At 43.3% G+C, this 207,846-nt stretch overlaps 1 long non-coding RNA gene across 1 annotated transcript; it reads left to right on the forward strand.

Moving 5' to 3' along the window:
- Nucleotides 1-8,492: 8,492 nt before the first annotated feature.
- LOC309675550 lies at nt 8,493-167,779 on the forward strand. Its single transcript, XR_014269509.1, has 4 exons — nt 8,493-8,627; nt 73,962-74,186; nt 81,074-81,194; nt 167,656-167,779. It is a non-coding gene; the product is annotated as an uncharacterized lncRNA (long non-coding RNA).
- Nucleotides 167,780-207,846: the final 40,067 nt, after the last annotated feature.

The following is a 207,846-nucleotide window of genomic DNA, read 5'->3' on the forward strand; positions in this document are numbered from 1 at the left end:
CCTTGGTGGAGATGCGCTGGCAGTTGACGGGGCAGCTGCCCTGCTGCACCACCCAGGGCAGCACGCAGCCGGCGCAGAAGACGTGGCCGCAAGGGGTGGTCAGCGGGTCCTCCAAAACTTTGTTGCACAGGTTGCATTTGAAGTCGGGATCCACGTCCCCGTTGAAGCGATCCAGCTCGAACCCCATCCTTCCGCTGTGCCAAAAAAAAAAATAGAGAAAAAAAAAAAGGGGGGGGGGGGAAGCCCAGCCAAAGTAACCAAAGTGCGGAGACGGGACGGGGAGAACGGGGAGAACAAAATAATAAGAATAATAATAATAAAAAATAAATATCAACCAGCTACTCCTGCCGCCCGAGGAGGAGCTGCGGCGCCCAGCCCGGCCCGCAGCGGTGCCGGGGAGCCACGGCGGCCCCGCTGTCCCCGCCGCTGCCGCCCCGCCGCCGCCTGCGCACAGCGCCGCCGCGCGCTGCCCGCCCCGCCCCGCCCCGGGCCCGCCCACCCGGGGGTCCCCCCCCACCACCACCCGCGGCCGGAGGGGGGGACACACACAAGGGTGGCTTTGTTTCGGGGGGTGGCAGGTACGCGGGATCCCGGGGATGGGCGGGGGGCTGGCACGGAGGGGAGGGGTCCCCCGGGGGGGGGGGGCGGGGAAGGGTGCGGGGGGAAAGGGGACGGTGGCGGGGAAGCGGTGGGAAGGGGGGGGTGAGAGGCGGGAGGGGAGGAGGGCAGGGAGGCGGGGGGATGCGGCAGGGTGGGAGGAGGCGCGCAGAACGGTGGTCCCGTTTCACGTGCGGTGAAAGGGTGAGGAAGGGGCAGGGCTGGCCCCGAGGAGGGCGCTGGGACACGGCGGCAGGGGACAGGCAGAAGTCGGGGACTTTGGAAAGGGGCAGGGGCCAGGCGAGCTGCTTAGAGGCTGGACTGGCTCTTGGGTGGGGGCAACATCTCCCTTCGGTGGGGCATTCTTACGGTACCGCCGGGGGAAAGCGCAAAGAGAACCCTCTGACGAAAAAGGGGTACGTTTTTTCTGTGTTTGCATAGCCTGTTAATGTCCCCTTCATGCCGCTTGGGTGTAAGTGGGGGAGATCGGAAAAAGTTACCGCTTTTGATATCTGTTTCTGCCTGGAGATGATTTAAAAGCCCTCCAGAACACGCTACAAAAAGCGAGCCAGACCACACCTGAAGTACCAGACATAGCATTAGGCAAAACCAATTTCTCTTACAAGGCAGATATTCAAGTACTGAATAAAGCAGTAAAAGAGAACAGCTTTGTTCTTTGTGGATGGTGGAGCAGAACTCTCACATGCACTGAAGCCACATACCAGCTCAATTGTTTTTTTAATGTGTTTTACTGTATGGCAAAGTAGAAGCCCGACTAGAAACTTCAGTTTCAAATGACCTTTAGTGTATGCCTATTATATCATGGGAAAATGATTTTCTGAACATCTGGGATGATTATTTCTCTGTTAGTGACCTTTAGAAGGTAACAGACTGGTGGTTTCACAACTATGTTCCCAATTCAGTCTCAGACAAGTAGTTTTTAGTATTAAGGGTTTTCACTTTCCAAATATGAATTCCATCTGTAGTGCTCATTTCATTCTAATAATTAACGTTCCGTAAAGCTTAAGGTTGCTTTTAGCTGGATACATCACCCTACTGAAGAAAGTGTGTATCACATATTTAGAGTTACATACCCAGCTAAGGAATTTTTTACACATTTGTTCTTTTTTAAAAAATAAATAAATGATGGACTATAGGGCTGGGCATGCAGGTTTGCTGCTAAATCCATCTGAAGGTCATACGCAGTCCAGGGCCATGGTGATAAAGTTTAATTAATACATGTATATCAATGACTTTCTGACTATTCTATTTGATCTACAGTGGTGATTCCTATACATTCTTCTTGTGCATCACTGCCTTTTTTCCTCTTCCTTCTCTTTCTCATCTCTGCCTCCTCAGGATTCCTCTTCTCGGCAGCCTCTGTTACCGTTTCTCTTGCTGCAATGCTGCATCTCTCTTCCTCCCTCCAACCACCTGGACCACCAGCACTCTGCTGATTCTCCACGCCTCAGCTCTAATGTCGGTACACTTCACCATAGGACACCGGTGTTTTGCTGTTTGCCACTACAGCTCAAATAGCTGTTACTAGTCCCAGCATCTATTCTTCACCATGGGCATTTAATCTGAAATAAAACTTCAGATTATGCGGTTTGGGGATGCACACAATACAAACGAGCGACTCAAGTGTTGGTGTTCATGTCCATAGCTGCTGTATCAGGCCTTATCTGATGGAGAAATCCATCAATGCAACTGTTTCCAAATAGGCTGGTTTAGGATAACTGCTTTAAATTAATTCCCTGTGTGACCACTGTCTTGTGACCTTCTTTACATGAGTTTATAAAGTGCCCCGTGCATTCAGGACAGTTGTAAATAGAAATAGAAATACATTACTTCCTTCAGCGATAGCTGTAGCAGTTTTGGTATAATATTTCAAAGATGTCGCTACAGGATGCTTAAGGCTGTTCCCATTGAAGCCAGAGGCAGAGCTTTTATTGATTTCAATGAGAATGACGTCAGTACCAGGTTCCTTAGGCTATTTGAAACTATACAAATATTTGGATGGAAAATATGGGCAAGAACTTGAATAACATTTTCATTCGGAGTCACGGCTAGGCAGATGGCGTGCTGAATTCTGTGATATGCTTCAATGTGACATTTATGTAGGAATAGATACTTTCTTTATAAATGAAAACTTGTGAAGGCCACTGCAGTCTTGCATTTAGATGATGGTTTGGAGTGGTGACATGGAACTGAAGTTCCCCTCTCCCTGCTGCCATTATCCACGAGAGAAGGCACAAATGGAGCTTTACCCTACTGGAGAAACTTACTTTCCAGTCCTCCCTTGAAAAAAAAGTTTAAAAAGCAGTGTCTCAACGTGTGCCTTTAATGCTGTTTTCAAAGGCTGAGGTTTGAAACTGAAAAGAGGTTTGGTTTCCAGTGTGTCACCACCAGGGCTGAAATTATAGTGCACAGCTATGGAAGGTCATTTTTATTTAGTCAGGTCTCTCATCATCGGAGGTAGTGGACCGGGGTGGGACCATTACTGAACCGTTAGGGTTTTGTCATTTAATTTTGCTATCCTGTCATAAGAAGGGTGAGGGCATGTCAGTTGGTACTGTGGGATGTAGCACACACATGATGCCAGCTCTCAACGGTTTGCAACACTAAGGCTTTTGCGGCAGGTTTCATTCAGTCTGGGTTTTTCTCTGCTCTTGTGAAGTTTCCAGTCTGACAGAAAATCAAATGCAGTTTGATTGGAGGTACTAATTCACCTTCATTTGCCTTTTGTTCATAAGGTTAGCATCATTTTACATTGCTGAATTCTTTGCAAACCCCCCCCTTTTTTTTTTTACATCAATTTGCCTTTTATAAAGTAGAAACCATTAGGTAACACAGAGAAAGAATCAAATCTTACTCCACGGCAGCCATCGGTGTCATTCTTCTGCTTTATTTGAGTCTGACAAAACCCCTAAGGTTAAGAGGATGTGTCCAATGTAACATGGTCTTCTTCACGCACTTAGCTCATGAGTTGGAGCCTTTTGGAAACTGAAACTCACAGTGGTCCTGGGCTTATTTAAAATATGTTTAGTGTATTTAGACATGCAGTGCAGTCTATTTAAAATGTATTGAAAATGTCAAGATCTTCTCAACATTCTGTTCATTGCCAAGCACTGAAGCACTCTGCAGAGTTATAACTTTGAAAGATTCTGTGTTCTACGACATTTTATGGCCTTTCTTCTACTATGTGTGTTTTACATGTTTTTCTTTATCTATCTGCGTAGCTCCTATCATTAAAATTCAAGTAAAACTGCCTCAATCCTTTTCTTTTACTTCTGGCAAAATATAGGTTTTCGTTAATAGAAGATACACAGAAGAGCTGGTGAATGTGCACCAAATAAAACGTCAATCTTGTAACAGTAGGACATCATCTGTATCAACCAGAGTAGAGTAGAGACAGTTCATAATGATAATGGTTTATAAGATATATATATTAAGTATTTTGCAAGAGGTTAGACTCTGGCTTGGGAGTTGAGCTAGGATTTCAGGGTTTTACATGTACGAATAGAAGGTCAATACAATATTAAAATGGATGCTTAGAAGCAAGTTGTATATCAGCAATGGAACAAGCTGCATCAAAAATCCAAATCAAATCCCTCTTTTTCAGAAGAAACATTTAAGCAAGAAGTAAAAGATAGCACATGAGCATCCTTTTTTGACATTCCCTACGTATATTTGTGTAGTTGCTTAAGAGCTACTTCACTGCCTCAGAAATCTAGCTGTTTTCAGACACGTACTTGAAGGACTGGCATCAGTTGAACCTATTTCATAACAGACTTCCTTCTCCTCACCTCTTCACATAACTAAAGTCATAGTAAAGTTTCATGACTAATTGAGAGGCAAGGTCCACAAGAATTTTGGCTATAAGTACACATTCCTCTCTTTATATGGATAGAGATAAACATAACCTAATGCTCTTATTTCTGAGGCTTTTTAGGAAATTTGATCAGTCAGCTGTATTGGGTGCTCTTTGTCTGAGTAGTTACGTTAATTCACTACTACAATATCTGAGAGTCTTGACATTACTTATACATTTTATTATGAACAATCCTCAATAAGTCTTTAGCTGAGTGCTAGAAATCGAATTCTGCTTTTCCTGGGATATTATTCACTTGATATTGGAGGCAGTTTTGGTGAGCAGTTGCTTTTTATGAGTAAGTCTGTGATTTGAATGCAAGACTGAAGCCCAGACCTGACCACTGCTTGGCAAAACTACACAAGGATGCCAAATTTTGGCGGAGGCTACATCCCAGAAACCATCCAGTATCCAGTACTATGGCCACAAACGCTGCATCTTTGAATTTCCCCAGCAATACAAAACCGTGTAGTAGGTATCAAATTATGATGTAGACACCACATTCTGTACTATATAATTTCTTTGTCTTTTCCTCCCTTATTTAAAAAAATTAGACAGAGAGAACTGACATTATATATGCCTAACTCCCTTTCACACATCTTACATGTTGTAACTAATGATAACGTTTAAATCCAGACTGTAATTAACTCAATGGTAAGGGGTGGGACATAAAATGCAAGCCATAATTTAGAGGCATATTCTGGAGGAGTTTGTACGATGAATTCAGTAATAGTGGAGGTCACTCCGCATCTCAGAGAGTAGAGAGTGCTCAGTGAACACCAATTGCTGACCGTCTTTTCTCCATTTTCCGTGCACATGGATGTTGCAGAGCTGTCAGATAGTACTCACGCACACGACATTTTGCATGGGTAGGTGGGTTTGGGATTGCGTTTAGCTGACAAATCTGGGAGCCTTTGGATTTCCCTTCATTGACAGTCTGGCCTCATGAAAAAGAGGTGAAGCTGTATTTCTCTGTAACTGTGTGTTCATATATAAGCATTTCTGGCAGTCTTTAAGTCCAACCCTTTTCTCTTATAATATGAAAAAATATTCCTGTTTTCAAGAACAGGAATGGAAATTAATTCACTTTTCATACTGGCAGAATGACTGTGAATAATGTGGAATGTTCCATTTTTTCCACATCAGCAACACTGCTTTATCTCAGGATGCTTTTGTACCATTTCCAAAATAAACAGCTCTTAATACTTGCACAAGGTGTATTTGATAAGCAGGCTTTTGTGATCATCCGCTGTTTCTTAGGTAAGCAGTTAACCTGCCTATGCATTTACAGCACTGTTTACGTTTTTATAAACTAAGGGAAAATTCCCTTTTAAAACATATGTCTTAGTTCAAAAACGGAAGCCTTACGGAAAGCCCCAGTCTGTTAAATAATTTTTTTAAAATTCTGGGTCAGGTAAGCCCCAAGACAGAAAAGCAACAAAGGTTAGGAGAATGCTGCTTTGCCCGATGTGTGCTACAGCAGGATGGTGTAGAGACCACAGCTATATATGGGTTCAGGGAGGGCACAGAGCATCTTTGGATGGTCGGTCCAGCTGGCGCTGCTGACCTCTGTCTCTAGAAGTTTCTAAATTACTGATTGCCAGAAGCTAGGAGAGGGTCACTGCAAACAGACCATGCCCTTATCTCTGCAAGATGAGTATCTCCAACTGATTGCTTTTAGAGACAGGATTCTGGGCCTGATGACCTTTAATTTGATCCTAATTGAGCTTTTGGCTTGCTTTTTTTTTTTTGATAGCCAAGGTATTTTGGAAAACAGCGGTGGCTTAAGGCAAGCCTTTTCATTTCAGTGCTCTTGGATTTTCTGTGGAATTTATATTGCTTTAAACCACAAGTTTTTAAAAAGAAGGTTCCAATACTTAGAACTAGTAAGCACAGATTTCAGAGTTATTTCCTTATTTCTTGTTGGAAAGGGGGTTGGGATAAAATGAAGCCATGGGTAGAGAGGCGTAACGGGGCCTTTGGGAAGTTAAACCAGGTATGTGACCAAATTTGCCTGGTGAAAAGAAGCAAATACGGTGAGTGTGTGGAATGTGCCACTTGAAAAAAGTTGTGTGCAGTTTTAGAAATTAATAATAATTAATGTGTGTGATTTTAAATACTGTAATAAAAATAAGTCTAATCCTTTTTAAGATAAACTCGGTATGATCAGGCTAGGATAAGCATCAAACGGAACATCAAACAGGTCGAAAATGTTTTGCTGTGGTCTGGACTTCGATGGGAAAGGTTGAGAACTGCTCTTTAGTGTGGGTGCTCTTCGTTCAACTCTGGGAGCTGAATGAGAGCTCAAAAAAGATATATACTGTAAGTGTTAAAAGATTTAATATGGGAGGATTTTACACTTGGTGTATTGGGACTGTTTATCCCAGTCTGAGATGTGCAATAAGATCACAGCAACATTTGGGGGAAATAGTGAGCTGGAAAGATCACAGATTCTATGTGTGATAGAAACGAAAGATGTCCGTGGGAAACTTCCCACATCAGAAAACCTGAAGTGTGGGTACAGCTAGAGATCTCATCCCCGAACCCTAATTTTTATATTTCAGGAGTCTTAAATCAGTGAAATTCTTGCTGGGGAAGTGCTGGAATCGGGGAACCAGTGTGGAAACCTCTCGATGCAAGTTAAAGTTTTGATTAATATTAATGATCAAAGATCTTAAGAATTTAGTCCCCATTGAATTAGACAGTCAGTGGATTAATAAGTCATATGCTGAGAAGCTTACACTAGGTCATCATTTTTCTCATTAATATGCATCAATATTTACTCTTAATTCAAAATGGTGCAAGTGATGGGAGTTATACGTGTTCTGGAGATCAGTCACTCAGTTTAGAAAAAGAAACAAGGTACATCCTAACTATTAAACAGAGCCAGTTTTGCTGTTAAGAGACAAAAGGTACCTTTTTTTTTTAAACATGAGGAGGTTTTTGTTTTTTTTTTTTCTCTTTATAAAAAAAGCACACACTTGAAGGTACGAAGACTCTTCCTCTTTGCGTGAGCAGGGTCCTTGGGGATCTCTAAAGTTCTTTAGGAGTCACGGCTGAGTAGGTACAGAGACCCCCAAGGCCTCTCCACTATGGCTGTTCTATATGACTTGCTAATTGTGCACGGATGTGGAGTGTCGGGAGCTTTTAAAATCTCTATTTGTGCTCTGAACACCACAGAACTTGAGTGTAGTCCTACCGCACAAGATGCTGCGCCAGATCTCTTCAAATTACATTGTTAAATATTAATATTCATAGCTATCTTGCTCTAATGAGAAACATTTTGTGTAGCTCTCATAACTGTTTCGGTTTTAGCCTTATTTTTGTTTGTCAGATGTCTTGATCTAGGCAGCTTCCAGCTCCTTTCTTTTTTTTTTTTCTTCTTTTTTTTTTCCCTTTGTGGTTTTGCAATATTAAGTATACCCTGAAATTTCATTAATATTTATACATTTAGTTAAAAAGTATAGTTGGTGTTTCTAAGATCTCTTCTGAACTTTTTGACAAGGATTCCAAAATGAAGAAAAGTAATATCTTATTATTTTGGCAGTCTCTGCTACATTTCTCAGTGACAGAACGTAAGTCTCTTGACAAAAGTTTTTAATATAAGTACTAGATCTGACTGAAAAAATGAAAGGAGAATTCTCTGAAAACTCCTTGAAAAGTCAAATTTGTTGCCACTGTAAAAAGTTGGATCATTATGGGGAAATACTGTCCGCAGGTTTTTTTTACAATTTCTAAATGCAAAATGTAGATTTTCTGTACATTTTTTTTCTTAAAATTGTATTGAAAGAGATAGTTACATTTTTTATTTCTGACATAACTAGTTTTGAAAAAGAAAACATTTTGTTAAGCAGGATGCCACTTAAGAATGCACAGAAAATGTGTTACCTGAAAAATTAGCAAAGTAACGACAATAACACAGCTAATGCTCTATTTTAATTAAAATCAAAACAGAGAAAATTTTCAAAGACATTGATATAAAAATGGTCTTAACTTTTCCAATCAGGTCTAATAACATAAAGGAGAAATCACCAAGAGCATGAAGGAGACTTTCTTATTTGTTTGGGTTTTTAGGAGGACTTACGCATGAGGCTGAAACTTCAGATTTCAGAGGAGAGAGGATGGTTTGGAGCAGAGGACCGGTGTGGATATCCAAGTAAGTCAAGTTTGAAACGAGGACTGTGCTCCGCATTGAGTGTACAGCTAACTTTCCTTCTCCAGGGCGTACGTCTGTGAGTAGGATCGGCAGCTTTGATAATCAGGGGGATGGAGATGGGGTTGGAGATTTCTGTCAGAGGAAATGCTCTGGGTGTCATATAGAAAAGAGAAGGAAACTAATGGAGGCTCCAGGGGGAGAGGCTGACATGCTCTAGGAGGTGAGGGGACTCCTATGGAGAGCAAAGCTGGTCCTTTGTGGGAGCTGTGATGTGTTTTGTGTCCTCAGAGATCTGTATTTGTGGCTGGGTTAAAGAGTTTCAGGGACAACCACAAGATCATAAACTCCACTATTTAAGGTCACTCTTTCTCACTTGTTTTTCATAATTTTGGTAGTTAATGTCCTACACCATTTGTTCCCAAACCCAGTGTACACAAAAAGGATTAGAGATGCTAGCAGGGTCTGAAGTAGGGTAAGATAATGAACAAGCCATCAACAGCCTGGCCAGCCATGTATTAGGTCCATGACCTAATCATGCCAGTGTCCCAGGTCCACTGCGTGGCTCCTTTGGACCTAGCCTTCCTCCAGGGAAAGATTTTGGAAGGAAGGAGGAATTCTTTTAATTTCGTATCCCTAGTTTGTCCAAAAAATGTGTTGACGTGGTTATCTCCACAATTAATCTGAATTGCTCTGGTTTTTTTATGTCTCTGGGAAAATGTCCGTTGACTTTCCAATGGGAGTAAAATTTTGAAAACAGTCTAAAGAGCAGTTCCACAGATATTGCTTCTTTTCTCCCTTCTCCTTTCACTGTAGCTCATGTTTTTCACTGTGTAGCTAAACTAGGAGGCTGAAAGCTTAGCAGTTTATTTAGGATCAAGGCTTTCTCCCAAACTGCAAAGCAGAGGACCCTGCTAAACATCAGGAGAAGATCTAACTAGTACAGAGTGTTATATGATTGGTAACAAATCCCTTTCTGTAGCTGTTTGCTGCTGCAGGCTATTTTGGGAAGATGATTGTTTTCAATATAATGGCTTGCACTGTATGTTTGTACATTGCTTTATAACAATGAGGACATTATGAGATTGCTCCCATACCTACTCTTCATGTTCTGCTAATTCATTTTCCATTAGACAGCATTTATAAAGACTATAGCAAGATTTTTCCATAGTCCAGTTAAAATAACTGCTCTTTGTAAAAGGACCTTATGCCACAAAGTCCTTCCAGTCCCTAAAGGGGGCCTACAGGGGAGCTGGGGAAGGACTTTTTACAAGGGCATGTAGTGATAGGATGAGGGGGAATAACTTCAAACTGGAAGAGGGGACATTTAAATTTAGATATCAGGAAGAAATTCTTCACTGTGAGGGCAGTGAGCCCCTGGCGCAGGTTGCCCAGAGAAGCTGTGGCTGCCCCATCCCTGGAGGTGTTCAAGGCCAGGCTGGATGGGGCTTCGAGCAACCTGGTCCATTGGGAGGTGTCCCTGCCTATGGCAGGGGGTTGGAACTCAATGATCTTCAAGGTCCTTTCCGACCTAAACCATTCTATGATTCTATGAAAGCCAGGGGGACTTCACCGATGGTATTTAAGGCCAATGCAAAACCTTCTTACCACCTACAAGCTGTGGCTGTGACTGCACCCAGCATCCTGCATAGTCAAATATCTGCTGCCGGGACCTTCTTGACATTTGCTCCTTAAACAGCTGTATATTGGGGATGGGAGGTACTTTTCCTACCCAATCGGTTGTTTGCTCATCAGAGCTGTAGCTAAGAGATGTTGTGGGAGGAGCAGACTGGTTGCATCTCCCTGAGATGGGTTTATAAAAGGTACTGGTTGCTCTGCACTATTTCTGGCTATATGCAGTCGGAGTGGACCCATACTGCTACAGCCCCAAGTAGCTCAAGCTCCAAAGCCTGTCCCTTTAGCCCAGGCTCTGAAGAGTGATTTATTTGGTTCTGAAGGCAGGTATTACCTAAAGACATGGGTTTTATAGCTTTATGCCTTCCAATACTTGTTTCATTAGCCATTGTGGAAATTAACTCCCCCCCTCAATATAAAGAGGAATTCTGTAAAATTTGTGAAGAAAACTAGGCTGTCTGGTGAAAAATCATGAGAAAATCATGGTATAAATAGTTGTCTATGTTATTGAAGCTTGATGAAGTAGGCTGTAGTGACTGATTTAAGTCATTGAATAACAAAATAGAAAGTAATGGAAAAAGCCAAAGGTAACAGCCTTGATGCTGGAGTTAAATGATTCATCTGACTATAGCTGTTCTAAAGTCAAAGGTTAGTGTGCTGAACTGGTGTAAGGAATTATTTCAGGAGGCATGCGAAGCTCTTTCGAGTTGCTGAAGTTTAAGTTGTACATTTGCCATTCCCTTATTATTGGCATAAGTTATTGTATAAAAGCATTGACCTCTACTGTGTGAAGTTAGCACATACACAATTATTAGGAATTTATTGAAGACAGATTGAAATCGGATGGCACCATTCAGGCCAACGGCAAAAGTAAGGCTAAAACTGTAGGTAATAATGGTAAGGTCATAGGTTGTTTGTTTGGTTTTTTTTTTTAATATAGTCAAATGCTATGATTCATACTTTCATATTTTTCCAAATATTTGGCGATCATTCATTCTTGTCTAACAGATCCCAACTGCTAAATTACCTGTGATACGTAGGCAACAGTATTACAGCTAGCAGTAATTTGGGCATCTATGTCTAAAACCCATTTTTCTCCCTTTTGCACTGACACCTGTCTTCCTTTCCTTTCCTTTCCTACATAGCCTGCGTGTCATATGCTTTTTCATACTGCCCATGTCAGTTCTCTCCCCGTTGCTCTTCTTTTGTGTCTTCTTTCATTTCTCCACTCATTTCCTTGTCCTCTCCTTATTTTCTCATCTCACACTGCCTACCAGTGTGATTACCATTCTGTATCTTTCCAACCCACGGCATCTGGTTTCACTTGGCTGTCCTTGGCAGGCCTTTTATATTGCTCAAGGGGTTGGCTTCTTACTGGAATATACGCCCTTCTGGGGCCTTGGCTGGTAAATGTTAATGCTTAAACTGTGTGTGCACGCTGTTGGTGGCATTTTGCGGAAGTTCTTGGTCTTGGGAGTCGAGTCTGCCACAAGGGCAAAGACTATGTCTGTTTTCAAACACTGAGGCTTCTGCAATGGAAGGCAACCTCAAAGTAACCTGGAAAAAAGTAGAGCAGAGCAGGCTGCAAGATATGGTCTACATCCCTTTGAAAGCGGTGCACCTATGGAGAAAACCTTAAAATAGTAAAGTGGAGAGGAGCGGAGGCAGGCGCTATGTTGGGGAAGCTGCTTCTCCTCTTTGGTTGGCAAGACTGTCCCACACGGGGCAGGACAAGGGGAGAGGGGTGTATAACACTACTTAAAATAACCATGAAGAAGAAATATATATCACACGTGATAAGACCCGACGAGAGAGCTCCACCTCTAGTGCATATAAATTGCTTAAGTGCCGCTTAGCTCTGCCCAACAGAATGAAAGCGGTTTTTGTTAAAACAGTGCATGCATTCTTGAAAATTTGCAAAAGCTGAATGAAGTTAATGATAGGCCAGGAGAGAGGAAGGTGGGAGACCGGCAGATTTCTCGAAACGTGCGGGCACGTTCTCATCTGCTGCTGGAAGCTAGCAACTTGGGGGGAGTAGTAATGATTATAGAAATAACACACAACTTAGCCTTGAGCTTTCCTAGCAAGAAATACTGTTACGCACCAGTGTAATTCTGCTTTAGCATTGATTTATCTGGGGGATAAATTAGCTTCTTTCATTATTATTTGTTGTTGATTTTTTTCATATGGCTTTGCTACTCGACTGTTACTTTCCCATAACATTTTCCCAGCATGCCTTCAGAAATATCAGAAAATGCTCAGAAACTCTCCAGAAAAGTGCCAACTAAATATTCCACAAAGTGCTTGCAGATCTTGTGCAATGTTTCCCCTGGTCTTCCCCAGCTGTTTTTTAGCATTGATCTAATATTTCCCCCATGACCAGTTAGCATTTTTGTGACATTAAAAATAGTGGGGAGGTTGTGTTTCTACATGTGAATAAAGTGATTGCTCCGATTTTCGGAAGAAAATCTGTGTTCAGTGTTCTTCTTCACCGAAAATTGCTGCTCCAGAGTGCTTCTTAATCATCTGGTTTCTTATGGTCTTTCGGGGTTGTCTGTGGCTTCTCCAAAGGAAATGAGGTACTCTTATTACTCTTAGTATTACAATTCAGACTACTCAAAGTACATCGCATATGATACCTTCGTTTTCCACTGGTATCAATAGGCTTTGCACCAGGCTCATAATATTCTACATAACATTTAAACAGATTACCCACAGTATTTTTCAATATACCTGTGTGCTAAAGGAGAGGTATCTATGCCAGCTGTCTACAGCATGAGGGATTTAGGTTACATGGATGTACAGCCATGCGCATCTTACCTGCCTTACGAAATAGTTTGCATTCACTTCGCCAACGGTTCTTTTTTCTTCCCTCTAAGTTGTTTCTAAACAACATGACCCAAACAAAGACTGGTGAGATCCAATAAGCACAAGTTTTGTGCTGTTTGATGCTAATTGTTTCACTATGGGTCCAATCCTGAACGGTAGTATTGCAGTTGCGAAGCTCATCACCTGTTTATCAGAAAACTGTGATTTTGGGAAGCACAAGAATCGTTATGCAGAACCAGGCCTCTAATTAGACTGATAAAATCTTGGTAATGCATAGTTGCTTTAGCAGGGCAGGCAAAACCCATGGTGCAATTTGCAAGGCTTCTTGTCTTTTGAGGACAAACATTTCTGGGAAGTTTTGCAGGCTTTTCAGATCCATTTCTCTGTGAATATAGTTGGTGGAAATCAACTTGTACCATTTTTATAGAGCTAGTAGATGTCATAAAAAATTGTTCCAGGTAGATGTCAGTATGATCTTAAAGCAACATTGAAAGGGACCGTCTCTTATCAGATATAATGAGCACTTCCTGCTAGAATACTTCTACACTCAAAAATGTCACTTAGATTTGGACTACACAGATGTGAAACTAGGTAAAGCCCCTATGGACCGAGCATTCAGCACTCTGGTATCTGCTGAATGGCCACTTTTCATAAAACATTTGAACTATGAGAGTGAAAGTCATCACAATATTTTGTGTATTCAGTATGTTTTCTATTAGGAATATTTTATGCCACCAGTAAATTCTATATTAGACTTACATCATTAACCCCTGTGTTGGCTTTCTAGGCAAATACATATTAGTACGACATCGAACTGTGCAGCAGAAGTTGCTCTGTGCATACGCTTATGTCTGCTAGCTGTTTCTGAGGAGAAACCCCTTCTACCTCTTTATCAGTCAAAACATCCAGAATATGGGATATTTTGTAAATCCAAATAATGTTTTAGTAAGAGTCTTGTTGTACTCTAAGACACGTATTGTAGAAGTGCTGTCATTACCATTTAGAGGGTTTCTTTTACCTGGGAACCAACTGATAAAATCGAGCTCCTTGGCAGACCCTTGATTGTTGCCTCTGGGTTTGTCGTGTCACTGGTTCAGGTAGAGCGCTCGATTTGCTGTGTTGTTTAACTTTGCTTCCAGCCACCAGTACGCTCACTTTATCTGTCCTGAAAATAAACCCCTCTTCACTAGCAGAGTTACAGAATTTATGAAAACCTTTCCCTCGCAAAAGGCAAACAATCAGGTGCTTGATTCAATCAATACCATAGAAACCGGAAGAGGGCAGATTTAGATTAGATATTAGGAAGAAATTTTTCACTCTGAGGGTGGTGAGCCCCTGGCGCAGGGTGCCCCGAGAAGCTGTGGCTGCCCCATCCCTGGAGGTGTTCAAGGCCAGGTTGGACGGGGCTGGGAGCAACCTGGGCTGGGGGGAGGTGGCCCTGCCCAGGGCAGGGGGGTGGAACTGGGTGATCTTTAAGGTGACTTCCAACCTAAACCATTCTATGTCTGCTTAGAACATGAATCGGCATCAGCCAATGCAGTGAATATGGTATTGCATTTATGCTTGGATAAAAAACAAGGCAAATAAGTTCGTGTTTTTTTTCTATAACCTTGAATTGTAAGATTTTTCTTAAGTCATTTTTAGGATGAAAAATATATTGTATTGGAAAAGACGCTTATGGCCCAGAACACATCAAAAGACAAGACACCACAGGCATTTCTTTTCAGCTACAATGGGACCTTCTACAACTGACAGGCCTATTCAAAATTATAACAGAGCGATATCCAAAGTTTTAAGATGTAACTATTAGTTTCATATTTCATATGAAAATATTTCATATTTTCTTTTAAGAAATTCAAAATAAAGAAAAATATAAAAAAATGTAATTATTACTATCTATTTGTAAAATAAGGAGCAGATAGTGGCTGTCAGCACTCACAGATTTCAACTTCAATGACCAGGTTTTTACTAGAAAGCAGATTTTTGTGCAAGGTGATTGAAATTACTTCTAGAATTGTATGGCAGTTGAGCCCAAAATTGCTTATGTTTAGTCTTGTACTTTAGCCATTTATCAACCTTATCCCTAACCTTATTGAGAACATGTAGACCTAGTAGACAAAAACCATTAAAGGCAGAAATGGTAGTGTGGACAGCGCTTTTCTTGGTATCTTCTGCAACCTGCACTCAGAAACACGCCGTTTCAGGATCTAGCACTAAAAACTACCATTACTATTTTCAACAGTCTGGAGGTTGATGTAATCTCTTGTATCTTAGGTCCATCCTGTACCTCTGGAACAGGACTGGGGTGGTCATTCTGGATAACAGTAATACATAGAAATGTTTCTGTATTGGTAAGGATGTATGTATAGACGTTATAAGAAAAGTTCATACTATAAAAAGTATACATTTGTAAAACAAGAACATGTAAGAGAAAGGCAGAAGAAAACAGAGTTAATAAATAGAGACTGAAAAATTACAAACTGTTGTAACTGTAATGCAGTGCTTAAACAAAATGAGAGGTCAGTGTGGAGTCTCTGGCTGTAAGTAGTATCTGCAGACTCATACAAAATCTTTGTGAAGAAGAATTACTGTTGACTTTAAAAATGACTAGTACCAATTCATGCTCTGTTTTTGCAGTCTTTTTTTTCTGTGTGTGCGATTTGCTTATTTGTTTTCAGTACTGATTAATTAGAGAGGAACCATAATCAGACAGGCTTCAAGGCTCAAAGTTTGAGTTCCTTAAATCAATCTAGAGAGACCATTGCTCCAAATAAAACTAGCTGTATAAATATACTATTGTATAAATTTTTGAGAGATACTATTGGACTGGAACAATATCCCAGACATTACTTCTAAGATTTATTGTCTGGGAGTCTGAATAATATTCTGTAGAATCTCTATTATCAGAATCAGGCCATGATCCGCTTTGCTTTAATTGGCTGGCAACGTACACTGCAGCATGTTATTCTTGCTATCTACTTAATCCCAGCAAGAATAAACTAGTCTCTGCAAACAGCAGTCTTATGAAAGAAAACATCAGACTTTATATAAACCAGACTTAGGGTTCATAGAGAGGAGCGCCCTTGTCCTCGCTTGACTAAGTAGTTGTTGTACGAATAACCTGTGCCGGCATACGGAGCACCTTTGTTGCCTTTGTTCCGTGATGAGCTGAAATGAGACGTCAAAGTTCATTTGTCCCCTGCTGCGCACAAGCCAAGGAGAGAAGCACCTTTTTGAGCTACTGACGATATCCGAATGTCCCTGGGCTTTAAGAAGCACAATGTATTCTGCAGCAGTCACTGTGCGTTTCTTGTTCAGGGTTGATTTAGTCCAGTTTAGTTTGCATGTTTTGACTTCTTAATTTATTCATTGTGAACATACAGCTGAGAAAAAGATCCAGGTTGCAGATGACATTGGGATGCCTAAATAAGAAGACAAACTGTTCTGTAGTGCCACAGGGTGATGGCAACTATGTGAGTTCACAGTTAGTTTTCACATTTCACGTAAATGAGTTTACATTTAGATCCTTCTTTAGGGAGCTGTTTGGCATCCTCGTGTAAACAACAAGGCCTTCCTTGCCCAGAATAGGCTTCTATCCCAACCTCAGCAGGCATCTTACAAAACCTGCAGAAGTTCGAGCCATCCGTGTGAAGGACCTCCATCCCCATATAGCTCTGCTGTCCCTGCCTGCAGCAGTACAGCTTTACTATCATTTACGCTGCTGCCGCAACACCTGAAAGGTTTCAGTGCCAGAATTTCTCCAGAAGCGGTAGAGGACTCCCCGCTACTCCCAGGCAGACTCCCGTAGAATCATTGAATTATTGTGGTTGGAAGAGACCTTTATGATCACCAAGTCCAACCATTAACCCAGCACTGCCAAGTTACGGCTAAACCATGTCCCTCAGCACCACATCTACATATCTTTTTAAATACCACCAGAGACGACGACTTAACCACTTCCCTGGGCAGCCTGTTCCAGTGCTTGACAACCCTTTCAGTGAAGAACTTTTTCCTAATATCCAATCTAAACCTCCCCTGGTGCAACTTGAGGCCGTTTCCTCTTGTCCTATCGCCTGTTACTTGGGAGAAGAGACCGACCCCCACCTCGCTACAACCATCTGGAAATACCTTCAAGGTGGTGGAGAGCAGGCTGCAGAACACTGCAGATCCTGCTGTCCTGTTAGCAGTGGGCGGTAGGACCGGGGCTGGGAGTACTGCAGCACAGCCCCATGCTCTGCCGGCGCTTTGGAAATGGGCTGTGCGGGGCTACTTGCCCTCACGGGTAGCAGGTGGCTGTATCTGCTCACTGCTTGTTAACCACGAGTACATTGGAAACAAAATGATGACTGGTGATGGGTCAGAGTTCCTCTAACTAGTTAAGCAATTTCGTTACTTAATAATTAACTGGCTAGAGTTGCCCTAAGGAAAAAACCTGTATGACTAATTTTTTTAATGGAAAAAAATACAGTTGCCAGGAAACAATAGCATTAATTTGATGAGGGTTGCCCTTAGCTGATGTATTTTAGGTGGATTGAAAAGTGGGAGGCAGGTAGGAGGATAAATAAAAGTAAGTTAGAACAGGTCTCAGTGCACCAATGATGTTATTTTGGAATCATAGCAGGAGTCTGCAAGTGGTTGGTCTTGTGTAGTGCTTCCCACCGAGGACTGAAGGAACCGTTCTACTCATGTGAAATCTTAGGGCTTTTAGGAAAAGGCCCAAGCAGGGCAGGACCTCACACAATATGTATTGTTCTTAATACTAGTCAAATAAGAATTTTATGTGACAACTGAAGAGTATTTTGATTCAGACTCAGAAACCATTTTGTTCATAGAACTGAATAGCAAGCGTGATAGACATCTCTTAAGGAGTTCACTAGAAACTTCTCATTACTTTCTATACTTTCTAACTGGACCTGCTTGTGGTTGCTAATGAATGCACCAACTGTGCTTAGGTGTTTGTAATGCAGTTGAGGTCCTTCTGTCGCCAAAGGAAAGAAATGCCATGTCATTTATCAAAGGTAACGGTCCACCAAATTGCTGCTTCTGAGTGTACTCCTGGAGACATCCTGTGATTTGCGAAACACTTAGAAACCACATGTATTCCGGTTATCTTGTCCAGTGGTCATGTACAAGCTTTGTGTAAATACACGTATTCCTTCCTTGAACTCTTTGCGGTGTGGTAGGGAGTTATTTATAATTGGGTTGAATGTTGTATCATTGTCCAAATAACCAATTTGTTTGGAGTGGCAGAATCTTTTAAGACAAGGTAGTTTTCCATCTATTATTAGACCAACTGATTTAGTTAGAAAGAACACAAAGTTTTCTGGCGCACAAGGCACTTTTAAAAAAGATTTTTGTGAGATTTTTCAGGGGTTCTTCAATAACACGAAGAATAAATTGTATGTCCCAAATTTGTTTATTTTTTCACTGTATGATTTAGTCTACCATTATTACATCCTCCAGCCCTTGCCTCCTTCTATTCTTGGAAAGATTGCAACTTGAACTCATAAATCTTCACTTGGGAATTACAAAACCTCGCATTATGTATCTTATTCATTGTAGAATTTTAGAGGAATCCCTGGAGTCCTACTTGCCACGTTTTCATAATGTTTAAATCGGATTTGTTGTAAAATTCTCCAGAGCTTAATTGAAGGAGTTAAATTGGGCAGAGAGAAGATCCAGGGATTTATTTTTAAATGTATCGTGGAAGTTGCTTTATTTCCTCATAACAAAGAGAAAATTGCAGTTGGACATGAGCCTGATCTTTCAAATGAAAGTGCCTTCAGCTGAGTATGGTAACAAGTTTCTGAGCTGGTGTTTAGTGACCACAACGATTAGAGATAGCATAAAAGATCAATTTGATTTGCCAGTCATTTTTTGTCTAATGCTTAAAAATCTGTCTTGGAATAACTTTTTTTTTTAATAATTTCAGATCTTTTTCAGTAATTTGAAACTTTTTTGGACTCAGAATTATTTTGAAGGTGTCTGGGATAACACAGGTTCATGCTTATGGGTTAAACCCTAATGTGAACCTGACTTACTTGAAAAATTGATTTGTTTCCAGAAGACATATCTCTCCTCCATTTGAAAATGGTATTTCAACCAAAATCAAGTTGATACACTTTCATTTAGGGGAGAAAAAAAGAGACTGTTTCAGTAACGTAATTTTCTGTATGAAGTATTTAGATATTTTAAAATTAAATTTGAAGACAATATTTCTTGTCCTTATGCGAAAATCTTTTGAAAGTTTAGGAAATTCAGGATTTTTAAAAAATGAAACCTGAAACATAGCATTTGAACCCCAAACATATTTTCTTTTTCTCTGAAAACACTGGTGTTTTATTATATAACTCCATCTGTAAGTAGAAAAAACCCCAGAAACTGTCAAACAGCCCAGTGTCCTGCCCATCTCAGGGTTCTCTGGAGGAATTCTGTTCCTCGTCTGCTGGTGGAAGTCTCTGGCCACTTCACTGAAATCGTGACGCTAGACAGCAGTGGCACAGAAGAGAATGGTCACAGTCTGGTTTCCCTTCAGGGCAGCCAAGAAAACAATTTATACCCACTGCTGTGTCAGAAGGGGAACAGCCACACGGGTCCAATTCGCTTGCAAAGCATCAGTAATGACGAGGTCTGCGTGTGGTTATATTCTGGATATTTAGAAACTATTTTTCCTTATTTTCCTCAGTCTCACAATCTACTTTTAGATAAAGTTGTAGCAAGGCTATATCCACTGAGGGAACATACACAAGCACCGTGCTTTTAAAGCATATTGCTTGCTAGAAAAACTAATTCCAGGATCAAGACTGCCTGTGATAGCGCACAGACCCACTTCACTGTGCAGCTTATCTTGGAAGGGGTCAGTTAAATGGTTGAGTAAAAATCAATTTTCTGTTAAGTGGAACCTGGTTATATTAAAGTGGACCAAGTCATTATGCTCAGAAATTTTCCCTTTCAAAAACCCGTGCAATAAGAAATTCAGAGATAGATCATAAGGTTGCAAATGATGTGTGGGAGTTTATTACATTTTATGTTGGCTATGTGACACTTTATTGCATTGAAATATTCTTTTTTTTTTCTTTTTTAATCTGAGACAACTATGTATGCCACGCTCCTGTGACCACTCAAGTCACAGAAAGCTGTCACCCATTTCCCAAGCTACTAATGCTAGAGGAAAGCTAGAATTAGAGGGATATTTAAGGACATTCCTTTTAAAAATAGTAAGACAGTACATGGAATTGATCTGCAGAAGTAGCTTACTAAAGTCTTAGAGAACTTTCCCCACATCAGAAGAGCAAATGTATGTGGACACAGATGTGTTCTAAACTGTAGAGGCAGGATAGTTTGCATCCTGGTATTTAACATACCAATGACCCGATGATTATGTATGTTCTGCTAATTTCCTCTTGAGCTACAACTAATACCATAAGCCTCACTGAGATGTGGAAAATGTAGCAGTAATTTCAGAAAAGCTTCCAATTTTATCCTTCTTTGTTGCTTGGTAACAATAGTTTTAGCCCAAATAAAACCTGAAAATTAAAAGTTTTGGTTTTTTTTTTTTTATATATTAGAAAATAAAGAAGAAGTTGTTCAGATTAGAAATAATCCAAACCTCCTTGCATAACCTCATTGGTTTCCCCCAAATGCTGCAGGGGAAAATCTCTGTCCCTGGCTTATTCCAGTGGAAAATGTTTGAGCAGTTTGCATGGGACGTAAATTAAAGCGGGAGAAAGTCGTAGGAAAGCTGACAGCAACTCGGTCTGTTTTAAAGAAAACAAAGTGAAAGTCAGTGGGAGCCTGGCTGCCCTGGAATGCCTGCCCCAGTTGTGAACTGTGAAATCCAGATGGTTTTCCTCCCTGAACAGGGAGCGCTGCCGCATCCCGGCCAGGCCAGGGCTCGCCAGCACTGATACCTGTGCCCCAACGCCGGACCCGTGTGGGACCGCTGCCGCCGAAGCCCCTCTTGCGCGTGGAACCCCCGAGGTTTCGGCCGCTGGCAGGAGAAGCGGTGATGTCCCCGCTTCCGCGGTGGGGAGGAGGAGGAGAAGCGTGGGGATGCATTGCAGTGTGTGCCGCACACACGGTGTTTTAAATGCAAAAGCAGCAGCACTGAAATATTCCAGTTGTTTAATAGAGGCAAACGTCCCATGCTCTGCAAAAGGCTGTTTCTATTCAGTAGCGAGACGAACTTTCCTATGTTGCCAGTATGATTAAGATGACTTGGACATAACTTCTAAAAGGAGATGATTCAGACTTCTCTGGTATCGGTAACTGGATTATAATCACATTGTTTACTTTGGGCCACGCTACGCCAGCGTCGCTCCAAGCGCAGAATCTCCTTGTTAGAGTCACTGATTTCAAAGGATGGATGGGCAGGTTCTGCCCAGAGCGTGGGCAGAGTGACCAGAGCGTGCTGCACGCATGGGTCTCTTGATCCATAGTGGCAAATTGCACTTGTAATCGGGACATAAATATATCATCGTTTTCAGACACATGTTAAATCCAAGTATATGTCCTCTTTACTGACGGGGAGTGAGAGAGAAGGAAGTAGCTTCCTAATTTTGGAGCCCTCTAAAATGTTAATGGCGCTCATATCATAACAGAAGATTAAAGAACATGCTTAGAGGACTCGCTGCCTTCTGCAGTTGCCATGGACCGCAGTACTGCAAGGTCACAACTGATGCTGGAGATTTTCCAGTATTTTTTCTGAGGTGTTGATGTTAATCAGCTTTCAAGGGCAGGGTGGCATGTTTAATGATAATGGAAATGTCTAATACTAGTGCTTTTGCTAGCTATCTCTTGCATGCCTTTGTTCCAACCCATCCATCAAGATTAACTAGAATTTATTATGTTCAGCTTCCTTTCAAGCAGTGTCATTAGAAGCATATAACCATTTGTAAGATTTATTCATTCACTTCAAGGATCCTGGAAAGATGTGCAAGCTCAAAGAATGCACACATAACTTGATTTAGGATGGGATGAAGGCTTCATCTTATCAGAAACGTTGCTTAATGAAGAATAAGTATCAGCCCAGGGTACCATTCTACCCGACATCAGTCTCCCTCTAAGGCAGATGCTATCTGGTCCTGATGTAGCTGTGTTTACACAACTGCTTTTAAAGCAAATTTGGTTGCCACCAGGATACTCAGAATACTTTCAGTGCTGCCAGCAGCACGTCTTTAACTCCTCTGTGATGAATCTCTTCTCAAAAGTTGATCCACCGTCTCCCTGACCTGAGTAGCTGGCACCCGGGAGCGGATGCAAAATCCCAGAAACATCTCTGGTTCATTTCGGTAGTGAACATATACCAGAACTGATGCTTCTGTAAATGTTAGACTTATGATATACAGTGTGCTACAGAGACGATTTGCACACGCTCGATAAATCCATCAGTCTCCGTTGACCTACGCATACATCACAGCCTGGCAGTCCCAGAGGCACCGCGCTCATTACAGGTGCATGGTAGAGTTGATCCATATGTGGTCAGACGGGGCTGCTTGACATCTGGAAGTGCCAGACAAATTTACCGAATCCTCTGTTGTTTTTTTTTTCCCCAGCGACATTTGTGGGTGGGAAGGTGGGACGTTGCCTCATTCATTCATTCATACGTACACTTGTAAGTAAGCCTAAGGAGGCAAATGCGTGAGGATAAAACAGATTTTAGCTAGAATTTCTGAAGTGTTTCAGAAGGGGAAATTCCTTTGAAGGGGATTAAGGAAATGGAGTATTAGTAGCTGCTTCCTTTGTTTCCAAAACTTTGTAGAGGACTGGATTTAATACAAGATGCTGCTGGAGTAATGTAATGACTTCTTAGCTCTGTTAAGGAATTCCACAAATAAAACGTGGAGCAGTCATGGAGTGCTTAATGTCTGCATGACTGAGTGGAACATTCTCCCGTAACATTCAGGTTCTTCAAACCAGATCACGGCATTGGGAAAATTAAGTCAGGCCGTTAGTGATGCTATTGATATTTGCGAGTTTGGAAATACATATACCTGAGTAAAATTTTGGAAAACTTAAACAGTGTCTGCATCAAGACCTCGAGGCAGTCGCCTGGAGCCCATATGTAAATTATTAAATACTACATGTAATGGAACCCAATCTTCTTGGAACATGAAGCAGCAGCTAAATGGAAACTTTGGCTATTACCATATTCATATTTCACGCTAAAATATTTTCAAGATCAAAGTTCTGTTATTAAAACAATGGGCATAAAAATAACAAAATTACTTTTTGTAAAACAAACAGATTCTTTGTATCTGAGAGGCTTTTCACAGAAATCTTTATTTTGAAATGATAATACGTTACAGATTTCTTTGCTCTACTACTTTGATTCATTCATTAAAATATTTTTAATTTTGGCATGTTGCAAAGGTCTAAATAAAAGCATTTTAGTTACATAAATACAGACTCTGTGGACTCAACAGTAATATAGTACGTTTGGAAAACTGTCATTTATTCTGAAAATATACAAAGACCAAACCACAGACAGAATTTTCTGTACATTGTAAACATTCTCACAGTATGGGTATAAATATCCCTTCTTTGATTCATTGCATGCCAGGTCTTCAAGTAAAGAGATAGAAAAAGAAGCTAAAGAAAAGGGATTATAAATTTACCAAGACGCTTAGAGGCAGTGAAAGCCAAACAAGAAAAGAGCTTACAAAGCTTTAAGGCACTGTATACAGACAGGACCATAAAATTATAATAACAATACTAGATAATATAATCTCATATTTACATCATTTTCATCTGCCAAGATCCCCTCAAGCTGTGGACTATTTAAGAAGTTGTGGTGGTGGTTGTGTGCAGAGATCACTGTTTCTGGTGGGTCCTGGGCAGAGCTGGGCAAATCTTCGATCTCAGAGGGAAGTTTGAGAACAGTTTAACAGGGTCAGTGAAGGACAATTTGGTGTGCGGAGTGTGTGCATTTGCAGTGTGAAACGTTTCAAGACCAGGTTAACATTTCCTCTCATTGTTTCCATAGCAAAGGTTTCCCCCTCCTTCCTTTCGAGCTTTTTGCTGTCTGATTTCTGTTAGGCTTTAGGGACCACCTTGTCCGATATCCTTCCTCCGACAGTGTGAGGCGTGATTTGCTTTGCAGGAAAGGAAACCCAGCCGTTGGCGATGGTATGGTGGAAGATTTTCCTAACTTTGGTTGTGGAGTGCATACCAGAAAGCAGGAGCTTTTATAAGATGATTACCTTAAGCTTACCTGATGTAACGGCAGATGGTCTCATGTTTAGACCCATATCCAGTTGCTGATTTGCAATACCGTTAATATCTCTAATTCTGCTCTATCTTGCAGCAAAGAGCTCGGTGGTTGGTGTCCAGAAGTACTGCATTTTGTTGATCAAGGGTGAACGCGCATATGTAGATTCCTCCTCCTATGAACCAAAACTTTTTTTAAGGAGAAGGTAGAGATCCGGGCAGTTGTCCTCTCCCCCCAGGCCAAAGCACCTACAAGATGCAGGGTCGGTCGGGGCCAGCCTGTTGGCTCCCCCACCTGGGAGAAGGTCCCTGGGCCGTGGGGAGGGGGCGGCTGAGGGTCCTGTGGAGCTGCCAGGCAGGGGAGCTGAATATTGCTTCATTTTTAAATGCAAATGTATGGAAATTTTGGTGGGTCTAAAGTAAAACTAATAATTTTTGGTGCCTTTTCTTTTTTTCTTTCCTTTTAAAAATGTTTTTCATTGTCGTTTAAACACGCGTTTAAAAATGCACCATTCTATGCCCAGTAGAGTAAATCCTGAAGCCTTTCTCCAGCTGAACTCCTCTTAGGAGACTTCTTTCCTCTTTTCCTGGCAGAGCTCCCAGTGCCTTGATAGCAGTTTTATCTGAGTAAAGCCCTGCGTATTTGCATGACACTGAAGAGCTAAAATTATCTCTAAATAGAGCAAAAAAAATGCCAATATGTATTGTTCTAAGAAAAATTGCTCTTTGGTTGGCCCGGAGGGGACATACTGTAAATATGATTTAAACATGTCTCTGCTACTACTGTCTGATCTTATCATCAGATGTTGCTGTGGAATTTGTCTATGCAGACCCTAGAAAAGAAAAACAGATTGAGAACATTAGCTTATGCTGTGAGAAAATATCTTCAACTCGCTTTGTCTGGCACAAAAAAAAAGAACAACAATCCAACCAACCCCGCATTAGAAATATGCTATAAAAAGGGAAACAAACATTAAAATGCTGTCTATCTACTTTTACTGCTCTGAACTTAAAATGTAAGTGCAGCTTATTGATTCTTTGATGTCAGGAAAGCGACATATTTCTCCCGTCCTGTCTGACTGTTGTGATGAACTTCAGGTTTTCATCCGTCTTCCTGACACTAACGGTACGACATGCCTCTGAGCAGAATCACTGCCTGGAATCTGATTACAATAGAGAAGAAGCAAGCACTTTTCAGGGTTCTTTATGTTAGAAATCTTGTATTTGTCCAATAAATCATGTCACCTCACAGACTGGTCTAGAAAGAGGCTGACGTTTGTCAGTAGAAATTTTTTTTTCAGCGTAAGCCAGCAGCGTATCACACCATATATGTTACAATTGTTTGGGGTTTTTTGAGGAGGAGCTCAGTAATACCGCACTGGGAAATGAAGATGACAAGGCCTATAAATGTCTGAAATTCAATACAGTTTAAGAACTGGAGTATGTTATCAGGCACAGGTCGCAATCGGTTTTGCAGGGCCAAAGCTTTTTACATTTTGTCATTTTCTAACCACTGAAACATGAAGAAGTCCTGCAAAGTGCTGTGTATTGAGAGTAATATTTGCATTTTAAAGTTGTTGTAAATGAATCTAGGAAAGATAGGAAGATGATTCGGTGTGAAGGAATATTTACAATAATCCGACGAGATTACTAGCCTGTCTTCTATTTAATTCATACCTTAGGGTATCTCTTTATAGATACCAAAGATACGATTTCATAGGTAAAGCACCCAGGACAGTTGATAGAATTTGTATGGGTTGCAGCAGCGGCAAAGGCAGGATGGTGAGAGTTTCAGTACAGACAGGTTGTCGATCTGTGGGTAGGCTCAGAGAGCTGATACGCATCAAAGTCCACTCTGTCGTATTACATGGCCCAGCTGTGTATCAGCGCTGATGTAAGTTTGCCTGTACTTGTCTGCAGTCAAATCTTCTGCTGGAGCAGGGCCATCCTACCGGGGAAGCAAACTGAGATCCCCCCCGAAGGCCACTTATAATTAGACATCTAATGAAGATAAATGGAGGAAAAATGTGACCACTTTTCTGGTTCTTTTTGCATTGAAAGATACTTAGCCATGTCCATCCACAGCCTGTATGTTCTGCAGCAATCCATGGGGAACAGATTCCCTTGCTGCTCAAAAAGTGCTGACCAGGCAAATACTGTGCTTGGAGTAGGGACTAGTGACCCTAAAAAAATAAGTCTGGGACGCAGGACCTGGATATATTCCCAGCTTTGCCACTTACCTGCTATGTGACCACTGGGATTAACCAGGTTGGGGCTATATATTCTTAAAGCTCATTTCCTGATTCTAGCAGAGACACAACTGAGACAGAAGGTATAGAAATAAATAATCTGGCCGTGTCTTCAAGGTCCTTTCCTACCTAAACCATTCTATGATTCTGTGATCAGTTACTTGTTTCAAAGATACCAACTTAGTGAAAAGTGTTACCTCTCCACACCATCCTTATTATTTATGTGGACAGCCCTTATGGTCGCATAATGACTCAAACAAACCTAATCAGTCACGTCATCAACCAACAATAGTACCAGAGCATACTGCATACGGAGAAGGGATGGGACTGGAGACCGCGTGAGGTCTGCGGGTACGTGGTTAGTGCTTTGCAAGGCAGTGGAGTGGCGAGGTGGTGGGTGCAACGCGTAGGCTGGAGACGGATGTGGAAATGAACAAAAACACAGGCTGGAACATGTTTTAGACTTTAGACTTCAAACTGTGCGACATGACAGGAGAGGTTACGAGGAGCTTCTACGATTAGAATCGCGGAATTTAGGAAAATGCTTAGTAGAAGTTGGCATGGTTAGAAAAAAAATAAATTTTACCTACAGGAGCTCTGAGTAAGAGTATAATCAAAAATAGATCTGAAGGTACATGACTATGTGAAGAACAATACATGAATGAATGAATAAGTCCTTACAGATTCTATGTAGTCCTTATACTTTTACAGAAAAATATTTATGGTCGAAGGAGTCTTGCACTTGTGTAAATAGAAGGTTCCCTATGGTAAGAATACTTAAAAAGGAGAGGATTTTGTCTATATTGTATTATCTCAGCTGCTTTTTTGGCTTCTGTAGCTGCTGCTGCTGCATTCTCTAACTCATCGTTTTTTCTGAATTTATTCAGAGAGAAAGGTGGGATGCAGCAAGTACACTATAAGGAGGAAACTGGTTTTGGAGTGCTTCCCAAAAGTGATATTTCAAGCAAACCTTGTGTGATCAAATATTTGGAAAAAATCTATCATCCTAAACCATTTCATGTTTTGCTAATGTATATAATCTGCTGCTTTTCTCATTTTCACTCTTTTATTTCAAGAAAATGGCAGAAATCAGTGAAGTTCTTATTATTTCCTCCCAGAGAATAATCAAACAGTCTAAATGGCAATGGCAAGAAAATTTCATATACAGCAACAGTTAGTATAAAGGCAGTTAGAAATCTACCTTCCCTAAATTCTGATTTGAAATTATTTTGTTCCTGTAAAGGTAGTTTAAAGAAGAATGAGAATGAACTTAAATAAGTTTAACCCCACTGAGAGTAGTTTTGAAGTCAGTCATAGTCAGTAGCTGTATATACCTGCACTCTTTTAGTCCAATTGTTTTGTGCATTTTGCAATGCAGAGCTTATATGTAGTATATCTCAATAAATACAATTAGAAATGCCCCTTCTTTTACCCTTGCGCCTGTTTTGGAGCAGACTGGAGAATACCAGTGATGGGGATGTGTCATTTTGCCTTTTGTTTTTCTGACTATTTGAATTCCAAATAGAACATGACAAGGGCAAACTACACTTTTGAACTCTGACCTCTACTTTAGATTGAATGTGAAGTCTAAATATCTTCCTCTTTGACTGTATCCAAAGAGAGGTTTGTCAGAGACATCTTATAACCCTGTGGCTGCAAGGGTATCCTCTATTAATTAAAAAAAGTTTTCTGAAGAAGTTCTGACTCAGTAGAATAGACAGGGGGCAAATGTGGAGAAGAAAGGCACATTGTTCCAGTAGACAAAGACAGGGTATCAATTTTCATAAATCTGCATTCCCAAGACAACTGTTCAAATCTGGTAAAAGGTCCATTTCTTTGAACTTACATACCAGAAAGCTTTTATTCCTCCGCTCCGCAGCAGACAAGAGTACAGGTTAACTGTGTCTCATCAACGTTATGCTTTAGAAGATTCGGAGAGAAATTCTTTAGTTTAATGATGGAAGGTACTACCTAGTTCAAGAAAAAATAAAAAAGAGAAAGAATGAAAGGGTTACCTGTGGTGCCAGACAATGTTTTAGAAGATTCAGTTTCTCTAAGTTTTCAAAGCCCAGCTTTTGAGCTTCATGGTTTTATATTCCTAGATGTTATAATTAAGGATTTAACATTACTAAAAAAGATGCGTAATTATTCCTGGAATAGCACATACCAAAATTTTAACTGTCAGTGTCCTGCCTAGCCTAAAATCTTTTGGTTTGGAGTTCTTATTGCTATTTCTTCTCTCTTTGAGACTAAATGACAGTATAAAATGGACATTATTTAACCACAGTAGAAAACAGATACAGAGCTTCAGCTTCTGTTATTCCATATTGTGGTATGAAGCTGTCTTTCACTGCTAGCACAAAATCCACACCAATTTACAAGTTCTCAGCAGCATTGCATCAGAATTATGTGCTTGGCCACTCATGCAGAATAAGCATATTTCACCAGTTATTCCCAGTGCTGGTGAAGTATAAACATTTGCCTCAGTATTTTCCCCAATAATTTTAATATTTATTGCATATTTTTTCTAGAAGAGCTTCTAAATATCTTGCGTGAAAAGAGGCCTTTGGTACCTACATTCATATAAGAAAAGCAGTGCGTAATCTAAAAAAATCCCAATCTAAAAAAAGTGAACAACAGGTAGAAGGAAAGAGTTAATTCCTAGACTGAAATTCTTTTTGTCTCACATAATGCTTGTTTTGTGTTTGTGTAGCAGCACCTTCTTTCTTCTTCTGGGTCCTTGGGTCCAGAGATGATAGGATAAGCTTTTAGGTAGTAGTGTAACTACAGTGTGTAGAGGACTATGAAGACAGAGGAAGATATTACTACTGCTGCAATAATAGACAGCGAATAGACAATGAAGTCCTAAAGCCCTTATGATTCTGTTTACCTTCTAGTTTTCAGTCTTTTTTTTTTTTTTTTTTTTTTTTAATGTTTTCAAGCCTTTTCCCACCATCAGGAGGGCTAGGAGGATACTTTCCTAAAAATGATAGAGTCCTGGCACAATCAGAGCACTTCCATGACTGGGGCTAGAAGACAGAAAATTCATCAAGATTAGAGCTATAACTGAGATCTCTAGATACAAACAAGTTTGTCAGTGTCAGGACAGAAAAATGCCAGGAGCTGTGATTGGGTTCATAGGATGAAGAGGCAGGCAGAGCCTAACTAGAAGTTAGAACACCAAGAACTCAATTTATAAATTTCCTGCCCTGAATTTACAGACTACAGAAATACTTGCGTAAAGGGAATGCAGCAAAGCTGTGCAGGGAATGCAACCTGTAAAAAAACCAAACCAAACCAAACCCAAACCAAACAAAAAAACCCCAAACCCAAACCTGCTGAGATTTAAAAATACAAATCCCTTCCCTCCTTCCTGTCTTCTCCTCATCTCTTCCCTGACTACTTTATCCCCTATGAGCTTTCTCCTCAGCTATTCAGGTGACGGTTCTGCCAGATGGTAATGATGTCTGTCTTGGGAACCTGAAAGAAGCTGAAATCACATCACCTTTGGATCTGGTAATAGGCGCGTGCATCTAAAAGTGTCCTTTTCTTCTATAGCTACAGGCAGTTACACCAGGTGAATTGTTTCGTGTTTTTTAGACGTGTTTAAAATTAAGACAAAATCATATCCAGCTTCTTTTGAAATGGATGTGAAGGCCTGCAGAGGAAAAAATGGCATGCCGACTCATTTTTAATTAGTGTCTGTTTGTAGGAATATATATATATATGCGCACTCATGATTTGAAGACAATTTGATAAATTGTCAAATAAAAGCTGATCAGAGCCTTTGCTGTTTCAAACAGGAGAAGCTTCCTTCAATTAATGAAATTTTGACCAATTACACTATCAGCTAATTAAACTCAGTGTCCATAAAATGATTTGCTATCAGCAATAGTTATGCTGTGGATGTGTATTCCTGTATACCTGTCCCACAGTGTTGATAAATGCAGATGGTCTTTTTTCAAGGATAAAAGGGCACATTAGTGTAGTGTAGCTAAAATTACACTTCTCACCACTTTAGCCATTTGTCCTTTGATCCTTGTATCATCACAGACCTTTACACAGTGCTGCAGGGAATCATCTTAATTCTTAGAAATTATTCTTGGGCACTTATTCTTCTGCTTTTTCATATACATACTAAAGTTTCTATAATCACACCCTATCACTCTCTTACAGCCTCTGCTTATCTGAAAAATCTAAAGAAACTTTGAGGGATAAATCACGGGTGCCCTAATTCGTGTTGTTGCTCCCCTTGACTTTCATGAGAACTAAGCTATTTGAACTCTTGCACAGGATACTCAGCAGTGATCAAAACTTAAATAGATTGCCAGTTCAAAAGATCATCATTTCCTTGGAAAGAATTTAAATTAAAAAAATCAAGAAGACTATAACCCAGGTAATGTCTGGATGATAGAAGAGATTTGGAATATTCCACAGGAAAGAAGAAACTCCAAAGCAGAGGATTTATATTGTCTGACTCAACTTTTTGTATGTGGAATTATTATAATTTTTTTTCATCAATAGGAAGAGTTGAAATATGGAATTAACTCTTAATGAATTGGAGAAGGGTACGTGCTCCCAACTGGAGAATGTAACCTGAGCTACAGTGGCCCTCTAATCTTCAGGTTCATAAAATAAGTAACGTGTTCCTGACTTCACATACTAGGGCATCTGAAAGGCAATGATTATTATGTTTTTCATTAGGAAAGACTGAAGGAGATAAAGACTAAGGGAGATAAAGGAGATTCATAGGCCTTCTAGGCTTTAAACAAACACGTAACTGATTTGTTGAGGGAATATCTATTTCTTTCTGGACAAAGCAATAAAACTCCCCTTAAGGGAAGGGAAGCATTGGTCTCAGGAAGTTTAAGATGTGTGAAATGGGAAGGTTTCCAGTATAAGAAGGTGAAAGATAAGGGTGTGCATGGTTGCCAATTATTTTAATGTGCTATTGGATTTCATTATGTGTTACACTATATATAATAGGTACTGATGGGTTATTAAAGTAGCAGGAGGCTTGCTGGCAGATCTGGGCTATATTTATGGTGTGGTTTTCATAGAGAAGGCGCTAGATAAGGTGCAGTAAATAACAGATAAATTAGACTGGAAGAAAGAAAGGTCATTCATGTCATTTGTTGCCCAAGGACTTAGTATAAATGGATGGCCAAGGCTGGCACTGCTCAGAAAGCAAAGGGGAGAGCTGGGGAGAAGTTAGAGGCAGGCTCCAGGCTGCTGGAGGGGTGCGGGAAACCCAGCGGTCTGCAACAAAGGATCTTACTGGTATCACAGCCACTGTTTTTGTAGTTTATGCTCACTCTGTTTGCTGAGGATGGTCAGTTCAGGGCTGACGGAACTGGTCAGAGATTTTCTCTTCATCCATACCGAAGGTCTGCTGGGCAGAAGTCCCGGGCTCTTGGCAAAACCTGGTATTTTTAGTTTTTCTCCATTTCTCAGTTAAGTGTGAGCAGGAGGGCTGAAGGCTGTCCAGGGCTCACAGGGCAACGTGCTGGTAACTCTGCGGGTCCTCGTGGACCGGCGTGAGGTTAGCGGGGTTGGGTTTAGTGCACATCTTCCCTTCCCTGTTGCCGCTCCTTGCTGCTCCATCTGCCGTTGTGGTTTGGTTCTGAATATGGGAACCACCTGGCAAACAAAGCCTCCAACACCCACCATTGTCTTCCTGAGGACAATACATCACAAATATGTTGAGCGGGTCGGGGAGGGAGCTTCGCTTCCAGACAAACACAGACACAATTGAAATGTTGAAGACTTGTCAGAAAAACTCTTGGGTCTCCGGTACAGCCTTCTCTTCTCGGCCAGCAGTGATTCTAAACGCCTGTGTCTGACGTCCAAGCCCTGTTAGACGGGCAGCTGTAAACAGGGACATAAAATTGGATTGCAAGGAGAGCTCTGTTCTGGGGGGTCTGCTGGAATCCCGCTGAACCCATGCTCAGCATATGCCCCAAGCCCTAAGAAAGGGCTATTTCAAGTCTGGGAAAAGAACTCGAGGGAATCTGTTTGTCTTTGAAAATGAAAGGCACGATTTTTGGTGTCAAATATTTGCTTCCAGCTGTTGTTAAGGAAAATGAGGCACAGCGTGAGTTGCAGGCCCGGCAGATGCGGGTGTCTGGTCTCTCTCAAGCTGAGCGTCCACATTAGAAGTCCATGGTGAAGGCATGGCTCTGATCCCCGAGTGCTCAACTGCATGATTGATTGAGAAAGCAATGAAATAACTATAGTAGTAAAGAGATTTGACAGAGAAGGGTTAGCGTGGGAGTAAAAGAAGAGAGAAACTGTGGGGTGATGCAGAAGTGTCTACTGAAATATTGATATGAGGGCCACTTGGCAGTTTGGTCATGCATGTGAGTTCAAAACTAACTGTCAGCTCAATGCGAGTATGTGCCACAGCGCAGCCCTCTCTGTCCCAGCGGACTGAACTACAGGTAAGACAGCAATAAGCAACCTGCGCTGGCTGCGGGAAAGCAGCCGTTCAAATTCCGTGATATCAACCTGTTTCTTGATCTTTTACATTTATGGAATTGGATTATGAGAAATATTTATCACAGAAGATTCAGGTTGTCGCAGTGCCATTAAAAAAAGGCTTGACTGACTTGCCACAGTTATTAGTATTTACAGAATGAAAGAGTTATGAAAATCCCTGTGTTTTCAAGCAAGGTTTCCTTTGCATGATTTGGAGATACGCCTTCCGTGTTTACAGAAAACTTGAGTTTTAGAAAGTGATTTCATAATTCCCAAGGAGAACAACAACATCACGCTTGTGTCCAAGGGGAAACGGATCAAAGGGGTTTTGTTTAGAGAGACGTTACATTTCTTCACATCAGTTCCAGTTGTTGCCGGGCTGTTGTTGCCACATCATCACTCCGAGATGTGCATCAGGCTTGGAATGTCATTAAACTTTGTGTTGTGGCTTGCAAAAATGTATTCTGCTTTCTGCTCTGTGTGTAGGGGAGGGGGAATTTTTCTGAATCCATTAAAAGTGTGCTCGAAATGATATGCAGAGATTTTCAACATGAAGTGGAAAGTGTAATCAGAGTGGCTTCTTTCCGTCTGCCTTAGGTGTTGGGAGCTTTACATTTCCCTGAAATAGGGCAAATCTTACTGCTGTGTGAAATTTATCCTACCGAACTGAGGTGCAAAGGCTTTCTTTTGCAGAGGTGTTAGAGAAATCCTGAAGGAAATGCTAACCGTGCAGCCCTGCTCCTGCCCCAGCCCCAGACCATTAGTCACAGGAGCGGTATGCAGCTTGCCCAGGGAGCTGGACTGGCTGGATCTGCATAACCACAGAGTCTTTGGCCTGCCTGAGGCTCTTCTGTCTCAAGAACACCCTGGCAGTACGTGCCAGCCTATTCTAGAGCCAGCTTGGAGTCCCAGCTGTATGATGTGGGAGTCCCCTTCAATTGGAGTGAAGCATTGCTGCACTCGAGCGGTAGGATGGCTTTGGAGCAGGTTTTGCCTTGCGCAATTCGTTCCAAAGACCGGGTCGGTCAAACAAAAATGCTGCCAAAGCTGCAGGACTGCCTGATGTGTTGCTCTGTGTGAATTTCACAGCAGCAGCATTGCTGGTTTTTGCTTCTTTCTTACAAAAAAAAAAAAAAAAAAAAAAATCTTTAAAAGCTTTACAAGGCTGTATCACCAGTTATGGAGGGATTCTGGCTTGTAGGTGAGCCAGAGAGTCACCAGTCCGTAGCGGGGCTGGAGGCTGCCCATGCCCCACTGGATGCAGCTAAACAGCCAAAGCAAAAATAACATTTATCCTGTAAAGGCTGTGAATAGGTTTAATGAAAGTTGCAAGCAGCATTCAGGTTATGTGAAACAGGATAAAGCTTGAGGTTGTGCATTGTCCTGAGTTTTGCTATGAGTGCAGTAAAAGCACATTTTTTAAAATGAAGTAGTGATGCTTTCTACTTTTATCATCAATGGAAAAATCTTTTTAAAACTGGACAACAGTATGTTTTGTTTGCTGCTTCTTTCACAAAACCTTAGACTATTTTGGGAGGCCAATAAAGATTCACTGACGTCAAAATGGAATATTAAAGGCAGATGTTTCTGGTTAGCTTATTTATCCCTAACCACTTTTCCTATTTTTTTTTTTTTTGAGAGATAAGTCTAGACTAGACAGAACATATTTCTGAAGTGTGCTTTTTAACTGGTTAGTTGTTTATTCAACAGTTTCCAGAATAAGATGATCAATTTCTTTTCCTCTACTTAATACCATTATTAATTAAATTAGTACGTGGCATTTTGACAAGCCAACAATATTACTGTGCTTGATCCAGAAAAAAAAAAAGGCTCATTCATAACAACAGTTATCAGTAACTATATTAGATACAGATGCACTGTGCCACCGGTATGAAAAATCAAACATCTGGAGAAGATGGATGTTCAGGTAAATGATACAAAAGAGCTTTAAGATTTAGATAAAGCAACAAGATTAATATATATGAAGAATTTTGTCTCTGTGAACTATTTTTGGTTCGTTCCCTGCCATAACCCCAAATATATTGTACACAGAGCAGTTTCTCAGAGGAGGCAAACTCAGGGTTGGATGTAACAGCAATGTTCCTTCAGATGCGGGTGAGGAAAGCTGTGTAGCAGCATGACACTGCTCTGCCACAGGATCCAGACTCCGCAGCTGCCAGTGCTGATAGGAGAAGAAATATTGCTCCATTAGCTCTCATGGTAAATATGCTCTGGATCGGGAGAGCAATAAATATAAATATAGACCCTGGTTGCTGGAACCAGTCTGGTCCACTTGCCGAAGTGAAAACGCTCAAGACTGCTTCCAGTTATGCCACCTTTTTTTAGGCAACTGGTATGGTCCTGTCTACATTTCTTTTCCACCAGAAAATGTATATCGCCTCCAACAGAGGTTACAAGAGATTAAGGCAGCAGACGGAGGGATGACAGGCTGCATACTTTGCCTTTGCTTGAGGAGATGAGGATCAGCTGTTGCAGACTTAAATCTGTGTGACTGCCTCTGCTGTCCTGCAGAGCCCTTCCCTCTGCCGGGAGACTGCCGCAGGGCCCCGGGGGCTGTGGCTCCTGGGCAGTGGGAAGAGCTGTTGCTACATCAGGGGGATGAGGAGGAAGGAAGGGCTGGAGGATGGAAAGAAAGAGCAAACGGGATAGGCGCGTCCTCCCCCAGCTCACCCTCCAGCCTTCCTGAAACGCCTCTGACTCTTCATGGTCGTCTTCCCACCCTTTAGCACCCATCCATTCCTCCGCAGTGCCTGTCTGTATCTACATCCCCAGCCCCTCCATCTACTTCAAACCTCACTGGCCTCTCCCAGTCTTTCTTACGCCTTTCGCCTTTCCCAAGAAAACCACACTGTCAGCCAGATTTTGTGATCCCTTCCCTCAAGCCCTCCATACCCACCTCCCACCCTGGAATTTGGTCTGAATTTTGCCTGTGCTGCTGAGCAGCCTCAGCACCGCTTCGCTCCTCAAAGCCCGTTGTCCGTCTTTGCTCACAACCTCCTGACACTTCCCACTTCTCAGCTGCTCCTGCCCATCTTCACCTCCTTCGATTCCTGCCGGCTCTTCACTCTCTCTTTTTCTTGCTCCCACTGTCCCCAGACCTGATCTGTGACCAGCACAAAATTAAACTTAGCCGATATTTCTGGGAAGCCTTTAATTAGCTCTGGGAATAGAAAGAACCGTGTCAACCTCAGACTAGCCAAGGATCCTTCTGCAGTTGGCTCTAGCAGTGCTCGTGCTACGACAGCACCCCGGATTTGGCTGAGGATATGGCTTGGTCATGAGGTTTTTGACCTTTTTTCCTGTCTAACTTAATGCTATTTTTAAAACTCAGCCAGGATTTTTTTTTCCCTTGACAGCTGGATTTGGCTTAGTATTTCCGTATGATTCCATAACATCTTTTTACAGTATTATCGTATTACTTATTTTCATTTTTAGCCTAGGGCTTCATTTGAAGGCGCTGAAGGAGTTATTGTAATAACGAACATTCCTCCAGATGTGTAGCACAATAGCCAATAGCTTCAGACAAATCTTTTTATGGTTTTTCTATAATAATAAAACAATAAACTTTTGGTTTATGTGAAGACACATTAATGTAACTTTCCACATGTAATTCAGCTTACAGAAATCTTAAACCTTCCAGAAAATAATGCTTAAGTAGATTACCATGAGCCTTACTGGACATTTAAGGGAATATATTTATTAAAATGTACTTTGGTCATGAGAATATGCTTGACTTTAAACAAGTAATTCAAACCATATCGGACCGGACCCTGCCAGCCTTGTGCTGTTGGACTGAGCCTTAGTCTAACTGTAGTCGAGGTGACTTCTTGAGTCAGTGATTATTTTATCTGAATTTGGGTGCCAGATCTGGGTCCGTTATTTAGACAACTTCTTATTAAGAATTATTTGATTATGTGGAATGTAAGCGGTTGTGTCTAGACATGACCTACATAATTCAGGTGATGTTATGTTCTCACAGGACTTACTCATTGCTTTGCTACGAGCTCATTGTATGGGGTCTCTGCTACTCCATGAGCAAACTGGGAATCAGGCTGGGGCTCTCAGTCACAAGCTTTGTCTAATTTTCGCTAGTTCAAAGGTGCATCTGCTGTTTTAGGAGTGAGTAATATGCATGGTCTAATTTAGGTACCCCAAAAAACAGCTAGAAGGGAGGTTTCTCTAGACAGCGATTCAGATCTCCTGCCCTGATCTGCTTTCTGAAGATGCTCAACTTTCCCCTGACTATACAGGTGTGGAGACTAGTCTCTCTCAGGTGCCTAGATGAAATGGTGCCATACTCCTCCTTCCATTTACCCTCTTCACCTTCCCATCCCTGGGTGCGTTTTACTCCTTAAATACTAGGAAATTGTTCCTCAAAACCTGCTGCTTTACAGCCCCTGGACATCCTCTACTCCGTAGTTCTGACTACTGCTCACTCCAGGCAGTGTTCAGGTTGGGCAGTGCCTATTTGTCATGCCCTTCATGCTGCTCTTGTTGAAATATTCCCTTTTTGGTCTAAAAGCATTGGGTGTGAGGGGGGGAGAAATACAAGGACCTCGGAGAGGCTACCCTCCCCTGTCTATAGTATATGACAGTAAGAAAGCACTGCATTGCTGTGGCACAATCCTGCGGTCCTGCATCACTTGAGTGAAAACAATCAGGATTTTTGATCTCTAGAACTGCGAGTTGTTGAAAAAGGTAGTGTTATATTAGGAGTTACAGAAGCCTGATGGGAATGACTTCATAGGTAGACTTGACTTAAAGATCAACTGGAATGCTAATATTAAATAGTAAATATCTTTTTTCTAGGCTGCTTGACTGCTCACCATCCAAATGGCCCCACTAAGAGTGTATTCCAACTTCACAGCTAAATGCTTAAAAATCTAGAAAGAAAGAGCGATGTTTTCCTGTGATCAGTGCTTCTCTGTTGCGCGTGTGTGCATATAGAGTTTGGGTTCATGCTAGAAAATGGCAGGTGGAGTTAGGGCTACAGTTCCTGCTAAAATACTCTGCAAATACTAAGACAGAAACTGAAGGAAGAAATCCTATTTATCACCCTCAGTATCTTGGTAGTCTAAATCTTCCTGAATTAAAGAGTTCTTCCTAACCCACTAGAGCGCGTTTGCATGGAGTCAGGATAAGAGGTATCAACTTATATTTAACTAGCAACTAGTCAGAATACTGCATAGCGCGTTCTCTTTTATTCATGATGCCGTTAGCTAACTTGAGTTTTAGGTTAATGATGTTGCAAACACAGACAGTACATACAGAGTCATATTAATTTGAGGTTTATCTTTAACTAGTATATTATCTGTAGATGAGAAAACATTGTTGATGTTATGCTCTGTATAAATGCTTTGGTACTTTCTTGGAGTCTTTAATTTAAGCTTTTCCATTTCTCAGAACAAAGGGACTAATTTTAATTATACAGCAGGCAGGATTATGGTTCTGTATGCAGAAGCGGAGAGACTAGACGTTCCCTGAGTAACTGAAAAGGCCGTGCAGGCTCTCCCACGTTTCCAAGAAGAAACCCTTTCTATTTAGCAGTGATCCCAAAGCCCCTTGTGAAATAAGTGCATTGATGGGCTGCTTTTGGTGCCCAGCCTGCATCTCTTGTCTGCTGGAAGATTTTTTAGCTCCACGTGAAGCCAAATCAGTGTGAGACACTGAAGTGTTTGTGAGAGATCCTCACCTTGCCACTCTCCTGCGATCTGAGCTAAATGCTGTGTGTCTGTGTCCACCTTTCCCCACCTGCCCTTTTGCATATTTCACCATTTTATTGGGTGGGTCACCAAATGGAAAGTGTTTTCTGTGAATTATTATTTTGTATATTTTAAAATATTTGATGCCGCTTTTTAGCTCTTTCAGCTTTTATCATAATCCAGGGTGTCAGCTCATACATGTCTGCATCAGCAGAGTGAGCTCATGGCGATTCCTTTCTGTTGGGATCTTTTTGAGCAAACTGTCCATACTGCCATATGGGTACTGTGCACCTCAGTTGTTGTATGGCTGTAAATGTTCCACTCTTGCACCTATATCCATTTTCCTTCTCTTCGTCCTCCACTCCAAGAGACTGCCTCCCTTTCCAGTATTACTTCAATTTTGGAGCTCTTTACCTTCGTATTAGGAATGCCAGAATCTGGAAACAGTCTTCTGTTAACTGGAGCAACAAAGAAGCTTTGATTGCAGTAAAGCTCGGGCAAAATGTATAGCATGAAATTATGGGATGATCCAAATAAGTGGGAATTTTGCCATTGGCTCCAACAGAGCAATGATTTCATGCTTATTTAAGTTTGAAATCTGAAAAGCTGAAGCGAGTGAAAATGCTGTGAAAGCTACTGGGAAAAAAAAAAAAAAACACTTAAAAAGGGCTAATTTTCTTTGAAGCTCATTTTTTCGTAGCTAAAGAGGGTCTTGGATGAACATCAGGATCTCCAAATAAGTAGAAGTTGGGCTTGATAGGGGAAGTTTCTTCCAACAAACATAACAGAGCTTGGATAGCAGAGTGTGGACCTTTTCCACTCCTTCATTTGTTGATCATTTAAGATTTCAGTTGATTTCCCCACCATATTTTCTTACCTTGAGCTCTTCTAAAAGGACCAAATGTCAAAGGTTAGTGCTTGTGAAAAAATAATGTAAATGCACAGTTGCTCCATTGAAATCCAATATGATTTCCTTGGGAGCAGAATTTGGTTTTACTTTCTAATCCGACATGTCAAATTCTTTGGCACTCTCACATAAATAATCACTCCCAGGCAGTTGTTAAAAGTGGGCACTGCACGAAATATTTGCTTATCCAATACTTCCACAGAGCCTTCTATTCAGCTGCAAATTATTAGGGAAGAAGAACGGATGTGATTAGCTATGATACCCCTTTCAGCTCAGTTGCTGCTGTTATTTCAGAGTCTTGCTCACCCTCCAAATCTAAAGGCCCTTCGGCTTCAAAGATTTTCCCTCATGATTTTTCAGGAAGATCCCTCTCTCTTACTACTAGGAGTTCAGATTAGGAAACCATAGGTTGTTTTTCTGTTATCTGTGGAATGCTTCATCAGCCCTGGAACACCTTCGAAAAGGTCTTCCAGTTTGCATTCACCCATCTAACCCATAGTCTCCCAGGTTCTTGTTTAGTGGGGGAGCCGAGGCTGGATCCAGGAAAGACTGTTTGTCTTGCTATTAGGAACCGGTTCATTAAAGCAATTCCGTTTGGATCACCTTCCCAGCCTGGGGCTTTGCTCAGGCTCAGCTTTTCAGGCAGAGCTGCTCGACAGGATCTGCAGACCGGGGGATGTTTCTGCACGAGGAGGCATCTCTCTTGTCTGTTTGACCGTCTCATTTCACGAAGGGGCTGTGTGCGGATAACCCAGCTTACGTCCAGCAGCCACTCTGGTGTCTCTGATTCCTCCTGTGCAAACTGATTGCGATGTAGGCTGTTTGGTAAACCTGGGTCAGAATACAGTAGTTTTTACCTAACTGGATTGAAAATGGGAGAGATTTTACACTTCCCTCTTCCACTCTCGATTATGCAAATTTAAAGAGAAAGTTTTATGGTCTGTTTTCTGGATGTCTTCAAATAAATCTTTTCTGTGTTCCTTCCCTTTTCAGTGTGATTATGAGTCAGTGCTCTCTATTCTCTTGGATTTATCAAGAAAAATTATTTGGTCTGTTGAGATGGGAACTTTTTATCCCCAAATTGGCCTGTTTGATGATGACTCCTTAAAATCAGTTGTGTTCTCTCTGCTTTCTCCATTCCCATCAGTTCTGCGTATTCCTCTTTCCATTATAGACTTCCATCACCATCCACCCTGTCCCTGTGGCATCAGTTCTGCTCATTCTGGGATGGTCTTGGGCTACAGGAGCAGGAAGAATTCTCTCTCTCTCCCCCCGGGTCAGCAGAGGGATGTCGAGCTGCAGCCCAGTTCCCTTCTTGCTCTTTCAAACCAGCCGGGATGGAGAGGAGAAGGAAACAGGGACTTGGGGGTGGAGGGGGAGCCCAGAGGAGCTGCTCCCTGTGCTTGAAATCTGATCCTATTTATCTGCTGATCTTTCTACATCTCCATTCCCCCCTCCTTCCTTGTCAGACTGGTATTGGGTTACTGGTGGGAGTGAAGAGAGCATTCCCTGCTAGGGAATAAACAGCTAGGATAAACAGCTTGTCAGAAAGGTTGGCTGAAGTTTCCCTTAGCTTGGCTAAAATTTCTGAGAAAGTTGGAGATTCTCATGTGATTGGGAGAGCAGCTCTCACCCTGGCCAAAATCTACCCCTTGCCAAAAATGCACGAGACTTGGCAAGCTGGGTAATGGGACACAAGTGTTAAAAGAATGAAGGCTGGTACTGTGTTATACGCACGTGTGGAGTCTATATGATCTCTCCTGGCTTTGAAATCTGGGAGTCAGCGGGTAATTGCGAGGACGCAACCGTTTGTCTGCAAGCGCGGCTGGTGCTCACCAGCTCTCTCGGGTCAGAGTCAAGAGAGCACGAGGAGCAGAACTGGGGCAGAAGTGTCTCAAGACCCTTTCAGACTTCTAAGGTCTTAACACTGCTGTTAGCCGTAGTTTTCAAATATCTTCTATAATTAACCCTCTAGCATTCTCATATAGATATCTTATCCACAAATCTACAGTTTTATAAGTATTTCAGACTAGCTGGCCTATTCTCCGCTGTACGTTTTGCTCCAGTTGTGAATTTAACTGAAAGCCGCAAAGCCGTGCTGGAACAGAGGGTTCTATTTCACAGGAGTTTACTGTGATTTCCAATCACTTTTTCTTCCAAGATGAGGTTATAACACAGTTTTGGGTTCTTGTGGCATGAGCTTTTGGGGGGAAGGATTATTTTAAGACAACAGAAACTTTTCGGTTTAATATGATTTTGTTCTGAAATTGATTTTTCTGTTTTATACTGTGTAACATAAGATTAAAAGGATTGAAGAAATGCATTTCAAAACAGAAAAGTTCCACTCAAAAGGAGGCTGAATGTTCAATCTCAACCTAAGCCCTGTTCCAGCTTTTTTCAAAACATGGTGTCACTGAAACTGACACATTTCTGCAAACATTTTGGATTCAAGGAAACCAAATTTCCTCCTGGAAGAATGTCCTGCTGGAAAACTTCTCACCATCTACATCTCGCATTACTTGGCAGATTTCACATTAGGCATTGCTTGTTTCCCTACCCTTATTTAATACTTCTCTTGGAAGTATTGCCAATTTTTCAACACAAATGGGGAGAACTATAACGTGATGAAATTCACATCAATACTGGTCAATAAAACCCTCCTGAACGCAGTCAGTTTGTCTGTGGCAAGTCACAGCTGAAAGATTGGAGCCCTATATTCAGGTAGTTGAAGGCAGAAGGCTCTTTGCATCATGACCCACAACACACCCAAGGTGTGTGTTTTATGTCACAACAGTATATGCCCCACTGTATTTCGAGTACCACTCATTGTGCAAGTATTTCTTTCGAACCTGTCCTTGCAAGGAGGCTTTGAGGATATTTAGAAGAGCATTAAACTCTGGAAAGCACTTAGGAGATGTTTCAGTAATGTGGGTCCTTCAACTCAGGGAGGTGGTAAACCAATGACTAAAAGCTAGATCCAGTCACCCGGTAATAGCAGAAGCCCCAGTGCTCTTGGGACATAATCTGTTGGTTGTTCTCTTCACCTGTGTTTTTTTCCCATTGTTGATCTGTCTTCTGTCTGACATAATAATTCATCTTTTGCCTTCACGGTAAGCCACCCATCATAAACTAAAGTTGATCCCCATCATTGCAGTGAAGACTACACTCTCTGCAAAGACGCCCATGCTTAAGCGAGAAAGCCTTCCTCCTCCTTCCTGGCAAGTTGGAGATGTGAAATGAGCAGAGGTGAACAGGGAAGTCTGCCTTTCCCTGGTCTAGGGTAGACCCAACTCATGCGTGTGGACTTCGGTCTGCAGAAGAGATCATCCCACTCGTGTGATGATCTCAGCACAGCGTCTCTTTCTAGATCTACATTCCCCACAGTCACCTCTGCCCCGGCTCCTGCAGCCGCCCTCTCATCGCCAGGACAGACCTTCTTTGACTTTGGTGGTCCCTGCATATCCCCTGCAAAATTCAAATCAGCTGGCACTCTTTAAGCGTGCCGTTAACACACATAAGCTATGAAAGATTAAAGGGAACTCACGTTCCTCCTCTCCACATGAAAAGGGTTTGTAAACTCTTTCAGTGCCTTTTTTTTTTTATACTCGTGGTAAGGAAATAAAGCTGAGTCAAATAGTTTTCCAAGATCTAAGAAAGAGGGCTCGGGGTTATTTTGCACCCTGCCTTGGCTAACATAGCTAATAACTCTGATTTCACAATATGCAGTGTTATGAGAGAGCCACAGAGAGCTGTTGTCAGGGAAGTGCAAAGAAATACAGGAGGCTTCAAGAGGCACCTTGGAGCAGAGCTGTGAGCTTCTCAGCTGCTTCTTAGCAGCACTGGGAGTGAAATTCTGCTGTGAGTGTTAATGTCATCACCTCCACAGACTTCGCGTATTGTAAAGTGACACTTCCTGGAGCACTGGGTGTAGTTGTCTGCCTCCATTTGGGCTTTTAGATGTTTGCTTTCTGTTTTTTCTTCAGCTTTGAAGTCATGTTTTTGATAGCTGATACATTTTGGAGGCCTTTGAATGAGCAGGACCAAGCAAGAAGAATAGACCTTGCAAGGCCCATCTAAACTGCTGGATACAGAATAAAAGCTCCAATGTGTCGATGTGAGTGCAGGCTGTATCCAAGCCCTGATGCGTTTCGGATGAGCACATCTCTGGAGCGGACATGCAGCAGCATCTTCTGTGCCGGTTGTCGAATGGCTTTTGGTTCCGAAGCCCGGTCCACACTGCAAATTAATGTGCTGTCATGTGCAGCATCAGGAGTCACGTAAACATCAACAGCAGCTTTGGTGCATGTCAGTAGCTCGTGTACATTCGTTGTGATTTTGCTCGTTGGGTACGCATGGGGACTGGTGGCTAAAGGTCCACGGGTGTAAATCCTCTTCTCCAGGCGAAGGCTAGGTGTGAATGCGCTCCTCAAAACTCTCTCTTTGGATTCAAACTGGAGCTAACATCTGAACTTCAAAGCTAAACGCAGTGTGTCTTGTTTAAAGGAAACTTTTCAAGTTGATTGTTAAGCAAAATTAATCCCCCCACTGTGTCTTTTTGTGGGTTGAAACCAAAGGCTCTTGCAGCAAAATGGCTCAAGTTTTTAATCCCTCTTCAGAAAAGTAACTTTTTTAAACCAAACAGAAAAAAAAAGGGGAAATGTAAGATGATTAAACAGGATTCTGCTCTTTTCCCCTAGTGTTCAACATTTGCTGTTTCTGTTAGGTCATCAGCCACCATGAAACCAACGTTTAACTTAGAGACTGATTGCAGCAGCTGCCTGAAGCTCTGCTCATAACCTCAAAAACCAAACTAGAAAAAATACCATTCCAGATGAACTTAGTTTAATTTGCTCAATATATTTGTAATGGAACACGGTATTGCAGATGGGCATTGAAGTTCAAGATTTCATCTGCATTAGATAAGGGAAGAAAGTGCTACTTCATACAACAGAAACTATTCTGGGTTTAATTCAATAAATTGCAATCATGTGCGGTATATTTGTGTTCACAACAAATGTCCCAGATATCCTGGAGAGAAAAACATAAAAGGCTCCATGTCTTTTAGCTTTAGAGCTGTTAATCTTTTTGAATTCATTTGTTTGATTTCACTTAGGGTAGCACTTAGTGTATTTAGAGCATGACAGTTGGTTCACTGAGCGTGACTCTGCTGGGTCATAGCAAACAATGTTTTTCCTAGTTTTAAGAAGAATCTCATCTGGCCCTGGAAGACAGGTTCTGCCCGGTGTAGAAGGAAAAAAACAACCCTCTTCTTGTAGCTTGTGTTGTAGCAAGGCTCCTAGACATCAGTATGTATGTCTGGAGTTTGGTGATTTTGTTATTGTAGTTTCTGAGCACCTCTGTGGTCATTGTAATAAAAACAAAGTAATGCACAACTGAACCACTGATTGGAGCAGATAGTGGTGAGGTGGAGAGGGATGTTGCAGGAGGTATGTATTCAACCCACCAGGGATTTAAATCCTGGCAAGAACTGCTGCTCTTAGGGCTGCTGGACCGTTTTGTCTCTTCTTGTGGCTGGGCAAAACCAGGTGGTGTTATTCATTGTGGAAGGGGAACGGAGCTGGAGGAGACAGATGGGAACTTTTCTCTGTATTATTAAAACACACAGGCTCTTTTCCTGTGTGCCGGCTGTTGGAAACGGAACCACGAAGAAGTCTTGGCGAGTCCCTAAAACGTGTCCCCCTGTCTTACTGAGGCTTTGCAGGAGTCCCATCTGGGGAAACTGCCCTTTGCCGCTCGTCCTTGCTCGTGACGCAGCGGAGTGGCCCCCGGGCAGGGCTTACCCTGACCGCTCCGCGCGCTGGCTGCCGGGCGCCAGCAGAGAAATGCTGAAGTTACAGCCACGTGCGGGCTTTGCTAGCTGCGCTGCCGTGCGCGGAGCCAGCTTGCCAAGGCCAGGGGGGTCCCGGCAGCGTGGTGGAGGGCGTCTGAGCTCCCCTCCGGGCTGGAGGGAGAGGGGACCTGCTGTGGGTGCAGTGCGGGTGGGGAGAGAGCATGGATCAGAGCGCATGGGGAGAGACCACCCGAGCTCTGCTCCCGAGCCTCAGCGTCCAGCAGCTGCCGCTGAAAGCCTGGCCACGGATGGGATACCCTCGAAGAGCTGACAAAGAGGTGTAAGAGCTGAGTTGTCTTGGAAATCTCCTCCGAAGACTCTTCCTGCCCTGGCTCTGTTAGAGGCTGAGGTCAGTGCTGGGCTGCTGGACTCCCTGGCTCTTTCCTTAAAGTGAAGATTTCTGTAATTAGGATGAGTCCAAATATTTCTACTTGCCTCATGTGCTTTTCATTATTTGTTGTTTATTTTCCCGCTTGAAACACATTGATATTGTTAAGCTGCTCATGGCAGGAAACATTTGCATGAACAAATATTTTGCTAGTTGTGCTCTGATCAGGAAATCACCCAGCAGGGATATTGTTTTTAGTTGCTCTCACTCTCTCTTTTTAAGAACTAATTCAGAGCTCCGTTACCCAGCATGGGGCACCAGCCATTGGCATTTCAGTGAGAAATTTCTAATGATAACTGAGTAGCAGTTGGCTTTCTATTGAAAGTCATTGAAATGTCCCACCTGTCACAGCGCATTTACACATTCATATGCTAAAAAGCTCTGAATCAGCTGGTGTTATGTTTCCTTTCTGAGCCAGATTGTTTGCCTCTCACTCAAACAGAGGAGCAGATCCTTCCTCCAGTATTTCCACTGGGGTAAATACGAGTTGGCGAGCGAGCGCTTACAAACTGGTCCTCAGTGATCTGGTCTGTCAGATGTGACATGAGGCAGAAGTTCACCACCTGGACGCGGTGTCCGAGGGTAGAAGTGAACACGCTAGTGTTTCTGTGCAAAACCTGAACGCAGCGTTGATTTGGGGACTGGTTGTGCCGGATGGCAAGGTCTCTGGACTCCTACTGTGGCTCAGGTTTTCAAGAATAGCTAGGCATGGCTCCATGTGCAGTTATAAGGCTTGATTGACTTAGGAACATGCATTTAATTTTCAAAAGGCGTTCCTGAGTCTGGTGGCCTAAAACACTGCACCCTTCGCCCCGTGCAAAGGCACATGGCCATCCAGGCCCCTCCACGGGCTCCCTGCACACCCTGAAGGGATGTGGTAGCTAGATGGTTGTGGCCAAAACAATGCATCTTGCCCCTACGCAGGGCTAATTCCCCGTGGTGAGGCACCTTTCAGTGTCGGCACAGGCTTCCCAGGCTGGAGCTGGCCTCTGGCCGGCTACGCTGGGCTACGGGCAGGGGACGTACATCTCTCTCTGCATCCCACAGTGTAGTCAAAACTTATTTGCGCTGGGTCTGAGCCTCCAGGTCTTTAAGCGGCTGCACTGCTTTTGCTGTGATTAAACTTCTTCATAACTTTGAGCCCGCCAGCCTTTTGCTGGGTGCTTAGCCTTTGCAGGATCGGTGGCTGTCTAACACCGCACACAACAGTACTGCCTCTCCCGTTTGCTGTGAGGTGACCGAAGGCTGACGTGGTCCCGTCGGGCACAGTCTGGGGTTGCTGTCCTTAAGTTCATCTGCTTTACTCTGAAAAACCTCAGCCCAGAGAAGCAGAGAGCCCGGTCCAGTGACTCTGCCCATGGCACGAGCCTGTGGGTCCCCATCTCCCTCCCCGGTACGGTGTTAGTGAGTCGTTTTGTTTTTGGTTTGGTTTTTTTTTTTGTTGTTTTTTTTTTTTTTTATTTTTTCTAAAACAAACTGGCTAGTTCAGTATTAAGGATTTTGACTGTAGCCACCTGACGGAGGATGGGCTCACAAACATGAATGATGACTAATTGAGCGGCGGATGTGTAATTTGTCATTATTAAGGCTGCATTTGTGCTGGCAGCTGCTGTTGGTGGAGGCTGTGCTGAGCCCGCAGGCGATGGTGGATCCAACACTGCCACCTTCCGATAACCCGCTGGAACGGGACAGCCAGGATCGAGTACCCTTGGGATGCCACGGCTTGCGGATCGCATCCTGAGGCACACGGTGGGACACGCTTCAGGGGAGCTGCTCTGCCTGCTCTCATGGGACTCTCGTGTTCCTGCGGTTCCCCAGATCAGACATCACCTTTCTTAAGCCTGGTGTCCTGCAGCGTGTCAGCACGCACAGGAATTTGGTGTTCACTTGCGAGGAAAAATAATTAGTTTTAAGCCTTTATGTGATAGGAATAGGCATACTTTTCAAATCTTTCCATTGAAGAACTGTACTGGGCGATATTGTTGGTGCACAAAATGTAGTTCCATGTTGTTGTGGTTTAACCCCAGTGGCAGCTGGAACCCCGCAGCCACTCGCTTACTCACCCCAGCTGGGATGGGAAAGAGAAGCGGAAGAGTAAAAGTGAGACAACTTGTGGGTTGAGATAAAAACAGTTAATAAGTAAAGCAAAAGCCGTGCACACAAGAAAAGCCAACCAAGGAATTCATTCACCACTTCCCATGGGCAGGCAGGTCTCCAGCCATCTCCAGGGAAGCAGGGCTCCTTCACGTGTAACAGTTACTTGGGAAGACAAATGCCATCATTCCGAATGTGTGTCTGCGTCCTCCTCCCCCCGCCCCTTTCCTTCTTCTTCCCCCAGCTTTATATGCTGAGCATGACATCACATGGCATGGAATACCCCTTTGGTCAGTTGGGGTCAGCTGTCCCTGCTGTGTCCCATCCCAACCTCTTGTCTCCCCCCATCCTGCTCGCTGACGGGATTGTGTGAGGAGCAGAAAAGGCCTTGAGCGCTTAGTAATGGCTGAAAACACCAGTGTGCTATCAACACCATTTCTCATCCCCAACCCAAAACCTACCACTATACCAGCTGCTAGTAAGAAAGTCAACTCTGTCCCAGCTGAAACCATATAACCTATATAAATCAGTTTGGCTTGCATCGAGAAGTCATTGAATAAAGCAAAACAACTATAATGAAAAGGTGAGATAGTTTAAAGTAGGACATTTTCATCAATTTGCACGCACTATTGAGATAAGCTGCTCTGTTGTTCTAGCACAGACTGGGCAGTGGCTGATATTTTCTTGGGGCTAAATTTTAGCATCACTTAAAAAGACCAACTAAGAAACGTTTGGGCTTTAATAGTTAATACAGTCTGGAAAGCTTTCTTGTCGCATCCTATGTGATGTATGTTGATAAACTGAAGAACTTTGTACTGTTAGTGCTGGTAGATCCTTGAAGGAGATGTCCTCTGAGGAACCGTGACGGTGTGGAGTAAGGAGCTTCTGATTTGATGCCGGGCTGACTAATGCTGACATGAGAAGTGTTAACCTGCATTGGCTTCCATATGTGTGAGGCCTCTAAAGAGGTGGTTGTACATATGTGCTTTTGCACATAGATACGCTAATCTAAAGATCCCTTTGCGAGCATTAGCACTTGAGAGTGCATGCAAATTTATGACATTCCCCAAAGGATTTGGGTTCTATAAATTTAAAATACTGGCAGGCCGGGACAAATATAATCCAGCTTCCATATGTTTCCTGGTATATAAAAAAGAAAATAAGCATATTTTCTTTACATCCACACAATGAAAATTCAAGCCACTGAAACATCTCTTTTCCACTTGAAGAACGGCAATTCATTTGATATCTTCTGTTACTATTAGGCTTCTGGGATGAGCAGAGCTAGTGCAGTGTTAATTAGTCCTTAAGACTACAGGCAAGATGAGACCAGTGTGTGAAATAGGGAAGAGGGTAGAGTGGTTGTCTTTGTGTTGCACTGCCAGCTTCACAGCCTTCTCCTTGCTATAACCCAAAGGTTGACGCTCCCTTTCTTCCTGAGAGAAGTCCTCTTCCATTCAGACCTCCTTCCATTCCACCTCTGACCTTCCTGCTCTGTGTCAGCTTCAGATCTGCTCTGACTGCACCATGAATTGGTTCAGTCTTTTCCACTCCTTTCAATGAGTAGCAGTGGTCTGTCCACGCTGGCTGGATGGGGGGAGGAAGAAAAAAAATACGGGTGACAGCAGGACACTAAATTTTCAGACTATTTATTAATTTATAACTCTGAAATGAAACAGCACCCTCAGCAGGTTTTGTTTTTTTTTCAGTCTCGCATTTTGTTTACATTTTCCTGACCCTCTGGTACCCACACTACTCTCTGTCTTGTCCTTCTGTTGACATCCATTCACTGAGGTCCCTTTCTCTGTCATATCACCTATAAACATCTTGGCTTTGCTTGCAAGGTGCTACTGAGGCCCACTGGAGCCTGTCCAGTTGGTCCTTTCACTGTCCCTACCGAAAGACTTGACTCCCAAACGCGGCCGGCCCACGATGCCCATCTCTGTCCCGTGCTGATTAGATTTACATTTGCGTTTTTCTTCATGCTTACGGGAGGAACTTCTCTTGCGCAGTCACAAAGTGCATATGTTCCTTCAAAACTTCCATAAAACTCCCCGTGGTCCTTTGATACGCATCGAAAATCTGAAGATTTTACTGAGGCACGGCTTGGCTGGCTGACCATGGTTACCTTGAACGCCCCGCTGGCTCGCCCATATCCCGAGTTTCTCTCTCGTCTTGTTTTGATTGCAAACCGCCTCAGGGTGGCTTGTGTCCTCATGTCTTCGCACAGTAGGTCAAGGCACTTGACCAGAGCTCACAGGTCCTGCGGTAGTAGGACTAATAAGAACATTCTGGAGGTCTGACAATATTTAAAAGGGTCTCTTTGGACACAAAACATCTCTAAGATTGTTTTCAGAACAGCGGGATTTTGCCTCTTGTGTTTGCTTTGAGATCATTAAGTTCTTTTGAAATATTTACTGTGTTTTGGAGTGATTAAATGAGAGGATTTTGTTTGAGTCTGTTTTTCCCTCCAGAGCACTGTGTTATTAAAGCTGCTGGTGTAAGGCCAGCCGTTGCCATCAAGGAGGGCAGTGCTGAGCTCAATTAGCGAAGCAGAGCCGTTACATACTGCACCTCCTCCCTGAAGTGCTCCGTAGGTGAGCAAGAAGCTGAATAGCTGCCTCTTGGGTGTGTGTTTTAAAAGACAACAGATGGTTCATCCTTGTATTTTAAAAAGGGCTCAGCTACATTTTTCACCGCTCTGGAAAGGAGAAAGGAAGGCTGCAATGCCTTCCCGTAACTACAGCCTTCAAAGTTTGCATTATATGAAGCAATATTAGCAAAGCCAATGTGATGACAACACTATAATCTTGTTGGGGTTTAAATTTTCATAGTTTCTGGTATCCTGATGCTTGAAAATAGGCACTTCATGATTTTGTGGGAGTGTTAGGAAGACTGTGGGACTGAGTGGATGAAATGTTTATCCTAAGATGACTATTTGATGGTCTCTCTGACTTGAACTGCCCAAGCACAAGGGAGTACTCTGATCTCTGCCCACTGGGCAATGATCTGAGAAAGACTGTCTGTCCACAACTGGAGAGGTCTATTGCTTTTGGCTGTCGAGATTCGGTCATATCACAAGGGAACCGGTTAGGGAGAGAGCGTCACTGGCGTAGCGTGTGTGTCTTTCTCATGGCATCAGTGCTGCGAAAACCTCCGAGGAAGTTATATGTCTCTGAGCGTGTTTATATGTTTATGAGCGTGAGCGTGTTTATGTTTACGCACAATCCTTACAAATACTACATACACACAAGTCTTATAAATACTTCTTCCATATTTACACACAATTTATTTCTAAGCAAAACATTTGTTCTTTTCTCACAGAAATTTTCAAGGACTGCAGTGAAGGTGCAGATTGCTGTAACGTTTCGCTAAATAAGACTTGTCTGCTACTGAGTAAGATGCAGTTGTTAGAAAGTGAATACACAGTAATAGTTGCCGCACAGGCAGTTATGACCAACCATCCACCAAGGGCTGCCCTCCAGCTCCTCCACGGATTTGAAATTCAGATCACTTGGATGGCCCTTACTGCTGTTATTCATCCAGAAACCTCAAAACCCCAATCCGCATCTATCCATCTTTGAAATGACGAAGGGTCTGGGAAGGGGAAAGAAATACCCTGAAATAGCACTGAGGGGAGTTGTTACGTGCAGCGGGTAGAGCCAGGGCATTTGCCGCTCGCTCTCTGTCCTCAGCTCACCTCCTGTGGAGGGCTCTGGGGCATCAGCAACAGGCAGTGGCAGCACATTTTTGTAATTTTTGGTTTTTGCTGCGTTGCCGTTCCTAGGCCTAGTTGCCATTGCTCGTCGGATGATCTGCTATGGAGACGCCTGGTTCTCCTATAAAGAATGAAGACGTTTGTGTAACTACAGCTGACTGCGCTTGCTGGCCTAAGCCAGATGCAAAAGGATATTTAAAGGCGTGAGACTTAAGCACTGACATGGCGCCTAAATGTTGCTTTGGGACTTTGAAAATTTGACTTAAATTTCTAAGGCACTTGGGCATTACTGGACACGTTCCCTTGGAGCTGTATGAATTCTCTTTCTGGCCAGCCTTGTGTTTAATTTTCAGATGGTGGTTGAAACGTGTATTACCATGACCTGGAAAAAAAAGAATCGCATTAAATAATGATGGGGGCACTGGGGCTATTTTTCTTGCTGTACGCCAGAAGGTGTTTGAATAAATTGACAGCGTATTTTCTTACTGTTCTTCATCGCGATTTATTTCCATTCTTGAACTTTCCCCCTTTAGAGAATCCAGTTAGAGTTTTCCCTCTTGAGCTGCACGCAGAGAGACAGCCTTCTATGAGTGGTCTCTAAACATATGTCAACAGATTGAATCACTGTTTTTTTCCATTTGTGTGGAACAGATAAGACCAACAGAGGTTACTCTGAAACACTAGATTTTGGAAAGAGGAGGGGAACAAATTTAGAACAAAGACCACCCAAAATATTTTCAAGTTCAAGATTCCAGTGAAAACAAACACAACAAAAATGATGTGCTTCTGATTAGTTACATAAATTAGCCTGTATCGTTCTTCTTTCCAGGCCAAATGATTTACTGGTTTATCCCACGCAATGTTAAATGTAAATTGGAAACGTGTAAAATTACATTTGACTGCGGAGCACACAACATGTACTCGGTAAGCAAAGTTAGCCCCATATGTTCTATACATTACGGGTACATAGTTACAGTGTTATGGCATGAAATGCCAGCTGTTAGGCCATGATATGAACGATCTGCAGATTGAGAGCTATCAAATGTATGAATCTGTGACAACTGAATAATGAACATATTGAAAAGATTGTGACATTAGCAGACCAGCTGTAGGGTGCCCAACTGCTCCCTTCTCCTGTTTGCTGCATAATAAAGGCAAGTTATATTCCTGACTTCAGAAAGAATAGGTCCAGATCTGCAAAGGAAAGAAAACTTCTGGGGGATTAGATACCGAAATCCAGAGTGGGACCCTCAAGTGTCCACCTGCAGCCCCTCCTGCCCGCTTCACCCCCCCAAGTTTTTGCTGCCCCGGGCTCCTGGCCGAAAGGGCAATGCCAGTTCCCGTCCCACCCTGTGTGTCTTGGGAGGAGGAGAGAGGGCAGCTCTGAGAACAGCTTGGGCAAGATAAGTGTTTTGCTGCTTGTTTTGTGACTCCAGACTGGCCTTAGGATTGAGGGGATTTTACCTCTGGGAGTTAGGATGTAGCCTAGTTCATGAAAGACTTCAGCCAGTTCCCGGTGGAGTGAAACTGGGGCTCTGGTGTGTGAAACGGACCTTCACGTGCTACTTGAAGCCGTTCAAAAAAGCAGAGAGCATATAAAAAAGTGAAATTCATTACTTGTTTTGCAGCTGTCACGTCATATGCTTTTAGTTTAAATTCGCATGTCTTTCCTATTTTAACACAAAACAGTGTCATTCTGAAGGAGGCAGCCTTGTACCGCCTGTTATTCTCTTTATTTAGCACTGAACATCGGGAGCCCATGATCTGGTGTTATGGGGTGTGCGTGTGCATGTATACACACACATACACGTGTACACGTGTGTACGTTTGTTAGTGGTAGCCGAACAAGTCCTGCTATTACAACACTACTGCACAACACCTGCGTTTATGCAGAATGTTTACTGATTGATGACAGTTTTCAAAACATTTCTCTTTCCCACCTATTCAATTTGTGCTGTATTTATTTACTGTATAATTTGTGCCTCTTCCAATTCATTCTGTCTCACGTTTTCCTTATCGGTGTCAGTTGTAGTCAATTACTTGTGTAAAAAGACTGAGGACCTAATTTATGGCATGATGACATACAGTAGATACACTGCTCCCATTAGAACCTGATGAAACTGCTCTATTAATTTTCTCAGTGTGCCAAGTCAAGTCACCGAGGGTAGACCTTTGATGAATAAAGCATATTTTCTTACTTAGCTCCATTCCTTACTAGCTCAACTTCTAGAAATAACATTGGTTGGCCAATGAAAACACTTCTTTGATAATGGTAGGAATTTAAGATAAAAAACAGCTGGGTAAGTTTTTTTAGACGAAAGGAAACAACTTTGAACTCTGCAGACAATGTAGTTTAAACCCAAACAGATGTGGTTTAATCTTGTTTTTTGATCCCCTTGTAGATTTTCTTTTAAAATGCATGCATGTGCACAGAAATGATGACTTTCAGATGTCTTGACATAATTTGTTAAAGTATCACCTTGGTGCATAAATCTTCTATGCCAAATACTTCACGTCTTTGAACAGGGACTGAAAGGTACCAGAGAGAATTTATGTTGTTCTTTTGGTGCTGTCCTGCAACTGCGTAAAAGAAACAATATCAACATACGAATGTAAAGTCTGTAAACTGAGAAACTCAGATGTGTTTTTCTGGTTACCCATAAATCTTCTTACCACGAGGGCCTAAAGTAACTCTAAGACAGAAAAGACAGTATGAGACTTATTCCAAATTAGCAGACCCCTTTGATCCGAGCCCAGCCCTATCTTACTTTGATAGCTATTAGTCACATCTGGCATTTTCATATGCTAATTTCCCTCTCCTTTCCCTGTATATTAACAGAAGTGGAAGCAAACGTATAAACAGACTTCCTTTCAATAGATAATCAACTTTTGATATAAATGTGGTAGTGACAGTGTCTTTCAGCACACGTTCCAATCACCATTAAACTTCAAAGCTCTGTGCAATCAAGACCTGCTTCTTCCCTACAGCCGAATCAGAGCATTGAATACAGGAGGGCTGGCTACAGATGTGACTCTACACAGATGCGAGCATCTCTTTTTCTCCGTCTCCTTTCCTTAGTAAAATCAGAGAGGTGGGATGGAAAAGGAGGGGAGGACCGGGAGGCAGCCAGCATAAAGAACAACCGCTTTTCTGCTTGGCAGAAGTGAAGGGTACTCACCCAAAAAACGAGGATACGGTGCTGCCTTAAACTGAGGTTTGGGAGCTGAAGCAAGTACCACCGATAGCTGGGAAGAAGAGTAACTTACAGACGATTTCGCAAACGGATACATATTTTTAGTGAGTCTCATATATGGCCCCCAGGTCTCAAAAATATTTAGGCCTTTCAGACACATTGAAACCAAGGGGAATTAGTCATTCAAATACATTCTGATTATCTGAGCCTTGCTGGGTTTTCCTAAAGTCTCTGTTTCTGGGATGAAGATATTATATGACACTCAGCAAGGGACCATTTTATTTGGCTAATCTTCAGGGTGGAAGGAAAAATATTGAAGATGTAATGCAAATGTATCATAAAAAAAACCACCCCAAACCCCAGAAAAACCCAAATTCATTATCTTCCAACAAACAAAGACATTTTCTGATTTCTGGTCATTCTTTTGGGGATATCGATTTGTGAATTTAGGGCAGAATGCTGATGCTGTGCACTTCCCCTATCTTCATCATGTTGCAGTAAGTAGGTGTATAAATGGTCTTCCCCGCTTGAGCCCACGAGAGCTCCAGGCTCTCCCCGCGGCTGGGATGCGCTGGCGCTGTCTTGTCGGCAGAGCTCTGAAATGAGCCAGGCTCTTCCTGCTTCACCTCCTCCCATGCTGTCACTCCAAGCGCAGGGATCTGGAGGTAGGTCTTTTTAAAGCTAGAGATAAAGCCATCACATGATTTGTTACAAGATTAAAAACATAGCTTGTAATAGAATAAATACAGCCAGATATCCTGGCTTTTTACCACGACCTAAGCAATTGTTGTTTTAGCAGATAGCAGGGAACGATTAGTAACCCATTCTCAGTGCCTGCTGGAAAAATGGGTGAAGCTGCTGTAGATCTAGCTCTTAAAGCTCATCTGGACTTACGCGTTATTATTTACCTTGCCGGAGAAGGCGCCTGCTACTGCTCCATTTCTTTCCAAATCTTCAGGGTGGCACTGTATTTTATCAATATTTTCTTTTTCTTCTTTTTTTTTTTTTTTTCTCTGTCAGCAATAGGAGATTTTTGTATATGAACAGATTTAGTTTAAGTGACCTTTTAAAATGAATCTATTGAGACTTTTCACTGGTCCTTTTTCATAAAGATCTTTGCCTTATTTGCTGCCCAGGGTAGGGGTTACAGAAAACACTCTCTGCAGAGAGCTGACAGCCGGGGCAGCCAAATGGCTCCGTTGCCTTCTGTGCGCAGACATGGAAATACGTGGTGTGTGGGATCTTGTGAACAAAGCGCTCCAGATTCACATAACAAGTGGATACTACTGCTGGACTTTGTAGAGCGTGGCCCTGCGTTGCATGTGTGAGGCTGCCGAAATACCCTTGAGTCAGCAAGAGTCAGGTCTCAAAAAGAAGGACACGGCTCTGTGCCTCGTGTGTGTGGAAAGCATCGTGCTTAATAATCCTGCATCTCCATAGATCGAACCATCCTTTTTGCCCTCTGCACCTGCAAATGTGAGAGCGGATGTGCAAAGAGCTTGAGGCTTGTTCTAGTTTCTGACTTCTGGCTTACGGTCTCTGTCTGTGTTGAGGAGCAGTGCGTTGTGTTACACACTTTTCATAGCATCTTCCAAAAGTGCCAAAACCCCAGTGAACATCGTGCACCTCAAATGTCAGCATCACACACCTGAGAGACTACATAGCTGTTGTGTGGGCTCTTCCGCTTGTGCTTTCATTTGAGCTCCATCACTCCACAACCAGCACAAGAGTGAAATGTTATTTTGGCATCACCGAGAAGAGCTGATTGACAGGCAGGTGGGAAAGGAGGCAGTAATGAATGGCAAGAGCAGTCATTTGCACAGATGACTACAGAAAACCTGTAATCAATTAATAATTTGCATGTTCAGAATAAAGATGAGTTGAGCAGTTAATTATTAACTGCAGTCTAATAGCTTCAGCTAGATGGTAGCAGATAATTTGCTATGCTTACATTAGTAAATAACTGAGGTAGTCAGGATATATCAAAATCCCAAACCGTGGCAGTGGAATATAAAATGTAGCTATTCAACTTGAACAAAACTTCTCTATTGGCATGCCTTTTAAAGAAAAAGATTTTTTCCCATTGAAGAAAGATTTTATCGATTATTTATCCTTTAGCAAACGTTCTTGCTTTTCAGAAAAAGGAAAAGAAGCCAGAAACCTTCAGACTTCCTCCCACATCTCTGCTCCTCCCAAAGTAAAAATAAATAAATAAATAAAAGTATTTGAATTTTGATAAAACCCCTGGAATTCTCTGAATGAATTCTTTAAATCTGCTGTCGTGTGCTTTCTCTGCCTAGACACATACAGTGAAGTGCCACTGCACTCGACAGTTGCATCTGTGAACATCCTGCCATACCCAGCTTCAAGTCTGGAATAAATCCTGTGTGGACATCAGTGAGACTATGCCTAGACCTTTCATTTTCTTAGAGGTGGCCAAATTCTGAATCTGCAACAAATGTTGTCTAGTAGCACAAATACAACCTATGCATTTTTTTTTTTTTTTTTTTTTATTAAAAGCTGCGTAGAAATTGCAGGAGGTTCGATTTTATGGCAAGTATGAAAAGTCAATAAAAAGTATTTTAGGTGAGTAAGGAACAGGATTTCAAGTCATGGGTTTTCTTTTTTTTTTTTACGTTTTCAGGGCCATTTCCCTTATTCTGCTGGGTTTTGGGTAATTCAGTTTTGTGAGGCGTACTGTAAAAGCATGAAAATTGGGATTTATGAAATAATATCTGAAGCATTTAACTATTAAGCAGCTGCTGACGATATAGCAACATTACGTACACGAAGGGAGCCACTTGGTCCGTATTATGGTTAAAAGACATGCTTATGACTTGTAGTTCATGTATCACATCTACTTGAAATCGGCGCTTTAAAGCTCGTCTCCTCACCTGCAGGCAGTGCTTAGCTTGTGCACTGCGTTCTTAAGTTTTTTAATGGTTCCACAATGTTATGACAATGATACCCAGAGATGCTGGAATGGTTTGAGCAGCCAAATGGTGAGGTTGGCGAGTAAAATCCTAGGACTGGGATGCAATCACCTACTGCTTTTCTGATAACAAGTATTTACCCTCCATTCTTTGCTTTTAATTCGGCTCTTCCCTGCCAGCTCATCAGAGCCAGCAGAACATGCTCGCTCTCATATAAAGGGCGTCAGGAATTGCATTTCACGGTGAGAGTTTCTCTAGCAGAACTTTCCAGTCCCTGCCATGCCCTCAAGGAGCTTTGCTGCTGCAGCGTATGGTCCGTACATCAATGTTACAGTCACATTGGGATAATTCTTAGCGTCAGTGAGAGCTGAGGTAGCCCTTACACTTCCCAGCTTGTTAAAAGGTGTGTGTGTGTATATATATATATATATATCTCTGCATCCTCATTTTCCGATGGGTGATTATGTCACAGAGCCGGAATTCCAGATTCATCCTTTTCCTACTTTCAGTCTTTTTGAAAGACACGAACTTTAGCCCACCTCACTATCCATCATTTAGACTTCTTTCCCTTAGGGATGCTTTCCGGACAACGTTAGCGTGGATAAACTTGCTGCAACCTGGGGGCTGCCAGCTGTATCAGGCCGGCTTATCTTTAAAGGTAGTTATTTACCCTTTGTGTGCAAATGTAGAAGGGAGAGAAGTTCTGTAATTTTACGGAATTGCTCTTGATTTGTATCATTGTTAGCTAAACGAGCCAGCTCGTTGTCTCACATCGCCTTGTCTGGCTGTTGTCATGGTTCACGTTGCCTTGTGTTAAATATCTGGCCCGGGCATCGCTCCTGCTGCTGGTCGGTAGCACACAGCATCTGGAAATCTGTCTCGCCAGGGCATTCACGAGCTCCGCCATCCCTGGGTGACACAATGCTGGCACTGCCAGCTGCGGTCTCCTGCTGGTCTGCCCCCAGCATGAGGGACACAATGAACGGACCCTGCAGGGGCCCGGCCGGGCTGGTGGTGTCCCCATTCCTGGAAATCCGGCCAGCTCTAGCTTCTGTGCGGGTGGCTGCAGTTGTGTCTGGGCTGTTTGGGTTCGTCCAGTACAGACACGGTATTCGCAAAACGGGAGACTATGAACAGCCTTAGAGAACGGGTATTTCCTGTGTTGAGGAGTCTGATTGCAGCTGCAGGGATTTTTAAACTTGGAGGCCGTTTATGATAATGGTATTGAGTTAGCAAGTGAGTCTGAGATACCCGCTTGGTAGCGGCGATGTTTCTGTGTGCTCCTCCGCAGCGCATCTTATGCTGTGTTTTAAACATCGTTTCTCCTTCATTTCCTGCTTGTTGGGAAAGATGGATTTTGACAGGAAGTTGTAAAAGAGGTTCAGGATGTACAGTTTGGTTTTAGCTCAGAACTTTCTTATGATTGAGACAGGTTTGGAATAGGGGTAAAATTTTAATAAGCTCCTAAGTGACTTGGGAGACGAAATGGTGTTACAATAGCCACTATGGCTATTTTTAGGGTGCTAGCTTGTGCCGTGTACTCACATTGCAATCAGTGCCACAGTCAGTGTGAAACAACCATCCTTCTTCATGCATGCTGTCACTGTCTGTATGTGTGAGATACGTTTCCCTGGTCTGTAATATTTAGTATTTAATGGTCTATTAGCTATCCAGACTGACAAGAAAAATGTCATACTCTGGAAATGTTTATTCCAGATGTTAGAGCAGCTAAGTTGTACTGCTTTGCTTTTACTGATAACATTTGACACGATTTTATGTTGAGCTAAGGAACACCAAGTAGTTGCTGGCTGTTGTGGTGATAATATTTGAGAAAATTGGGATAAAGAATCCAATAGACTTCGTAATGTTTCTGTTTCTCTGTGGAAACTTTGGGATTTTTTTTCGGTATTCAAATTCTTTTTTCTCTAAATATGTAGACAAAATTGTTTGTCCATATGTATCCCTTAATACAAAATACTGTTATGGGCCCTGGTTGTTGTTTTTAACAGCAGATGTTCCAGCACACCTCTGGAGATGCAGGTACGGACCCGCTTATCACCTGTGCATTGATGCAGTTGTTTCTGGAGCAACAACACAGATCAATACTGCTGTTGGAAACGTTGAACATATGAAATACTATGGATGTAAAAGTCTTTAGCGATGAAGATCTGGATTCCTGTAGTCCACTAAGAGCTCCTGTCCCCTAGGGACAACTTTTACGTTCCAGTTTGGAGGGGCAAGAGGAGCAAATGAAGAGAGGTGCTCTCTCTCTGCACTGGGAGGGCTGGAATGGCTGAGGACCCAGACTTACCTCAAACCCGGCGAAGGGTAGGGTTAAATATCCTACTTTTTCTTCAGCTGTGAGATTTGAGATGCAGCCCTACAGCACTGCTCTCAGTTTCTGGACTCCGAGTCTTGTGCCATAACCACTGGAAACGGCGCTGCCTAACTCTGCCAAAGTTAATTCAATTGGTTACAGCCAGCCTATTTTTTAAAAGTAGCAAAAGGTGAAATCAGAAAGTGTTGGGAGATCATCAAAGCTGATTCTAGGGGAAACGGAGGAGTCTAAATGCAGCGGGGGGAGTAGGTGAGGTCTGTAACCCGGAGCCAAGGCTGCTGGCAGGAGCCCTGTCACTTAGCGTGAAGGATCATCAAATCATGTTCATTAGGCTGCAGCATGAAATCGGGGAGGCACTCCTCCACCAAAAGAGCTCTTACTACTCCTGTGATTAGTGAGTGTAATTAGAAGGTCTGTGTTCACTGGAAGGAAACTGCTTTGGTCTACGCTCTGGTATGGATTAAACCGAAAACCAAAACATCATCGTGTTTTGACTAATTGCTGTTGAAACTTTTCAGCAAAATGTCAAAGCTTGAAGTGAGGCCACATCAGAAAATTAAAGTACAGTAAGTACATGGCTGATGTTTTAAAAAAATAATAATCGTATGGATAGATCTAAGGGAAAAGAAATTACCAAACACAGTTGCTTTGGTTCCATCAAATGAAACTCAAGTTCAGTGTATTAAAAAACATGTGGACTGTATTTGAAAACATTTTATACGAGGGCCCAAGAGCCAAAATGGGAAAGATGAGGCTGCAGATAAGCTCTCACGTTCAGAACAGAGCATAGGTCATGGATCAGGCATGAAAAAGGAGAACTAAAGGCAGGATCAAGCGTATGAGGGACTTCAGTAGGTTTCAGAGAACTCACAAGAGCGTTTGTTCCCAGAGTTGGTGAAGGAGGGGCTCCCATCAGCTTCGGTGGACTTTAATTCAGGACTACACCAAACAAGATTTACGGGAGAGGCGGCTATAATTCTCAGATTCTGCTCATTCAGAGGGCATTGGAAATTCCAGAGCTGTCTGTCAGGAAAAGGTACCTCAGCAACATTTTCTGGTTGCGGTAGCGAGACTGTCAGTTAAAACTCCTGAGTTTTGATTGCCAGCTTGAGTGGAGCCACGATACTTTCTCTTGCTGGTCTCTTGCATAGATGGTATAAGCCGGATCCGTGGTACATATCCTAACACAAAGCTGTGATTTTGGTTGGTCTGTCTGCAGATCAAGTTTTCAAAGCTAACCAGAAGCCTAAAAATGAAGGCAGAAACCTGGTTTTTCAGAAGTCCATATCCTACTGAGGTACCAGGTGGGTACCAAAGTTTATCCTGGGCAGTTTTCTTGTAACTCGTTAAAGGTTAATGAAACACAGCTCTAAGTATAACTAACAGTTTAATGTGAAACAATTGGAGGGAATTATCCTGTGATTGACTGTCTGCTGGAGACAGGGAAGGGCGTCTCAGACAGTCTGTTCTGCTGAAGGCTGGTCTCGAGGGATCCTTTCTGTTAGCCCTTTGGTCACGGTCCTCTTCTCCAATATCTGCCATGACGGCTGGTATTTCTTTTTATTCCTGTGCTTTACACCTGTTTTGTGTTAACAACCAGCGAAAGCTGAAGCATGACGAAGAGAATTTGTCATATTATTGTGGTTCTGGCACAGCCGAGGTAGGATGCTGATCAATCATGTACGGGTGGCTGGCTCGTCAGGTCGCACAGCCCTCGCACACATAGCTTGTTGCTGAAAGGGAGTTAAAATCATCATCGATTTGCAGGTGGATTAAGGAACGCAATAGCATTCCCTTGCTGAAAGCTAGAAAGCGGCCCATTAGCAACTGTGGTTGGATGGCTTTGGTGGGCTGCTTTCAACATCCCCGGGCCTTTGGCTTTTATAACGTGAGGAAGGGAAGAGCATTTCATGTACCACCTAGGACCTTCACCTAGATTTAGGCCAGGAAGTGGGCACCAGTGTAAAACCAGTTTGCACTGGTCGCAGTGTTTCCAAAGGAAGAGATCCCCAGACAAACAGAAACCGTTCCTGATGCTTAATTGTTTTGTCCTCGAAAAAAGCATGCCTTCTTGAAGACTTCATTCGGTACTACTTTTCAGATAAAAGCTGACCTTACTCATGCTGATATTATCCGCAAATTACAGAATTTTAATAATGCTGTATACACTATTACTGTACTTGTGTTCCTCACAAATGAACTATTGTCTATAGGTGACTGAAAGCAGATCAGGAAACATAAGGGAAGGACTCAGTGCCACTTCGATTTTATTTTTTTTAAAGTCAGCACAATTTCCATCTGATGTGAATTACATTGTACGCTTTATATATTTTTGTTCTAAACTAGCAGCACTAAAAAAGTTTGATTCTAGCAGATTCTTATCTGTTTTTTCCACGTGCGTTATAGTTTCCCATTTACTGAAGGAAACCTGGAAGGATTTAAAGGAAATTGTTTAAGAGGGAATAAATAATATTCATGAGATGCCTTCTGTCCTGTAGAAGAGATGGAGAATGCCAAGATTCCAAACTAATTCTTAGAAATAACTGATCAGCATCACAGCCTGCCGTGCCAATGGTTTCTCCTGCAGCAATGGGAACACCAGGTGGGAGCAACAAGAACGGGAAACTGCTGTAGCATGAGACAACACAGGTATTTGGTTTTTCCCTTCAGAAGTAGCGGCATGTATTGAGCTGTGCTGCGGGCTGAGTTACAGCTGAGCATTTTGTTTAAATTACATCAGTGGCACTTACCAAGTTTTAGCGTGGTTACCAGTCTAAGTGAACATTTGTACTTTGCAAACCTGTAGGCAAGTCTTTGCAAGCGACAGACTTCTTGAACTGTTTTTGTCGTTGCGTGTCCCGGTTTGAGATAAAACAGAACCAATTTTCTGTTTAATAACTTCACTTTTTAGCTTATGTTCAAGTACTGCATATGACTGGTGCAAAGAAAAAGGTTTCTAAAAGAAAAAAAGAGTGCATAAAATCCTAAAAACTTTAACACATTAAGAGGACAGTATTGCAGTAACTGATTCTGAGTTGGGAAAAAACTTGAAATGTTAGCGTTTGCCACAGAATAGAAAGTTCTGACGTGTCACGATGCCTTAGAGGAGCCGAAACCCCGGTGGTGTGTGACCACTGTATCTGTGTGCCAAGCTCCTCGGGTGCACTGGGGCTTCCAGGAGATACTCCCCAAAGGGAGAGGCGGCGGGTGGATGCATCGTTAAGTCTGGCCCGGGGACCTTCCCTGGGAGGGTGCAGGGTGTGATGAGGCTCAGCTGGTGCAGCCCAGGCGGGCAGAGATTACCCAGGGGCTGGGACCCCCCCAGCTGCAGGCGATGATGAGGAGCTGGTCCGGCTCCACCCAGGGCTGGGCAGCATCGGCGCTGAGCTGCTCTGGGGTTTCTGTGGCCTGTTGGACAGTGCTGTGAGAGGTTGGTGCTTGTTTCTGTCTCTAGTAAAGTAGGATTATTTTATTTTATTTTATTATTTTATTTTATTTTATTTTATTTTATTTTATTTTATTCCTGGATGCTGGTCTCGTTTTTGTCCTCGTGTCTGGGTGAGTACGAAGCTTCTGCGTGCTGTGGGCATCGTGTGAGCGGGCTGCCCCGGGGCGGCGTGTAGGGGCCGGTGTGAGAGTGAGCAGTGCCTTTAAGAGGAAAAAGTCCTCAAAGGACTCCAAGTTTTAATTCTTCTGTAAGCCTAGTGTTGATTCCTGGTGTGTAGAATATATTCTTGCAGATCTGGGAGTGAGAGAAGCTTAGTAATATAATGCTTAAATGCCCATCTCCACAAGTACTCTGAAATTGCTCTTTCAGCCCAGAGTAACTGAATAATTCCAGGATTTGATGTCTAAAGGTCTTTCAGCTCTAGGAGTAATGTTAATAGGAGCTCTTTCCTTTCTTTCAGAGATATTTAAAGGGGAAACTTCTGAGTTTAGAGTGGAGAATCTCTTCCTGGTACAGGTCTGAAATGTGGTTGTTAATGGTCTCAAGCCAGTGCAATTTTGGGGGGGGGAAATACCTTTTCTATTCAATGGAAACTACTGTTTTTCTCTGGTGAAAATAAGAATTATTTTCTTCTATGCTGAACTGGAATGTTTGAGCCCTAAATACAATGAAAAAACATTTAACGTCTAATTTCTGTAAAAACATAATTATCAGCTTTACAATAGTACTACTTCATGCTACCCAGGTGGATGGTGATGTAACTGGAAAGGACTGATCCAGAAGAAGGGGGGATTTATTTAAGATCGTTTTAGACTTAGCACGACTAAATGTGGCTCCTCTGTTCCACTGTAGTGCTTAGGAGTGCTCACAGCTGGCTCGTTTGGAGTCCGGGAGCAGTACGGACAGAAAGGTCTCGTGTTTGCTCTTGAAAGATCTCCTGGCTCAGATGTGGACCATAAATAACTGGAGAGCAAAGAGAAAAGCTGTAACTTGCCATGATTCTTCTGGAAAATCGAATGGTATGGCTGTAGATCATGCAGCAGGGAAGTAGAGTAGTTTGTTTCAGACCCCAGGGCTTTCTCGCCCTGCCTGAGTTCCATGACCCCTCTCCTCCCCACCGTGAGGCGTGCTGGGGTGTCCTCCCAACTCCCCCTGCCCCATGCAACACAAATACGTGACATCAAACCTGCAGGCTTCTCTTGTCTTTTGCTGTGTCCCCTTCGCTTCCTGCATACCCTTGCCAGGTGTTTTCTGCACATCTGCAGAAGACCCTGCCGAGGGAGGGAGCAGTAATGCCTCCGGGCGGTGGGTCTGGGGCCAAAGGGCCTGGGGGGGCTCTCGCTCCTCGAGGAGAGGTTTGCTCGATGTTATTGCAATCGATTAAGGAAACGGGTCAGGTCTTGTTTCACGGGACTGGAGTTGTGCTTGCGAGGCGCAGTATTTGGGTATGTTGTCTGTTACAATAAGCGGTGTCACTCGGTAAGGTGAACTCGCACGTGAGCTTGAACTGTAGCCTGTTGGGAAGGAGCAGAATTCTGCAAAAAATGATTCACTTATTGCGCGGGTTTCACTTAGTGCCTGGGTTTAGGACTAAAGGGGTCGTGGAAGTGCAAGTATTTAATGGGAGTATCTTCTGTAGAAGAGTGTGGGAGAATGACAGAAGTGTGGACCACAGCTTTAAGTTTTTTCCTAGAGGTTAAAAGCACGCAGGTTATCATTATCACTCGTCAATCCTGAGCTGTTTAAGTGAGGACAAAATGTTACTAGGCTGATGCAAGCTCTTTATCCAACACACGCTTAAATGGCTTTCTTGGAATGACATGCAGAGCTCTTAGTAACACTGTGTATGTCTTATTTCGGAGAAATCTGAATAACCACATCTGCAAAACTAGAGAGGGTGTATCCATCAGTGGAGGAAAAATTGTTCTTTGGTCTGATGGTATTTCTCGGATTTGATTGTTGCAAAGAAGAACAAGCACTGCAAAAACTGCTTCCACTTCTCTGTTCTCGGCTGAGAAGCAGGAGCTGTGGTGTGCAAAGATTAGAGCATGCAAGTGTATTGAAATTGGAAAGATACTTCTATCCAGCTCTGAAGAAGCATTTGGCTGCGTTTAGCAATTTTTACATGCCTTAGCATGACCACACAAGCTATTCTGTCACTTAAAGATTGACTGTGGAGCTGGGATCCTGCTGCTGCTGTAGCAGAGACAAAGGGCGTTATAAACAGAAAAACACTCTTCTGCGATTTCTTCTGGCCAACATCAACGTAAACATGGGAGGTGTAAACAAGAAGGAAATAAAGAAACAAAAAACCTTTTAGAATGGAAATGCTGCAAGACTTTTGCCTGTTAGCTATGCTCTGCGTACAGCTAAGGAGAAGACAGTGGTGCCTATTTTCACCCCACCGGTGAGATGAGGATTGTCAGGGCCATTGGAGCTTGGGGGTAACCACAGGCACCGGCGAGCGCAGGAGCGGGGCTGGAGGGAGGCTTCCAGAGGGCAGTGCCCGGCGTTGATGGCATCCCAGATGAGAGTGGCCGGGCATGGGTGACACATCGTGGGTTGTATAGGCTCTGGAGGGGCGTGAAGTTTGGGAGAGGATTTCTGGCTTGTGTTTACAGCTCTGTGTGACGCGCCGTTAGGGGTGCTCTGCTCTGTGAGAACACAGCAGTGACAACTGTGTTGTTCTGGCTCAAATACTGCTGATCTTAAGAGCTCCTCAGCATTGTTGCTGTTCTGTTATTTCCTCCCTGTGGCTCTGTGACAGCGAACTTTTGTCATACAGCTCTTCGCTGTGGGAACCATCTTCTTGCCTAGAGCAGTAGGGAGGGATGCGCCCAGTGCTACCACAGTGGGATTTTGCTGTTCGACTGCAGTCTCTCAACAGCACAATCTGTAATGTAGCAAGAAGTTATAGAAAGCGTGCTACAGGTGAAGAGCAGCTTTCCCCGACGTTTATTGCTGACCTTTATCAGGTAGCTCACAAGCGCTCGAGCTAGGCTGGCTCCCTGGGAGCTCCTGTGCAGGACGGGGCTTTTCCTCCAGATTTCTGCCACCCGAAACATGCTCTTTCCAAGGTCTGCCCTTTTCCTTGCACGCTTCAAGATGCTGACTCGTCCCTGTTGGTGTGCTCCTCTTCTCTTGCTTTGCTCCCTCTTTAGTGCAAGAGTCCTCCCGGTGCGGGAGGAGTTAACTGCAGTCTTGCGCAACTGCCGGGCGGTTTGGTTTCTTGTGTCCCTGTTGAAGAGGAGACCTTGGCTTGTAAATATTTGTCTCTGAGGTATGAGTATGCCTTAGACCACGGTGGATCCAGACAGTTTCCTATAATACATTGTGACAGGGCTGAGTTGATCAATGAAGCTAGAAGCATGAGAAGGAAAACTTTGACAAACTCCTTCGCTGCACTTAAAATGCCTCATCTAAATTAATATTTCTGAAACATGTTGGTCTGCTTTAAATTTAGGCCCAGGCGAAAAAAAGAAAACAACTGTGCTGATACTTATGAGTAGTCCTGTTTCCTTCCCAAGCTCAGCAAGACTCTGCCAGTGAAGGGCAGCAAGAAGCTTTGAACAGAGAAACTAGAAATTTAATGTTTCTGGCTGTTGAATGAACGAATGGGGCCATTGAGGAAATGACTGAAGGATGGAGTACGACCGCCTCAAAAGCCCTTCAGCGTATCCTAATCTGTCGCTTTAAAAAGTGCTGTGTTGTTGTAAGGAGTTCTTGAGGTAATGACTTTTTAATGTATTTAAGGAAAACAAGACCACCCTGATTAGCTGTAGTTTCATTTTCAAGAGCAGTTATGATTACTGAAACATTGTCACATGTCATGAATCATTCCGTTCTGTGGCCGAGGTATTGCAGGCTTGCCACAAAGCCATTAATTTTAGTGGTTAGGCCTCAAAATTTCCTTCCCGTTTTTAGGCAGATTGGCAGCTGAACCAAGTGTAAACATGTTGGCGCATACTTTCCTACGGGAATCCATGTCCTGGAAGCCTCAATGTAAAGACCATGAGATCCTATATCTGACAGTGGCTACAGGGCTGGGAAAGGGGATGGTGTGTGCACTGGGGAGTCCAAGGCACATCATTTCGTGGGTGCTGGGACTGCGGTCCTGTCTCTGCGCCGTCCCGTTGTCCATCCCTATTAGCTGTATTGTGAGATGTGTCCCTGCAGCTGTACAGTCTGAAGACATGATCTGAAAAAAAATGCCTTTTTTTTAAATTATTTTTTCCTGGTTGAATTGCTCTGGAGAGCCTGTTCATCATGAGCCTGTAAGAATTCATGTGGGAGAAATCTCCCCAGGCGTAATATATTTGTGGGGCTACCTATGGAGCAGCCTCTGTCTCCTGGAGAAGTGCACTGGACCGTGTTTTCTGATAATTCACTTGAGCAAAACTGTGTAACTTGCCACAAAAATCTGCCATTGGTTATGGGCGCTTCAGGAGTTGTACTGTGCCTTCAAAAAGCTTCATTGCCAGTGGAAATCCTTCATAGTTGGGCTGTCGCTTTTCAGGACTGTTAATGTGGAAAGTTCTCTTTTCCGTTTTGTTCTGTATTTATGTATGTACAACACCATCGGCCTAAAGACACAAAAATGGAGATCTGATAAATGTTGTGTCAACAAATATGACGATAAAGGCAGGTTGAATGGCCTGGTGCGAAGAAGTCCTTGATAACGTCGGTGTGCTGACGTTGGAGACCTCACTGCGCATTGGACTGAATTTTCTGTAGCGACCGGTGCCTGCAGAAAGACATGATACAAGTTCTGAGTTCTTGAAGGCGGATACATCGTTTAAAAAGGTGTTTCAAGCTGAACGCACACAATTTAAGCCACCTGAAATGCTAACTTTCAATTTCCTCCACCTGGTGGGGGCACACGAGTGACTCTACAGCTGCACTGCTTAACAACCTGACAGTGGAGGTAAAATACTTTGTTCTAAGTTAAAAGATTAGTCACTCTGCAAAATCTTTGCAGTTAAATGCTAGGTAGAAATACCAGCTGAACTTTAATTCCAAAGATGGCCTCTGCTTTGTTATTTGAAGATGTTCGCTACTCTTGCGATCGATATGAGTCATGCTTTTCATGCGTCTTCATATTCTGCAGTTCCGAGCGCAGTGCTGGGTGTGTATTTCATTGTCAATCTCCTTTAACTCATTCTGTGTTTTCCGGCATTAATCTTTTCATGTCAATGTTTTCTAAATCTAATCCAGCACAGCCTCTGGAAAATAAAGCAATTGTTTAAATTGATGGTTCTGAACAAAACAATTCATAAATCAGTACATAATCTTTGAAACTGCTTTTTATCGGGAAAGTTTGCTTGTTTGTTTGTTTGGGGTTTTTTTTCCCTGGGATGTGATTATAGTGCGGGGATTAGAAATATGCAAGAAGAGCGTGCCACCTGCAGGTGCCGGGGAGAGCCCGCGTTTCTCGGCGGCGGCCGGTGCGGGCAAACCTGCTGAGCTGCCTCTCCAATGGTCTGCGGGTGACCGAAATAAAACCTGCTCAGTTTTCTTTAGTGCTTCAGTAAGTGACAGGTCCGAAACATAATAGAGATTGTTCTTCCAGAATCCCCGTGTTAACCAGTCTTGACTAAACGTAGATGACCACGGCTCGGATGGGGCAGGATCGGTGGAGTGTAGGTTTCCTTTTTGGTGCCTTCGCAGAAAGCAGCACGTGCAGCTCTCGGTCGGAGGTCCCCCATGGGCCAACCCCCTGATGCTTTGGTGTATTGGCATGTGTATTAGCTGATGTTCCTCTTTTAATAAGAGGCTGATGTCTTACAGTCTGTGTGGGAGGGGGAGAGATGGAGCCGCGTTTCTGCTGAGGGTGAACTGGTACGTAGCTGAGTGGAAATAGTCAGATTTTTTGACTGCTCACTGTCAAATTTGGAGCTATCTGGGACTACCCTCAGCCTCAACCCCAAACTTGTCAGGTTGCAAAAACAACGTAGTCGCATCGCTGGAAGCCAAGCTGCTTTTCAAGTACGAAGCTGACTACCAGTAAGCCTTGAAAACAGTGAGAAAGCGCATGGACGGGGAATGATTTAAGGAGAACAAACCAAAGTACTGGGGGACAGCATGTGTTGTTAATTACCTGCCATTCTGATTTCTGAAGTAATTTTTCATCCATGAGCTACATGGTCAAATACAGTAGCAAACCAGGAGTGTACATTCTAGCTTGTGGGCATGTTAAATACTGGGAATTGATGTTATGTCATTGCTGCTACGGGTCCTCCATTTGGAATCATTGTGCTGTAGCTTGAGGAGTGCCTCTGGAGCCGGGTAGTTCATCATAAATCGTAATTTCATAAAGATGATCTGCAGTAGCTCCCCAGACTCAATTTCCAATTGTAATTGGCAGATGCAAGAAGACTCAGAACAATTATCTGATATTAATTACGTCAAAGACTTTCTGGATTCTCCTCATCTTTAAAGTCTCAATTCTTGACGTGACCAGAGAGCTTTGTGCAGGGAAAGGGGGAGGGAGAAGGTAACTCGCTCTTTCAGCGGTTCTAGGCAGAAGCTGGCTTGTGCACCTGGCATCGAAGGACATCCTTCAGCAGCTCTAGCTCTTGAAGTCTCATGATCTTCAAATACCGCATTGGTGTATTAGGTCAGCAGCGGCTGGGCCTGAAGCTTGATGCTGGACTTGGGGGAGAAAAAAGCACAGGGCTCAGAACTGAGCGTGCGATGTCCTGCTAGGCGTTCACGGAATCTGGTGCGGTCCTGCCTGCTTAGGCCTGTAAGAAAGTTTAATCTCTTTATTTAAATATTTATGCCTAGCGGGCTGAGAACTATTAGCTGGTACAGAATATTCAACCTCTGAAACAAAGTAGTTGTGCCATACCCACTTCAACGGAAGAGGAGCATTCCACAGCTGTGACTTTTACTGGATGATTTGTGCCGTGAGGTTAAGAAGGGAGATGTGGTTTTAGTATGTTTTGGGCACCTCTAGTGTACCAAAGCTTTGCATTCTAATTTTGCAGAAAAAGTCTCTATAAAGTATAACTACTCTTGCAGGTGGGACTGGACAATAATGCAAACCTTATTTTGGCAGTGTGCTTTCGTAAGATATGAGAATGTTAAGTAGAAGTTCTAATATGACTGTGCCCTGATAACACACCTCCTGGCAGCCACGCTATCTGCAGTTACTGAGTCGTGGGCACTGGGAGGCGGTGAAGAGTTCCACTAATTCCAGAAAAATCCTGGATCAGAGAGCTCTCAGCTGGAGGTATGTTGTGCGTAGGATGCCCAGTTTATCTTCTGGGCTCATGTGGACCACTTCCGTACTCTGATAGTCCTGCTTTTTCCTTGCCCTCTCTGACATCCAGCTCTGCAGCAGCCATGGTATGGGATGGCAAGGGAAAATAAGAATTAATACTCCCCGCAGCAAGGAACTCATCTGCAGTCTGCGAGGGCAAAATGATTCTTTCTGTCTCGTTGCAGAGGGTTTAAAGCCCACTGGAGGATATCAGCTGCTTGATGTAAAGCTGGAGCAGGCAAAAATGGACATAAGGAGTAACTCGTGCTGTGGAGGGAGGTTCCAAGGTTGAGGTTTCTTGGATTTGTCACCCTATGGTTCAGTCTGTAGTGGGTGTAAGGACTGAGTTGGTGCTTCAGCCCCGCAGCCTGTGGGGCATCAAGTTTAGTCGCTTTCGTTTCTCAATGCCTATTTTCATGGATGCTGTCAGCATGCAGTGTGTTCGCCACCTCTACTTGTCCCTCAGGTTTACTGGAGTCCAGGCAAAGGCTTCCATGCTATTGGAAGAGGACAGACAGACACACAGCGTGATCCAACATAAACCTTGTTTTCTTAGGAATCCGGGCAGGACAAGTGGAAATAGTCAAATATAAATACATACCTCCCTTGCATTGCTCCTGTTTGATCAAACGTCCCAGTGTCTGTGGGGCCTCAAAGAGAAACTGTCCTCCAAGGGTAGTGTGAATAATGGCACTCGCACTCTTTTAAAGCAGGGTAATAATATGCAGTATTTATTGTATTTGCTTGAATGCTCAAAAATTACGTGTTTTGCCTGAAAGCTAAGCTATACTCGGCCTGGCCCCTGGAGGGCACCAACAGCCAACATTACGGGGTTTTTTCGGTGGCCTTTTAGCTATTGCTCACTGACATCCAGCGCTATGAGGATGGCAAATACATCCCCATCTATAGATTAAATTGAACTTGCTTTGCCTTGCATAATTTGGAAATTCAAAAGACCAATTTCTTAGTGTAATTGAAAACCGCTACATTTCAGGCTTATTCATTGAATCAGTATTTCCAGTTAGAATTCAAATTAATCTTTCTACCTTTAAACAAGATAACGAGGGTGTAGTTATATTTACTCAGCCTTTTAACAATCAGGTTCAGTGTAGCTGCATATGATTAACTGCGCATACACAATTGCAAAGGGTTAGCACGGGCATGACTCAAGTCATAAGGGAAATTCATCCCTAAGGCTGAAAATCTGAACCGACAGTTCAACACTCAGCCTAATGCCCGAGTTCCTCTGGAAGGGAAAAGTAAAAAGGGAGGGGAGGAAGGCAAAATGACCAGCCCTACATAAGAGCCGTGTCAGCTTGCGTATACGTCCCTCTGGACTTATTTTTTTTAAATTTAGCCTGGAGTCCTTTTGCTTTAAAGTTGCACTAATGCAACTTCACTGAATAGCTTCCAACAGCTGTCAAAAAGAGACATGACATCGGAGTGCATTTGTGGAGCGCATCTGTGTGTCTGGATTCTGCGTGGGCCGGTCATTTGGAAACACAACTTTGAAGTTTGTGCATGGGAGCATTTAGCTGGAGTGTGCCCTGCTCTGCGTCACAGGCATCTGATGTGGCGGTGATTGAATTGGGTGGAAAAATCCCTAATTCTGTGGAATACCAATAGATGGGTCTTAAAGAGTTCATCTCTACAAAGAGAAGTCTAATTTAGACATCCTAAGTTTAGGCACTTAACTGAGACTTTATGTGGACTTGCGTGATCTTTGGAGGGGCTCGGACTGATTCTTACCTTCGTAGATTGTATAACAGGCAGAGCTCCTAAAGTTCAGGAAAATTAAACTGGACCCACAAAAATGATCAAGTTTTGGTAATAAACGGCTTTTCAGTCTCACTAGTACAAGGCCCAGAGGCTGAATGTCGAAAAGCATCAAACATCTGCAGAGAACGAAGCAAGGGAGCAGCTGGTCGCAGCCTTTGGTGGATTCTCCATGATTTACAACATCCAAATGGAGATCAGATACCTTTTGGAAAGCTCAGCTCTAATTCCAAGATTAATTATGGGAAGTCCGATCTGCTCTGTGTTACACGGGAGGTCAATGTGAAGAATGTGGGTGGTTTTTTTTTTTTTTTTTTTTAATACATTAATGTGACCTTGTGCAACTTCCCTTTCGTATCAGACAGGTTTGAGGGCAGATGCTGTTCTGCTGCCCTGCCTTTCTGTAACAAGGTGCCGAACAAGTCCGTGTGCCCTGTAGCTGTTTTCTCAGCACCTTATGTGGGACTTGTGGGTTTTGTGAAGCTGAAAACTTGCAGTTGTTTGCCCGGTAGCTCGGAGGCACGCTGCATAGGTGGGTGCCCCGCTTTTCCCTGCAGGCTGACCCGCAGGGGAGCAGATACCTCGTGCTGTGGTTCTGCTGGCGACGTCCTTTGCTGAATGCGAGAAGTTTCGGGGGATTTTTAATCCTTTTTGGAGATGGGAGGAAGTAAAAAGATTGTCAGTGGGAACAATTGATGCTCAGACTTAGCACAGTTTAACTGCAGTGGGCTTGTGGTCTCTGTCAGCGCGCCCGTAATCCACGTGAGCTGATGCTCTTCCATTGTTCGGTGGTTGAGTTGTGTTTCCTCGTGTTTGCAATAGTTTAAGACCGCACACATAGGCTGCTGGTGCACAGTAGCCGCTGAAGCTGTGCTTGCTTGATTTGTGTATGAGCGTGAGGTCGCATACAGAGGGCACCCTGCAAAATAAATGTTGTTAATAAATAGTTGGTACAGCATCATGAGCACCAGCCGTACAGAGGTACCCCGAGGTGGGGTTGTAGGTGCGTGTTTGGGTCGCACTGTCACACCTTCTTAGCTGAATCTGGCCTGCCAGCCAGCTCGTGCAAACAGGCAAGAGACAATTTTCTTACGGTCTTCTGCTTTGCACTCTCTCAAGCGATCTATGGCTCGTGCCTCGTTAACTGAATCTTGTGTTCTCATTTATACTTGTGCAAAAAGTAAGTGAATGTTCAATTTCACATGTTTACACGTAAACACCAATGTAATGTAACACTCTAAAGAAGGGTGAAGTACTTCTCTGTGGGCTGCTATGCTAATTGTCCTCCCTGTCGTTCATTTACAGGTCTGGACTGGGTTACCTCTGCATCTGTATCTGTTGGAACACCAGCAAGCACAGGCCACGATGGTGCGCAGGTTGTTTTAATTTGCGCTGGGGACTGTCTTTGGCTCTATGAATAAGAAAGCATCTTTAAATACTCCCCGTCTCTACTGAGCTGAGCGCTCCTGATTTCCAGCTCTGCCGCGCACGTGGGCGCTTGGCCAGCAGGATCAGAGCTGGGCCTACAAGGTAAGCGTGAGCAAATTTATAATGAAGTCATTAAATTCATGTAAGCTGTTCTTTGCCTGTCCAGCATCTCAAATTGGACCATGGATTTGATATTTCAAGTAGTAACATCACTCCGCTGTGTGTGGTGGTGATGGGTGGGATTTGCTAGTTCTTCTGGCATCTTCTCTGCAGGACGGGAGTCTGTCAAGGGAAATTTGTGTTTTGGATGTGAGAAGAGAAGGAGATAGAATTTGCTTGGGCAATCCCACAAGCAGTCTTTGTGCTACTGTTAACTGTTAGGGATTAAGTAGAGAGTCGCCTATGCCTTATCCATCTCCTGAATTACTCTGCTGTGCCCAGCATAAACTGGAAAGAGAAGAGATTGTGTCCTAATAGACTTTTCTTGTCAGGCTAGCCGCTGAGCTTGCTGTGTGAAATGCTCCCCTTGAATTACTAAGCGGTTTTATTCTGGATGGCATCCTGCATATGTTTTTCAGTCACAGACTGGAATAATTCCAGGGAAGATGCTCTGTTCTGTTGCCTAATTAATAATACATCTCTTTAAAAAATAAATAAAAAAATCAATGCATATTTAACTGATAAGCTAGAGCAGCTTCAAAAGCACCGTTTCAGTCCATGAGCTGCATAATACAGTGCCGCGTTACTCTGAAAATCCTAACTAGAGCAAAACTTTGGATGTGTGAGAGCGCGTTATGCTTCTAAAGTAGTTGAATGGTTTAATGTGTTGACTTTTCGTGACTTTCTTTTTTTCTTCTTCTTGGAGAGAAAGGATGGAAAATACAAAGCCCGGTAGCTTAGAGAGTTAAGGTAAAAACCTCCTTCGTTCCCTTTTTCGAAAGGGATTTGTGTGCACGACGAAACCTGCAGCAGCGAGGTGAAGTCGCAAAGCTGCTGCCCAGCACTTCCTCACCCGCAACCGGCTGTTAGTCAGCCAGCTGCGCTGGGAAGCAGCTTACGTGACCGTTCCCTTCTGTTGAGGAATGCAGGGTGAAATAAAGTGTAAAAGTAGGATTTGGGAGAGGACTTTTTTATCTACTGCTATCACTGTCGCTGTACAACACTGGCCAATGCTTTTCATTGTGCAGTTCCACATAACGAGGTAAGAACTGAGCTTTTAGCGTGAACTTTGGCCATTGTCACTTCAGCTGATTCTCGTAAAAGCTGCTGACACCTTGGTTTGTAATGCTTTGCTTTACTGGGGGAGAAGAAAAATTCATTATTGCAAAGCCCAAATAATCATGAAAAGCCAGGTTGTTTTTTGATTCATTCGTGGCAGTTATTCCTCACCAACGCAGATTGTGGATGTGGGGAGAGTAAATGACATAGGTGTGGAGTCCTAATGTCAGCATCCGCAATAGACAACATTTCATCTTGTTTGTTGTGGTTTTGTGTGCCTGGGGTTTTGATTTTGTTTTGGTTGGGATTTTTTTGTTTGGGTTTTTTGTGTTTTTCTTTTTTTTTTTTTTTTAAATCCGCCTTCTGTTCCTTACGGCATCAGGGAAGGGAGAAGTCCTTTAGGTTTGTTTTCCTCTGGAAATCTGCTTTCAAATTCAGAAGTTTCCTTGGTTTCCAGAGGAGTCTTTTGCAGAGGTAGTAGAAAGGCTCTGCTTGTTTGCCCATCTCCGCTGTGCTGCGGTCTCTCACTGCTGCTCTTGCTGCCCGACCTGGTGATCTGTGTGCATCTCCCAACCTCTTTTTCCAATGAGGTATGCCTAAAAAGGCCCGGGGCAGAGGGGATCTCCCACTCTCTCTGTTTTTCTCATGATTTGGCGATAGCAACCAGGACAAAAAAAGGTCGAAGAGTTGTCTTCTCTGATGCTGAAGAGTGCACTTCAGGAGTTGTAGCTGCAAACAGGCGAGCAACACCAGGTACCGCTTGTGGCAAAGTGGCATTAGGGATTTAAAGCTTGGGCTGTGATGAGATCAAAATACAAGTCTCGCAACACAAACAAGGATTGCTTTGATGAAAGCTGAGGCTTTAATTTAATTTGCGTGGGATCTAGATGAATGGCCTGTGTGATCGAAACAGATTGCATTGTAAATAGGTTGACGGAGAACGTGAGCGATGCCAAGCGAAAGGAGCTCAGCTCATGGGCTCGGAGACGGGACCTGATCCTAACCCGTAGCAGGAGTGTGCGGGGCATGGTGCAGGCTGCTTTTCATCTTCTGGTCTTCAATCATGAGCTTTGAAAGCTTGTAGACAGTTCAGCTCTTATGTTTTTGCTTGGGGGTGGAGGTAATGGAGAGGTAACCGCATGCTAACGCAAGATATAGAAATCCCCTGTGGTGCCGAATGCGCCCCTGGAGCAGGAGGACTGCTTTGATTTGGCTGTACCTGAAGTGCTCTCATGGTCTATCATAATGTAAGTTGATTTTAGCCCCGGTTCACAAACAGAACTCAATCATCTTGACGATGTTCAAAATAGAATATATTAAGAGTCTCAGAGGCCATTGATTTAGGAAACTCTAAAACCAGTCTCTTCCCAGTGTCTGAGAGATTTATTAAGAGACTTCAGATTGCAGATGTTTAGAAGCACAGGCGGTCAGTGTATGCACAGGACAAGAATCATTAGGAGGATAGATTCTTTAAAGTCATTGCCAGCATTTTCTAACATACTTTTCTTGGACAAATTACTTTATTTCGTAAAGATATTATATCTTCTTATCACTATGAACTAGATCTCAGAAAGGCTAAAGATTCCATTTTTTCAGTGATCTGGTTCATGGGAGCCTTCTGGCTGCATTAAAGGTGAGAATTAACTTAGCCAGTAAGTTAATTGATCTTTATGGGTCCCTTCCAACTTGAGATATGCTATGACTCTATATTAAGCAAAAATGATTTGGGAGGCTTGCCAGTAAATGACTTGGAGGAGAGCTTGCATTTAAATTCTCCAAAATGGTGTTTGAACTCTTTATTTGTTTCCCCGATATCTCCCGGGTTTGGTATCAAGCTACGTTAGTTAAACCTTTATCACCTCTGCGAAAATTAAGTCTTTCAAGCGGACAACTTGAGAGTTAAAGATGTCGGCATTTCGCGGGTGCTTTTAACAGGGGTATCTTTGCTGAAATGGTCTTTAGCACAACTGCGATGCAGTTAATCTGCAGCCTTCAGAGCTGGCTTCCGAACTGAATAATGGAAACTTCCCCCACTTCTGTGTGTGTTCCCAGCTGCTTAAATATGGTGATTGCGACAGCAGGGAAACCAATAGCTCTGTGGGACCTGAAAAGGATATTTATCTTGTACCATTCGTGAGCTCCCAAAGAATCTTGGAAACGGCATTTGTAGTTATGAAATCCAGTTCCCGATTTTGTGAGCGACTGCATAACAGAATCAGGGTAAAATAATCTGGAAGGATGTTGGAGAGGTCATGTAACTCATCCATCAGCCCCAAGGCAGGATCAACTATATATTAATCCTGACAGATATTTATTCAATGTGTTTGGAAAGATCTCCAATGGTAGAGCGACGCTCAGCTAATCTATTCTGTCTCCTCATCCCTGCCATTAGAAGAGTTTTCTTGACGCTTACCCTGTATCTTTCTTTTTGTAATTAGTCAAGAAAACTGAGTAACATGCCTTATCTGTCACAGGTGTGGAAAAAAGATTATATTCTACTCGATATGAAGACTTTGAGGTCCCCCCATGAGTCGTCTTCTCTTTAGGGTGCACAGCCCTTAATGTTTTTAATCTTCCTTCATGTCACGCTTTGCAAATCTCCGATTAGCCTCATTGCACTCCTGTTACTCTCTCAATTAGGCTGTATCTCTCCATCTAGAATATCTTTCTAGTGTCTAAAATAGCATCCATCACCTGCTTTTGATTCAGTAACAGTGTTTGAAATATCTTTGCTATCAAGCTTAAAGTAAACAAGTACTATTATTAAAATATTATTTCCTCCAACTGGGAGATTAGTCTTCCATAGGAACAGGAGTCCTGGATAAAATTAAACCTAATACTAAATGTTAGCTTGAAAAGGAATGTGCATTTAAAAATGAAATCGGGGTTCTAAAGCAGGCTTTAACTATATCTGATCTTAGTGTTTTTCCCCAGTGATTTGGACCTAAAGGGCTTCAGTCTTTGACCTTTTTAAACTGACATCTCGCTATGCCCTTAACCTGTTTGCTCTTGTGTGAATACCCGGTGTTTTCAGTCGTGATTGCTATTTTGTGTGTGTGTTTCAGTTCTTTATAACGAGTTCCAGATCTCACAGCCAGTGTGCAAGCACTTTCTTGTGGAAGATGCTTATTCTTGTTTGCACGCACACTATGACATGACAACTTCTTTCATCACTGTGACATTTGTTGCTGATTTTCCCACATGAAACTTCTGCAGAGATGGTGTGGTTTTGTTTGTTTTTTGTTTGGTTGTTTGTTTGGTTTTTTTTTTTTTTTCTTTCCTTCTGCAATTAAAGCTTGCATCTTAGTTACTGCCTTTTGTTTCTTTTGAACTCACCAGGGGAGGATTATAATCAGATAATATTTGAAATTACAATCTTGGCTGAGACAAAACATAAAAATGTGAGGTAGTCACCACCTCAAGATTAGCATTCCAAAGCTGGTGAGTAGACAGTCCAAATAATCAGCACTCATTTCTGAGCAACAGTTTAGGATTCTGGGGAATCAGATATCCCACTAAGCAGCTTTGAGGAAATAAGACTGGGTTAATCAAGGCGGGAGATAAAGCTGCAACAGCAGAAGCTGGAGTGGTTCGCTAGTCACTCGCAGCTGAGGAACGCACGTACTCTTCCTCCTGCTGGAAAATCAGGGCTGTGCGGGGACAGAAGTGGCAATGATAAAATGTAGGTAGAAGTTTGGGATTAAAGAAGGCCATTTGATCCCTTACAGCCAGTCCAGAAGGCTCCACAAAACCTCTGCCCCTCGCCTAGTAAGCTCCCCGCGTGCCCAGCGTGGGCACAGCGACAAACTCCGGACCGTTAGCGCGAAAGTGGAAAAAGAATCGTGATGTGCCAGAGGGAAAGCACGAAATAGGAAGCTCTTGCTGATGTCTTGAACTACTGAATTAGCGGCAAATTTGCTAGCTAAAAAAAAAAATCCAGCTGGTGCTAAGAAACTTGGTTGCTTTCCCAACTTCAAAGCCTCCATCAGGCTGTCCAGGGAGGATAATTCCTTCTGTGAACAGTCCGTTTAACTCCCGAGCGTGCGAGCGAGACGCGCTACGTGAGCTCCTGACAGAGGTATTTTTGTGCCTCGCACTGGGTTTCTGAATGTTGAACAGTTTGGCTTTAAGGTGAGAGAATACCTTTTTGAAAGGTTTTTATGGAAATTGCTTCTGTATCGGGGCCAGAGATGAACCTTTCCGCACTGCGGTTGCAGAAGGAAATGACCATCTGAGTTATAACCGAAGGAAATTCACTTTATTACCTATGCCACGGCTATTTTCTCAGAAACTTTGTTCTTCAGGATGCGTGCCGGGGGCTTCGCCTAGAAAAGGTTTCCGCTTTTGAGCGTGGCTTGATCTTTCTCGGCAAATCCCTTCTGTCGTGGGCCTGTTGTGAAGGAGGGAGAGTGGGGTTTAATTAAGCGGGCTGCAGTTAGCGCTGCTGCGAAGCAGGCAAGGGGGAGAGAATTCGTGGGGAGACACGGGGCTCAAAGCCTTATGTTTAGGAAATGTGCTACACCGTAGTACCCTTACCATGGATGTGGGCATGAAGGTGGTAACGTCGGTAGAATTTCAGCTGATTTTTGTAACAGTGAATCTTCCAAAATGGCTTCATCTTTACACAAGCTGGCTTTCTGGGGTGCTGGCATTCTGTGACGTTCTGCATAGTGTGCTAAATTCAGCAGGGTTTTTTTTCTTTTTTTTCATGTTGAAGTGGAGCTACAATAATTTCTGAGGTCTGTGCCTGGTTTCAATTATTTACTTCTGCAAAAAGATTTTTATAAATCCTCCTTTCTCTTTCATATTATTAACTTTCTTGTCAAACTTTTATTTAAACCGTAGAGACAAAGATGGATCTTTCCTTTACAGCTTTGCAAAGTTGGATTTACTACTTTGACCTGTTTCAGTGTGATTGAAAGCTAATCTGTCTCCTTTTTATTGGCTTTTGGTAAAGCATGTATTTCTTTGTTTCCCTTTTTCATTCTGCATTGTCTTGTGAAAATATGTAACTTCACTTCAAGCTGTAAAAAATTATCCTCCTACAGGAAAGAAAAAAAAATGACAACGCTTAATCCAATCCACGAGAAGGTTTATGTCTTTAATTAGCTTCTTGGATTGTATTCATGTATGATTCAAATACAATGAACTATGAGCAATAATAAAGGTACTGTGGTCACCTCTGACCTTGCAGAGAAGAATGCTGAAGCCAGAAAGCTTTTTTGGCTCAACATCAGTGACAACTACTTGAATTTCTCTGTCTTTGGAGCTAACTTCTTGCCATAAAAAGCATGTAGAGCGCTCCTACTGCAGTTAACTTGCTTGGCCGAGGGCTTTACTTGGCTTGTGGGCTGTTAACTCCGAAGACCGATTATCTTAAATAGTATTGTGCTCCACTTCATAATTACTCCTTTCAGTGCTCTAATCCCCAAGTATATGGTTCCAACCCCTCTGCAAGAATTATTTACTATTGCTTTTTAATGCACTTAAGGACATAAAATGGCTTTTGTGTTATGCTACAGTTTTAATATTACTATTTATAGAGGTCGTTAATGTTTTGCTTTGCTCAAGTGTATGATCTTGTAATCATCCATAGTATTGTATTAGGCAGAGGAAATTTTGCCCCATATATATGTCATTGTTCTTTGCTTGTAAAGAGCTGAATGAGCACGAGGGTTATATCCAGGGATATTGATCCTGGGACTGATTTTGATAGAAGGTGCTGACTCACAGCAGCAACCCCAAATTGATCAGTGTTTCCTTCTTTCCAGCAGGAAGCAGCTCGGTGGTGTCCCTGGCAATCTCCTGACACTCTACAGCAGGGCCAGCGCTTCCAAGGCATGTTGCCAGACTTCATGTATTGCTATTTGCAACGTGCTTGCAGAGTTGCAGGTAAGGAACGCCAATAAAATGTGCACGCTTACTACTTGCAGTAGCTAAATTTACCAAAGCATTTTGCTGCATTTTCTATTAAGTGTAGCCATTGTAACTTGTTTTTTGTTTTTTTTTTGTTTGTTTGTTTTGTTTGTTGTTTTTTTTTTTTTTTTTTTATGGCTTCCACTATCTCAGAGCGCAAATAACTACTGTCGTCCCTTTTCGCTAGGCTTCAGGGATATAATGCCATTTCGATGGCATGCAAGGGGCAGGTTCAGGTGCCCCCATACTGTATATGCAATATATAGAGGTTTTTCAGAGGAGTGTGTCCTCTCGCTTAGACGGAGTGTGTCGTTGGAAACAAAATAAGTGACTATTCCTTGCCGGCTTTGTGGCAACCTTGCTGTGAATCAGAATTAAGAAAGGCCCAATTAGGATAGGTTAAAATAATCCCAAACCCGTGTTACGTTCTGCAGAGAAGCCAGACTATGGACGAGTCAAATGCAGCATGGAGTCCAGCTTTGTACTGCTAAATACCCGATGGAGCAGTGCAGCGTATAGGTAATATTCACTGCTGCTCTATTGCTGTATGAGTGGAATCGCATTAAAAACAACAGAATTGTAAACAAGGTAGAACAAATGCTGCTAAAATTAGCAGCTGTTCAACCTGCCAGTTAGTGATAGAAAAATCTTCAAAAAGCTTGTGTTTCACAGCGTTTTGAATATGGTCGTCGAGTTCTGTAGTTCATATTTTTGGGTTGAAAGCATATGGATACATATTTTCATTGATGTTCCCCTTCATTCTTTAGGCATGTTTTGTTCTGGTGTTACTGAGATTTAATAATGCAGTCCTGACATTCATTAAATGTGCTCTTTTTATATGGGCTTTTAAAAATAGTTGTAAATTGCAAATTAATAATGTTTGTTTAGCACTTTCACCTTATTTATGAAATCATAATTTATTTTGGTACATTCGTTACAGTGCTGTTTACCTGTAAAACCGTATTTCAGTTACCTGCTGCCCAAAGAGCCTACCAACAAAAAGTCTCCAAAACCAACTGAAAAAACCCAAAGCCCCTGTTTAAACTGGGCACATTGATGTAGAAGGCATCTAAGTACTACAGTAACCTCCACCCCAAAATCAAATGGCTAGATAATATAACCTTGAAGAGCTGCAAAATATTTCAGAGCACAGATGCACATTTTGGAATGAAAAGTTGGGTTCAGAAAGCAGTTATGACAAAAGTTCAGCATCCAAGGTTAATGCATGAATGTTGGGGCAATCGTGGGGTAAGTGAAAATTTCAGCTTTGTGAAATGGAAGGCTAAGGAAATAAAGAAAAGAGGGGAACTGGTCAGGAATTGACGACAGAAGAACATAAATATAAAAAAAAACCAAAGAGAATGTGTATGGATTAAAGCTACAAAGGGAGTTCAATATTTTACTGGCTAAAAAAACCCCAACAAATAGAGAATTATTTTCTGCAGCCCTTGAACCGCATTGTCTAGCTGTGAAATAATGGTGATAATCCCCATACTTTATTAGACCAAGTGTTAATTTGTGCTGTGCCTTCACTCGGGCAGATCACGACCAAAAATGAAAATACCTATGGAAAAAATTCCCCGATTAAAAAATCTGTTTCTCCCTCAGAATGATGCTGTAATTCACATGGTGCTGCACTGGGAATGCAAAAAGGGCATAAATATCTTTATTTGTTGCGGTGTAAGCATACATGTTTGTGTTATAATTAACGCACTTTAGGGGTCACATCCATGGGATGACGTGGTTGGTATGGTCAGTCTGTTCAGCCCAGTGGGCTTCGGGGAAAGGTTGAAGCGATGTGGGTGGTGAGTTAAGGACATCGGTTAGTTCCCGTTTTCCTTAGGGTCACTAACTTGATATGAGCTTTGCTGCTTCAAAACTGCATGCCCACCTCTTGTCACGTACATTCACGCCTGTCTTGTTGGTACTGCTTAATGCCGCTAAGTAAAGGAGCACCGCTGGTAAAATATTTGGGGTGAGGGTAAGGAAGACGTTCCTTTGAAGTTGGTAGGGTGTAAAACTTCTCAAAGCTAGAGGAGACTTTCCTCTGTGTACCAAATCTAAAATTTTACCAGTCTCTGTTACTTGTCAGAGTTATCATTTGGGGTATCATTTTAATTGATTTATGGGCTGGGACTCAACGATGCCCAGTACTACGTAGGGATGCAACAGTGAGGCTTGTCCCCAGGCTTTGCCATCCCAAATATGAGAAAAAGCAGCAGATGGATACAGATATGGGAGAGGAAAAGAAACAACAGTGCAGTACTGGGTGTGATGATTCAGCATCCTCAATGTCACCTTCTCTGACACGGAAGAGATTCGAGGAGTGACTTGAATTTTGGGGGTGTGTAGCAGAAGCTCTGCCCAAGTATTAAAGGTAGTATGGAAGGGAGTCCAAATAAAGGTGGTACTCTGAAATCTATTAATTAGGAGACGTTGGGCAATAGGTTCATGGGACAAAGACAAACTGACTACTGGCTGAAGACTTCCAAGTTAGGGACTGACCATCAAAGGCCTTGAAAATTGTCTCTATTGGCAGACACTGTTTCAGAAGAGGGTTTGCTCCAGCTTAGACTTACCTGCTTTTAAAAGAGAGGGAACTTTTATCTCAATAACACATGTTAACTGAGCAATGCGGGCACGGGCAAACTGATAAATTCTTGGGTTTAGCAAATAAAGGCTTTACTTATGAATTAGGGGGAATAATGCCTCCTGGTTACTGAGGTTGAGTGACAGTTAGGTATATTAATGGGTGAAAATCAGTTGTTTTTTTATTGCCTAACCTCTGCCTTTCTGTATAGTGGTCCGTTACGCTGTAGTCAGATCACCAGCACGTTGACTAATACGAATTGGAATTGCCTTGACTTTCTGATTTGATGGCTCAGAAAGCACAACATTGTAGCGAAAATTAATATAAATAAAAATGGCTGACTAGGAAGAGTAAATAAAGAAAATGAATGCAGCCAGATATAGCAAGTCTTTGATCATAGATTACAAAGATATTTCGGTGCATATAAATGTAAAGAGTAATGATGTCTTTGAAGAGTTTGTAATGCAAAAGTCCATGTGCGTCACAAAGTATAAAGGATAGAGAAGGGTAAAGGATTAAGAAAGGAAAAGATAAGACTTTGTGTATCATTAATGAAAGATGAGGAATAGAAAGACAAATGAAAAATTTCACTGCATAGAATGATGACTTTGATTCTTCCTTTTACTGATCTGTTGGCACAACACAATATGAGGATTTAAAGAAGCAAAAGAGAACAAAGGCACAAAACTACTGTATGTGTATCACAAAGCGTGAGGAAATGGTCGCAACCGTTTCCAACGTGAAAAGGAGCCAAGCGGAGCCTATTCGAACGTGGTGCATATAAAGTGAACCATGAATCAGAGCTGAAATCGGACTGTGCTATGGGAAAGCAAGTAAATCAAGCAGCGATGTTGGTCTCTATTTAGGGCTGTTTTCCCAGTGGAAGGGCAGTGGGGAGACCAACTTAGTGCATTGGGTGGCGTGGGCTGTCAGCCTGAGCGTTTCTAGGTTGCGTATCTGCTAGGAAGAGGACGGTTGGCAGGAGGTGTGTTGGAGAGGGGGAGCTACCATTCCTTGATTCTAGCAAAATAGCGGGATGCAGCACCGTGCGTGGTGCGGTGTGAGCTGGGTTGGATTCCAGACCTGGGGCTCACCTGCTACTGCTCCGAGACCAGCCTTTTCCCCATCCCCACAGTACTGCGTTCCCTGCCATAAAGTTTCTAGACATACAGATATCTGTGCTTATTTTTCTGCTTCCTTAAGGACTGTCAAAAGTAACGGAAAAAACCCTGCAGAACGCCTGCCACTTGCTTTTATTAGTTCAGTGTACTCCCAGTCCACTGTTTCAGTTGTCTTACGTGTGAGTACATTGCAGAGCTCACGCCCAGATGATTATTTAACAGTGGTCGCAGACTCCTCTACCCTGTGTGATGTGCTACTTTGTAAAAAGTAAATATATTTACTTTCCAGTTGTCTCACAGCAGGTATTTTCCCCTATCTGGGGCAACTTTGTAAAACAAGATTTGATGAATTTTGCTGCCTGTTTATTGCCACCTCTAATCTCTTCTCTGAGGAGCTTTACTGCTCATGTTTGAGCCAGGCAATGGGGGATGAAGTATTTTTTTATTTATTTTTTTAATCTGTAGACTATGAATCATTGGTGGAATCAATAGAATTTAATCCGAAACTTCTGCTGAAGGGTTTAAGGAGTCTATAAAACACATACAGCATGTAAAAAAAAATAAAAAGGCACCGAGACCCCTCTGACTGCCTGAGATACGAAGCGGGCTGAGTTGCCGGCTCCGTCCGAGACAGTAGCTGCTCTAAGCCCGTGCTGAGCAGAGGCTGAGTTGAATTCTGGTCCACTTCTCCAGCTCACGCAAGACCGGTGAGAGCTCCACCAGGGTCAAGTAACATGGGGTTCGGAGTAAGTAGCTTTGCACCAATTAGTCTCTCGGTTCCTTATAGCAAAGGAGAAGGGAGGGAGGGGAGCAGTGATTCATGCACGGGGTATTCTGGTCCGGTGGATGTCTGTAGTCGGCTGAACGCGTCGTTGTTGGGATGTTTTTTACCTCGCAGCGTGGGCTGGGCTCGGGCAGCCAACTGACTGCTCCCCACTCTCCTTTAGGAGATGTTGTATCTGGCTGTAGCCGTAAGTAATCATCAGAGGGCCCGAGTTTCCAGAGTATGGAGTTCACAGCATAACAAATGAGAAGCCTTAATAACTACTTTCTGCCTTTAATATCTAGCACCTGGAAACGTTAAGTCCATAGTAATGTGAGCCGTTCCATATAGCTGTTAGGAGTTTTAGGAATACATATGGCTTAGCTGTAGGCTGTGAGTTAAAGGAGCTGTGAAATGCCATCTGCCTGCTGGTATTGTGTATTCTAAAACAGCAAACGGCTCGTGCTTGGTTTTGCTCAGGTTTATCTCATTGCTTGTGTTTTTTTTTTCTTCTTCTTCCAGTAGGGGTTTTTTTTAACTTCATCTTCAAGCTTCTGCTTTCAGCTTTGGTCTTGCTTGTATCTAAAAGCAAACATTAAAGGTACGTGGACAAGATACTAACTTCTATTGCATCCAGTGTGCTTTAAGGTACACGTTTTGAAATTATTTTTCAACACAAGATGTAACGAGTGTTTTACTGTGAAACATGAACAAAAATCACTTTCTTTTGTACAGAAACTTTTTCTTTTCCAAGTTGCATAAAAATTGTACAACTGCGCTGCATTGCATCAGCACATATGTTTTGTGAATTAGAAAGTATACTGTCTGTGATGATCTCCCATCTGCTGCTACCTCTGGTAAATTTAATGCTGGCTCCTGAACACTGAAACACTAGGATGCTTTACTCTGGCATGTGCTTGACAAGTAGATCTTGTACCTCACAGGCTGACCCTCTTGTGGATGACTGCTCATGAAATATGTAAACAATAGGAGGTTTTGTGAAGTCCAACAAGCAAAAGGAAACATGTTTTATTTGTAGTTTAGAAAAAAAACAACCAACCCACAGGAAAAAAAACCTTTTTCTGCTGGCCTGTGCAATAATGTCTCTCCTGTATTAATTTATTTTAAAGTGAATTTTTTAGCAGCTTGATAGTTAGGCAGATGTTAAAGTTTACACCTAGTGAAGAGATCTCGCTTTTCCATTTGCCACTAAATCACTGCAGAGCTGTCGCACACGACTGCAAAATCCGACTGATGGGGGTGATCTGCTCCCCACTGGTTTTATGGGTGTCTGATCCAGCTCCTGACGCCGGGCTGAGAGCAGGGAAGGGTGAGCTGGGAAATCCCTGGAGAGGAGACTGGAGCCAGTGTGGAACTGTGCTGGAACTGGTCCCACTCATGGGCAAATGCCGTGATGTCGGTGTATGACCCGGCCCGCAGGAGACACCTCGGTGCTGGCCAGCTCGGGTCAAGGGCGGCAGGACCGGGCTGAACAGCAAGGCTGTGTTAGAGCCTTTGGGCACGGGAGTGCTCCATCCTGCAAGGCTCCTGCACCCATAGCTGGAGGCAGTTTGGGATCGGTTATGCACAGGGGCGAGTCATACTTATTCGGAGACAAGTAGAACCTTATTTCTGTTTCCCATTTCTATTGTGCAAAGTAGTTTCCAGTACAGGAGAAAAGATATTTTTTTTTTTTTTAAAGTTCATTTAATATTTTGAATATACAGCTTTAAAATTTTGCTTTTTTGTCATCCTTCCTCCTTAAAATTGTTAGTTTATTTGATTCCCTTAGTCCATTTCCAATTTGCAGAAGCCCCATTGCTGCCTTCATTTTAAGGCAATTTTGTCTTATGGAATCTGGAATAATTCCACAGAATTTCTGTAGAAGTCAAATCTCGCTCCGGTTTTGGAACATTAAATAGCTGCTGCTTTGGGTTTTGGTTTGGCCAGAGTAAAAAAATCAAATATTTCAAGTATTTTGCTGATGGCAGAGGAGCAGCTCCAGCACTTCTCCCACTGAGTTACGCAGCGTTCTGGGGAGATTGGTGCTTCCATTCTGGGCAATACTTCAGCCAAGAGCAGCCACTGTCCTAAAACGTCTCTGATGATCTATGATGGCAGAGAAAATCCACTGATATTTTTCATTTCTAAAAGCTGAGCGGTTCCCTCCTGCAAATGTGGTTATGGATCGAAAATGACGGTGCTCAGGACACAGCTGGATCGAGCATACGATTTCATTGTGTCTCTATTTCCTTGCTTCTCCATTGTCATGCACTTCTGCAGTCGTTTAATACCTTGTAGGCTGATTGTCAAGTGATTGCAAAATAGAACAAGCAGGTGGTTTTGATGGTACTTTGCGCTCATTTTAAACTCTCTTCTTGTAGCTGCAAATGAACACAGAGCACAAAGCAGAGCTGAATTGGGGCCCCAAACATATATTTTATTATAAGAGTTTATTTTTAATGTGTATCAAAAGAAAAATAATATTGTAATATTACAATGTCACTGAAAATCCCTGTAATAGAACTAACAGCACAGTGACTTATTCAGGAAGGTTCAAGGTATTTAAGACATCCCCATTATTGTCCTGTAGCATCTGTTCTCTTTAAAATGCCACATGAGAGTGCATCCACAGGGCCTGTGCTAGGCTCTGACCTACAAGTCTGGGCGAATGAATGAAATGTAATGCCCGTGGAAAAAAAAACAACCATGAAGGAAGTCCTTCTTCTCTCAAATATTCCGCTTGGTGTGCGTGCAAGAGGTGAATTAGTACCACAAGCAGAAGTATGGCACATCATCATAAATGCACTGATTGTTTTCTCCCTGCCTGGAGAAGGTGTTTTGAAAACTGTAGTTGAAAATAGCTTAGGGCGATTCCATAAAAGTTATTAAAAAGTCCAGTGGTCTTTTTTTTTGGGTAAGTAATTACGGTTAATTGGCAGGATTAATCAGAGAATAAAAAGGTTCCCTTTAATCTCTCAACTCTCATTAACTGGAAATCATCAAAGTAAGGAAATCCCTATAAACAAGTGTTGTCCTGTCTACGTCAATATCTCCAAATGTGTTATTGTCCATAGTTATTTGTCTAGAAATGTATGCAGAAGCAGTGGAGAACTGGATACACATGGGTGGAAAAAATTACTTTGCCTTCAGCAGCATGAAGATCAGTAAACAGAAAATAGTCATTTGGGAAGTACACATCAGATGAAAATACTGAACATGTGTGGTAAATCAGTACCAATGGAACTGAAACACTAGAAAAACTCTAAAATACCTTCCTTTCTTGAAAATAACGATGGTAGCTTTGGGAAAGCACATAGCTTAAGGGAAATTCATCTGAAAAAGGTTTTAATCTTGGGAAGCCATCAATAAAATCAGGAATTTCATGTGCTTTAAAGGAGTAACTTTAAAAAAGAAATCCTCTTAATAGACTTATCTTACAGTGGGCAAAGGAGACAAAGGCTGTAACTCAAACAGCGTGGGAATGCACATTATTACCTTTCAAAAGATTTAGGCTATCTCTACTCTAGCGTTTCTGCTGATACAGCTCTCGTGCAGGTACGATGTATGCCACTAAACGTTACCTGTTTATCACGTCCTTCATAGCTTAGTCCATTCTGTTTGAAAAGACAACAAAAAAAGAAAATTATTTTCATACAGTTACAACTGTCAATGGTCTTGGCAGTACAGTGTGTTAGCTGGTGCTTGTGGGTATCTTTTTCTCCATGAGAAGGTAGAGGAGGCTGCAACTATCTGGTGGAGGTTGGTAGGGAGGGCTGAGCCCTAGTTACCACTGGCATATGGTGTTTGGGTCAGCTACGATGAGTATATCTGTGCTGGGTGTACCGTTCTGTACATCTCACAGAAGATACCTACATAGTATTTCTGTTATTCCAGCAAAGCTAGACAATGGAGCGGTTCCTAAATAAACCCAAAAGTTTGGGACCAGCAGCCAGTCTTTGTACGTGAAAATGCCTGAAATGGTTTTTGGATGCTCGGAAGCGCTGCTGAAGGTGAGGTGTGAGACACGTTTCACTGGGCTCGGGGAGAATTTCAAATAGGACTTTTTTATTTTATATCCTGTTAGAAAAAAAGATGATGGTGGGTAACCACATGGATAATCCACTGTGACCGCTTCAGTCTGGCGCAGACTGGTGTGAATCTCCAGAGGTGAGTACGTTGATGCACAGACTGAAAGCTGGGAAGGGGCAATTATTTTAATTGAAAGGGCTTAGCAATACCTCTTGACTCAGGGGGTACCATTAGTATTGCCTTTCACCATCCAAACGGGTCTTGTTTCACTGATTTCACCATTCCCTTTTCTTCCAACCACTAATGTAAGAAAAGTGAACTATATTTTAGAGAGGCAGCTGGGAGAAGTGGATGCTAATGCTAAAATGTTCTGTTACAAGTTGGTTTTCAAGTAATGTAGCACCTGCAACAGGCCTTTAAAAAAAAAAAAAAGGAGAAAACCCCTCTGATAATTTTACTGCAAAATGGATACTTCATCTCTATAGAGAATAAAAGTGTCATTGATCTCTATGATAAATTGTATCTTGGTGTCTGAAAATATAGACCTTGGGTTTTTTCATTATAAGGATGACCTTGCCTCTATTGTAAATCAAAAGTAACCAGGGATTTGTGGCTCTTATAAGATGTACCGAGGGGGAAAAAATTACTCTGGAGCTGCAGCCCATTTTGGGACTGAAGGTAAGGGCAGAGCTTCTGTGTTTCATCAGGCTTACATCGGGATGGATTTCGCTCTCTGGTGGATGGATGCTGTGTACTGCCCACTTTCCAAACTTTCCAAAGTATGAGATGAAAGGAGGAGCAACACGGGAGCGTTGCTGGTCTCTGGCCGGGAGGGGGTAGAGAAGTGGTGATTCTTCTTTAATCAGAAGAATTTCCAGAAACTTCCTTCAGACAGGGTTTGTGTGCCAGCTGTCTCCTGTAGAGCGGTCTTTCTGTTTATTCATCAATACTTCAGTGGTACTCAAAACTCGATAGTACAAAGCATTTCTCACTTTGCTCCTTTTAGACTTTGAAAACTGAAGAGTATTACTTAATTTCATTTTATAAATGGAGAAAGAAAAGCACGTAGTCTTAAGAATTAAATAGTTTCACGTTGTAGCGTATTTCGGAGCACAATCCCCTTTGCAGGAGCCCAAAACGAGAGAGATCACCCTTTGAACTGGAGCCCTAATTGGAAAACCAGCATGTTGTGTGCTAAATAATGCTCGCTATTTTACTTACCGCTTTCCAGTCTGTTATCTCTGATCTCAACCAAACGGTGTTTTGCCTGTCCTGTGTCTTAAATGCAAACAAAAGCAAAGGGAGCCTGTCCTAAAGGCGGATAGTGTCTAGAGCTGGGATGGAGTACAGACTGATGACTCCTCCTGGTGCCACAGGGCAGTGGTTCAGTGGATACTTTAGGCCTGGCTTGGAAGCCCTTTGTGTAAGGAACAGTAAGGAGAAAACAATCTTGGAAACAGTTTGCATCATTGGAAAGAAACCTCTGGTCTCAGAAAGTACTGGCATGACAGTAAAACCTTCAACAGTTTCAACCAGAACTTCACCAGTATTAAAATGTAATCTTTTTCCAAATGGTGGAGCTGGGTGACCGTTAGACTTGGGGCTTTGTTAGAGTCTGATGTTGGGGTTAAACTTTGCTGTAGGGAGTTTGGGAAATGCGGTTGTGTGCTTTTTGTCAGGGGTACCAGATAGACGTCTATTGAGTGTGCGCGTCACCACTAAGGAGGGAACAATGGAGCCAAAAAATGCTGGGGTGGTTCTGTTAATTCCCTTCTCGGGATGCGGGGCATCTTTGGTACAAACAGATAAACCTTTCCCTCGTCTCCATTAGCATAATGTTGCATGGTGTATGGTGTGGTCCCTCATACTGTGCACCACCCAGCCACAGTCGTCTTAGATGTTTTCAGAGTTAAGTCCCAGTAGATAATTTAAGTTTAAATAGGAAAAGAGCTTGTACTGGCCGATCTTCTATACCTAGCACTACTCCCATCTGGTCCCTTTGAGGTGGCTAAGGTTCAAGCCAGTGTCAAGCTAGGAGCTGGCAGGTCAGGTAGTTGCTTCCTATTAGGAGATTGAATGAATTCGACCTGCTTGTGGGGACACCAGTGTCTGTTCATCTTTCCCCTGCGGTTTTTTCCAAAGGCACAAAAAAATGCAACTCCCAAATTATTGGATTTGAAATGTTTTACTTTGTTTCAAGTTCAAATGACATTTTTTTTTTCTTGGAAAGCTGAATGCTACCATTCATTTCCATGAAGACAAATTTGCTTCTCTGATGCTGAACTACCTTATTCGTGAGACCAACTTTTTGCTTCCCTCACATTCCTCCTGTCATCTTTAAGGTTTTCCCATTTCTGTGGTAGAAGATAGTCCTACAGACAGTGCTCCTCATCCATCCAGTGTGCTGAATAAGGCAGGATCTTAAAATTGAAGATCCTGTTCGTGTAATTAAAGACCGTATCGTTATGCACTGGCACAAGGGGGCAAATTAAGGTTCAGCAGTCAATCTTAATTCTGGCGTTTCCAACTTTGAAGTGCTTGACTTTGCGTCTTCAACAACAAGGAGAGAATGTGATTGCTGCCACTCTCTCCACTATATACACTTTTTTAAGTTAGAGGAGAAGTTGGATTTCTTTAATACACCCTGAGATGGTTGCATCGTGTAGGGAAGTTGTGTGGTAACTTTGCAACGTAATATTCTTTTAAACAAACCTTTTCTGCTTGTTTTGAGAGTTCAGTTCCAGGTACCTGACACCCCACAGGGGGGACACGGGCAGTTTCTTTACAGATCTTGGCTTTCAAGCCGTACCAGCTAGTTGTTTGGTTCGGTGATTTAAAATCCTCATATCAGGAATGCTTTCTGCCTGTGCCGTTACTGTTTCACTGGGAAGTTATTTTTGTATTTCAGTATACTTCAGAGCTACCAAAAATACCTTTGTGTAGTTTTAGTAAGAGAGGAGTGAAGATGCGGTGAACCTTGATTTATGCAACTCCCCATCAGGAACCCACAAAATGCCTCGGTTGAAGGGGAAAAATACGTCCCAAGCTACCCCAGAAAGCACAGAGAGCTTTGCAAGCAATTTAGGTTGTTATACTGTGCCCAGCATTATATAGCTATGATATTACTAATACGGCTTCCGAATCTGCAGGAGCACCGTCCCTAGAAAAGAAATGGGGGTTTTGCCTGCTGCTGCAGTGTTGCTAGCAGAAAAGCGCTGTTGGGGTTGCAGGAGGACGTGGCTGGCTCGTCTTAGCTCATGGCCTGAGCGATGCCCTCTGCTAAGCCCAGGGAGTGGGGCACTGATGTGTCTAAATCATGGGGTATCATACCTGCCTAGAGACAGGTTATTCCTACTGCTACAAGCGAGTCCAGTATTTGTTCCTGGATGTGGACCCAAAATGCAGAATGTCTAAAGAGAAACACTATACTTTATATTCAACATGCATTTTTAGTTCTTTTTCAATATGTTTCTGAGCTGGAAGATTGGGCTGAACCAAGAATCTTGGCAGCCACCTCAGAGCAGAAATGGCTCATCGTTTTACACGGCCGGAGAGCAGCAAGGGTTTTTAAAGTGCTATTAAAGGCAAATGGCAGTGCAGGGCAAAATGCGTTCCAGTCAATAACTCTGTTTACAAAGAAGACTAAATCATTGTTCTTTGAGAATGATATCATGTATCACAATAAAAAGAATAACAGTCAAACAGGAAGCCCTTTCCTTGACAGCTGATGATGTAATGTGGGAAACAAGGCGTGTTGCTCATCCTTTGATTACATTAAGAAGGCCAGAAGATTTTTCTGGAAGAGTCTGTCTGTCGGTAAGCAGGTTGATGTTAATAAGACATATTGTTCGTACGCAGATCACGAGCTTCATACCTTGAATGAAACCAGTTCTTCTCGGGTGTTCTCATATTCACAAGATCCTCGTCCCTTGGGAATGATCAAAGTCCTTTCATCCAGCAGTTAACTCTGCTGGGTGACTTCCCTGCTCCCAGTCAAGATGCAGGGCTGGGAGTATCGAGTGAATATTTTTTTATTTAGGAGTGTTGTTGAGAGGTGAAGGAGTTGGTAGAAAAAGCAGAGCTCTTTGACGTTTCCTCCTGAACCCATTCTGACAGTGCATCCTTGGGATGGAGTGGGCTGGTACGTAACATCCTTGTGCCTGGCTGTGGAAATGAGTAATGTTTAGGGAAATGTCAGGAGGCCAACACTACTGAAGTGATTACGGCCCTTTAAGAAAATAATTCTACCACTTCAGTGGTAGTTTGCATTTATGATGACGCCAAGTCAAAATCTGCTTTGATGAAAATTTATTAACTCATTGATTGAAGGAAGGAATATTTTACAAGGTTTGTGTTTAACTCTGGTTTTTAGGAAGGATTTTTTTTGTTGTTGAATGGCAATGTTTCTTTTGGATTGTTTTTTAAATGCTGGAAGTTTAAACCATTTCTTTGAAAAATACAGCAAACTAAGTCAGAGTTTATCTTCTTACTGGGAAAAATATCCCAGTGGGTGTAGGAATATTTATCTATATAAGCAAATCAGTTAGTCATTGTAATTTTGGTCGATGGTTATGGCAGCTTCATAATAATATACTTTTATGAGGTTTTCTATCTGTGGGATCATATGCTTGAGTAGCTGTCTTTGAAACACTTGTCATATGGGGTAACCACTGCACCTGTGTCAGTTTGTTGTTCAGAGCCTTTTAAGAATATTGGCATAGATTTTTAGAAGCCAATTGAATAGCTAACCTCCAGAGTACAGTGAAATAACTTTATTAGGCATTATAAGTAGTGCCATTGAGTTTGTTTTGTGTCTATCTTATTAAATCAGTTCAGTTAGCTGTTTGTTTTGAATCCCCATAGTTATTGAGTCCTCATTCCAGAGCAGCACCAATCTTGTATTAGCAAGACTACAAATGGTGTTTCAAAAGTCTAAAGCAGAGATGCTGTTGGCTGAACTAAGGTGTAATTAGGTTGCTTGTGGGTGAAGGCTGCTTCACATCAAGCCTGGTTTGCTGTCCTGGAGTGATGCAGGGAAATCCTGTTACAGTTGTCATCCTCCTTGTGAGTGGCCCCGTCACAGTGACCAGCGCTCGCGTCCCATTGATTGCTGGCTGCAGATGTGACCACTGAAACTACTGGCAGTTTGCGTTGGTTGAAGCAGCAGCGCCAGGAAATTATCATGGTAATCACGAACAGGAACCTCCTTCAGAAGAGCGATGCATTCTTTTAAATTCAAAAGACTCTCTGCATTTTTTTCAAGCTAGCATCCAGGAGTCTCTCCAGTGGGCTGCTGTTCACCTGTGAGATACCTTCTGCCCGCTCTTTGATTCCAAATTGTATCTAAATGTGACAGCTCAAGATGTAGTATCATAATGGAGAACTTTGCTTTGGTTGCTGGACCTGCCTGTGCTTTAGCATGGTGTGAGCGGTCTTTAGAGGTTGGTCACGAGAAATGTGGGAAGGAAACGGGTCGGAGGATCCAGAGGGTGTTTGACTTCTGCAGCTTGGACGAACTAGAGGTTCGGGAATTTCAGCTATGGAGCAGCTATTGCCAACCCCTCTCCTGCATTGCAGGTTATTTCACATGCAGGACGTTTGCGCAGTGGATGTGGGAATACTGAAGGATTGCTGATGGTTATTGACTATACAGGACAACCTTTTAATGAGGCAGTAATGTTAGTTATGAAGTTTGGACTAGTAATTTCTTTCGTTTTTTCAGAGTAACTTCAGTAGTTTAAATCCCATGTTTTTTAGGAAAGTACTATAGAGCATGTTGAATTTCCTTTATTGAATGAAATCATTTTTCCCTTGGAAACTAAATGTAACAAGAATTTAATAATTCATGAATTGAGCTTCAACATCTTTTAAATAATAGATAAACTGTCATGCCAAGTTCAGCTGAAAACTTACAGAGCATACGTTTTTATGTTTTACTTTGACATTTCAAAGAATTACAGAACTACAAACATTTATTTTGTATTTTTGCTCATTGCAATATTTTATTCCTTTCAGGTTGATTTAAGAATAAAAGCAACAGTTAAAAAAAAAGTAACTAGCCTCAGTTTGTGATGGAAAAAGAGAATAGAAGGGAGAGAAGCTGTAGGTACATGTTCATAAATGATTCACTGGACTTTTGGCTGACAGATAGAACAGTTTCATAATAACTTTGTTTATTATTTTTCTTATCAGTGGAATCAAATGTTAAATAGCTCTACTGGAAAGTGCTGTAAGGTTGACTAACAATTACATCTCTGTCACCTCTGCTGTCTTTGTCCTTTTAAAAATAATCAGACTGGATTTATTTTATTGGTTGTTTCTCCTCCCTCTATAAAATAGAAATGATTTCCAGAAGACGTGGAAAGTTGTAGAAGCAGTGTGTAATTTTGTGGTATTTTTGGATATGGGGAGGATGGGTAGCCTCTTGCTTAAAGCGAAAGGAACCCAAAAATTGTCCCTGCTGCTGACTTTGAGTGAGACTTTGAGCCCTGTTGTGTTACACTTCTGGACACAAAGTGCCCCAGGAGAGGTGGGGAGAAGCCTGTCATGGCGTGTGGTGGCCCCTGTACCTCTGCTGTGTGTCACAGAGCTCTGTGTGTCTTATTTGCAGGGATATGGCCATGGCAGGCAGACCCGGTTAGCTGTTTGGGGTTTTTAGCACTGTTTCCGAAGGAGATCATAGAATCGTAGAATGGTTTAGGTTGGAAGGGACCTTAAAGATCACCCAGTTCCACCCCCCTGCCCTGGGCAGGGCCGCCTCCCCCCAGCCCAGGTTGCTCCCAGCCCCGTCCAACCTGGCCTTGAGCACCTCCAGGGATGGGGCAGCCACAGCTTCTCGGGGCAACCTGTGCCAGGGGCTCACCGCCCTCAGAGTGAAAAATTTCTTCCTAATATCTCATCTAAATCTCCCCTCTTCCAGTTTGAAGCCATTCCCCCTCATCCTATCACTACGTGCCCTTGTAAAAAGTCCCTCCCCAGCTCTCCTTTGGCCCCTTTAGGGACTGGAAGGCCGCCATAAGGTCTCCCTGGAGCCTTCTCTTCTCCAGGCTGGACACCCCCAACTCTCTCAGCCTGTCCTCATGAGAGGTGCTATGAGGAGAGGGGCTGTGTGTGTGCAGGTCTGCGTCGAGTGGTGTCCTCTGCTTCTAACCAGTACTGACTCTGTGGGTCAGTTTTGGCCAAAGAAAGCAGGAGGTAGAGCTTTCAGAGAATTTAAACTCCCGGGGTTTTTAATGAACTTAAACGTTTAGGATTTCTCTGCTTTTTCCCACGTGTACTCCTAGTCAGGCAGAAACCTAAAACAAAGGCTCAGCCTATTAGGCAACAGATAATCTACAGCTGAAGATGATGCTATAAATGTTACAGATGTTTCAATCCAGAAGAAAATCCCAAACCATAACACAAAACTTGTTAGGTCTTAGAGCATCCAACATAGCATCACAAACCCATGAGGCTTTGCTTGTTCTGTGATCATGCACCTACTTTGTAACATCAATTCAGTGGAGGAGCAAATGATTCCAAGGGGATGGATTGCCTTGTCTATCTTGGCAAGACCTTCTGAAATCCATGGAAAGACTACTACAGATTTCCTGAATAGGGAGCCTCTTCTCTATTATTTTGTAAAATTCTTCCAGTGCCAGAAATGGAACGAATGTTTTCCTTCTTTTATTCCCATGAATGTGCATCTTTCTTTCCCACTCCCCATTTTTCTATGCAAGGGAAGTTGATGCTGAAGTTGGTGAGAACAAAAATACGTTCTTTTTTAATTAGCTGCAGTTAAATGTACCTAGCATGAATACTGTTTGGTTAGAGCTTTGAAGTTTTTGAAATAAATGGCATTGATCTATTGTTTTGCACCAAATGAAGAATCAGGCAATAGGGGTTTGAACAGATGTAGTTGCCATTCTGTAGACTACTTATGAAAGACCTTGGATATCTCTAGTAATAATTCATGAGTATTATTTTAACTTTACTTTTTAAATTTTCCTGCTCTGTGTGCAGAACTGAAGAATCAGAGGAGTAAGAAGTACTTAAGAATGCAAAGCAGATTACTTGAAGAGGTAGATAGTATTTCACCATACCTATGTCTTTGTCTCATACTATTTACAAGCTACGAACTTGTGTCTTATTAGTCAAATGGGAACAATCAAAATTTTAAGGGCATCATTATCTTTCAACTTGATATTACAAATGTAGAAAGATAAAATTGGCACTTACAGGGTATTAACTGGCAAAATCAATCAAAACATCACTGTGATAAATGTTCCCACGTGTGAAATTACAGTGAATCTGCATTCAAGTCCAGCTCGTTCAACTCCGTGGAAATAGTTTGGTAGTCTGGGTGGTTATTTGCAATAACTCATCAAGCTTATAATAGTGTTTATTGTGCCATATGTTATCACTTAAATCTCAAACTGTAACTTTTACAGTTTCATTGAAGGGGAAATAGGTTAATATCAAAATCAGAAGAGGTTTGCTTTCCTTTCGTCTAGAAACATGAACCTATTTCTTGGAGTCTCCAAAAAGGTAAAAGGAATAGGAAAATTCCTATCAGCTGCCTTTTGCACCAAGTGGGAGTGATCTCATGTGGTTCTTTTTGCAGAGAAAGGACAAAAAAGTTCATTTTTGATTTGGAGCTAATAAATCGGGCTTTTCTCTCCATTGCTCATAGGTTGGAGCTCTGAGAGAAGAGCCGGCGAAGTTCAGTTCCCAGCTCCATTACAGGTTGGGCTCTTAGCCCATGAGAAGCCTCACGGTTAGAAGGAAGAAGGCACAATCTACCTTGGCTGGATATTTTTAGTATGGTTTCACCTGAACACTGAGGCTGTTATCAGTAGTCTTTGTAGCATGATTATACGCAGGAGCATAACTTCTGGCAAAGATTTCTTGTACGGAAAGCTGTAGAATTTCATATTAAAAGGTAGTCTCTGCCCCAAAACTTTTCTAGCATAAGTAGTGTGAGACTCATATTGTGTGATCTGGTATAATACCATTTTGTTCTCCTTTGTTACGCTATTTGAAAACTGGGCCTCCGTGTTCCTTTCTGATCATTTCTTTTCTAAAAATCTTTTAGAAATAAAAGTTTTCCCTCAGTCAGTCTTTTATCAAGCACCTCTTCACACAGGATGTTTCCTTTTCTCATTGGGAACGTTGCAAGCAACTTAATCCCAAGGGGAAAAGACTGCTAATAGTCAGTGGTGGAAGAAAATAATTTGAATGTGACAATGCAATGGTAGGAACATTTTGATTAAAAATGCAAGAATATTCAATCATTCTATCTAGCAGACCATACGTACATGAAAAGCCTATCTTCATTCTTATCATTCTGGGTGCTCATTTTCAACGGGATGATTGATTGGTGAGATTCCTATTTCTACACCTTTCATCTATCTTCAGTACTTTCATAAATGTTGAATTAAGCAGTTTTTATGAAACTTATCATAAACTGGAGTGTTCATTGAAAGTGACTGTGACAAAGTGGATTCCCCTACTCTTGAACTTCAACAGCAATATTGCACAATACATTTATTTCTGCCTGGTTAAAAGCACAGATTTTTTTTTTTTTTCTTCTTACACACTTTTTGCCCTAAGAAAAATTATAGAGGGGAAGACTGAAGGGATTTTGAGAAAAGGAAAGGAAAATTTCTAGCACTGAAAATCTTGCTCCTTATTCTCAGCTGTGGAAAGCAAGGCTACCGTCTTTGTAAAGTTGATTTCTTTCTTTTGTTCTTAATATCACTTTGTTTTGGCCCATTCCCTCTACGATTGCCTTTTTATCTGGAAGAAATACTTTGAAGCTTTTGTCTATCTTAGATTCTTCTCTGTCTTTGCAACTAGTGCAGTGTTATGGTTTGTGCAGGTTATTTTTGCTTAAAAGTAAATTATATTAACTCTTGTGATGTAGGTATCCCATATCAGCACAAAACCATTGCTGAAAAAAATAGAAAAAAGTTGGTAATTCTTCTTTCTTACCTGTGACTGATGTCGGACCTTAGGAAGTGAAGATGACCTCTATGCAGGTCTGTAGCTGGACAGAACCGCTGACAGCTTATTGCATCTGACAGATTTCCTCTTGGGTGACCCTCATGAATCTTCCCGTGTTAGAATCTGATCGGGCTAAATTTCCCACTTCCCCCAGGACGATGTGAATCCACAGTCGTGTTCAAAGGCTCGGCGTTATCAGGCAGTTCGTTTGCTCTGGGGGTGTCGGGGCCACATTGCGTCACACCTGCTGGCACTTCTGCTACTGTGATATTCCATTAAGTATCTTCCAAATTAGGTTTATATTTTTCCTGGGGGAAAAAAAAAGATATGTAAATACTTGATTTATGGGAACACATGGAACTTGCAGATGTATCGGTGTCATCGCTTCCCCCAGTAACTGAAGTAAATGGCTAGAAAAGGACAATCAAGGTGGCTGTGACATGCCGTTGCATGGAAGTTAGTACAACATCTGCTTTGCCTGCTGTTTCGGAAATCATTGGTGCATATTATAATTGGGAATAGAATCTCTGACTTTTTTCTTCTTATTGGTGTAGACTGTGCATGGGAAATGTTTAAATTCTGCTGAGAATAGGCTTTTGTAAATTATGGCAGCAGGTTGATATTTCTACCCTGTTCCAAATTTAAGTTATAAGAAGCTTGGAAAAAGGGCATTCCTCTTTTTCTGCAGTCACTCTGACTTTCATCTTTTCATCGTTTGCCTGAGCACCTAATGCTCTTCACTTCTTGCTCTTGGGAGTGCCACCATTCATTGCCTGATTAGTATTTTTGATACATACAGCGAGTTAATTGTAACTATAATCACTGGAAGCGGTTGGTGTTTTGCTGCTGTAATTTGGTATTTTCTCAAAGAACTATTAGAAGTAGATGCGATATAAACCGCTAGTTAAAAGCGGTATTATGCACGAGCTTTCTAGAGGCATGAGGGAAAACTAGCTATTGGTAGCAGAACTTCCAGTTAGAGGCATTTATGTTGCTTCCCTTAGGGAGTATGATGGGAGGGTAAAACTTTTATACTATCAGGCGCTTGTAAGCAATTCTCCATCTGGGACTTTAAATTGGAATAGCTCTATTATTCATTGGTACCCCAGAACTCCTTGGATAATCATCTCCATCTTCTAGCTGTGAGTGGCCATAGTCACATGTGCTGCTGGTGAAATGAAAACGCTGCTTGCTGGACGTGCGAACCACGCGCTGTATTTCTTGCCCTACCAGATGCTCTCTGTATTGTCTTGGGCAATCTCTTGCTAAAAAAAATGTTTTTAGATACCATTAACTCCCTGCACATATCAAAAAATATTTAAGTGAGTTGTTAATAGAGATGATTTCTGTATTGGAGTCTGCAGCCGTGATTTGGGACATCACTCCAGGCACGTGGCAGAGGTGGAGGGAAGGTGTCGAACCTGTGTCATCTCTGCCCTGGAAGAGCAGTTCAGAAACTGAATGATCATGTAAAAGCAGGAGCACAATCGCCTTCTCCTTTTTCCGTGTTTATGTATGCACTTGGTGTACGCATTTTCCAGCAGTCTTGCATGCCCTGTGCTTCCAGGGGGGCTTATAGCAACAGGAGAGGACGCTCACGGGTAGCGTTAGGCTGAACCATACCTGCTGTATTCAGTTGCCTGCATGAGTAGAGTTCAGGGGTAAACTCTGTTTCAAGTATGCTTTTTATCACGTTGTGTTTGATTGTTTGGATGGTAACGCAGTGAATGAATCGGTCAATACTGACCATTTTTGACTCCAAGAGCAAAACAGATCCTCCTAGTAACGACCGCATCTAATAGCGTAGCTGGGTGCCGGGGGGAAGTGTCACTGACTATTTAGATGTCTTTGACCTATTGCAGGTTGTCTTGCTGTTTTCTTGGTATCCCAAATTGGATTAGTAGATTGCTGAGCAGCAACTGGAAAAGAAGCAGAATACACCGTGCGTTGGGTTGGGCTGCCCCGATTACCGGCAGGCTGCGACGGCGTGGTGCAGGCAACTGGGGTACGTGGCAGCGTGAGCTTAACTGATGAACACGGTCCCCACGTTGTCAGTTAAAAGTTAACTGTAAGGTCAAAGAGCCCAATTCAGCCTTTGTGTGGAAGCGCTGTTGACTACAGTAAACCAGCGACTGCAAACACCAGGGTTTTGCAGCAAAAGGAGTTTTAGGAGAATTAAGTTGTACTCAGCTTATCGGTACCCCAATTCCTGGTTTTCTGCAAGTACTGCCAGTGGCTGCATAAAGCGTCTCTCACAACAAGTGCCTTTGAATTATTTATAACTGACTCGACTTGCAATCCAAGAATATAAGCGTTTTTCAGCCTAAAATTAGGCTAAGCAGTAGTCTCTCCTCAAGCCCTTGCTGGTTATTAGGAGTCGCTGCTGAACACCAGTCCCAGTGTGTTATACCCAGTCTGCTGCCTGCTTCTCATAGACTCACCCAAGCACAGGACATCTTACAGCAGCCGGGCTGGGCTGTGGCTCCCTAGTCAGGCTCTTAAAAAAAAAAACAAAAACAAAAAAACAAAAAAAAAACCCAACCCCCCCCCCAAATCTGTAAAATTAGTATTTTGGCATGTGTGGCTGTCGTATCTGTGTGTCGTCCTTCACCAGGGCTCCCTGGTTACAGGCAGGTTACAAGTATGCTCAGAAATACGTACTCGTGTGTTGTACTGCACTGGGCAGGAACTGCGGCCGGAAAAAGTTCTTGGCTGCACCCAAATACAAAGGTAATGAAATGCTGAGCGCTGCGCATCAGCCTCCTGCCTTGAAGAGACGAGCGCCCGATGCTTGTTGAACGGTTGGTTTGCTTCATGAATACTGACTCGATTGATGTTTTTACTTACCTTGTGGGTGAGGATGCGTTAGTGAGCCTGTTCGCTTACGAACTGACATTAATTTGTGGGTTTATCTTTTACTGAGTTTAGTACTGCAACATCAAATCGTTTTTCTTGCAATTTAGCTTAACATTGATTCCTCATTTAGTTAAAAATTTGAAATCTTACAGGCTACACAAGAAATTAGGTTCTTAATGACTGTTTTATTCAATTATTATAGAGATACTCATACTATCATAGTTAATGTTCCATTTTGAAATTGGCTTTAGAGGGAGTGTAAAATGTTACTTTTCTCTCCAAGTCTCCAATACCCTGATGAGTAATATCCTCACGTGACATTTTAAGGCAATTTTTAACCATGTTGGATTTCCTTTGTACAGTTCTATTTCATTTTGTTTCAGAACTTGAACCCAGAAATTATTAAAATGCAGGTGAAATTGGATTTAAAAAACGTTGATTTTTTTTTTTTTGACAAAGATTGCTTCTTACAAATTTTTTAGCACTTTTTCCCAAAATTCATTTTAACAAAACTTCAGCGCTGCTTGTCTTAGGAATAAAAGCCTCAAATTCTTCGTTATTTCTCAAGCAGCACTAGCAGAAACTTAATGGTTATTGCAGTCCTTTTTGTTGAGGGATAACATTCTTTAACAGCAATTGATTTACAGAAAACTGATAGAGAAATCTGACAGATATATAATCCAGCAAAGAGTTTTCAAGGGGGAGCGGGTGGGGATCTTAGGATAATTTTTAGCCATTATTCATCATGAGTGAAAGCTATTGGCCAGTAGTTAGATGAAGAGACAACATGTCTAGACTTTGCTTTCCAATTTTCTCACAACAGATGACTAATATGCTTTTTTCTGACGAAAGGGAAAGATTTGATCACATAATTAGCGGAGGTATTGATGAGGAGAGGGCCCTAGGAAAATGGAAACATGTGCGATGAGATAAAATGGAAACACATTTCAGAGACTGCATTGGCATCTGCTTACTTTGCAGTCTAAGAAGTTACTTCCGTCTGAATAGTCAGACTGTACAATGGGATCCAATGCAAATGAATACTGAGCATTGAGGTGACAGCTTAAGTGCATTATATTGGGCACTGCTAAGAATATAGTTTCTTTTTAACAGTAAGTAGTGAAGTGTTGTAGCAAAACTTGAAATCTTTGCAATACCATAAATAAACAAACTGCTCGGCAGTGTGATACTTCAGGGAAGATCCTTCACACCCGGGGTGTCACTCCTGTATTGCCACCTGTAGGCAGAGAAACAGGCAAATTGGTATCATAGAATCATAGAATGGTTTAGGTTGGAAGGGAACTTAAAGATCACCCAGTTCCACCCCCCTGCCCTGGGCAGGGCCACCTCCCCCCAGCCCAGGTTGCTCCAAGCCCCGTCCAACCTGGCCTTGAACACCTCCAGGGATGGGGCAGCCACAGCTTCTCGGGGCAACCTGCGCCAGGGGCTCACCACCCTCAGAGTGGAAAATTTCTTCCTGATATCTAATCTAAATCTCCCTTCTTCCAGTTTGAAACCATTCCCTCTCGTCCTACATGTCCTTGTAAAAAGTCCCTCCCCCACTCTTCTGTAGGCCCCATCCATGTAAAAATTATCCATGTAAAGGTGGTAAGAGGGGAAAGGGTGGGCCAGGAGAGTTTCATTAAGCCCATAGACCAAGGCGTGTGGTGCTGTATTTCAAATAGTTTCCGGGTAGTACTAGAAATACAGTGTTGGGTGTTACTTTGGACAAAATGAGCAAGAAATGGCCTTGGATGTGTCAGTCATGGGGATGTCAAATGGGGAGCTGGGGCAGGTGGGAGCCCGGGTGAAAGGCTGGGAAGATGATTGTAGTGGGGCAATTTCTGGCATTTCCGTTCTTCTGTCCTTCCTGTGTCACCATGCATTATTCTTAGCTGTACAGGTCAAGCTCTCTCTGGTGCGTTCCAGTCTGACGTCCAGGTCAGGCTCATCCCTTCAGTAATTGCACAGGAAATATTTGGTGCGGCTGCAGGGCGCTTTGGCTTTGGCTTTTTTTTTTTTTTTTTTTTTTTTTTTTTTTTTTTTTTTGGAGGGACGGAGAGGGTGGGTGTGGGTGGGTGTTTTTGTTATGTGTGCGGTGTTGGTTTTGTTCCCCCTTCCCGTGAAACATACTGTGCAATACGGTGCACTCTGGAGTAGTGTCTCTCCGTTCCATGTGCCGAAAGCCTCCTGGCGTGCTGAGCACCTGGAGAGCTGTGTCCTGTGGGTTTGTAACCCAGCTGACAGCTTTAGCACAGAGAGTCTGCAATTAAAAATTCCCAGGAACTGTTGATGGCAACTTAGGGTCAGCTGGATGACTCAAAATTACAGGCATCTTCCTACCTGATCAGGTGCTTTGAAACCGTCATTTGTCCACTGAATCAAAAGCCGTTTCTTCATTGTAATTCCACTCCATCAGAGTGATTTCTGCCAAGAGGTGCTGGGGATGGAGGAGGGCTCGCAGAACCGGCCACGTGGAGAGCAGAAAATTGGAGCTGCGACCAGCGTGCCTGAAAATGCAGGTCTGCGTGTGCAAAACGATCGTTGCACGTTCAGTCACGCTAATACCTATTTGTGCATCAAGGCACAAACTATAGGTGTTGGTGAAATCTTCTGGGTTTTTCTCATTTCCTTTCTTGTGCCTTTCTTTAAATTATCTTCTATGTCCTCTTTACCTATTGTCTGCAAGTGCTGTTTCTTCAGCTCTTGCCGAAAGAGTCAGCTCTGAATCTGATTGATAAAACGTCTTCACCTCAATTTTGTCCTGTAGTTCTTGTCCTAAAAAGTATAACTGTTGCTAAAGAGAATATCTGGTTATTGCCATTTAATTAGGACAAAAGCCAACCTTTTATACTCTTCTCGTGTGCAAAGGCTCTGTAGGTTGTCCATTCCATCTACTGAATTCTGGCTCCAGTACATCTATGCTATCCACTGAAATGCTTTCAAGGAAGAATTACTAAGATAATGTGGCAGTTATCACCAATTAAGATAAAAAATAAAGACAAAAAGATAAATACATGTCCTGATTCATTCTGAGTGGAATCCAAAGAACTTCTTTAAGCTCTAGACTGGTCAAATAGCTCATGGAAAAGTAATCTTTTGACACGGATGCCTTAATCTGCTGAATTCTGTTCTTCCAGAGTTATCATTTCTAAGTTCTTATTGGTTATAAACTAGAACTTGGAATTCAGTGTTTTGTTTTGTTTTTTCTCTAGTACCTTTTCCTGTCTTCTAGAATTCATCAAGAATTATCCAGATATAGGTTGCTAAAGAAATTCAAGTGGTTGATGCATTGACTTGACTGCTATCCCACAGTTTTTAAAAGCTGCTTCAATTTCAGGTAGCAATGTTAGTTCATTGTGTTCAAATCACACGCAATGAGCCAAGGCTTTTTACATAGGCGGCTTACTGCTGGCCTATTGATTTCACACATCTTCAACTGTGGAGTGTTACCTTGGCCACCAAGGTGACTTCGACTAGGCTTACCTGTGTGGGAGTTGTGAGATAGCAAACCTTTTTATAACAGCTTACGTAGCAAGTAATATTAAAGACTGCATGCAATTATCCCATCTTTATTTCAGAAGAAATTAGTACACATTGCTGAAAAGCACTTAAGAAAGGAATATGAAGGTAAAAAAATGGCTTGCTTTTATTTTATTCCTATATAATTTGCAGAACTTGCTGCACGGACAGCTTTCTTTTGCCTACCTGTTTTTATTTTAGATGGAAGTTGAATGATTCTGTTCTTCATGTATTATTTCTCTGATGTGCATCATCTGTATCCCTTTGATGGGAAAGATAATGAAGAAGTTGGCTACTGCCTGGAAATACCCAGCAGAAATGCACATACATATTTGATTATGTATTTCTTTCCATCTATACAGGGCAAAATAAAGGCAGTGAATGGCAGAGCTACAACGAAGCAGTGCTCTCTGTTTTAAGAAGAGGTGTTGGATAGCTTCTCTGAATGAAATGTGGTCACAGGGAAAGGGTGGAGAAGTGGTGGGAGAAGCTCTGGAAGTGCAAGGGATGTCCAATGCAGAGGGGAAATTGAACAACTGACAATATAGATTTGAACTTCATCAGTAGAAAGTTAGGTTTTCTTTAGTAACAATGATTCTTGTTGGTTTATCTTAATTTCCCAAGTTGCAATATAGAACCAATAATGCCTATATCTTGTATGTGTTGGAGCTATTCCTTTGGAGTTTGCTTCGAGTAAACTGCTCATTCCAGTCAAAATACTGGTGAAGTTAAGTTGTTTGTTTAGATCGGTGTAGTGTCTCTGCTTCTCTGGGTAAATCAGCTTACCGTGACGTTTCCTCTTTGTACACCCAGAGTTCTCAGTCTGGCAGAAGAATTTAAATATGAAGTCTGAAATTAATCTGAGTGCTCTGTTCTGTATCCTGTGAAGAGTAATAATGTGCTTAAATATTTACCAGCACCAACCACAGTACACAATGCAATAACCAATATGTACTGTAGGAATACCAACTCTTTAATTTACTGCATCTTACATTGAATAGGATAACAGTGTGCTTTGTCTTTTACTTTGCTTTAGTACAATAACCTTTAAACCCTGGCTTATTTGTTCAAAATAAATCCAAATCGCTTTTTTTGTCAGTAACCTGCTTTATTTAACAGACACTTCCTATTTCTAGTCTCTTTGCTGGCATTTATCTGCTTGCAAATGGATTTATTATCAAGTAATCCTAGTTTTGAACAAAATGTCTTTTGCTATCTCAAAAACCCAGGCTCTTCTGTGTTTGCTCTTCTACCAATTAAGTAGAGTGAGTCCATGAAAGCCTTTTTCAGAGCATCATCCAAGTAGGTTGTGTAGAACGAAATCCTGATGGCTAGTCTGTAGCTAAAGCAGGTGGTGTATAATGGCTCATTTGAACATAGGGATTGGGAGAAGCAGGCAGGATTGATATTTCTGGCAGTAGATTTCTTTACTCTTTTTCTGCCTCTTTTCCAGCGAGCTATTCCATCCCGTGCATGTCTGGTTAGCTGCAGCTAAAGACTTCTACAAATAAGATGCAAAATTTATAGTCAGCTGAAGCAGACCTAAGATCATCGTGATGCCAGTAAGGGTAGCCTCTGGGTCTTGCTGCATCCTCTGCGCTAGTGACTGTGGCCACACAATGAATTGTATTTACTTGTTGGGTTCACATTCAGAAAGGGCTGATGTTTTAAATACAGTGGTAAAACAACAACAACAAAAGAGGTTTTTGCAGGTTGGTTTGCTACCCGGTTAGTATTGTATGGAGTTGTGTGGTAAGAGTACTCTGACAAAGGGTCACCATCATGGGATGGTGTATCAAGCAAATACAAGATGGTAGGTACTTAATTCTCTCTGCCTTTCCCATTTAACTGTGCCCTTCTCATCACTATTCACAGAGGTGAAAGCATCTCATTTCCATAGCAGCACCCTTCTCCATCTATGACTTGTTGGTATTTACTTGTAGTTATAACAACTGAATAATTGTAAACAGGAGTAAGCAGATAAGAAAACTACCAGCCCTTTATTCATAAACTGGTCTAAGGAACTTTTATCCTGGGATAAATATAAAAGTAATCCCAGCCTGATAGCTCTGATACTGCAGACCTTTATGTCGAAAGGTCAGGAGTGAGGGACAGAAGATAAACTGAACTGTAATGTTAAAACTTAGAGATGAACAAACAACACCCCCAGGAGAATCTCTACTTAATTTTTGTTTTCAACAAACCTGGGCTGATATTTCTCTCCCTTACATACACAGGGAGTACCCCATATATCTGCTTCAGTTTGGATAGTATTTTTTGGATGCAGAAGTTACGTGTTTAGGTGTGTGAGAATGTTACTGAACTCTCCGAGGGAGGTGGATTCCTGGCAAATGCCTCAGCATGCAGCTAACTTAGCTGCACTGCCGGCCTTGATTTAGCTTTCAGAAAGGTAACAAGCATTTAAGACTGTGAAAGGCGTAATAGAAATTGCTCAGCCTTCCTTTCCTACGCTTTCCTGGCTAGGATGATGATAGAAATTTCACTAAATGAAAACTCCTGCAGATAAATTTGAAACCGATGAAAGAAAACCCATGCTAATCTAGGGCCAATAGTTGCAAAAACACAACAGGTTTAAGGGAAAGCCAAACAAATGTGAAATAAAGACATCTGAATTTGGGTCTGTTCATTGGGAATGAAGGCTGGTAAAACCAGTTTATGCCTGGCTGTACCCTAAAGTGCTGTATTTACTGGTGCCTGAGTGCACACGTTTCCCAACATACGTACTTGCTTCCCGTAGGATGGGAAGTTCTCTGTCATGTAAAGAGATGTAAGGAAGGCGTGGAAAAGGGTAGAGCAAGGCCAGGATGTGTTTGGGGTGGCGGTTTTGTGGAGTACTTTTGTTTGTGGGGTTTTTGTTGTTGGTTTTGGGTTTGGTTTTTTTTGTGTGTGTGGGTTTGTTTTTTTTTTTTTTTTTTTTTTAAATGGGATTCATAGCTCTAGAACTTGGGGACTGACGAAAACATCAGTGAAATGTGGTGCTCAACAGCAAGGAGCTTTCTGGCTCTGATCCATGAGAGTGTGCACAATGACAGCTGTTTTAGAAAGCAGTTGACAGCCTAAATGTGTTACGCTGTTGTACATCTGCATTTCCGCAGCTAATGGTCTTCTGTGTCAGTTCACGCCTGCTTCTTCTTGCCTAAGTTGTTTTGTGTGCACCTGCAATGAACAAGATCTTTCTGAGCTTTTGGATAGTCTCAGCTTCAGCAAATTAAAGGATGATAATGTCTAATCAGCACTGCACAAGTTGTTCACTTCTGCTCTTTGTATTCAAGTTAAGGACATAACGGAGAGAAATATTCCCCTTCAGCCTTTGTCAGAGCGAACAGGACACCATCTTCTAATAAACCTTTACTTACGTGGTGATGATGTATCATTACAGCATCTTACTTCTGAGAGAATAGTAAAGATATACAGGATGTGCTCATGTAACTTAACCGTGAGGACAGACGGTCAAGAATCCGAAGTGAATCCCAACCTAAATAGATGATATCATGAACTGTAAGATACGATGACTCAGATGACATTGTGCTCCCAGAGTAAGTCAGGGGAGGGATGGGAAGGAGTGGATGCTTGTGGTGTGCCCTCACCGAAGCCACCCCTGCAACTCAGCCAGACCCAATGCAGCAACATTTAAATAGCTTTGAAAAAATCTCACTTGTCTGGAGTGCAGGAGGAGAAGTCAGATGAGGGAATTGGCACACTGGAAAGATCTGCCAGTAAAGTGGCAGGTGGGCCAATAAAGAAGAGGGGATGAGGCTCACAGTGTGCTGGTCCAGAGCCTGGAGAATTACCTGATGAGGAGGAAAGAAATGAATATTTTATCGCTATTCATCACTATTATGGCAGCATGAAAAGGCAAGGAAAGAAGTGGAGAGTGGTCGGTTGGGAACACAGGATGTTCCTTTAGTGCTGCTGTGGGTTTGCTCTGATGAATCTGTCTTGCGTCTCACCCAAAGAAAAGAAGTTGGCTAATGATGTGCTTTGCAGATGGATCGGTGCTGGCACTTAAACAACTCTATATCTGGTACACAGGTGTTTGATTTTGTTTTTGTTAACGAGCCAGCAGCAGGCAGATTTAGGGAAAATGGACCACAGTTACTGTGCAGAGACAGAGTTTCTCTCACTGCTCGTAATCTAACTCCACCATATGTTCAGTGTATGAGCCCAAGCCATGACGCATCTTCCAGTCAGTGGGCCAAACTCGCATCTGGTGAAAGATAAGAGTGGAACTACACCTACCAATGTTACTCAACCCGATGCATCACTTTGCAGTCCCCTTTTGCTTTGTAGAGTTAAGCAAACACCTCTGACAATTATCCCTGATTATTCGTCCTGTCACAAACTCCTGTCCCTTTTATTGCTGCTTGTATGCTTTCCAGAAAACTCTTCACAGCAGATGTTTGCTAATGCCGAAGGTGTTAGAGAAATAGTTGTGAAAAGTAGATTTCAGTATATTGGTTCTTTTTTTTTTTTTCATACCAGGTGCAGTTATTGACTATGAGGATTAAGCAAAGAAGTCGCTAGATTTGGGTCTATTTAAAATAAAATGCTGCCTGGGTATTAACTGTAAATTTTCTGTAAGAATGAGTCGATGAAACATGTGCCAGAAAACCTACACAGGTGCCCACACGAGGAAATCTGTTGATGGATGGCAGAGGGGATAATGAATTGAAACAACATGTAGGTACTCCACTGGATTAAGAATACATATGCTAAGAATTCCTTGCTGAAACCATTCGTGAAACTATAATGAGGGGCATATTGGTGAAAATCCACATGCTTTTTTAGGCCAATTTGTAAGAAGCAAGCATAGGAAAATAAATTAAAAAGTATAAGATAATATTAAATGAGTAGGCTGTCTGTTCTTTCCCATGTCTGCTGATGCTTGCAGGTAGACTTTGTTAAAAAAATTGTAGGCAGCACAATAGCGTGGAGATTTTTCCATGTATAATCCCTCCAGGAAGTTCTCAACTGCATGTTCTCTTTACAGGAGCTGTTTTCTCATAGCAGCTTCTTTAGTGCTGGAGAGAAGACAGCCAGTCCTTCTGGTTGTTCAACCTGTTCTCTTTCTCAGGGTGTGGTTTTCTCTTTTACACCCCCACCCCACCAGTTCTTTGCCCTTTTGTGGGAAAGGTTCTTTCTTAGTCAGTTTGTCACAATTGGAAATGAAATAATGGAAATAGCATGCATCGCTGGTGTATCTTACATTGCTGGGGAACAGAAACGGTTTCAGCGTCCGTGGTAGTCACCGCTTGCTCTTCTCGTTGTCTTCTATTCGCAACTGATTTGCAATGCAGCTAATGCATCCCTCCAGCCTGCTGAGACATTGTTAAAGTCCGTGCAAAAACACACACATGCGTTTGAGTCATAAGGGATTATATTATAAAAAAAAAATAGCGTGGTGATTCTTTTCTTTGGTGGTGTAGGGGGAAAAATATAGCTGGGTGTATTGGTCACACATGGTGCTCTGGGGAGAATGGAAAGGGGATGCACTAACAAGTTTGGGCAAATCCTTTTAAGAATGACCAAAAAACCACGTTCTAAGAAATTCAGAATTCAACAGGTCTTCATCTTTAAGACTTCTAACTTGCTTTTGCAAGTGTCATTTTATCTTGGATCATCATAGCTTACTGGGAAAGTATCGTAGTGTAGGAGTTAAGGGATGTACAGTCTGTGTTAAAGTTGTATTTGTGATTATGTCTGAACTAATATCTTAAGCTTTTATGAGACAAAATGGCATTTATGAATAATTCATTCAAGACATGGTAAGCTGAACTGTAGCAATTTCTTCCCAAGAGTTATTTGGAAGAGCTATTGACAATGTGAAAATTAACGTTAACAAAAGGACATGAGTCGAGATAGGTTGAAGAGAGAGGGAAGTCTGCATATGGCCTCGTGGGAACGTCATGGGATTTATAGTTTTTTCTTACTTTCATTAATTTGAATATTGTCAAGAATATGAAATGTACTTTATATTCCTCCAAAAAACCCACCCCTTAAATACATTCAGAAATTTGAATGCAGTACTGTATCCCAGGTGTGCCAGCTTCACACCAAGTTGCCTGTAGCAGATTCACAAAAGGACTGAGTTGCTGAAACTGGGAATTGCTTGGAATATCTTTGTCTAAATTCAACATTAGCACTTGGGAGCAAGATTTGGTAATGAAACATAGTTCCCCAAACACATCAATTCAATGGCAGTAGCAGTGAAAAAAAGCAAATCAAATGCTAGAAATTATTAGGACAGAATTAACAACAAAAGAGATTTTACTCAGTGGCACAATGCTAGTTTGGGTTTTTTTTCTGTATCTTGAATGCTGTGTGAACTGCTGGTCCTTCCTTCTGAATAGGACTACAGAATTCAGAAGGTTCAGTGAAGGTCAATGAAGTTCATCCTAGGTACAAAATAGCTCCTGTATGAGGAACAAGTAGGACACGCACAAATATTAGGGGTTTTTTTTCCCTACGTGGACAGATTGGGTGGTAATCAAATATTCACTGTTTATTCTAGTGCAGGAATAGAGGCCCTGAAACGACAGTACAAAGATCCAGGATTAAAATAAACGAAAGGAGGCAGCTGCTCAGTCAATAATTAAAGCTGTTGACCTTCTCGTTGAAGACTGTTGTGGGTACTGTGCTAAGAGTTAACATGGCTTTGGTCAAGGACCGGACAAATATATGGAAGATAAATCCATCAAATGTTCCTGAATATATAGAAACACTCACTTTATATCCCATGAGCCAAGCTGTTGGCTGGCAGAGTATCAGAAGTATTATATAAACTTATCATAGCTATCCTTTTTCCTAGGAGCTTGCTCATAATCACACTAAAAATACTGTTAAGTGGGCTTTTGCTCTGACCGCTATGTTTTTATATCAATATTGTTGATGAAATCGGAGACTAGTTAGCACCGAAGCCCTGAAAGCGTTCATTTATTCCTCTCTCTGTTCTAATGAGCCCATGCCAACTTGTAGTTTTACTGTTGGCTCTTCCTGAGGATCTACTACGGGCAGTTTTTATTAATCAGTATTTTCCCTTAGTTTTTATGGTCACGTTCCCATGTCCTGTATAAAAAACTATCCATCAGAGAGGGATTGTGGTTAGATGAAGGGAGTCTCTGAGCTGTGACTTTTGGAGTCCATTCTCTGCGTGGCTGTAACTCAGTGTGGGGACGTGGCTCTGACAGGCAGTTTGCTTATCTGGAAGAGAAGCCACTGGAGTTGCCTGGGTGCGGTGGAGGGCAGAGAGTTTCTTGATTTAGGAACTTTTCTGCTACATTAGGCAATGCCGGAGATCAACAGCTTTGGTGGCTCTACGTTACACCTCGGCTGAAGCCACAAGGCTAACTTTGAGACGAATCATAGAATCACAGAATACCAGGTCGGAAGGGACCTCAAGGGTCATCCGGTTCAACCTTTCTTGGCAAAAGTATGGTCTAGAAAAGATGGCCCAGCGCCCTGTTCAGCTGAATGTTAAAGGTGTCCAGTGATGGGGAATCCCTCACTTCCCTGGCGACATCATTCCAATGGCTGACTGTTCTCACTGTGAAAAATTGTCTTCTTGAGTCCAATGGGAATCTCCCCAGGAGTAACTTGTACCTGTTACCCCTCATCTTTGCTGTGTGACTCCTTGTAAAAAGGGAGTCTTCATCATCTTTGTAGCCGCCCTTAAAATAGTGGAACGTGGTATGCTTTGACCCTGAGTGTTAGAGGACACCAAGACACTGTCTCCTTTTCTTCATAATGTGTTGCCAAACAAGCTGGAGAGTGAGTGAGAGTCAAATTCCATGCGAAAGCCTTGATTCGGTATCCATTTAAATTCACTTTGCTCAAACCTGCTTTTCTGAGTTGGAGTTTAGAGTTCTCACTGGAGTCACTCTGCTTCACGAGAGCGTTTCAAATCCAGCTCCGGTCTTCTTACATTACGAGAGGTGACCAGAGAGGGAGTCCAGGGAGATTGCGTTATGTAGACAATAAGGAAAACGGACATTTGAAAACTTTCTGAAAACTCTCTGGAAGAATTGGGATGGGTGGATGGAGGGGATGGACGCGCAGGCTGTGCCTACGCTACCCTGGCATCGGGAGAGCTGCCTCTGGCCATTTTGCTGCCCAAGGGGCAGTTCAGCAAGTCAGCAGTAGGTGTAACAGTCCGGCACTGTACTGCTGCCCGAACTGGGGAAAGGGCTTTCCCACACCCTGGCGCAGCTCAGGACTGGAGAAAAATGTTTAGTCTTTTTTTTTTTTTTTATTCCTCTTTTATTTTTATTTTTTTCTTCTCCTCTCTAAATAGAATTTTGCATTCCCGTCAGCGAGCCTGCTGCTGGCTGTCATGAGCTCGCTCTGCCTATGCTCCGCGCTGTCTGGATGCAAATCGGCTTCAAAGGTGGAGCGTGCAGCTCCGTCAGCGGCAGGATGAGCTGGCGGGGGGCAGCGCCGCTGGGGAGCCCCGCGTTCCCCCGCGCTGACTGTGCATCTCTGCCGGTCCGGCGCGGGAGCGGAGCGCGCCTCTGTCACCAGGCAGCCCCGGAACTAGACCCGGAACGGCAGGGCACGGGCTGTCACCCCCTATTTACCCAAGTCACAGGTCTGCAGGCTGCCTCCCGGCGACAGCACGTGCGCCGCAGCATCCGATCTAGACGATGCCAAACACGTTCCAAATCCTGCCATAGTATTTTCCTTATAGTTGACAGTTGTTTCCTTTATTACGTGGCCGCTCACGAGGGAGCTTTTTCATAGGGATTTCAAATGTCTGGCTTGTAAAAACTGCAAATTTTCCTATATGCGGGAGATAGTGTGTTTTATTCCTCTTGTGCTGTTTCATTTTTCCTAAACTAAGCGCTTTGCTTCAATAGGGTGTCCTTGTAAATCTTTGTCCTTTTAAATCCAAAGGTCAATGATACTTTCTATATGCAAATTCAGTTGTTAAATGTATTGCACATTACTACTCCTGGCAGATGGGCAAAACTGCAAATTTATCATGGTGATGGCTTCAGGAACAAAGTAAGTAATTATAGACACAGTATGACAACTAACGACAGTCTCTTTTATTCTCTAGTGTTTTCAGTAGCCTTTCATATGAAAGAAGGGAAATAGAAGGTTACCTTAGCTGTGTGTCTAAATCTAAGCCAATATTACCAGAAACTGTAGTATATAGCCCTTATTATTACCCATTAGAATGCACTTTAACTTCTGGCCCCTTAATAAAGCTCTTCCTGGAGATGCATTAATAAATACAAGTTTATTTTATGTTAAACTTTGCTTTTGTTTCTTGCACACCATAAGGAATTACAGGCAGTTGGAAGGAGAATATTCTGCTGAGGGAATATTTTTGTTGTCCTGTTTTTTTTTTTTTTTATAGTGGGATGATCCATGGTAATACTCAGAAAAAGGTATTTTATAAAGTAACTAGTTTGTTTTTATGAATATGATAGCCCCTATGAGTTCTACGTGGTCGCAGCTCCGCTGCTGCATTAAGTGCAGCAGATCACAACCCAAATATGTTGGTTATTAAAGAGGAAGGGAGGTGGAGGCTTGCAATCCTCTCGGTACCGGTAGAGACTTTGGTAGAGCTGCTCACCGTTTTCGGAGGGAGCAGAAAGCGACAGCAGAGCCCAATTGCTCCATGAGAAACGTGGAGCTGGCCAGCATCAGCCAGCCCTCCTGCTGCTGGGCTGAACTGGTTGCATCGCTCGGAGCCCTCAGTAGCAGATGCCTGGGGGCAGATCGTGTTCCCATGTCTTCCTGTCTGCACCCTCTGGGCTTAGAGTTGAGCTTCAGCTATCCTTATAAACTCAAACATATTTTCTTACCAGCTTGCAGTCAGTTACTATATATCGATCCTTAGTGAATGTAGCGATCTGCACTCCAAATGACTAATTAAATATGCCATAAATCTGCAAGGGAATGAGTACTTCAAGTGAAAGAATTCCTTTTTATGTAATAAAAAAAATCTCTTTAAAAAATCATGTTCTAACCACAAGTGATTGAAACCTAGTTTGAAGTTATTTTACCACTGGAAGAACTGTATAAACTCCTGTGCAGAGATGTATACAGAGCTACGGGGACTGCACAAAGTTTCAAAGGTCGAAAGTCCAGTGGATAATATTCATAAGCAGCCGAAGAAAAATACATAATTAGGCTAATACCTCAGATGTCACTTTTCTAATCTTTTGGGAAAATCAAACTAATTCCATTGCCACTAACGTCATTGGAGATGATACCAGGTCCTGCTTTCTGGACGTAGCTAGACAACCCATTTTTGGAGACGGGTTAAATACAAAATAGATGTGCATTGGGACGCTGTAAACTGGCTGGCTCAGTTTCTAACCGTAATTCACTGGAGGTGGCAAAATAGCAGAACGTGGCCTGAGACGCTTGCCGCGGCCGAGCAGAGGAGCAGGTACCTCCTCGGTGTTCGAGGCAGCCTAAATTCAAGCTTATGCTCGGCCTGTTTGAGCTCGTACCCCGGGAGTCTGTGCAGATCATTGGTTTCACAACACCCAAATCCTCCTGACAGGATGTAAAACTGGAGTTCTGGTAGTGCTTATCAGCGCACCTTACTCGCTTCAGGGATACTACCCGTTTTATACCAGCCAGGAATTTAACCTGGCCTGGACAAAACAGAGGTTTTTCTGCCATAAAAGCCCACGGGTGCTCTCGCCTCATGATGACTAGTGCAGTCTTCCCTGGGAAATAACAATGCGCAGTACCTGTCCTGTCTCTCCTTGCATGATTAATTCGGGTGGGCAGGTATTTTGCTTCCTCCCCTAGAAGGAGGCGCTGATAACAGAAGGTTAACCCTGCTCTGTTTAAATTATAGCTGGCAAGCAAAATGCCTCACCCCTCCCCAGACAGAGGGAAGGATCTTCAGGGAAATAAACCGTCTGCTATTTAACGGCTGCAAGTTGCCAGGACTGTGCTCCAGTGGGCCAGAGACTCCTTTAATACGGATCTAGTACTGATTTATTACCGAGGTGAGGTGCGTGGTCTATGGACCTTCTGCCTGCAATGAGACTTTTCTTAAATGCCTGAAAACAAAATACTGCCCTCATCCTGCGGTGCTAACTGGGGTGCTCCTCCTCCTCCTCGCCTCCAACAAGAGAGACGGTCTCTCGACACGCTGAAACAAAACTCAGTTCCTAAATTCAAACGGATGTGCTTTAGCGGTTTGAGTGACTCCCTGGATCTGCCGGTTAGAATAGAATCATAGAATTGTTGAGGTTGGAAGGAACCTTTAAGGTAATGGAGTCAACCATCAACCTAACACTGTCCGAACCTACCACCACTAAACCACGTCCCTCAGCACCACGTCTGCCTGTCTTTTAAATCCCTCCAGGGATGGCGACTCCACCATTTCCCTGGGCAGCCTGTTCCAGTGCTTGATAACCCTTTCGGTGAAGAAATTTTTCCTAATATTTGCATTTGCATACCCGTATATCAAAACTATACTGGCCATTATTCTAAAACTCGTTGAACATTGCTGTAGACAAGCAGAAACATTTAGATAAAGAAACAATATGTTTTTAAGTAACATATGAGCAATATTTAATATTATTTTATAAGCAATAATTTAATAACCTTTATACACCTTTGTTGAGAAGAAAATGAAATAAGAAAGATGAGGCCCTTTCTCAGCAAGTCCCTGTGACATGGTCTGTACAGCACTGGTCTTTAATTGTGATTTACTGAAAAATACCCGAGTTCAGTGACCCTCAAACTCATGCCGTCACCTAAAAGGGGAGACGGTCGTGATGTCTTGGCAGATTCGATGAGGAAACAGGAGGTGTAGGCACACTGCCATGCACGCCTGACTCTAATGCTGTTTGTGACATGGCATCACCTCAGTAACGAGCGGAATCAGATGACTCGTTCCCAGGAATGTGACTTGCCTGAGGCGTAATCACTCCAGGCATACGCTGTTAGATAATGTTCTCCAGCACAGTGAGCTCCCTGAAAATACCTCATCTGAAGAATAGCTTTATATTGCCATTCTAGATGCTCTCTAATTTTTTCCAGTATTCATCTTGCACTAATCTTTTCCACTCAGATGTGTGGGAAATGACTGCAATCTTTCTTTCACATAGTTTTTCTTCAGTTAATCATTTGTCTTGAGCAACCGGTGCTGCAATATTATGAGGCTTAGGGTAAAATCCCAAATGCTAATTTACAAATGGTAAGCTTTCCATCGGATTTGCAGTTGATCATTGGAGAGATTCAGTAAGTGTCTTGTATCCGTAGCCATGAGTTGTCTTTTTCGTTTTGGGGTTTTTTTTTAACTGTGTGATCGGGGTGCTCAAGAACAAAAAACTAATAATCCCACCCTTTCAAATAATGGGATAATAGGTGAAAGCTATTAATTCTTGTCAGGCTGTTTCGGAGCTGCTTGTGTCCTGGTTGTCTTCTCCATTTTCAGAACCTCTCATAAGGAGGGTTTGGTGCTAATTGGAGCACAGGTGTAATCTTGCATAAAATGTGTTGCAATACCCAGTCAACACTGACTGAATAAGCTCACTCTGAGTTACAGATTCAGGCTGGTAATGCATCTAACAGCCAGGTTTACAGAGCGATAAATATATGTAAATAATTTTCTAGGACCTGGAATGGCATTAAAATTTGAGGCATGTAGAAAATCCCAGAGAGCTCTTAAAATGAAACCGTTTCTCATAGTAATATGTGGTTAAAAATGTGAAATTCACAGCTTCAGAATACGATAGTGCAGGCTGGGAAGAACTTGTACGTAGAAAAACTTATCAAAGTGTCCTCTTCAGTACAGGAATCTAATGGCGACTGCAGCAGAATCTTAGTTAAAGTCGGTTGACTTCAGTGCTCGGTGGTGGTGTTCTGGGACCTGCACGCAATCCCCAGCAAATACATTCAGAAATATATTTAAGTAATACAAGTAAATGAATTATAACAAAAAGAATGAATTTATAATAAATAATACAAGTTGTGTATAAATATGCATAAGTATGACAAGTATAGATTTGCAATATAAATAACTAAACCTGTTGTGAATAGATACTTCTCTTACTTTTTTTGAATATTCAAAAAAATACCTGACATTCTAATGAAGTCGTGGCTATTCCATTCGCTTCGTTAGATTGTGGTGATTTTATCCAGCTCAAAAAGCCGTAGAGTCGAGACCAAAATATTTCTGCTGCGATAGCAGTTGTTATGATCTATTATCTTTTTGCTCCCTTGCTTTGGCTTGGGAGATTGCTGTCTTTTCAGTGACATTTCGGGGCCCATTTTAGTCGACGTGTAAATGTAGAACTCCTGATGACTGATGCGTTGTTGTTACAAAACGTCACGGCTTCAGTGGGAGCTTGAGTCGAGTACAGATTACGCAGGCTCAGGCTATCTAAAGCCAAACAGCGTTTCCAGAAATATTTCCTAAATGATAGGGAATTTTAGGGGGTAGCCAGGCCCCGGCTGTGGATGTTAGCACTGCCCCTTGGCCGGATAAAAGCCGCTCCTTCATTTCTGTGTCACCTCCTTTCCCCTGTGTCATGTAATGGGTAATGCCATGTGTGGTCGGAATGCCCTATAAACATCATAAGCCTTTGCTGTTCGGGGGGTTAAAGGTTGAAGAGCTCTTACAGGTGCTGGCTTTCTCTTTGAAATTTCTTTGGTAAGTGAAATAATGATGGAAGGAGGTGTCAAATTTTCCAAAGCGAAATCCCGAAGCTGCGCAGCAGCAGTGGCTTTGATTTTAATCACAAAGATTCTAAAATGAAAACAGAGCTTTGAAGTTTGGGAAAATATTAAAATTTGCTCTCCTGTTTCTTCACGAGCATGACTTTGTTGGTACGTCCAGACTTAAAAGCTGTTATTGACACACACAAATCTCCCGGAAAGCGGGAGATCGTAGCTGTGACCGTGCTCTTGTGCTAAGCAGATTGGAACACGGCTTTTAAAAATGACCGTACATGAAAGACAGTTTTCCCCCCTAAAAACCTTTCTGAACAAAGTGAATGCTGTTCCATCTCATAAAGACAGATGATTGACATTATATAGTGCATGAAATTTTTTCTTTTCAGAATCATGACATTTTATAATAAAAGTAGAGATAATGCTGGGAGCTAGTAATTACACTATATACTCCCCCAACAAAAAAAGATCCATTGGGGAAAGAAATGAAACAATATGTCTTTACAAAGAATGCAATTAAGTAAAGCTAGATTAGAGAAACCACTGAGGATAAGCGACATGCCTTATTATCTCAAATGTGTAAATTTAATTTTCTTTTTTCCTAATAATTCTTATTTCCCCAGCATTTTTTCTCAGTCCATGGAGATCAACTTGCAACAGCTTCATTTTCCTATTGATCCATTTAATATTTTTCCATTGTGCATAATAAAACACTAAACAGAATTTGCTATCAATGTGCGAACAGCTTTTCTTTCTCAGAAAAGAAAGAGATAATATTGTTGCAAAAATCTTCTCCCTGGGGTAGGCGATGACATTAACATTTCTGTTAGGGGAGGAGTGGCTCAAAATTAAATCTTGAAATTACCAGTATTTATCAGAGCCATTCACAGAAGTAGAGGGGAAAGGTGAAACGGCTGAGTAAATATCATCGTCTCCGCATCTCTAAAGGCAATGCTAAAAAGGCATTAAAATAAGGATGGAAAGACTCCCCTTAGGAATATTTATCAGAGATGCTTCATCTTGGTGGCAAATCTAAGACAAGACATGCATGGCAATATCTCTTGATGTGAAGAGATTCTTAATAACAGGTTAGGTTTCCTAAAAGTGATATTTTATCCCCGGGACAAAGAATATGTTTTTATAAATGAGAGGATGTATTGTAGATTAGTTCTGCACAACTGGACAAGGAAAGGAGCAGCACTGTCTGCTACATAACACACTTCTAGGTTAGAATTCTGCTAATGCCTTTGCCTTGGTAAAAAGAAATTGTACCCAAAGTGTTTCTGAAAAAGCATACAAATAGGGTTTGCGTTAAGTGGGAATGTGTCAGGAATTATGTTCTAATCAGGGCTGCTCACAGCGAATTCAGGTTGTAGGAAGGTTTAAAAATTCTGCCCCAGTTGTATTCAAAGACCTACATGTGTGTGCTACCGTTTTTGGGATCATTGGAAACAGAAATGTTTATTTATAGTAGTCGTATTCCATAAAAGTGAGATTTAAAGGAAGAAGGATTTTTCTTCCTACCTACTTGATGAATCGGTAGAATATAGTCATAGCTCTGACTGTAATGTCTGGAAGCAATTTGAGCTCTGGAGTGAGCCCCTTTGCTCCTGTGGGGCAGATATAATTGTTACATTTTTGGACTTTGAGTAAGGAATAAATATTACATTTGACTACACTATTTTTCATTGTATTTGTTGGTTACGCAAGACTGTTGGTGATGAAGAAAGTTGTATTGTTGGAATTCATCTTGCTTAGCTTTAGCTGTCCAAAACGTAGGCATCTGGGCAAAGCTGGCCATCTATGCTTCCTCTGTGAGTGATGGAGAAAGAGGAACCTCCGAAGGGGGAGATTCCCTACGTGCCTTTGCTATCTGTCTTCTCGATGTGATGAATCGCTACGGGAGAAAACCGCTGAGGGCATATACGAACTGGAGAGGAATCTTAGCACTGCTTTGCACTATATACCGTGCTTTTTAGATGACCGGAGGTAGATGAGGTGATTCCTGTCTCATATAACTTAGCGCTCTTACAAACATAGAACAGAACTCGACTGTGAATGTTTGAAATTTGAAAATTATTGATGGATCAAAATTCATTTGCTGCTGAAACAGGTGAAATATTTTGAATGATGAATCCCACTGAGAACATGGCAATCTGTGCGTGGTCCATTCGTGAACAGGAAAAGGGAAAAAAGGGTTCAGTAAATTACTGGTTGGGAGTTCTTCCCTGATTGGTATTTGAGGTTATTGTCCTCTAGGAAGGTCCTGTCCAAAATGGCCCACGAAGAGAGGTGATGACTTTCTGCCATTACAGTATTTGCATCATGAAAACGTCCCATGGAATAGATGAGTCTTGTACTTAAGTTTATTGCCGTTGAGTAGGTAATGGCAGCACAAACGATAACGATTTCATTCATGATGTGTGCATCAATTGCACAAGGTACATTTCCCTGTTCTTCAATTTATCTAGGAATAGTTCTGGTACAGGGACTTCTGCTAATTATGAATGCTGCACGTTCAGGCATGTTGGGTATGAATCTCGGCATTGAAAGGATAAGAGAAGACTTTATAAATGAGATTCATTTAGACAGCATGTCATCAAATGACCTGATAAGTAGGGACTCGTCTGGATAATGATTAGGTTTTATGTACTATTACGAGGATTGATTTACTAGAAAGGCAATGAGCAAAAAATCATACCTACAGAAGATTTTATCTGGCTGAGCAAATTACCTGACAAAATATGCAGATCCAAACCAGACTTTTAATTTTCTGAAAGGGCAAGATTTTGACTCTTTATCCAACCTGTGTATTTCATGTTACGAATAGCTCCACTTATTGTGATCAAGTTATTTAAAGAGGAAAATAATATTAGTTTCCACAAAAGTATCCGAGTACCTTCAGTGACAAACTTGAGCGCCCAGCTAAAGGGGCTTCTTGTGCATTGGGATATGTTCAGTAGCCACATTTCTGGCAACGGTCTTGTAATAACTCCAGTGACATTGTTTAGAATGCAATCTTAGGCTCACAAAAGTCAGAGGCAAAATTTTCACTGGTTGTAATTCTTTATGATGTGGGCCTTAATTTATAACCTCAGGAAATCTCCCGTTTAGGTAAGCAGTTAGTATTATCATAATGCGTAGATTTTGGAGGTAAAAGTTTGGGTGTAGGTGACTAGGTGACCCACTAATTCATTACTGGTCAGCTTTCACTTTCTTCAACTTGGTAACAGAGTGGGTGTAAATTTCCCTCTTGTGGGTTTGTTTGTTTGTTTGTTCCAGAGTCAGAAAAAAAAAAAAAAAAAAAAAGGCATTGTTTCCTTTAACTTGACTTTGGCAAAGTTTTATTAACTTTTTTCTTTCATGTTTGTCCTTCATCATCCCAAAATATGCTAGTGTAAAGAAGAGCTGAGGGAGAATTAAATAGTCTCTGCGCTTGGAATTTGCAAAGGTAAAAGAAAACACCCGCTTATTGCGATGCAAAGAAAATTACGGTGACACAGCACGTCTTTCAGATTGCATTCTGTGTTTCTTTAGTAGGCACTAGTGGTCTGTTAGGAAGGCTATGCAGTAGGCTTTCTGTCTTCAGGAATCTTGCAAATTCAAAACTGCTACCTTCTATCTGATCCCAAATCTCTTGCAAGAAATTTGGCTTATATCCTTATGATGGTGTGTAATAATGGAGTGTGTGTAATTTGAAGTTTGTTTTTCATTTGCATTATGGACTGATCTCCTATAACATGGATGTAGAAAAATTCATTAGCAAACACTGGTTCCATATTAAAATGACAGTATATACAAAGTTCTAATATTCAGAAGGTTTATATGTCAAAGTGACCCCATTCTATTGCACGCTGCTTAATGAGGCTGTCTTGGGAACTAATGGATATGAATATGAATCCCATGCAAAAAATGTATATATAGAAAACCCCAGAGATATTCAACTGGTTGCTGCATCGTAGCACTCTGGTCCAAAAACAAGGGATACTTTATTGAACCAGCTCCTAGAAGTCCACAGTTTCTTTTTATATCACTTTATTTTGGGAGATCTGCATACACGAGTTCTGCAGTTTGTCAGATTAATGATTGCGCTTGGCAGAATTATACAAGGAATTATTTCAGTAGTATGTAGGTTGTGATGAATCATATTCGTGCAAATATCCTGGGCAATCTCTTTAAAATGAAAGCCAGATCTGAGGTGGAGCGTGTGTCTTTCAATGCATTCGTGTAAATAGGTATTTTAGAAATTAAATCTTATTGCTGAGTTATTCGTATGGGATGGGAGACTTTTATTTCTGCTGCTGCTGCCCACTCTGTCTTTTTCTCCCCTCTTTCATTTCCCTGTTTTTCTCCCTAAATTTGTCCTGTGCTAGCATGACTGTTTATACGAAGGGTGATTGCCTTTCCATTTCCCACATCGTGTTGTTACCTCTACAGTTTGAGTTTATCACTACCGTCTGAGCGGTATGACACATTTTATGGTATTGAGCTACCACCCCTGGAGGGAGAGGGCTTTCCCATCACACTCATGGATTTTTAAACAATTTTATATCATTTTCTGACTGGCAAGGCCATAGTATGTGCTAACATCTAAGAAAACTCCCTGTTGTGTGTACTGTTTCCCTCAGCTGTGATGCTGAATTCAATACTACAAGCCAGGAAGGCAACACTGAGAAATGAAAATAGGATCATCGCAGGATCGTGCTACCAGGGCAATAGCAGTAGGGTAAAGCTTCAAACCCACTCTGGCTGGGGGAAAGGTGAGGCAAACATTTAGGCTTGAAAAATCAGTGTAGTTTGTTTTCTTTCTGCTTTTATTTAAAAACAAAACAAAACATGATTTGATCCAAACTTTTGTGGTAATGAGGACCATTTCTGGATTGCATTAAAAGAACCTTAATTCAATAAATGCCAATTGAAATAATTGATAATGAAGTCTTTCCAAGGCTCTAGAATATGAGCTCAGTCCCCACTTTGCTTGTTCTCTTGGATTCCGTATTTGCCATCTCATTTGCTTCAGTTCAACTCTTCTTGCTGTGTAGAGTTCTGGAAAAAAAGCTGCCTTGTGTTATGAGAGTGTTCTCTCTCTCTCTCTTTTTTTTTCTTTTTTTTTTTCTTTCTTTCAAAAAGCTGAAACAAGCATGATTAATTTGAAAGGATGAGATTTGTTTCAACTTAGCAGATGTATTTGAGACCACTTGTAAAACTACTTAGAGGCCTTGAATGGAAATCGCTGTTGCAAAGATTCTTTGTATTTAAAATATAAGCCTAGACAGATATTAATAATGAAAAAGGCCAATAAATGACCTTTTCTTCACTTTTATAAAGTAAATGCAGTATTGAATTTTTCATCTGTTGTTTTCTTTTGAAATGTGAAAGATCACACAAATGAAAGCAGGTGAATTAGATTATATTTTCTACAGACACAACCTTGATGCTGTAGCAGTGTTTGGATACATGAGAATTATTTTTTCATTTATTCTGTAGATTTTCTCTATCTCCACGCAGTGTTACTGCTACACATTTTCATGAGCAACGTTTGAATGCGATCTAATTTTATTCATTTTTACAAATGCAATAACATTTTGTTTTTGTTTTCTTTAAGCTTTCTGTGCTGTCGTGCCCATACTCTGAAGGAGTTCATTTGTCACGTGGTCAATGGGGCACGATTCTCCATCTACCCTGATATAAATCAGGAGCAACCCTAAGCAACCCTTGAAGTTTGTGGCTAGCAAAAAAATGGCTTCTGTTATGCTATTGCCTTATAATTAAAAAACATAAATCTATGCATCAGGAGTGGTTGCCTGGTTAAATTTCAGCAGGGGGGAGGTGCTGGGTGGGATCCTGAGCAGGATGAGGGCAAGCGAGTGAGCAGAAAGGAAGGGACAAGGATTCGGCTGGTGCAAATTATAGACTTGTAGAATGGTTTGGGTCAGAAGGGACCTTTAAAGGCCGTCTAGTCCAACTCACTGCCATGAGCAGGGACATCTTCAACCAGACCAGGTTGCTCAGAGCCCCGTCCAACCTGACCTGGGATGTTTCCAGGGATGGGGCACCCACCACCTCTCTTGGCAACCTGGGCTAGTGTCTCACCACCCTCAGCACAAAACATTTCCTCCTTATATCTCATCTGAATCTCCCCTCTTTTAGAAATCCATCAGGCTCCTTCTGGTCAGACCAGTTTTACATTTTCCTGAATTGTTACTTCTGAAACCTGTATTCGTAACGCGATGTTGTGGTTAAGACTGAACTAGCCATTGGGTCAGCGACAGACGCTCCCCCCACCCCTTCCAAGAGAGGGGCAGAGGAGAAAGAGACTTATGAGTTTAGAAGGAACTAAACTACTTTCATGAAATATTAATAAGAAAATAAAAGGAAATAATGAAATATATACAAAACCATATCAAGCTTCCAGGATGACCATCACGTCACCAGTGGCAGTGGCACTGGGGCAGTCCCAGACTGGACTCAGTGATGGATGGGAACTGGATTCCAGGTCTGGATTCAGGATGGGGATCAAAGGCAGATGGACAGAGTCCTCCCCGGACGCGGCCATTGAAGAAAGAGCGCTGACCCTTTGATCCCTCAGCTTTTACACTGAGCGTGAGGCAGATGGGATGGAATACGCTGTTGGTCAGTGTGGGGTCACCCGTCCTGTCCGCTCCTCCCCGCAGGTGGGACCCCTCTACGCTCTTCCGCTGCCGACCCTCCAACGGGGCACGTACCAAAGTGAGCTGCCCTCGGGGGTTAGAGCAATCGGGATGAGCAGGAGCCTCTCCGCATCCCATCCTGGGCACCAGCCATAAACATGGCTCTGAGCACTCTGAGCGCGAACGGCGTCTGCACAACATGCTGCGAATTTCAGTAGATAGAAGGGGCCCAGCTAAGAAGTAGAGTTACTGAACAGAATTGGTCCTGTTTTACCTCAAACCAGGACACGCTATTTGCAAACTGCTGAGTGATAACGTTTTACAGTGTCAGGCACTGCACCCGCCTTCACAAATTCATCTTTGCAGCACCCCACTGAGGGGAGGGAACGAACATAAAGGAAGAGCAGCAAAATGGGCGGTGCTTTGGCTAATGACGTGATTTATGGGCTCGTGGAATAAGTTCCAGTAAGAAGCAGAGGTTGGAGGGAACTAGGCCTTGCCTGGTGGTGATGGGGTTTATGGCCGCATGCCTGCGCCTTGGCTTTACTGCAGTCTTCAGCCTGTCTTGTGTTGCGTTTGGGGTATATGGCATGGGCCAAGGAGCTGATGGGGTTTGTATCGAGGTGAGAAAGCAGAGCATTTTTTAAACAGTGAGTTCCTGTGGAGGCGGCCGAGTTGGCCAAAGTAGAAATCATCTCTCTGCTTGGCGTGCAGTGTGAGGGACTGAGTTATCTTAAAAACACCCCAACTCTTTCCCAAAATAACCCACATTGCTGGTGGGGCAGCCTTGGGACGCTGGGTTGTGACCTGAGCCCAGGCAGCTGTGCGTTCCAGGATTGCGAGGCTCATGTTTGAGGGATTAATAGGCTCTTGTGTTTCCTGTCAACTCTTTCCCCAATATAGGGTAAGGTATTTTTCCCCATTCTAACTAATGATATAGGAGTTTGCTTAGCTTTTAGCTCTTTTCATTGCTTTGTTCCTTTCCGAGACGTTAAAACGCTCATTGGCATTGCTTTCCTCTTCTGACACGTCTGAGCTTGGCGATTCCTGCGGGCATCCTGCCAGCCCCCCTGGCAGAGGCAAAACCCTCTGGGGAAGGAGCGGGCAGGCGGGAAGCCTCTTTCCAAGCTTGTCACGCCGTTTCTGCAATCCCCGTCTCGCGGTTCGTGGTTCTTCGGGGCTGCGTGTGCAGCACGTGGTTTGCTGACAAGCGCTGGTCAGTAGGTGAGGGGCTCGGATGCCCTTGCTGAGAGGTGTTGGAGAGAAACGGACACCCAGTGAGTGACCGTGCATGAAAGCTAGCGCTTACTGAGGGGAAAAAACCCTACAGAAAGGACATGCAGCGTCTGCCCATGCTACCGGTCTTGAAGGCTAAAGTCTTCTGAAGGGCAGCGTATTAACAGCGAGTTTAAAGCACGCGCCCCGCCGTGCCCTGAAAGGCTGTAGCAGGAGCTGATGCTAATCTCGCTGCCCCTCCTGCAAACCAGCAATACAAATCCCTGTGGTTTTGTTGTCTTTTCAGATTATTATTATTTATTTTTTTTTTTTAAATTTTAAATCTTCAGCTCCTGAACTATGGGAGCATCGTGGTTCGCGTTTAGAAATAAAATACAATGCGCCATAATTCGTCGCTGGCAGCAGGAGGGAGAAGTCAGCCTCATGAGCTGCGCTTGGGCAGAGCGTTGTGTTAAATACAGGGGAATCGGTGTCGCTGCAGAAGCATGAAACAGCAGGAGGGGCCAATTTCTTCTTTTCTTTGAATTTAAATCTTGTGTCATTAATGGTATCCTAGCTGGGGAAATGGAATGAAGTAGGGAAATCTAACCTGAAAAACGCCAGAGCAAAGCAGCACAGCCTTCAGGTCTCGTGGTCGTCTTGGCATCTTGTAGGACCTGGCCTTGACTGTCAAGGGGGTGTGAGGGATCTATTCTGCGATCGAAGGAAAAACCACTTCCAGGAGTTCCCTCTAGTGATAGCTAAGAAAAGCTTTATCCAGATATACAATCGAAATAACAAAATGAGAAGTGTTTATTGCAGTTGAACGTGCATATACATGACTCTAAACCCAACTACAGCCAATGAAATGACTCCCTAAGCTTTTTGGGTTTTTTTTCCCACACACAATGCTACATTGTAACTTCCCAAGTTTTAATGACTGAATGTCAGTATCTTTGCTTACACCAGATGATTAGATTCCCTGCTGTAAGCTGCACTGTCAGTGCTAAGTCTGCAGAGACCAGTATTTGCAAGTTTATTACCTCTCTATTTATTCGTAGGTAAAATATTCCCCAGTGATTCATCCCGTTACCAGAGAATGCTTTTCCAAACAAATTGCATTTTGCTTCCTAAATTTTTCCCCTTATTTCCTATTCCTATTGTTTGTTTAGTTTATGCCTTTTATTAAATGGCTTGCTGCAGGTTTCTTATAACCTTGAACTTTCAACGTCCCCTGATATAACTCATGCATTTCCATCAGTGGGAGCGTGTGCTTTGCATCTCGTGCTCTCTCTGCTGGTTGAAACCCAAGGAAGGGATTCCATATCCTATTATACATATTACATTTGTCAGAAAATACTACCAGAAAGCCAAAACTTGAGCATTGCAAGTGTTGCTGACGTATAAGCAGAATGGTTATAACTTCTTTTTGTTCTAAACCCCAGCACCAGCAGAACTGTAACTTGTTGAAAATCAGCTGATTCAGCTCATTTACAATGTCAAGGAGAAGCTTGAAAACAAGAGGTCTACTTCAGCAGTTTAACGGTTCAGACAAAGGGGTTTTATTTATATTAGTGTTGTATTTTGACTTCCAGTCACAGACCTTACATTCAAAGGAGCTTCAAAGCTAGAGTTAAAAAGAAGTTCTTGCATCAGAAAGGTTTTATCCGAAGACAAGAGACATACAGATTATAATCCACAATGGAAACCATAAAGTAAGCATGGTCTCCGCAGTTTCACAGATGTGAAGTATTTCAAAGAAGTGTTTGTGTGGACACAGATATTTTTTGCTTAAAGATAATGGGTTTTGTTTCTTTGCTACTTAAAATAGACTCCTTTTCTTGGAATGGTGGTAGATAAAAAACAAATAATTCGTTAATTTGTTGGGGTGTCTTAGGTTGAAAGAAAAGCTCATTTATTATGGTTGCGCTTAAAATTTCTCTAGTTACTGTCAAGAGATAAAGTATCTCTATTGTATTATATATTATCAAACATCTATTTTATGTGATTACAAATGCTGCTCACAGTTCTGAATATCAGCAAATGATTATTATGATGCTTATCGCATCTTGGGATAACAGCACAAACCTGCTGTTGAAGTGTAACCAAAAGGTGGTGGAGGCTGCAGTCCTGCAGCCCTCTCAGCTACGTCCCTGCACAGCACTCGGAAGAACTCCAGAGAGCTTGCTACATACTTGGGTGAAGTTCTCCTCCCTCTGCCATTAGAAATAAATTGCCAGAATACAATATGACATTTCTAACACCTTGCTGAAAAACAAAGCTCTCTCTTCCCTCTTAGTTCTTACTGCTTTGAACTTTAAAAAAGATGTAAGCAGCTACATTCCTGTGATAAATGGCCTCGTACCTAGTTTTACGATGACTGAATTATTGGAGGAGAACAAAGTGGTGGGAGGATTCCAGCAGACCTTGTCCAAATGACTGCCCTTCAGTTCTGCTGTGGTGTATAGCTGCTTGGTGTGGGTGGGAACTGGAGAGCCTCCGGGTGGTAATGGAAAACTCGGCAAACAATACATGTGATTTTTTTTTTTCCCCACACAGACCTTCTAATTAAAAATTATGAGTTGAAATGCTGCTATTATGTCAGAGTATGGAAAGTGTTTGGTTGTGGGTTTTTTTTTCATGAAGCCAAGACCCCCTTTTAATTGGAGGTATTGTATAATGATATGTGAAAATCTCCTAGAATTCATTGCAAATGTATTGCCCAGGTCCCATGGAAAGGTCCATGCAGAGAAAACACATTAATTCTCTGTGCGTTTATTTGGCTTTCTGAATTAGGATTAGTCCCATTAGCTCTGGTGAGATAAGTGAGGAAGCATATGGAGAATTGGCGTCTTAGCTGGAATCATATGAATTTATGAATGTTCATAGTCTCAGCAATGGGACTTGACTTTCATTTTTACTGCGGCTTATTTATTCTATCCCATCTGTAAAGAGAAAAGCAAAGCAAAAAAAGGGGGCCTTAAACTGTATGTACTGTGGTACAGCTGCTGTGAGTTCTCATTGCTGCCTGATGCTGTACCCTGGACACTGTAACTGAGTTTGAGTTGTCTGTTGTCAATGTTTGGGGCGAGTTACAAACTTTCAAAGTCATGATTCTGACCAACAAAAAAAAAAAAAAACAAAACACCTTTCCTACGCTCCCAGCAGCCACTTCTGTCATTCTTTTCTCCATTCACTTAATGCTGCAAGATAAAAGTGTACTCTTAACATCGGCATTAGCATACTCCTACGTGCTCTTTTATCTCATACATAATCAATCTACTTAGCCACCAATAGCAGAAATGAAAAGGCAAAAGCTTTAACTTAACGAAACGATAACAACACACCAGCACCAGCTATAATCAGATCATTGCAGTCATTTGTGCAAATAATGATATTCTCCACCTTGCCCAGAGCAAACTCCCTTAACTTGGAATCATGTTCTTTGTACTACGCGAGAAGTAATTGAATGTCCAAATGTTTTGTCAGTGGTAGCTGTACAACTATAAAGAGACCAATTGTAAAGCATTGTGAACGCTCCCACTTCTGATGAATGCTTCCACCAAGCCTATAAGCAAAATGAACCCAATGCAAAGAACAGAAAACTAAATATATGTCTCTCCTGTACGCGCTGCTGGCGCTGCCTTTGCAGCTGCTGTTTTCCAGAGACAAAAGGAGACTTGAGCGAAGTTATACTTGTTGGCAGTTTATCACAACATGGAAGTGATGCTTCTGGGAGGACAGAACTGTTTTGAGACACTAGCCAACATTATGACATTTCCTTTTATTGAGAGCATCTGCTATCGAGGTGGTACCCAGCCTACATTTGTTGATTTCTGCGGGATTTGTAGTTGCTCAGCAGATTCTTAGGATCAAAGCCAAATTGTTCAAAGTTTGGATCAAATAAGTTAGACTCCAAAGCTAAAATGTTGACATTAATTTCTCAAGAAACACATTCGATATTACTATGCTCGCTGAAGTATGTAATGGCAGTGGGAGAAAAAGGGCTGTGCACATTTTCATTATTATGGCAGTTAAACTAAAGAGAGGGGGGTCCAAAGTCTCCTTTTCTGGATTATTTCTGAGAAGAAAAGACTTAAATGAGCAAAAGTGGTAGCTGTAAAAAAAGTTTTACAGCTTTTCATACTAGTATTGTCATTTTGGTGCCTAAGAAAATTGTGATGATATTTATTCACAGCATTTATCTTCCAAGTATTCATGTTTTTTGATGAGATATCCCAATGGGGAACTAATGCTCTTATGAGGAGCAATATAAAAACTTCAGAATAACTACAAACCCCAACCCCACAGTACAGCTATGATGCTTTACTTGAGTGAAAAAAGTGTCTTTGAAGAGCTTTATTCTTCATCTAGCTGGAAGCGTGCGCTTAGCTGGCTTGCTTCCTGGGTAATCGAACCAGCCGGTCACAGCATCCAAAGCAGGATGGGGCACCCTGCCTGTCCCACATGCAGGTTCTCTGGTCACGGGAGGGCAGCAAAAGTTCTGTATGCTGAAGAGCTTCTGAGCTAATGAAGTCCTTACCTATGAGTATTGGTTTGCAGCTCTCCTTTCTCTAGGGAAATACGTTTCTGCAAAGCTACAGTACAAGCATAGATGCTCCAAGATCTGTTGAGGATAAAAAGATGCTGGGATGTCTGTGGTTCCAGGTGCAGAAGCTCTTTGCAGTATAACAAGTAGCTAGGAAAAGGGGAAAACAGAAGGATGATGATAGCACCCTGCTATTCATCCATTATGTGTATCTTGTGAGGCTGTCTCCAAGGGGGATATAAGAACTGCAGGAAGGCCAAAGGACTGATTTGTTATTGCCCTCCTCGCACTGCCATCTGTTGCTTTCTTTTTACAGAATGAAAGGGAAGAATTCACAGTTATTTTTCCCTCTAAGTACTGTACTACACCTACGGTGAGCGTGATAAATCAAGTATCGGAATACGCTACCCATAAGTTGCGGTATTAGACCACTGCACAAATAAAGCAGGTGGATTTCTCTTCTGATTAAGATGCAAGACGATAGCCCTGGCAGGGTTTGTAATAGAATGAAAATTTAGATACGAACTAATAGTTATTGAAACTTGCAATTCTTGAAAATTTCTCACGGTGCAATAATATATTGTAGAGAGGGCCACAGAACATGTATCATTTTACATACAGGAAAATTTAGCCTGTGTCTTAAGTATTGCTGGTACTGTCACGTCTGCAGGTTTCCAATTGCTTTCTGGCACCGTGGACCGTCAAAGTCCCTGTAATGCTCCTATTTGCTCTGGCTCAGAAGTCATGTGGTGGTGTTGCTTATCTCACTTGGATAAGTGTCGCGTGTCATAACAGCAAACAATCCTCTGTGGCATAAACGTCCCTATGGTGGCCTCGTTTGCAGGTGTAGCTCCTAATTGCGGAGGGGTCCTTTGGGAGTGATTTTATTTCAGTTATACATGCCCTGGCCCTTCTTAATTTTTCAGGGCAAATAAAGAACAAGGACTGATGATATTTTACATTTATTCTTTCCACTGTTGTTTAGCTAAATGCCATTCGCGGAAGTGCCTTACCTGATACTGTTGTTCTGGTAGAAACAGCTGGCAGTGTGGTTTTGGCAGGCAAAGCTGCTCCGACTGTCAGGGCAAACTGCAGGTGCTATTGGAGAACGTTTTTCTCCAACTGATGACCGGTATCAAGAGGTTTAACGGGGAGATCCTTCCCTGTGCATCATACGGTTGTGGCTCTGATGAAGAGAATACTGCCAGGGCTGAGGCTGAAGGGAGAAGGTCTGTGTTTACTGTACACCCCTCTTCTTCTTTCAAAGAGTTAAATGGGGCACAGGACTAAAGGCAATCTTCAGCATATTAATTAAATTCTGAGTTAGGTGTTCTCTCCAGCCTGCGTCTTCCCGCTACATAGCAACAGTCTTTTCCACAGCACAGAATCCGCTTTTCTCCTTGTGTGCTCTTTGCGTTGACAATGAACGGTATTTTCATGCAACAATGCAACCACGTCTAGGACTGAGTGACAACATTGGCAAGTCCCGCTGCGCAATGTATTCAACCCCTGAATAAAGCCTCACTTGTCATCAAAGGCATAGAAAATTGGAAGGGGGCTGTTTGGCTAGAACGGGCGCTGATGCTGGGCAACCGCACGCTGTTTTTTTGTCCTTACTAAGCAAAACGCTTTTTGTACAGTGGGAGCTTTGCCGGAATAAGGACTGCAGCATCCAGACATCCTGGGCACAAGGGGAATCTGTAAAAGCTGCAGGCGCCTCTGGTCCCAGCACCCAAAGGCACGATAGCTGCTCCTGCACGTTTTAATTTTGTTATTTAATAATTGAATAAGCTTTTATAGTAGCTCCAGGACACTGGGGCACTTCAAGTCTCCCCATCGTATGAAATGCCAAAGTTCCCCGAGCTGGGATTGAAACGGGTCGCGTGGGGAGAGCACAGCTGCATTCGGTAGAGACTCTCCCGGCGGAGTCCAGCTGCATGCCCGTGGAAAGCCCGGTCCGCTCTCAGGCTTTCCCAGGGCTGTCTGTGGCTTTGAGGCAGCTCAACGTTTGCAAAACGGGCTACGCCGCAGGCAGCCTGCCTGCCCGTGCTGCGTTGGTGCATTCGTTCACAGCAGAGAGGGCACAGCCTGTCCCCGTGTCCTCCTGCGCGGGCAGGACTCGGGAGAGCGCGTGAGATCCTCACCCTGCGACCCACTTGGTCCTGGTGAGTTTGGCAGAGGAGGAGATTTTCGGTGGGATTTCACACTGCTCTTGTTATCGATCTGTGCCGAGCGGATGGATATAAGAACACAATTGGTGTAAGCACACGGACATGGCAGGAGGAGGTGCAAGAAAGGGAATATTTCATCTGGAGTGGCCCATGCCTCGCTGCAGTGTGTGTGGTGAGAGCTGCCTCGCTGGTGTGAACCAGTGGCTTAAACTGTCTTCAGTGGAGATTAGGGGACTAAAGCCTCTTACCTTCAACACAGGTGTGGTGACAGCACCTAGAGCAGCTCAGCGGACAAGTAATTATCAGCTGCTTTGCCCATAACTTCTTTACAACCCTGATACCCTGGGTTTTGCATAATTTTTGTAAGCAGATAATGAGTTGTGGATTCTGATGTACCTGAAGGGTTTGGCAGTTTGTGGTTTCCTACAGCATTAAACCATAGAAACAAATAGGTGCTCAACATAGATTTTAGTTTTATTAGCTTCCTTCCACACTTCGAGAAGCAAGTGTATTGACTAACATAAATCAGGGTTTGAGACTTTTAAAATGTATCTGTTCTCCACCCTCCCCTTTTGGGGGAGTGGAGGAGGCTGAAAGACAATTTCTTGCAAAATATAGCTAGAAGAAGATGGAGAGGAAAAAAAAAAAGTGATCTTCTCCAAGTCTGTGGGAAAGATTCACAGCATTAATGATGAGGTTGTTCCTCCTGAAGGCACCCTGCGTGGTATCCCCTCTCCTTCACAGGCTCCACAGCGGTCGTTAAGCGTCATGTGTGTTCTCCATCACAAAGTGTTCTCAGGGGTAGAGCATCCTATCCCAACGATAGCATCATTAATCTTTCCGATTTTAGGAAAAGTCTAGCAAAAAAACCTTTATGCAACGGCCCCAAACCGATATCATTAATCAGTGATCATTTCAAAGTATTAATTAGAGCACTGGGCTTTTTGCCTAGAAAACATACTTCAAGGCATTTTTTACACCACTAAAGTAAGCAGTCTCCATTAAAGGGCAATTAGCAGAGAGACAAAACCAGGGAAGTGCTCCATCTGATTCATCAACCCCATAAACAAGGTGCTGCCACCATTTCCTTCAGCCTTAGATGAAAAAAGGCTTATGAATGCCTCTATTATCTGTATCATCTGTTACAGAAATCTGGAGATGCTTTACCTGTTGAAATTTAGATTTTTATTTTTTTTTGTCCGGTATTTCAGTTACACGCAATAAAAAAGCCCTTTGTGTTGTTTGTTCAGGGTTTCTCAAAACATTTTAATGATGTGAATAGAGAGAGGGTTTGAGGGAAAATGTGGAGTTCACAGTCCGACAATCCTACTGAAGTCTCGTACATGCTATTAGAGAAGGACTGCTGTGCATTTTAATTGTGCTCGCCGTACTAACAAACCTGAATTTCTTTTAAAGTAAGAAGTGGCAGCACTTTTTGTCAGCCAAGCCTCCACAGGCCATTAGAAATCCTTTGAATTCAATTATTTTCTTCCGGATTAGGAAGAACTAGAATCCCATTGCTCAAAAGTTGTTTCAAAAAGGTTGGGTTTTTTGTGTGTCTGTTCCGACCTCCTGGATAAAAATATATGCTCCGGCTTAAAAAAAAGAAAAAAAAAAAAAAAAAAAGGCAGAAACTTAAGAGAGATGGGGAAAACCAGGGATGCTGCTGCTCTGAGGGGTGTCGCTGCTGTCCTGTTCCCCTGACACTGCTGAGGGTGCATCCTCATCCTCCATGGAAACCTCAGCACAAGGTGAGGCTGTCCCCCGTGTTTTGCACACCGCTGGATTTCAGAAATGTTTTGTCCAATCTATTTTATCAGAGTTTCAGGCATCTGTGAAGGTATTCATCTAAGCTTAACGTTTCTCTGCTTCTCAAGTGACTTCACCCTTGAGACTGTCTTGATGTGTTATTAGTAGACACTGCAGCTGCACTCACAGCAAAAAAGCTAGAGGGGAAGGGGGGAGTAGTGTTGGTTGTTTTTTCCCTTTGGGAACTCCTATGCATAAGCTACTTGATGATAACATACATTAAAAATCCAAATTAGCTTTGCTGAGAACTGAACGGTGTCCTCAGTCTGGGTTTGAACTCAGTAGACTTCCCCCAGAGGAAAGCAGAGGCCGGGTCTGGAGTGACGGGTGGAAGAGAAACTTCTGTATCAGCAGTGGGATTTATCTGGTAAATTAGGTACACCAGCCCTCTGTGCATACGAGCAGCCAGATTTCACAGGTGGCCTGGTTTGGATCTTTAAACTCCTACATTTCTTCTCGAACATCAGCTTCTTTGCCGGTGTTGGAAGTGCTTCCATCTGGAAAGGGTTGAATTGGTCAGTGTTGAGAAGACAGCTCTGCGCTGTTCCTAATTTGATCTAAATTAGCATTGCTGTGATTTTGCACTCTGCTCCCTCTGAGTGGTTGCATATTGATTTATTGGATTTTATTCTGCAGCTCCTAATTCAAACCTTTGCCATGGGTGAGGAGCCGGGCTGTCTAACTCCTCAATGCTGGGGATCGCCACCCGAAACCCAAGCGGTACTGGAACCAGCTGTGTCCAAGGGGTATTTTTTTATTGTTCAAGTTTTGATCTAATCCAAAAGGGACCAGGAGTGCACTCTTGAAGATCTTTGTAAGGTCCCCATTTACCGTCCTTTGGCTCACATTGCACAGCTGCTTCCAAGTGCAAAAGCCCCAGACTTCTTTCGAAGGAAACAAAACCAGGAGAACTTTAACTGCCCACAGGTATTTGGGCCATGGAATTACACTATAAGGTCAAATCCCTGAAACAGGTAGTGAATGGGTGCTTGGATGCACTGTACCACCAACTGTTTTGCTCTGTAGATCTCCTGTCGTGCTGCTCTCCTTGCCCAGATAGCTACAGCCCCTGAGACTCTCCTGAGAGCCCTTTGGTTTTGGGGGTACATGACAGAGTACTGTGTGTACCTCAAGGCAATGGAAACAGAGTAGCTTAGGATGTTGTAAGAATGAATTAACTTCTGTCCTATAACTTCATTGAATATGAAAAGAGTCTGTCCTCTATGCCATGTGTGGTAGATCATAGAATCATCATAGAATCATAGAATGGTTTATATTGGAAGGGACCTTAAAGACCGTCTTGTTCCAAACCCTTGCCATGGGCAGGGACACCTCCCACCAGCCCAGGTTGCTCCAAGCCCCGTCCAGCCTGGTCTTGAACACCTCCAGGGATGGGGCAGCCACAGCTTCTCGGGGCAACCTGCGCCAGGGGCTCACTGCCCTCAGAGTGAAAAATTTCTTCCCGATATCTAATCTAAATGTACCCTCTTTCAGTTTAAAACCATTACCCCTCGTCCTATCACTCCACTCCCTGACAAAGAGTCCCTCCCCAGCTCTCCTGTGGCCCCCTTAGGTACTGGAAGGGGCTCTAAGGTCTCCCCGGAACTTTCTCTTCTCCAGGCTGAACACCCCCAACTGTCTCAGCCTCTCCTCACAGCAGAGGGGCTCCAGCCCCCTGATCATCTTTGTGGCCTCCTCTGGACTCACTCCAACATGTCCGTGTCCTTCTTATGTTGGGGACCCCAGAGCTGGATGCAGCCCTCCAGGTGGGGTCTCACTAGAGCAGAGTAGAGACCCCACCTAGAAGATGTCTGCAAAGTGGACGCAAATCCTCAGTTTGGTAGCATGTATATAAATTAGGCTGGATAGCAACACCTCGCAGCAAGCCACAGGTTTGGCTCCAAGTCCTGGGGATGGAGCAGTGGCGCACAGTAACCACACGTTGCATCTCTCTGCAGCTCTTCAGTGAGCGAGCGATGTGGAAGGATCATGGTGCGTATTCTTAAGGGATCATTTGTCTTCTAGCAAGATTTACTTCACGCAAAATGGATATGGATATTTCTCGTTATTGGAAAATGAATATAATGTTCAGTATGAATCATCTTGGCCTGTTATCTGACAGATGCCAATCATTTCTTTGTCCTCACTCAAAATGAAGTAGAAGGGAAGCTAATGCAGTGATTACTTTCCTCTAAACGAGGAAACATCTGGCTGCACCGTGTTTCACTCGCACTGGGACACAGGTGCGATCATCCGAATGCGGCGGGGGGAGTGTTTGAGTCTGCCCTTCCCAAACACAGGCAGATGCAGCCCCCCGCGCTGCTCTCTCTTAGCTCTCATCCATTTTGCTCCATTGACACGTTCAACTCTCAACACGTGATCCTGAGGGAGGGAAAAGCAGATTACCGCTATGACAGAGTTGCTTTGACTCTGAATTGTCTTGGGTTGTTTGCGTGTATCATCTCTGTGTCCTTCACTGTCTTCTTGCCCACCTCTGTGTATGTTGTGTGGTGTACGCGTTTGCACGAACGCAGGTAAAGCAAAGAAGCAGCATCGCACAGGACGCTAGCTGGTGAGCAAACACCTGCATTTGTCACTATGTCATTTTGAAAAAACATTGGAAATCCCATAAATGTGCTTGCAGAGCCTGGCCTGGCTTTGCAGTCCACCTAAGTTCTCATGACTTTTCCTGGGAACGACTTGCTAAAATTAAAACATGAAGATTCATTACCATTTTAGAGGATTTTTTTTAATGTATCGTGCTTACCCTCGTTATATTTGATCACTGTAATTAAGGTTGTGGTTAGTCAGACAGTCCCACTGCAGATTTCTTCTTGTACAGAGTAAAATTGATGGAAGGCTTTCTTGTCTTCAGGAAATAAAATGGTTGGATACAGCGTGTCATATTGATTCCATGATGCATGATTTGTCTCATAATCATTTTTTTTTCCCTCCTGGTCTCCAGTATGTACTGCGGGGATCTGGTATCATTAAGATTGGTTGTCTGTCATACAAGAGTTATTAAAGGAAAAAAAAAAAGTAATTTTCTGATCATGGGATTAAATTTTAATGGAGAAAAGAAAATTAAGTCATGGGTAACAATTTAGGACCTTTTTGGAAAAAAAACCCCACTGTTCAGAAATGTTTATTAATAAATAACAGTATAAATAAATATTCAGGTTATTTTTTATACAGAGGAAATTCACTGCCATAGTGCGTGGCAGGAGGGAAGGGGGATCGCACAGCCAGAAACCCACCTGAACCTGAGAATCTCCCAGTGAATTGACTCCTATCCTGTGTTCCATTATGTTGGCGTTTCCAGGAGTGCATTTCAAATATATGGTGAAGTTTTATTCGGCAGTAAGTCTCTGTACGTTTAATGGAAGAAAACCATAGTTGCGAGTTTTGTAACAGGAGTCAGAGGTTTGACAAACATCAGCTTTATTTATAAATAGTTCTCTGGGACAAAAATGATGGCCCCTGCTTGGAAAAGTGTCTTAAATTACCACGATGTATAGTGGTGAGCAATGCGTAGTGCAGCATTTTCTGCAAGATTGTTCTCTAGATAAAGCTGCAGCAGACAATGTATCACCAGCCAGGCTGCCTCGCTTCCCTGAAGAGCCGGGGATTTGCTCTCTAATCTCTTCCTGCAGGACTATTTTCTAGATGCTTTTTCTTTACAAAATAGATTAATAAGTCCACAGTGGAGCCGCCTTTTGTGCATCTGTCCTATATTCAAAATACATTCACTGGGATTGGGGTGAAAATTGAAGTTAAATCATCCCTGTGTGACCATTAAGATTACTGCTGCATTTTGGGCATTTTTAAAACATACCTCTTGTTCTTTCCTTTCCATCCCCGCCGGAAGGTTTTTTAAACTAAGATTTTGATATCTGTCTCAGAGCTTTAGAAAGCTGTAGATTACTTGCTGTCGGGATGTGAAGGCTACAGGTACAGAAGAAATTGCTTTTTAGGCTAACACAAATACTGGCCCTGTGTTACGTTCTTTGTGGAAACTGTGTACAATAGATAGAAGCACCGAGAGGAGCTCAGCGCGTCAGGAGGGCGAAGTTACAAATAGTAAAGGCAGCTAAAATGCAGCAGCGGAAAGCGGAGGAAGCAAGATGCCGGAGTGGCCTATGGAAATCACGCTGACAGATCAAAAAGAGGCTGAACCTGGCAATAGCAAGTAAAGTTTAGCTAAAGAACAAACATGGGGGTTGACAACAAGGAATTGCTTAGAAACGCAAAGAAAGAAAGGCAGCGAAGAGCACAGACCCCTGATTCAATGAAAGGCTGTTAAGGGCTGCTTTTTGCATGAATGAGAGGGGACGTGGTAAAGTGGTTGCGTGGGTGGCTTAAGCGGTGGTGTGAAACAATCCCCTTGTTAGATCGAGCAGATATATGAAATTATTTATGTTGTTAGAGGTCTGTAGAGCTGGTAGGAATTCTTTTCTCTGCGAGATGCATCTTTGCCAGCTGAAAGGTGATCTGTTTCTCTATAGCAGTGTACTGAGTGTTTCGTAGTGTGAATATAGGGACTGACTTTGCACAGGGGTCACGTAAATACAGAATCCAGGTGAAATTCAGGCATCCATCTGTTCAGCTCCACGTGTTGCAATGTGCCCCTGAAACCGATGCAAATACAAACGCATTCCTAATGTGTACGTGCAAGTCCTTAGCCTGAATGTGGGATGGCCAGTTGCTATGTTGAATGACATATAACTGCTACTGAAATTTGGAATTGAAACTAATTTCTTACCTCTCCCCACTAACTCATCAAAAAAAAAATCACAATCCAGCAACCTGGTGTTTGTTAGTACGTGTATGGAAGCGGATTCCAGGGGACAGAGAACCTTGCATTTGAAAAGTGTGTTGCAGTTTGCACCTAATAAGACTCTTGAGTGAGCAATTACTATCTTCAGTCAACGGCTTGGAGTTGTGATTGCCTCCTCTTTTGTTGGAGAAGGTGCAGTCTCTACCCAACCTATCTTGTCTATAGGCAGCTTCTTGCCTGCGAGGTCTTCCAAACATGTCTGCAGCTACAAGAAATACAAAATGAAGTGAATCTGAAGCACAAAGCATGGTGTTACCCACACCGTGTTACTGTTCACTGTCACTGCCCAGGGACCAGAGGAGGTTGGAGAGTGATGTGCAAGTAGTTAATTTGTAAAAATAATTAAAAAAAAAGGTCCCGAGGGAGAAAAAGTGAGAATAACTTCTTTCCTTTAAAGAAGGGAGCTGCATACTCATTCTCTAAATGTCGGTCCCTCTTACTTACTGGGAATTTTTTTTCTGGAGAGTGCTAAAAAGAAACTCTTTGCTTCAGGTCTATACTACTTCCCTCTGCAGGTTCTAAAAATCTTTTATAGTTTTCTTGAGCATAAAATATCAGAAGTTTTTATTAACAGAAACATTAGTTGGGAGTATCCACAAGTACAGATCTTTTAAAACAGCTTTTTAAATGGTGTCTTTAATATTTCTGCACCTGGTAATGAAATTCCAAACGGACTGAACCACTTCAAAGCTTGAAGCCCCTGTCACCGGATAGCCTGCCAATTTTGCTTGTAGATATTTCTAAATCCGATAGCCTCCACAGTGCTTTTGGTTCTTTGGCGATTAGCTCCAGTAATATGAGACTTCTACAGAAAATCTCTGAAGCAGTTTGCTGCTGTGCAGGTCTTCAGTGCATCAGCTTTTCATATGTCAGCATTTAAATGGCTCAAAATTCTTGATCACTCTTAAATGAAAGAATGACCTGCTTTGCTTTACTGCAATGCTCATTATTTGCGTAGCTCTGTCAGTTCTGCCAGAAATATTTTCAGACCAAAACACATCTGCTTTGGCTACTATAAATCAACAGATGATGAAAGAAGGGTCATTGCCTATGTTTACTAAAAACTAAATAGCAGGGCAATTAGAAGCTTTATTGGATTTTCGCCTATACTTGTACTTTCTCTCTGAAGTTTTAACAATATCCTCTGGCTCTTCATTTGTAACAAACAGGACAAGTAAAGGCTTATGAAAAAGATATGATCAGCCTATGGGACTTTCTGGTACATTTTGTTTTCTATTTAGGTACATTATATTTGTGTTATCACACCACCCATGTCACTGTACTGGGTGCTCTACAAACCTAAGTTATTGTGCTGTCCCAAAGGAAATTCCATCTAAATAGACAAAAGGGACAAGGGATGAAAAGTGAGGACGTGATTGTCCCACGTCAGGGCTAGGAGAGCTGATGCATAATGAGAGTAAGGATGTGCTTAAGCCATATAGTGGGGCGCTGTGCAGGTTTCTCAGCTAATTTCACAATACTGTAGTCCAAACAAGCCCGATTTAGGTCCACCCATCAGCCCCATGTGTGGACCTGGGCAAATAAATTCAGTTCCTTGAAACAGCTTGAAGCTTTCCCAGCTATGATGTTGCTTCCCAGTCTTCTAGGTCTGGGCTTGGCACTTGCAGAGCGAACTCAGGACTGTACAAATCAGTGTAACTCTGCCTTTAATGATGTGCCTTGACTGACTTGTAACTTCTTGAATCCTGGTACAGGAACGCATTAAAACCTGTGCTGGGGGTGGTTATCAAACCCAGATAGAAGTTTTGACCTAGTGTCTCAATCTCAAGAGTGTCCTCCTTATCCCGGTACGACAGCAGACAGTTTCTTGGGTACTGTCTTTTCTTTGTGTGGTATTCCTGGTGTCTTTCTAAACATTTGCTGCCCAATCAAGATCACAGGAAACAGAACTAAAGTAATCTAATTTAAACATTAACATTTGTAGGATATTATGCCTGAAAATGTTTATCTACTAAATCATGTGCAAAGCAAAGTAGTTCATGCCGTCCGTGGGTTTCATGCTTCGGTGCGTTCCAGCTGTGATGTCTCTTCTGTGGTGGATGTGTCTTTTTGTCTCATACATATACAGCAGATGCTCAATTCTGATCAGACGTGGGGAAGCACATCAGCCTGACCCACTTAAAATTGAGACAAACTCCAACTCCCTGCTGCTGTAAATGGAACTACTGCTTTGAAAATTGCAGAGGGGCACGGATTTACACCAGCAAAGAAATTGGCTCCTTAACCAATCATAGCGTGACTCGATAGTTTAGACAAGGGGAGAAGATCAAGAAAATTCCACGAAGTAAACAATTCTGTAGCTGAACTTAACTCTTTGTTGCTGGGCGACTAACATTGCCCATTAACACGTTTGATTTTCACATTCGCATGATAAGCATGTAGTTCCCAGGATTCTGGTTGCTCACCTTGGGCTTGGCTTGCGCTGGCACTGTTTCCACTAACGTCAGCTGTCTCCGGATCAGGCACAAACTGCCTTTTTACAGGTATTCCAATATTACAAGTTGACATTCAGGCTGTGTGATTAGCCACCTAAATCGCCTGCTTTTTTTTTCCTGCTTTGTAGTCGGGTTACTGTAATATTAACAAATAAAGGCAGGAGCTGAACAACAATAAAGCTTTAATATGAAATGAGCAGAGAGGGAAGAGAACATCAGCAGGCAAGAGATTTAAAAATACAAAACTGCTAAACTGATGTGTTTCCTCCCCCCAACCGGAGCATTTTGTTAACTCACGTTCACAGATGACAAGTCTCATGGTACAGCTTCCATTTAGAACACGGGAGTAATAACCATAAACCGGGAAAAAGTTAGACTTGCTGGATTTTTGTTTTGAACTTCATGCACAGAGGGCAAAGCTTTTTTCCTTTTTTTTTTTCCTTTGCCTTAATGTATTGATGTTTTTGCATGAACATGTGCTTTATTTATACAGAAGATACTCTCTTTTAGAAGTCTCTCTTGATTAATATGCCCTGTGCCTAGCTGAGATGTTGCATTGCCGTCTGCTGTGCGAATTGCTGCAGCTGTGTGGACCCACCTATTAGAGTGGAAAGACTTTACATGCATCGAGCTTCCATCTCTACATTTGTTCACGCTCGCATGAGCATCCTTGAAAGTGGATAAAAGTATCCTTGAAAGCGAATAAAAGTATTTTATGAAAACAGGCAAATTATGAAATGGGGTTTAGCATTTGGCAGCCGCTATTCGCTACTCTTTCCTTCTGTGTAATGAATCTGAGTTGACCAAGCAGGATGACACACACAGGTGGAGTTTCTCTGTTCTTGACATTGTATGGACAGCAAAATGATCAACCTTGGCCCCAAAAGCTTGCGGTCTGGTGTGAGTGGACCTAAAGCCACTTGCTAAAGTGTGGATGACACTTTATTGCTCATAAATCGACAATCTCAGAGCAAAGGTGCTGAGATAGTGGTTTTGGTGGGATTTTTATTGCCTCCCAAGGAATATGCTCTTTCCACCATGGGAATGAATGATGGTGCTGGCAAATTACTCCCATTTTTCGTGGGTAAGCAGAGACCTTCCTATTCAGCAATTCCTGAATTAACTGTGAGGTTATTTACAGTCTTTAAGACAATAAGCATATACCCAAAAAGAGAAGAACTGTCCATGTCCAGGTTAAGTACTGGTCTGTGCGTGTGTGCAGGTATAAGATCCTGTGTACTACCTGCTCTCCAGTGACCACAGTAGTGATGTCTGACAGGCAGAATGTTTACGTAGCTCAGGCAAAGGTGAAGGGCAGCGGAGCTCTGCTCTCCCATGGCATCGGAGAGCTTCCCTTGGATGCGGGAGCATTGACTGAGCAGGACGAGATGTGAATGAACTCTCCTAGGAGTGAAGACCTCTGTCAACATCCTGGCCTTCTGCACCATATGAAAAGTGTTTTCTGTGTTCGCTTCCAGTGCTGTAAACCCAGAAGCATATTCCTGCAGAAGCTCCAAGTGTTACCCATTTTCCACTTACTAATTCCCCCTGTTGGAAAGGGCAGAGCGAAAGCATCGCCTTTCTCGCAGTGGGACATTACAGTCTCAATAGTATAGATAGTATTGGAGAATGTGTTGTGATCTGTGCTACCAGGAGTGCATTGAATTTTTATTATACTGTTGGTTTGCAGAGAGAGGGGGGACGGCATTCAGGGAGATGGGCATAAGTAATGTCGGGAGCGCTCAAAGCAAGAAATACGGAATGGACCTTGATGTCAGCTCTCACCGAGGTTTGTGAGAGATTAACAGTGAATTTTGGATTTGAGTTCCCTCCTATTGGCATGAATGAAGTTTCTCTGTCTCTCTTAGGAAGAATGGTTAACGTGCATCGTTGAGCGTTGATCATGTTAAATTGATGCTTTGCCAAACCTGGCTCATGCCAAGGTTTCCCACAAAACTTTCTCGTGGGAGGGATCTATGTTGTTTTTTTGTTGTTGTTGTTTGTTTTAATAAACGTTTCACATTATTTAAAATTGCTTTCATATTCCTGCTAAACATAACTTCAGCATAACTGAAAAGGGCTGAGAATTGAAGAGGGCTGATGAATTATCAAAGAGATGCAACAAGAGGAGATGGCAGGAGAAACGCTAAACCATTCGATACAGACCTGCCGTATGGATCAGGGCGGTTGCAGCAACTGAGATTTCTATTAACTTAACGAGCATTGCATTGGTCTGTGTTTGGTATAGATTATTTTTCCATGGTCCTTTGCATTACTTATTAAAATCTCTCTCCACAGGCAGTGTGTTTGCTGTTGGTTTGGTGCCTGTCTAGTTGAGACTAGTTTCCAGAAGCAGAAGAAGGTAACAGACCACTTAGAGTGGATCTTGCATTATAATCTCTTAAATGAAATAATTTAACAGAATATTGATCCCCTGTTGTTAACTTACTGTGGCCTATAGAATATGAAGCACTGGAAGGCTGTCATTTAGTTGGAGAATTCTTCAAATAGACTATCATTTCTTTTCTGTTCTTGCTGACAAATTGAGCTTGATAGAAATATTTCGAACTTGGATTATGTGGACTAGTGGCTGATAGGTCATCAGTCCTGATTTTATTTTAAACGTAGAGATGATTAAACATAAGACTTCTAATATTTTCAACTTTACAGCGGCAGTTGCAGTTTTTTCCTTTATTGCTAAGGTCTTCTGATATTTAAATTTGAGAATGTTTCAAACCCTTTTCTTCAGAAGCATCTTTCCTGCGGTGTCGTGAATGCTGGGCTACTGTTGATAACTATACACTAAAAACACTGCATAGTTAATTTATTTAAAATGAAATTTTAAAGAGTTCATTTTATTAGTCTTCCTTTTTAATGTAATGCGATTTTATAGAATAAGAGATAATCTATCGCCACTGCTGCAAATTTCTGAAATGTGGATGCTTTTTATCTTCCAGGATTTAATTTAAGTTTGATTTAAAACATTAAAACCTTTTCCCAGTTCACCCTCCCCACCCACAGAAGTCTGATTTCTATTTTTATCATCAGAGCACGATTTCATTTCATACAACTATCAAGAAATTAAGAATGTTTTCACTATTAGTATGCAAACCAGAAGAAATTAGATGGTAACGTGTTACTAAGCTCGATGTGCTTTGCAAAAAAACCCAACAACAATAAGCGAATTTATGCCTGTTTTTCTTCGTGATAGATAAAATAACTTGATTTTTAAAAAGTATTACCGTTTTGTCCAGAGAAATCACGTCTTGTCTTTTCTTTCCCTAGAGGACAGATGTTACAGTATTGTGATCACAAATGGATCTTAATCCTAAATAGATGAGAGAGGAAAAGATATTTCATGCTTTTCTAAATAGCTGATTTGGATAAATAAGCATTTGTTCTCTCTGAAAGATTCAGAATTTATTTTCTATTTATTAAGAGGATGAAAAAAGTAATTTGTAAAAAGAAATCTAGTCTTCCCAGAAGTCCTCTAGGAAAAGTACCAAAGAGGAAGTTTGAAAGTCCTAGTGCTGTTCTGAGATTAAAACCATCAAATTATAAATACATTCTTTAATGATACTTTAATACATTGCAGAGGAGCAAAGAAGTAAGCTTCATTTTTTGTTTCTCAGTGACCTTTTATTTCTGATCTTACCTGGAACATCTAATTAGCATTTCTTCACTTGTAAAGACAAGTTGTTTAGTTATGCAAAATTTAAGACAGGAATCTAGTAACTGTGGAATTTAACTGGAGACAGACTCAATCATTTTTGAGGGGGTTTTGACGATACATCCTGTATCGCGGTGACTCTTCAACCTTTTTACTTGCCAGCAACGTTTCTTGTATTTCGAGGGAATTGCTCCTAATTTCAAAAACGTAGCAATGCTCTGAAATTTCAGCGGGCCGTGTATCAACCCGATACAATGGGGTGTTGTGGTCACTAGCAAATGATTATGGACGAGGGAATGATATGCAGTAATGACTTCATAGCCAAAAAGAGCACAGCAGTCCTAGGCAGGAAGCAGCAACCCCTCTGGAGATCTTTAGTACCTCTTGCCCTTCTTTCATGAAATCCAGTCATGTCAACAGCAGATAAATGTTCCACAGGGAGCAGGGGATAATGCTGAGGAGATGGGTCTTTAAACCCAGCACGACACTGGAGGCAGCTACTGGGCATTTGAGGTATTACTGGTAAATATTTGAGGCAGTGTATAATGTATGTTAACGTTATTTCACTTTTCTTATATAATACTTTCTTATAAGAAAAGCAAAGTTGCGGTCTTTCCAATCCACATAGTGTCATGCAATCTAAAAGAAGATAGCTGGCTGTTTAACTAGAGGAAGGTTGCTACCAGGGGTTTCATCCATCCACCAGCACCAACCGAGACGTTTTAGGAGAGATAAATATATTAATGATATCTATGAATAATAATTAGCATGTCCTTCTTTTGACTTGATGTAGGAATAAATGCCAAACTCAAGACTTTCTACAAAGAACACTTACTTTAGTATTTCTCAATAAATCTGGTGCTTTAGCTGAAGCATCTTGGACGGTGACAGCAGCTCTGCTAGTTCATGGGCAGACAAAAGCAAGAACGTAGCCGTGACTCCCACATATAAAAAGTACTTTGTAATGAAATTTGATTTTCTGCATAAAGCTTGGGGGACGTTAACAGTTACCTTTGTAATTGTTGCTTTGATTTAATTGTTAATCTTATACCCATAGAAAAAAAAAAGCCACTCTCCTCTTTCTTTCTTTTATGCCATGATCATATTCTCAAGCTGTTTCTCATTGTGTCTATTCACGACGGACTAGATTGTCCCTGGAGTGAGCCGGCGGAAGCCACCTGCATTACAAAATGAATGAATTGAACTCAAGCAGTCTAATCTTTCTAATAACTTTTCTGTATCAGGGACGGGAGAATCTGTAAAGATATCGATCCAGCAGAATGGTGCATTATTAACTTGCAGTGATGGCCTTTGTGACTGACAAGATAGTTGTAATAAGCAAATACTTATCAGCGATCAGCAGGATGAAGGAAAGAGACATCAGGACCAACAACCATGCCCCAGCCAGGAAATGGGATTTCAGCCCCTATTCCCATAAGGTCCATTATGTGGATCTGTCACATATTATGTACAGTGAACTCTGTAGCTTGAGCACAGGTAGTTACTTTCTATTCCGGAATACCTCTGTACAGTGATAAATGTAGATGCACAGGACATTATCAGCTTCAACTGCTTTACCTTGGTAACTGCTCCTATGCTGCTTATAGGATCTTTTTTCTAGCTGATGTGGCCTTTTCTAATTCCTCGCTCTGTTATTGATTTATATCCCCCCCCCCCCTTTTGTTTTTGAGAACACAAAAGAGTTTTACCCCTTGAATCCGAGGACTGATTGCCTCCAGTTTCATGTTTCCTTGGGGTTTTCTGTACCTTTCTTGGTTGCAAAAGGGGGAAAGAAAACACAACAAAAATCTATTTGGAACAGCATAAGAAACATTGTCCACATGACCCCTGTAAAGATGGCAATGTTTCAATCTGAAATGTATTGCAGACTATAAAAATTATGAACAGGTGAACTATGCCTGTAGTACTGTGCGCCACCTGTGCATGCAGTAGTAAATGTCGACCTCCTTACTCTATAAAGATAAGAATTTCAGCTATATTCATGGACGGTGAGGAATAATGTGCTCATAACCGTATCCCTGTAATAGGGAGCACACAGTTCATGGTGAGCCTACTGCAGCTCCCTATCGTGGAGCTCTCAGATGCTATCGTAGCACAAGCCGCCCTGTTACCCGTGCGAACTGTGCACGCGCCACAGAAACGCAAGTCAGACTTTGTGGGAACTAGTAATAAAAGGGAAATAAACCCAAGATGATAGTTAATCATCCATTTATTCAACTTGGATAATTCCAGTAGCTGAAGATGAGATCTACAGCTGACATGAATTAAGAACCGGATTGTCTTTGGAGGGCGTTGATACTAACTGTGGAGCCAATCACAGAAATTTAACTCTTACCTTAGCTAGCAACCGTAAATCAGGAGCTCAGGTCTGTTGCTGGTTGCTGTCGTGTAGCCTCATCTTAAAAAAGCACAAATGCTTTGGTGGAAGTGAAGGAGGCTTCTCTGGGAGGAAACTTGGCCAAATGGCAGTCGGGGTGTTCCACAAAGAGCTGAGCCGAGCGACCTCCCGGGGGAACGAGTATGGAGCGTGATGCTGTAGCCTTTCTGTTAGGTATTTATGTCGATGGCGGTGAGTTTAATGGTATCAAAGCGTACCGCTCACCAGGAGTAAGGATCTTATAAAATGGATGCCGGCAGTCAGAATATTTGGAGAAAATGAAGGTTTGGTGAGAGCTTGCTAAATTAACAAGTATTCATAATTTGCTTTCCCTACTGCCACTAATTTTCCTTCCCCTGCTTATAAATACGCAGGTAATAATAATTTTCTGCGTCCGAGGACGGAATAATCGGTAGCCTGAAGGCAGCTTTCGGGGTTCAGAATAATGGGACCTGGTGCCCAGGCCAGAATAGCCAACTGCCGGCACGGGAGTGATTTGTTTCTGCCAAGCAAAGCTGCTTCCGCAGGCTTGCTGTGTTGGCAGAGACAACGATGCACTGACGGTACCCAGTGTCACCCCATGTCCTGCCCTTTCTCACGTGTGTCCCGTGTCATGGGTCTCCCAAACAGTTATGAGTTACACTTAGAGGCGAGAATTGCCCCGGGGTGTGTGTTTAGCAATAAGATTACACACGAGCTATTAATCTTGTTATTTTGGTACATTAATATACTGAGTAAGAGAATCTTTCGAGCTAACTGAAAAATACTGAGTAAATCCTGGGCGAGGAGCAAGTGTGGGTGTACCGTAACTCTGACATTTTCTCCAGTCTGGCATTTTGTCCATTTCTATATATCATCACCATGACTACAGTGGTAATGTCTAAGAGAACTCCAATGTAAATCTGACAGCACCTCCTTAGCGGTACTTAAAATCGTGTAATTAAGTAAGAAAAGGCTGCTGATTGAGGAGGTTTGAGCTGCCATGCAGAAGATTACAGCACATTTCATGATTAACAATCAGAACGTTCTTTTCCCAACCTCTAGCTAATTTAGCAGACTAAGGTTTCAGCTGAGACTAAGACTCTGTTTTTAATGCTGCAAAGAGGAGGGAGAACGGTAATTTCCCACCATTTTCACTGGTTTCCTGGTGTTTACTCCAGTGTCAGTCTTCGTTCTAATTTTGCTCTCCCGGTTAACTGACTTAACAGAAGTACTGAAAAGGCAAAAAGGTCAACGCTGTTGATCATTGCACTATAATTCACTTCAGTCTCTTGGCAGTTTATAATTAGGATGAAGGAATAGTATAAAAACAACTAATTTTAGTGACAAAAACTCTGCGCCCATCAGTTAATGTGCCAAAATTAATCTTTTCTCTTTGCGTCCCTAAAATTATAGGTTGGTTTCAGAGATAAACTTGTGTTTACTTACTGGCAAACACATTTCTGTGAAGCTATATAGTTAAACTGTTTGCGAGGAAGAAAAGGAATTCATATATGGAATATCGGGATATTACTTAGAGTTTTAAATAGAATATGTTGTTATTTTAAATGAATCATTTAAGGCAGGTCATAGAGATGGATGGGGTCCTGACAGACAATTCCTGTGTTAAATTGCCCAGGGTGCGATGGAATTTCCTTGTGAAATCTGATGGGTTTGAGACCGTTCTCAGTGAGAGGACAGTGATGCTGGTAAATAAATTCGGTTTCTCTTTCTCCTCCGTACCTGCACAGACATTTACAGATGGGATCTAGGGAAATCTGTAGTTTGTAGACAACACGAGGTCTTCTAGAGGAACCTTTAATGTGACATTGTGGCAGGGGTAAGTTAAGGTCCTTAACCATGACATAGTTTTGTGCCACATACTTTTATCTTCCTTTCTGTCACTTTTTGATATATTATTGTTTGTGTTGTTCCGGCCCCGTTCCCTTGGCTTCATTGTCTTCTTTTATAGATCTATAAAAGAAAATAAATATATAAATTGCCTACCTATTTTCTTGGCAGCCTTCAAGAAAAACTTTTCTAATTCTTGACTCTCATTGCCTTCCATGTTAATTTGAGTCTGCATCAACCTCCAGATTTCTCTGGAGAGTATTTAGCTTTTTGTCCATCACTTGGTAGAGTGCCCGTGTGTCATGAGTTACAGAAAGAAAGAATATTCCTGTTATCTAATTCCTTTTTGTATATCTCGGTGAAAAATGGTTTTGGGGGCTATATATATATTATGTAGGTGTACGCTAAGGAGTGGAGAGAAGCTGAAAGTGTCGCGTATAAGGTTTTAAAAAAAAATGCTCTGTATTTTCTAGAAACAATATTTCACAGAATAAATACCAACTTCATACAAGAGCAAAAGCCCTGAGAAAAAGGAGAGGCAACACGTATGGCCGTGGAATGGAGACTTCTTGTCCCCAGACCCCTTGAGGGAACAGGTTTTGTACACTGCTGTCATCTTATGTTTGTAATGAATACTCATTTCAATTGCTCCTCCTTTTGGCTCTACCATGCATAGGTTTTGCAATATTTTAAGGATTTTTGCTTTCACGTGGCAGTTAATAATTGTGAGCAGTCTTGGAGAAAACCAGCGAGTTTTCCCCCCACAAGGCTGCGCAGGACAGTACAGATTGACACTTCCAAGCCCTTTGAAAATGGGAAACGCGCTGTGTTGACATCTTTACTCTGCTATTGCAAAATTCAGGATGCTTTGTGGAGAGAATTAAAATTACAAAATACCTTCCTGATCCTAGAGGCCTGGTTTGAGTGTAAATATTGTTTAAAAAGTCCTGTATCTAAGTCTGCATATCCCAGTTGTGGAAGACATGATGATGAATCTGACTTTTTCTTAAAAACTCTTGGGGAAATGCTGGCATAGATATCGTTATTAGCATATGTTAAACCAGAGCAAAAAAAATATTCTTTACATAAGCAGCTACTGCTGGAGTGATCAAATATCTCCATCGCTGCAGGTCAGAATGTGCCAATTAACACGAATATTCAAGTATTAAATCACTCCCAGTGAAAGGCAAAAGGTTTACAGAAAACGTGGGCTCTGTCATGCATCTATCCACCAGCCTAGCTAAATGACAAGATGATATGCAGTCCGAAGGAATTATTGACTCAAAAGATAAGAACATGAAGTAGGCATTTGAAATTCAAGTCTGCAATTAACTTACCTCAAAATGATCTTATGGGATTTATATTACCAGAGGGTTGTTGGGATAAAAAGCTGAAATTTTACTACTGGGCAAGTGTCATTCAGGTACGTAGTTAATCTGAAGAGCAAAACACCCAGTGTTTGGAATTCAGATGCTTGTCATGAAATAAAGGAAAAGAAGCTGCAAAACGGGGTACGTAATACAGGTTATCTAATTTTGTGTGCTTTGAGATGTTGTGTGTTGTCAAGTTAAAGCAACAGAATGAAGATTTTGCCCAAAGTTCCTTGCTGTGAACAAGCCCATACTTTTAACATAAAAATAGATAGATGTAGATATGGATATAACTCCAAGTTATGCAAGTTCCTTTCGTGCAAGGATTTCAGTCTTTTTTTGGAGCAGAAAAAACCTGGTGCTTCTATCTGCTATTTGGGTTACTGTGTGCAACCATAACTCCGTTCCCGTGTATGATACAGGCTTTAACTTCAGCACATACTGTTTCATCCCCTTTTGTTCAGTGTGTTGTGTTTGTTGGCATCATTCAACACTCGTCTTTTATCTTCCTCGTTCAGGGAGCTAAATGTCAGCGAATCTGAAAATATCCCACTGGTACTACAAGGGGGAATTGAACCCTGGTGCCTCTGCTGCTTCAGTCCCTGTAGGAGGACGAAGGGCAGCAGATTAGAGCCCTGTTGCATGCAAAGGAGAAGCAAATGAGATGCGGGTTTCAGGGTTAAGGAGCCGGTGTTGAGCTCCCTTTGCTTAACAACCCGAATGGGGCGCACGGGGCGTTAAATGAGCTCTGCTGTCGAGCGCAGCCCTTCTCAGTAGCATAACCACGCACGTAGTTTAATGACCTATGCGAGGCTGAGAGGCTCTAGGACGCCTTCCCCACCCAGCTGGGCATTACGGGGCCGTTAAGACCAATGCTGGTGTGGTCAGAGCTCTTCGGGGAATTTGCTGCAGTCTGTCCAGGCGCACAGCCTGGGCTGCCCGCGACTTCATTACTGCGTCTCCAGCAGGGGTTTCTTTCAACGTGCTGTTTGTAGCTGCAGCAAAGACTATATTGGAATGGCTACAGTTGGTTTTGTACAGCAAATTGAATTTAGGTTCCGAGCAGGAAATCGTTTGAAGGCACGCGAATGGTTTAGTAGTGTGCGGGGGTTTTACGTGTCGGTTACACACATGCAAAAAAAATGCTTTGCTTACTCAAGGCTTTAATGTACGTCAGGTCAGAAAAGGCAGTTGTAACCACATATTGTAGTCTTGCTTATGGCACCTTCTTTCAGTGTATGTTTACATTCCCGTTTGTACCTAAGAAGTGCTGGATGGAAATGGGACTTCCCAGAATATGGGAAAAGCTATAATTTTGCATGATTTTCCCATACAATAACCCTATTTACCTCCTGAAAAACAACTTATATTCAAACCCAAGCTTTATTTCAGGCCACTGAAGATGCATGAACCTGTATTGTTTTTCCCAATGTTGCCTTCCTAGTGATATTATCCCAGAGTTTAAAAATCTTGATAATATATTTTCAGAATTGCGAATGGCAGCATTCTGTTTCAGACGTGTTGAAAAGTTGTATTATGACACTAGTAAATAGGCTCTTTGCAGTTTTTAAACAAGATGTGAATTCTGACATGTTTCTATGGTACTTCTGTTTTGATTAGTCAGAATTATCCAACACAAGAAGGATTCTGCCAGGAAGTTTCTGATCGCCCTGTTCTGCAGTTCTTTAAGTATCGTTTTTCACTCATCTGACTCCTGCGAGCCCTGCAGCCTAATCCTTGGATTTGTGCGTCTCATGCAAGAGTAGCTGTCTTTGAAGTATTTTTATTTTCAGATGGGCTGTCAGCCTGGCTATCCTGCAGTTCCTAGGTCAATTGGTGAGAAATGATTTCTGACCTGTAGGTGCGTCTCTCGGAAGAATAGCCCAGGGAACAGGGAGGTAGGGAATGTGATTTTAAGCTATTTTTAGGCTTCCAGAACTCCTTTGCCGAGTGGGAGTTAGAAAAACCCTGGATATGATGGCTCCAGTCCCCAACATGCTTCATCCTTCCTCTGTTTCTTTCATAACGCTCACGAGGGGATGGTCATGGTCGTTTCACCGGCTCTGTCCCACTGTGGGGTATCCGTTATGGCTAAGTGAACCTGAGAACAAATCAAGCCCTCATTATAGGCAGTGTATTGAAATTTTGCTAGAAACCTGATCTCCAAATCATTTTCCTCATTCAACCGAGCCTAATCTGATATGATACTTTCAAGGCTCGTGTCTTAGTTATATTTGGAATTGTTTCTCCAGGTACTTTCTTACTCAATATTGCTACAGATAGTTAACTCTGAAATATGGATGAAATAACTCTTCTGGAATAGATGTTTAACTTTAAATACAATATGCCCGTTTGACTCACATTTTTATGCAGAACAGCTCACAGGCTATTCTTTTGTGTTTTTTAATTATTCCCAGCCACTTTCCAGTGTGCTCAAAGTGTGCTTTATAAGGTGAACGTGTGTCAGCAGTGTATGGAATAGCATGTTTCAGAAAGAGTGCACAGACTTGGACGCTTGCGCTAGTGTACAAAAAATACAGGTATGTTGAAAGTCAGAGCCAGAACTGAGAACCGAGCCAGCCACAGACACTGTTAGGGGATGCTCAGACGTTGTAAGGGATGCTCAGATATTTTTTTTGCAGCTGTGAATTTCTGAAATTTATGTAAATTGATATGAAATATGTAGTGTTTACAGTTAGAGGCTTTGTTGATCCTTGAAATAGTGATGCTCTGTAGCTTGTTACTCATCCAGAAATAGCTGAAGTGGCTTTCGGGGTACAAATATCGGTCATCTGTATGCTTATGGACAGTCTTTCCTGCTTCGATGAAAGTTTATGCCTGCTGACCTGATGGTACAGCTACTGTGTAAACATAGTATACATATTTTGTTCTAGTATAGGAAGTCTCCTTTACATACGCTTGCTAGAGAGAAAAGGAAAAAAGTCTTTTAGTCTGTGGTTACAGAAAATGACCAGACGGAGTACTTGCCCATTGGCTGAGTGGCTGTAACTCTGCGAGCACGTGCTCGGCGCCGCCTCGGTCATGAAATAAAATATGTTAATCTGATACTTGTTCAATTGCATGACTGTATGCTGTCAAGGGAAAAACAACGGTTGTATTTCTTTAGGACTTTCCCCTTAGGTGTTCACCAGTTAAAGTGTTTTAAATCAACAGTTTCCTTGACTTTGCTGTGATCCCAACATTATTAATATCATCTTCACCTCCCCCATCATAGACCAGATTTAGGTTATAACTCTGATACTTAAGAGATTTTTATGTTGCTATTCAGTAGTGCAAGCAAAGTCATTGAATCATAGCAACGGTTTGGGTTGGAAGGGACCTTAAAGATCATTGAGTTCCAATCCCCTGCCCTGGGCAGGGACACCTCCAAGCCCCGTCCAACCTGGCCTTGAACACCTCCAGGGATGGGGCAGCCACAGCTTCTCTGGGCAACCTGGGCCAGGGGCTCACCACCCTCAGAGTGAAAATTGTTTTCCTAATATCTACTCCAAATCTGCCTTCTTCCAGTTTGAAGCCATTCCCCCTCATCCTGTCACTACACACCCTTGTAAAAAGTCCTTCCCCAGCTTTCTTGTAGGCCCCCTTGAGATATTGGAAGGCCACAATAAGGTCTCCCCAGAGCCTTCTCTTCTCAAGGCTGAAGAACCCCAACTCTCTCAGCCTGTCCCCACAGCAGAGGGGCTCCAGCCCTTGGAGCATCTTTGTGGCCCTCCTCTGGACCTACTCCAACAGGTCCATGTCCTTCTTATGTTGGGGGCTCTAGAGCTGGATGCAATATTCCAGGTGGGGTCTCAAAAATGCCATAGTATCTCCTCTTTCTTGTGCATCCGAATTGATCATGCTTTAACTGGGACATACCCATAGTAATCTAGCTTTTCTTTATCTGACCAGCAGATTACCCATCAGTCAGGATTTTCTATAACAATATGTATTATTTTGTCGTACTATGATTTAATTCAGTAGTACTCTGCATGCACAGCTCTGTTTACTGTCATCTTTTTTTATTTTAATGATCACTCTTGGATTCAGCAGATCTCAGTGTCATTTCATTATACTATCTTTGTTGTGTCAGTTGCTGGACTTCTATGCCCAGCTCCATCTTTTTATATATATTTTTATCCACAGGTCATCAAACTCTTCTTCTTGTTGTTGTTAGTCTTTGCAAATACATAGCTTAAGCAAGTTTAAGGTAATTTTTGCAATCAGTTCCAGCTGCAGAAGGAAGTAAAGTACTCCTTTCCTCCTAAATTATGCCTATATTCCAAGTATTTTAATTAGTGGTACCCTTTATCTGATTGAAAATCTGATACATTATGTTTAAAATGGCACATAAGAAGTAAAGAAATAAGCTTTGCATTTTGCAGATTTTCTTTTGAATCCAACGATGGAGGTGTAGGATTGCTCCTTAGGGTGGAGGGAGGGCTAGAATTGTTATCCCAGCCTCCGGTTTGTTCTGAGAGGTCTGTGTCAACAACAAGGTCCATGCCATCTGGTTTTAGATGGTATATGAGCACGTTGTTTGCATCTGCAGCTAACTGGAAATGACACGTTCTGTGTCCGATTCTGCCTGGGAGAATCTTATACTGCAGTTTCAGCAACCAGGCAATGCTCTTCCAGCAGTTCGTATTTCTACTCCCTCCTTCCCCATAAGTTGGAAACTAAATAACATTTCCTTTCTCTATTTTTAAATTTTTTTTTACCCACAGAAGTAGGTTTTGTCCAAAACCTCATTAGCTGTCACATCTGCCATGTCAGAGGTGCTTTGCCTGCTGTAATTGATTCGGTAGCTTCCTCCTTCAGGTGATGTCTTCCTTGTCATCTCTGTGAGGGTTCTCCTGACTTACATTAAAAACATGTAAATGGATTGTTAGTACATTAAAATTGCACTGAAAAGGGAAACGAATTGACTCCATAAAGACATTTTGCGTCCCTTCACCTGGCTCCTGCTTAAGGGCAAACTGCTGCAGACTTTTTTGGGGACCAAGTACATACAGAGACTTGAAAGATCTTGGCAACAGCAAAGCAGGAAACTGCAGTTCCCTTATGAACGACCTTTCATTGCACTCCCCATGTAGCCTCAGCCTGGCCCTTTCCATGCTGCTATTTCAGCCAGGTCATAGCAAGAGAAGCCCTTGCTTATTGCTGAGTGGCTGTTTCCAACCACCACCATCAAGTCACGACGGTGGGTGGTTTTCAGCCTGAGTTTTGTGAGGGCTGGTGAAGCTGTTCAGGAACAAAAAAAAACCCGGCAGCCACCTGGGTGGTTTTTTTTATCAACCTTTCCTGGTATCTTTGTAGTAATAATCTGAAAGAAAACTTACTGAAGGGTCAGAAATATTGAATTAAAGAGATAATACTATAGTAGGTTGTTGATTACAATCTGGCATAGAAGTCAAAGGAGCATTGTATGAAATTATTGTCAGAATTTCTATTCTCTTTCCCCAAAACGACTCATTAAAGGCAGGCAGAGCTTTTTGGTTAAGGTGCAGTCTTTTCCCTCGAGAGCCCCAGCCTGCTGTGAGTGTTCCTGCGGGGATGCGGTGGCAGAGCCGTGGCCCGGGTTTGCATCCCGCGGAGGCAGGACTCGGTGCTGCCGTGGGAGGATTGGATGGCAAAGCCAAATCATCTGCCTGTGCGGAGGATGCTCTCCTACCCCTTTTCTACGTGAACAGTTTGGGCGATTGGCAAGATAAAGATTTAATATTCTTTCAGAGACAGTTGTTTATAGGGTTGGAAATAATACTTGTAAGTTTGTGAAGTAAATGGCTTTTAAAAAGGTGGAGTTTCGAAACTTTTTGGAAGAGTTATATTTTTGTCCTGCATCCCTGTACGCTCACGTGGCAGGGTGCCCGTGGGGCGAGAGGTGGCAGGGTAACCTGCATCAGGGTATGGTCCAGAACTAGCTGGAAGCTGCAGTCACCAGAACTCTTACAAGGGAGTGGAGAGTAGCTGTGTCATGCGGGCTGAAAAGGTGGAGAGAAGCATCAAAACTCTAGGGATTGCCGAGCAAACCGAAACTCCAGTGCTGTAATACTCGCTTGTCACTGGGAAAGCAGTTTCTGCTTGTACATAGTGATTTTTCATACTGGCTTGAAAACATATGTCTCCCCCAAAGTGTTGCCCGTGAAAAAAAAATGCATTTGCAGATGTTACCCAATAGGAATGCTGTTCCTCTAAGTGCCTTGTGTCTTTTTCTCCAAGAGAGTGTGTCCAGTTGTCAGTTTGATACAACTTCATAGCAATATCTAAATTCCTAAATTGCTTACATGGTCTTTGCTATGATAGAAGCGTAAAGATGAGGGATGAGTTAATCAGTGAGTTGTTAATTTACGTTTAATCAATAACATCCTTAATAAGTACGCGTTATCAAAGCAAAACCCATAAATTGCTATGCTATACCCCATGATTATGTACAGGAATCAACATTTATGCTATTAATAAAATAGATTGAAATTTTATTATCATGTCTTGAAATAAGCTTGTATTCACCTCTGGCTTGAGTTATTTCTATTGTCTTCAATTGATATGATAATGGGGACTCTTTTCAAGGCCTTTGCCTCAAGCTTTTATTTCGGACTGGAAGGTGAATTTAATTGACACTTTCCTGATGCTCAGACTTGCCTCATCCACGTGGCTTACACATGAATTTTCAATTCAATTTCAACCTCAAATGGGAACAGCCACAAATCCAAATACCTTGCTGAAGCTGCACAAAATGAATTATGTGGATAACAATATTTCATCAGGCTTGGAACTCGGCTGTGTTTCGTCCAAAGCAGTAAAACTGTGTAAATGAATTGCTAAGTCACTGTAATATTAATGACTTGTATCTCATCCTTTCCCAGCAGGATGACAGGGGGACAGAGGAGAGAATTGCATCTCACCTTGGTGGAATTTTTCTTTTATTTAAGCCTACAAACAAATATTTAAAAAAAATATATATCCTTCATAGGATTAAGTAATTTCACATATTTTCTCTCAAAGTTTTTTGTAAAATACAAGAGAGCAATAGGATCTGGGGGAACAGCCTCTGCACCCTGCGATCTCCCTCCTTCGTTGATGTAAATACTTTTGGATTGGGTTACTAGTGGAGCCCCGTGAGGCTCAGATGTGGCAGCAAACCAGACACCTTGAGCTAAACTCGCTGCCATTTGCCCATTAAACTGCCAAAAAGCAAACCAGTGCGGCCAGGCTCTTCCCTACGTGGGGTCACCATGGCTGCTGGAGCCAGAAGATAACTCGGGCTGGGATAATGGCTTTTGTTTGCTTGGGGTGGACTTGTGGAGTGGAGCCTCAGCTGAGCTTCTAAAGAGCTCCTGGTTTGGCTCCGCTGTCCGTGTGGCAAGATATCTTTGGTTGGTCTGGAGCAAGGTCTGTCTCGTGGTGAGTATTTCTCAATTTCAGAGAGGCAGAAAGGAGGACATGTGGGAAAAAAACAGGAGTTGAATAAAATGCCCAGCCTTGCTCACCCGGCATGCTGAGCTCTGCGGGCGCCGGGTTTTGGGTGGAAAGCAGCCCTTCTGCAAGGCAATGGGGACGGTTCCTGCGGGCGAGGGGGAGCAGGAGGCTGTGCCCTTCTTGCTTTGTGCTCTACAGTGAGAAAAGCAAAGGAGGAGCCTGTCAAGGCTGAGTTCACGAGTGCTTTGGCCGAGGAGTCTCCCAAGTGACCCCGTGGTGAGAGCCAGTCCCCTCTGGCCTTCTGCTCCCCGGATTTTCTATTCTTTGTGGCCTTTATTCAAACCCTGTGATTACTCCTGGCCACAGTGGGCTTTGGGTCATTGTTTGGGATCTCTCACAACCTTTGCGTCAGCTCTGCCACAACTGGCTGTCTTGGCCGTGTATGCCAACCCTCTTTTTCTGTGTTTATTGTCCTTTAATTTCTCCTGCTCCATCCAGCCGGCCCCATTCACTCCCATTAGCGCTACAGTTCCTCCCTACTTCAAACAGCTCTGAAGGTTAAGCTTCAGAAACAAGCTAACCACGAAAATAAAAAGGGGGGGGAAAAAAAAAAAGAAAAGAAAAAACCCAAAAAACCCACCCTGCCAATACTTTAAAACATTTTGGTCTTGTATTTTCTTTAATCACAGTTTCAGGTTATTGTAATGAACTGGAATACCTGCCTGTAGGCTGGAATAGTCAGAAACGCTCTGCATTGCCTTTCGTTTGCTTCTTCCTGTGCTAAAAGCAGAGGAAGGGTTAGCGCTGGTTTCTGGGGGGGGGCAGAGCTGAGTCCGGACCCTGAGCTTCTGAAATTTGTAGCGTTAAACCCCTCCTTGGGGCACACACGCTGGACCTTAGCAGACTGCCTTATTGCAGTCAGCTCACTCAGCAGCTTGATGTCTGTGTCTTGTGCAGTGAGCAGCGTGCTATGAGAAATAAGAATTCTGTTGCAAATATGGTTTCCTTTAGCTACATGTTTCAAAACCTTGTGTCATCAATAATATTTTTTTCCTGCTTTTACTGATCAGTCCTAAATTCAATAAGGCTTCTGTGGGAGCCAGTCTGACCAGCACGTGATTCTATGTCAGACAAATTTCAGTTGTTGTCTGCGCATCCCTTTTCCAAACGATTTCCTGTATTAACTGTAATTGTTTGGGTTGAGGTTTACAGAATGCGGCTTCATATATTTTCTAGAAATTCTTATCAGTGTTTTCTTGATACTTCACGAAAGTTTTTCATCATGAGATTCCCAGCGTGTGTTTCTAATGAGGGATGTGATGTAACAGCAACATATGGTTTTGAATGTATGATGCAAACTCTGGCCTTGTAGTGCCAAAAGTGATGTTACTTATAAATGTTAAACACCAAGTATTTTTAGCTCTCGCATTATAAACTTACACTGGCAGCTAAGTGGATTGCAGTTGTGTAAATGAAGATGTATTCAAGCCAGTTTTGTTTCTGTCAGCCCACTTATCACACAACCTTAGGGCATAGATGAGAGTACTCAAATATGATGTAGGGGATGTCATTCTAAATCTGGAATTTGCGGTGGGAATCCTGCTGCCACCTGCTGTCAGCCAAGAAATCAGTTTTTCCTCTTTGTGGCTCATGTAAAATTGTGATTCTGACCTATTTTTAAAAAGTTAAAACTTTTAATTTCCAAATTTTTACTTATGCTAACCATCAAATTTCAAGGTCTTTACATTTTCTCCCTCAAGACAACATTAGTTTCATAACTTCTATTTCTAATTTGTTTTCTTATCATAACAGGTCTGTTGAACATCTGTTTGGCATTTCATTTTTAATATTTCCATAAAGTGCAAGTGTGGGTAAATTGCGGGGTGTTATGTTGATGGCTTGCATTTATTGTAGGCGGGATTCGGGGAAGTGGCAGGCTCATCAGCAAGTGAATTTGAGTATATGATTTTGTATCCCAAAGCATTTAAACATGGACTTTAAAACAGACAGATGTTGATATAGACGGAGCGCTTTGAACATGACTCAGAAATGTTTCCATCTGCAGTTCTGTTCTGGGCTGGAGCATCAGCACAGCGAGTGTGGGAGCCTTTGGGGTAGAAGTATGAGCTGTTGTTGCAACGAGCGGTGTGTAGTGTCAAGTTTTCAGAAGCGCATAGTTGATATGTGAGCCAAAGGGTAACTCTAGTACCTTTATATTTCAGGCATCAAGTTAAAGTGGGAGTAGGAATCTGTGCATATGCAGCTGAGAGCGCCTGAGTTGCCCAAATACAGAAGGTACTAATATAACTTTTAAGTTCCACTTTCAAACAGGATCCCGATGACTTTGCCTGTTTATAAAGGTCTTGCTGAGTGAATTATATCAGTATAGACACACTTTCAAAACTCTCCTACGCTAGGACCAGTTACACCTCTATAAAAGTTTGTCCAGGAGGTGCAGGTTCCCTGAACAGGCATAAGCTGTAACAGGGAGAGTGTTCTTATGTTGTAAGAAGTTCATGCTGGAGCTGTGCTATAGCTTCGCTTTTATGTGGTTACAAACCACACCTTTCTCATCAAAACTGCTGGGCAGTAGCGGTTTTAAACCTAGACCAAGTCTAGCTATACCAAAATTAAGACTCCTGGATCCCGCTTCACTTATTTTTGAAAACAGAAGTCAGGTTCCTCGGGCATGGAAGTAGTTTTGAAATCATCACCTGAGATCAGTAAATCTGTAGAAAAACTTAGCCCTGGGTTTCCTTCCAGTCCAGCAGTAGCAGGACACAAAGTCAGTTGGAGCTGGTCAGAATTTCTTTCCCTGCCTGCCCTGCTTATGGAAAGGTAATGCTGTTCAAATCCTACTTCCCTGACAAAACAATGATAAATGCCACAAGAAAGCTCTATAGCCTCTTAGAAGGGGGAAAATGTTTAGATAAACTCTAGGTAATTTTTGGCAGTGGTCCAAACACCGTGAAAAGTTCCTCAGCATCCCTGATGAAACCCATGTTCAGTTATCCAGCAGAAGAGGGGTGCTTGAAGCTTGTTGGCTCTAGAGCATTTTTAGAGAGTTGCCAGAGCTGGTCTGACAGACTTGAGTCACATTTGTTCCACTGAAAGTTGCCTTGTTGATGTCTCTTCTGAAATATTTCCATAAGTCCTGCGAGGCCCCTTGCTAGAGTTGAGGGGTGTTTCATCCCTCAGGCTTGAGGGTTTCCATCCCTGGCGGGGGCTGATGCTCCTGACTGGCACTGCCTGCTGCCCAGCAAAGAGCTGTGCTGGTGGGTCATTGTCCATCAGCAGTGCCCATGAGACAGCTCATCTTGATGAAGAGCTCTTCTTGAGTTCTTCTTCACTCTGAGGGCGGTGAGCCCCTGGCGCAGGTTGCCCAGAGAAGCTGTGGCTGCCCCATCCCTGGAGGTGTTCAAGGCCAGGTTGGACGGGGCTTGGAGCAACCTGGGCTGGGGGGAGGTGTCCCTGCCCATGGCAGGGGGGTGGAACGAGATGGGCTTTAAGGTCCACTTCCAACCTAAACCATTCTATGATTCTCAGCAGCAGCCAGCAGCTGCCTGCTGGGTGGGGATTTTTTTTATTTTGTTTGTTTTGTTATGATGCATTAGCAGCGTTTGGTCAAATTTCCTCTGTCTAATGTTGTTGTTAATCATTGTTTCCGGAATGACATTGCAGCTGTCCTGCCGTGCTGTCGTGGGTGCTGTGCTCCCGCTAATAGCACTGATCATACTGCTGCCAGCGCCGTGTTTGCTAAGCGATGCCACATATGGGCTTTTTCTTACTTATAGGAAAGTGGGTCTTTATGGAGAGATACAAATGTAGCTGTGATTACGTGCAGATTGCATCCTTGGAACTCCTCTCTTCAGTGTTTAGTCACTGAAGAGTCTCAACCTGTTTGTAGGACTGACTGATTCTTACACACAGGAGCAAACTGCAGTCCCAGCGGTCCGAGGAGCAGCTGGAGTCAAGGCTATTAATTTCATGTGTGCAATAGTTACCTGTTATTCAGTACAGAGGTCTCTTGCCACAGCCCCTCATTGCCTTTTGCCGTGGTGTCACCTGGAGCGGCGGTGGCAGTGCCACTTCTCCACCAGCTCATGGGCGGCAAGAGCCTGTCTTCACGTACCGCTTAAAAAAACCTCGTTTACCATAAATGATACGCGCTACCGTTTGGGTACCACTGCTCTAGAAGATAGTACCAGTTACAATTCATCAACATATTTAGCCATACATTTTCATGTGTCAAGATATCTAAAGGTAGAAATGACATGTCTAAAATAACGGAAGGCTTAGCTCAGCGTGGTGGCTTGCAGGGGGGGCGTAATCTGTGCACATCCCCACTGGGTAGGTGGGAGAAGCCTGAGTACAGGCAGTATTTCAGTTTAATACAGCATTACTGCTAATGAGCAGTTATCACTGTCAAATGGTCACCTGCTCCTGTTCAGGAGTTGCGCACCCGCAGTTAACTGGCACACTTGGCTTAAGCTGCTTAAGTTTGCTGCACTTAAGTTAACTTCAAGTTAAGCTGCTGAGCTTGCTTAAGCTGCTTCAGGTTTTGCATCTCACCGTGAGCAGTATATGGTTCCTAATGTCTTCCTCATTTTCAACGGTAACAGCAGATCCCCGCACCGAACGTGTAGTTTGACGCTCTTCTGGTGCTGAATAGGTTGATTTCATCCGTCACATGCACATACTGTGCTGAGGCTGTAACGTGTGGTTTAGCATTCATGCGTCTCTCCTCAGACAGTGCCTGAGGCCCGTCATTTAAACCCGGGCTTACTTTTGCCTTTTAACACTAATGCCCAATATCAAGGAGCACTCATCCTATCTTTTAAACAAAGAAGTGGTACATAAATCCAGGAGATGAAAAGGGCATGTGATAACAAGTGAGATTCAGCATTGGCTTTATCCATCAGATGGATGGATGGATGGATGGATGGATGGATGGATGGATGTCCTGTTCTGCTCATAGCATCGGTCACTGTTCAAAGCAGGACATCAGCATATACCTATACTGGGGATTTTAAGGTAATGCGAACTGCAAAATGCTGCAAATCAGTATTGAATTCATCTTTTAGACAGTATAGGCCTGATCTAGAGCTCCTTGAAGCCATTGAAAAGACTGCCTTTGACTGCAGCAGATTTGGATGAGACCCTGAAATCTGGAAGAGCGGAGTTCTTTTGTATAGTTATCTTAACAAGTAAAGCTGAAACGAAAGAATGCTGCTGGTGCTATAGATGGAAGGTACTATTTAAACAGAGAAAGGATCTTCTTTCTCTTTGCCTTTTTTGCTCTGATTTCTGATGGTCACTATAGCAACAGGAACCAAAGAGAGGAAGAACTGGAAAACATGCACTTCACTATGACAAGTTCAATTTACAGCCAGCTCAGCAATGTAACAAGTCTATGTCATACTTAATGAGAATCTATGCAGCAGGTAACGCATCAGCGTAAGAATGCGATGCGCTACGAGGTAGGGAAACCTGAGTTTGACTGTGTATATTAATGAGTCTTCCTCATTAAAGAGAGCAGGATGAATTGAAACATTATAATTAAGCCTGGACTTTTGACAAAGCGGCTCCAGTCTATCATAGATAACGACATGAGTTTTACATTTCATTTTTTTGAACTCGCCTGGTTTTGGCACATTGTGGGTCTCTGGGTATGACGGCGGCGGGGACGTGGGGCGCTGGGCTGCAGCGGGACTGCAGTGCAGCCTTGGCACAAACCTCAACTCCCACTCAGAGAAGGAGCCCTGCGAGTGGATCAGCCGCCTGAATCCCAGAGGGATCATGGGCATTTCAAAAAGCAATTCTTTTGTACAAACAACTGAACTGTAAAAACGTAGCTCAAAGGCACCTCTTCCTTCGAAGACGAAGGCAGTTACAACGGGCACCCATGAGTGCTGGGGCAGCTGCGAGCTCCCAGTGCTGGGAACGTGGCAGGAACGTTGGGACTCACGGTGGGATTAAGAGCTTGATCACACTTGAAAACTCTGGCTTTTTTTTTTGTTTGTTTTGTTTTGGGTTTTTTTTGCATTTGTCACACTTTGATTTATCTTGCAAATTTAAATGGAAAGCTCTTTAGCATAGGAGCTGTATCACTTCAGTAGATAAGCTCTTATTTTGGTACCTGGCCACAGGTAAGCAGTTGGCTCTCGCTTCCCAAGTAGTTGGTGAGCATTTCGGTGCTTTCCCACACTGGGGCTATATCGTGTCACTGGCGGAAGGACTGTTGTGATACCAAGGCTGCTGATATACAGAAGCTACGGGAAGACATAAACCAGCATCAGCGAGTAAGTGTAAAAACGTGCTGCACCCTCGTCCCTTCATCCCATCCTGCAGTGACAATGACAGGGCGCACAGGGAGTCCTGAGCATCTCCAGCTCAGAGCTGAGCCTGGTGCTCTTCTTCCACAGGCGCTGCACGGACATGGCTTTCAGCTGTCAGTTGTATGAATATTTTTGAATGCAGGTTGGAAGGTTGGCCTGGGCAAGTAAAAATACTTAATGGGGGAAAAAAGAGAAAAAAAAAAGGTTCTCATCTTGAGTGAGAACTGCTCCGATTTAGGCTTTCTGTGTAGTCACAGTCGGATTCCATGTAATTTTTGTTTAATGCTTCGTTTCAGACGGTGTCTGTAAGCTTTATATTCTGTTTTGGCATCCAGAATAGACAGCAGCAAAGTAATTTGGGTTGTACAGGAAGAGACTGCAGGCCAGTGAAAGGAAAACTAGCTCTTGCAGGGTACCTGCTAAAGAATCACTGCTCGTGAGCTTTTAAAAATGCTCTGAAATAATAGGCTTGCCTGGTTACTAAAGCTGTTTGTGTTGGAATTGCTATTAAAATATTGACTTAAAGTGTACATAAGCTTTTTTTTTTTTTTTTATACTACGCAAGTTGAAGTGATACAATTGGAATGATTTTTTGGTTCCATTTTGCTAACTGCTGAGGGTATGGCATTCGCAATGACAGGATATTTATTATTGTATTATTATGCGCAGGGCAAAACTGCGCTGGGAAGACGTTGCCTCATGCTGTGCTGGGGGACAGGGCAAAACAGTAGATTGCATGTGATTTTTTGGGCTATCCGTCATACACCGTAGAGCTATCATAGGCTTTGGTAGAGAATGGTTCTGTTCAAAGAAAATGAGGTGTTTGGGTTGTAGGGGGGACACAACCCCAGCCTAAGCCCTGGGTACCTGCGCTGCATCCTTGAGCGTGGGACCCCCCGGCTGTGCCGAGACCGCTCATCCTGGAGGGTCTTTATTACAGGAGGAGACTATTTCATTAATTATCTGCATTTCTGCACCCAGCCTCGCTGTCAAGTGCAGTGTTCAGCTTTTTCAGCCAACCACTGTGTGCACATGAATCCATTTACCTATGGCTTTGCATGGGGGCTGGGGGGGTGAGATTGTGCCCGTCACACTCCATCACCCAGGATCAGTCTCCACTGGCAGTTGGTACCTGCAAAAAGTGCTGTGGACATTTCCATTCCCGTTATATCCTTTCCTTTTGCAGACAGATGCGTGGCCGCAGGTACTGAGCAGGTCATCCATCCGTTGGTCTCATGGCTGTGGGAGGGTTCCCATGAGTACTGGTCTTTGCAGAGCGACTCAAAAGCGTTGAAAAAGGTGAACTAAAGCATGAAAAAGTCAACAGAGTTGTTGGATTGTGGAAGGAAAAAAGCAGCCTCAGGTAGCAAGATGATCTGAGCTGTTTATTTGCATGAGATATAAGGCTTTATTTCATGGTTATTTTAAAAAAAAAGATCTCACCTAGTAACCTTTTATTCTTTTTCTTTCTTTCTTTTTTTTTACCCTCCTGCAAAAACACCCTGATTTCCACTTTGCTGATTAGGCCATTTTGTGCATTTTTGGCTGTTCTCTCCGGCTCATCTCTTCTGTCTGTCCAACCCCCTTTTCCTCTCTCTCTCTGTGTACTCCCCGTTGCGAATGTGAGCACTACAGATCAAGAGGACAATCAGCTGGAGAACAATATGACAGCAGGTGGGTATTATTCTCTCCCCTCAGCTGTGACTCAAATATGTGTCAGTCACCAAACAAAAACCTGTTTCAGCTTAGAGGCGAAAATTGATTGGTACATGGGTAAATCTGCAACAATAGGTTTTTATTTTTTTTTTTTTCCCCCCACAAATCTGCATTTTTTTCTAATGCTGCTTTTATGAATCTGACTTCTAGCAGCTGTAACTTCTGTTCCTGGTGAATGTACATAGATTTTGTTCAACTAGATCAAGCGTTATTGTTGCAGTAATTACTGTGATGGAGCAGTTCAATACTGTACTGGGTTATGCATGCTGTTAATATTATGCTTTACTAGTAGGACTGTACTTGGGCAGAGTCTTTAGGAGTATAATCAGAAGATAAGAGAAGGGGATTCTGTCAGAACAGGATTAGACCAAAAAAGGGTTTAAAGGTTTGCCAGGAAAGCAAGCTTGCCTTCAAACCAGCAGTCTGTCAGACGTGAGGACCTGGGTAAATGCGATCAGCCTAATCCCACGCATATCCTCTCTCTTGATGTCTTAACACTGTCGTAAACTTAGCATAACAAACACTAAACTCTCTGCTGGAGCTGTTGCTGGTCAGAAGTTAATCACTGTCGTCACTGTGCATTTTGGGTTTGATGTTGGCATCCCACCGTCCCACTGCAGCATCTGCCGCTATATCCATGAACATTGCTCTCCTCTACCCACACGTTGTAGCTTGGCTTCTTTCTGTTTCCATGCCTTATTTGTCCATGCAAATGGCACTGTTTCTCTGACATTCTCGTCTTTTCTTTCTGCCCATGTCTGTGCAACCTCCTCTTCCCCTTATGTCTGGATGACAGTGACCCCTTCTCAGGAACACCCACTGTGTCACCCTCCCTGTCCCGCTCAGTGGAGCTGCCGAGGTGCTTTTCACTCCGGCTGACCTTATCACCTCATCTCTACTTACTCGCCTTTTCCACTCCAACACACCCGGACTCCTTATTCTCCCTTTCATTTCTCTTCAAAACTCTTCTACTTCCTATTTTAATTGTAGAATTTATCATGTCTCCTGCCTCCCCTTTCTTCCTCTTCATCAGTGCTGCTGTTTTTCTCCCATAGAAGGCTTTATACGTTGCTCAGAAATGCTCCTCTTGCCCTTTGAATTAATAGTTTGATTTCCTTCCTCCTCTCTAGTCCATGCCTCGGTGAATATTTGTTGATTTTACCTTATCTAATGAACGTTTGATGTACTTAAGTAATCACTGGAGCATGGATCGGGACCCCATGCCTCCCCTTTCCTGGATGAACGCTCTGAAGAGGGGCCAGATGATGATGGTAAAAAAAAAAAAATATATATATATATATAAATTCACTCTGAATGGCACAACAAATCTTCCGTTATCCTGTACAAAGCGGAATAGCTTCAGCACAGCCTGCAGGCTGGCAGCTTGGGCTGCCTTTTGGGAAACGGAAGGTATTTTGAGCCCAGCAGCAGAGAAGAGAGCACGGAGCCCAAATTGCTGAGCTATTAGATGAAGGCAGCTCCGCTGTCCTGTCTCGCCTCCGCTGTAACACGCCGCTGATCCCTCTCCCTGTCTCATGTTTTAAAGAAAAGTCTTTGCTCCGTGCTACGAGGCGTCGGTTCAGACCTGCGTAACCTGAATGAGCGGTTGGCTCCGCGCGCTCCGCATCCAACATCTAAACCCCTTTCCCCTCTCGGCGTTTCCTCCCGGCCGAGCGGGCACCTCCTGCCGGTCCCGTTTTTGGGTCCCAGCTGTCCCTCTGCACGGCCTGTGTATTCTCTCGGGTGAGTGTCTCACGGCTGCGAGGCGCCGGGGACAGCCCCGGCGGCTGATGTGTGCTGCGCGATGGCTGCCCTGGGGCAGCCGCCTCCACCGCCCAGTCTGGATCCAGCTCATGGTCTGGGCTCAGGGGGAGGGGGGGGCTTAATACTCATGGCTGCGGATCATAGAATCTTAACTGATGATGTTTCTTGCATCACAGTAACATTAACCAAGTTAATTGGCTGGATGGGTCTCAGCTTCTGGCTCTCTGGCCCAGCTCGGGGTGGGCACCCAGAGCCCTGTTTAGTGTCCGCTGCTGTATCATCTGCTCAGTAATGGCAATGCTACGTCTCCCCGCGCACCCAATCTCACGTCAGTCGCTGTGGGATCTTTGCCCAGTGTCCCCTTCCCCTCCCGCCACCAAACCCTGTCACCACTTGAAATCTGCAGGGGGGTAAGGGCAATTTCAGCTGCAGGGCCTGGGCAGTAAGGCTGAGGCACTTGTGGCCGGGGCCACCTTCCACTGTCCTCTGTCTTCTGCTCTTATCTCGGCTTGACATTTTCCCTTTCCTCCATTGTGATCCTCAGCCTAAAATAATTGAAAAGCAATATAAACTGTCTTATTTGTCTTAGTCCAAGAGTAACAGCTTGCTTTACCCTTAAATTCTCTGAGGGCTTGAGGCCAAATTTTTTCACAATACTCCTTTTTGGGGGGGGGGGGGGTGAGCAGTATAAAGTTTTCTAATGTATATAAAACTTTTGATTGCTCTCTGCACTCGCCAAACAACCGATCACACAACCCTCCAATCTTACGCTTTTTTATGGAATATCATCTTGTGCCTTTTCTATTTTAAGGATTTTTTTTACAGCAAGTGCTCCTTCTCTCCTGTACTTTCATCTCGCCAAAAGCTCGCTGCATCTTCTGTACGCCTCAGGCTCAGGACTTGGCATACCTTGTTTTTCTGTGATACCTCTTTTGGATCAAAGTAACTTTGTCTTTGAAAATGGAGGTTTCTTTCTTTCGATTAAGAGAATTAAAAAATAGTAATCCCAGCAATAATCTAGATGAAACATGGCAGCTGAGTTATGATGAATGTCAAGATTTTGAATTTTTGTCCCATTTCAGATAGAAAGAATCCAAAATGTCAAATTCTCATAGAATGAGAAAAGCTTTTGGATATCGGTTTCTGAAGAACACTTTACTAGTTACTTGTATGTTTTACTTCCCTTGATCTTTTCTTTACATCAGCAATATGTTAACAAAAAGCTGTGTCATTTTTTGTTTGTTCTTGAACCCTGTCTTCTGGTTGCATTTAGTTTTAGCAAGATACTTTAAATCATATATATATCGTGGCATCTTTGGTGCTCTGTAATAACAGCTTTGTAATATTTTGCCTTCTTACTATAAATGGAACAATTTGGGGTATCATACCTCAAGGCTGGTTTGGTTTGTGGTTTGTTTCTCCGTTTGCCCCTGACTTATATTGCACGAAACTACAAAACTCCAGACTGAGAGGGGATGAAGCTGGGGCAGTGGTTACTGTCCCCACCTCTCCCACCAGGTTTGGAAACCTAAAAACTAAAGTAAAAAGTAATCCCTAATAGGTACCGCTCAAAGACAACAACAACAAAAACCACCCAAATCACCCAAAAAAGCATTCTTGACTTTCACTCTGTCTGAACCTGTGAAGAGCAGGTAAATCTCATGCAATTTCTAGATGCTAAGTTTGGCAAATGAAGGAGCCGCGAGAGGCTGCATCCTCACCGACTCCTAAAAGTGTGTGTGTATGCTTCCGATCTCTTACAGATTGCTGGTTTTTTCTTTTTTTTTTTCTTTTGGCTTTTTATTTAGAGATGGCTAAGCAGGATCTTTGCCCCATAAAGAACATGTAGAAAAGAGAAGCTGAAAATGAGCCAGGGAGCTATGAAGTGGAATAGCAAAATGGTGAGGTTTGTTAAGCACAAATAAAAGTACTTAGGAGTGCAGGAAGAAGGCAACTATGTAAAATCAATCATTCAATCAACCAAACTACCGTGTGCTTTAATGGCATTCATTCAGTCACTTAATAAAACCATAAAATTAACAACTCAAATAATGAGGAAGTCAGCTCGAACAAGCGAGTTTTCAGCAGGAACGTGGATAGCTGAAATAAGTTCAGCACAACAATGTGTCGCAGCCATGAACAACCCAGCCTAAGAGAAGCCGTGCCTCTAACCCTTGAGTTGCTGGGAAGTGGCAGTTATACTGGTCTGCACGGAGCCGTACAGACTGTGGATATACACGTTTTGTGGGCTCAGAACAGGGAGCAGCTGTGGAAATAGTGTGAGCTGTAAGGAAGGGGCCAAGGGAAGGGCTGGAGGTCCCTGGGCGCACCAAGAGCAAAGACAGGAGGTGCAGAGCCACGTGCATTGCATGGTACAGGGTGGTCCCAGATCCGTGTGGAAGTGGGATGAGGGGCGAGGATGGGAGAGAACTCAGTATCTTACGGGAAAAGCAATAGGCACATAGGATCGGCCACATCGGCAGCTGCTCTGTGCTGTGCGTCGTGAGGACAGTTTAAAACTGGCTCAAAAAGGGGCTCAAATTCAAGAGAAGAACAAAAGGTATTGTGGCTACTCTGCTTGGCGTAGGCTCCTGCAAGGGGAGATGAAAAGCCTGGAGGTTCGACAGAAAGGTTGCAGTGATCTAAAGCAAGAGTTTAAGAAGGAGGAGAGGGAAGAAGGGATGGCTTTTAGCAGAGAGTCAGTGGATTTGGTTAAAGTGGGAATACCGGTGGAAGCGAAGAGAGGAGAGGTGGTGATAACCTTTGGCGAGTTCCCTTTGGTGCAGGGGGGGCTGTGACATCGGCCATACAGGTGCGCTGCCAACTTCCATAACGTAAGTTTGAGCCAGGCAATACCGTGCACTTTCTTAACGCCCATCTTTTCTGACTCATGCGGTTGGGTGAGGAACTCGGTATTATTTTTAAGCATGTTTCTAACTCTCATAACAGGCAAAAACCTGAACAAGGCAGTCTAAAGCCAGAAGGCAAATTTAGAGAAACTGAAAAGCATTTAGCTGAAATCCTCATAATTTGGGGGCTTTTTTCTTTTTTTTTTTTTTAATACTTCTCTCAAGTTTTTAATTTCACCACTTGGTCTTTCTGCAGCCATCCTGTTTTACCCATGCAACATCCATTTGACTGTAATTATAGTCATGTCGTTCGGTTTTCGTACACCCCCTCAGACATTCTTTTGGCAAGGGGAATTTCAAATATAAAGGCAGAGTTAATCAGCAGCCAGATTGAAGTATTGCGGAAAGATACCGAAACTGCTTGGTATTCCTAAGAACTGTGGTGGCTGCTTTATGTGCGTTTTATACCATGCTGTGCTTGATGACCTTGTAATGATGAAGTCTGAAGGGAAACGGAGACTGAATCATCACTTCTGAGACTGATGGTTTCAGCGGAGGCTGATGCTCTGAGCACGGTCGCGGAAAAATAGCTGTTGTTCAAAGGTCAGTAAGTGGATTTGGCATGGGGCCCAGATACCTCAAAACATCTGCAAAGCTGCTGTTGATGGCTGCTGACCAGCGGGATGCAGGAAGAGGTGGAGACCTGGAGCCAGATGTGGTCCTCAGCAGCCGCTTTGCCCCCGTGCGGCTGCGTCTCCGAGAGCCCTGTGCTTCCCGCCCGCGCGCTGAGGATGTCCCGGGAGTGATGTTAACACGAAACCGGTGTCGTTAGCTGATCAAGATTACTGCAGAGTTTGGAAATCAGAGGGAAAGGGTTGTGTGTGTGTGTGTTGTGTTACAGTAGGAAGTTGAGGAACTGAGTCCCAAATCCTGGGGGAGGTTCATGCCCCCAACCCCAGCTGATTTGCTGGTAGATCCCATCTCCCCCGCGAGAGCGAAGCATCACCCCCAGATGCTCTGCCTGCAATTTTCTCATGAGCACGCGGCGTTCAGCGTTACCCATGTGGCAGGGTAATGAGACACTAAGGTACCAAATGGAGCTCAGCCTCGTAAACCAGCCCTTGATTCTGGCATCTTTGGGAGCCTCATGTTGCCGAGTTGCACCCTCCCCCACATCAGGAGAAATGGCTGCTTTATCCTGGACTGCAGGCGGCAGCCTCGACCTTTCCTGGCATCTAACGTGTTCCTGGCATTTCTCACATCTCTCCCTTGAGCTGCCAAAATTGCCTGATGACATGACGCCGTCCCCGAGCTCTCTGCCATGCAGATGAGTCGCCGGTCTCCCAGGTGCCTGCCTAAAGGCTGTACTGTCCCTCCTGGTGCCAACTCCTCCATCCCCTGCCCTTGAAGTCCAAAACCCCCGTCGCTTCCTAAAGCCCCGCGTGGGGAAAGCTGTGCACGTGCTGACCCCTTCTGCTCCCGAGCCTGGACCCGACAGGAGCAGCGGGGCGGGAATTTGGGCAGGGGGAAGAGTTGCTGGTGCGGCAGGGCAGACCTGGCAGCATCCCAGGGAGAAAGCGAGGGCAGGGAATTGGGAACAGAGTCCCCACAGCTGCCAACGATGTGCCCGGAGGGACACCAGCTGCTCCGATGGGCAGCCGCCTGCCAGCGCCTCCGGGGAAGGAGTCCAAGTCCCAGGACAGCCACGGGGAAAGGCAAAGATGCATCCCCCTGAAGGCCTGTCTTTGGGGATGCTGGCTACTCTCTGGTCTTGGAATTAAACAGCCTGTTTTTCAAAAGATAGCTGAAATATTTTGGATACTTGCTTCTATAAGCTTTTAGCTGCTCTGGATACTGTGGCTTAATTATTCTGGATTCCAGTGTTAAATGATTAGAGCTGTCTTGTTTACTAGCAAATTTTTTGTTTGTTGCTCCAGGGTGGGTTGTTTTATATTAAATTAAATACCCACGGCAAGTAGCATCCAAATGCCGGTGAAGAATTGGTTTTGTTTGTTTTGCCTCTGGGCAGTTTTGAGATGTTTCCAGAACGGACACTAACTAACTGTGTCTTGGTTTAAAAATCCCTCTTTCCCAAAACAAAAGCCTTAGAAGAAAGCTTTTGGGGTGGGGTTTTTTTGTTTGTTTGTTTGCTTGTTTGTTTTGATGTTTTTTTTTGATGTTTTCTCTTTAATTCTGTGTTGCCTGAGCTGTACTTGGAGCTACTTCCAAGCTGAAGCTTGACTTAAAATCTTTGACTTTGCCCCTGCGCTGCTTGGATAACATGCGATGGGATTTGCTTCCACCTTGGGACGCGTGTTGTCGGCTCTTCTATCACTTCATCCAGTTTGACTGTTTCTTCATGTTTTGGGATCACTGTTGCAGCCACAACTGCTCAGAAATGCTTTGATGAGATTTGTAGGGAAAAGAGGAAGGTAAAGGGAGGGCCAGGAGTCAAATCGTGAGAGTTAAAGTCATTTTTTGTGAAGGTTGAGAGGAGAGTCCTGCTCCCACCTCACTGCCCTCGTGGGCTGGTGTCCCTCTGCGCCGTTGGGGTGGTCTTGCTTTGTGTTAGTAACTGGTTATGGGGAATGGATGAGTTGGGGCCATAGGGAGGTAATTACATGGCAGAACGAGTCTGAATCGGTGCCCTCGTAGGGGGAGCAGCTTCGTGGAGCTCTGCGCGCACCTCCTCTTCGGGTTGGGGACACAAACCTCTGCCTTCACCTCCCTGCTGGGCAGTGGGCTCCTTCGGCCTCCTCCCGTCCTCATGCAGAATTAGAGCCGTCATTAAAAGATGACTATGAAAAATGGGAATATGAATATTGTTTGAAGAACCCGATTTTTTGTCGCCCGGCCAGCTCTCACTATAGCTCTCTGTTGACAGAAGCTGTACGAATACATTTTGTCAAGAATGTCTTTCATTTTCAATGAAGAGAAAAACGAAGCAAGAAAAGGAGTCGTCTCCAGAAAGGCTTGTGTCCCTCGTTTATAAAGGTCTGTGCAGAAAACAATGTGAGACTAACGCGGCCACCCTTTTCTGCTAAGGTCAGAAGCTGGGCTTTTATACCAGCTGCAATAAATGGATCAAAGACATAATATTGACATAGTGGAATAGAAACCAAAACATTGCAGTGCCATGTAAGACCTCCTTTCCTGCACAGTGGCCAGCACCAGCTGCTTCTGAGAAAAACACGGGGGAATCTATAGGGGATTTTTTTTTTCTCCTCCCGCATGGAAATTTATGTGTCACCTATTTCTTTAAAAAAAAAATAAATAATAATCTCTGCAATATCTGTTTAGATGCCTGGGAAGGGGGAGGAACGCGTGTCCTACTCTGGTAAGACTTGGCAGGGAGTTCAGAGTTTTATAAGCAATGTGCTTATGCTGTTATTTGCAGCACATTATTATCAGGCTGCTTGGGTTTATTTAATGTATGATATCGAGTCCTTCCCCATCCAGCTGTGAAGCTGCTCCCACCGCCTGCTGTGGAGCCTGACATTGCAGGGCATCACCCAGCTCTCTGCCTTCCGCCAAGGCTGATATTAGGCACCAGTGATGACTCTTCCTTAGTCTCTTGAAAGTATTTTCCCCACTCTTGGGTGTAGCTTTCTGGTTTCTGGATCCCACTGATGTAGTAGTCAGAGCTCCCGAGCAAAGTCCCGGAGAGTTACTGTGGCTCCGCTGCGCCGGGATAACTGATTGCCTGTGTCCTCTGCCCGTGACAAATACAGGCTCGTACCCCAGTGAAATATGTTTATGCTAACACATTTTTCTTAATTTGCATTGGGCTAAAAGTGGTGGTGCAGGCAGCTTAGTGAAATGTAGTTGCTTGTTAATCCATGGCAGCTTAATCATGTGTCTGGGCACTCGCTGTACTGGTTGGGTAATTTACCATGGCAGATATTTGTTGCGTTTATGGTTTTCAGACAACTGATACTGTTTAGCTGGAAGATAAACATTTCAAAACCACACAATGATTTAGGGGCCATGGGCAAAATGTATGGGAGTTGGGTATCTAAACTCGTTTAAAGATCTTGCTGCATATTCCTATTTCTAAAATGTGGCAGTGGGCCAGTTTTCATAGATACTTAAATACTGACGGGCACTCAGAATAAAAATCCTGATGGGTGACTATCTGCATCCTTAGACTTCTAAATACCATTATATCTCTAGCATTTAAAAGCTTAATTTTCCCATCCTGTTTGTTTGAAATCATTCCCATTGCTTTTAGCAAATTAAGATCTTCGTTCACACAGGTATTTCTGAAAAGAAAAGGTTAAATATCATAACCATCAGGAAAAGATCCTAAAATTGAATTTATATGAGTGGGCTTTTTGAAAACAGTTCCCCTTTCTGTAGGAGAGAAATTTTTAAAAGTTCAGCTGCATAGAGTGATACTGATAAGTAAAGTATGATGTCGCAAAATGAAGAAGGTCTGCTTTTTCCCTGGAGGTAGAGATGCACGAGCTTGGGTGCTCTCGGAGGGCTCTCCAGCACCAATGGATCCATCACTGGACAGTTGCCATGGACAGAACTGGGATGGGGGTGATGCTCCCCATGGGGCGCTCGTGGTGGAGGAGCACCGCTGTGCCCTGGCACTGCCCAGAGCTGCCGATGTTGCCAAGGCTGGACCCGCTCTTGCAACAAGCTTTCTTTGAGTTTGCTGCCAAGAGGAGGATTTGCCCCAGAGAAGGGGGGGGGGGGAAGCTAAAGTTGAAGAAAAGCACTGTTGTGGGCTGGATGGTTTTACATGTCTTTTCTGATCCGTGGGGTTGGGAAAGGGCTGTCTCTGACTGCACGCTATAAACTTCGGCACAGTCGTGTCTGTGAATTGCAATAGGTTGTTACTAACACTAAGTAGAGAGAAATGTGCCTTTTTTATTGTTGTTTATTTTTTAATCAACCCCGCGTTAAGCCTGTGCATACATCTGTCATCAGAGACCCTCTTCCTTTTGCACTTAATGGCATTTCTGCTGCCAACCTGAAGATTGACTGTACAGGGTTGGCGTTTTTCCAGCGTCAGTTTTTCTTCTTGTCAGCTTTTCTCTTCTTTTTCTTTTTTTTTTTTTTCCTTCTTTGGTGACAGTATTACTCTGTTTAGCTTCTTTCCACGCTAGACCCCTCCACACCGAAAACCCTGTGCAGGGACTTCGCTGCGCATGCTAAGGAGAGATAGCGAAGCACGCCTGAAAGCCGCTTTAAATACTCGAACACATGGGAGACATTAGCGAGCAAAGGAAACATTTTACTGTAAAGTAATCTACAGTTCGGTGAATTTATGGAAATAAATTTGACTGCAAGTTTGGCTGGAAAGGTATAAAAACATGTTGGAAGGAGGGGTTTGCCGGAGGAAAACTGCATAAAATGGTTACTCTGGAGAAGGAAGAGGGCAAAGGCAGCAGCGCTGCAGGATGGGGTGGGGGAAATACACCCGTGCCCCTATTTAGTAGGGTTTATTAGATGTATCTTTAGCACCATTTTGCTTTTTATCCCTCTGGTCCTACAGGAGAGCTGGGGAAGGACTTTTTACTCGGGCATGTAGCGATAGGACGAGGGGGAATGGCTTTAAACTGGAAGAGGGCAGGTGAACTTTAGGAAGAAGTTTTTCACTGTGAGGGTGGTGAGACACTGGGAAGAGGTTGCCCAGAGAGGTTGTTGAGGCCCCGTCCCTGGAGGTGTTCAAGGCCAGGCTGGACGTGGCCTTGGGCAACCTGGGCTGGTGGGAGGTGGCCCTGCCCATGGCAGGGGGGTGGAACTCCATGACCTTCAACGTCCTTTCCAACCTAAACCATTCTCTGATTCTGTGTTTCTATGATCTCCTGCGCAGTGGACTGGGAGCTGCGGGAGGGCGAGGGCTGGCGGGTGATGTGGGTGCAGGGTCCGTACCAGTGCTGCCCGTTGGGGATGTGCTGGCAGAGAGTCAGAGGAGATGCACAAGCTAGCTGAGGTAACGATGACCACGAGGACACGTGGTGTGGATTTTGTGCTTTATTTCATTACGTGTTCATATATCAGTGCTGTTCCTTCCTGCATCAGGGACCAGGTGCTTTTTTTTCTCCTTTATAACATCTATAGCAGTGTTGCGGTTGGCCTGGTAGCCCACGCAGCTCAGCTCTTCACGGCTGCTGATGCCCGTACCAGTGGGCTGAAGCATGCTCGGATGTCCTGCCGTCCTACCTCCTTCCTGCGGTGTTGTTCAGGTGGCAAGCAAGGGACTTGGACAAGATCCGGACATAGGATCTGTCTCTGGCTCCTGGGCAGGTCCTGGATGCAGGAGGCTTTTAGGGTCTGTTGAGCCCACGGGGCTGGAGCGTATTTATCTGGCTTTTCTGCAGCCCGAACCCGTGCTGCCATGTCCTGGCACAGCACATGGGTTTTGCAGCGTGGACATCAGCAGCGGGAACAGAAACCTGATGTCCTGACCAAGTGGAGACCATCGATCGGGAGGACAGCAGCTAGAAATGATAACAAGGCATCTAGGGGAAATGGAAAACGGGAGCACCTTTCAGGTTTTAAAGATGAAAGGTCTGAATACCGCTTGTACCTGTGTTTTTCTACCTGCTGCAGACAAGGTAGCGAGCAGGCTGACAGCGTGAGCTCGGAAGACGCCGTGAGCTGTCAGCATGTAAATTCACTCAGACAAAAAATAATAATAATAAAAAAAGTCTGACTTGGACATCTACCTCAGACCTTTCTGACTTTGCTCTGTTCCGCAGGGCAGTCTGTCCAGAGCCGCACGGATCCAGCACCGCCTGTGCTGGTTGAGGCTCAGCGGGAGCAGCTGCGGCTCTACTGCTTTGACAGAGTTTGTGTTTTCCCGTGATCAGATTTGGCCCCGTCTCCCCCGGCGCCGTGCTGTACGATAGCTGCAGGCAGCAGACATGCTGTTTAGCTGACACGGAGTTGTTTTCGGGGAAAGGCGCTGCAGCAAGTGCTAGCAGCTTTGTTGGATGAAATTAAATGTATATCATCCTAAATGATGACGGTTTGTAGATCTTTACTTTGGCACATTACGGAATTTATGGGGTGTAAAACGATTTCCGAATCGACGGCGCAGAGGTCGGAAGACGCTGTTGTACGTTTGGCGATGCAGAGCATCGTGCGAGCGTTGCGCTGGGAGAGGTGCTGCAGGCTCCTTCCCCAGCTGTGAGGGAAACCAGTATCGCTGTGGTGCATGGCGATAGCCCCGGTGCTCTGCCCGCTCGCCAGCGGAGCAGCTCGGTCACTGCCTGTGAATTAGCCAGTGAACGATTCAACTTTTAATTGGGTGCAAGTGCTTAATAGCCCTATACGGTTATGTAAATATCATGTAAACAGAAACAAACTCCAATAATCAGCGGCGGCTATGATTAGATCACATTTACATCCAAACGACCCATTGCCTGAGCGCTGGCTTAGTGAGCTCACACCCCGCTCGCAGGATTTGCGCATCCGATGGGTTACGGTATTTGCAGCCGCGGCGATTGATGGTGGCTGTGTCTGCTCCCGGGTCCTCCTTCCGCCTCAAGTTCTCCTTCTTAGGAAGCTGCCGTTGGGGTTAGTGTTCCGCCATCTGGCCCCACGTGCTGAAAAAGCGATGTTTGGAGCCCTGGGGAGAGCCTGGTTGTCTCCTCCGCGCTGCCGCTCATTTGGAGGACAGGAGAGCTGCGGGCCAGGCGCGCTGAGCCTGGGACACCAACACACGCTGTGCCAGGGGCAAAGCCTCTCTCCTTTTGACCCCCATTCTGTCACCTTTTGCCTTTTCGGATTCCTTCTTGGCTTTGTCCCTGTAATTTAGGGGAGAAAAACAATTACAAACTGATGGAGATGGTTTGGGTTTGGCCTTTGGGGGATGAGGTCTCTGCTGCAGGTGCTCCTGACGGTGGGAATTTCTCTCGCGCTTGTTTTGGTTCGGTTGATAAAGCAATGACTCCCTCTAGTACTGCATGGGTGAGCTTTTTTTAAACCACAGGAGCTTTCCATTCCCGAAATTGGCAATAAAATATTTGAAGTGTGGCAATTTACGGAAAAATGGGAGTGTTTAATCCAGAGGACGAGGACTGGCAGCAGTATATTGAAATACTGGGCCGGTATTTTCTTGCAGATAAGGCTATAGATAAGAACAAAGATAAATAGATTTTCCTTAGTCTGTGGCAGTAAAACCTCTTTTCTCTGGAAGACCTTCTCACAGTCTCAGAAACTTGGAGATGAAAGGAGGCTTATGAAATAGCTCCACAGAGTCCTTACTGCACCCCAGACCCCACCAGATGGGAGTGGGTCCTGGTGGGGTGAGGAGGAAGGGTGAAACCAGCGGCGTGTACGCGGCAGAATGGAAAAGATTTTAAAAAGTACTGATTTGGGAATGTCCACGGAGTTACGATGTGGACATTTTGGCATTAATAGAGAATTCAAAGACAGTTGCTGGCGGAAAGAAATTTAAAATAGCCCAAACTGGTAAAATTAGCAACAGTAGAGGAAGCAGCAGAGATTTTAAAAGCAGGCACTGGGGAAGCAGGGACAATAAAACTCAGTAAACAAAACGCGAAGCTGTTTGGAAGGTGGTTGGGCTCTTGAGAGGTGTTTCCACTGTGGAAAGACTCATTCTGCATCTGTTTGCTGATTTAAAATGGCCCAGGGCGAGATGCAGAGGAGGATTTAAGCTTTGCAGCTTAGTTGAGTGCCACAGAATTTCAGCCTTTGTAGAAAACGCATCCTCGCATTGAGCGGTGACTGCCTGCTGTGTGCGGTGCTGAGTTTTCTTTAGATTTATTTAATTTAATTGCAATTAAATGAATGAGATCTCATGTTTTCCGTGGCTGTGCTATAGGCCACCTTCAGTCTTCCACTCTCAGCAGAAGAGAGTCTGGAAACGTGGAACTGCTGCGTGTATTGGTCAGCTTTACCTCGCCTTCAGCACGTGTAGGTGATAGCCGCCCGACTGGAGCTTTTCCTGAGTAAAATCTCAGCTCAGAGTTTTCTTTTTCTCAGAATGCTCCATTACTGCAAGGATTTACTTTGGAGAAGAAGCTGACGAACAGCTTCTTTCAACTTTTTGGCAGCAAATAGGTTTCCACATGCAGATTTTTCAATCAGAATAAATTATTCTAGTAAAAAATTCTGCAAGGAATTAGGTTGGTGTTAAATGTGGATGAATTATTCTTACTATTTTTACTCCTGCTTATGCTACCACTTGAACGTGCAATTTAAAATGCTTTTCATGTGTATTTTTCATGGTGGGCTCTAGCTGCTGTTTCCTTTTCTAGAATAAATGCACTTATGTCTTCTCCACCCCAATATCTGCATTTGTATTTGATTTCCCAGGGCCAGTTGCCCAAGCCATACCCAGACCTTGCTACCCTCAGTCATGCAGAACAGAGTCTGAATTCCTGAACCGACCCATCCATTCCACTGAGGCAGTTTATAGAGGAATCATTGCAAAAAAACCTCTATATTTCCCCTGTTCGTCCAATTACCTTTGCGCAGAAAATAGCTTTTTTCTAAAGTCTTTAAAATTAATGGCTGCCTCATCCCTGGAGGTGTTCAAGGCCAGGTTGGACGGGGCTTGGAGCAACCTGGTCTGGTGGAAGGTGTCCCTGCCCAGGGCAGGGGGTTGAAATAGATGATCTTTAAGATCCCTTCCAACCTAAACCATTCTATGATTCTATGAACTTAGTGTAGTACTATGGTTAGGGTTTTTTTTTTTTAAGGCTGTCAGCTTTAAGATTTAGAAAGAAACCCGGAGCTTATTCTTTTCCAACAAATTGTCCTGGTGACAAACCAGCAGTTACAGCCCATAAAGAATTATTCACCAAGAAATCACAGACATAGTCTCATTGCTTGGTGGTAAACACAGAGTTTAATGGCTCAATTGTTTAAAGTTATTTGCATGGATACACAACCGTATGTATATTGCAGTTGCATCAGGGGAGGCGTAACAAGGATTGCCATGGACTTCTATAGGGGCTTGCAGGCTGAGCTAACTGCTCGGTGGTGCTGGACAGCCAGGTTGATCCTCTCTTGGCCTTCATCCGTCCTTACTTTAATGTGTTTACTTCTGATTAATGACATATTTCAGAACATTAGCTCTAAATCCAGCACTTCCTCTGAATTCCTGCTGCTGCCTGGAGCCCCTTTCAAGGCTCCTCAAGCCTCACCCTCCACATCTCCAGACATCAGGGTGCTTAAAGAGGACTTTTATAAGCGCGCTGCAGGAGCCCCTGAGCGTGTGGCCAGGGGGTTAAACACCGCGTGCTTGCCTTTGGTTCGAGGGGTGTTTTTGTGGGGTGGCGGCTGTGGTTATCGCTGTGGCCTCCAGCCAGCACATCGCGCCTCTGAGTGTTTCCTCAAGAGCGTTCTTCACCCACAGGTACAAATATCTGAATTTATTAATTTCTGAGGCTTCACCGTCAGGAGTAAGGGAGCCCACTTCCCCCTGAGTGTCTGGCTCGGAGACCAGCTGAACTCGAAGGGGTTTGATCCCTGCGTTGAAAGTGGCTCAACCAGTCCAGGTTACAGATGGGCCCCGTGAACTTCGCAGCGATTCTGCTGCTGTACCTGTCACGTTACCTACGCTGAAAAATCCATAGTTGCTCACATTTACAATTTAATTCCTTGTTGTTATTATGTTAAGAATTAGTTAAGTTGCTTGAGAATAATGTACTTAAATTGCATTACAAGCATGGTTTTGGCACTGATTCCGAGGTCTTTATTTATGTAGCTGGGTAGTTTCCTTGAATTTAATCAACTGTTTGCCTGAGCACAAACCTGAGTTTTGCAGAATCAAACCCCGTATTTTTGTTGTAGGCTTCGGGACTTTGACATTGCTGTATGTGTCGCATGACAGCTGTCATTTTCATATTAATAGCATAATGTATTGAGAGCTTGGGTATAAACACTGTAATTGATGTGTTTATGACAAAGAATTGTAGCATTCGGTGCCGGAGGGTTGAGCACAGCGTCGGAGCAGCAATTCTCTAACATTCCCGTTTATTTCTCCCACACTTGGTGTTTACCTTGTTTACCCCCATCCTGAAATGTCGAGAGCAGTACACCTCAACGCAGGCCACTCTGCCTAACAAGACGAGATTTAGCTAATTTGACTAAAAGCAAATTCCTGGGCGGGAGGGGAGGTCTATGCTTGATGCTACTATTTTTCTTCTGAAGCAAGTGGTTTCATCACTGATTTTTTCTGATGCTGCTGTGTCAAAGGACGTTTCAGCATGCCTTTGCATAAGGCACAGCTGGCCGGTGGCTCGGCCCGGACCCTGGAGTGACTTATTGTGGCAGAGCTGTGGAGCTCCAGCATCCCACTGAACTGCTGGTGTTTTAGTGGAATGGCTGGAAGGTGAAATGTGGGTAGGACACAACACATCCATCCCCTTTTAAGCGCTGTTGAGAGGGTATGCATTGGGAAAGGGGGGGACAGGAAGGAGAAGATTGCATTTGCTGCCATTACAGCTCATGTCTGACCCGGAGCTGGGCTCGAGCTTGCTCCCCAACTCCTGGCTTGCCGTGCCCACTAAACACCAGCCGGTCTGTAGGCCACCTCTCCAGAGCCTCCATGTCCTGGGGTGGGAGGTGTCCCGATCCAGTGTTGGGAAGGTTTCATTAAAATCCCAAGGACGAGATTAAGACGCTGAAGTTGGTCAAGTGTCGTACAACCTTTTACTTAATTCTCTTAACAAAACTGAGAAAGAATGGTAAAAAGGGAGGGGAAGGGAAGGCAAAGGGGAAAGGAAAGGGGGGTAAGGAAGGAAACAAAGAAAGAGTCCAACGGTATTCTGCTGAGTCTGGGGCTTGGGGAGGCGCGCAGCAGGGAGGCGAGGAGAACAAAGAGAGCGAAGAAGTACTCCAAAAGCCTTATATAGGGATCGTGCTCATGCGCAGATCAACTGGAAGCGCTGGTCCCTACCAGCCTCTTCCTGCTCTTTTCACACCTTTAGTCTCTCCAGAGGCACACGAGGTCGTCCACTTCCAAAACTGTGAAGAAGATGGTCCTCCCAGAAGATGGTGGCATGGCGGCAGTGTCGAGACAAAATCTCATCTGGTATTGGTTCTCTACAGGAGGCAAACCGGTCTGATGGGCAGCAGGGACAGAATGGCAACCCTGAGATGATTTAGGACTGCTTCTGACCAGCCCTTAGCAGAGAGTTGCCACTTTGCAGTTGAGACAATGGTCTGAGTACTTGAGGGATGCAATAGGCAGCAGCAGCAGCCAGCGGCAGTCCTGGCAGAGCCCAGGAAGGCGGCCGAGGCGAAATGCTTCTACAGTTCATCTGAATTCTTCATACAAAGTGGCAGTTCACAAGCAATTAGCATCTCTGCCAGAGCTTGGCTGCAGCGGTGCGGAGGGCACTGCCGGGGAGGTGACAAGTCTGCTCTCCGTCTGTGCCCACCAAGCGGTCACCGGGCTCCCAGGGAGGAACGGTGGCCCGCTGCCACTGTCCCCAGCTAACCAGAGCCCAATTACAGAGTGCTCCTGCCGTGCTCCATCCCAGCATCTTTGCACGGGCAGGTATCAGGGATGTCCCCCTCTCCCTGGGCAGGAGCAGGCAAGTGGCCAAGCGGAGCAGAGCAATGTGTAGAGATTTGACAGTACATGACTTCCCAAATGCACCGGGCAGCGTAACTGCGCCCAGTTCTCATCATGTGTATAGTTTCTGGCACTCCCTCCGAAGAAGTACGTTTCCAAAAAGGGGCTCACGGTCAGTGGTACCATCTGTTGAAAAGGACATTAGCTCCATTTGCATGCCCTCATGCCTAATTTGCACATGCAAAATAGGGACCCACTTGCACATATGCTATACTGCAGGTGAGACTCTGCCTTTAACTTTCTGAAAATGAAGCCACAAATGGCCACAAATTTTGGTGGTTCTCCAAAAGATGCGCTCTGTGTTCCTGCCGCCTCAGCGCTGGGACTGGGGAGTGCTCATGGTTCGAAGGGGGTGTTGCTGCTCCATCCAGCCCGGCGTCACACAGCATCACTCCGGCACCTGACCCCAAACGTGGGATTCTTGTTGAAAGCAGCGTCAATCAAAATTGCTAGTTCCTGCGGTGTTGTGACACCTGCAGATCTATTTGGAAATAATCTACCGACGTGCAAGTATAGGTTCCTAACTCAGAAGGGAGCAAAAGAAGGAACAGAAAATTGCCTTTGTGCTGGATTTAATATTTACATCTCAGACTTTGCCAAATAGGTTTGTTATTTATAGCAATAGCAGCAGTAATATTCATCAGTTGCCATGGACATACTAAGCTCACCAAATACAACAGTGAACCACAATCTGCACGGGAGTCATTTTAAAATGCTTTCATGCTGAGCGAATAGTTTGTATTAAATTTAAGAGTAAAATGCTAGGTTTCTCTAGTGCCATTTCTGGGATTTCAGATATAAAAATGGAAATACTTTATTGGAAATTTAATGGGAAGAGCAGAGCTGTATACAAGAACCCTACAGAACTTCTTGTCACTCGGCAGCGTTCAGGATCACAATTTACTGTGCTTAAAAAGCAGAATATATAATGAGAACATCTAGAATTCCATTAATAAGGATATATTTTTGAAGTTAACTCTTCGTGGAAGCACATTTAGGGGCCAGTTCCTGTCTCCTGTGTTGTTGGCATCTTTATTTGAAGCGGTCGGTCGGTGCGTCTGACGTGGGAGAGCGATCGCGTGTGCAGAGCGCTGCTCTGGTCAGATCCCCCCGTTCTGCGTTTGGGGAAGCAATCCTCATTTCTGAAATGCCAGCCCTGCAAAATATTGCTAGAGATGCAAATTTTTCTTTGTTGGGATAATTTGGGGAAAGAGAAGACAGAGCAATTATCCATGACTTTATAGACAGAGCCTGTGAAAAGGGTTAAATCCGAGCAGGGAGATCTCAGTAGATATCTACTGGTTATCCACTGAACCTGGCCTTCCCCTTCCCCAGCCCAAAGAACAAATCCAGCAGTAAAAGAACAGCTGAAAGCTGTCAGGCTTTAATACCTATAGATAAGGTCATTCCTTAGGGGAGACTTGCTCAAATGCATAATAATATAACCAGGAGCTGTAAAAGACACTGAGATATATTAGAAGATAAAATAAAGCAGACTGAAGTGGAAACACCGAAAAATCTAGGCTTTATATGGTGAAAGGTAAAATATTTCCACAGATAAGTGGAGGCTCTTGAGCGAGGACCAGTTTGAAAGACCCGGGAGGCCGGTTAAATCTTTGGGGCTGGGAGTTTGAAGCCTTACGTGATACAGCTAATGGAAGAGGCGGGTTGTGAGAGGGGACCCATCGGAGGTGAAGAATCACCCGCAGGAGCGGGTCTGGAGCTGAACTCACCTACTACAGTGGTCGCGGGGTCTGAAAGGGCAGGAGGGACCGAAGCATCGCTTTGGCCAAGTGGAGGAGCTGCGGGTACCTGGGGAGCTCCTCAAGAGAAACCCTAAAAAAAACCCCCCCTCCTATTAAAGTGGAGACTCAGTCGTGGTGTGGCACAAGCACTGAAGGACAAGGCTGGCTCTGGGGCTCTGGGATTTTTGTCCAATGTGTTTTGCTAAAATTGAGAAAGTTTGAACTGGATTGGGGATAAAAATATCTAATTTGAAGGAATTCCTCTGCTGAGCTTTTTTTTGGATTAATGTTGTTACTTTGTTGTTGTTGCTTTATGTCTTTAACTTGAGGTTTTTTTAATGCAGCATCATACGGCAAATCCCCTCCAGGGGACTATATTTTGGTGCGAGCCTGGTCTGAAAGCCCTGGCTGAGGAGAGCACACGGTTTGATAACGTGTTGATATATCCGTCTCCACTGGGAAATGAGTCTAGTGCTCCCCGGTTTTAGCTGGCAGGCCTGAGTTAAACCCCGTCAGCACTGTGTGTGTGGCTGAAGCAAGCTCTAGCACTGGATTTTCATACCATCTTAGTGGGTTCATCCTCTCCCGTGGCTCGGATCAGATCCCGTTTCGCAAGGCGGTGTTCGTGAATGTATTGAACAGCCTTTTTTTTTTTTTTGCATTTCGTCTGGTGTTTGTGCAGGGGCTGAGAAACGACAGCCCGTAGCGGTGGGAACGGGGCTCAGCGTCACCGGCTGGGCTGGGAGCGTTTGCTTTCGGGGGGCACAGTCACCTGGGGACAGGGGGTGAGAGTGCCAGCCGTTTGTAGTCAGGCCATGACAACCATTTTTGGGGAGGAATCCGCCAGTTTTGGAGAGAGCTGAAGGCTGCCAGGACCTCTCAGCACTGGGATCGGAGCAGGTTATGCTTTGGGGATGTAGTAAAGAATTCAAGGACCAGTCCTGCCGATGAAATACCTATACTTAGTCTAATATCGTAAAATTTTAGCGGTTCTATGGTTCAAGACACAAAAGTGATTATGAGCTGGACTTGGTGCAAACGAGCTCCTTAAATGTGATATGGCAAATGTGGTTGCAGAGTAGAGTGTTACAGCCTGTTGATAAGGCTTTGGGTGCTGCCTAAGTGCTGGACTCACATTTGGAGGTTGCGGATTGCGCATGTTCCTGTCTGAGCTCTTTCCTGCTCCCAAACCAGCCCGGCAGCCCATCCTTCCATAATAGTTCCCTCTTTTCTTCTTTACCTGAATGGAGGCTTGACAGTTCTCAAACAGACTTAGATATACTGCAGATATTTTATCGTTTTAGCGTGTATTGTTGTGCACAATGTGTAATCGTATTTACTTGATGGCAATAAAGAAGTTGTAGGAATGAGAAAACCCCACATTACTGCTGTATTCTCTTCTTTTTCATACAGTGCAGCGTGGGAGAGATTACTTTCCTGAGATAAAATTGCAACATATGAAATCCCACACTGAGCACTTCAATGCATTTTTCCTACAGGGAAAACAAATACGAACAAGAACGGGAACAAAACTCACTGTTGCTTTTGTTCACTTTGCTTTTTCTTTGTCTGTTTTTCGTTTACAAACTTTTTTGCCAGGCGAAAGGGATGCGCGAAGTGAAAAAGGAGGGAGAACTGTTAAAAATAATCACTTACATGCCCTTAAAATCAGTTATGCTTTTAGTCCTTCAACTCCTGCTCCTCCTCCTTGAAGTGTAGGGCAATGTGGCTAAATAAACTATCAGGATTATTTATAATCATCAGAGCTACGGCATTAGCGAAACAAGGAGAAAACACAGCGCAAATGATGTGCGGTGCTGTGCTCACTGCCTCTTGTGAAAACATCCTACTGCACTTTGGGGTGTACGTGTGTAGCAGAGGACTCCAGCAGGACAAGTTTCCCTCCCTCGAACCGCTCTGTAGCCTTTCTTTCCAAATATGAGTACATTTTATCTAGACAAAGCGCACTTTGGACTCCGATTTTAGAGCTCGCATAATTTCAACTATCCTCCAATATTTAACTTAGCTTTCTGAGGGCAAGGAAACCCCAGCTGTGTGGAACTTAGTGAAATTTGGTCCTGTATAAACAGGGGTGCTCTGACTCCAAAAAAAAAAAAAAAAAGGTTTATTGAAACCTCTCTGGAAGTAGTGGAGTCGCGAGTGAGGTCCGTGTGCGTGCTGCTATTTTAGCCTAGCACAGTAGCGATGTTTCGTATTCGGAAAGCTTTGGCTCCTGCTATTGCAGAGAAGTTGGGGAATTATCATTTGCAGATAAATCTTGTATCTAAATTGTACTTCTTGGTTGCTAATTCTACTAATTAAAATATCTATCACCCATGCACAGGCTCAGACTGATTTAGAATAGGAAGACGACTGTCTTTAATTTAATGAGGAGTTGTACATGAACTGCAGATCCTTATTCGAATGGCTGTGCCGTAATTTGTCGCTGTGTTGGGGCCAGAACGTCCCAGCGCCGGAGAGATGTTCAGTGTGTACTGAGTGCATTCGGACAACAGTGCAAATTCTGACAGAAGCGTTCAGTGATGCCATCACTGAGCCATAGGGTGCTGTTCTACGTTGAACGTATGTCGATAGAACAAGGGGGTAATGGCTTTAAACTGAAAAAAGGTAGATTCAGATGAGATACAAGGAAGAAGTTTTTTGTGCTGATGAGGGTGGTGAGACACTGGCCCAGGTTGCCCAGAGAGGTGGTGGGCGCCTCATCCCTGGAAGCATTCCAGGTCAGGTTGGACGGGGCTCTGAGCAACCTGGTCTGAAGGTGTCCCTGCTCATGGCAGGGGGTTGGACTAGGTGGCATTTAAAGATCCCTTCCGACCCAAACCATTCTATGATTCTAATTCATATGTTTGCTTTGGAGCTTCAGACAGTGATACCATAAACCGTACAAAGCAGTGTTTGCTTACAGCTTTGCAGTTTAAGTACCACATTTTTCATGGAACTTCTCATCAGATTTCTGTTTGCGCATCTCCTCGGGGAGGAGGGAGCGGAGGAGAGGGACTGTCAGGCGCTGAGCAGCGGAGGAGGTCGCAGACATCCGTGGGAGTCCCCTGTAGGAGACGTGGCTTTGTGGGAAGCACGCTGCTGCTCTCCCTGCAGGAGCAGGGCAGAGACATAAGATGCTGTTCACCTCGGGAGCAGGACATTGTTGGCACTGTGGGGACGAGGCCACCCCATCTCCCAGTGGGGATTTCCACACGGGATGCCCACCTTCTTGTCCTTGCTGGCATTAGGCACCGGGAAATCTGTTTTCTGCTCTGCTTCTGCATTTGAATGGGAAACAGCATTCCCTGTTCACTAATGTGCATCATCAGTCTTTCAAAGATGCTTGATTTCTGTTTGATTCTTAATTATTATAATAGTTAAGGCACTTAACATGCTTTAGTGATTTACTTCACTTAATTGGATGTAGTGATTAGAATATCTTTTATATTACCCTCACTGCAGTTTTAATTTAAGATTATAATCTCATGGTTCTTTTCAGCTCCTCTGGCTTTCATTTAGATACTGCTTTTTCTTTTCTGATTTCATTTTGTTTATTCGTTTTTCCTGCTGATTCAGTAAACATGCTGCTAGGATGATTTCTCAGGAAACCTGAGTGTGGTTATAAATTCTTTCATTTAGTGCAGACACTAATGAATTAAAAAAAAAAAAAAAAGAAAATGATACATGAGACCGTACTCAGCCCCTGGAGTTGTCTTTTGCTTTTTGCAGTCATTTATTAGAATTAAAAAAAAAAAATAAATTATTCTCTTGATGAGGTCTAGAGGGAACATATGAAATAGGGAGATGGAAAATGATAGTGTGACATCTTCTTTGTGTGTCATGTCCTGCCTTAGTAGGTGGGTGATGTACAGATTAAGATTTTAGTATTATGACCCAGTGTGTGAGATTTCGGTATTATTACCCAATGTAGGAATTGCTCTGGTGAAGGGAATTGAAGCCCGAGGCTGTAGGTTCAGTCCCCGCTGCCCTATGCTGGGGGCACCAGTGCAGGCACTGGGGAGGAGGATGGAGAGGAGAGGATGCTGGGAGCTGAGCTGAAAAACCTAATTCTGTGTAATTTGAGAAATGAGCAAACACTTCACTGGAGGGACAGTGGTGGATTCTCCAAATTAGTTTGAAACGTAGAACAGCATGTTCTCTTTTTCTCTTGGTGATGCACAGAATCACACAGATAATCCAGCTGGCTTGTCGCTGTAGAAATGTATGGTGTCCGTATTTCGTCTCCTTTATAGTACCCAATCCTAAGCGTCCTCCATCACTATCAGTGCTCCTTTCAAAGGGAAAGGGCCAACAGAGGTACGGGCACACACGTGGCACTCGGAGGATTTGCAGCTCCAGCAGGAGAGAAGGGGTTGCTTTGTAAGAAATTCCCATTTGCGGTTAGGCTAAGGCGGCCCAGTGATCCATCTCCCAGCCTTTTCTGTGCTGGGAGGTTTGGCCACCTGAAATACAGGGAAGTAGTAAAGGCCTTTATCTGCTTTCTCTTCTCTTCACCTGCGCAGATACGGCTATTGCAGCACCGGGAGTATGGTCGGTTTGAATTCTGAAAAAGAGCTGCCGTTACAGAAAAATAAAAATAAATCCTTATCATTAAAACATAAGAGCAATCCCGTTCAAGCAGAATAAAGGATTATGTCCGCAGTGCATTACTCCTGATCCTGCCCAAAAGTGGCGGCTGGGAGAAGGGGAGCAGGACCCATCGCCCCCCGTGCCCCTCCAGCTCCTGTGCCGGCAGTGCCGGCGCTGGAGACCGGCTCGAAACAAGGCGCCTCTTCTGTTTGCTGTCCGAAACACACTGATGAGGTGAAAGCCACGGGTACATGCAGGGCTTCAGAAACAGTTTTTGATGAATTAGTTATTCAGCCTGCCTCGCTGCACCGCACTGCATCACCTTCCCGGACCGCGTGAACGCGCTTTCCCAGCCAGATCCGGGCGCCTTTAATCACTGTGAATCAAACTTTATCCTGGGAAGTGTCCCAGTGAAATCAATTAGGTTTTGTGCAGAGCAAGGCGCTGCTGAACGCCACTACGGGTACCAGAGCCCGGCCCTGGGTGACCACGGCGTCTGCTCTGACCGCACCGGAGCATCGCAGCGCTCAGCGAGGATAACGGGGACTGTCGCTGCATTAACATGAAATATTAAAATGGCTCCGGTGTTTGGAGCTGCCAAGTATCAGGCCTATAATACATGTCCTAAAGCAGTCAAACTGTTGTTATGAGTGCAAAAATATTAACAAATCATTGGTTACTTAAACAGAATCGTTTAGGGCTCATCTGGCTAATGAGGAAGAAAAAACTGAACTGAACACTCCACTTTTAGGGAGACGTATGAGATCAGCTGTTCTTAGGAAGCTATCAGCGTACACACCTCGTTAGCTTCCTTGTGTAAAATTCCTTATCTGCATTTTATTAGTCTTTCATTAATTAAAGCTACAGAATACAGTATTTCTGTAGCTGTTCTCTCAGCATGAAATTTGGCTAATTCTTCTACTATTGGAAACAAAGCTCAAAGATTGAAGTTTATTCTTGTTGTGTTCTTTCAGTTATTTATTTTATATTGCTGTCATGCATGGATGAATTTATATGATGCTCTGATGACCTTTAGAAATTCTTCTGATTAAATGCTGTTCTACTTCATTATGACATTTCTGTACTTGTACTACCAGATTTGATGTGTACAGCTTAATAACACAACCAGACATGAATGCTAATAACTTTACAATTCATTGCATTGCTATTTTTTAATGTAGATGAATTTTAAAACAAGTTTCTCTTGCTGCAGGCTTACATGAATCATATAAATTAGAAGGTAACAAAAGAACATATTAGCATTTGTTAGCCTGGATGCACAAATTTTGTAGTAACCATTTTAATATGTACTACAACTTTTCCAGCCTCAAGTTTAATATGTACTACAACTTTTCACCCTCGATTTTTCAACCAACATCATAATTGAATTGGTTTCCTTCTTGCCTAAGGATAATGATTTTACACTGATGGAATCGTTATTAGATTCTAAGGATTATACTGATGTTGCCTGTTTTACATAGAGCTAAAAAAAAATAAATTAAAGCTATTCAACTGTAAAATACTTTTACACAAAGGCTACTGTAAGTCTGAGATAGATGAACTAATTATTATGTTTAGAGTTGTTGTTAATATCCAGCATCCATAACGGGAGCAAACTTCTTGACTTAGCCCTGTGCAGTGGATGCAGAGCCCTTCTGAAAACCCAATCCTGTTGCGTGTCCTTGAAGCCTGGCAGGTGGTAACTTGCTGTTGCCGTGGTGGAGCTGATGCTGGAGTTGATGCTGTGAAAGCATGTGTTCAGCCGGGTAGGAGATGGCTCCCTACGGGTGTTCGCAGAAATTACTCGGAAACCTCCTAATCTACAGACGCATCCTCCGGTAGTGAGTGGGACAAGAAGCAGAGGAAAAGTGGAAGAGGGGAAAAAAAGGCAGCATGACCTTAGGGTTCAAGTACCTTTACTGGTAGGGATCTGGTTATCATTTCAGTTTGTGTTTGGAACATCTGCCCGTGCTCCACCACACCTTCCGAAGTCTTAAAACAGCGTTTTAGCTGGTCTGGAATGGGTGAGAACCGGCTCAGCCGCATCTGCCATTTCTGTCCGCACATCCCAGCGCTGCTTCTCGGATGTATGGAGGGAGAAGATGGTCCAGGTTAAGCCTAAATGATAAATTGCTGCTATCCTGAAAAACATCAACATTTCATGGGTAATTACGCTTTAGGCTGCAGAAATAGCTGTTGAATTAATTGATTTTACACTTAGTTCCTGATGTGCTGAGTGGGTGTTGGTCAGAGCGGACGTGTCAAAATAACATCTTCAAAAGTCTCAGGGATAAAAGACATTAGCTATACCCATTGAGTAACGAGCAATTAGAATACAATATAAATATCTCAAACCTTTAATCAGACAAAAGAGCAAGAAAAACTTTATTACTGCCTTTAAATATATTAAACATTTTTGCAATTTTTACTTGTCAAATACAGAATTGCCTAGAACTGAAATTAAGCAAGGAGTCACTCGCTGGAGGTTAACCTAAATTTAAAAAAATGTGTTAAAATCATATTTCTTTAAGCATCCGTTTTAAATCATAGCTGAGAGACCAGTCCAATTCCAGTGGACTGCTCTTCTACGTGATTTTAAAAAGCCTTCGTGCTTCATTACTGTGGATGGATGTCACTTCTAAGGTCACGGAACATGATTGCTTTCCCGCATTTATTCTTCAGTCATGTTTATTCACTACAGAAAACAAGAGTAAGGAGCGGCACTGATTTTAAACTTGCACTTATTCAGCTGATTGTATACAGAGCGATCAATATATGAAATCAAATGCTATGTCCGTGGTGTGTTAAAACATTATCCAACTACTGTGCTTCTTGGCTACTTTAATATGCCTTGAGGTATAGCACAACACTCGACTTATACGTGGTTCAATAGTTTCTTTAAGCTGAGATGTAAACATGTCTTTAAAAAAAGAACCCAAAAAGCCGACCTGAAGCTAATAGAGCTGCATTGAATTCGTCTCAAATACATGTTAAATTTTCTTGACACCATTACCCTTTTCCTTTGGAAACTTCAGAGTGTTCTTGGCTAATAATAAAAATAAAGAAAAAAAAAAAGCCTTTTAAAACAAACCAAGAAAACTCAGTGGCCCATCTCCTTTCAACCTTTTGCTCTTTGTCCTGGGTATTCGCAGCAAAGGAGACAAAATCCCATCAAGCTTTCTTTTCAGCATTGCACAGTGCTTTACACTATTTCCCCTGCTTCAGTTTTTGCCCGCAACAACAAAACAAAGTAATTAAGGTGGTTCTAGCAAAGCTATATCAAGACGATAGCAGGAGACAAGATCTCTGGATTCCAACCCAGGCTCTGCGCCTGATTTATTGAACAACCTGTGCTAAATTGTTTAACCTATTTGCTGCTGATTCCCTGTCTTGAATGTGAAGGCATGAAGCCTTACCTCCCTGTAGCATCCATCACGGCGCTTGGTGACTTGAATGTGTGTGGTGCTTTTGAAACACAATGCTCTGTAACGTTGCATGAAGTGTGGCCGAGCTGAGACACGAGGGTACGCAGTGGGGAATCGGTCCTAGCTTGGCTTTGCAGATGTTGCTGGCAAGTCCTCTTCTTGCCTTATCATGAGACCAGAGGACTTGGACTTGCCGTCGCTGTGTGTCAGTAGCCGTGTGACATGGTGTGAGCTGCTGCGTTCCTCAGCAAGGAGACAGCCCCAGATAAGCACCTCCTCTCGCCTCCGCTGAAGGTGATGTGCTCAGGCAACCCAAGGAAAGCGTGTCCTTGGGCCATGGAGGAAACATCCCGAGCAAACCCTGGGGCTTTTGCCAGCCTCTTGGTGGTGTTGATACGGACCTGGTTCATCCTCTCTGGGGACAGAGTGACACCACGGTGCCAAGTCACTGGTGAGGTGCCCATGAACTTCACCCACTGTCTTCTAGTCTGAGGTCTACGCGTGTGTGTGCGTGGGTGCTGGGTGCAGAGCAGGCGAGAGGGCACGGGCCCCCGGCCCTGGTGTCTCTGCTGCTTGTATCACTTTCATGACTGGCATCAACTTCGAGGTTTTGCTCCCCAAAGCTTGAGTTCTTCTAAAAATTGACCAGATTTCTGTAGATCTCTAGAGGAAGGGTAAAATATGTTGTTGTTGCAGTAAAACCTCATTATAGACTTGGTGTTACGTTTCATGAGGGATCGGTTTGTGAGGCATCTGTTATTGCTCTGTCGGAGAAGGTGGAGAGCAGAACCACAGAGAAACTTTTAAGTTGAGTTTGGGGGATCAGGCATAATTGGCAAGTTGCTGAAGACTTGCCACGTGCCATAATTAAAGGGCTGCTGTCAAAGGCCAAGCAGGCGTGAAAATGTACCTTCCTCAGCTGCTGTCCCCTCTGGTGAGTTCATCTTAATTTTCAACGTTTGATGGAGAATTGAATTTTGAGATGAAAAAGGGAATGTCTTATTTTAGCAGGACCTCGGTATCTCTTAGTGCTCTTCTGCGGGTATCCAGTCTGTGCAGGCAAGGGATGAAAGGAGCTGGGTCCTTGATGTATGGCTTAATCTCCCAAATTATCATGAGGCCTCTGTAGGGGATGTGCTGACAGCAGGAGAGGGCGGGCTGGGTAAGTGACCGTACCCCTGGCTGTTCGACATCAACAACCAAATGTGCTGTACCATTGGGTTCACTTACAGCCGTGACTGGAATTTCCACGGGGAGAGAAGCTCAGCTGGGTGGGGATTGTAAATATAGAGGCTTCCAGGATGGGTTTCCTGAGCAGATGTCAGAAGATTTCTAGGAAGGGAGCACTTGAATTTCTTCTGCTTTGATAGCTATAAAACCTCAGAAATGTAAGGAAACTTGGTCCACAAGCTTGGAGACGACCTCGTCCTCGGCACAAGTTATCCCAATGGGGAGAGGTATCGAGTATGTCTAATGGGTAGATGTGCTTCTAAGCACAAACATCAACATTTGGCAGACCCAATCTCTAAAAGCGTTTCCTCGTTGCTGTGACTATGCATCAGCTTTTGAAGGAGCTGGCTGGAGTCCTGCAGCAGGGCCGAGCTCAGTGCAGCTGCAGAGTCCATCTGAGAAGCTGAGAGGAACGGTAGTGTTTTGGCCATTTCTCCATCCTACAGCTGTATGGTTGGGCAGAGCGAGTGCTATCGCTGGCCAAAACTCATTCAAAACTGTGTAGAGCTGACACAGATTGCTCTCAGGGGAGTCACTACAGGATCCATCCTGTAGCCCTCTACCCACCGGGTCGCACCGTGCCTTGAGTGATTTGGATGCATTCTGGTGGACTTGGTGGTCTTTCTCTTCCCAAAGAACAGGAATAGGGATCAGCAGTTACAAAAAGACAGCTGGAAGAAAAGGTTGATTTTTCTGTTATTTTCTTCCTAAACATCATTTCGTTTGGTGCAAGTGTTAATATTGACAAGCGTATTTTATAATTTGCAGATGCACATTAGGCTGAGATGGTGCATTGGTTTTTAATGTTTAATGCACATAGTTTAGATGGCATGCATTAATCATATTCCTATTGCCTTTGTTATGTTAATGGGAGAAATAAGCTCTTGGTTTGGTTTTTTTTTTTTTATTTAAAAAAAAGAAAATGAGTTAGACTTTTTTTAAGATGCATTATATATCAGCAGCTAATGAAGAGGAAATAATGATGACTCTGCACTGTAATATGTATTAGAACACTAATTAGACTATAGCAGAACTGCTTACAGATGTCTTTTAAACACCTGCTTGGTAATTTTCAGCCCCGTGCGTTACTCCATTTAACAATGCATGCATGATGAGAAGACAGAATTAAGACTGAAATATGAAACGCAGTGCACATCAGCCTTCATTTTTGTCTTTTGCTTGTCCAGCTTTACGTATGTTCAAGAAAAGGATAATGTGGACGGTCACTGAATAGCCCTTTTTGTGGGCTGGGCTTTCGATTGCCCATTGCAGATGAAGGGAAAGGAGACAGATACGTGGTTTTCTAACTTCTTTGTGACCATACCAAGGCACTATGGTTTCAGGGCAAGAATTCCCGATACAAACTGTTGTCTTGGATGTATATTAATCCAGAATATTATGTATTGTATCGCCAACATTTGCTTATCATTGATTTAGTTCTGAGTGTGTGTTTTTGAGACCATTAAAAGCTGTGCATCTAGAAATAATGCTGGCTTTCATTTTTAAAGCTGTGTTTTGAAGTCGTCTTCTTTTACTGTAGTAAGAAACCACAAATATTTCTACTGTATATCTTATTAGCTTTTACATTTTTGTCCATTATGTAAATAATTGAATTATAAACATGAATATGTCCATTATGTAAATAATTGAATTATAAACATGAATAACAAATGCGGAGCCCTCAACCTAATAGGCTACAATAAGAATAATAAAAAATCCTCATAATCCCATATTTCTCTGGTGGGCCAAGGCTTCGTTTGTGGGCTTCGAGCTTGCACTAAAAGAACCAGATATTGTCAATAACTTGTTCATGAGAACATCAGTCCTAAGATAGCAAGTGCTGGCTTTGCATTTTCATACACAAAACGTTCCTAAGCTGCTGCCGCCGTGTTACAGTACTCTGCAGTGAAACCTGTTGGCATAAGAACATTTATAGTTACGCGCATTTTGTACCATCTAATTTTAAGCTTCATGTGCACGGCAGTACCCCCTAGGGAAGCCAGCTTAGGGGCATGGCCACAGTTTCCTTACCTGTTTTGCGAACGAAGCCCTCTCTCAGGAAATGTTTGCATGGGACAATTGCATTTGTTTATGCTGGAGCACCTTGGCTAAGGTTTGGGTGATCTCTGCCTTTCAAAGAGCGAGGCAGCATATATGCAGTTAGTTTCAACCTAAGACTTCGTAGGTCTGTTGTTAAAGGCTGCCGAATTTTGGTGTTTTCATTCCAAATGATAAATGGGGGTTTAAAATGATGATACAAAATTGCTGTAGAAAATCATGGAATCATAGAATGGTTTAGGTTGGAAGGGACCTTAATATTTTAGTGGTCTCAGACTAATGCATAAGAGCACTGGTTCAGTTTGTGATTATTTTTTTTTTTTAAGCTTCTGTGATAGATTAATGACTCCTGGTGAAGTTTTGTTTGCTGGTTATACAGTGTTGAGCCTTATTGACAGTGACTCCTCAATATTCCCCAAATACTGAGTATGTGGTGCTTCACCTTCTTTTTTCTCGCTCCTTTTTCCAAAGGCAATCTTCCCTGACCGCACTGTTAATGTGTTATAAGATATGGAGCTGTTTGTGCCTGAAAACCTGAGCAGAGCCCAAATGAGCATGCTAAAGGTGAGCAACTTTGATTCAAAGCTTTTTAATATTTTTTTTTTATCTTGACCATGAAAATTTTCAACTGTTGCTCTAAATCCTGAGATAGTTACACATTTAAATGCAGTATGACTACATTTCTCATAAAGTAACGCATTTAAAGGTAATATGCAATATTTCCATTTTATAGGTGTGTCAGAGAATTTTTTCTCTATTTTGAAATTTTTGGTACTACCTGCAATTTTATATAACCCCATTTCAGGTGGCCATTGTGAGCTACAAACGTTTCCATCCTGTATGTAAGATCAGTTTTGCCTTATGCACAGGGACGCTGCTGCTTTATGGAACTTCTGCTCTGTACCCGAAACGTAGCAGTAGAGCTTGGGGAACCTAACGCAACACGCACAGAGGGGATATGGTTGAAAAGGAAAAGAGTGCTGGGGAAGTTCAGTGGGACGCATTGGTAGCATCTGGGTCCAAGAACAGTAAACCTGCCCAAGGACCAGGGGAGACCTAAGAGGTGAAAGCAAAGGGGTGCAAAGTTACATCCGATGCCATAAGCCAGCGTGATGACCAGGTGCAGATTTGTTGAAGGGAGAGAGGGAAAAAGAGAATCTCTTTTCCTCTTCATCCCTCCTCAGCGTGGGGTTTGATCCAGCCCGTGGTCCTGTGCTGTATGGTGGATGTACAGCAGAACTCCCGGAGGCAAACATGGAATCTTTCAAGGTGCTTTGGGGCCGGGAGGGTTCTCTGGTGCCAGGTGACAGAGCAAACCTCCGAGCCTTGGCAGTGTCAAATACTGTCATGAATGGATGCCCTGGGGACTGCGATACTGGAAGAAGATGCCTTTGGGTGGGACGTTTACAGGCAGAAAGTAACAGAACGCTTGCTCCAAGTGAAAGACGGGGGGCTTGCCTAGATACAGCAAGAAGCTAAAAAACTCCCAAACCCCCAAGCAATTTTGTCACGTTCATCATCAGGATAAGTAGCGGTCTCAGCACACCAGGTGCCTCAGCACTGTCAGCGCTTGTGGAGGCAGCAGAGCAAAGCACAAATGCATTCGTGCGAAGGAACCGGGGGGCCAGAACCTGAGTTGTCCAAAGCCTCAGGTGGGTGTTGTGCCTTGCTAAGCAAGTCTGCTCACTTGGTGACACCCGCTGTGTCTACCCACTGCCCCTGTGTAACGCTGGCGGTCTCCGTGAGAGTAGCTGCTGTCAGACCCGGACTCGCCCTTTCAGTGACACGCTCAACAGGTACCTCGAGGGTTTCTGAGTAAGGCATGCTCATCTTTAAAATAGTATTCTTCTGAGTTTAAGCACTTTCTTTCAGTCATGTGAGAAACTGCCTCTCGGTACCATGAGAGGAAGAGGAGGGAGGGGAAGGAGGGCATCTTGAAACGTGTCTTTTTAAGTCCCACCATACGCAGTTGTGCTGGGAAGTCTGAGGGGGTTTAGCCTCTGCTCTCAGCGATGGGGTGTGTGTCGCTGACGGTGTGTGTGTGTGTGTGTGTGAGAGATGAGAGCTGTCCCCACCTCCATCTTCTCCCTCCCTTGTGGCTTGAGAAGTTGTGCTCCACGAGCAGAGACGGGACCATGTGCTGCCTCACCAGCATGTGCGAGATAAATGACCAGTTCAGAAAAATTGAAATAATAACCTCTGGAGAGTATCTACTCCTTTCTGGGGTTGAATCAGTCTCTCCAGGGGTCCTTCCCTACCGGCTCCCCAGTGCATTTCAGGTGAATCCAAAGATATTAGCTTCTATTCCTATTTAATTGCTCATCTGTATCAGCAGTATATTTAAGCATAAGCCATATCAATCTAATCACAAACCCAAACCAGCCAACAATCATTCGAGTCCTTTATATATTGGCAGGCAAAATCAAGCCCTTGCCTCTTATCTGTTCTGCACATGTATAATTTTTCTGCAGCCTTCATCAGCACCAGGAATTCAATGGCTGAGAGCAACATTTGTCAGTAAATCCAGTGTGTAGGTCTGCCCCTTTCCTGACTGTTCGCGTACGCGGCCACATCAGCGTTTCTCATTTGGAAGCCAATGACAAAGGTCATAATTTTACTCTTTATCTCCCACTTCACCTGCTCCTGAACGCTGAAGAAGGGGAGGAAACGGCGTACTGGGGAGTTGGGTGGCGGTGATGACAACCTTGCAGCGCTTGATCGTTCATCAGGGCATCATGGGAGGATGAGGAGGAGCGAGGAGCACCGCTGAGCATCCGTGCCCTGCAGCCCTGCGTGCCCTGCAGCCCTGGCTGGTGGTGCTGGCGGCGGTGAGGCGGTGCTGCCCATGGTGGTGGGAGGCAGACGGTGGGCGTTAGCCCTGCCCACCCCTCCAGCCGCACGGCGCAAAGCCGGAGGGCAGAATTGCCACGGCAGGTAGGAAACCTTCAGCCTGGTCAAAAGTAAGTTTGATTTCTGAAGGTGAGAAAGGTTAAAATGGAGTTTAAATGTCTCGAACTTCCCTCAGGGCTGTGTTTTGTGAAAAGGACAGTGCCTTTCGTTCGGTTGCTTCCCGCTCCTGCTGCATTTACATGCCTAAAATGATTCAGCTGTCATAGCCCTGACAAGTGCTAAAAAGCTCTTGTTAAGGTCACCGGTATCAGAGAAGTGTCTCTCGTACAACATCCCAGTGTATCGGGGCCGCCGTCACTGGGAACGGGGGCCGATGTCAGACAGCGTTTGCTACAGAGGGGAGCGTGACCCCCGACGTCCCGGCACGGCTGAGCTCCTCCGAAGGAGAGCTGTGTAACGCTGCTCCAGCTGAACGCAAAAAGCTCTAAACACGCCTGACCTTTCAATTCAGGCTGAAGCTAAAAGATCTGCCGCTAACTAAAATCTGGGGTTGCTTTCATGTGCCGGAGCGTTCAGGGAATAGATGTAGCTTAACATGCAAATGCAGGGCTTCCCGCAGAACCACGCCGCTTTTCAAGATCTCTCATTTCACGCTGCTACCTCTCCATGCCCCGCTGTTTCCATGAAAAGAGCCTCTCTGAGGAAAAGTTTCCCACAGACAGAAATCCAACTGATGTGGTAAAAAAAAAAAAAAACAAAACAACAAAACCAAACCCAACAACTTCTAGTTTAATTTCTCAAATGCGGGGTGTCCATCCGCAGCCAGCCTGGCAATCAGCATCTCCTCTGCTGCTGGTGTTCAGAAAACAGCCAGCCGCTCCCTCAGTTTTCTCTATCTATACTTTATATGTTGGTTGTCATCTATTTAAGCGAGAAGATCTGGAGCCGGGAGTCCTGCCCTGCCGTAGGTGTGCGGGGGAAGATGTTCCCTCTGTGAAGGGGGATGCTCCGGCGCCTTTTGGCATGTTCATTGGTGCATCTGTTTTCTCTGTGTCCGAGTTACCGTGCTCACATAGCTGAGGTGTTCTGCACATATAGAGAAATAGATGTCCAAATGTTGGCTTTTTTTTTTCCTTATCACTAAGGAAAAATGCCTGTAAAGCCCTTGTGCAGCAGCTGTCTGGCAGGTCCCTTCCCCGGAGGTTGCAGGTGTGACACGCCACCGACGGAGTCCACTTACTGCAATAATATTTATTGGGCACTTCAAATACCTTCCTTGAGCCACCTGGATGTCATCATCCTCTGTCTTTAAAGCAACGTACGAAGCATTATTGATGGGTGAAACACAGAAAATGTTTGACTTTTCCCTAATATCTTACATTTTTATTCTCTTCAAATTTCAAGTATTTCCCGTTCTATGCCACTACCATATAATTCAACATTTTAAGCATATTGTTCCTCACAGTTTCTGCTTGTATTTTTAAGCTTGTCTGGTTATTTTGACAACAAGAGGCATCATAAATTATGTAAGCAATTTCTCTCCTTACAAGCTGGTCCCAGCCCTGTGCTGCCCCGATAAGAGCAGCGAGACAGAAGCTGCTTTAGTAGCGGCAGGACTCGTGTGACTGCACTTCAGCTGCGCTCTGACCAGAGAACAGAGCACGCGGCACGGTGGAAATGAATTGAAACTGCATAGAATGGGGAAAAAAACCCCAACAAATCCAAGCCTGGCTGTGGTCTGAGACTCCTCTGAGATTTGGGAAAGGTGGTTTGTGGCCATTTAGCCTTGAAGCTGTGGTTGTGACCGTGCCGTGGGCTGTATGTATTGGAGCGTAGTTAGCACGTGAAATCATAGAATTGTTGAGGTTGGAAGAGACCTTTACGATCATCAAGTCCATCCATTAACCTAACCTGACAAAACCACTTCTAAACCATGTCCCCAAGTACCACATCTACCCTTTTTTTTAAACACCTCCAGGGATGGCAAATCCACCACCTCCCTGGGCAGCCTGTTCCAATGTTTAATAACCCTTTCAGTGAAAATTTTTTTCCTCATATCCAATCTAAACCTCGCCTGACATAACTTGAACCCATTACCTCTCATCCTATCACTTGTCGTGGTACCTTCGTCTCTTAAAGCATCCTAGGCGTGGAGCTGGGGGTTCAGGCAGCTGCGGGCAGTGGTGGGTGTAAGAGAGGGCTCTCATCCATGAGGCTTTGGGAAAATCAGAGATATTGGGTTAAAACCCCTTGGGCAGGGGAGGGACCTGAACCCGTCCCACACTTTCTTGTGCATGTCCCAATGAAGTGGGAAGGTGGCCACAAGCAGCGGCGTCTCAGTTCTTACTTGAACTCAGAGAAGAGCGAGAGTCCGGCTATTTCCTTGAAAGGAAGGGAGGTGCTGGGACGTGATGCCCCGCTCCTCGTCTCGGTACCTGGGCTTTATTTGGACTCCACCATGCGGTTGGTGTTTAGAGGTCAGCCTCCTGACCCTTCAGTCACCTCTCCCATATAAACAATCATTATGGACTAATTGATAATCTTGAGGCCTGGCAGCAGTTATGCGAGACAGATGGCCTCTGCTGGGCAACCTCTGCTTCCAATAGCTCCAAAACATGACATACGTCTCTTCTTTTCAAGAAAGCCTTTACCAGATGGGTCTAATTTGAAACGTGGCCTTTCTCGTTTCTTCCTAGAGGATGGCTAATTAACCTCAGAATGGGTAGCCCTGCTCCTCTGAGGGCAGGCAGAAGTGGGTGTTTGATATTGAAACATTTGTGGGTTTGGTTCCAGCGCATCAGTGAGGAGAGATGATGAACTCATTAGAATAAATATCAATAAGCGCATTGAACTTCCCATTATTTGCTAGAGCTGGCCAAAAAGAGGCAAGTTCTTGAGAAATATGTTGTGAAAAACGTGTCTTTCAGCTCATTTTTATTATTGCTCTGCAATGACCAACCCTAGGTCAATTTGTGCTATTTCTCATCAGTCCTATTAGTAGACTGCTGCCAAAATTTGTGGTCACAGCTGAGGAGCTCAGAGAGCAGCTCAGAAGAGGAGGTTGAAATAAAGCTCTCCTCTTGCTTTCTGAGGGCTGATTGTTTCTGGCAGTCATTTCCCAGTCAATAATCAGCTTTGTCATTTGATGTTTGAACCTTTGGCTTATTTAACCGGGCTCCTCGCGGTCCTTGGTTTGCTGCTCGGAGGAGGCATCAGCCCCAGGCTGAGGTGAGATACTTTATTCTCTTTTCCTCTTGTGCATGAAAATGGCATCGAGAGATTCTTTTCCTTCAGGCAGGAAACCCTGAGCTCTGGATCTTTTCAATTAGATGCATTGCAAACTGTGCTCATTGCCAGCCTTGTCTCTCTTCTCTTACACCAGCTATAAAATAGCTCTTCTCCTCCCCTCCCCAACTGAACTAAAAATGGCCTATTTTTATAGGCTTTTTACAAGCATGTCTGCATGGTAGAAATGAGGAGTTCTGGCTTATCTTGTGTTATGTAAATATTTCTGCGCTTCTGGAATAAAGTTTTTCTTTCCCTTTGATCCAGCTTTCTTGTAGTCAGCTTAACCTTCAGAAAGAGTCAGAGGAGATTCGTGGAGATTGCCAATGGCGTTGTTCCCGAGGAAAATTGGAGAGAGAAAAGAAAACTCAAAATTACTGATACAAACAGCTCATTTAGAAATGGATAGCAAACTAAAGGAAAAGGTTGTCTTTTGTTGTTTTTTTAAGCAATTTTTTTGCTTAAAATAGCTGGGGCCAAATGTAAAAATAGCATTTGCCGTGTTTGCGTAGCGTTATATGACGAAAGCGGTGCTTTTCCAGAGGTGGCGGTGCCTGTCCCAGTGCTGTGGGCAGGAGCTCCAAACCCCACGGCCGGGGCTGTGGTGGAGGGACGGGGTACGACTGACACGGGGGGTGGCTGTGGGGCTGCGCCTGCGGCTTTCCCCCAGCGCACACGCACCGAACGGTGGGGCCATCACCGCTGTCCGACACAATCCCTTTCCGCTGTAGTTGTTGAACAGTGTCAACGGAGAAAACAAACAGTCTGAGTCTGGTTATAGCTGATTTTCTCAACAAACGGATAGTCCTGGTGGATTACTCGTCTTTAAATGTTAATTATGCTTCTTTAGAAGTATGCTGAGAGGCGAAGCAGCTCAGGTGGGGAGGAGGCAGCCAGAGACCCGGGAGAGGTCGCAGTCTCGAGCGTATTTTGCTCATTAACCTCCTAAGTGGAGGAGGCAGTTTGAAATGCTGCTGACACATTTTGCCTACAAGCACTGAAATGGATCTTGAACTTCATAGATGCTAATGCCAATGGTCATGGGGCATGGTCATGGGGCAGAGAACCTTACAGGGATATGATTTCATCAATACTGATAAATACTTCAAGGGGTGGTGCCAGGGGGATGGGAACAGTCTTTTTTCAGTGGTGCCCAGTGACAGGGCAAGAGGTAATGGGCACGAACTTGAGCATTGGAAGTTCCATCTTAACACGAGGAGGGACTTCTCTCCTGTGAGGGTGGCAGAGCGCTGGCAGAGGCTGCCCAGAGAGGGGGGGGAGTCTCCCACTCTGGAGACATTCCAAACCCGCCTGGACGTGTCCTGTGCCACTGCTGGAGGTGCCCCTGCTCTGGTGGGGGGTGGCAGTGGGGGAATTCCGGAGGGCCCTTCCGACCCTGACCAGTCTGTGTGATTCTGTGACATGGTTTGGTGGTGGCCTTGGCAATGCTGGGTTAACAGTTGGACTCGATGATCTTAAAGGTCTCCTCCAACCGAAATGATTCTATGATTCTATAGGAGCGTATACATACGATTGAAAAGCTGTAGGCATGGCTGGAGTTAGGTGAGTTCAGCTCCTGGGGTTGAGCGGTGAAGTCAGCTTTGGGTTCGTGGCCGAACTGTGCCCTTTTTAGTACTAGCCGCTGTGAAGGTGAGGCTGGAGCTCGGTCATGCCCATGGAGACCAGAAGGGGTCAGTGTGGCTGGAGGGGACGAGCTGTGCCCATCGCAGCGTTGTAGGGAGCTGTGTGCTCTGCCCCCGGCTACACCCCAAGGAGGCGGATGGGCACTGCCGCACGGTGCCCCCGGTGCAGAAGCCCCTGTGTGCCTTGCATCGGTCCGGGCAGTGCCGTGGGCTCGTGCTCTGCCCACTGCACGGGGTTACCACCAGAGCTGGAGTCTCCGACTCTGCTGTGGCTGCAGCTCGTCAGTGCGCGCCTGTCTTTAATGAGGCTGTGCGGCACACGGGACTTCACCCCGTTCCGGCGCCTGTTCAATGAAACACTTTCAGCGGTGTCAAGTAGTGCTGTGTTAAAACCCGGGCCCAATCCGAAACCAGGTAATCAAAGTTCTTTAGTGATGATCGTCAGCCTTGGGAATACGAATGAGTGGAAAATACTCTAAAATGGTACTTGGGTTGATAGACAAAGATTAATATTCATTGTAAAAGAAAGAGAAGCGACACTTTGCATAGTCCATAAATGAGAAGGATTCCTGGAGAAAATTAAGATTTTGCTGGAATTGTTTTTATCCTTCCATACCCTTGCGGCTGGAGTTTTAGCTGATTGCTTTGGGTTGTGCTGGCAGCGAGGGTGAACAGTCTTTCCAAAAGAAAATTTTAGAACACCTTCAAACTCCCAAAGAAGAGATTGACTTTAGTCTTCACCTATTTCTTAGAGATTTATAATTAGGACCAAAGCACCACCACTATGGGAGGAAAAGAAGGCGAGCAGTCTGTAGTTAAAAAATGTTTAATGAACAGTTAAAAATGATTAGACAGAAGATACAATAGTAGAGGCTTCGTTACTTGGCAGTATTTTGGGCAGAAAGAATGATAGCAGAAGGTCTGGCTGAAGTCATGCTTCTGTGCCAATGACCGGGACTATTACCCTGATTTCCTATCTGGAGAACATGTATACGTGAGATTTATAGAGGTCTTCTATATGTGTTTGCATGGGTGTTTATCAGGTCAGCCCCTAGTATCTCTTTGAAAAAAAGAGGGCATATATTTTAAAAAATGAGTGGGTGAGAACGTTAACAAAGTCACGGGCGCGAAGGCGAGAAGGAACCACTGCGAACCACCGCGCTGAGTGTCTGCCTGAAGCCTTCTGGTAACTCTTCTGGAAACAGGGTCAGAAGTACCACTTGGCTGAACTTTGTCCTCCCTCGGTCCTCTCCTTCTTTAGAAGTGCTGGTCGATCAGTCAGGGTCTGCTGAAATTGGGGTAAGGGTTTCATTGCCCTCGGATCAGGCCCTCAGCACTGGATACTCCAGTTGCTTGAAAATAGGTAATTAACGGCGCTTTATTTTTCATGTTTCCAAGGCAACACAAAACCCCACGACATTGTTTTCCAGTACATGAGCAGAAGCTTTTGGCTGCTACAGAAGAGTTCCCCTCTGTCTCGTATGAAGCTGCTGTAAAGGTACCAAGGCCATATTTCCTGTCGTTATAGTCCATTTACATCCTATAGCCAAAAAGTAATGACGATCAGACGCAGCTGATGAAATGATCTGTTCTCACTGCAGAAGAACTCATTCAATCAGCTGAGAGCTCTGCTGTTCAAATAGATAAT

The sequence above is a fragment of the Vanellus vanellus genome (genome assembly GCF_965231255.1).
Source record: "Vanellus vanellus genome assembly, chromosome: 9".
In the NCBI taxonomy this organism is placed as follows: Eukaryota; Metazoa; Chordata; class Aves; order Charadriiformes; family Charadriidae; genus Vanellus; species Vanellus vanellus.